The sequence below is a fragment of the Eumetopias jubatus genome, unplaced genomic scaffold (genome assembly GCF_037043125.1).
Source record: "Eumetopias jubatus isolate StellerSeaLion01/CBP00866 unplaced genomic scaffold, mEumJub1_p1.0 scaffold_15, whole genome shotgun sequence".
Lineage (NCBI taxonomy): Eukaryota > Metazoa > Chordata > Mammalia > Carnivora > Otariidae > Eumetopias > Eumetopias jubatus.
The window spans coordinates 10,673,674-10,923,650 of record NW_028274821.1 but is presented as its reverse complement, the minus strand read 5'-3'; the positions used below and the strand labels follow the sequence as shown (position 1 = coordinate 10,923,650).

The following is a 249,977-nucleotide window of genomic DNA, read 5'->3' as shown; positions in this document are numbered from 1 at the left end:
ATGTGGAGTCAGTACCCTGTTCCAACCTTCTGCCTCTGCCTCTCCCTTAAGATAGTAACCATTATCCTGAATTGATTTCGGGTGACTGATCATTCCCTCCTTTCTTTTTGGTGTTATCAAATATATATGTGCAGAGACAATATGTTGTTTAATTTTGTCTTTGACCTTCATAAAAAGAGTATCATACAGTATGTAATCTCCTGGGGTTATCTATATTTTCAACTCCTCTGTTTTATTATATTCTTTTTTAAATTTATTTTATTTTATTTTTAAATATTTTATTTATTTGAGAGAGAGAGAATGAGAGATAGAGAGCACGAGAGGGAAGAGGGTCAGAGGGAGAAGCAGACTCCCTGCTGAGCAGGGAGCCCGATGTGGGACTCAATCCCGGGACTCCAGGGTCATGACCTGAGCCGAAGTCAGTCACTTAACCAACTGAGCCACCTAGGCGCCCCTTTAATTTATTTTATTATGTTAGTTAATCACCATACATTACACCATTAGTTTTTGATGTAGCGTTCCATGATTCATTGTTTGCGTAAAACACCCAGTGCTCCATGCAGAACGTGCCCTCTTTAATACCCATCACCGGGCTAACCCATCCCCCTCCCCCCTCCCCTCTAGAACCCTCAGTTTCTCAGAGTCCATAGTCTTTCATGGTTCACCTCCCCCTCTGATTTCCCCCCTTCATTTTTCCCTTCCTACTATCTTCTTTTTTTTTTTTTAACATAAAATGTATTATTTGTTTCAGAGGCACAGGTAGTGTTTTATTATATTCTGTTATATGACTATACAGCAATTTCTTCATTCATTTTCTGTCAATCATCTCCAGGTTTTGCTCTACGGACAGCATTCAGTGACCTCTCAGCACTGTATTACTACCTGAACAGAAGTTGTTACACCCCTGACCACTTTCTCTTACACATTGCTCAGACACATTCTTGCAGATTCCCTTACGTGGCTCTGACAGAATGTTATACTAACATCTCTTACCTCACCAAGAGCAACCCGTGCCCAATAAGGCCAGCTCAGTCAAGATGACTGACAAATATTGCTGTAACAGTGTATAGCCTTGGTCAGAGCAAATAAGAGTTTTACACACGACAGTAGTCAAAAGATAAAGGCACTCCAAATGTTCATCACCTGATGGATGAATAAACAAAATGTGGTACATCCATACAATGAAAAATTATCTCACAACAAACAGGAATGAAGTACCTGCTATAAGATGGCTGAACCTCAAAAGCATTATGCTAAGTGAAGAAGGCATTCACAAAACACCACATATGGTATGATTCCATTTACATGAAATGTCCTAGAGTAGGCAAATCTATGGAAACGGAAAGCAGATTAGTTGTTACCAGGGACTCGGGGCTGAGAGGAGTGACTGCTCATGTGTACATTTTGGGGGTGTCATCAATGTTCTAAATCAATGTTCTAAAATTGATTGTGGTAACAGTAGCACAACTATGTGAAAATACAAAAAAACACTGAATTGGATGCTTTATTTTTTTAAAGATTTATTTATTTGAGAGAGAGAAAGAGCATGGTGAGGAGGGGCAGAGGGAGAGAATCTTCAAGCAGACTCCTTGCTGAGTGCGGAGCCCCACCCAGGGCTCCATCCCACCACCCATGAGATCACAACCTGAGCTGAAACCAAGAATCAGACGCTCAACCAACTGAGCCACCCGGGTGCCCCCGTATACTTTAAATAGGTGTATAATATGGTACATGAATTTTATTACAACAGAGCTGCTATTTTTTTTTAAGATTTATTTATTTATGTATTTGAGAGAGACAGAGAGGGAGAAGGAGAAGCAGACTCCCTGCTGAGCAGAGAGCCGGACATGGGGCTCAATCCCAGGACCCTCAGATCATGACCTGAGCTGAAGGCAGACACTTAACCAATTGAGCCACCCAGGCGCCCCAAGAGCCACTATTTTTTAAAAGTGTTAAAGTTTTCACTGTGCATTAGAATGTGGGGGGTGCCAGTGTGAATTTGCAGAGAAGCACTGCCTTCAAGGTCTTCCTACAGCCACTTCAAGCCCTGGCCTTCTGAGCAGTTAAGTCTGAACCTATTCATGGTGATTTCTCAGCTGAGCCACACATAGGCATGACTACAAAGATTGCAGCTTACTAAATTTCTTTTGTCTGTTTCTGCAAGACTCTTCAGCAATATATCTATCCAGGAATTCTGTGGAGTTCCGCCATTTTCTTTTCTGACTTTTATTAACTTTTTTCAAAATTTAGCATCCATGTGTCTGAAGAGGGGAGGGTTTAGATATATTCAGATATATGGCTTGCAATCTCAGCTTTCCCTACATGTGTGACTGTTTTCACTTCTATCTTAACATAGGACTCACCACTTTTATCCATTTTATTTGAGGGAGGTTTTGTTGTTGTTTAATCCCAAATGCCATTTAAAATACGTAAAAAAAAAATATCCTAATCATAATATTGTAGAGTCTACTGCATTTTCTAAGGTAACTTCAAAGTTTCCTCAGTTTTGCCATTTTGTTTAGTTTCAGTAGCTTTGTTGCAAAGCAATAACTACAACAATAATAGTAATGTGTGGATCCCTTACCATGTGATAGGCATTGTGTTATGCACATCAAATGCATTATCTCCTTTAACTTGGCAAGATAAATGTTATTCGTATGCCCATTTTATAGACAGGGAAACTAAGCCTTGAAAAGTTAAATATCTTGCTCAAGGTCATACAATTAGTAAATGGCAGTCCTGGGGCTCATTCCAGATTTACCTGACACTCGATCCCACGTTCTTCCAAACCACGGATCTTCAAACTTATTCTGTAAAGGGCCAGGTAGTAAATATTTTACGTTTTACAGGTCAACAGCCAAATTCAAGAATATTATGTAGGTACTTACATCATAAGAGAGAACAAATTTCTGCAAATTTTTGAAATTTGAATTTGATATAATTTTCATATGTCATGGAATACTATTTTTTTCATTCTACTTGCAGGCAGTAGAAAAAGAGGCGATAAGCCGTAGTCCACCAACTGCAGATCCAAGCTAACAGGCGCTGCCTTGTTAAGCTGTATTAAATGATACTTTGCAAAAATAGATCGTCTTTGCTATTTTTTTTTATTTTCTACTATTATTTAATAGCATCCTTGCTATTTTCAGCTTAGTTTGTAAATCCTTGCCCTCAAAGTGTTGGGCACCACAGTTACCACCATATGAATATTCAGAGGGAGGTCTGAAGCTGAGAAGCTTAAACTATTTCTCCAAGGAAACTGATACCTGGTCTCGGAGGGACCGGATTTAGGCGGCACCTGAGTCTTCCTAATGAGAGGAGCCTCTCGCGTTGGAGCAGAGCAGATAAGCCCTCCGGCCGTCTGGATTCCTGCCGCCCAGCTTCATGAGGATAACCTAGTCTTAAGATCTTTGGCACAATTGTCTGCTCCTCCCCTTTGCCTCATTTTACTCTTTTAAAAAAGTTAGGAGAGTTGCCAGGAGAAAAACTAAGGACTGTCACTATATCCAAATCAGAGGAAAGCTAAAAATAATGCTGGCTTGGTTTTGCTTTTTTTGTTTTGTTTTGTTTTTCTTCTCTCATTTTGCTACTTCCTACAAAGGAAAGAACACATCAGTGTCCTGCAATAGCTATTGGTTTAGAGGAAAGGAAACAGGGTTTCAGAATTAACCCGGTTCCTCTTACATAGCTGTGGTTGGTAAACAAACAACAAACAAATAAAGCATCTCGTAAACACTTAATATTTATCGATTTATTTGCTGTTTTTCACTAGATGCAGATGAACTTAATGGGAACATCTCTGAAAGGCCAGAAGCCAAAGGCCACCTCCATTAGGACAGAATATCAATATTCAAATATTGTATACCCTCTGTTAAGATGTAAAACCACTGTAAGGACATGAAATAATATTCTTTTCTTTTTTTTTTTTTAAGATTTTTATTTATTTATTTATTTGACAGAGAGAGACACAGCGAGAGAGGGAACACAAGCAGGGGGAGTGGGAGAGGGAAAAGCAGGCTTCCCGAAGAGCAGGGAGCCCTATGTGGGGCTCGATCCCAGGACCCTGGGATCATGACCTGAGCCGAAGGCAGACGCTTAATGACTGAGCCACCCAGGCACCCATGAAATAATATTCTTTCCTCCAGAATGCTGATGGTGGCTGGCAGGTGAAATAGATACATTTCAGTGTTTTTGGAGAGTGTGACTTTCATTTCAAAGGCTGTCAGTAATATTTTTCTGATTCTTTGTCTCGGACTATTAAAGCATACTGTTAGTAAGGCTTAACTTACAGCCCAGTCACTTGTACATCAGTTTCACCCTCCCCCCACACAAAAGAAAACATTATTCAAAGCCTACGAGCTGGCCTTTTGAGAGGTGCATTGTTTTTTCCAAAATATACTATCAGGCAAGGAGTGGACGTTGAGCAAAACTAAAAAAAAAAAAAAAATGTTGTGCAATGATTTTGTTGTAATAGTTTAGGAGACTGTCTAAATAACATCCTCTTGTCTTGACAATGGACATTTAAAAGTGACATTTGTGGCTTTAAGTTTTACTTTCTAACTTTTATAGTTTTAGAAAAGTGGCAAAATCTACAGGCACCTATGTGTGATTTCTGCAAGGTAAGTAAAAGACACAGAAACAAAAATAAAATACCTTCACCCTTCCTTCTTCTTCCTATTCATTCATATTCTTACAAAGAGTGTTTAGTTGCACTTAACACAAAAATATTGTGCGATCAGCAAAAGCCAGGTTTTCCCAGTTTCAAGCGAGTGTCTTCTGAGTCCTGTAGCTCTGTCTCTCCGTGAGCACCGTGGTTTCACTACGAAGGAAAGATTCATGAATCCTTTTCAGATCGATTTATTTTCCTCTTATGACTTTGCTGTTTCTGTTCTGGCCTGGAGTCCCAGTGTCGACTACTCCGAGTACACAGCAATACCTCTTCTCAAGCCACAAAGCCACTTCCATACCTACATCTCGACCACATAATCTTTTTTTTTTTTAAGATTTTATTTACTTATTTGACAGAGAGAGGCACAGCGAGAGAGGGAACACAAGCAGGGGGAGTGGGAGAGGGAGAAGCAGGCTTCCCGCCGAGCAGGGAGCCCGATGAGGGGCTCGATCCCAGGACCCTGGGATCATGGCCTGAGCCGAAGGCAGATGCTTAACGACTGAGCCACCTAGGCGCCCCTCGACCACATAATCTTTTTAGGGAACTTCCTTCATATCAACATCCTTCGGCACACTTACTCCTACAGACTACCTTGATTTTAGTGACCCCTCCAAACTTACATGTATAATAATCTGAACTTCCCTGAATTAGTACGTGTATTACCCAACACACTTTCCACCCCCTGCTTTAATAACAGCAGAATCCCGATTTAAAAAAAAAAAAAAGATTTTATTTATCTGACACACACACAGAGCACAAGCAGGGGGAGTGGCAGGCAGAAGGGAGAGGGAGAAGCAGGCTCCCAGCCGAGCAGGGAGCCTGATGTGGGGCTCGATCCCCATGACCTGAGCTGAAGGCAGACACTTAACCGACTGAACCACCCAGGCGCCCCTCAAATAAAATATTTTAAACCTAAAATTTTGATTCTGCTTTACTTAATATAAAAGACAGGTTATGGGTCACAATGATAGTTCATGCAAAACTTGGCAAGACAGAATCTTATCGACCCCAGAGTTTTTAGAAGTCAAAGCACTGCTCTGTTTATTATGTTGCTCAGTAAATAATAAAGTGAATGTTTACATTCTGGTGACCACAGAAGCACAACGCACAAAGAGCACTGGCCAGGTAGGGCAAAGATCTGAATATGCTCTGTCGCTGTTAGGATAGATTTATCATACATGTGCTCTGTTGTTGTTGTATTAATTTTTCTTGTCAATGTTTACTAAAAAAGAGCAAGTAGCTCTCCAGGTGAGTCAATTGTTAACTTCAAAGTTATTTAACCTCCCGGAATGTAACCTTTAACTTTAAAGCATGTCATGACCTTATCAACATGTTTGTTGAAGGAAATCTTAATTGTTTAATTATCTATGGGATATAGAGATTACAGGGAATTAAATGTTTTCAGTTAAGCTGTATATGAATTTACCACGCTTGTGATTAATAAAAAATCCACCATCTTTTAGTGTAGATTCTCTTATTAATCAGAATGCTCCAGTCACTCTTTTTTGTCCAACTTTTTCTTGGAGGCTATTCAAAATAAAGGTGTTTCTAGCAGTTTCATATGTAAATAAAATGCAAAGTCTTATCCGACCATAGTATTCCAACATATGAATGAGCCAAATTTATTGAGCTATACCCCTACAGGTGGATAGTTAGGGTGTTTCCAACATCTTACCTTTAGAACAATTCCTTTCAGTAGAATTTCTCGGTCAAAAGGCATATGCAATTAATATTTTGATAGATATTTTGTAATTTGTCTTTCATAAAAAGGTTGTTGATATAAATCTTATTTATTTTAAAAAAGTTTAACTTTCAGGGGCGCCTGGGTGGCTCAGTCAGTTAAGTATCTGACTTTAGGCTCAGGTCATGATTTCGGGTTTTAAAGATTTTAAAATAAAAAAAAATACTATCTTTGACTAATACAAGAGTCACTAAAAGGATGTGTTGTTAAATAGAAAAAGAAAAACAGAATACTGTGTATAGTACTGCTCTATAAGGAGGGGAGGAACAAGAAGGAGAAAATAGTTAATATAATAATATTTATTTTTAGTACTTCATTTAAAAACATCTCTACATTGACTTATTGCTTTCTTAACAGTTGAATTTGGTAGAATTTGGCTCATCACTTCACCATTCATTTCTTAACTATCCACTGCCATTTTCCAAGCTGAAAGGTAAAACTTCATTTTAACTTTTTAACATTTCATTTAAAAATATTTCTAAATAACTTACAGAAGTTACAGAAACAGGAATACCTCAGTGGCTCAGTTGGTTAAGCACCTGCCTTCAGCTCAGGTCATGACCTGGGGTCCTGGGATTGAGCCCTACATCGGGCTCCCTGCTCAGTGCAAGTCGGCTCCTCCCTCTTCCTCTGCCCCTCCCCCCTCCACTCATGCTCGCTCTCGCTCTCACTATCTCTCTCTCAAATAAATAAATAAATAAAATCTTTAAAAAAAAACTCAAATAAAATCTTAAAAAAATGCAGAGATTCTCACAAACTCTTCATTCTGCTTCCCCTAATTCTAATATCTCACACAATCATAGTGCAATTATCAAAAGCAGGAGAACACAATACTATTAACCAATCTGCAGACATTATGCAAATTTTGCTGGCTGTCCCACTAACATCCATTTTCTGGACCAGGATCCAATATAGGATCTTACATTACACTTAGTTATCACATCTCTTTAATCTACTTATTCTGGGGCATTGCTCAGTGTCTTTCATGACTTCCACACTTTGAAATAGTACTTGGTCAGTTATTTTGTAGAATGTCCCTCAACTCAGGTTTGTTTTATGCTTACTCAGGATTAAATTCAGGTTATTTTGTAGAATGTCCCTCAACTCAGGTTTGTTTTATGCTTACTCAGGATTAAATTCAGGTTATGCATTTTGGGCTGGAATATCACAAATTGATATTATATCCTCTGTGCATCACTTCAGAAAGTATATGATATCCATACATCCCTTTACTGGTGATACTATCTTTTTTTTTTTAAGATTTTGTTTATTTATTTGACAGAGAGAGACACAGCGAGAGAGAGAACACAAGCAGGGGGAGCGGGAGAGGGAGAAGCAGACTTCCCACCGAGCAGGGAGCCCGATGCGGGGCTTGATCCCAGGACCCTGGGATCGACGTGAGCTGAAGGCAGACGCTCAACGACTGAGCCACCCAGGGGCCCCTGGTGATATTATCTTTGATCACTTGGTTAAAATGGTGTCAGCCAGGTTTCTCCACCATAAAGTAACTATTTTCCCCATTATAGTTAATAAGTATCTAGGGAGGAGATACTTTGAGACCATGTAAATATCTTATTTCTCATCATATTTTAACCCACTAATTTTATCATCCATTATTCTTTTAAAGTTATGGCTGGGGCACCTGAGTGTCTCAGTCAGTTAAGCATCTGCCTTCGGCTCAGGTCATGACTCCGGGGTCCTGGGATAGAGTCCCACATTGGGCTCTCTGCTCAGTGGGGAGTCTGCTTCTCTCTCTCCCTCTGCTCCTCCCCCAGCTTGTGCTCTCTTTCTGAAATAAATAAATAAAATCTAAAAAAATAAAATAAAATAAAATTACAGCTTTATTAAAGTGTAATTGACCTAGCATAAAATTCACCCATTTTAAGTGTATAATTAAAGAGTTTTAATTCATTTATACAGTTGTGCAACAATGATTAAAATCTAGTTTTAGAACACTTCCATCATCCCCCAAAACGGTCTGTGGACAATCAATCTTCTCTCTATCTTGGGCCCCAGGCAACCATTGATCTACTTTCTGTCTTTATTTATACAATACTGTAATTTTTCTCATTTATTTGCTTGACCCTTTACCCTTGTTCATGTGCACATTAACAGATGTAGACACTGTATGTACGCCTGGGTGGCTCAGTCGGTTAAGCGTCTGCCTTCGGCTCAGGTCATGATCCCGGGGTCCTGGGATCGAGCCCCACAGCGGGCTCCCTGCTCCATGGGAAGCCTGCTTCTCCCTCTCCCACTCCCTCTGCTTGTGTTCCCTCTCTTGCTGTGTCTCTCTGTCAAATAAATAAATAAAATCTTAAAAAAAATAAAAATAAGTAAAAATAAAAAATAAAATTACTTTCATCCAGAGCCAACTTTACTAACCCAATGCAATATAATTTCAGAGATACTGGGTCTCTCCCACACCCTGCAGAGAGGATGGAAAAGCTTCATCACTATAACCAGCAGCGGATAGGCCAACTATATCTCTCAGCTATGTTTTTTCATAAAGCAGTGTTTTAAAAATCAGGACATTTTCATTTGTAAAAACTTACATATATGGCTTCTCTCAAAAAGTCCTTGAATTTTGTGATACATGTTTTTATAACTGGAGCTTAGGGTAGCCCACTCATGAGCAGAGCATGTCTTCTTTGGTTTCTTGTGCCCACAACAATACCCTATCGCATCTTACCAAGACTGCAGGACTGTTTCACCTACTTAAGTTCCTTGTCCAGCCCCACTTGGGCACTCGTGTTTGCGATCTTAGGTTGAAACCTGAGCAACAGTTGTTGGTGTGTATTTTTTTTTTAATTGCACCATAACCAACAGATAAAGATTACCAATCTTAAGTGTGCAGATTAATGATTTTTTTTTTGACATAACCACGGATTTGTGCATGGAAAAATGTAACTCTCTCATTTCTCACCTACACGTATAACCCAGTACCCACCACTATTTCTGTCTCCCTATACTTCCAACGTGTGTGTCTGTCTTGGTTAGATTAATATTTATTTTAACATTATTGGGACTGTGGAAATGATATTGACAGTTGAGCCTCAGGGTGTCCTGTATTTTTTTCCTACTCAACTTTTCATTTACCCTGAAATTAATATTTTTCTTTTTTTGTGTGTGTTTGTAGTTTTGCTTGCTTACTATCGTGTACTTATCACTAATTCATCTCAAACTCTTATACACTTGTCTAAAATGTCCTTTTCATATGTTCAAAGGGATCAGGTGATCCTTTAGTTTCATGTTCTCAAGAAAAAATTCTATTCTGGGGTCTAGAACACCTCGATCGTGAACTTCCAGCCTTTAAAACCCCCCAAGATGACAGATTTCTGTTATTTTAACCATGCACTGTGTTGTTTTGTATAGCAGCCCCAGCAAACAAATGCAGAGTGTTCGGAAATGGCGCAGTACCGTGTCTTGGAGTGGGTCTAATTTCATCTAGTATCTGGACACTTAGTAGCTCTTCCAATCTGCAAACTCACGTCCTCTCCTTGAATTTTCTGGAATTATTTTGTTAATGATTTCCTTCCTTTGGTTTTGTCTGTCTCTCTTTGTGGAACTCCTCTTATGCAGCTATTAAACTTCTTATTCTGGTCCTTTAATTTTCTTTTCTTTTTTTCAACTCATATTTTCCATCTTTCTTTTTGATTTACTTTCTGGGCGATTTGCTCAACTCAATTATATACACTGTCTCTGAATTTTTTATTCTATCATATATCTTTTTTAATTTCCCAAAGCCCCCTTTAATTCCTTGAATAGTCCTTTTAAATTTACAAAATATCCGTATTTCACGGGTACAATATCACCTCTTACCTTTATGTGTATATTAATAATAGTTTTCTGATCCCATTACAGTTTTGCTCTCTTCCAAGTTGCTTTTTATGTTCATTTGGTCTGGACTCTACCGTTTGATGAGAGGGGGAAAAAAAAAAAACACCTCTCTAAAGGTCTGTTCTATAAGGGAAAACATTTTAGACTTCTTTCTGAGTCAGTAGGACTATACATAAACGTTGTTTAAACCAAAAGCCCGGTTTACAGCCCGCCAAGCATACATTGCTGGTGTGCCTTACAAAGGAGCAGCCTAAAGGAAAATCATCTTGTCCTTAAGATATTGATCAATACTCCCTGTATTCCTTGACGGTAACATTTGTGATTCCTGCCTTTCTGTTAATCTATGATCTGTTGAGTGTAGAAACGTATCTTCCCTGCAAACCGTTCATTCTCCAGACCTCTTTCTTCCCCGTGAAGAGCATGTTTCCTGCACAGCTGTCCTAACTTGACCTCGAATAAAACTTTCTTTTTAGAGATTCTAAAAGATGTGTTCATTTTGTGTCAACACTTTTGTGTTGGTTCTTTTCCTTAAATGTCTGATAATTTTTGGTTATCTACTCGAGTTTAGGACTGAGGTACTAGAAAAGTGGGGGGCTTTGGGGGGGTGAGGGGAAGCCTCATTGACTGATAGCTTCAGTTTCTGCTACTCTCGCTGGACCATCTAACTGGCGCATTTAAAAAATTTTTGTATTTTATTTAAATTCAATTAATTAACAAATAGTGCATTATTAGTTTCAGAGGTAGAATTTAGTGAACCATCAGTTGCATACAACACCCAGTGCTCATTACATCACGTGCCCTCCTTAATGCCCATCACCCAGTTACCCCATCCCCCCACCCCCCACCCCTCCCCAGCAACCCTCAGTTTGTTTCCTATGGTTAAGAGTCCCTTATGGTTTGTCTCCCTCTCTGATTTCATCTTATTTTATTTTTCCCTCCCTTCCCCTAGAAGAAATAATTGGGGTACTCTTGATGTCAGTATCTTTATGTCTTCCCTCTCCACTTGGTCAGATATCCCAGACATTCCAATCTCCAGCGTTCTGGAATCAGAATAGAGGTAAAAGGTCTCTGCTTTTATTTGGTTACAAATGTTTCCATAATTGTTCACGGAAACCACCTCCCTCTGTTCACTGTATTGAATCCCATCCCCAAACGTGCCAAGCGTTCCCTAGAATGTGATTCTATTTATTTACCTTATCTAGCCTCTGCCAGGCTGAGAGAGGGTAGTAATCTGGCTCTGTATATTAGCAGGGCATCTAAAGAGCTCTAACTGCTCCTTAAACAGATTTATAAACCAATCCTCCTGGTTTTAGCCCTACTTGATCCCCATTTCCAGAGGTATTGATATTCTCACACCTTTTGGGAGGTCTGCAATGCAATCAGGCCTTCCCTAGCTTTCTCTGAGGAAAGTTTCAGGATCACCTTTCTCAGATCTAATAAATAAGATATCTCTTGTCTGTATGGCATCTAAATTCCTAGTTTGCTTTATCTTCCCTCCTAATCTCATTTGCACTGTGGGTTTCTGCCTTAAAATAACAATTCCTTTACTGTCATTTTACTAGGCTTCGGAAGAAAACCAAAGTAAATGCAAATATCCAAATGATCACCCTACTCAGAAGTCCATTTTGCATTTTCACAAGGGAACTACAAGCTAGCTTAGGAGTGTTTGAAAACAGACAGATCTGCTTTATAATTTTGCTGCTGGCCATCCCTACACTCAGTATGTCTGGTAAACAACTGGGTCCTGGAACATAAATTACAACTCTGGTGATTTTATCCAAGCAACCACAAGTTCATTCACTATTAGGGTTCACTTGTCAATTGATAAGGAAACTAATTGCTAGTAGCTTTAACTCTAGCCAAAGGGATCTGGTAAAACTGTTTTTATCTTCTGGGCTTTGGTCTTTGAATACTGATCTTCTCCCCAGCTCCTGATTTTCTTCCAAAATAGCAAAGCCTCTAATTTTTGAGCACTCAGTATGTACTAGGAACTGGGCTAGGGCTTTTACATGCATTATCCCACTGAATCCTCCCTACAACCCTATAATGTCCACATTGTTGTCCCTCTTTTACACAGAGGCTCTGACAGTTAAAGGATCTGTTCAATCTCACACATCTGTCAGGTGGTGAAGCTAGGGTTTGAATCGAAGTTGGCCTGACTCCTGACCCATTTTTACTCTACTAAGCTGTCTTTTTTTTTTTTTTAAGATTTTATTTATTTGAGAGAGAGAATGAGGGAGAGAGAGCACATGAGAGGGGGGAGGGTCAGAGGGAGAAGCAGACTCCCTGCTGAGCAGGGAGCCCGATGCGGGACTCGATCCCAGGACTCCAGGATCATGACCTGAGCTGAAGGCAGCCGCTTAACCCACTGAGCCACCCAGGCACCCCCTCTACTAAGCTGTCTTAAAGATTATTTCTTTCTGGGCTTTTTGAGTCTTTATTTTCAACTCATTTAATTATGTTCCCCTCTCCTTTTCCAATCCAATTTTTATACTATACGCCCTATGTCAGGTAATGGCATCCAGCTGCTTCAGCCTTTGTGAACGTCTACATCACCCTCCTCTCTAATCTGTATCTGGCTACCCACCTTAGGTATCACTTGCTGGGGGAGAGTTTCCATGACCAACCAAGGATGGATTCGGTGACTTTCATGTGCTCCTATAACATATACAGAATCCTATAGCACGTATAGAAGCAGTGATTAGCTTGTCTAGAAACTATCTGTTTACTTACTTATCTCTCAACTACACTGAACTAACTGAAGTTTCCTGAGGACAGTGGCAATATTGACCGTATTCATGTGACATGTCCATAGCCTAGTGCAATGCCTGCACTAGGTGCTCCTTAAATATTTTGTTGAGTGAATGAATAAATGAATTAAGTTATATATATATATATACCTCAGTCTGAATGAAAAGATTTTCTAATTTAAAATGATGTTCTAGGGGTGCCTAGGTGGCTCAGTCAGTTAAGTGTCTGCCTTCGGCTCAGTTCATGATCCCGGGGTCCTGGGACGGAGCCCCACATAGGGCTTCCTGCTCAGTGGGGAGCCTGCTTCTCCCTCTCCTTACTCCCCCTCTGTGCTCATGCTCTCTCTCTCCCAAATAAATAAAATCTTTAATAAAATGAAAGGAAATGAAATGAAATGAAATGATATCCTAATGATATTCTAATGTTTGTTAAACAGTTTCACGAAAACACAAGTCTTTAGCACCTTCCATTTACTATTCAGAGCATAGATCCTATTTTAACTTCAACATTTTAAACTAAGGTGTTATTAATCCACGAAGTAAACTCTGACAAGTTTTCAAAACACGTATTGAATTTCACTATGAAATTTTAAAATGTGAATTTTTATTGAAATAAACTAAAAAGTGATCTTACTCTTGATAAAAATCTATCATGCCCTGAAGCCTTTCATTTTAACTGAAAAAATTCTACTACATAATTATAAAGTACAACGCAAGAAATATTCAGAGAAGTATTTTTGGTCTTCACTTGTTATTGTGAATGGACTGTTGCAGTTTTTCTTGGGACTATGTGATAAAACTTCTTATCATAATTCCTGAGGAAATAGAAACTCATACAACTATTATCAGTATTTATGCAAAATGTTTCCCAGGAGATGTGTTTTTTTTCCGACTCAAACACTCTATGATTCTAAATCAGCCAAACTAAAAGAGCAAATTGATGGGATAAAATATAAAGAATAGGAAGAAATAATAGACTTTTTCCTGAAGGATTCTAACCTTGCACATAGTTTTTTGTTTTTGTTTTTTAACGATTTTATTTATTTATCTGAGAGAGAGAGAATAAGAGAGAGAACACGAGAGGGGGGAGGGTCAGAGGGAGAAGCAGACTCCCCGCTGAGCAGGGAGCCCGATGCGGGACTCGATCCCGGGACTCTAGGATCATGACCTGAGCCGAAAGCAGTCGCTTAACCAACTGAGCCACCCAGGCGCCCTGCACATAGTTTTTTAAAAATCGCAGGAGTTTACCTGCTTTATCCTGACACCCAAGGCAAGTCATTAAGTCTTTAGAGTGATGAGAGTTCTGTGGATTCAAGCTGGAATCAGAGAAGGTCTGGGGAGGCCACAGTCAAGTGTAAGCTACTCTTCAGCTACCCTGAAGAGATTTACTGATCAAATATTAACTGTCCAGGTATATTCATGCCATGGCCACACAGAAATGAGATGAATGATCTCATTCTAAGGGTAGCAATATGGATGAATCTCACAAACAACATGTTGACTAGACAGAAAGGAGTCTATTTATTATCAACTTCAAAAGCAGGGGTGGAAATGGAGCTATAGTGTTAATAGTCAGGTTATCAATTACCCTGGGGGAAGTCAACAGAGAAAAGGTATGATGGGGGCCTCTGGAAGTTGGTAATGTTCTCTGTCTTGATCTGAGTGCTTGTTACTGTGAAGTTCATCGAGCTGTACTTTCACTCATCTGATGAGATTATATAGTAATCTCCATGTATATTATACATGGAAGAATAATTTCTACTAAAGTAAAGCATTAACTGTATACCATTTTCCAATAATCTATTCCCGTCTCCAAGAACTCCTAACCTAGGAAAAAGAATGCCCTGAACTATGTCCTCCCTAAATGTGGCTTAATGGCAGGATATCTAACACTATAATAATGTAAAATTGAAATGTAAGTTTCGCTGGGATAATCAAACACAACAAATACGATATTTCAAAACTAGATTACCATACGCAGAATTTACCAAGGAAACTGAGAACTATTTCCATGACTCTTCAACCCCACAGGATTTGTGAAGAGATTTTTTTGGGGGGGAGGATTTTTCCCAAGGAGAGCTTCCATTTCTGGTTGGGGTGTGGGGGGCAGTAAATGAGAAGGGCTGCCACTTCCGTCCGTGGCTTGTAGGACACTGTTCAGAGAATTTGAAATGACAATTTTCCTGCAGCTGGGAGACGGAAAGATGTAGCCTGACTCTGGACCAAGGATGTTCAAGCAGCCTGGGGCACCAAGGTAGAGGTTGTGTTGGGATCAGCTGGGATTGTTTATGAGCAATTTTCAATGGATCAGATGTGGGCGGGAGGGGAGATATCCAGCAAAGGGTCATTTGGGGACCTGTCCAGTAGGATCCCTTAGAGAGCAGAGGACCCTAGCCACAGGAAACCAGAAGTAGCTGTAAATGAGTCACAAGTGAATACTATGAATACAGGTGCATGAGATAAGTGAAATGACCTACCGGAGAGAGATCTCCAGGAAAACAGTCTTCCAAAAGATCCGAGAAACCCTAAGTAAGGACTCAGCTTTGAATATCTGTCAGGCACAGAAAATTCGAAGCTAGCTCATAACGGTATCAGTTCTACAGTTCTTTTTTTTTTAAGATTTTATTTATTTATTTGGGAGAGAGAGAGAACACGAGAGGGAAGAGGGTCAGAGGGAGAAGCAGACTCCCTGCTGAGCAGGGAGCCCGATGCGGGACTCGATCCCGGGACTCCGGGATCATGACCTGAGCCGAAGGCAGCCGCTTAACCAGCTGAGCCACCCAGGCGCCCTACAGTTCTTTTTTTTAAATATTTTATTTATTTATTTGAGAGAGAGAATGAGATAGAGAGAGAGCATGAGAGGGAGGAGGGTCAGAGGGAGAAGCAGACTCTCCCCTCAGCAGGGAGCCCGATGCAGGACTCGATCCCGGGACTCCAGGATCATGACCTGAGCGGAAGGCAGTTGCTCAACCAGCTGAGCCACCCAGGCACCCTCAGTTCTACAGTTCTATAAGAGCTTTTTTTTCCCAAAATTTTTAGGCATAGTTGACATACAATGTTATATTAGTTTCAGGTGTATAAGCATATAGATTTGGCAATTCCACACATTACTCAATGCTCCCTGCCATCAGTGTAATCACCATCCATCACCATACAACGTTATTATTACACTATTATTGACTGTATTCCCTATGCTGTACTTTCCATCTCGGCGACTTAGTCATTTTTTAACTGGAAGTTTCTATTTCTTAATCCCCTTTATCTGTTTCTGCCATCCACCACCCACCTTCTCCCTGGCCGCCATTGTTTGCTGTGTTTAAGATTCTGTGTGTTTCTTTGTTCATTTGTTTTATTTTTTTACATTCCACATAGAAGTGAAATCATATTTGTCTTTCTGTCTGACTTACTTCACTTGGCATTATTCCCTCTAGGTCCATCCATGTTGTCACAAGTGGCAAGCTCTCGTTCTTTTTATGGTTGAGTAATATTCCATTGTACGTGTACATAAATCACATCTTCGTGATCCATTCATCTATAGATGGACACTTGGGTTGCTTCCATATTTTTGTAAATAATATTTGTAAATAATAGTTCAATAAACAAAGGGGTATGCATATCTTTTCAAATTAGTGTTCTCGTTTTCTTTGGGTAAATAACCAGTAGTGGAATTATTAGAGCTTTCTTATATCTTACCATTCATTCAACCCCAAGAGGTCAGAAACTGGCTAGCCAGCTGGAGTGGAAGAAGAAAAGAGAAGTGGCACAAAGTGAAGGGAAGAGCCAACCACGCATCCTTCCCTTTCTTTGCTGCTAGAGCCTGCTGGCTTGAAGCACATGCCAGCTGGGGGAAAATCTGTCATTAAAGATAAGGTGGTTTTTTCTGGTCTCAGACCTCAAATTATGTTTGCAGCTAACTTGTACCGTAGAGTAAGAGAAAAGTCGTGGGACCTGCCCCCATTTCCACATGGGATTGTCAAGGATTATCCCCACTGACTGCCATGGGAAACCATAAAAAAAGATGTGTTTTGATTCCATCCATCAATCATACATTCACTGTACGGGTTACATGGACTTTCCATTAGTATATTCAGTTTTTTAAGAAGCTGGTTGCTGAACCATGATTTAGTCCTAGACAGAGACCTAAATTCCGAGCGTGCCTGCCCATGCAGATTATCTATTTTATCTGCCGTTGCTTCCAGCTGTCCCCCTTAACTCTTCATCTAGGCTAAACCTCCCCCCAGATAAAAGTTCTTAATCTTAAACTTTTAGGAATATTTTCATTTTATTTGACGGCCCTCAAACAATGGTTCTCAAACTATGGTATGTAACAGAATCACCTGGAGAACTTGGCAGACGTATAGAGGTCCACGCTTCATCCACCCTACTTCGGTGAGTCTGGGACTTTTTTATCGTTAGCTCTCTAGGTAATTCCCACACTCCCAAAGTACGAGAACTTCTGTCTTAAAAGACACAGATTGCTCCTGAATTGGGTATAGGTTTGGGGACATAGCGTCATGTCACCTGGATCTGACAGCCATATTCTCTGTCTTAGTGCCATGTAGTGATGCTGTTCTAAGAATTGCAGAGATCACACAAAATGTGCCATGATACAATCTCCTGTGTATAGTGTGTAAGGGATCAGGAGACACTGAGCCAGGCAAGTCTGTCCAAAGAACCACCACTCAGCTTGCTTTTCCCTCTTCTGAAAATGTCCCAGTGCTTGTCATGGTACCTAAATTGTTATGGTGATACGGGCTTTGGGAGGGGGGCACAGGATGGAGTGAAATGAACTGGGAGGATATTGGAGAATACTGAAATGGGAAAAAAGCATTTCCAAAATTCATATAAACTTCGGTCGGACACTGACACTCAGCAGGGGCCAACAAAATTTCTAAAGATTCTTTGAACTTGTCTGGTTTCAGTCCTTCCCCAGATGGCTCAAGACATCTAGGGAGATCACAGTTACTTAAAGAGAAATACTCTACATTGTTAACATACTAGTTAAAGGGTGAATACAATCAATAAGAAAAATGCTAAGATTTTAATAGACAGGTGGGACAAGATGTAAACAGACGTACCCCCACAAAATACAACCATGTCCTAAGATAACAGGGAAAAATAGTCAGCTCATCTAAATAATAATCACATAACTAAAACATTTTAAAGTGTATTTTTAAGCTAGTAAACTTGCAGAAACTACAAATAAATGCTAGCGTAAATGACGGTAAAATGAAAGTCTTTTAAACATTACTTATAAATTAGCATGAGCTAACAAAAGCCAAAATTATGCTTGTTATTTTTATTTTTTATCTTTACCCTTTTCCTTTGAAAAGTTTTCGAATTTACAGAGCAGGGAACTTTATGTAATCTTCATCTAGATTGGCCAACTGCTTTATTTTTGTTCTTTATAATCTTATTTTAATGTTACTAACATCATCATTGTCATCATCATCATGGATGAGCATCTGAAAGTAAGTCGCAGACATCATACCATTCTGCTGCTTTACCCTAAAAATTTGAGTATGTATCCACTAAGAATAAGGATATTCTCTTATGCAACCACAGTGTAAGTATCAAAATTAGAAAATGTAACTTTGATACAATACTGTTATCAAATACATAGTCAAGATGCAGATTTTGCCAGTTGCCCCAGTGATAATCTTTATAGTATTTATTTTTCTTTTTTTTTTAAAGATTTTATTTATTTACTTGAGAGAGAGAGAGCATGAGAGGGGGGAGGGTCAGAGGGAGAAGCAGACTCCCCGCTGAGCAGGGAGTCCGATGTGGGACTCGATCCCGGGACTCCAGGATCATGACCTGAGCCGAAGGCAGTCGCTTAACCAACTGAGCCACCCAGGTGCCCATATAGTATTTATTTTTCTTGATCTGAGGTCCAGTCTAGCATCCCTCATTGCCTTTACTTGCTCTGTCTCTATAGACTCTCTCTCTTTGTTTTAAGATTTATTTATTTATTTCTGGGGTGAGGAGGCAGAGGGATAGGGAGAGAGAGAATCTCAAGCAGACTGCCCACTGAGCGTGGGGCCCAACATGTGGCTCGACGTGGGGCTCAATCTCACCACCCTGAGATCATGACCTGAGCCGAAATCAAGAGTCCGACGCTTAACTGACTAAGCCACCCAGGCGCCCCTGTGTACTCTCTTTTAATCTGAACCCATTCCTCAGCCTTTCTTTGTCTTTCATGACACTGACATTTTTTAGAGACTGCCTGGTTAGTAGAATGTCCCTTAATTTAAGTCTGTCTGCTATCTCCTCATGATTAGATTTATGCATTTTTTGGCAGGAGTCTATAACTTTTGACCTCATACATTCCAGTTCTGGGAATCTGTTAGGAGAAAATAATAGTAAATATGTAAAAGACAGCTTATATGGCTTTCAAGGGGCACACATGTTGGATAATAGTAAAAATTGCAGCCCACATGCCCCGAGGCGATAGTGGCTATCCAGCAGTATGCTCTGTCCTTCAGGGGCATTATCTTACCCAGCTTCTCAGTAACGTGAGTACAGCCAAGTCTCTTCACTGCCTACCCAACAACTACCCTCCCCTTTGTCCCTCTTTGGGAAGCTCGGAAGAATGAGTCAGAGCAGTTCTAAGCCAACTACGATCACCCACTCCTGTCTCCAGGTATGGTTTTTTTCTTTGGGGAGAAGAAAATAGACCGATGGGGAAGTGTGTTGATGGGGGTGACCTCAGGGAAGTCAGTGAGAGAGCTTAGGTCAGGAATGGGGCAGTGACCAGACCCCTGTGAGGCACTCCAGTGAGAGGCCGAAGGAACCAGACCAGAGCACCAGGCCTGACTTTCTGTCCGCCATAGATCTTCCCTCTCTCTATGTGATGTGACTTTGGGAAATCTGCCTAAATCCTTCTGTAAAGAACTGTGTAGCTCTTCATTCGTGTCCAGTGTGTGTGCTCTGGCTGAGGAAGATGGGGATGGCAGTGCCAGATCTAGGAGGCCTAATCCCCACCACGCTGCGCCCATCCTCTCCTGGACAGTCCTCATCATGCACCTCCAGGGAGCCAGAGAGATCATCCCCCAAGAGACTGATGACCTAGATAAAGAAACAGAAACCACCGTCTGGTAGGACAGAGTCTGAACTCTTTGACAGGACGGCCATGTTCAGACCCTGCCCACCTCCAAAGCTTCGTTTGTCACCACTTCACTCTGCACCCCACAGGTCCCCTCGTACTTTTAATTCCCAGGATGGACAATGGCGTTTCTGGGCTCCCTGCTTTGGCACACAGTGCTCCCTGTGCCTGTGAGGGCCTGAATGCACTTCTCTGCCTGGCGAATGCTTCCTTGTTGTTTAAGACCCAGTCCCCATGTCACTCTGTCAGTGAAGTTATTCTTCCTCAGCGTCAGTCTCTCTGCCAACACCCTCGCCACGAGAACAAATCACTTCCTCTCTGTGTTTCCGCCCTCACTGAGTTTTGGGAAACAAGTTCCTGCATTGTCACCGGGAACTCAAGTTTCTTCTTTACTTTGTAACGCATCTCGTTCCTAGACTATGAGTTCTGCGAAGTCCAGGAGCAAGTATTATTCATTGTTTTGCCCGTAGTTTCACTTAGTACAGAGCTTGACGTGTGGTCACCACTGGGTCAATGTTTGGGGAATGAATAAAAAGCATACAGATGATAATGAAGAATGAATTAATGAATTAATGAATTAATCCAAGGTCTTTCTAGTTATAAAATGCTATGGTTTGAATATTCCTACTGAAAATGAAATACCATTGCACGTTGGAATTTGGGCTAAATCCTAGATTAAAATACACGTATATGAAGTGCACATATAAAAATATATACACTACGCTTATATATATATGTTTGTCACCATGATCGTTAAGGGAAAATTTCTTATTCTTTATTGTTTTCATATTTACAGATTTCTTGTGACAGTATAAGGAATAAAGTGGAGAAAAATAGGAACTCCAATTCTAATGTCTGAGATATGGCTGGCTTTAAATGCCAGCACACAGATCTTTCTGTATCTGTCTTCAATTATAAGACAACAATACAAATATCCACTTGCTTGTAATAATCTATGTGCTGGTTTCATTTCTCCACCCAAAAGATAAAGACAAAACAGAGCTGGAAGACGTGCATACAAAAGCGGAGCTGAAATACTCAAGAAAATAAAAAAGATTCTTACTTTCTTCTGAAGGACACATGGAACTCAATTACTCCCATCTAAGACTATACTTTCAGGGATCATTTCTATAGTTTGTTACTAAGTTCACTTTAACAAATACTTACCGAGGGCGCCTGAGTGGCTCAGTTGGTTGAGCAGCTGCCTTCAGCTCAGGTCATGATCCTGGAGTCCCAGGACGGAGTCCCAGGATTGAGTCCCGCATCGGGCTCCCTGCTCAGCAGGGAGTCTGCTTCTCGCTCTGACCCTCCCCCCTCTCATGCTCTCTCTCTCTCATTCTCTCTCTCAAATAAATAAAATCTTAAAAAAAAAAAAGCAAATACTGAGTGTCTGCTCTGCATTCATTTATTCAAGTACTTGTCAAACACTTACTATGCATCAGGAATTGTTCTAGGCAACAGAGATAGAGCAGTGAATAAAACAAAAATCTCTGCACTTATGGAATCATATTCTAGAAGCATGAGGGATAACAAACATAAATAAATAAATTATAGAGTATGTCAGATAGTGATAAAGTCCTTTAGAGAAAAACAAAGTTGGAAATGGAGTTAGAAGTGTCAGAGTAGGGCGCCTGGGTGGCTCAGTCGGTTAAGCGACTGCCTTCGGCTCAGGTCATGATCCTGGAGCCCCGGGATCGAGTCCCACATCGGGCTCCCTGCTCAGCGGGGAGTCTGCTTCTCCCTCTGACCCTCCCCCGTCTCATGCTCTCTCTCTCTATCTCATTCTCTCTCTCAAATAAATAAATAAAATCTTAAAAAAAAAAAAGAAGTGTCAGAGTAGGGAAGGGGGCATTCCAGTGTTAAATAGATGCTCTCAGAAGGGGACAGATGAACAAAATTTTAAGTGGTTTGGGGAATAAAGAAGGAGATGTGCAAATGATCACACTTTTCTCTGTAGTCCTATGGACTTCAAATTCCACTAGGTTGTGTTCACTGGTAATGACCTACCCTTTCTAGCTAGTTCAAGGTGCTGTCACACTGAAAGACATACTCCTTCAGGTAGAGGTGGAAGCTGTAAACTCCATTCAAACTTTGAAGGATCAGGAGAGACTGGTTAGGATTTCAGGTGAGGATGGCAGGAAGAATGACACCAGCAAAGAAGGCCCCAGGCCAGGAGATCTTCCTTGCTTCGACAGAGAGGTAAGGTTTAGAATTAGTTACATGAAGTGGGACTATAAACCAGTTGGAGAGGTCACACTTGGTTGTAGGGTTATGGGAAGTCACCAAAGTTAACTGAGCAGGGAAAGATGATGAAACAAGCATCTTAGTAAAACTTGTACAACGTTAGAGTCCAATTCAATCAGAATAAAAAAGAAGTGACAAGCAGGGAGGCCATTAAAAACTTTTTTTTTTTTTTTTTTGGTGCTGTTATCCAGACATTGATTGCTGAGAACTGGGCCAAAAGGGAAGCAGCGAGGACAATGACACTAAACAGGAGTGAGGTTTATGAAGCATAAATAACAGAGCTTGGTGGACGATTAGATCCAAAGGGTAAAGAAGAGGAAGAAGTTAGAGCTGACACATTCACAGAATTCAGAGGGAGGCGAGCAGATGGCATCAGCCTGAGACGGAGGGCTCTGTCAGCCAAGCGTGGGGTGACTGGCTCCGGGTCACACAGTTTGTGAAAAGCTGGATCCAGAACACAGGTTTCCTGCTTTTCCCACCCTAGACGACTCCAAAGTTCTAAAATTGGCAAATGGGTAAAGAAGGCCACCAATAGAAATGAGTGATCACAGAGGGATAGCCAGGTTACAAATGGGTACAAGAGATGGAGAGCGCTAGTTTTATATTCACGGAGTCTGAGGATATTCAAGTGGACATATTTGGGAGATAGGCATCGATTTAGGATTGGAAATGACTCTGTCCCCTACAGTTTGTGATCTTGGGCAAATCACTTAACCTCTCTGAGCCTCAGTTTTCCTGGCTGCAAAGTAGGCATAATGTTATTACTTAATGTTTGTAATTAACTAATGAATTAACATTTGTAAAGGCTCTGAACAGGTCCTGAGACAAGGTAAGTGCTATTTGTTAAATGAAATATGAACGATGCAGTGTAAAGAAAGAGGCTGGTTTTCCGGATGGACATTACCTCTGGTATAGAAGTCCAGAGCCTGGGTGGCTCAGTTGGTTAAGCGTCCAACTCTTGATTTCAGCTCCGGTCATGATCGCGGGGCCATAAGATGGAGCCCTGAACTGGCTCTGCGCTGGGCGTGGAGTCTGCTTAAGATTCTCTCTCTCCTTCTCCCTCTGCCCCTCCCCCCACTTCCCCACCCTGAGCTGGCTCTCTTTCTCTCTCTAAAAAAAAAAAAAAAAAAAAAAAAAGCCAAGGGACGAATTTTATGAGGATGAAAACAAAATCAACGGAAGAGAGACGCAGAGAAAGAGGAAGGCCAAGAGAGGTCATAGGTGTGGAAAGGAGGCTTTCTTTCTAGAGTGCTTTTTTTTTTTTTAAGATTTTATTTATTTATTTGTCAGCGAGAGAGAAAGCGAGAGCACAAGCAGGGGGAGTGGCAGGCAGAGCAGGCAGAGGGAGAAACACGCTTCCCGCTGAGCAGGGAGCCCGATGCGGGGCTCGATCCCAGGACCCTGGGATCATGACCTGAGCCGAAGGCAGGCACTTAACTGACTGAGCCACCCAGGCGTCCCTAGAGTGCATTTTGGATGGGGGGGCGGCCAGGAGAGATACCCAACTACAGGGAACTAAAGAAGTAGTGAGAAGCCAGGGATTTATCTAGTGATCTGTGATCTGTGAATGTATCCCAGAGCCGATACATTTTAAAAATAGGCATCTGACTAAATTAGTGGATTACATATTCATGGTGAATTGTTAAAACGCTGTTGAGGAAATCTGGAGTCATTCCTAACCATCCAAGAATGGACAGCACGGAGCATAATGCTGGCCTAATCTTTATAATTAGGTATCAAATACTAAGTTGAATGCAGCATGACCTGGTGTAAGATGGGAGATTTTATGATTCCATTCCCTCTTACCCCCTTCCCCCCACAAAAAAGTTCTCCTTGATTGAAAATTCTGAAAATTTGAGATACTCTCATTACATTTTATTTGTCTTTGTGTGGAAACTAGAATATTTTTGCTCTGTAGGAACATGTGTGTCACAAACATTTAGAAACTCAAAGGAGCCCTATGAAAGGCTGACTTGGTACACAGCAGACTCAAGATTCTGGTGTAAAAAATTGTCTACAACTCACCCGTTTGCTCTCAGTTTGAGAAGTCGTCACAGTGTTGTTCTCTCAGCATCTCTTGATCTAAATGTTGGCTTATAGATCCCAGTGCAGTAAATAGACTTAGAATTTGGAAGTCAGAAACTCCACATTACAAAAAGCTTTCTTTTCTTTGGATCTTTTTTCATAGCCTATATAATAACGTTGGACTGAAGAACTTTGTCTTATATGCTTAAAGGCGTTGATATTTGCAGGGAAAAGTCACCTAACCAGCTCTGAGGAATTACTAAACTAACAGAGCCAGGCAAAACCAGAGAAAGGAAGGCCATCAAGAAGAGACTCAATTCAGTCCTTAGGAGTTTTACTTATATATTAGGTTGCAAACTACAAATCAGCAGTGCCTGATAGAAACATATGTGACCCTCATATGTGAACTACGTGTGTAATTTAAATTTTCTTTCATGAAAGCCACATTGTAAAGAGGGAAAAACAGGTGAAATTAATTTTAATATTTTATTTTCCTAATATCAAAACTATCATTTTAACATGTAACTAACATTAAAAAAATCACTAACAGGATATTTTTGCATTATTTTCTCTACACTGTCTTCAAAATCCGATGTGCATTTTACACACTCAGTACATCTCAATGCAGACTAACCATCTGTTCCAATGGTCAATAGTCACACTGGACAGCAGTGTAGCTCTGAACCAAAAATATCCTGCTTTAGTATTTTTTAAAGGGCAAGTTGCCAAACAGAGGTAGAATTTAGAGTGCTCTATTAGAGCAAAACTCTGAGCAACCAGTAACTTGAAATAAACATGTACTTTCCCACTCTGGTGAGCACTGGGACTTTTCTGATTTTTCTTGAGTTGGGTCTGGGCCTCTTAGCCGACTTCTCAGTCTGAAACTGAAATCAACAGGGCTGCAGCATGTTCTTGAATCACAGGAAAGAGGCGTGCAGTGTTTCCCAGAGAAAAGCATTTATCCTCCTGTTGGAAAAAAAAAAAAGAGAAAAGAAAGAAAGAAAGAAAGAAAAGAAAGAAAAAGAAAAAATTGAAGGGGGCATTGGGGGATAACTTAACAATGTTTATTCTTGGCTGGATTCATTGTATTTACAGCAAGTGCCCCAGGAAGGATGAGGGACACATCTTTTGCAAAAGTAGATTTGTACCCTGGTTGGTTGGTGGGTTGGCTGGTTGGTTGTGTTTTCAAATCTGCCTCCCCCCCGCATCCCCCTACCCCCAGGCTTGGTGCGGACCCTTCCGAAGGCCTAGAGCGGAGACGTGCGGGGCTGGTGTCCCGACCTCGCCGAGCGCGCGGGGCGGGCGGACAGCGCGTTCCCCCTCCTGCCCTCAGGCGCTGCTGGCAGCCTCGCCGCTCCGGGCAGATGGAGTTTCCGGCCTGGCTCCGCGATTGCGGAGCCCTCCGCCCGCGCTCGCTTCTGCCTGAGGTCAGGGCCCCCGCGGCCGGAGCGCGCCGTCGGCCGGAGCATCCGGAGGGCAGTTCCGCGGTGTGTCCACACCCTCTCGCCCGCCGCTCCCTGCGTGCCGGGCCGGGCGCCGGGTGGCTGGCTGGACTCGCCGCCGCAGCAGCCCCGAGGCTGGGCCCTCCCCCGGCGTGGCTGCGGCGCCGAAGGTGGAAATGCGGAAGTTTCCAGCCGCACTGACAGATGAGGCTCGCGCCCTGCTCGGCGTGCGCTGCAGCGGCTCCGCGGCGCCCCGGGCCCCCGCCGTCCGCGCCCCGCGCCCTTAGAGGCGGACGAGCCGCGCGCGGGCCATGGCCACGCTGCCGGGCGCGGAGCGGCGCGCGTTCGCGCTCAAGATCAACAGGTAAGACGCGCCCCGCGGCGCCGCGCAGCCGCCGCCGCCGCCGCACCGCCCCGGGCGGGCCGAGCGCCGCGCGGGGGCCGAGTCCCGGGCACGGCGCGGCGGGGTGCACCTGCGACCACCCTCCCCCCACCCCGGAGGCGGCCGCGCTGGGGCCGCTGAGCGCGCGACAGTATCCGCGCGCGCCGGCCTCCGCCCGCGCCTCCGCGATGGTCCCAGCCCTCCCGGGTGTCCCGGGCCACCGGCGTCCCTTCCCTGAGCGAGCCCTCCGCCTCGCCCGCGCCGCCCTCGGGGTCTGACAGGTGGTCGCGCCGGGGAGGGTGAAGGGCGCAGGGCGAACTGTGCTGGGCTCGCCGCGGACTTCCTGATAAACTGCGCCGGCCTTTGAGACCTGCGGTGAGATGGGGCAAGTCAAGAAGCAGTTGCAATGCGGTTTCCAGGCAGCTGCTGAGCACTTGGGCTGTTCTGAGTAGGGCTCTTTCCCCTCTCGTATTTTCCCCCCCGAAGAAGTTTGGCTCCTGTTGACATCGCTATTTTTATTCCCTGGTCCCAAGGAGCCGTGAAGTGGAAAAAGTGATTTTTAAAAAATTCTCCGTTTAAATAAACAAAAAGGAATGGCCTGTGGCTGGCATTTTTACATTTCTAGCGCTCCGGCGGAGAACTAAGGGCAAAGAATCCACCTCACCGTCCGGTTCCTAATCCAAATTGCACACACTCCGTGTAAGCACATTTACTGCTCAGAGTTCTCGCCAGAGGTGCTGCAGCTGCCCTTTTCCCTCCGCTGAAAACTGCTGACAAGTATTGGGGGACATTTTTGTCTTGCCCTGAGAAATCGAGACTGTCCGGTTCAAAGATAATACGAAACTGGTCCCGAAGGGTCAACTTACTATTCTCCTGTCCCCTCCCTGCTCTAGGACGTGTTATTCTTTTAGCTGAGCCCGTAAGAGGGTAGTTGCACGGTACATTTTGTGTGCGGAGAGCGTGTGGAGAGGTTGGAGCCACAAGGCATTAGAAGCCCCGAATAATCAGGTGGTAAGCCCCCCCCCCCCCAGGGCCCACTGGGCTTTATTGCTGTTTGATGTCCATCTGCTGGATAGCTGTGGGCAAACCATTCCTCATACCTTACTATTTCTCCATCTTTAAAATAAATTTAATTATTAATGGGCATTGTATATTAATGTTGGAGTACCAGAGGTACTAGTTAAAAGGCATGATGTCCATCAGGAATCTCCCTATGGGGATTTTATTTTATTTTATATTTTATTTTTATTTATTTATTTATTTTTTGCATTAGGGTTCATGGCTGTTGCAGGCCGGAAGGGGCAATTAATTCGTTTGGGGAGTATGGGAATCAAACTGAAGTTAGCAATGGGTGTACCACTTGCCAGAGCTACTGCTCTTCTGTCCCTGTGAATTTTAGCTCAGGGAGCATGGCTGGGACAGAAAGATGTTCAAGACTGTGGGGTTTGGTGGAGTTGATCTGGGGAGAGCAGCAGGACCCGCGCTAATCCTGTAAGCACTCTTGAAAGTAGCAGTGGGGCTGGTGTGGCCTGAGGGTTAAGAATAAAGGCCCTGGCTAGAATTAGGACCTGCCTCCAGATTGGCCCCCTGCTACACACTGTGGGACCCTGGGCCTGTTATTTAACCTTTGTAAACTTTGGTTTCTTTATATGTCAAATGGGATAAATCATAGGACCTACTTCTTACGACCCTTGGGACGATTGAGGGAAATAGGTGCCTATAGCGTGTGGCTCGGAATAAATGTTAAATGTTAGCAGTCCTCATCGACCTTGCCATCAGCTTCATCACTGTCCCTATCATCGTTTTTGAGAGCCTAAGGAAGAAGGGTAGGAGAGGAAGCTGCAGTTAGAGAGCACTTTGGGCTGTGTCTGCCAGCCGCAGGTTGGAGCTGCTGGGGCGGATGTTCTCCCTCATGTGACTTCCATTCCTCTGCTGAGATCACCAGACACACCCAGTGGAACAGCGTGTGTGATGCAATCTGAACAAGAAGAGCCCCATTCAAGTTAAGTATAGAGGTTCCCTAATCCTCAGGCAAGAAAAAGGATTGGATATTCCTATTTGGGGGGGTTCTGCTTTCCCTTTTGAAGCATTTGTGTCTTAGGTGAAAGAATTATACTAAGGAGCTTAGCAGAAAGTATTGTTCAAAGGAATGGTTTTTATAAGGACATACCTGGTTATTAGTATCATATTAAAACACACCATTTATTGATCACTTACTCTGTCCCAGACACTGTGATATGCTTCATGGATTATATCACTAAATCCTTACAAAAATCCTAGGAGACTCACATGAAATCTCATATAGAAGGACAATGAAGCTTGGAGATGTAGTTTGCAAAAGGCCATGCAATTTGTTAAAGGCCACTCAAGCAACAGTAGCAGAGATTACAAACTACTCCAAAGACTGTGCTCTTAATTGGGCATGTGCTATTTTGATGCAAGAGCCTTGATAATTTCCTTTGAAAGCAAGCAGGGAATGACTTAAAAAAAAAAAAATTCTCAGTAGCAGCACTGGCAAACTTTTCTGTGTTCTGATCGGTGTTTAAACCACCATTGTGACATTTTGCAGTTTTGCAGTTGGAAAAGAAAATGTTTTCCCTTGCATGCCTACCCAGTGTTGAAATAACGGCCCTCAAGTACATTTAGCATGGGTTCCCATTTTTTCCATTTTTTCACCTTTCTACTCAGAATGAGACGAACTATCCCTTGAAAATGTTTGTGGGGATAACATCAGCATGCTTCCTATTACAGAAATATTCAAATCAGATATATTAAAATTTTTCTTTGTAAAGAGCTCAGTTCTGCCCGCACCAACCTCAGGAAAGAGCGAGCTGACTAACTCACAGCGGGAAAAGAGTGTCCCCCACTGTTCCCAAATTCTGTGGCTTTCTGCAAGCAACATTGCTCAGTTTAGGGGCAGGGCCAAAGCAAAACAGGAACCTGGGAATGCCCACCAGTGCCCATCCCCCACGATTGCCCCGGCTCTCCCATGCTCTGAAGAAGCCTAAATTCCTATATGTTGGAAATCCACATGTTGGAAGAGTTCCATCCTCTAGGACTTTTTGTTTTGTTTTGGGTACAAAGTGTAATTGTGTGAAGTAATTGTGTGACTTGTTACAGTTAAACGTTTCTCTAGAACCCACCTCTCAGGGAGATAGAGGGGAAAAGATCCTCCACTGAAGTTTTCTGAGCTGGGGAAGTAAAATTTAATTTCATGTAAGTTTCACGTACTCATCTTTGTTTCAGTGTAATTGTTGCTGACTTCCTGTGCACAAAAGGACTAGATTGAGTTAAGAAATTCATGGTAATGTTTGCATTCGGGATTTCAGACACCACTGCTTTAAATGTCATAACACAGTCCTTGTACGAGCACCAAGTCTGATCAACTACCTTTCTTTCTTACTGGTATTTAGTGCTTTCATAGATTATAAAAATTATTACTAATATTCTGAAAATTCATTAAGGGAAATCTTGGTTTCTTTCACACACAAAATAGATATAGAATTTAGCACATATTAAAGTAAAATAAGGACTCTGGGTAAAGAGCAAAAGTCAGAAGGCGGAAAAAACATAAATGATCTTCTGGACACTCAGGATTGAAAGGAATAAATAATAATAGCTTATGCTTATAACATGGCTACTGTATGGCAGTCTAAATCTTTGCACGTTATAACTCATTTACCCCTATGAAGTATGAACAATTATTACCTCCATTTTACACATGGAGAAACTGAGCATGGAGAAGTCCTAAAAATTGTCTAAAGTCACAAAATAGCTAGAAAAGGGCAGAGCTGGGGTTCAGATGGAGGCAGCCTGGCTTCAAAATCCTCTCCTTTAATCTCTATACTATGCTGTCATCTCAGTTTTATATTAAGCTAACGGTAAAATAAGTAACGTTTATTGACTGCTCACCACGTGCCAAACATTGTGCTAAGACCTTTATACATCTACATTGCATTGTTGTAGAAAAGGGACAAATGTTAAGCAAAATAGTCATCATTACAGAGTGATTTTATGGAAGATAAAAACAAGGAGCTGAGAAAACAGATTGCATTCAAGAATCCCAGTAATTTTGGGCATTAGGACCAGAACGAGATGAAGGTGTAGAGATCTTCCTGAGAAGTATTTGCTATCTATGAAGATGATGCAGGCATAGAAATTTATGTATAAATGTGTGTCAGCAGTGAAACCAAACTAAATCTTTAGTAGTGATGACAGAGCGGGATGTTGGTGCTTTCTGGAATTGCTTCATTTGTTGAACATGTTCTAGACCAACGACCAATAGACGAGGCTTTAGGCAATCAAACTCAGGAATTTTGGTCTTTCACATTCCGAATCATTTTCTTCCAGATTCTTGGGACAGCTCTACTTGACTTTGGGCATCAAGTGCAAATGAAAGAACCTTCTGCCAGGGTGAAATTTTCTTCATTTGGAGTTCTCTGAGCTCTGACAGTTCACATGCATGTGTGGAGCTGATGTTCACCTCTACATGGAAGATAGATGTATAATTGCCTCATGTGGTTACCTGGGGAGAGAGAGAGAACTCAAGGGACGAGGTCTCCCATCTCAGCTCCCCAGACAGAGCTAGTGATGGAATGGGGTGATGTTACGAGCTCCCCATCTTTCCATTCTCTTGTTTAACAGGGACCTTGAGGAGGCAGGGATGTGATGCTCAGACTTCTTGCTGAGAAAGGGTAAGAAACAGGAGGCCTGGGGCGCCTGGGTGGCTCAGTTGGTTAAGCATCTGCCTTTGGCTCAGGTCGTGATCTCAGAGTCCTGGGATTGAGCCCCGCCTTAGGCTCCCTGCTCAGTGGGGAGCCTGCTTCTCCCTCTACCCCTCCCCCCTGCTTGTGACCTCTCTCTCTCTCTCTCTCTCTCTGATAAATAAAATGTTAAAAAAAAAAAAAAGAAACAGGAGGCCTTAATTTTTTTCAGTGGCAAACAATCAGGTGCTTATGCATGTTTTGGTCAATAGGAAAGCGTTAAAACAAAATGTACTCTCCCAGTTCCCACAAGGGTCTAGACTAATTTATTAGCAACCCGCAGCCACAAGGGTTCTCTAGGGTCCAGGGAAATGCATGTGTTTATATGGTTGTGGTAAGTGTGGTCCCTCTGCTTCTGGAGCTCACGCTGTAGTGGTGCAGTTGGCTGTTTGGACAACTTGGGGACACACAGAATAAAAACAGGCTGATCTCTCTGAAAGTGTGTATGAAGGCATCTGTATGCCGGGGTTCCGTGAGATCAAACAAACTGGTAAAGTTGGCATAGGATACTGTGTCCCACTGCATTCAGATCAAATGCAGGACTAAAAAAGCAGGATTAGGGGCGCCTGGGTGGCTCAGTTGGTTGAGCGACTGCCTTTGGCTCAGGTCATGATCCCGGAGTCCCGGGATCGAGTCCCGCATCGGGCTCCCTGCTCAGCAAGGAGCCTGCTTCTCCTTCTGACCGTCCCCCTCTCATGTGCTCTCTCTCTCAGTCTCGCGCTCTCAAATAAATAATAAAATAAATCTTTAAAAAAAAAAAGCAGGATTAGTGGTGGCAGAAAGAGTTTCCCCCTGCCCTCTGTTCTTTCCATCCGTGTTCAATGTGAGAAATAGGAAACAAGTAAGCAAAAATTTCGACCACCCGTAAATTACAGCTCTTAACATTTGCATGTATAGCCTTCCATTTTCACAAAAATAAGATCGTATTGGATATGCTGCTTTGGGGTTTGTTTTTTTAATTTTAAAATATTAAGAACAACTGTCCATGTCAATCAATGTAGATCTACATTGTAATTGAGGCAAGGCTCTGTAAAATTGCATTGATTGCATATACAATGATTTGTTGAATTCATTTTCTGTTATTGTGCCTCAAGAGTTTCCGGTTTTTCACAGTAAGTACGGAGGTTGATGGAATGCCTTATACATACATCTTGATGTGTTAGTGCAAATGCTACCTTAAAAATTTCTAGGAGTGGCAGTGGCATTGCCTGGTCAAAGGAAAGAAACATTTTTAAAGCTTTTGATACACATGGCCACATTGTCTTCCAGAAAAGTTACACTTATTTATGCTTCCACCAGCCGCCCTAGCCCTAAGAGTGATCATTTCCTCACATTCACACCACCGCTGGGTTTATCATTCTTTTAAATCTTTATTTGCAAGCTTGACCCCTGCTCTTAAATGTCTCTTACCTCTTCCTGTTTAGCTTCTCTGCCAGATCCCTGCCTGACCTCTGAAGACATACTTCAGAGATTAAAATGGTTATACATTTCTCCTTTTTCCTTTGCCTGATAGACAACTAAAGATGGTGGTAACCTCCATCTTCCTTGCTTTCTGCCTTTATTCATTGAATAGGTGGGTTACCGATGAAGGTGGATTGTTCTAGCAACTTAATTCCTTCTTGATTCTCTTTTAGACTCCATTTGTCACACTTGCACTCACTTTTTGCTTTCACGATCTAATCTAATCTACCTGTCCTTTGCAAAAACTCTTGCTCTTTGAAATGAAATGGCATGTCGGAATCAGAATCCCTCTCACAAACAAGATCCAGATGATGTAATTCACTGTGTTTTCCCTTGGATCTGCGTATACATAGGCTGGACTTCTTTCACACTTTTTTGGGTCCCTCTGGCTCTGGGATTGGCTTTATGTTTGTACAACATGTTAGTATCACTCTGCTCAGAAACCTTGAGAGGCTTCACAAGCACTCTTTATCATTCAAAGGATAAAATTTATTGTTCTTCCTATGCAAGAGGTCAAAGGTAAAAATAGGAACAGGTTACCTAATGGTATTCAGGCTAAACTGGAACTAGAGTAAGAAATGCAGAACTGTAAAGTAATCAACTTTTTTCTCCTGTCTGTTGACTTTCTGGTGTGTGGATGAGTTAGGAGGCTTGCAAATCCTAGGCTCATAAGTTTGAGAGTGAGAATACACTCCAGCTAACGAGGGTTACTCTGTTCTGAGCATTGCACCAGGTCCTGGAAATGCAAAGACAAAAAGTCATGGCCTTGTCTGCAAGGAGCAAGGACATTAACCCAAGATTATGGACTGGGAAAGGAGGGAGACTTCATTTGCCTCTTAACGCTGCCTTTTGGGCATTGCACCTTTAAAGTGGTCCTTTTGGCTTCATGCTGCTTATTCTAAAGATCCTATTAGTATCCAGAACATTCTTGGAGATCTTTTAGAATTGCTCTCAGAGTTTGGGGGACATTTATTTTAAAAAATAAGCTCAGTGGCATGAAATCTTTTTCCCCTGGGGGAGAATCTGCTTTTTTTCTTACTTGGAAAGTTTTAAAAATATAATAAATGCAGATAGACGGTAACATGGCAGGTACCTGAGAGCCTGCTGAGCAGAATGAACAAATGTGAACATTTGGTCACTTTTTTTTTTTTTAAATAGGCTCCACGCGGGGCTCCATCTCATGACCCCAAGATCATGACCTGAGCCAAGACCAAGAGTCAGACGCTTAACCAACTGAGCCACCCAGGCGCCCCAACATTTGGACACTTGTGTCTTAGATATTTCTAAATGAAAAAAGAGGACATTACAGATAAATTTCAAGTCCCCATATTCTGCTCCTTCAGAGGTCAGCACTACCACCAAGTTGTACTTTCAGTGTGTTGCATATGTGTGTGCACATATCCATAAATGATATACTGTATGGTTTCTGGAATGAGCCAAAGTCATTCACATTTAATCAAGTCTGTTAAATTAGGTAGTATCAGTTTGAGTTAATGAAAAGATATGACTTTAAAATCATGGAGCTGGTTTTTAGCGGCCTCTTCAAGTAGCTCTGAAAGCAGTTGCCAAGAAGAGCCCCCAAAGATGATTTCAGGAAGCCAAGCTCTATCAGCATAGACTGCATGGCCCTTCTTGTGTGAAATTATAAAACAAAACAAAACAAAACAAAACACCAGCAACAGGTATTTAGATGTGTACAATCTGGTCATGCTTTTCTCAATCACTGCTTACATTATAGTCATGTTCCCTATTTCCTGGAAAAGCCCGGAAACTGAAAAAAAAATTTTTTTTGTCTCCATCAGATGAATGTACCCACGATTTGCATTTGACCTGAGATAAGGAGTTGAGTTGATAACATGTTTATTTTTAAATAATGTTATTTTTTAAAGATATTACTTTTTAAATTTCTTTGAGAGACAGGGAGAACATGAGCGGAGTTAGGGGCAAAGGGAGAGGGAGAAGCAGACTCCCTGCTTAGCAGGGAGCCCTACATGGGGCTCAGTCCCAGGACTCCCAAGATCATGACCTGAGCTGAAGGCAGACGCTTAACCAACTGAGCCACCCAGGAGCCCCAATAATATGATTTTTAAAGCATAGAATAAAGATTCTGCCTCATTGCCTGGACATTTGATTAGAGAAAGTCTGTAGATTAGCACAAGAGGGTATGGTGTTTGCTAAGAAGGACGTGGCTCTCCTGGCATGGGTGTAACTGAACCGTCGGGCTGGATTCTCCCCTGTTTGAACAGGGGAGATGTAGTCCCCCGTTGCACCAGACCCCCCCTCCCCCCATGAGAAAAAGTGGGAAAAATGGCCACAGATAGCAGGGCTGTCCTCCAAATCCCTGCTCTGCCTTGCTGCAACACAGGGCAAGAGTCCACACACAGCAGACCCCTTCTGTGGTTTGAGTTGTCTGCATTCAGTTCTTGGCGCTATACTTGAGAACTCAAGAGAAGTTGAGCTCTCACCAAGAAGATAACCCCCCGGGGTCCCGGGTCATTGGGGAATCCAACCAGAGCTGCCTACGGGGTGCCAGTCAGCAGGCACTGATTTATACCAGCATGATGGTCCATTTTCCCTTATGCTTGCAGAAAAAGCCAGGCTCAAAGTCCACTAAAAATGTACCATCTCCTGCTTCAAGGCAGTGGTGGCCATCTGGTCTCTGCGGGAACAATATTGTCGCCTCCCCGTTGTCGTTCTCACTGGTTTGCTTCATCTGCTAGTATTGTCCTCTTTCATTCCAAATCACTGTCTGCTTTCACAATATCCCTTTAGAAAGGGTATCCACTTTACCTGTTGTATATATCCACTATACCTGTCGTATACCAATCACTTTATTCAACTCACAAGAATTTTTTTTGATTGCCTGTAACTTTCTCTAGGCAGTATGAGACGGGGAAAAAACAACAACCAGTATCTGCCCCCCAGAATTCAGCGGGAGGGAGCAGGTTGACTAACAGAACAGAGGAGATGGAGTTTGTGTGGCTGGGTGAGGGTTAGGGCAGGATTGTTGACAGAAGGCACAGGGAGGGGAGCAACAGATGCAACTGTTATAATGGGAAGAGTAACTAGCTGTGTGCAGAATGGGTGGGGTAGGGGGAGTTCTGCGAGATGGATCAGGAGGGGGCTGCAGTCATCCCCATTGTGCGGTGATGAGGTCTGGGATTAGGCTGGAGTCACAAGAAGAAAGGGGACTGTGGCCACAGATACTTCAAAGGGAATCAACTGGATTTGAGAAGCCCCTCAATAATTGTTCATTTGCTCTTCTCATGAACATTGGCTGTAGCCTGCTGTGTACCTGCAGAGTTCTAAGGGCCAAGGATAGAGCTGTGAGCAAGATAGTCAAGGTTCTTCTTCTAAAAGAAGTCATTTTCCAGGGTCGCCTGGGTGGCTCAGTTGGTTAAGCGACTGACTCTTGATTTCGACTTGGGTTGTGATCTCAGGGTCATGAGATCGAGTCTTGTATCAGCTCTGCGCTCAGCCCAGAGTCTGCTTGAGATTCTCTTTTCCTCTCCCCTCCCCCTCCCCCTACTCCTGTGCGTGCTCTCTCTCTCTCTCTCTCTCTCTCAGTAAAATAAATAAAACCTTTAACAAAAAATATAAGTCATTTTCCATAAAGTAAACCAGGAAAGAAACAAGGAAATATCAGATAAAATAAGAGCTATGCAGAGAATGTACAAGGGCTATGTGGAGAGTGTGGATACTTCAAAAGAATGGACGAGGAAGGCATCCCTGAGTGTGGGTCGGTGACTGGGGCCGGGACTGGGTGGCGGAATTAGCAAGTGCTGTGGCTGGAGTAAGTCTGGTGTGTTGGAAGAAAAGAAAGAGCCAGCGTGTCTGGAGTAGAGTGGATGAAGGGAGAGTGGTAGAGATGAGAAAAGTTGTCAGCAATCAAATCTTTATAAGCCATGCGAAAAGTTGAAATGTTACTCTAAGTGCAGTGGGAAGGTTTCTGGAACAGAGGCATGACTCGATTGACATCCCAAAAGAGATGACACCAAGATTTCCATTCTGGGGTTTAAAAGTGCACTCTGGCTTCCCCACAGAGAAGCAAAGAGTGGAAGCAAGGAAAATAGCTGGGAGGTAGTCAGGTTCCAGACGGGTGGTGGTGGCAGCTGGGACTGCAGGGGAGAGGGGCAGTCAGGTCTGAGATACACCTTGGAGATCGAGTGGATGGATTAGATGTGGGCTGGGGCCAGTGGGAGAAAAAGAGAAATCACCATGTCTCTGGGGTTGGAGTTCTGGGTGGAGATGGATGCTTTTCACAGAGATTGGAAAGACTGGACGAGGAGCAGGCTTTTAGGGTGAATCAAGAGTTTAGTTGGGGGCGTATTAAGTCTAAGATGCATATTAGAAGTGCAAATGGAATTTTCTACTATGTAGTTTTATTTATTTATTTATTTTTAAAGATTTTATTTATTTGACATAGAGAGAGAGAGACAAAGTGAGCACAAGCAGGGGGAGTGGCAGGCAGAGGCAGAGGGAGAAGCAGGTTCCCCACAGAGAAGGGGGAGCCCGATGTGGGACTTGATCCCAGGACTCCGGGATCATGACCTGAGCCGAAGGCAGTCGCTTAACCAACTGAGCCACCCAGGCGCCCCTTACTATGTAGTTTTAGTTAGGAATGTGAGACTTGGGAGAGAGGTCAGAGCTGGATATTTAAATTTGCAAGTCATTGCCATGCTATTTTTCAAAACAGAAGAAAAGAAAAGATTGAAATTATCTCGATAAGATTTTGACAGCCACAAAGCTGTACGTATGATATGAAATCATTCTTACTGAAAAACAAGTATGTATATATCTCCCTGTAGAGTTAATGGATCAATACATGTGGTAAGGAGGGGACCAGAAAGACATCTGTCAGCATGTTGTCACTGTTATACCTGGGTAGTTGTATTACTGATGATTTTTATTTCCTGGCATGTGAAGCATGTGAAGCATGTGTATGTATGTATGTATGTGTGCATATTTCCCACTTTTTCTTCAAAATTTTGTAATTAGGAAAGGTGAGATTTATAAAAGAGATAGCACCAAGATTTCCATTCTGAGGAAACTGGGTAAAGATGGTGCCAGTGAGTAATTATGAAAACTTGAAATCTGAGTAACTTTTGGGAGGGTGATTTATACTTCTCTTGCAGAGTTTTTGTTTAAGGGAATGGAGTAGGCTGCACAGTGATGGATAGTTAGCACTCCTTCCCTGTGAGCGGATTTTACTTTTCACCTTATTGAAGGTGATGTGTTCCTTCGAGGTGAAGCTTTAAGAGCCATGTCCACTTTTCCCTATTCTGTACAATCAGCAATGTTCCAGATGGGTCTGTAGCGTGCGCCCTGGAGTAAAGACAGTTAGGGGAGAGCCACACTTGCTCTCTGGTGGTCTTTGTTTTTATAAGCCACTAAGATTTTTGGATCATTTGTTATCACTGCATAACCAAGCCCACTCTGAATGATACAGAGAAGCATAAAATATAGAACATTTCTATGGGGTAGCTTGAGATATAGGTTTGGAACTTGAATGAGAGGTCAGGAAGGAATATATTAATTAGGAAGTCATCAACGAAGGTGGGAAAGTGTAGTGGGAAGAGGAAAATCATGGGACCAGGGCATGAGCCACTGTCAGTTGGTGTAAGAGGGAAAAGCTGCAAAAAGAGAGGAAGAAGAATTTGGCTCAGATGTGGCAGATAGGGTAGTGCTAGAAAAGCGAGCTAACAGGGCAATTCGAAAGGTCAGGGGACAAAGAAAGAGCCATTGGATTTGCCTTGCTGGTGGTCAGTGTAAACGTCTGAAACAGCAGTTTTAGTGGAGCTGTGGGGAAGGAAGTCAGAGTTCATAGGGTTATGGGGGGAGTCAGTGCAGAGGAAACAGAGGAAGCTGGTAGAGACCACTCCTTTAGAAAGTTTGGATGAGGCAGAAGACAAAGTGGGACATTGGTAACCAAAAAGTTCTAACAAAGCTTTGACCTTTACACAGATTTAACATGCCATGCTGGACAGAACGTGCTCTGATCTGAGAGGGAAAGTGCATGTATGTTTCATTCCCATAAAATAAGTCTTATACATGGATAAAGATATGACCTGATACTGTCTGATACATAACAAATTTTGCTTTGTGCCACCATTGGGACCCTTGACAATAAATAAAATATTCTTCTTATCTGTTTTCTTCTGGGGAGATTCTGAAACTCTAAACACTGTCATGTATTATTATCTTTCAGAACTGATAATCCTTTCTATTTTATTATCTTTATGTGCTTGAAGTACAAAAATTATAGGAAGGAGCACCAGTATCGGTTATATTTTGCTGCTTAACGAACCAGCTGTTGTGGGTCGAATCGTGTCTCTCCCCAAAGATTCCTAAGCCCTGATACCTGCGAATGTCATCTTGTTTTGGAAAGAGGGTCTTTGCAGATTAAGCTAAGATGAGGTCACACTGCATTAAAGTGGGTGCTAAATCTAATCAGTGGCTCCTTAGAAGAAGAGCCACAGAGCCATGGACACACATAGAAAAGAGGCCACGTGAAGACAGAGGCAGAGACCAGAGTTATGCTACCACGATCCAGGGAACGCAAAGTCGGCCAGCAACCACCAGAAAGTAGGGAATCATGGAAGGAGTCTTCCCTAGAGCGTCAGGGTTGGATCGTGGTCCTGCCAACACCTTGAATTTGGACTTCCATCCTCCAGTACAGTGAGGGAATAAATACCACCGGGTCTGTAGTAATGTGCTATGGCAGCCTGGGAAACTAATACATTACCCCAAAGCTTATTGACTTAAAGCAACAGCAGTTTATTATTTCTCATGATTCTGTGGGTTGGCAAGTCGGGTTGGGCTCAGTGGGGCAGCCCTGCTGGTCTTGCTCTGGTCATCCATGTGGCTGCAATTATCCGATGGCTCAGTTGAAATGGGATGTCTACGCTGGCCTCAATCACAAGTTCAGGGCCTTGGTGCTGTTCTCCCGCTTCACATGGTCCCATATCCTCCAGGACTCTAGCTCGGTATTCCTTCTGTGGTCGAGGGAACTTTCTACCAGGAGGAGCATGGAAGCCACAAGGCTCCTTGAGGCTTGCTTTAGAGCTTATACAACATTCCTTCCCCTACATTCATTGGTTCAAACAAGTTACAAGGCAACTGAGCTTTAATGGGCGGGGAAATAGACCCAATCTCTTGATGGGTGGAGGTGCAGAATATTTGGCCATTTTAATCTCAGTACAGCACCGAAGAAAGCAAGCCATCGTATTCCAGTTTCAACTTCATGGATTTAAGCAGAAGGTCTTGTCGTTCCCTGCTCCGATCACAATACCCATTTTACTGGCAGGGAAACTGAGAACGGATTAAGTGGACTCCTTCATTGTTACCAATGAGTCATGCTTTGTGAGACACTTTTTTGGCCCATAGAAGTCAGCTATATGTCTGGAAGAGCTAATTGCAGTCCCGCCTGGAGGCAGGTGAATGAACTTAAATAACTTCTTGGGTTTCTCTTAAATCCCATAATTACACTGATGGAGTCGAGATGGCAGAGCTGTCTGGTCCAGAGACAAAGCAGCGGTGTGAGGGTATTATGGAGACAAGGTGCTTGGAAATTCCTATGTGTCACTCCAAGGAGCAGGATTTGAGGCTAAATTAAATGACTGGAAAGAGGGTTAGCGAGCACTTTATTCTCAAGAGTTACCCTATGGGCTTAGAGATTCAGTAGTGCTGTGTGGTCCAGTGTAAGTCCTGGGCTGGGAAGAATTAAAGTGAGTAGAAGAAGAGAATACAGCAAGGAAGGCAGAAAGACCAGCCTGTCACGAAGATATGTGACATGGGCTGTGTCAGAAGGGTCACCCTTCAGTCAGCTAGGGTTGCTTTTAGCAGCTGCAGGGAAGAGAAAACCCCGCAAAACAGTGGCTTCAACAGATGGGGAGTTTATTTTTCTTACGTAACAGGAATTCCAGTAGTTGGCAACCCACGCTTTGTAGGAGAGCCCGAAATGCCAAGGGAGACCTCAGGGCTTTTTGTCCCATCATCCTTGGTGCGTGGCTCTCATGCTCATGGTCATAAGGTGGCTCCTGAAACTATGCACTGGAAAAACCTTGAGGACAGGAAGAAGACAGAGGCCAAAGAGGCATGTCGGCTAACGTTGCTCCCTTTTAAGGAACTTTTCCAAAAACTGGAAACTGGACATTTGCTATATATCACATCTGGTCAGATCCCTCTACCTAAAAGGGAGGTTGGTAAATACAGTTTTTATTGGGCCAGCACATTGCCACCTCCAGCAAAACCTGGGTTGAGCTAGAAGGAAGGGGATGATGTCTATTGATAGGCAACCAGAGGTCTCTGCCATAGCCCCCCCAAATTGCAGTGGGCATGAATCAGTGACAGAACTTCCATTGTAGCAGCATGCCACCTCCGACCCACTAATACTCATTTCAGATTCAGGCTCATCAAACTCCAGAATCCTAATGAGGAGGGAAGATCCAGGCCTAATGATCTAGGCCTCATGAGGAGGGATATCTGAGCTTATAGGTCCAGTATGGATCAGGGTAAAAGAACTGTCATAACAAATAATCCCAAAATCTCAGTGGAATAACCCAACAAACATTTATTTTATGTTCATGCCACAGACTGATACAGGTCAGGTGGCTCTCCTCTAAGCAGTGACTTTGGAACCCAGGCAGCTTTGACGTTAGGGCTCTGTCATCTTGTAATAGGTTACTTTGGCATCATTCAGCCAATGGCCAAGAAGAAGAGACAGTGAAAGACTTTGTAGCCAATCGTTAAATACCTCAACTCAAAAGTGGTACTCATCACTTCTGCTCACATTATGTGGTGAGAACTACTTACAGGTTCCACCGATAGACAAGGAGGGCTGATAAATATGGTTCTTGTCTGGCAGTCACTTTCCAGCAACAAATCCTCCCTGGGAATGGGGAGCATGAATCTTTGGGGGGTCGGCTAGCCATCTCTGCCATAGGGTCCCAGTCACAAAGGAGGGGCCGTTAACCAAATGTCAGTCAACATACAGATAGGCCTGGTTTGCTGTGCTGTTGGCAGATAGATGAAAACTGTGGTCTAAGTCATAGGGGATATGGGTGTGGAGACTACCAAGGAAGCAGTATCTAAATGTGTATAGCTGAAATACCTGAGATTCTAGATGGAGATGCTGTGAATACAAGGCATACCTATCCTTTAAGGCAGGGTGGCTGTTAGAAAAAAAACAACAACAACTTAAAATCTCATTGAGGGGCACCTGGGTGGCTCAGTCGTTAAACGTCTGCCTTTGGCTCAGGTCATGATCCCAGAGTCCTGGGATCGAGCCCCGCATCGGGCTCCCTGCTCCGCGGGGAGCCTGCTTCTCCCTCTCCCACTCCCCCTGCTTGTGTTCCCTCTCTCGCTGTGTCTCTCTCTGTCAAATAAATAAATGAAATCTTAAAAAAAAAATCTCAGTGAAATTGAGGACCCTAGAAGTGCCATGTGAAAGTTAATCTTTATTCTAGAGACCCCACAGATTGGTAAGGAGCCAAGTTGCTCAGCCATTTTTTTTTTTTTTCAGAGAACAAGCATTTAAAAAGCATTTGAGGAAAAACCAGAAGATTAAGATATTTTTAAACAGCTTTTGAGTGATTAAATTAGAATTTTTTATTTGACAGGAAATAAGATGTTACCTAAGAGAAAGAAGCATTCTAAAACATTTACTCCCACTTGAGGGGTAACCTTGTAATGGTCCCACCTCCTCTCTGTGACAGAATTTTGACGAGAAGCTGAGTCACTTTGCTTTTCGTGACTGGTTTACTTTCGGTCTGAGGAATCCTCTTGTTTTATTTGCCTTTTAATCATTTTAATAGTCTGTGAAATCAGTCTTCTCATTCACATTATCATTTGTAGTGATTAAACAACTCAGAAAGCCCTCACTACAGGGAGAAGAGAGCAGAGACCTTCCACTCAAAAACTTGAGGAGGCCAACAAGTCCGATTCCGGTTGCCCTCCACCTATTCTCAGTGGGAGCGTCTTGTGCAAGTTCTTTAGTTTCCCTCAGTCTTAAGTTTTTCCATCTGTAAGACAGAATAATGCCCATGTCACTGGGTCAAATGATATAATCTCTATGAAAATGCTACATAAGTCAAAGAGCACGACACACATAGTAATGAAACATTTGTGAAATGCGAATGAGTGCCACGTTTCTGTGATTAGTCAACGTGTCCTATGTAATAGACCTGGCACCAGGTCTCCCGCTAGGAAGGTGCTCGGAAAAGAAAACTAAGAATAAATACGGACAAAGTAAAAAAACATTGAACACGAGGGGTAGAGAAATGTTAAAAGCAGCGACCGCAACAACATAAAGTAAGGTTTCAACTCATTTACAAACCTGTCCCCCAGAACACATATACACACCACACGTGCATATACATACACACCACATACATCATAGTTCAAAAAGGAAAGAGATGTAAAGGCCAAGGGGAAATTTGGACCTTCAGTTTTCTGAAGGTCACCTTCCATGACCTCACATTTTCTGAAAACTGAAAGAGATGGTAGACATACACTGTTGCCTTTTCCAAAAAGAAACTTCTGTGGAAAACTGTGGCAGTTCTGAAAGTCTGCAGAGGGAACTTGGTAGAGCCACTTAGATAATGCACGTCATGTGATCACCAGGGATGCTTATATGAGAGATGGGGAAGAAATGTGGGAACGCAGAGCCATTCAGGAGAAGAAGGGGTTCATCCTGAAGACTAGCAGCTAGAGCTATGGGTTGGAGACCACAGACCTGTTTCCTAGACGTTCCTTAAGTGAAAAATGGCTTCTTATTACAAGGGCTATATGTGTGAATTATAGAAAAAGCAGGAATACACGTGAAGCAGATATTTTTAAAATAAAAATTATTTCTAGGGGCACCGGGGTGGCTTAGCTGGTTAAGTGTCTGACTCTTGATTTTGGCTCAGGTCTTGATCTCAGGGTCATGAGATTCAGCCCCCACGTTGGCCTCCGTGCTAAGAGCGGAGCCTGCTTAAGATTCTCTCTCACTCTGCCCCTTCCCTCTCCCTGCTTGCGTGCTCTCTCTCTAAAACAAATAAATAAGTAATTTCTAGTTCTTTGACCAAAAGTTTATCACTTTTAACAACTTGATATATAGTTTTTTTTCAGACTCACACACATACATGCATGTTTTCTACAAAATTGGAAGCAGACTTATAGACTGTTTTGTAACCTGCTTTTTAATTTAAAAATATAGTATGAACAACTTTTCGTGTCACTAAATATTCTTGCATGACATTTCTAAATGAATGCATAACATTTCATTGTGAGGACTGTAATGTTTTTTTCATCTTGAATGATTCTTCAGTATAAATGCTGGAAATTGAACCACAGACTCAAAGGTTATCCAGTGATTTATATAGCTGCCGAGTTGTTTTTCTGGAAGGTTTTGTGTGACATCTGTCTTTAGAATGAAATTTTAAAATACTTGAAAAACATGGCATCCCTGAACTTTGCCTTATTTCTTAAAGGGAAGTACCGAAAGATGGTTTATGTTCAAATAGGTACAAATAGGTAAGGTCAATCTTTTATAGACATCTTCAAGAAAGAAATCAACCTCAAAAGATTGAATTGCAGCCATTATTGTGATTGAGTCAATGAACCCAAAGATAAATTTGGTTTGGACAAATACTGTTAATTCATGAAGTTTCCTTGTGGCCACAGTTTTTAAATGAATGCTTTTCTGGATAATCTCAGTCCTGTTTGAGGGTATCCTGATGTTAATTACCAACATTTCCAGCTGTATCAAGAATCTATAAACTAGCCCTCTTAAGCCAGTTAAATGTATATTTTCTTGAAGAGAATAAAATTATATAGAAGTATGAGATCACCTAGAAAAAATAATTTATTATGTACAATTTCTTTTTTATTGTCAGAGTTATATGCTATTTACATTTAAATCTGACATTTAGGGGCGCCTGGGTGGCTCAGTTGGTTAAACATTTGCCTTTGGCTCAGGTCATGATCCTGGGGTCATGGGATTGAGCCCCATGTTGGGCTTCCTGCTCAGCAAGGAATCTACTTCTCCCTCTCTCTCTCTCTCTCCTTCCCAATCACTCATTCTCTCTCTCTCTCTTTCTCAAATAAATAAAATCTTTAAAGAAAAATCTGACATTTAATTCTCTGTTATATACCCTTATTAATTCATTAATTAACTCACTAACTCATTCGTTCATTCATCCATTCATTCATGTGACAAACATTTACTTGAGCATGTACTATGTGCCAGGCACTGTTTTACACTTGAGGGATATAGAAAGACCCTGCCCTTACAGAACTTAGGTTCTAATGATGGAAATAGATAACAAATACATAGATCAATATATAATACAGTGTTGAGTGGTGTTAAGTGCTGTGAAGAAAATCACACAGGGTGAGGGCTGTGGAGACACCAAGTCATTTTTGGAGTGAACATGAATATTTGAGTCACGACAGGGTTCCAGTGCCCATTTTACCACCTCCTGACCAGCTTTGAGCAAGTCACTTAGCTTCTCTGGGCCTCAGTTTCCTTATATGTTAATTAAAAGATAATCTTCTATTTCCTAGGGTTGTTATGGGGATTAAATGAGATTACGTGGAAATTACTTATCATGTAAGTGTTTGAGAAATATCATTCCTCTTTCTTCCTGTCTTTTGGGAGAGGGAAAATGATTTGGTATAAATAATCGAATTCTCACATGAGACGAAGAAACTAGCATATTCTTTATTCCATATTTAGGGAAGGGCTAGGTAAAAATTTTTTAGAAGGTGTTTTGTTTTCTCTGAGCAAAATCAAATACCAGTGCTTTTTGGGAGAGAAGGTCAGCATGAGCCTTCACATCATGAGATGATCTCTAAAATCCCTTTCAGGGCTAACAGCACTTTGTCCTTTTATAAATTCTTCCCCTACTCCATCCACTTAAAAGGATGAGTGCCAGGTGCCAGACTCTACTTGAGAAGAAATTTGGGTCCCATGCTTATCAAAAATGATAGTAATGTGACTGTGACTTTTGTCAAAATTCTGTTTTGCTGAGTAGTAGAAAGATCAATTGTATAATGTGTCTTCATTGACAGGGGAAGACTAATATAAACTGGAGAAACCGAGAAACCAGTGGTATGTTTCTTGCCCTGCCAGAAGGAGAGACACAGTGTGATCACTAATAATTATTTTAAAAATTAATTCTTGGGGCGCCTGGGTGGCTCAGTCAGTTAAGCGTCTGCCTTCGGCTCAGGTCATGATTCTGGGGTTCTGGGATCGAGCCCCACGTCGGGCTCCCTGCTCAGCTGAGAGTCTGCTTCTCCCTCTCCCTCTGCTGCTCCCCCGCCACCCAGCTCATGCTCTCTCTCTCTCTCTCTCTCTCAAATAAATAAATACATAAAATCTTTAGCCACACCTTCTTTGGGGTGATCCGTGGTGGATGTTTTGTGGGCAGCTGACCTGCAGCCTGCATGTCCCAGACTGCCTCCTGTGGAAGCCTGAGCCGGCTGTGTAGCTTTCTCCCTTTGTCTCAACCATGTCCACCAACAAGAATGCTAATTCACCAGCTGCCCACCTTAACAGATTGAAGAACAAGGGGAAAGACAGTACAGAAATGAGGCGGTGCTGAATAGAAGTTAATGTGGAGCTGAGGAACGCTAAGAAGGTTGACCAGATGCTGAAAAGGAGAAATGTAAGCTGATTTCCTGATGCCGCTACCTCTCCACTGCAGGAAAACCACAACAACCAGGGCACTGCACATTGGTCTGTTGATGACATTGTCAAAGGCATGCATAGCAACAATTTGGAAAGCCAGCTCCAGGCTACTCAAGCTGCTAGGAAATTGCTTTCTAGGGAAGAACAGCCCACCATAGACAACATAATCGGGACTGATTTGATTCCAAAATAGGTGTCTTCTTGGGCAGAACTGATTGTAGTCTCATTCAGTTTGAATCTGCCTGGGCTCTCACTAGCATTGCTTCTGGGACATCAGAACAGACCAAGGCTGTGGTAGTTGGAGGTGCTATCCCAGCATTCATTTCTCCTTTGGCATCTTCCCATGCCCATATCAGTGAACAAGCTGTAGGGGCTCTAGGAAACATTGCAGGTGATGGTTCAGTTTTTTGAGACTTGGTTATCAAGTATGGTGCAGTTGACCCGCTATGGGCTCTCCTTGCAGTTCCTGATATGTCATCTTTAGCATGTGGTTACTTATGTAACCTTACTTGGACACTTTCACACCTTTGTCACAACAAGAATCCTGCACCCCCATTAGATGCTGTTGAGCAGATTCTTCCTACCTTAGTTCATCTCCTGCATCATGGTGATCCAGAAATATTAGCAGATACCTGCTGGGCCATTTGCTACCTTCCCGATGGTCCAAATGAACAGATTGAAATGGTTGTGAAAACAGGAGTTGTGCCCCAGCTTGTGAAGCTTCTAGGAGCTACTGAATTGCCCATTGTGACCCCTGCACTAAGAGCCATAGGAAATATTGTCACTGGGACAGATGAACAGACTCAGGTTGTAAGAGATGCAGGAGCACTTGCTGTCTTTCCCAGCCTGCTAACAAACCGCAAAACTAATATTCAGAAGGAAACTACATGGACAACGTGAAACATCACAGCCAGTCTCCAGGACCAGATACAGCAAGTTGTGAATCATGGATTAGTCCCATTCCTCGTTGGTGTTCTCTCCAAGGCAGATTTTAAGACACAAAAGGAAGCTGTATGGGCTGCTGAGAAACTAGGTGGAACCGAGAAACTTAGTATAATGATGGAAGAATGTGGAGGTTTAGACACAGTGGAAGCTCTACAAAACCACGAAAATGAGTCTGTGTACAAAGCTTCATTAAATTTGATTGGGAAGGATTTCTCTGTAGAGGAAGATGAGAAGGTTGTGCCAGAAACTATAGGTTCCAAGTTCAGGATGGCACTCCTAGGACCTTTAACTTTTAGATTATACAGCTGAGGCAGAAAGTTGTTTGCTGAGGACTCTGTTTGGTAGAAGTTTGTCTTACTGTTTCTCTACTAAGAACTCTTTTTCAATGTGTTTTGTTACGGTAGCACTTTTCACAATGAAACTCTGCTTGACCCATTCCAAACTGTACAACCTGTATGAAGCTCCTCCTCTCAGTGGGTTTCTTATTTCTATGTGGAATCTCCTACCTTGATGTGTCCTGTAAATGAAGATTAAATTCCACCCTTTCTTTAAAAAAAAGTCTTTAGGGTGCCTGGGTGGCTCAGTTGGTTAAGCAACTGCCTTCGGCTCAGGTCATGATCCCGGAGTCCTGGGATCGAGTCCCACATCGGGCTCCCGGCTCAGCGGGGAGCCTGCTTCTCCCTCTGACCTTCTCCCCTCTCATGCTGTTTCTCTCTCTCTCTCAAATAAATAAATAAAATCTTTAAAAAAAATCTTTAAAAAAACCCAACATATTAATTAATTCTTGTACTTATTGACACCTGCTATGTCCTTCACATGCATGTAATTATATGTATTATTATATATTCATATGCATATAATTCACATGCATATAATTATGTCTTATATCATTGGATTGTTATAATTCTATAGTTCTTATAACAGCCTAACAGGTGAAGGGTGTTCTTCTTATCCCAAGGTGTGGATTTGGAAACTGAGGCTGGGTCAGGTTATGCAGTTGTGAGTGGTAAAGCAGTGGTGGGAACCCAGGTGTAGGAAACCCAGCTAAGGCAAGAGCCATGCTGCTAACCCCTTGCTGTTGGTCATTGCCAGCCCCAGCTTCCAGCAAGCCAGCTCGCCTGCCCACATCAGTTCTCACCACGGCCTTGCTGTGGAATCTGTTGAGATTGTTTTTTCCATATGCCGTAATACTTTTAGTTTCGCCTCAGATGGGCGAGCAGATTAACTTCCAAGAGAGATGGACCATCTCCACTCTAAACATAACTAGACGTGGCCTTCCAGTGCCTGAAAACCCTGTGGTGGAATCCCTTCATCTCAGGGCAAATACCCTTTTATGGAGTCGGTTCTTTAATCTTTCTAGTAGAGTGGGCCAACACTGACTCGATTTTTCTCTGGAATTAACTATGGACAGAGATGCATTTTCAAACTCAAAATTCTAACTTGCCACCCACCTCAGCACTAAAACTGAAAACAATCTGCGAGAAACACTGCCCAGCCTTCAGAGACTTAATCAATTCAGTGATAACAATGCGTGAAACTTGATTTTCAGATGGACAGGAGGAGAATGGTTGTGGATGTTGGGAGATGACCTCTCTGTGTTTTGGTGTAACAAGTACATTTCCATTCACATCGGGCCCCCTCAAGCCAATGCACATTCCCACCGGTGGGGTTACGGCTACGTTCATTCTCTGGGAAGACATCAGAGTGTGGAGACAGAGATGCTGCCCTGGGGATCAGTCTTCGGTTCTAGTCTCTGCAACCAGTGAAATTTGGATTTTAGATACAAAGAAGAAAGATCTGACTGGCCCCAAGATAGTGCAGTATTTACCAACTGACTTGTTTAATGTCAAGATTCCCAGGGAGCCCCACTTTGGACAACTGCTGTATCCAACTGCACAGCTATGTTCTTCCTTCTTCCCTACCATCCCCTTGATGCCTCAGGTGCCTCTAGATGAAATGGAGTGTGCGTGCATTCGTGGGGGCGGAGTTACTCTATGTATCTCATTGCCCAAATCCACTGACTCTGACACCCACTGTGTTCCCCACCCCACCCTCAATGAAAGGGATGCTTCGACTCACAATCCCCCTTTCATACAATGCCGCCATCCATCCTCCAAGACAATGTGTGGTGCCCACTACTCCAAAGTCTTGTCAACTTGGTCTTTAATGTTGGCTTTCAAAGTTTTTTCACCACAATCCATGAAAAGAAATAGACTTTACATTACAATCAGGTACTTTCCCAAATATCTCCTTTCCTCCCACAATTCTAGGTCATCGGCAGAATAGGGATGCCATCCAAGATCTGTTGGGTCAGTTGGATGACATCAAGACGGAGATGCTAAAACTTTAAACTCATTAGACCAAGTAATATGGGACTTTGAGATAATTGTTCAGACAATTTAGGGAAACAAACAACTGAAAAGGGCAGCCCCCAAATGATCCCTATTGATCTGTTTTTTTATCTGACAGAGGCGGGAGAGGCACAAGAAATAGTCTTTAGGTGTTCAACATGGGGCTGATTTCTTTGTGGTAGAAGGAAGGACAAATACATATATGAAACCTTTAAAATATACCTATAAAACGATCCCATTGTCTAAGTGGCCTTGCTGTTGAATCCAGAGATCGAGGGTATGTAATTCACAGGTAATTTACCAGTTTTTAAGTAAGACTTTCAGCAAGTCCAAGGAAGTTGGATAAAGGGTGGTGCCGCAGAAAAAATGAAATTTTTGAGATTTTTTTTTTCCTCTTTGAGTATTGCATTAAGGATTTCTTTTTCTTTCTGTTTTTGGAAGGGGGGAGGCAAACAGGGGCAGGGAGAGAGAGAGAATCCCAAGCAGGCTCCATGCCCAGAACGTAGTCTGACATAGGGCTCAGTCTCACGACCCTGAGATCATGACGTGAGCCGAAATCAAAAGCTCAACCAACTGAGCCACCAGGCGCCCCTGAATTTAGGATTTCTTAGTTGATATTGAAGATCACATGTGACTATTGGATATTTAAAAAGTTTTAAGTGACTTGAAGGTTTTCCTTTTGACACTTAGTAAAAATATTTCCACACAGCCAAAATAGAATATAATTCTGCATAAATTGTTATTCACACCTGAGGTATAGAAAGAAGTGTGTTTCCTCGTTTATGATACTAGTAATTTGAATTTGCTGTTTGTTTTTTAATGTCTCTTTAAAGTCAGCTGGAGAAAGAGATCATGAGCTGCTATTTTATATCTTTTCACTGCTCCCACATTTGGTAAATTAGTCAAATATGGCAAGTTAATGAGCCTGTAGAATTTACTTCAATTTGCTAATCCTTTAACCAAAAGGGCACTTTCGACCAAAAAAAAAAAAAACCCCAAAAAACAACAACAACGACAAAACAAAAACACCAAAAACCTTTTATGGTGTCCATTTGTCATTTTTTAAATATTCAACCTAGTTTTATGGCAGAGAAATCTTTGTTTCAAAAATGTGGCTATCTTTGGGGAAATAAATATTTCCAGTGTAAGTCCTCTTGACAGTATTATCATTTACAGGTAAACCAAAATATTTCTGATTCCCTTCCATTGTCTCTATATAAATTGTATTAAAACGTTCCTTTCTGATCTTCTCGAAATAAAAAAAAAATAAATGAAGTTGAGCAAAAAGCTGTACAGACTTTGTATTAAAACTTCAATGTCTTCAGAAAAGGAAGCTTGTGTTCGGAATAGTGCAGTTTCTAGTAATGGGGGTGGGGTGCCTCATTTGAGGTGTCTCTTCTGGGGAACGCCAACGCTGGGGTGTTCTGTACATCCACACTCAGGCTCTACCTTGGGCTTGTGCCCCTGGAGTCCCAGAGGGACTCATCAGTTGTTTGGTTATTTTTCCTTATACTCTCCTTGGTACATTTTTTTTTTTTAATTTTAATTTTTTTTTAAGATTTTATTTATTTATGAGAGAGAGAGAGAGAGAAGGGACAAGCAGACTTCACGCTGAGTACAGAGCCCAACGCTGGGCTCGATTCTCACGAACCTGAGATCACCACCTGAGCCGAAATCAAGAGTCAGATGCTTAACTGACTGAGCCACCCAGGTGCTCCGGTATGCACCTTTTAAAAGAACATTAACATCGCCCTGTTCTTTGGTCTCCAGCATTGAACTTTCATCATATGGCCTGGCTCATTACCAGATTTATTTGGCCAATTTCACATTTCTTCCTTTCAAAGAAACACCATTCACCTATGTAAAGAGCTCTCTCTTTCTCTCTCTCTTTTTTTCTTTTGTCTGATTCAGTTATCAGGGCCTGAAGAAACCTGGGGCAGAAGTGATGTTGCCTTTAGACCCCCTCCCCCTTCCTATTCCCTTTCCTCCTTGGCTCCACCCATTTCCAGAATGTTCTGGGATTCTCATCGAGACATGGTCTCCAAGGTTATAACTGTACCTTTCTTCTCCCCCAACCACCTTCAAAATTGGCCGCCGGCAGATCCATCCGTCAACATGAATTGGTTTGAGCTGGTAAGGACTCAGTGTGTTATCACTCAGAGTTCGCTGCATTTTTACTGAGATACTGTTACTAAATTGCAGGGTTGCTGTCCGAGGAAGCAGAACTAACACGGGAAAGTACGGACTTTCCACAAACATCATCACCTTAACAGATGGGCATGTGTGGCCTGATCTTGCTACCTCATTCTAGGTGCCAGAGTTAGGTGCGGGCAACACCGAATGCAGACTTGCGGGAGAAGGATTACAGAGAGCAGGGAGGAAGGAACTCAAGGCCCCATCTTCTCCTTTGTCTCTTGGTGCCTGGTTGTCTTTGTAACTGTGGTTTGTGCTGTAATCACTCCTACCTGAGAGCTCACAGGATGGGGTGAAGGCCCAGGCAAAGGACTGCTGGGAAGATGCCCAGGATCTTGGGCCAGTGCCAAGAACAGCAAGCTTTCAAGTCCAGAGATAGCCCTATGGCATGACTTTTGGGGACAGAATTTCCTTCACCAGAGTATTCACATCATCCCAAGTTTGCCTTGGTGAATTCTCCTCTCCAACTGGAGACTCTCTAAAGCAGCGCAAAGACAAGCCTCGACCCAACACTTAGCCTGCCTCTGACCACAGCCTGTTCCTTCCAAAGGTAAATGAAAGAGAAAAGTCGGTGATGTTTTACATGTTGTCAGCTCCAGTCTGACAGCCGCAGTAAATTTTCCTTAAAAATGTGTAATGTATAGGGACACCTCGGTGGCTCCGTTGTTAAGCGTCTGCCTTCGGCTCAGATCGTGGTCCCAGGGTCCTGGGATCGAGCCCCGCATCGGGCTCCCTGCTCGGCAGGAAGCCTGCTTCTCCCTCTCCCACTCCCCCTGCTCGTGTTCCCTCTCTCGCTGTGTCTCTGTCTGTCAAATAAATAAATAAATCTTTAAAAAAAAATAAAACTGTGTAATGTATAACACTAAACCTTTCTTTTCTGTTCCTGGTTGGTTAGATTGTATCGCGTCTGCCATGCTAATTTTGGCCTTTCAGAGAACATGCTGTTACTTTTAATTATAGCATCAAGACAGTTTGTAGCACCCTGAAAACTCTGTGAAGTTGCCGTTGGCCCAAAGTGCCTCTCCTTTATTTTAGATCCTGGGCTTTATAAGCAGGAACCACGTCTTGGGACCATCGGAACTTCTCAACAGGATTCCACACACTAAGGATCTTTTAAGTTGTCATATGTCCCGGACAGGCATTTACCACATCTTGAGGAGCATGTGGGGCTCAAGATGTGAGGGCAAGAGAGGGCTGAGCCGTTTATTATTAAACTGACAGGAAACGGCCCAGCTGCTTTTGGCTGGGCAAAAGAGGATAAATTAATTGCTTTATAGAAATTCCTTTCTGCATTCTTTAGGAAAAAATTTTCCATGTAAGCTAAGTGATCAAACTGAGCAGTTTGGGGCTCAACAACTTTGACATTGTCCCTTGAAGGAACGAAACAATTAAAGCAACTGATTTCCTCTGAGAAAAGGCCATTTATAATAATCTATGTACTCTGCAGAAAAGATTCACAGTAGACTCATCCCAAGACCCTAATACCAGAATATTATTGGATTTTTCCTTGCTGGGATTCCCCCCACCTTTTTTTTTTTCCTTTAATGCTTCCCCATGTTTTAGGCATACGATGTGCTCGCCTAGAGCAGCTCCTGATCCTTTCCCCCTCATTCCCAAAGTTATCCCAGTACCACCGTTTGGGAATACACAACATTTAAAGGGCCCAAAGGAGAACACCACCAATTAAGAGTAAAAAACTGAGGGCAGTTGGCTAGGAGAGTTGGCAGGATGTGTATAATTCCAGGGAGGGGTTTCGTGAAGATGGAGAAGGTCAGCAGTGTCTGATGCAAGGAAAGGGCAAGTTAGAACGGGACAGGAGAGAAGTTGCTGGCTACCCAACGGAAGGTCATCCGTGGCTGCATCAAGGACAGCTTCTGCAGAGGGGTGAGGGTGGACGCCTGAGGACACTGGATTAGGCAGTGCAGGGGAGCAGAGAGGAAGTGGAGATTTGGTGGTCAGGGGAAGGGGAGAGAGGAGCTTGACGATGAAGGTTTTCCTTTCAGATGGGACTGAATTGAGCAGGTTTCTAGGAAGAAGGCAGGAGTCAGGGAATGGACGGTGTTGGCCAAGACAGGATATGATGTGTTTCAGGTGGAAAGAGCTGGAAGAAAAACTTGGATGGAATCCCTGTTCTGGGTGCCTTTTTTGCCTCCCCCATGCCACAGCCCGGACAAATATTTGGTGCATGAACAGATTTTGGACTTCGAAGGGCTTCACTTTTATTGTGCTTGAGGTTTGTTCCTTGGTGAAACATAAAGAGACAAAGTTGTACGTACAAAAAGGAAATGATATTTGATGAAAATTCACCCTTCAGTAATTGCTCTAAAATCTTTTGCCCGTTGCTCATGTGGGTATTTGAATGACATTTGGAATACAGTCCAAGACTACTTACCCCTGGAAGGATTCATGGTATTGGAGCTGAGTTCAAAGTCTCAAAAACAAGCCCAGACCTGTTCCTTTCAGTAGTCAGAGTGAAGTTTAATATCCTTCTTCGGAAAGCTTTTGCACATTAAGCTTGCCACCGCTAAGCTGCTGGAAAGGGAAAATGCCAGAAGTTTAACTCCTATAGCAACTCTCTTATGCAAGTTACGTAACCTTTCTTAGTTTGTAAAGCAGAGGTAATAATACCTACCTCATGGGGTTGTTGTGAGGATTAAATGGGCCAATTAATATAGTCCCTGTCAGACCGTAAGCACGTATTAAGTGTGAGCTTATGTAGTTAGAGCAGTGGGCTTTTCCAGGTCATAAGGATTATAGACACTGTCAGGTTGCCTCTGTTAATAGTGGATTATTTTAAGGATGCCCCACAAGGTAAGGAGAACAGGAGCCTGCTTAGTTAGCACATTGGGTCTGTAGATCCAAGGGCAATTCTATTTTTTTTCCCTCTCTCCCTTGCCAACACTTACAAATGGCATATTTCACATGAAAATCCAAATTTCTGGTAGCACTGGGCATGTACTGTAGCATGGCAATGATACTCTGTCTAGAGTGCAACAGGCCCTCGGATCTGCACGCGGGTCTGGGGTCTCAGCTTTGCTGAGGTTAGCGCCGACCCCTGCTGTGAGTAGACGTGCGCCTGGGGCCTCCATGTAAGGCTGTGCAGGTTGCTCACTGTACAAGGCACCCAGCTATGGGGCCAAATCAGGGCTGAATTCCTATAATCTGCAAAGGGCAATTCTTATAGCCTGACAGATTTGGGTCTCAGGGTCTCCTTTTCTTCTTTTCTCTATTGCTCCCCCTTCCTCATCTACTAGCCCTGCTGACATCTTTCCATTTCAGGTTTCTTCTCACTTACAGCTTCTACTGCTTTACGACTTCTGTTTTACTGCCTCCATCTGTGTGTTTCCACACCTCTGCCCACTCCACCATGCTTGACAGGATCGACTGATTTGCCTAAGATCATACAATCAATAGGTGATGAAGACAGATTTGAACCAAGCTTACCCCTTGTTGGAAAATGATTACTGAGTAAGTTAGCATGAGGACATTGAAGATAATTTATTAGGTTTGCTTATTTAAAAAAATCCTGTATAGATTTCCTTGCTTAAATGAGGACAGGCTTTATTGTTAATTTTTACGGATAGCCCACATGCATTTAAACTAACTTGTTACTTCCTTGTCTGGGGAAAACTCAGAAAGGGGCCAAGTTGAGCCCAGGCTGTCCAAAGGCACAAAGTGCTGTATTCTGTCCTTGAGACAAGGGTTTGATTCAAAAGTGTATTTGTCTGAGACTAGCTGTGAAAACCTGATTTTACCTTCTTTACTGTCCATCTCTCCTGGAAAAGGACTTGACCCCCATTCCCTCCATTGCTTTTTGGGACTCATTATCTTCCCCAACCCCCTGGGCCCCCGTGGGACGGTCTGGGCTTCATTTCCTCAGTGTTCTTGTATGCAGTTGGCAGAAGCAGGGTAAACTGAATCGTGACCTATACCATGGCCGATTTCGTTTCTATGTTACTCTCTCAAGTGACTAATCATTCAACCCACTGAAACACTTCCTTTATGCTTTAGAGTGGTGGGAATTACAAGCATAGGTCAGAGATTCGTGCCACCTTTAAATTGTAACACACAGATTTCTGCTTCCTTGATCGCGCTTACCTGATACAACTTTCTGTAGGAACAGAGACAGCGGTGGACTTTCTTGGGCGTTAAGAGAACCGAGTTCTCATCTCATCTTTGCTTGTTAGTTTTAGGCAGTGGATCAACCTCACTGAGTGTCTTCTGACTTGTCTTGCTCACCTCCTAGGCAGTGAGGCTATGGGCAGGGAAGGTGGGCTTCGTAAGGTTCTAAAATTATGCAGAAACGAGATACTAGCAAAGCTGGAGACGTGTTCCCTGCCTTCTTGTGGGGAAGACCTTGTGCTTGACCCAACGGGATGGTGCAGGAAGAGCTGGTCGTGTGTCGGCTTTGCGCGCCCAACGTGCAATAGCTTCATTTCAGAGACTGGTTTGAGGTTTCTTGTTCCTAAAATCTCATTCGTGTTAATTACCGCGTATTAACTTCACCTTAGTGTGTTTAGCGCACAGTCCCCTGGTTCTGAGGCATTTGAACACCCTCAGGGATCATAATGCCACACTCTGGCATTGAGAAAAGAGGGTGAGGCCAACATTTTGAATTGCGTTCAAATGCAACTTTGTATAAAACAAGAAGTATTCAAGAACCGGAGGAAGTTAAAGCTCTATGTTATTCCCTTGTTAACGGTGAGAAGTAAAGCTATTTTCCTTGTGTGTTTAATATTTGGGAACTGCATAGGAGATTAGTTTAATAGGAACCACAATATCAACAGTAAGATACATTCTTTTTTTTTTTTTAAAGATTTCATTTGAGAGAGAGAGAGAGAGCACAAGACGGGGGGCAGAGGGAGAGGGAGAAGCAGACTCCCTGCTGAGCAGGGACCCCCCCCCCCGCAATGTGGGGCTCCATCCCAGGACCCTGGGATCATGACCTGAGCCAAAGGCAGACGCTTAACTATCCGAGCCACCTAGGCGCCCCCATTCACAATAAATTATTATTCTCATATCGCACATGAGGGAAAACACTGCATAAGAAACCTCTTCCCCCCCCCCCCAAAATTGGGTGAGCTGTTGTTTTAAGCCAGTATTCTCGACTTAAGACTTAATAGCATTTTGGTCCATAACTCATGCTTCACAATTTCACCAAAGCAAATGCCATAATATCCACCATCTTGAATAACTCTTTAGTGCACAGAGTGTATTCTAATTTATTAGGAAGGGATTTAAGGGGTTTTTACTTCTGCATATTTTCACAGTAACATGACAAACACTTTATTTTTATTTATTTTTTGAGAGAGAGAGCATAGGCAGGGGGTGAGGGCAGAGGGGGAGAGAGAGAATCTTAAGCAGACTCTATGCTCAGCATGGAGCCCCATGCGGGGCTCGATCCCAGGACGCTGAGAGCATGACCTGAGCCCAAATCAAGAGTCGGCAGCTTAGCCGACTGAGCCACCCAGGTGCCCCCACATGACAAACACTTTAGTAAGGGAGGAGCAAAGGAACTTATTTTTATAACTGGATAGAAATGTCATTAAGGATATACAGCATCAGGATTTTTATGGCATGTAGTGGATGGAAAACAAGAATGAGGCTCTTTCTGAGGCCAGCAGGGAAGACTATTTACAGAAAAGATAAAGGACACGGGGGCTTCCTGACAAATGTTGGCAGAAGACTGGGCATGGCTTCCCGACCAGGATGAGTGCTACAGCTGAGCGAGTGTGAATGTGCCCATCCAGCCCAGGGAGACACCTGGGAGAGGAGACGGGGGCTCCTCAGGTCAGACACTTTGCATCAGAACTGGCTCCAGTCACGCAGGTCTTCTCTGCTTCCATTCCCTTTTCTGGAAGATGGGGATATTACTTATCCTAGTGTGAGGACTAGTGTGGCTTTACAGAATGTGTATAATACTCGGACCTTATAAAGACATAACGTTTCAGAAGCCTCGGGGAGAGTTCCTTTGCTCTGTGAGTAGCTAAATATGTTAGTTGAGGTGGGGTCTGGTCACATTTTCTTTTTGAACAATTTTCCCTCATTTTGGCCATCTCCTCCCGCCTATGAAGACACCAAAAGATTGTCTCGCCTCAGATGCCTACAGTCATGAAACAGTAGGACCATGAGTGGAAAGATCACTGGATAGTGTAATGCTTGGTTTAGAATAAGGAAGCTTGTTACAAAATACAGACACTCAGGCCGCAGTGCACATTTGCATATAAGCTTCTCTTAAGGGCAGGGACCGTTGTCTGCTTTCCTCACTGTGGCACCTTGAAAAGTGGGTGCTCAATAATTGTTTGTTGAAAGAAGAAATCAAGGTCAGACTTCTGGGCTTAATGTCTCCTCTTTCCTTCCTGTTTTTCCTAAGAGATTCTCTTCATTCTACAACTTTCCTAATTTGCTCTCTCTCTCCAAAACATCACCCCTTGGAGACTCCAGTCCTCCCCCTTCCCCACTCAAGAGCTCTTTCCTAAAGTTAACAATAGTTAGCCATTAATAGCTTCATAACTTAGGAAGAATGCAGTTTCTCTGGTGTAAGGAGCATGGTTCCTATCCTCCAATCTAAAATAAATGTTGAGGGGCACCCGGGTGGCTCAGTCAGTTAAGCGTCTGACTCTTGGTTTCTCCCAAGTCACAATCTCAGGGTCATGGGATCAAGCCCCGCGTTGAGCAACGTGCTCAGTGCAGAGTCTGCTTGAGATTCTCTCTCTCTCTCTCTCTCTCTCTCTGCTCCTCCACCCCGTACGTGCTCTCTGTCTCTCTCCCTCTCTCAAATAAATAAATAAAATCTTTAAAAATATATAAAATTAAATAAATTTTGAGGAAAAAATAGAGATGGTTTGGGGTTGGAGATTTTGGTAATCTTGGGGTGCATTTGTTTGTATAAAGTGGCACATTTTGGCTAAATCTGAGGAGGAAATATAAATGTTGGTAAATGAATGTCTGTTAGGATCTTGGTTTTCAAATGAACTGGGTGGGCAGGGTTAGTTAGGCTAAGGGAGGTGGTCAGATGGCCAAGTCCAAAGTCTGAGGGTGGGTGAGTGGAAGGCAAGGGCAGCCTGGCAGGCGGACCTGGAGTTTGTCGGCTCACAACAGAACAAGGGGTTCTCAGGCTTGAGCGTGCATCAGAATCACTTGGAGGGCTTGTTAAAACACAGATGCTTGCCCCCCACCCCAGAGTTTAGGATTCAGTAAGTCTGGGGTGGGGCCCAAGCATTTGCTTTTCTAACAAATTACCAGGGGATGTTGATGTCGCTGGTCTGAGAAGAGCTGCAATATAGGAAGAGTATGAAGGTACAGCCAACCTTCCTGGCCTCCGCTTAGTATGTTTGTCGACCACAAGCTGAGGCTGGGTTCAAGAGCAAACAAAAACTTTCTCAGTCACCCCAGTAAATTCCACAATTTAAGGAAGGAAACCGACAAGAAAGGAGGGGTTAAAATCGTCCCATTTCACCTTATTGTAAAAGGCATTTTTGTACTTCACAGCTGCAAGCACTTTGGTTTTAGAGGCCACAAGCCTCTTGGGGTCTTACTGAAGGCACTTCACTAAGACGCAGACACACTGTTAATTCACTGCCTTGGCCAGCATATCTGAAAACAGCCCCGTTCTATGGTCTTGGAGGAAAAAAAGAAGCATGTGGTCTTTTAATGGCCAAGGAGCTGGCCAAGCCCAGGACAAATAATTTAGATAAATCGCAACTCAGAACGGAGAAATGAGGTGCTTTTAATGAATGGCGCCCAACAGTGTTTGTTGAGTTTAATGGAATCCAGGTGGATCGAGAGGTGGATACAAGGGCTCAAAGTATGTGAGAACACAGTTTTATGTAGAAATTCCAGGGGACGAAGAAACAAAATAATACAAGAGCCCTCAAGAGACTCTTAAGATGTTCAGGCTCGTTCCCATGTCTCAGCAGAAGAATTTATGTTATTTAGAAAGCTGACAACGTTGTAGGTTAACAATGTGTATGTGTGCGCGTATACAATTTCTGTCACAAAATTAGGGCAACCACTGCACAAGCCATATGGAAAAAGAAAAGAGAATTAAAAAAACTATTGTTGTCTCTCTAACATATCTGTGAATAGCATCTCCTGCTAGTGGTTTTGCTTCTATGTATTTTTAAATTGTGTATTTAGATTTAAATGCATTTTTTTAAAAAAAGCTTATACAATCATAGTGACTAAGAGCCTGGTCGCTAGAGTCAGAGAGCATTGGTTTCAAATCCTGACTCCAGACATTTCCTGTCCTGTGTTTTGTACTTGTTGAATGGCGGAAGACAAACTCCGTTCATAGTGTTGCTGTGGGAATTCAGTGGAATGGTCCACATCCAGTGCTCAGCACAGAACCAGGCCTAGCGCAAGCACTTGATACATATTGGTATTATTTTCCGTTTTCACTAAGAAGCTGTGTCAACCTTCCACAATCCTAATAATCGGGAACATTATCGACATCGAGAAACATGCCTATTTTTAATTCATGAGTCTGGTAAGATTTCATTCCGCAAATTCTTCCGTGGTTCAGACACTGCTTGGAAGAAGATCTTCTTTGACCAGCTTGTTGAGAGCCCTTATTACTTGGGTTTTCCTCAGAAATTAGACTCATCAAAGAGCAGTCTAAGTCGAAATATACCAATGACCACTGGGCTTGGAGAGTTTGGTTTATTTGCTCTTTAGTAAGGCTGGGTGGCTTTCCTCCAAGACCGCAGACTCTGACTGCACCATTGAGGGCATCGCTTACAGCCATGTAGACAATGGGTTGCTAGGGAGACAGGTGAGAAACTGTGGGTGGAGAGATGTAGATCTCTTACCCCTGTTGGAAAAACAGCCCTAAACTCAAGCTTAGCCAAATCTACATCTGCAACCTGGACTTCTCATTTCTGCCCCGGACCTGCTTATCCCATTGCCAACTTGACCTTCACTTGGAGTCCTCTTGGGACTGCAAACCCAAAATGTCTGAACCAAATCTTCAGGCTGACGGGAAGTCATCACACGGTGCTGAGTTTTACCGTTGCCCTCTAAAAGAAGGGATTAATTCTGCTAGATAGCAGCTTCCTGCCCACAAAGGGAAGAAAAGAGCTCCTCAATGAAGACCTTGGTTTTGTTTATCAGATAAACAGATCTTGACTCTACAGGATAGTTATAGGTACAATAAGCAGAATGGCCAGTTCGTTCATTAACTCCTTAAATTTGATGCAACCATGTTGTACATTCTCTTATATTTCTAAAGTGTTAACTGATAAAATACTATGAAGAACAAATACACAAATCCTTTGGCCCAGCAATTCCACTTCTAGGACTTTATTCCACAGATGTATTTGTAAATGTGTGAATTAGCCTATGTGCGATTTACTGAACATTATTTGTGCTGGCAAGAAGCTGGAAACAACATGGAATATAAATTGGTGCAGCCACTCTGGAAAACAGCGTGGAGATTCCTCAGAAAAACTTACAAAGGTTTGCCGTTTGCGATAGCATGGATGGACCTTGAGGGCATTATACTTAGTGAAGTAAGTCAGAGAAAGACAAATACTGTAGAATCTCACTTATATGTAGAATCTAAAACAGAACAAAAAACTGAGCTCATAGATGTGGAGAATAGATTGGTGGTTGCCAGAGGTACTAGGTGGGGATGGGCAAAATGGGTGAAGGGGGTCAATTGGTGTAAACTTCCAGTTATAAAATAAATAAGTCACAGGGATATAATGTATAACATGGTGAGTATAGTTAATAATACTGTGTTACATAATTGAAAGTTGCTGAGAGAGTAGATCTTAAAAGTTCTTGTCATACAAAAATCCATAACTATGTATGGTGGCGGGTATTAACTAGGCTTATTGTGTGATCATTTTGCAATATTTATAAATATCAAATCATTATGTTTTATACCTGAAACTAGTATAATTTTATATGTCAATTATACCTCAATAAAAAATTGGAAATAACAAAAATATGTAAAAGAGATTAGTTAAGAAAATGCCCGTCTGTATAGTAGAATATATATACAGCCATAAAAAAGACTGAGGGGATTCTTACATGCTTATCTATCAGGCAAAATGTAGCTCACCAGTGAATGGATAAACAGATTGTGGTGTATTCATACAATGTAATCGTCCTTCATTGAAAAAAAAGAACAACTATTGGTACACACTACTGTATCGATGAATCTCAAATATTATTTTCCCATTTGTGTACAGTACTGGGGAAAGAATATGTATATGTATTTGCATCTATATTGTATATGTACATTAATATACGTAAGAAACTATTATGTGGATTGTCTATGGGGAGGGAACTTGCATCACTGGAAGACAAAATAAGAGAGAGACATTTTGTAATGTTCTTTTTTTATACTTTTTATATTTAAAAGTACACAAATAGAGGGGCACCTGGGTGGCTCAGTTGTTAAGCATCTGCCTTCAGCTCAGGTCATGATCCCAGGGTCCTGGGATCAAGCCCCGCATCGGGCTCCCTGCTTGGCGGGAAGCCTGCTTCTCCCTCTCCCACTCCTCCTGCTTGTGTTTCCTCTCTCGTGTCTCTATCTGTCAAATAAATAAATAAAATCTTAAAAAAAGTACCTAAATATGGCATACTCAAAATAAAAATAGAATAGTTTATAACTATATCTAGATATTTTATATAATTTTTCCCTTTTTTCCTTTTTGGTTTATAACTAGTTTTTTAAAATTCATTTATTCAACCTATGTGTATAAAGAAGATGTTTAATATTATTCCATCTGCAAAAATAAGCAAATATTTAGAAAGCTAGTATGTTTTTGTTGATCCCGAGTTTAATTCTGTGGTGTGAGACTAACTATTCTATATGATTTCTGAACTTTGAAGTTTGTTGAGACTTGCTTCGTGATCCAGTATATGGTTACTTTTGGAAGCGGCGCAGGAAGAATGTTTACTCTGTCATTAAGTGTAGATTTTCTATATAAGTCAATTAGATCAAGTTTGTCTATCATCTTCAAATCTTATATATCTCTGATTTTTTAATTTACATGTTCTATCACTTCCGGAAAAAGTTTGCTAAAGTCTTTCACTATAATTATGAATTTGATATTTCTCCTCTTCTGCAGTTCTTGCTTTATATGTTTTGAGCCTTTATTACTTGGTGCATACACATTTAAGTTTGCTATATCTTTCTGGTGAACTGACTTTTGATCCTTTAGAAAATGTCCTCTTTACCTTTTGTCACGCTTGTTGCTTTAAAGTCCTTTTTGCCATATTACCATAGCTACACCAGCTTTCTTTTGGCTATTTTTGCCTAACTTTTTTCCACCACTTTGTAAGCAGTTTATCTAGGCATTTACCCAAGACAAATAAAAGAATATGTCCATAAAAAGGCTTGCACATGAATGTTAATAGCAGCTTTATTTGTAACAGCCCCAAACCGGAGAAAACTCAAATGTCCTTTAGCAGGTGAATGGGTAAACAAATGGTGGTATATCCATGCAATGGAATACTCCTCTATAATTAAAGGAAATGAATTATTGATGTATGCTACAACATAGATAGATCTCAAAATAATTATGCTTGTGAAAGAAGCCAGAAGAAAGAGATCCATTGTATGGCTCTATTTATGTAAAATTCTAGACAATGCAAACTAATCTATAATGATAGAAGATAAATTAGTGGTTACCAGGGAGCAAGGGTTGGGGGAAGGAGGGAGATTAAGAAGTGGCACGAGGAAGTTTTGTGATTGCAGTGGTGGTTTCATGGGTGTACACTTGTGTCAAACTTATAAATTATCCACTTTAAAAATGCGCAGAATATTGCATGTCAATTATACCTCTATAAATCTGTTTAAAAAGTAAAGTATCTAAGTATGTCTCTTGTAAGTAGCATATAGTTTTTTTATGTAATCTGATGATCTTTGTCTTGTATTTGGTGAATTTACTCTAACTATATTTAATATAATTACTGACATATTTGAGTTTGTTTTTTCCTTGCACTCCTTCGTTCCTAAGACTCAAATAACTTATCTCAAACATGATGATAACAAACCAGTAAAAGTAAAAGTAAGTCTCACTAAGTTATAAATCATTACAGTTTTCAGTTTCTTTCCTGGTTTTCAGAAATGAGCAAGATGAATCCTAGATAAAATTCTAAAGCAGATGCCCCTTTTCAACAGAAAGGTTTATGCTTAGGCAGATTGCCTGGCATTTTTTTTACCTTTTAAACCCCTTCACTCATTTCTCCCATGCCTTTTGGCAACCACTAATCTGTTGTCTGTATCTATGAGCTTGTTTCTGGTTTTGTTATAGATTCCATATATAAGAGATATCATATAGTATTTGTCTTTCCTTGTCAGATTTATTTCACTTATCATAATGCCCTCAAGGTCTGTACATGTTATTGCAAAAGGGAAAGTTTAATTTTTTTTCAAGATTTTATTTATTTATTTTAGAGAGGGGGGCGGGCAGAGGGAGAGGAAGAGAGAGGGTCCCAAGCAGACTCTGTGCTGAGCGCAGAGCCCCACTCAGGGCTCCATCCCATGACCCTGAGATCACAACCTGAGCCAAAATCAAGGGTCAGATTCCTGACTGACTGAGCCACCCAGGTGCCCCAAGATTTTACTTTTTTATATAGCCGAATAATACTCCACTGTGTATGTATATACAATTTATTTATCCATTCATCCATCGATGGATGCTTAGGTTATTTCCATGTCTTGGCTCTTGTAAATAATGCTGCAAAGAACATGAGGATGCATATATCTTTTTGAATTAGTGTTTTTGTGTTCTTTGGATAAATACCCAGAAGTGGAATTGCCGCATCATATGGTAGTTTTATTTTTAATTTTTTTGAGGAACCTCCATACTGTTTTCTAAGTGGCTGTACCAGTTTACATCCCCACCAACAGTGCATGAGGGTTCCCACTTCCCACATCCTCACCAACCCTTATTATTTCTTGCCTTTTGATGTTAGCCGTTCAGACAGATGTGAGGTGATAGCTCCTTGTGGTTTTGATTCATATTTCCCTGATGATTAATGATGTTGAGCATTTTTTCATGTACCTTCTTTGGAAAGGCCATCTTCTTTGGAAAAATGTATATTTTCTGTATATCTTCTTTGGAAAAATGTCATTTCAGGTCTTCTGCCCATTTTTTAAATCAGATTGGCTTTTTGCTGTTGAGTTGTATGAATTTTTGAATATATTTTCGATCTTAGCCCCTTATCAGATATATGATTTGCAAATATTTTCTTCCACTCAGTAGATTGCCTTTTCATTTTCTTGATGGTTTCCTTTGCTCTGCAGAAAGTTCTTACTTTAATGTAGTCCCACTTATTTGTTTTTGCTTTTGTTGCTTTGCTTTTGGTGTTAAGAATAAAAAAAATCATTGCCAAGACCTATTTCAAGGAGCTTACTGCCTATATTTTCTTCTAAAAGTTTTATGGTTTCAGGTCTTCCATTCATGTTTTTATTTGAGTTTAAGTGTATATTTCTACTGTGTTTCCCCCCCTTTTTTAAAAATTTTTATTTATTTGACAGAGAGAGAGACAGTGAGAGAGGGAACACAAGCAGGGGGAGGGGGAGAGGGAGAGGGAGAGGCAGGCTTCCCGTGGATCAGGGAGCCCGATGCGGGGCTCGATCCCAGGACCCTGGGATCCCGGGATCCGAAGGCAGATGCCTAACGACTGAGCCACCCAGGCGCCCCTTCCCCTCTTTTTCAACTTGTCTCTTGTTTCCAGAGATTACAACAATACATACTTATTAGAATTCTGCAACGAGTACTTTCACCATTTCGCAAACAATGCGGGAACTTTAGAAGATATGAACTCCATTTACCCTTCCCACCTTCTGTGTTATCACTGACATGGATTTTAATGCTATGTATATTTTAAATTTATTTAAGATTTTTAATTTTTTTAAAGTGATCTCTAGGGGCACCTGGGTGGCTCAGTTGGTTAAGCATGTGCCTTTGGCTCTGGTCATGATCCCAGAGTCCTGGGATTGAGGCTGGTGTTGGGCTCCCTGCTCACTGGGGAGCCTGCTTCTCTCTCTCCTGCTCTCCCTGCTTGTGCACTCATGCTCTCTCTCTCTCCCCCTCTCGCTGTCAAATAAATAAATAAAATCTTAAAAAAAAAATAAATAAATAAGTGATCTCTACACCCAACACGGGGCTCAAACTCACAACCCCAAGATCAAGAGTCACAAGCTCCACCAACTGAGCCAGCCAGGTGCCCCAATGCTATGTGTATTTTAAATCCACATTATTATCATTATTTTGTACTGTCGATGTACTTCATTGCTTTCAACACTTTTGTGCTTCCATCTGGAACACTTTTCTGCTCTCCTTCTGTCTGAAGAGCTCTCTTTACTATTTCTTTTAGTCCAGCTCTGCTAGTAATAAATTCTCTCAGTTGTTGTTTATCTGGTAAAGTCTTTATTTATCCTTTCTTAATGAAGGATATTTTCACCAGGTAGAACATTCTAGACTGGTAGTTGTTTTCTTCCAGTGCTATAAAGATATCATTGCATTGGTTTTGGGATTTCACTGTTTCCATTGAGAAGTCAATGATCAGTCTTACTATTATGCTTTGGAGGCAATGTGTCTTTTCCCCAGATTTTTTCAAGAACATTTAAAATTTCTCCTTGATTTTTGTGTTTTACTGTGATGTGGCTAGGTTTGATTTTCTCTGTATTAATTGTGATGGGAGGTTGTATCTGTGTGTTTTGAATCGTCTTGGGTTTGAGCCCTGCATTGGGCTCCCTGCTCAGTGGGGAGTCTGCTTCTTTCTCTCCCTCTGCCCCTCCCCCTTCTCATGCTCTCTCAGACAAATAAATAAAATCTTTAAAAAAATTACTCAGTACTTATAGGTGTTCTTTTAGGTGATTATGCTGCCTCATCAGTAGGAGGTAGGACTATGTCAGGAGAGAAACTGATGCCTTAGCGAGACCCTGAAGACATTGGCTAACTCTTCTCTAGGCTCCCTCTGGGAACACTCAAAACACTTCAGTCATCGAATAAATATTCTTCCTATTCAGAGGAATTTTCCAAGTGAAAGGAATTTGGGACTCCCCTGTGAGGAAGAAACATAAGTTCCACAGCTTGTTAATAAGCAGCAAACTTCTCTTTGTAATCATGTTTCCACTTGTTGAATCATCTTCATAAAAGTTGTACATTTACGGCATGTCTGTTTATGAGAAGAGATGGAAAATATGAGAAAATCTGAAACCTGAAATATCTATTATGGAGCCCCAGGCTAACGAACTTCTGAGGAATTTGTTCCAGACTCCATTAACGTGTATGTATATGTAAGGATGGAGTTATATTCATGTATTATATATGTAGATAATATATACTGTATGTATAGTATATATTATTATGTATATATTATATAATGTATAATAGTGTGTATATATTATATAATGTATAATATATATAATTTGCTACAGCTGTTAATTTTGTAGCCTTTTAAATTTAAAGGTACACTTTAGGGCCCCCTCAGTGGCTCAGTCAGCAGAGCATGCAACTCTTGATCTTGGGGTCGTGAGTTCCAGCCCCATGTTGGGCATCGAGATTACTTGGAGGCAGGGCTGGACCCCACGACCCCTGAGACCAGGACCTGAGCTGAAACCAAGAGTCAGATGCCAAACCAACTAACTGATCCACCCGGGTGCCCCACCTTCTGTCGTTTTGATGTGGTCAACTCCAGGAACTACTCACTCGTGAGCCCAGCTGTGTGTTTTCAGACTTTATCCATGCCATGCGCTGTGATCCAACCTGGCTTATTTACATCATTCAGAGCTACTTTTTCTACACACAATAATAGATTTAAAAATCTTCATTATCGTTGTTTTACTGTACTGCCCTAACCTTATAATTCAGGAAGCAATTTCATTGCTTACTTGGTGCAAATCATTGCTGGTCCCGAACAATGGTTATTTTGCAAGGTTAAATTACACCATGTGCCTGTGGCCACATACATGTATGTGCCACCCACAAATGTCTGTAATTAGTGTTTATTACTAGCTGCGTACTTTACGCTCGTATTTCTTGAGTGTTTTGTTAGTTACTAAGTCAGTTGTTAGTTACTAAGGGTAAATTATAGTTTTACTTTTCTTTATTCCACCCTGTTCACTCTTGTTTAAAACATGTCACATTCAGGAAAACCCTAAGCCCCTTGAAATACTTATTGACTTGTTTTCTTTCTTGAATCCATTTTAAAATTCTTCCAACCATTTTGGCTGCTGACCATCCAGCATATAGTGAAAGAATTTTCTTTTAGGGATGAAAGCCAGTGAGAAGACTTCCAGGGCTCTGTAGTTTTCCTAGCACAGCTGCTGATGTAGATCATGGTGCTAACTGTTCCACTTGGAGATTCTTGAGCATCTTTGCCAGTTTGAGCTGGAAAGGTGCCCAGGAAATCAGATAGCCCGGCCCCTTCATTTCATACGTAATGGAACTAAGACTCCGCTTGGTTAACTAATCTACTTGAACTCAAAGAGCTGGCAAATGGCTACATTTATGTAAAGAAACAGGACAGCCTGATAGTTAAAATACTTGAATACTCCTTCATACTCCTACTTCAAGTATTAGATGTCGTGAAATGGTAAAAACAAACAAACTGCTTTTTTCCATCAGGTCTGTTCCTACTTCTTTTTTTTTTTTTTTTCCAAAGTATGGCTCGAAAGTCCTCTTTTTTGGGGGCGGTGCAGATGGAGAGGGAGAAAGGGAGTCTTGGGGCTCTCAATCTCACATGGGGCTCGATCTCACAACCCTGAAATCATGACCTGAACCGAAATGAAGAGTTGGATGCTTAACCGACTGAGCCACCCAGGCACCTGGGTTCGATAGTCCTCTTATTCCGGAAGCCTTCTAAGCATTCCTAGGCTGAATTACTAACTCCCTCCTCTTTTGCTCACAAGGCATGGTCACATTTTTTATTATAATACTCATCATGTTCTGTTATAATTATTTATTCAGTTATCCATCTGTCCTCCTCCCTCCCACCCACTGGGCTGAGCCTCCAGGAACAGCAACAGTATCATCTTGGACTTTAATCCCTGGCACTTGGCAGAGAGCCTGGCACTTTTGTGCCCTCGATGTTTTTTGAATGAGTGAAGGAACTAATACTCTCTCATAGTCGTGCACTATTAGCAAATCTTTATTGACATAAAAGTCACCAGGAGTTGCTGGCTAAACATGCAGTTTTCCAGGCCATGCCATAAGAGATGCTGTTTCTGGACGGGGATAGGGCCTAGGAATCCACATTTTATTAAGCAGCTGATAATTGGAAGCATATGGTCCATAGTTCACACTTGGCAAGCTCTGCTCCATCATTGGTTCTAGTTGGCCTTTAGTCCCAACTGTGTGTATCACAATTATCTGTCCGTCCGAATAAAAACAGAGCTTTGCTACCCATCCCCCTCTACCATTCTGACTCCTGAGTGGGGGTACCAACATTTTAAACAAATCCCAAGGCTCCCTCCCAGTTTAATTTGTAGAAATAAAGAAAATAATATTTTAAAGCATTTTGAGTTATTAGAAAAGTGTCTTAGCTCATCAAGGAAATATCATGATATATATAAATCTGGCATCATTAAGATTATCTGACACATGTTGAATTTGGTCTGAGACTCAAATACAGAGGAAATAAAACCCACACGCCATCACTACCTGTGTGGACACCAAGTCTGGATGACCCCTTGCCGGGGCTGAATTCTCTTCTCTGTGTAGGCAGGCTTTCCCCTTCGCTAGGGTCAATGTACAGAGGAAGAGGGTTGATTCTGATGCTGGGATGCTAGGTGCTCTTCTGAGAATGAAGTTCCATATCACTAACATTATAGCTGAAATTTACAAAATTTAAAAAAGTCCCAAGAGTGCCTGAAAAACAAACTGAGGGTTCTAGAGGGGAGGGGGGTGGGGGGATGGGTTAGCCTGGTGATGGGTATTAGGGAGGGCACGTTCTGCGTGGAGCACTGGGTATTATGCACAAACAATGAATCATGGAACACTACATCAAAAACTAATGATGTAATGTATGGCGATTAACATAACAATAAGAAATTTAAAAAAGAAAAAAAATTCCCAAGAGTGCACCTGTGCCTGCATGCTATTTTATATGTACACACCTTTTTTCAAAATGATGAACTTAAGCAACTTTACATCAGAAAGAGCTGAATGAGGTAGTGATTAAACTAGCTTTAGATAATTACCAAAAGGATTTCTGATCCTTACACATATACTGTTAGTAATTCTATTCAGTTCCTCATTTTACTTTTCATTTGTAACTTGGTATGCACTTTTCCATGGGTGAACCTAATTCACATTTTTATTTTAAGTGGTAAAATCGTATTTCACCTATTTGCTATTATTTACTTGGTGCTCTCCCTTGTGTTGGGTGCTTTGGTTATTTTCAGTTATTTGCCACCATATACAGAGTTCTTATATTCATTACTGGTCAAATTATATGTTTGTATGAAATGGGGTATATTCTCCAAGGTGAAATGATCACATTGAAAAGTAATGACAGTTTTAGAGTTCTTGTTGTGTATTACAGTGTTGCTTTCCAGAGGCACTGAACCAAGATACAACCCTGTGGGGTTCCACTGGGGTGTGGGGCATGCTGATTTTCCCACAGTTTGACCAACGTGTGATTTTGTCCTTCTAGCTTATTTTTGCTGGTTTAATATGGGCTTAGGGCCTCTCCAGAGAGATTTAATTTGGACGTTCTTTAAATGATAGAAGTTCTTTTCCATGTGGGACGATTCAGTATGTTCATTTTAAGGACTAACAATTCATCTCCATATTTGACAGCTTTAAAGGGACAGATTTAATTGCATTCTATAGAATTGATCCCAGGCTCCACTGTCAGGGAAGAGGATCAGTTGTGTGGCTCCGAATTGGGAAACCGATGTGGAGAATTGCAACAGAAACACTCGCTGACCCTCTTTAAGAAGGATTGAAGAGCAGGAACATTCTTATTTCATGCTGAAAAAAATATTGGGGTTTTGGCATAGGATGACAGATTTTGCTTCAAAATGAAAGCAAGAGTCTGTCCCTGCTTCCTTTCTTTGACTCTCTTATAATGCCCTACCTTTCCTGATCCTTTTTAGATATTCCCATTTCAGATAGACCCCTCTGGTCTATGGCAGGAAGAGCTACAGAAGGACCATGAGACGAAATCATGTTATTTGAGAGGACCTGGGGGCAGAAGTCTCAGGAGCAGTAAGACATGTCTGTCAGAAGGCACCCAGGTTACAGCAAAGGGCCTTTGCTTGGTTGTCTTGTCCCTCTGTGTCTACGGTCATCTCCCTAAGTAAGCACATAAGCGATCGCCATGTTGGTTTGGGTTCCTTTGTGGTGCCAAATGCAAGATACAGTGTTGTTCATGCAAGATGGGCCTTTTGATATGGACAGTGGTCTAATCTGTTGGTTTTTAAAAATTGGTGATGGTTCAACTTGTAATGAAAATCAGCCTGTCGAGTACTTGGAAGCAAATTCTGCAGATTTTCCTCCATTCTTGGCTGTTTCATTAAATTTGGTAATTTCTGCCTTCACTCTTGTGTTTTTAGGACACTTGCACACATCCATATCTTTATTGAGAAATAATCCACCTAGTTCACCCATTTCACATGCGTAATTTGCTAATTCTTAATATATTCATGGAGTTGTGTTTCTGTCACTACACTCAATTTTAAAACATTTTCTTCACCCCGAAAAGAAACCCTGTTCCCATTAGCAGTCACTCCCCATTTGCTTCCAAGGCCCCAGCCCTAGGCAACCACTCGTCCACTTTCTGCCTCTATAGGCTCTCTTGTTCTGGAAATTTCATATAAGGACTAATAAATATGTGGTCTTTGGGTTTAGCTTCTTTCACTTGGCATGATGTTTGCAAGGTGCATCCATGTTGTTGTATATAATAGTACTTCTTTCCTTTTTTGTTGCTAAATAATATTCCATTGCACGATAGACTTTATTTTGTTTATCCATGCAGCAGGTGATAGACATTTGGGTTGTTTCCACTTTTCTATTATGAATAATGCTGCTGTGAACATTCATGTCTAAATTTTTGTATGAAAGTATGTTCTCATTTCTCTTGGGTGCTGGGATATATGTGGGAACATTGTGTTTAACTTTTTTGAGGAACTGCGAGACTGTTTTCCAAACCACTTGCACAATTTTATATTCCCACCAATAATGCATGATGCTCTGATTTCTCCGTATCCTCACCAACACCTGCTATCACCCATCTTTTTTTGAAATAGCCATCCTAGCGATTGTAAAGTGGCAGCCCATGTGGTTTTGATTTGCATTCCCCAGTGGATAATAGAATATTTCTTATCCTAGTATGTTCTTATATTTAAAAAAATTAAATAAAGACAGTATCTTAGGAAATTCAGGACTACAACGAGTATGGGCTGCTTTCACTTCCTGGGAGGTCTCACACTTCACTGCATCATCACATAGGGGTTCACCCCTGCCATGAAGGTGTTCCAGCCATTTCCCTCCATCCTTGTGTCCATCCATCATCCAGAATCCTGGGAAGGAGAGATCATTGTCCTGTGTTGGGTTATGTGCCCACCCCTTTGCTTTGTAGTTATGCCTAGGCAAAGTACAGCATGAGTGTGTGGATCCTGGAGGGACATTGAGGTGCTTTTGGATTGGGAGAATGGACATCACACATGGGACCAGAACAGGCTTTCTGCTTCTGAGAAGAACCATGTTGCCACATTTGAAAGCCAAGCAGACCATGTCAGAAACCTTATAGTGCAGGGTAATTAGTAATTATGCTTTAGCACACATTATAATGGCGAAAATACAAGCTTTATCGCATTCAAATTTATATTTTAAAATTATGATTTAAAAAGTTTATATAGCCCTTTGTTGGATACCCAGCATGTTTCAAATATACAATCTCACTTGATCCTCAATAAATGTCTCTTAGTGTCTAATTATACTATGTAATGGTCTCACTGTGGTTTATATACACGTTTGTGACCTAGCCTAAGAGTCCATCCACCAACAAATGAGATCGAATGAGAAATGTGACGTGAGAAAACATATTCTGAGCTCCACACAAATGACTAACAAATGAGCGCCTCAAAGTCAATCTGTTTGTAAGCCAGGGTTTCCCTGGTCAACAGCTCATGCCAGTAGGTGTGAGTAGACAATGGAGAACAACTTCCATGTTCCTGGTTTCCAGCTACCAAGGATGTTGGCTGAGGGGACAGCAGTGTTGTGATATGCATGACTCAGAAGATCACTCTACTGGGAGCAGTTTGGAAAACGTACAGTCCTTGGAATCCTAGGTAGCATCTAAGGTGCCTGCGTTCATATAATAGTTTTCTAGAATGTTCTGTCATAGCAGGCAGCCGACCAGAAGGGTTCAACTGCTTAAAATTAGAATGCCTGGATCAAAATGGCAGCATGGGGTTGAAAGGACTCTAATTAGAGACCAAATGTCCTCATGCAGAGACAATGCCTCTGAATGGCCTGGGAAGAAGGATCCAAGTGCCCTGGATCTTTCCTGGGGCCTCAGACTCTTCCCCTCCTTCATGCTCCTACCCTTCCAGTATTGGGCAACAGCCATGATTGGTTGTAGGTGTCCTGGCCTTTGTGAACTTTCCAAGGGTGTAGACTATCAGACGAAAGCTACAATGTCCATTCATAGGCCACTGAGGGCATGTTAGTTCTGCCTATTACCCAGCCAAGGCATGGGTTTTAGAACATGATGCCAAAGATTATATCTAGAATTGTGATGATTTGTTAAAATAACCACTTCATTTGGATGTTTGTATTTTACCCAAGGTATTCTTCAGCGGAAATAAGGAAACAGTTTACTCTCCCACCGAACCTTGGCCATTACCATCGACAGAGCATAAGTACCTCTGGCTTCCCCTCTCTTCAACTAGTAAGTATGAGATGGGTTTGCTTAGAGAATGGTCAGGTGCAGAAATGCACAGCATGTGCTTTTCCTTCTTGCTTTTCCTTAGTTCTTCTGCTGCCACCTTACACCTCCTACTACCAGTTCCTAACTCTATGCCTTCTTTTTGACATCACACAATTTCCCTCTCTCCTTCCTTCAGCATGAGCTGGGAGGGCAATGTGGACCTGCAGGGGCCATGGTTCTGAAGTCTCGGGCTTCAGTGGGCAAATGGGCTACTTGATTTCCCCCAAGTTATGATTCCTATTTTGGGGAGGGGGAAGTGGCCTGGAACCCAACTACCATTTGTAACAGGCTTTTATTAGGAAAATAAATCCCCTATCTGGAAAGTCAATTTAGGAACCTTAATTTTTAAAAATTGTTTTCTTTTCTTTTTCTTTTTTTTTTTTTAAAGATTGTTTCAGGCAAGATCACCTTCTCTTAGAGGAAGGCAGGAGGGTCTTTTTTTTTTTTAATTTTATTTATTTATTTATTTGACAGAGAGAGATACAGCGAGAGAGGGAACACAAGCAGGGGGAGTGGGAGAGGGAGAAGCAGGCTTCCTGCAGAGCAGAGAGCCCTACGTGGGGCTCGATCCCAGGACCCTGGGATCATGACCTGAGCCGAAGGCAGACGCCTAACAACTGAGCCACCCAGGCGCCCCTAAAAATTGTTTTCTTGGAAGTATAATTTACATATAAGAAATTCACTCATTTTAGGTGTACAGTTTGGTGAATTTGGCCAATTTCTAGTCACTTAATCTCTACTCAGTCAAGATATAGAACAGTCTCTTTACCCCAGGATACTCCTTGGACCCCTTTGCAGTGGGTCTCTTCTTCCAGGCCCCAGCCCAAGGCAATCACTGATCCACTTCTGTCACAATTTTGCCTTATCTGGAACTTCATATAATTGGAATCACAGAACAGACCTAATTTTTTTTCAAGATTTTTATTTATTTATTTATTTGTCAGGGACAGAGCAGAAGCAGGGGGAGAGGCAGGCAGAGGGAGAAGCAGACTCCCTGCTGAGCAAGAAGCCCGATGTGGGACTCGATCCCAGAACCCTGGGATCATGACCTGAGCCGAAGGCAGATGCTTAACCCACTGAGTCACCCAGGCGTCCCGACCTTCATTTTTGAATCACACTCCCCCTTTTAAGTTGAAGGTAGCTTGTATTTTTATATTAACACGTACTGTTGAGTGTGCATTATGTGTTATATTATTTGAGGACTAAATGCCAGGCAGGTGGGCTAAACCTCACTTAAATGAGATGATTTGTAAAACCAGAAGTTGAGTATTCACTTCCTTTGTGTGAGGCTACGGTCCTTGTTGTGCTCACTTCCTCACTCACAGTATAGCGGTACTTTCTTGCTTCTAGTGGTTTTCTTGAGGAGGTTAGGTTATTTGTTTTGTTTCTCACTTATTACTTCAAAACCACTTCTGCTCTTCAAAGTTTTTTAACCTTCCACTTGGTTTCCTGTAGCCGCCATCTTGCCGCCTGTAACAATTTGCACGCCGTGTAACTGTGTATCTTTTAAAGGTATGTTTGCTGGAGTGGTGTGTGGTTATTTCAATAGGATAATTTGTGTGTTGTGTCATTGATGAAATATGAGTAGTAAAAAGTGTATAGCATCTTTTACTGCAAGAGGTAATGACATTTCTTCAGAAAAATCTGACTTCAGTGGCTTGCTAACTGTCCTTTTTGTTTGTACTTTTCCTGTTTCACAATGCAGATATAATAAAAGCACATTCAATGCATGACGTCCATGACTTCAGATAGATTAGATAACCTTTAGAGTAAGAAATATTAACTATTTTTTTTAATTTGGTGCTAATATATATTTCATTGAAAACCAAAAAATTTTTTTTCTTGAATTTCTAATTCAAATTGTATTCCAAAGTATGCAGAATTCAGTTAAAAAGTGACCAGATACATGTTTATATTTCAAACAAGGTAAGGAGGGAGGGTTTGGTGCCTTGCTTGTTGGTAAATTAAGACTGCAGCTCTTTGCAGTGGCTGAATTGAGAAACAGTGTGGACATCGTAATTAAGAGGCTTTAAGGAAGTGTAGCTGGCAAGCTTTAACCCCTTCTCTCCACACCAGCTTTGGCGTTTATGCTGCAGCCTTGAGTTTTTCATTTAAAGTCACAACGAATAAGAACTTGCTTAATATCTACAGGTGTTCCTTTGGTAATTTTGCCTCCTCATCCGTAGGTTTTGACAAAAGTGAATGTTGATGAATTTCTTCATTAGCTAGGTAGTCAAATCACCATGTGGCTTAACTACCCATTTTCTAACAGAAGACATCAAAGAAATAGCAAAAATAAGCAACATTGTTTAACTATGCAAGGATCATGGGTTCCTGCCTGTTGTAATTTATTCCTGGTTCTATTTGCAAATGAATAGCCTTTAAAATATATGGTTCCTAGTATTCCAGGTTAGCTCCTGATTATCTCTTCCCAGATCACGACTCCAATTTCAGCACTTGGTGCTGCCCCTGTTCCTTCTTGTTAACTGCATGAGGAGCAGGAAGCATGAGGGAGCCAAGAGGCCTGATTTTAATTCCCCCTTTAAACAAAAAAAAAAGCACAGCCTGTCGAGGAAATCACCCTAACGTTTACCTGCCGCCATGCTGTCATATCACAATGAAGCGGCCATTCTTTCCCCTGAATCATCTTCCCAAATGAAGGTTTCTCCAACAGACATCATCAACTTAGTGGTGATTTCCCTTTACCTTAAAAAAAAAAAATCCATATCAAAGAAACATAATGGGACATTTCAGCAAGCTTCATTCCTGGCAAGGCAGAGAACTAGCTTATCATCTAAAAACTCTCAAGCTGAAGTAGCTTTTAAAAAAAACTTTTCTTAAAGGTGAAGCTATAGACTGTTCATTGGTTTCAGACAATTGGAAAATAAGACCAAGTGCATTTTGGCTTTTGTTTCCCTTACCTTTATTTATATAACTACCCATTTCAACAACCCCACATGCTAATACAAGTGGCTATTTAATTTTTAGAAGTATTTAATGGTGCCACGTTATTTAAAACCCAATCCATGGGGCGCCTGGGTGGCTCAGTCAGTTGAGCATCGGACTCTTAGTTTCGGCTCAGGTCATGATCTCAGGGTCGTGAGATTGAGCCCCACACTGGGCTCCAAGCTCAGTCGAGAGTCTGCTTGAAGATTCTCTGCCTCTGCCCACCCCCCCTCAAATAAATAAAAATCTTAAAAAAAAAAAGCAAACCCAATCAGGGATTAGTTTGTTGTCTTGCAAGAGGCCAAAACTTGGCCACAAGCCTAAGTGGACCCCGTTTTGCTTGAATATACCTGCCTTTCATGAATTTGTGGATATGAATAGAATTTTTGTGTTGCAAAAAGGTGCATTGTATCATAAAATTGTATCATAAAATTTTCTTTTATACATAAATCATTAAAAATAAGCACTTTTTTTTTCTACAAAAACTGGTGAGATGGGTCCCAGGTGAAGCATTACTGCCACTGATTTGGTATATAATCTGTGGCAAGTTAATCTCTGTGAAGGCTCCAGGTTTTTTTATTTGCGATGTTGGCCTAAGAGTGCTCCCCCTCCCATTAGGGTTAATAGAATGGTATCATAGACGTTGTGTAAATACTGGTGAATGGTTCTGCCCACATGTTTGGCACTGTCTGTTGTCTGTATGTTGGAGGCAGGGTGAGGGATTAAAAGGTGACCAGAGGTGGTTTCAGCTCTGAAAGGCCTTGTGGTCTACTTGGGAGGACAGAGGACCTATACCGTCTTTAAGTGTGCTAGGTGTTCAAAAGGAGGTAAAAGCTTGCTGAGAGAGGCAGAGAAGACTTAAAGGAAGGTTTTCAGCCCTGGCTGCACATTACAATCATCTGAGACCTTTAGAAACATCTGTGGCCAGGCCCACCAGAGAACAATGAAATCAGAATCTCTAAGGGCTGGAGCCTGGGTATCTTGATATGTTAAAGTTCCCTGGGATTTTAGCATGTGATCCAGATGGAGGATTGTTTAAAGAACCTACATAGGTAGAAGTATTCCAAATAGGAGGAAAAAAAACGTAAAGAAAGGTAGTTTCTTTTGTCGTCTGGGTTGCTCTGGGTTTCAGAAAATGTGGTGGGCAAGGACCATTGCTAACCCTATGGACATATCCTTATATAAATACAGTGGCTTCTGTTGTAAATCACATCAATCACATGAGAGAAAAGGTGTGTGGGTATGTGTGGTTTTATTGGATCTTTGTTTTTAAACTCTAATTGTAAATGTCAGCTGTGATGTATGTGTGTTTTCAAAGTAGATAAAGTATTTTAAACTCTTGCACTGTGCACTGTGAAGAGGGTCGACTGTTTCAAGTTGGCTTTTTAGACCTGGTGATATGATGATAGACCTGCCCTGGGGCTCTTTGACACTCTTCCCAGAGTCGTTTGTGACCAGTGCCAGAGAGCATGACCTTGTGTGTAGACTCACCTGTGTGTAGCATCGCACGTTGGCCTTGGCATCCTCCATTGCCACAGCCTTGTGGGCAGGTCGACCAGACATCCTCTCATGCCAACCATCTACACAGGCAAATGACTTTATAGTTGACATCTTCATTAAAATACTAAAACTATTTTCTGATCATTCAAAGTCGAAAGGAGAGTGAACTACAAGAAAAGGTTGGGATCTCTGTCCTAAAGTAGAAAGGAGGGTATGAGACACTATACTTGGTTAATAACCTTAACCTACATTTTCATAGAGGGAAAAATTCTATTTTTAAAAATGAGAATAGAAAAGATTTGAAGTGAAATGGAATGAATCAGCTGGAATGTAACAGTTCTTGCTGAAGAAAAGGATGTTTAAAAAAGCCACATCCTAAACACCAGGGATACATGAGATGTTTGTGTATAACATCTATGTAAAAAAAAAAAAAGTCTCATACCTTAGAAGGCATTCATTTTTGTAATGTGTTTATGTGTAATGTGTAATGTGTTTAAGCTGTGCAATAAAGCACCCTTTTGCTTTTACTACCAAGAATGACCAAAATGTTAGATCACTTGATAAATATGGTTCTTTTAAATTTTTCTGATGCTATTGTTCTTTTGTGCTTCATCTGTCAAGGAGTTGGGCTGTCCTTAGGTTTCATTGATTTCCCTTGAGAGGCCATGATGGAAATGAAGACCTCAATATAGTTTTCGTGGCAGATTCACAATGGAACATAAAATGACAGAGTGGCAGCCTGCATGCCAAGCAGGAGTTTTATTTCTGTCATTGAAAAGCAGGGACATCAAAGTATCTTGGTAAAAATAGGTTGATGCCCATGATGGCCTGTCAGCATCTTCTACTCAGTAGTACAGTGGAAGATTGACTTTGGGAGAAGCTGGGGAACATTGTTGAATCTAAGCCATGAAGTACTTTGAAATCACTGAAGGAGAAGAACCTTATGTTCTCAGCTCTGTTTACTTAAATATAATAGGGAGCGGAGAGGATTGTCTTAAATGTCCCTTCCTTCCTTCCTTCCTTCCTTCCTTCCTTCCTTCCTTCCTTCCTTCCTTCCAGAAATATGTATTGGGTCTCAACTCTGTGCTAGGTACTGCTCTAGGAGCTGGGGATATGCTAGTGAATACAACAAAGGGTCTAGCCTCATGGAACCTATGTTCTAGAATGAGAGACAGACAAATAAGTGAATGCAGACTATATCAAGGGGCTTAAGTGCCTTGAAGAATAAAAGAGGGAAAGAGGATAGAGAGTGATACAGAAGAGGAGCTATTTGGGTGTCTATTGGAAAGGAGACACTTGGGAAGAATTCTGCATGAACCTGAGAGGTAGCTGAAGGAAGAGTATTATAGTTAGAAGGAACAGCACGTGGGGCGCCTGGGTGACTCCGTTGGTTAAGCGACTGCCTTCGGCTCAGGTCATGGTCCTGGAGTCCTGGGATCGAGTCCCGCATCGGGCTCCCTGCTCGGCGGGGAGTCTGCTTCTCTCTCTGACCCTCTTCCCTCTCGTGCTCTCTATCTCTCATTCTCTCTCTCTCAAATAAATAAATAAATCTTAAAAAAAAAAAAAAGGAACAGCACGTGCAGAGTCCCCAAGGCAAGAGTATGTGGTCTGCTCCAGCGACAGCAAGGAAGTGGAGTATGAGCTGAGTAGAGTGGGCACGAGGAGATGAGATCAAAGGGAAAGCAGGGCTCAGAGACCTCAGAAGAACTTCAGCTCTTACTCTGATTAAGTTGGGAAGTCTCTGGAAGCATTGAGCCAGAGGCCAGGCATGATCTGACTTTTTATAAAGATGACTTATAGAGTTCCTTTTATAAGGATCACTGTGGTTGCTATGTGGAGAGCAGACTAGGGTGGGGAGGGTGTTAGGAAGTTGTCACAGTAACTCTGGAATAGGGTTATAGAGAGTGATGCCAGTAGAGAAGGTGAGAAGGTTGGATGCTGAATATATTTCAGAAGTAAAGTGGATGGGATTTTCTGATGGACAGTATGTAAGGTGTAAGAGAAAGAGAAAAACCCACAGTGACTCTGAAGGTTTTGCTCTGGGCAACCAGCAGAATGGATTTGCCACCCCCTGATATGCCAAGACTTGGGAGATATGGGAAGAAAAGATCAGCAGGCAAATTAAGAATTAGTTTTGAATTTGTTGTGTTTGAGAGTCCTATTAGACCACCAGATGGTGATGTTTGGATGTAGTTGGAAAAGTCAAGCTGGATTTCAGGGCAAAGATATAAATTTGTAATTTAAAAAAAAAAAAGGTATTTAAAGCCATGGGAGTAGATGAGCTCATCTGGGAGTGAATGCAGATTGAGAAGCAAAGACATTTTAGGACTGAATCCTGGAGTACTGCATCATAGGAAGAGAACCTAGAAACAGTAGAGTGACCAACCATCCCAATTTGTTTCCTGGTACATGAACTTTCAGAGACTGTGTCACCCTCCATCTGAATGAAGTATTGCAAGAAAGAGGGAGTGATTAACCGTGTCCCATCCTGTAGATAAACCAGGACTGAGCATTGACCACTGAATCTGGCAACAGGGGCGTCTTGGGTGACTTTGACAAGACATCTCTCATGAACAGCCAAGTAGATTTGAGGACCACCCTCCATAGGGGTACACACACATGAGGGTACTGGGCCAGTACCCCTGGAGACACCGCACCTCTACCCCCAGCCCTGCACAAAGCAGCATGAAGCAACCCCGCCCCCCCAAAGCTGTAACAAAGGACCCTTGTGATTACCTGTCATTTAACCTGTTTTTCAGCATCCTTATTTGTGAAGTGTCACCCATATTTGCTATTTTAATCCGCTATCAGTGTGCTGTCTGTATACTGCACTGTGCTAGGAGCTATACAGATTCATTTTAAACAGATACGGTTCTGGTGCTGTAGGAATTGTCAGTTTCAGAACACATTGAATCCAATTCATGTCCGGAGAAGTAGCCTTTGATGTGCATTAGGGGACAAGGAAAAGCTCAAACCCCCTTAATTAAAACATGGATGTCTGGCTGTGAATAATTGAAGCGTTTAGGGTATTTATAATCTTTTTGTGTGTTTCTGGTCTTCTGTCAATGAGGCCTCTGCAAAAAGTAACTAGAGAGAAAGAGTGCACAAGTCTTCACTAGAGAAGTGTTGAAAATTGCTTCCGGGGCAGTGACTGTGTCTCCTCACCTAGAGCTGGACCACGGTAGGACCCCAGGAAGTATTTGTTAAATGAATGGAAGTAGACAGATTAGTCCAGGTTTAGTCAGAGCAGTGGAACCAGGAGGAGATGCATATGCACGGATATTAAGGAGTTGATTGCAGAGAACTGGCTTACCCACTGGTGAGGGCTTGGCCTAGCGAGTCCACAGAGCAGTCAGGAAGGCAAGATCATAAGCAAGCTGGAACTCCATGGGCCAGAGCTCAAGCCTGGAGTCCCTGAACTAGGAGGCGGCTGTCAACTGATTAAGTCAGCATCCACCTGATTAAGTCAGGCCACCCAGGGGAGTCTCCCTTTACGTTGACTTAAAGTCAACCGATGAGGGACTTTAACTACATTAGTAATATCCCTTCAACAGCAGCACCTAAATTAGTGTTTGGTTGTATCAGTAGAAGGTGTATGTATACTCCAAATTAGCTGTAGCAAGAGAAAAATCCTGGAGTCCACTCTGACTAGAACCATACTAGGAAGTAAATTTGGGGAATATGGTTCAGCCTAGCAAAGTCAACAGTCATGATAGATAAAACCTGATTTAGGATTATTTGTCGTCTTAAGAGCTTTCTGTTATAAAAAATTAAAAAAAAAAAGGTTTTGTTTTTTTTAAGGGTTTTTTTGTTTTGTTTTTTTTTGGTTTCTATTTTGATTATTTGGGGTTTTTTTCTTCTATTATTTTAACAAGTGATGGTGGCAGTGTCGTAATTCATGGTATAAGGGGACTTTCTTGGAATTACTTTGGATTATACCATTTAATCTAGTCTTGGGTCTTCACTGACTAACAGGCCACATGTACTCAACAGCAGAGAAAACAAAATAGTTAATTTTCCTGTCTGGCTTTAAAGTTCCCAAGAGCCCCGGTCTTGCCTTAAGGACTGACCTTAGACCATCCCCCCAACCCTGTTCTCAAACTTCAGCCCCCAACGAAATAAAATACCACTGCAATTCTGTTCAATATTTGTTTCCTCCCTTTGCTTATCCCTAGATCAGCATAGTGTATGTGCTTGTGTGTATGTGTTGATTGCTTCAAAATAAAACCAACTCTTGAGATGCAGACTTCAGAGAGTTTAGAAAACAGAAATCTCTTTTGGTTCCTGTTTTGGTTTTTTTTTTAAGATTTTATTTATTTGACAGAGAGACACAGCAAGAGAGGTAACACAAGCAGGGGGAGTGGGAGAGGGAGAAGCAGGCTTCCCGCTGAGCAGGGAGCCTGATGCAGGGCTCGATCCCAGGACCCCTGGGATCATGACCTGAGCTGAAGGCAGACGCCCGATGACTGAGCCACCCAGGCGCCCCAGGTTCCTGGTTATTATGTGACTTTGCAAGCAGAACTTCCTCGGAGACCCTTTTCACAGTACTTGGGGTCTCCACCTACTTGCCAAAGGCAAGAGTAGTTTACATCGCATTACGAACGGACAGTTTCCTCCTTTGTCCATTTCAGTGTAGAAAGAGTAGGGGAGAGTAGTCAAATGTCACCTTGTCTGTTGCGCTGGAACCATACTCAGTAATTCTCTCATATGGTTGATGTTTACAGTCTGCTCAGTCCTGAAATATATGTGACCTCAAGAGTTTGACTTTACGATCAATCCCGTATATCGATTACACTTGGCACATGGCCCCACATTAGTGCTCAGTGAGGTTACTGTGTCCTTTATCATGGCTGCCCTCTTCAAACATAGCATGATTTATCTGTGAGAATGTGGCAAGCTGCACCATCTCATGGCTGACTAGAGATCTCTGGAAAAATGCTGGAGAGGAGCTACCTGACTCTTCTGTACCCACCCCACCCCCGCCCGGCTCAGTGACTGGCATTCAGCAGACACTCAGCAAATCCTTGCTGAAGGAGGGAGTCATCCGTCCTTGTCACCCAGGTTCCTAGACAGCCTGTCCTGTAGGTAACAGGTGCTGCTCTCATCCAGGTTTGTCATCATTTGTAGCTCTGGCTTTCAGGGTCATGATAAGTAGACTACGTTGGCTGGACCCGAATTTTCTTCTCTCCGATGATTTTGCACAAATGCCATTTCTCCGTGGAAGCTTCTACTTACTAGTGATTAATGCTAGCGTCAAATTGTGCTTCAGTATAATTTTTAAGTATATATTTAAAGTGTCTCGGCTTGAGGGATTGACATTCTTCATAATAAATTTACATTTGTTATTACTGTAATTAATTAATTAATTACCTTATGTCATTACTTTGAGCAGCTGGGCTCATGAGAAATACAAAGTGGAACTTGTGGGTAGGGTGGTAAATGTAGTTTTCACCCTCTTCCAAACACACTTACTATTGCCTTGTGTTTTAAGTGTTTCTGGAAGTAGAGATTCCCTAAAATGCCTTCAAGAGAAAACACAACCACTGTGGTTAAGAACATGAGTCCGCCTGGGTTTGAATTCCAGAGGGCCTCCTTCCCAGCTGTGGAGCCGTGGGCAAATTATTAAATCTCTAGCCTTCAGTGTCCTCATCTGTAGAATGGGGTTAATAAGAGTGTGTACCTTATAGGCTTTAGTGAGGATGACATGACATAATGTATATAATGACCTAGCCAATTTCTTGGCACATAGTAAGTGCTCCATAATTACTGCCTTCATGGGTATCAACTTTGCAATAATAAGATTGGGTATGCAAAAAATGCAGTTTTCTATTTCAGTTCCTGACTCGGAACGCTGTGTACTGGTTTGTGGTAAGGGGTGGGAAAATCCACTTTCTCCTTTGGGGTTGGTTGGTCTTAGGCAGGTCTGCATAGACAATGCCTGCCATTTTCTCTGGCAGAGGTCACTAGTGGCCCCTTGCAAACTCTGTCCCCACTTGGCTTCTGTACAGGCTGATCTCCAGCTCCCTGAGCCCCTGCTGGTCCCTGTCTCTTCATTTTGAGAGGCACCCTCTAAGGCCTATGGTCTTCTCCTTAGCTGACCTGCAGGTCCCCCCGAGAAATTTCCGTCTTTCTGTCACAGCATATGGGAGCCATGCGGAGCTAGAGATGTCTCTGCTCTCCTCCACCAAAGTATATCCTGTTGCTTCCCTTCTGCCCCCTTTGTCCCTGCGGCCCAGGACATTATGTAAGCCAGCCACCTTCCAGAATCTCAGAGAAGAAGGAGGGCACGCGTTGCCTCAGTTCTTTGTCCTCAGTCCCCAGCATGTCACTCAGGTCTCCACCACGACCAGGAACGGCAAGCGCGGGAGGAGGGAGGGCAGCAGCCTTCTCTGATTTTATGTCCTTTTGCCTCTTGAACAGCAAGCAGCGCACTGTCCCTCCTCTCCAACGTGGAAACCCTCACATCGAGTCTGGTGTATGGTATCAGGCTGGTGAAAAACCAGTTTTGTTAGCATTTCCTTTGGATCCGGCCTCATTTCACATGGAGGCAGTACGAGTTGAGAGTCTGGAGTGTTTGTTTTATTGGTCCATGGTCGGGGGTGGGGGAGTAGAGAACAGTACCTCCCTGGGCTGGTGATTCCAAGTAGCCTGCCGTAAATGATCCCCACGGAGCTGCTGGTATTCTCATCATTCCACAGCTCCACTCAGTCTGATTCGTTTACTTCCTTAAGGCAATGGTTCCTGTTTGGGGACTTCACAGACAAGAAAAAAAAAAAATAGTTGCTTAATTGCCAACTTTTTCTTTTATCGACCAGAGAAAATTTTATTTCGAATTACCATCCACTTCTGTCATTGCTTTTGTCCTTTCCCACTGCACGTGGATATAGTAGAAGAGCAAAACAAAACAATCCTTTAAAAGGGAGTACGTTAAAAAATAAATAAAAATAAAAGGGAGTACATTTAGGCCTGGGTAAAATCAGCCAGTTGCCTTTAGTTTATTCATTTAACCCCAGCCCCGGTGAAAGTATCTTCCTGCCCAGCAGGAGTCAGTCCAGAAGCCTCTGGAAATCACCACCACCAAGTCTGGCTCACCGTGGGCTGTGATTATGTATGAAGTGCTTTCAAGAAGCAACATATAGGAAAAGTCAGGCCAAAGGAAACACGGAGTCTCAATGCTCACACAGAAGGAGTGTTGCGTTTGCCCGAATTTCTGGAAAATTGCCTCCATGCACTACTTCACTGTATTGGGGTAAACATGGCCTCAGAGAGCTTTTGCAGGGGAAATTATAAAATTCAGCAAAGCCTCGTGATCTCATTTTGGATCTCCTCAGGATTCCTCATCAAGATGCAATTAAGCAGAGAAAAATTCTGCCTTGGGGTGTGATTTGGGTGCCGCACCGTGTTCTGACTTGACTTTCCGTGCAGTGTCTCTTTCCCTTTCCGTATCACTGCCTCTGTGTCTGACAGGCCCCTCGGAAGACTGCTCCACCGAGTTGTGCACTCGGAGCCAAGCCCTTGCTGAATGGAAGGGGCAGGCCTGGGGCTCGCCGACTGTCGCCTTGGTGCTTTTCCTGGAAACCTTGTGGGAACCTGCTTTTCCTTCTCCTTATCTCTGCAGCCTCAGTTTTATGACCCGGTGGAGCCGGTGGACTTTGAAGGACTTCTGATGACACAGCTGAACAGCCTGGATGCGGAGCTCGCCCAGGAGCTGGGAGACTTCACCGAAGATGACTTGGACGTGGTGTTCACGCCAAAGGAATGTCGCACTTTGCAGCCTTCTTTACCGGAGGAAGGGTAAATCCTGTTCCTAAACTGTAGATGTGTGTGATGTCATGACTGTTATTGGTGAGCAGGGGAGATGCCTTAAGTCTGGACTTCTTTGGAAACTAGTTACTCAGATCCATTAAGGTGTGCAGGATGACTACATATTACTAGCGCCCGTGATCGTTTTTAAATTGGTTTGACCAGAGGCTTTGAAAAGGCATGTGGGGACTAAGCCAGTTAAGGGGATGCTCAAGGAGAGGAGGAGAGGTGCAGGGGGAGGTCTGGGAGCCTGGACCTTGGGCGACTCCCGTGAGCTTCCAGAGCCTCCGTTTCTCCATTTGTAAAAATGTCAAGTTTTTCAGTAATCATCAGTGAAATGATTCAGAAGCATTTGAATTGTTTCCACCTAAGAGACGGGATCGAGTCACAGACAAGTTCAACCCACATTTACTGAGCATCTACTATGTGAGTAGGGCAAAGTTCCTTCCTGGGAAGAAAGTTTTGCCAAGTGGGGTGACAGTGGGGAAAGCTCTGTAGAGTGGATATGTGAAGAGCTGGTTAGAGCTTGAGTTTCTACAGTGGGTTAGTCTATGTGTTTCTAGGTGCGGGCATTAGCTCTCAGTAGCGAGCAATGGAATTATATCCCAATGAAACTCTTGTTACTTCCATGGTGGAAAAAGCAATACCTCTTTAGAGGTTTAAGATGAGCTTTTATTTGCATTTATTTTCAAAACAAAATTAAGATACACATCTCTCCTGGACATTTTCAACCTCATCACCTTCCCCAAAAGAAGTCCCCAGAAGGAGATCATGAAACACAGTCCCCGCCCCAGTACTGTGCAATATATTCTAGTTCTCGTTTGGATTTTCTTCCATCATAGTTTAAGGATGTGGGGTGACAGTGATACGGGGTTGTCATGAGTCTTTGCTCTCCTGTTTCGATAGTTCTTATTCACACAGGAGAGCTTGTCAAGTGCTCAGCTCAGACGTTTTAGAAATATTCACTCCCCAGAAAACAAACAGTGGGAAACATTTCTCCCATTGTCAGCCCATTTATTCAAGGGTAACTTTCATGTAGGTTAGGTCTGTTTTTTTCACCGTTGAGAGAATCATTTCATATCATTTCCTTGTCTGAAATTTATGGTTACTTATTTAATTATTTTCAAACGAGGTCAGAGTCTGGGAAAATCCTGTTTAAGATACTTAAAATAAATTTAGAGATAGGATTTTTGAATTTTGGTTAAAGAGGCAGGGTTTTTTTCCATAGCATCGGTAATTTAGTATAATATTGCCTTGCGATCAGAACTTCTAGCTCACACTGTCTGATGACTTTAAAACATCCTCTGCTATTTCAATCATTGCCCCAAAGTCTGCCATTATAATCAAAACCCAGGAAGGCATCATCGTCATCACCAGAGTAAACAACAGCTGATTCCCATTGATCCAGAACTTCATGGTGAGCTCTGACGGTGTGCTGGTTCGAAGCCTGCACTCCACAGGTGAAAGCGCTGGATTTAAGTCCCTGCTCTTCGCCTGCTGGGTGATTGTGAGCCAGGTCCTTCTCATGTCATTCTTCTGCAAAATGAGAATAATAGTGCATGCCCATGCCCTCGGGAGAATTAACTGAGTTTTTTCAAAAAGAGAGAAATAACCGAATTAACATGTGTACAGTGGTTACATCAGTACCTAGTACATGGTAAGTGGGTCGGAGGCATGAGCTATCCTCCATCGGTCCTACTATGTGCCAGACACACTTCTAAGCACTTCCCCATTGGCTTAGTTAATCATCACAGCTCTCTGAAGGAGGCACTCCTCTATGAATAGTACTCTAAGATGAGGACCCTGAGGCATAGAAGGATGGCCCGAGGCCGCGTAGCTAATAAGGGATGGGGCTAGGGTTTGGGCAGTCAGTATTTACTATGTAGTGTTTAGACCCATTCATCTCTAATACCAAAACACTTGGAAAAACAGCAAAAAGCTTTGCTACTCTGTGGAATTGGTTATTTCAAGACTATGACGCCCTTGGAGAGTATCTCCCATGGCACACTCTTAGGCAGGTATGACAAGAACTGCCCCAATTAAGACTCACCGACCAAAGCCAGTGTCAACTCCTCAAAGCACAAGACAGCTGTTCTTCATGGCTTTCCGAAAGGGAAATGTGCATGCCCTAACAAGGTTATACATGAGCAAAAAATATGCCCAAATTACCCCTGTGAGAACTTGGTATTTATGCTTATTTTTCTGGTTATGTATGTGATCACAGCTAGTTCTACCTGTCTGGTGTTGGAATGCCTTTAAGGGATAGTTATAGTTTAACATGATTCTCTATAATAAAGAAAACCCACAAAGCATCAAATGCCAGCGTGTTTGTCTCATCAAAGTAAAAATGCTATCGCCTGAGGAATGCTCCAGACACTTGATGAATGGGGAGGAATGCCCCTGGCGTTCTCGCTTGATACGGAGTTGAATCATGCTGCTCTCCTTGGTTATGATAAGGGATTGTTTTGTTGTCTTTATCTGGTACTAACATGATTTTATTTCATTTTCCACCTCATTAGGGTTGAACTGGACCCTCATGTCAGAGACTGTGTTCAGACTTATATTCGGGAATGGCTAATTGTGAACCAAAAGTAAGCTCCTTTTTCTTTTCTCTTTACATATATACATATGTTGTTAGCTTTTATAGTTGTTTTTTAATGAACATTTTCAGGTGCAGTTCTAGGTTTACAGGAAAACTGCATAGAAAGTACTGGGGGTTCTGGTTTACCACCTCCCAACAGTTCCCCTTATTGTTAACATCTTGGAGTTGGGGTTTTATTAGTTTGTTTGGTTTGGTTTGGTTTGGGTTTTAGTTTGTTTGTTGCACACGTGCCCGCACTGACTGTTCCAAAGGAATTTTAGCAAGGAGGTGACTTTGTAAATACAAAATACAAAATTCATGAGTAATGAATGCGGATTGACTATCTTGTGCCCTATTCAAAGACCTGCTAAGGCTCTGTACTACCTACTCTATCAGATATCAACTCTGCTGGTTTGTCTTTCAAGGGCTTTAATAATCTGGCCCCACTGTATGTATTGAAACTTATTTCCCTTACCTCCCAGATCCACTTCCTTTCTGCTGGGCCTGGTGCCTCTTCCTCACCATGCCTCCGCATAACCAGCTCAGTCCTACCTCCACACCTTGGCCATTGCCGTTCCCCTCTGCCTGTGCCCTCCGCTCTTTCCCCTGTCTGTCAGATCCCACCTATGGATTAAAGGCCAGGATAAATTTCTTTTTTTTTTTCCTTTATGCAGCCTTCTCTGACTGATTCATTCTTTCTTGGATGGACCTTACTTAAGATACATGATATATTTGTTATCACTGATGAGCCCATAGTGATACATTATTACTAACTAAAGTCCATAGGTTAATTCGGGCTCATCTTTTGTGCCCTAGGTCCTACAAGTTTGACAAATGTATAATGCCAGGTATCTACCATCGCAGTATCCCCTGCCCTAAAAAATCTTTTCTCACAATCATCTCTCCCTGGCAACCACTTACCTTTCTACTGACTGCATAGTTTTGCCTTGTTCCTTCACATCTCTTTGTAGCTGGAGAGCTCATTTCTTTTTTTCACTAATGAATATTTCACTGTGTGGATTTATCACAGTTTGGTTGGCCATTCACCTATGGAAGGAGAAAGTTACATTTTAAATATAAAGAATAGGGCCTTTTTGTTTTGTTCCCATTCTGATGAATTCTGAGGGGGAGGGGAAATAAATGAATTGAAACTTGGCCTCAGGTTCAAAGGTAACATTTAAATTTGTAACCGAGAAATAGATTACTTGCTAGGCTTCCCGTCAAAAGGGCCCTTCTCTCCTGGGTTAGTCAAATGTTCTACAACATTGTCTTGAGCTTTTTGTCTCTATGTCACTGACCTGGACAGTATTGTCCCATGAGAAACATGTAGGCACACGAAAATCCTCAGCCTGTGTGTATGTATGAGTTGGGGAGCAGGGCGGGGAGTGTCTGCAGACTGAGGACACATCCCATTAGAAAAAACATCAGAGAGCCTTTATCAAGACATAAATAGTTTGAAATTCTGCTCTCGGCACTTCTCCTGTACTCCAGTAAGAATTACTGTTCTGTGGGATAAACAGTGAAAGACTGTGGAGGTTGGGTTTTATCCAGCTCCTGGAAGTGTACCGTTGAATTTGTGCTGTTTTTTGGAGTAATGTCAGTAAGCATACTATTTTCAATAGCCGAGCAACAGAAAGCAACTGCTTATAAACAGCAATTAAGAGAAAGTTAGATGCTAATCCATCATGTGCTCTAATTTCCAACATGAATGGAAAACGAAGTTTGTCAGGTAGCCAAGTAAGATTATGCTTTGCTGGTAGTAAATAAAAAATTTCAGGACAAGTTGTTCTCAAGCTTTTAAATGTTATAATTAGAGATACTTTCTGGATATTAAGGTTCTAAAAAGTCTGAGAAGGAACAATAAATAGAAAGGTCCGTTTTACTACACTTGGTTTCTGTTTGCTTCTTGGGACGCTGTTTTGTTTTGTTTTTTTAAATTCCTCATAGCAATTCCCGTTGGAATATTCTTTTTTTGCCTTCTATGTTGCACAAATGTAAAAGAAAAAAGGACTCTTTCGGAATACTCATTTTAGAAATTTTAGAGATTGTAGGGAAACAAAAGGAGAAAAAAACACTTAATTTACTATAGACAGATAACTGCCATTAACATTTGATACATAGCCTTCACATCATATTTCTTTGTATATATATTTGTATAAAAACTAAATCAGATTATAATACTATTTTATAGCATGATTCTATTTTGGGTTTTTACAGTAACTGGTGATTATCTCTGTTTGCTATTACATACTCTTCCTCAACCCAATTTTTAGTGGTTGCGTGATGTATTTACATCAAAATTCACTTAACCAATTTTAATGTTTACGAGTCCCTGAATTTCAGGGTTATACCCCAATACAGTAACATCTTTGTGCACATCTATGATTTTTTTACCTTCAGAATAAATCCCTAGAAGAGGGATTTCTCTGTCTAGGGTTATGCACGAACTTAAGGATTTGGGAATAATATATCAGAAAAATTATCAACAATATGTGCATGAATCCTCAAAAATATTGGATGTTATCTTTTAATACATTTCCAATTTTACTTGTAAAGAGTCTATCTTTTATTTGCATTTTTGTATTCTGAAATTGGGCAAAGCTTTGTCCATATATTAGTTGGCCCATTTGTAATTTTTCCTTCATGTCCTGTTTATTCTTGAAATTTGTGCACCTCTATTAATTTGTCTGGGCCTGTTTATCTCTAGGACTACCTTTATTTGTTAGGGATATTAACTGTTTGTCCAGCATATATTACAAATTCCTATCCATTGTGTTCTTTGCCTTTCAAAATCGCTCATAATTTTTTAACATTCAGAATTATTTATGTAATCAAATCTGTATTCATAATTTTCCCTGTGATTTCCATTTTTGCTGTCCTGCTTAAAATGTAATTCACAAACCTGATATTATTTACTGGGAATTTTAGATTAAAATGTTAATCCAAACCATTAGCCACTTGATTGCTGTTCTGTTCCCTTATGTGTCTCTATTTGTTTTTAATCTCTTCTGTAGGAACAATGATTATCCATATATTTATTTTATTCAAATTTTTGTGTCTTTTTCTTCCCCCATAAAACAAAGTGATATCTGCTTTAACTTTATCTTCGGCAACATATTGGGGATGGGGATTGCCATTGGTCCTGTTCTCTGCACACTTGTATAATGGGCCAGTTCCTTTCCCAGAAATTCGCTAGAAGTATGCAACTCTGAAACTCATTGTCAGTTTCTGGAAGCTTTGACTGGTGTTTAAGAGAGGAAGCGCCTTTTTCTATCCCACTGTTTGATTCTTTGGTACTCTGAATCTGATACTCCAAACAAACATGAAAATACATTCCTAGCACACACTCCTCCCAGAGATCATTCTGCCCCCATATGCACCTATAATATTTTATTTGTGGGGAAAATCCAATACACTGTTGCCAGACGCCCTTCATCTCCCAACCCTGCACACATTTTCAGCTCCGTTGTTTTCTGTGAGTTGTTTCTTAAACATTGCTGAATGATGGTAGAAAGAGAAAGGCCAAGGGAGAAAGGAGTGCAGCCAGGTGGAGCCTGGCCATGACTCCATCCATAAGCCTCTACCACGAAGAAGGAGCATTCAGATTTCTGGCTCATGTAGACCTTGACTGCTCAGGGCCTGGCAGGAAGGACAGTACGAAGTGTCTGTCTTCCTGTGAGTTCCCCTTTGGGGAGACAAAGCATGGGACATCATTCGGCCAGCTCCATCTGATCCACAGAGATTCTGTCCAGATTCGGGTATTAAGTTGTGTGCTCATCTGGGTGAGTTTCCTTTTTTCTGCATCCATAAACAGTGTACTGGGAAGTTGGAGAAGGACACTATAAGCTTTTTGGCCAGTTGTTACTTAGTGATTAAGTAGCTCCCCTTTGAATTTGTTATTTTATGTGTCAAACGATGCATGCTCGTTTTGAAAGAAATCAGGTCATGTAGACATGGATTAAGTAAAAATGGTCTCTTGTCTCATTCCTCGCTCACTCCCTGCCCTTCTCTTCAGCCCACTCATAATGCACGAATACTGTTGCTCTGCTGGCTTCCAGAGCTTTTCATGCCCTCACAAATATATGGATGGATATTTGTATTTTACATAAATATTATGTAAGTACCCATAGGTATATATGTTACATATATGTACAAAATATCATTTTTTTCCCAATAATAGCTTTGACATTCCTTCCATGTCAGAGGTCTCTCCCTCCCTGCCTGGTATTCCAGGGGTGAAGGAATGTATCATTAGGTTATCGAATCTTTCTCTATTGATGGACATTGAAATTGTGTCCATTTTTCACAGTTGTAAGTAATATCACGATAGACATCTAGGCACACCTGCGTGGACACATGTATGTGAGGATTTCTGAGGGTAAAAGTGGAGTCCGTGCACATGATGCATCCTCATAAGGACTGCCAATTTTTTTCCAGGAAAGCTCTACTGATTGACTCAATTACCAACTGGGCATGAAGCTGCCCTGTCCCTCCATATCCTTGCCAATGCTGGATATGATTGATCAAAATAAAATATAAATTCCTGAACTTGTATTCTTGTTACTGTAACTGGAAGCTACTATACCTTCTGAGTATTGTTTCTATCACTGAATTTCCTTCCCTCATCTACCCTAGAATCCCAGTTACATATATACCTGTCATATACCACCTGACTTCCTACTCCTAGGTATTTACCCAAGTGAACTGAAAACCTCTGTTCACGTAAACATCTATATGCAAATATTTATAGCACTTTTATTTGTGATTGCCAAACATTAGAAGCAACCCAAATCATACGCAATGGGGTAATGGATGACCAGACTCTGGTACATCCATACAATGGAATGCTACTCAGCAGTAAAGTGGAACAAATTACTCATGCATGCGGCAATATAGATGACTATCAGCTGCATTATGCAATGTGAAAGAAGCCAGACAAAAAAGATAATGCATGATTCTATTTGTATGATATTCTGGAAAAGGCAGAGCTGTAGGGACAGAAAACAGATCAGTGGCTGCCGGGGTCTGGGGGTGGGGAAAGGAATTGACTGCAAAAGGTCATTAGAGACTTTTGAGAGTGATGGAACTGTTCTAAATCTTGATTGTGGTGGTGATTACACAACTGTATGCATTTGTCACAACTCACTGAAGTGTCATCTAAAAAGGATGAATTGTAATTGTGCCCTAAAATCAATAGATGGAAATCTAAGATAGTTCCTGACAGTAATTAATTACTCATTAAATGTAAGCTCTGTTACTTTGCTATGGTTTATTATATTATTTCATAGAATGGTGGTTTCTCTGGAGCAGGAGTAAATGGATTCAAGTCCTGGCTCCCCAACTTACTTGCTGTGTGCCCTTAGACAAACTATTTCTTTTGTGCTTCAATTTCCTAATCAGAAAAACAGGAATTAGAATAGTGTCTACCACATAAGTTATAGTATATGCAATAAACAAATTAACATATGTAAAGTACTAAGATTTCTTGGCCTATGGTAATAGATTAGCTACCACTTATTATACTTATTAAAGAGTATTACAGAATATGGCCCAGTTGTCCCTGCCCAGATGACAAATAATTTCAATTAGACCTGTTAGTAAGATATTATATAAAAAAGGGAAAAAAAAAAAAACAAGGGACAACTCAGTGTTATTGAAGTTTTCATTTAATGATCCAGGGTAGATTTCCCCTCATAAGCACTATAATTTCTCTATTCTTGAAATTAAGATAAAGTTTGGAAAATCAGAAGGCTTTAGGGTTTATCTAGTTCCAATTCAGCCTTCCCAAAATATTCCTTTCAAGTGAAATAAGATATGAAAACTTCAGAAAAAGCATTTATATTAGCATGTCAAAGGAATGAACCAAAAACTCTGTCCCATATATTTTAATGTACTGTGAGGGGCGGGGGAAACTACCTTCCTCTGGAAGACCATACTTAATGAAGCCATTTCACCTTCTGTGGACATGTCTCTGTCATCCATAACCATGCAGTCAAACACTGATTTAGTTAGCTCTTTTATTCCTCAATTATCTCCTTGCTGATAATACATTTCTCTGTAATATCTAAGGATAGTCTTTTATGTCCTTGCTATCTGTGATAATGGCTTTGAATCCCACTTAGGGGGCAGGGGAGTAGAGTAATGACCACTTGTGTTCCCTCCCACGCTCATAATTCTATAGAGCAATTGCCACTCAGGTTCTATAATTGAGGCTTTTAAATCAGACAAAGAGTGCTGCCTATGAAGGATGGAGGAAAGTTCTCGAATTTCTTTTTCACTTAATAAGAAAAATTAAACTACACAGAAACAAAATATGTGATCTCCTTTTGGGGGAAATATGTTTTCGTACTTGAAATGTTTGTGGTACTTAGAATGGAAGATGCCCTGAATGGGTTCCATTCTTTCATGCCTATACCATAAAATGTGGTGTCATAGCTCTAAAAATAATAGTGCTTTTCTCTCCATGACTTTTGGAAATGACCCTTGATCTAATGAAGAGAATGGTGCCATGGTTGCTTGTTCATCTCATCTCATTTCTAAATATTTGATCATTTTGTTTGGATTGATGTTTGCAGGCATCTTTTGGATCACATTAAATACTTAAGCATTATTTCCTCTGCCATTTTCTCTAAATGAACTAAAGAGTGATTCACTTACATTGTGTTTGGTGTCTTGGTGGAAAGTCGAACTCTTAAGTAATTAAACTTGTTCACATGCTATTTATTCTTGGTGTATTATACACAGCGACAGTGAAACATTTCATGAGTGTTATGAGCAACATCGTAAAAGCCCTTAGACTTTGCTTTTCATCCTGGGTGATTAAGGTAATTCTGAAGGAAGGAAGGTCGTGCTCAAGGAGAGCTGGGACATCAAGGAATGGGGTATCATCTGTTTTATTACTCCATATTTTACTCCCAGTGAACTGATAAACAATTAAAATTCAAACACATCAGTGCATATAATTCAGTTACTCCCAAAACACCATAAAAATGTCTCCCTGATCAATAATTGCTTATTATGACATGCATTTGTCGTGCTGGCTGTCAAGGTGTTTAGCTATTTGCTTTCTAAAAGTACAGAAAGCAAGCAAGCCTCATCAGCCTGTGCAGTTACAAAGAGCAATCCAGCTGTGGAAATCACTGAGCCACTCCTGAGCTGTTACACACACGCTCCCATCCCTGCAAATCCACACCCCCGGAAGCCCAAAGGCCAGGGCTTCCGTGAAGACTTCCCTGACCTGGCCGGAAGAAATGGCTCCCTTCTGTGAATTTTCAAAACATGCTGTTTGTATTTCTCTTAGAAGTTCTTGTCATATTCTACACTGTATTCTTTTTTTTTAAAGATTTTATTTATTTATTTGAAAGAGAGAGCACGCGTGAGCATGAGCAAGTAAGAGCAGGGGGAGGGGCAGAGGGAGAAGCAGACTCCCCGCTGAGCAGGGAGCCTGACATGGGGCTCCATCCCAGGACCCTGAGATCATGACCTGAGCCGAAGGCAAACGCTTAGCCGACTGAGCCACCCAGGCGCCCCTCTACATTGCATTCTGATTACTTGTCTCAGTGTTTCCCCTGCTAAATATGTGGTATTTCTCAATAGACTATGACTTCACTGAGGACAGGGACTCCTTTAAAGCTAGGATTCTTGTGTATTCCCCTTTACATCCTCTTTGGTGCCTTACTCTCAGGAGTTACTTTATAAACATGTGTTGAATGGGAGAACGAATGAAACTTGAACAAGCAAATATCCATATCGTGTTCCTCTAAGACAAGTGTTCTCAGATCTATCAGACCCAACAGCGTCTTTCTGTGTAATGATTATTTTATAACGCCACCTTTATCACCCACGAACTTTGTCATTTGTAGAAGTCAATAAAATGTCCCAGCTGTTACATAAAGGAGAAATAAAAGAAGCAGAGTACATAAAATAGCAGGCATGTAAATATGCTAATGCTTGAACACAACTCCACCAGAGAACTTAGTAAAATAGCTGTTTACAGCTGTGGGAACCATCACTATGAGTATCACGCCACCCTCAAAAGCAGACTGCAACACGTGTGTTGTATGGGTGACTCAAATACCACAAGCAGCATTGCTGTTAGTAATGTGATTTTCCAAAATGCGGGAAAGCTCTTGGTAGAGATCTGATCGACAGAGTTTAATTCCCCCTACATTTATATGGTAGTTATTTTGCTGGAGAATTCAGTGCAAAAATACTGGGGGCCTGGCTCACATATTTACAGGCTGGCTTTTCACCTCCATGAATGTCTGGCAGGGCATTTGATAGTTGTGTTGGATGCTGATAGATGTGTTGGGATGGTTCTTCATTGTGTGGGATGCCCCATGCATTTCAGGATGTGAAATGTAGTAGTACACCCCAGTCATTGAGACAATAAAAAATGGAAGCATTAATTGCCCTCATTTGCGATTAAGCCATCAGAAAATTGGAATCCCCAAATCCAAAGCAAACCACAGTTTTAGCAGCACACTGGAAAGCGAATCCACTAAGAATTCCTGAAAGGGATGGAATAGAATGGAACAAGTTTATTTTTTATTTTTTTTTTAAAGATTTTATTTATTTATTTGAGGGAGAGAATGAGATAGAGAGAGAGAGAGCACGAGAGGGAAGAGGGTCAGAGGGAGAAGCAGACTCCCTGCTGAGCAGGGAGCCCGATGCGGGACTCGATCCTGGGACTCCAGGATCATGACCTGAGCCGAAGGCAGTCGCTTAACCAACTGAGCCACCCAGGCACCCTAGAATGGAACAAGTTTAATGAGGACAGCAACCTCACTCGGGTGTTAATTGGTCTTTTCGGAGAATTCTACAAGTGAAATCCTAAAGTGAGTCCTCTTCCAAGTTCTACTTTTGCTTTTGGTAAGAAAGTAAATTTCCCATATAAAAATTATATAGGTCAGAAATAAAGATGTTTGGAGACTTTAAAGTCAGCATCTCCATAAAATATGCTCATCTAGATTATAACACTTGCATTGGTGTTATCTAATGGTATTGTCATTGCTACTACTAATAATGACTATTATTTATTGAGCTGGTATGTAATTATCTTAACTGAGATGGTCAGAAGCTGAGCTTGAGATAGGGATTCAGGTGCACATGATTTTTGAGAGTGTTCTCTTTAGGAAAAGCTGGTGAGGGAATGAGGGCAGTAAGACAAAGAAGCAGAAGGAGTCAACTCAGGGTAAGGGCACAGATATATTCTTGGCCGATATACAGGGTGCCCTGGAGGGACCACACTACAGAGTTTTCCCACCATCCAACTTTGAGGCAAGGTGTGGGAATATTGTACCCCTCTATCAGTCAGACATTGCTCACAACCACCGAGCCAAACTGGGAAGTTAGAGGGCTGGCGGGTAGAGTGAATCGCTCAGGTGTCTCTGGACATGAGAGCTCCTATACTCACAGCAGCTACAGAATGGATGCACAGCCTGATAAATAGGACCCACTAACAGACTTTATTTCAATGCCAGACACTCAATATACTCTTTTCCTTTTATTTTGAAAAATCTCAAATATCCAGAAAACTTTCAAGTATAACACAAAGATCTTTTTCCCCTCCCCCAAACCATTTGAGTGTAAGTTGCCAACCTAATTCTCCATTACCCCTGAATACTTTAATGTCTAATTTCTGCAAACAAGGACAGTTTCCATCATAATTAGCATACAACCATCACATTCAGGAAATTCACACTGATACATTATTACCATCTAATCCTCAGACCCTATTCAGCTTTCACCAAATGTCCCAAGAATGCCCTTTAGAGCAAAAGGATCTAGTTGAAAGGCATGCATAGCACTTATATGTCACATGGCTTTAGTATTATTTACTCTGGAACAGTTCCTGAGTGTTTCATTGACTTTCATGACCTTGAGATTACAGGGCAGTAATTTTTTTTAGACATAATAAATTCCATTTGGATTTGATGATTGTAAAATGCACAATTCCTCATCAAACTTTTGGCTTATTTGTATCAATATTAAATCGTAGTTTCCTATTTTATTCAGTAAGTTTGAATCCAGTTCTGTGGTTTATTTTGATGCTCAGATTGTCCTCACTTTGACCAGTGTCAATCCCTCCAACTGGCCCTTGTGTCTTTTTCACATGCCCCCAAAGAGCCATTGATCATATACTTGCTTTTTGCCACAAGATATTCCAAGCTGATCTTACACTGTCCTTTCCTCACCCCTGGAATCAGTCATTTCTCCAAGCAGCTCTGACTCCTTTTAGGTGGAAAGTGGTACTTAGAAGCCAAGCTGGAGGTGTTGAGTGTGCTCATTTCTGTTAAGGTGTCACTCCTCCCATGTCTTCTCAGTGAACAGAGGTAGAGTGTGTGTGTGCGCGCGCGCACACACGCATGAGCACTGAAAACCACGAGTTCATGTTGATACATGCAATTCCAACATGACATCAGAGTATTCGTTCTAATTTTCTTCCCTTCCATATTTTTATCCCTTCTCAGAGGGTGAAAAACCTGACTCTTAACTGTCCTTAGTATGTTTGCTGACGTGATTAATCCTCTGATATGTAACCATTGCCCACACTACCCCTAACCCCCACACAGTTGGCTTCCTCCTCGTATTCTGGCTCTGACACTGACACCCTGCGACAGGCTTGCCCCTGTCGGATGGGCGCCATCCTCCCTGGGTGGTTGCCTTTTTTGACCTGCACCGATACTGAGTGCCAGGCCACCCCTCCGTAGAGACACCCTTGGCAGACTGCTCCTCCAGGTGCATGCCCTCCTTGTCCTACCCAGAATGTCTACTCTGTTATCACCTGCCAGGCTTTTCCAGGCTTGGGGGCAGCCCCCTCACACCATGTGGGTTCTGATTCTCCATGCCCGGCAGACCTTTTCCATGCATGTTCTCCTCACCCTGTTTGGCCTTCCAACTTCCCATTCTGGGCTTCCTCACCTACTGCCCATACTGAGGCACGGAGGATTACCTTGTTCTGATGTTTTTAGTGCCAAATTGTACAGGAGGGAGAGGAAGGAAAGGGAAGCGGAGGAAGGACAAGAAGAAGACGTACGTGTGTTGTTTTCCAGTCAGCACACGGGCTTTCAAAACGAGCAGTGTTATTCCTCATTTCACACCTGAGGAAACTGTGGCTCAGACAGGTTAAGTCACTTGCCTGTGGTCTCATAGCCAGTATGTAAGGACGCAGCATCTGAACCCAGGCCCTGAACTCTAGAGCCAAATTCTGTCTGCTTCACACTGGCTCTAAAGACTTTGGTCTTTAAAATCTGTTTGGTCCTAGGGCGCCTGGGTGGCTCAGTTGGTTGAGCATCTGTCTCTTGATTTTGGCTCACGTCATAATCTCAGGGTCCTGGGATCGAGCCCCAAATCAGGCTTCCCATTTGGCAGAAGTCTGCTTGTCTCCCTCTCCCTTTGTCCCTCCCCCAGCTTGCTCTCTCTCTCTAAAATAAACAAACCTTTTTAAAAAAGAAATAAAACGTGTTTGGTCTTTGGATGGTTCCCAAATATACAATAATAGTGTTTGGAGAAAAGGAATGCAGTTCTCTTGAGAAGCAATAGGTTTGTTCATTTTAAGAATAGTTTTTCTACCACTTGGCCCACTTCTGTACCTTTCTTTTGTCTGCACAGAGGCTCAACAGGAGCATGGCTTTATTTGGCTCAGTTGCCCACGTCGGGTAGTGAGGCTGGGGTTTCTGGCGGCCAGGGGCACTCAACCAGCAGCCTTACTACCTACCCGGTGGTGGTTTCTGCCTTCTGTGGCCGGCACTTCTAAAATGAGTCATCTTTACATCCTTGCCACTCTTACCCTCTCCCCCAGCCAGCTGTACCCCTGCGGCCACAAGAGAGCTTTGTGATAAAATGGGGAAGTAGATGCTAAATCTGGAATGAGGAAGGGGAGAAACATTTGCTCTGGTTTCATACACACACCCATGGAAGACGTTAGTCTTAATGCTTTCCATCCCCCAAATGCTGAGGGCTGGTGCATATATGGAGTTAGAATATATATATATATGAAATGAACTTTTAACACTATTCAGTGACTCATTTTTTTAATGTCCATTTGTCAGTGTCTTTGGGGTTCATTTAAATAACTCCAGAAAACGTTCTAACACAATGGAAGACCAAAAAAGAAAGAACACGTCTATTTGCATAAAATAGCAAAAGAGCAATAGCCAAATAAATTTGACTTCTTCCAGATTTAAGCATCTTTGGAAGAAAATTGGTTTGAATGTTTCCAGCTACAGTGTATGAACTTTTTCTCATAAAACCTTAAACCTGGGCAAATATCCTAGAATTCACCTCATGTTTATGCAACACCAGTGAAGAAACAGAGGCACTGAGGGAAGTGATTGAGGATGATGGGGGCAGGTGCATGGCTGTAAGGCTGTGATTGTGTGTGTGTGTGTGTGTGTGTGTGTGTGTGTGTGTGTGTGCGCGTGCGCTGTTCACTTGTCAGTAAACACTCAGAAATAGGTATACTTTATGAGACAAGAAATAAAGCTAAGGCAGATATAGTTCTTGTTGCCACGGCACACAAGGCCTTAAGTTAGGCTGCTTCCTGATTTTTATTTCTGTGGCCTGAGCAGGTGGCCTTGTGAGGAGACATGTGACATTGAATCTTTGGCATCAATACCCTTTGGAGTGTACAAGTCCCAAGAAAGGCAAAGGGCAGATGCCCAAGTGTGAAATTTTTGTTTTAATTTGTTTGCATTTGATTTTAGAATTAATTAATTAATTAATTTTGGGGGGGAGGGGCAGAGGAATCAAGCAGGCTCCATGTCCACGCCTGGCGCAGAGCCTGATGTGGGGCTTGATCTCACAACCTCGAGATCATGATCTGAGTCGAAATCAAGAGTTGGATGCTTAACCGACCGAGCCACCCAGGCACCCCTAGAATTAATTTATATTAATTAATTCCTTTGGGAATTTTCCCCCTTAAAATTGGATTCTTCGGGAAAAACAATCACAGATTCGGTGCATTGTAATTAACAACAGTAATCTTGGGACACAACTCACTGTTTACCACTATTTCAAGTTGGGTCCTTTTTCCCCAGGACGTTATATCACATATAGCTTTTTCTTTGAACCCTCAGAGAGAGTCCAAAAGCTATTTTATGCACTAGAAAAGCAACCCATCCAGCACACACATGCATGTTGCTGGGGAAGTTTATATTGACGAGAATCACTTTTAAAAAGCTAACAGGTTAAAAAAAAAAAGAAGGCAACAGATTTATGAAATCCTATGTGAGGCTCTCTCCCTCTCAAAGGTCTCTGTTCATAGAAAATAAATATTATAATAGAAAATAAATTTTGCTCACACATGTATCTGCTCTTCTTAACACTGCCATTTGCACACTTAGAGCAACTGGAACCAACATAATTTTCTTAAATATTTTAAGTAGTTATTACTTCTGGGAAATTGTTTGAAGGGGTCCCTCCAAAATACTTCTTTGCTAATTGATGTTTATGAACAATATGATATTTTATTTTATTTTATTTTATTTTATTTTATTTTATTTAAGATTTTATTTATTTATTTCAGAGAGAGAGAGAATGAGAGACAGAAAGCACAAGGGGGAAGGGGGTCAGAGGGAGAAGCAGACTCCCCGCCGAGCAGGGAGCCCCATGTGGGACTCGATCCCGGGACTCCAGGATCATGACCTGAGCCGAAGGCAGTCGCTTAACCAACTGAGCCACCCAGGCGCCCGAACAATATGATATTTTAAATTTCATTTATTTTGTTGGTGTTTAGGAGTTCCAAGCCCGAGATTATTCTGCGTATTTCTCTTGAAATCTTTTCTAAATGTTTACTCTTATTTCCTTATTCAGAGTGTACCTTACTCATTTATTTTTTTCAGTTCCCCAATTTGGCCTGCTGTTCACCCAGCCCCAGGAATACAGGTTTGGGGTCAGGGCAGTACAAATGGCCAAGAGACACTGAAGATGACGATTTATAGCAGATGTTGACTTGAATTAGTCACCAAGCCCATCTTGTCCCTCTTTGGGGGCTATTTCTTGTCTCCTTTTCCTCAAATTGCTTGTCTTGAGAGCACGATAAAATCTAAGGACAGAGCTTTTTTCTCCCTGTAGACAACACTGGGACATCTCCTTTTTTTTCCCCCCTTTAATTAACTTAATCAACTATAATTTATTGAATACCGAGTCTGTGCATAACCCAACATTTCACTCTCCCCAAGAGTTATAAACGTGGATCATTGCTAGTAGCTCCCCCACATCTCCTGCTTTATCTGTCTGCCATTTGATCTGCCTGATAAATCCTCACTCATTTCATATCCTTTTACCCACTTGCTCAGGGGTTTTTCTAATAGTGTGAGAAATCAAACCAAAGGGGCGGGTGGTTGTGCGGTTGACTTTGCAGCCTGTCTTCCAAGAAGACTTTGAGTCATAAAAACGGGGAATAGGCACGTTGGTTTCTACAGTTAGTATCTGACAGCCTCTGTCTGTTGCCTTTTTCACGATGGTCTAATTTCTTTCTCCAGTGACAGGGCTGGCCATTATATTTTAAACCCTTTTCATAGCTACACAGTTTTGGAATCCAATTTTAGTGGCGTGCACGGAGTGGAGATTGAGACTGTTAGCAGAGATTTTTGGTCTGTCCATCATTTCTTTCTATTTTTTCTTAATCATGTCCTGCCTTTCTAATTCATTGTGAAGATCACTGATGGGGACATTCAATGTTTTCCTCTATTTTTATCTTCAAATGATCTTTATTTGCAGCTCTGCACATTGCTAGATTTATTCCAGCCTCTTAACACTAGGGTCATAGTTTTTAGGGTCATAGTTTTTAACGTCAGCTTGGAGCCAAATGCCCCGCAGCTGAAATGACCACACCTCCGAAGTGGCATTTTCCCAGACCGGTCCTGCCTTTAATAAGGAGCCAGCCAGAAGGCAAGTCTGTATCTCATTACAGCAGAGTCTTGTATTAGGCCTGGTGCATAATTAGATGTGAGGAATTACAATCGGTCCTCTCTTTGCAAAGATCTTTCAGCGCTATGTCTACTCTCAGCCATTACTTTTATTTTTAACCTAATGCGTTTGTACCTCTCTCTCTTTCTCTCTCACCAAATTACGTATAACACCAAAAAAAGAAACCAAGGAAGTTCGGAGATTTGCGGCTTTAAAAAGACTGGATCCCGAAGAGATTTTCACAAGACGCTTCAGAAACAGACATTTGAGTCAGAGTCCTTGGAGGGCCATGAACCAAGCACGCAGGTATTTTCTATCAACAAACATGGTTACCAGGTTACTGGGCTGTTCTGCCCAGGGCATTTTGTTGGTGTTTTAACTAGAGAAAGGGCTAGACTCAGAGAATGTCAGAGTAGGAGGAACGCTACCGTCTGACTCAGTAGGGTTTTTTTTTTTTTTCCCAAACCTGTTTGTACCTACAGAAATTGGTGTTCAAATGAGAACCCACAAGTTCAATAATGAAAATAGGTAGAATCGGAGGGGGGGCCCTCTCCCCATAACAATTCCTGAGGAGACCCAGTGGTGCCTCTAAGGCAGGCTGTGGAGTGAGTGAAAATCCACACTGAGGCCAGTCTGCCCAGATTCTCTTCGTGATTTTGCTACATACTAACTCTGTCGCCCCAGGCAGGATCATTAACCTCTCCAGGCTTCCTCCCCTAGAAAACCAAGGATGATAGATAATAAAGCCATCTCATTTTATTATAATTTTTACTTTTATTTCCTTGTTCTGTTAATTTTTTTTGAGTTCACTTAAAAAACATATGTATATAAGTAAGTTATATCATCTGTACATGACATTTCAGGATGGGAAAGGAGAAATTAGGAAATATTTACATTAAAAAGGAGTGTTGGGTATGGAGACCAGCTGGTGTAAAGGGAGTAGTGCCTCAGGAGATCTGCTTGCCCGCCATCTTGGTGAACTGCTGTGTGATCTTGGGGAAGTCATGTTACCACCTGAGTCCACTCAGTGGGAAATGATGGGCTGCGCTGATCTCTTCCAATTTTAAATCTCAGCTCTCTGACTTTGACATTAGTTTAGGTTTGAGAATATTTAAACCCTTTGGGAAAAAATGGAAGCCGCTGAGCTAACGAGACAAAGTAATGTTTTGAACCTGGTACAATATGTTGAATGTATTTGAGTGATTGCTCTAGAAAAGGACAAACATGGTTAACTGGAAAGTTTGAGAACTCAGGCAGAGTTTCTGCGGAGGAATAGTTGAGCGTATATACTTTGTGCATCTGTTAAAATTATAGCCATCGAAATCTTCGAAGAGAATGTTGAAAATATGGCAAATACTAATATGTTAAACCAAAATCAAGAATCAAACTCTTGAATTTGGTAGGAAAGATATGCCTACAGAAATACAGAAGGTGATACCTTTGGGTACTAGAACTCTTGTATCTTCTTAAAAAGTATTCTTTTCTCAATTTTACACAGTTTCTATAACAAGTACTTACTAATTTTTCAGGGGAAGCTTTTTAAAGCATTTTTTGACTTATTTATTTTATAGAGAGAGTGAGAGAGAGAGCACATTCATGTGAGGGAGGGAGAGGGAGAAGAGAATCTCAAGCAGACTCCCCACTGAATGCAGAGCCTGACTTGGGGTTTGATCTCAAGACCCTGAGATCATGACTAGAGCTGAAACCAAGAGTCGGATGCTTAACCGACTGAGCCACCCAGGCGCCCCAAGGGAAGTGCACTGTCTTAGTCAACTTGGGCTGAATAATAGAGTACAATAGACTGGGGTAGCTAAAACACCAGACATTTATTTCTCACAGTTCAGAAGTGGGGAGGTCCAAGGTCAAGGTGTCAGCTGATTTGGTCCTGGTTTGCAGACACCTTGTTGTATCACCACACAGTGGAGACTGAGAGAGAGAGAACAAACTTTCTCATGTCTCTTTTAAGGGCACTAATTCCATTCATGAAGGCCCCATCTTCATGACCCGATCACCTCCCGTAGGCCCTACCTCCCAAGAGCCCATCGGGCATTAGGATTTCAACACAAGAATTTTTCAGGGACACAAACATTCAAGTTCATAACACTAGTAACACTGACAACAAATAGTAACTAACACAGGGGGTTGTTTGAGTATTAAATGAGTTAATATGTGTAAAGCATTAGGTCGATGCCAGCTCACCCTTCGTGCCCATACATGCTAAGTAAAATAAACCAGTCACAAAAAAACAAAAATGGTATAATTCCACTTATGTGAGGTCCCTAGAGTAGTCAGATTCCTAGAGACTGAGCGTAGATTGGTGGTTGTCAGGAATTGTAGGGAGTGGGAGGAATGGACATTATCTTGTGATGGGTACAGACTTGCCACACTGATGGGTACTGATGAAAGGAGTTGGGGATTGGGGGATGCACAACAGTGTGAAGGTACTTCACGCTATTGAGCTGTACTCTAAGAAATGATGGAAGATGGGAAATTTTACGTTCTGTATATTTTACCCCAATTAAAAATTTTTTTCTAGAAAGCTAAGGCTCTATTCCAACTTGGTCCGTTTTATAGATGGGAAAAATAAAACAAGAGGGAAGAAATTTGTCCAAGTTCTATAGGGCATCTTCTGAACTTTGTAGGGCATCTATAGAGTTTTCAGCTTTCAGGCGCTCCCATCATAAGCATCTCACCATGCTGAATGGTGAATGACTGGAGAGTTTTAAAATAATACCGATTTTTCCAACAACATGGTCTCTACTGCCCAGCTGACTCCTTAATCTGAGCTCTACCGAAGAATCAGCCATCAGTTCCAGTGCTGAATATAGTGGGCTTCCTGAAGCATGGGATATCTGTACTCTGTAGGAGATTTTTACGGGATTTTTCATTGGTAATTTTGACTAAATTCAGCTTTTATTTTATATCATGACCCACTAAATTATTCCTTGTTTTGGTCAGACAGAAGCCACACCAGGTATCTCAACAAAAGAAATTTAACATAGAGATTGGTTAAACAATTTTGGAGGACCGAGAGAAACAAACAAGTTTCTCTTGGAAAATTTAAGTCCTACAGAAATTTTAAGAGTAGGAAACAGCATGCCATCCTGGGGCTGGGGCCCAGAGCGGTGGCTCTAAAACTGAAGCTTCATTGCAATCCCTGGAGGGCTTGTTTGAACTCACAGTGCTGGGCGCCACCCCAGAGTTTCTGATTCATTAGGTTGGGGTGGAGCTTGATAATTTGCATTTCTAATTAGCATTTCCCAGGAGATGCTGAGGCTACTGGTCCCAAGACCACACTCAGGAACCATGGGTCTGGTGGGAAGAGTTTGGAGTTATCAGAACCTAGAAGCTCTGAAGAGTGGCCTTAGAGCTGGGACTCAAATCTCTTGGGAGGGGGCCGGACCTGGCTGGAGGTGGTGTCTTGGGATCTCAGAGGAAAGATCCCACGGCGTCTGGGAGTCTGAACTTGGACCTCTCAGGAGGGGGGACTGTCTGGCTGGTGCTGGTACGTCCAAGGAGGTAGAAGGAGGATGGTTCTGGAAGTGCCCAAACTAGCTGGAGGCTAGAGCCATTGGCCACTACCAAGGTGTGAGGAACTGCAACGAAGAGGGAGGAGCCAGTCCCTTCTCCCTCTGGCCATCCAGTCTCCCTATAGTGCCATCTACTGGCAGAACCCAAAAGGACTGGTGGCAAAGCCGAAATATTGCTGAGTGCCAGGCCCAGCATCAGAGAGCAGAGTATAAAATTTGGAGCTGAGAGAGAATAGGTAAATGACCCTGAGCTCCATGAAGGGCACTCATTCAGCGTACTAACGGTACTCAATTAAGTCCTCAGCTGGGTTGTGGAGCCAAGTTATGCAAGTGTATGTTTTTAAGTGTTAGACTAACAGTCACTATGCAGAGATGCTCAGACAGTGAGACAACCAGCAACATCTTCCATGTCACTCCCATTCTTGCAAGGCACCTTCTGAGGGGGATGGGAAGGCCAAGTTCCTGAATTTATGTAAGTTCAATACATAGATGATGCAACTCCATGGTACACATATATTCCATAAAAATTAGATTATATTATACATAATACTCTATACCTTCCTTTTTCATATTAACAGTACACTGTGCTGTGATCATCTTTCTCTTCCAGTGAATACATGTTTACTTGGGTTTTCTTTAAATGGCTTTATAACATTCCATTAGATGAAAGTTCCCAAATCTTTTAATGCCACCTCTTTGGGGGGTATTTAGACATTTTCTGTTATTTTGTTACTACAGTGTTCCAGAGCTGCTCTTGTCGTCACAATCCTTGCTCACTTGTCCAGTTATACCCTTAGGATGAATTCTGGAGATTTTATATATATATATATATGGATATATCCATATATATATATATATAGAGAGAGAGAGAGAGAGAGACATTCTTTCAAAAAACTTGGTAAATTCATTTTCCCAAGGCTCTCATAAATTCTAAGCCAAAAAAAGTATCAGTAATTAAAGTACTAATATTGATTATTGCTAGCACATTTGGTTAGGTAAAATTTATGATCTAGCAGAGTAGCACTTTTATAAGGTAGATGGGTGTCACAGGGAGGATATATTACAGAGAATTTGTATAGTAGCATGTCCATTCAATAGAACTTTAGGATAACATTTTACCATTATTATAATAGTTCATCTATATTCTTATGAGGTATCATCGATTGTGGTTATATAGTCTTTGCCAAGTCTTTGGTTGGATTTACCATTCCCCATTACTGAAATGTTCCTAATGGAATAAAGCATCTGCTTTGTGAAAGCTTTCAGACTCTTTTTTCAAACACACTGCGACTAAAAGTGGACACTACTTGAATAGCAAATGGCTTTTCTGCTTTTTGTTCTGGCGCTTTTTCCTATAACTGTTACTAAAGAAGAGTATTCGCAGCCCCACATCTCTGTCTTCAGAAGCATAATATTCAGTTTGGGAATTTATATAAGGTTTAATTTGGAAGGCTCCTCTCAGGTCATCTTATTTTCCAGTTTCAAAAACCAGCTTCTGAAATTGAGATTACGACGAGATCCCTAAATACCCCCGTGCAGACTCCTCTCTGTTAAACCTCTTCCAGTTCTGTTCTGCTTGAGCATGAGACATGAGCGAGGTTCCCAAGAGACTTGGCTCCCAATCTCCGGAAAACAACATGCCCCAAACTAATAGAAACACAGTGCTCTTTTCAAGCCTTTCCTCAAGAACCGGTTTATCCACATCTGATGAGTAATTACCTGCTTCCAGGTGGGAAGGAGACATTTAATTTTAGGATATTCAGGCCAGGAAGCAAAGTGGTTTTTGTCAAACCCCCAGTTTGCTTAGAAGCAACTTGAGGCCCGATTCTGTAATCCCACGTGGGTGCAGGGGTGAGACATCGCGGGTGCTTTCGTTCTCATTTTAGACCCACGATCTCTGTCACAAGATGGGTCTCTTCTTGCAGGCTCGCCCCCGCCACTTAAACGTGCTGTGTGACGTGTCTGGGAAAGGGCCCCTCACTGCGTGTGGCTTCGACCTCCGCAGCCTGCAGCCTGATCAGCAGCTGGAGAACCTCCTGCAACAAGTGAGTGCCGAGGACTTCGAGAAGCAGAATGAAGAGGCCCGGAGGACCAATCGGCAGGCGGAGCTCTTTGCCCTGTACCCATCGGTGGACGAGGTGGGTGCGACCCTCTCCATGCTGGAGAATTTCAGGGAGGAAACAGAGTCTCCAGGAGAGTATTACCGTTTGTCATGACCGGCTAGCGCTGTCAGGATGCTTAATTGTATGATTTCTGGGCCGTTCTTTTCACTTATCCAACAGGATAGCAAAGTCGGTTATTGATCAGTCCTGCCAATGAGATTGTGGTAATAACCACCAGGATTTTCATTGCTCTCTACAAAACACTTTCACTGATTTTGTCTCATTTAATCCTCACAACATTTCAAGGGTCTGCATGCAGTGATCTCGCTCAGTGAGTCAAACCATTCAGTTATTTGGGGATATGTTTTGTGGATCATCCATCAAGGTGTGTGTTACTTGAACTTTGATATCCTCAAGTGTTAAGATCTTTTTAAAAATAATATCTATGAATAACCTGAAGAGAATTGCTTTGAAAACATTCCAGTCTAAAGTGATCATGGTTATGCTTTTAGTGCATCAACTTCAGGATCCTGATTGTCCACTTCTTTATATATTGGAGCTGACCGAGAACAGTTTGATCATTTAGGCTTTGCCTTGTGGTCACTCCCTGGGGTACTTTGGATGGATGGGATGAGAAATGACCATTATTCAAGCCTGTTTAGGCTCCTCATACTTAATAGGAGGCTCTCTGTCTTTCCTCTGTCAGAATGTCTTTGCTTCTGGTTCTTGCCAAAACTGGCTACAGCAATAGGCTCTGCTGTCCAAATTTTATTGAAATTTCAGTTGCAAGATATACGATTTAGGGAGCATTTTTGCTTCAAAGATAAACCATCCATCCATGCCTCTACATGTTTGAAATTTTTTAATGTTCAGATCAAGCAGGAAGACCATCAGGGAGCAGGCTTCTTAAACCTTGTGAATCCCCCAGCCCTGGGCATTGTATTTGCTGACTTACCCTGGGATGAGCTTACCACTGGGCAGCAAAAGCATAGTAAGGGAGGCAGCAGTCAAGAGTTGTGATATCATGTCCACTGTGCAAATATTATTGAGGACACAGACCTATTCCTCACCGAGCATCTGCCTCAATGAGGATCCAGAGGGGAATTATCTGTCAAGCCTTCGGACAGAGAAGAAGTTGCATCCACTGGGGAAATAGGAACACTTAGGAGACTATGAGCGTCTTGTAATCTGCTCTCCTAAAGTCTTTACTTAGGGTCAAATTTCTGTTCGCTGCTACTAAATCTTCCTTTTCTTTTCTTTTCTTTCTTTCTTCCTTCCTTTCTTTCTTTCTTCCTTTTTTTCTTTCTTCTCCTTATATTCCAGCCCCCTTGATTTTCTCACCTATTTATTTCATTTGCAGTGGCCTCAAATTCTTTTCTGAATGAGGCAGGTTAAAAATAAATATGAATAATGTGGGCAGTGTCATCACCTCCATTCTTCAGGTTGCAGAGTAAGAGTCAGGGAGGTTAAGGAACTTGTTCAAGATTCAACAGGAAAATTGAAGTACAGAATGGGGATCCCAGCCTCTTAACCTCAGACTTTATGTTTGCCTGTTTATGTATCTACACAGGACTGCCTGGTATATTAGCACACATAACTGAAATCCAAAGATGATATGAGCAACCACATTATATATCACAACTTTTCAGTTTCCATATAAAACTAAATTTTTTTTTTACCAGCTTTGTCAAGAAATGTTAATCTGACAGATTTGACTTCCACTTACATTCCTTTTCTTCCCAGTTCCATGGTGGAGGCGCCCGTAAGTAAGAAAGTGTCCCCAAGTGGATGGCGGGAGAGAGAAAACAAAGGGTGGGGAGGTCATGTCTGGTGAGACATCAGCTCACTGAAGTCCCCCTCAGGGGATTAAGTGGGAGGGTGTCCAGTCTTGCATTGATTGCAAGAAGAATCACAGACTCTGTGGAAGGAACTTTGTTTTATGGTCTCCGAAACAAGGCAGAAACTCGATTGGGACTGAAAGTTATAATCTAGCAAAGGTCCTAATAGGCCTGCTTTATTGAGTGGAGGGGAATGCTTTGTAATTATTGTACCAATTATTTGTAAATTGGTATGTCTAAAATGCTGGAGGGCCCCTGTACCAGCCTTTAAGATTCTGAAGTTCATCCACACAGAAATGGCATTTGTCCTTGTAATTTGCACTTTCTCCAAAGATAGTCCTGTGGAAGAACAGTAAATTTCTGGCTACCTTGAGGTGATCGCCCCTGCTGATTTTTTTGGGGAACACATTAATGAAACTATTTAATATTACCATGACTTTATTTCCTGGTGAGGAGAATGAGAAGAGAAGAGAGGTGAACTATTATATCCAAATTATGACTAAGCCTACAGAAGAGGTAAAAGTAGAACGTAACCACCAAGCGTCTGTGTGGTGAGTTCTTTCCCCAGTTCACTCTCGGTTCTGTGAAAGGCATCCTATGTGTTGGTCCCCAAAAAGATGCCACTACCCTTTAGATCACAGAAGAGTTTGCATTCAGACTCCCTAGGCTGCAAGTGACAGAACCCAACTAAAAATCAATTAAGAAAAAAAAGTGGTGGTGGGGGGTGAGATTTATCTGTTCACATAATGCCATCACGGGCAAGCAGATGTAGGGCTGGCCTCAGGCTCCCACTGGATCAACTGATAGAAGAACATCTTTCCTACTGTCTGTCTTTCTCTCTTACTATCTCTCTCCCTCCCTTTCTGTCTCTGTCTCTAAATATATATATATATACACTCAGGAAGATAGAACAGACATCCACTTAAAACTTCATATTCTTCTCTAGGAACTAGTTCCAATTTCAGATAATTATAAAGGCTCAAGAAATGCATATAGATGAGAAGAGACTTAGGAAATGCGTCAATATGTAAACCTTGTTTGGATCATGGTTTAACAAACTACCTGCCAAAAAAAAAAAATGGAGACAGTGGGGAAATTTGGAACTGATTAAATATTTAATGACAATAAGAAGTTACTATTAATCTTTAAGAATCATCATGATATTACAGCTGTGCACTTTTAAAAGTCTATCTTTTAGAGATTTACAGATGAAGTTATATGATGTCTGGGGCTTTGCTGTGCCAAGCAATCCACTATTGAGTGGAGAGAGGTAGTAAGTGGGAATATAGGTGAAACCAGATTGCCCACGAGTTGAACGCGTTGAAACCTACATGATAGGTAAAGGTGGTTCATTAGATTTTTCTCTCTACTTTTGTGTATGTTTACATTTTCCAAATGGAAAGCTTTTAACAAAGGATCCCCAAGGTTCGAATCCAGACCAGAGAGGTAGCGTTAGAAACGCATGAATGTACGTTGACTTTCTTCTCCAATGGCGGGGGGCTTCCGTTTTTGATGTGTCTACTCTGATCACCCTGCAAGTGATTTGAGCTTGGTGTGAGGGAGCTGAGTTCAGTGTGGGCATCAAGCAGTGCCTCCTCTGAAAAAAGCTCAGCCCTTCCACCGGACAGGATGGCCCTCTGATCAATACAGGATCGGGCCTTGGACAATAGAGGTTAGAGTAGAGGTGGGTTTACCACTTTGTTTCACCAATCTGGGTGCAGAGTTACTGGGAAGGTGGATTCTACTGTTACTTCTAAAAATGTTACCATTGCTGTGGGGTATTTGTGGGGGGAGCTCCCATCATTTACAGCCCAGGAAAATATAATTAGGCCCGACTCTATTCTTTGGACCCTTGTGAACTGCAGACCACCAGTGTTCAGATAGTCCACAAGAGCAGGAATTAAAGTTGTCAGGGCTTTGCATTGTTATTTTTGCATACGTGAATATAATTAAGATCCTGTGATAGTTCAGATTTGAATGTTAAAAGTTACCTTAGGGACTTGATGTTTCTCTTTAAGTCTTGAGTCCCAGTGGGGTAAAATAGAGTCCCAAATGTGGTTAAAAAAAAAAAAAAAGTTGTATTTGTCATTGCTAAGTCGTTACTAATGTTCTTAGTTTCCTGTACTTAGAACTTCAGCAAGCTCTAGCTGGATATGTCTGTGTAGAACCTATACATTCAACCTCAAACCTGTTTGAGAAAACGGTCAACTGAGAAAGACACTCTATTATAAGTATTGATGGTTTACATACAGCCTGCTGTGAGCTATTTTGATTCAGGCTTCAAGTCTGAAATTCACTATTTAATAGTAAAACCTTGGCAGGAGAAATATTCTGAATGTGTACTTAGAGCAGCCAAAAAAAAAAAAAAAAGAAAAAAGAAAAAAGAGAAGCCAACAATACCAACAATAGGTATAAGATTTTGCAATGCCATCTGGTGGATGTTACTCAGTCATATTCATATTCCCATTTCCTTCCTTCCTCCCTCTGTCTCTTTGTCTTAAATGCCTCGCTTTCCAAAAGTAGAATTTGTTTGTGGTCAAGGTGACTTTGAAGCTTGGGATTGAATAACAAACTCTCTTATAAAAATCAAAGTGTTATCCCTCTATTAGAACTAAGGCAAATGCAGGTTGAGCTCTGGGCGGCAGCCCTCCCTTCCCTGGACTCATTCCAGCCAAGAAGCCCTCATGGAAATTCACTCATGATTTCTTTACCATGTGATTAATAATAGGAGGATGCCGTGGAAATACGTCCGGTACCAGAATGTCCTAAGGAACATCTGGGCAACAGAATACTGGTCAAGGTGCTGACCCTGAAGTAAGTCTCAGTGAACATACTAACCACTGCACAGAGATTTATCTTGCCTTTTATATATAAACTGCATCTCTATAGACAGAGCTTGAATGGGGAGGGTCTTCCAGCGCCGCTATAACAGTGTGTGGTTGTGACGTGGCGAGAGGAGCAGAGTTTGGAGTCAGCTAGACCCAGATTCTATTTCTCCCAAGCCTTGGACAGTCCCTCCTCTGTCACAGGGAAGGCACACCGTGAAGTTAGTCACGTAAGGTAACTGAGTGAAACGGCATACTTACAAAAGGAACACGGAAAGCTCTGCAGGGAAAAAAACGGAAAAAGAGTGAATGGTGTACTCGAGTCTGCGCTGACTAATTCATGAGAGCTGATGGTGCCTTTCTCTTCCCAGCTCTGTGTCCAGTGATGTCACGTCCATCCATAGCTTGAAATTGGCCATGGTGGGATATTTACAACATAGAAATCAGAAAATGCTACACATTAGAGCTTTTGTGGTCCCCCCCCCCCCCCCAGAAACTGTTAACTATTGAAATACAACCTTAAATATGACTAAAACCCAGTCTCAGTGCCACGGGACCACAGAGGACCAGAGAGAAGTGTGACTCTAGCGAACTATTTTAAGGGGGTACCCACTGCTGGCGAGGGCCAGTTCTTGCCATCCAAGGGCACAAGCCCATTTTGGCCAACTGTCTGTTTTGTTTTTGTTTTTGCTTTTTCAAGAGAAGCTGGAAATTCAGATTTTTCTGCGTGATTTCCTGACTTCTTAAATACCTTCTCATTTCCTTTTTGAATATTCTACAACTGAATGTCTGCCAGCTGGATTGATCTGGTGGGCCAACTGTTTGCCAAATCTACTTTACAGCAATTATCTCCAAAATTTTTTTTTTGATTGTTTACTTTTAGAGTCGGAAGAAGTCCTATCGCCTCTGTATACATGTATTAATTTTATACATGCAGATCAAAATATTATCTACATTATCAAATATACATAAATGAGACATTGAAACGTATAAACTAAATAAATCGAAATAAATTACGGTAGCTTCTTCCAGCACATGAACAGATTGTATTGCATATCCAGTCGGGAATGTTTGCATGCCTCTCTTGCAGACTGCTACTTTCGAGAATTCTTCCAACTTCAAATCATAGACTCTTGAAAATATTCAGGTGTAAATGCTCTGTATAGGCAACAGTATATAAGCATCATATTTTTTCATACCCCCATTAGGAGGGTCATCCATCTCTTGAAGTCAATTCATGGACCCCTCAAGCAGCACCTAGTTTGCAATCAGGGCATCCGGACTCTGAATTCAAGGCTGTATTTCAACCCTGGGAGCTTCTCTGGGAGTTTGAGTTCTTACCGATAAATGACTGACATTGTTACACCAGATGGTCTCAAAGTTCCTACTTGCCCTAAACTTCTGTGATTCTAATGCATAGCTTCCCCAGACCTCTCCTGAGAACACAAGGAGGCAGAACCGCTCACCCAGTTGTGGGGGCTCTCTTGATATGGTAGCCCCTCCCCCTAGCCAGTTCTACCAACAGGGAGAGGGGAGTGAGGGCCTTTTGTCTTGTGCAGGGAGATGAGCAGCTCATAAATCAGCTCTGTGTCAAGTCTGGGCTACAAAAGGCAGCCTCTAACCCTTGCAAGCCAGCCTGAAAGTGGGAGCCTTTTGGCCCTTGAGCACTGGGACTGAGTGGAAGTGGCCTCTAGTCTCCTCCGCGTTGCTCAGGAAATCACCCTATTGTCTGAGGCACTCAGTCACTCCCACAGGGTGCACATCAGGCCCCTCGTAGGTGCGATAACTATGCTCTTCGGGATTGGAGGGATTCTCCCTTATGATGTCACTTTGCCACCAAGTCTTCTAGATCTTTCCAATAAATAAACAACAGCAGTTCTCACAGGTGGGAAAACATGGCCACTAAGAGAGAGACATGTATTATTTAAAAAAACAAATAGAGCCATTTGGATTTCTCTTAATGAAAATTGTCAGTTTTCTGGCAATGTTTTTCCCCGTTGCCAAAGCAGGAATCAGGTAGAATTGAGGTGTTTGCCCAGTGCACTTGGCCCACTCAGGTGTCTTAAATAGTATCCATCTCAACATACACCTGCAAGATGGACCAAAGAGATTGTCCCAGCTATAACTCCGCTAAATAAACCAGATCTTTAAAAAAAGCGAGTTCTTGTAGGTAAACCTACAATGTCAAAAATACGAATAGTAAAAATGTAATGGTGATGTTAAAGACCCCATTTCCCCATTGACATGGACATGCAGAATTTTTATTTCTACCTTACAGATTTTATCAGCTCGGGGATTTTTCAGAATCTGTTGCGGTCTCTAACTGTCACTGTTTTGCTTTTGAGAGACATGTAAAACCTCAAACATGTAGAAAGAATCAGGCTGGGATTGATTCTGCAAATGTCTGTAGCACCTGGGTAAAAAAGGATGGCAACAAAGTATTTTTCTCTTTTGCATTTAATGTGGGCAAATCTTTTAATGTGAGATTTAACCCGATCTTCTGTAAAGTAACCTCAGCTCAGCGGGGTCTCCTTGCTGGTGAAACTGGTGTGCATCATCACGTTTACTCAGAGAGATTGATCGATTGATTGATTGGTTGATTTCAAATTTATTTGAGAGAGAGAAAGTGAGTGGGGGGCGGGGCAGAGGGAGAGGGAGCGAGAGAGAGAGAGAGAGAGAGAGAGAGAGAGAAGCAGACTTCCCGCTGAGCAGGAAGCCCGACTCGGGGCTCTGTCCCAGGATCCGGAAATCATGACCTGAGCCAAAGGTAAATGCTTAACCCACTGAGCTGCCCAGGTGCCCCCTCAGGGAGGTGTTTTAAATGCAGATTTTGGGAGACCTTGCACCCTCATTTCCTCCAAGAGATTCTGGTTCACCAGATCTCAGGGGGGACAAAGAAACCTACATTTTGATAAACTCCTCATTTGCCTCAAAATGCTAGTTTCTGGGGTCTGCCCTTGGACATACACCTGTAGGGAAAAAACCTCAGGTTCTGTGATCAGAAAAGGCTGGGCTCTTTTTAGGGGCCCCTGGGTGGTGCAGTTGACTGAACGTCGACTCTTGGTTTTGGCTCAGGTCATGATCTCAAGAGTTGTGAGATCGAGCCCCGTATTGGGCTCTCGGCTGAGCTCAGCGTGGAGTCGGCTTGAGTTTCTCTCTCCCTCTGCCTCTCCCACTCATTTTCTCTCTCTCTCAAATAAATAAATCTTTACAAAAACAGATCCTCTTTTTAGACAAAGTTACCCAGGGATAAGGCCATTCTCTCACACATGGCTTGAAACAAAAATTGCCTAATTTACATGACTTCTGAGGTAATGGTGGTCCAGGGCCTGGTTACTGGCGCACTCAGCTAGCAGGATCCCAAATCATGGGTTGTTAGCCTGAGAAACTTGGAACGTGCACATCAATGCTTCATGTGCATCCTATACCATGTGGAAGGATTATGCCTTGGGTATGCAGTATCATCAAAGCCACCATTTCAAGGGGAATGGGCAATTAGGGCTGATATGTTTCTAGCTCTCACTGGGTCCCCACAGCTCAGTGTATATTGGCAGTGCTCCGCTCCTTCCCCAGCAACTCAGCAGCTCCCTTGGTAGTGGAATAGGAAAGGTCAGACATTCACCCACATAAATGGCCCCACTATAAATCTAAGCAAAAGCAACAGAACTTTTATTATTATTATGATTTTTACTCTCTGAAATGCCTTGTCCCTTAGAACTGAATAATAGAGATTCCCACCCTAGTAGTAAAGGGTAAACTGTGAACAAAACCTTTACCTAAGACAGAGGCTTTACCATTGGAAAACACAGCATCTACAGTGATAAGTAGGGCCATGTTGGATCACACCATGGGTACCATGCTGCCCTCTCTCCCTTGTGTTGCCACCAACAAGTGCTTTTTAGGAGAATGTGCCATCCACCACGATCTGCAATGACTAGGAATTTTCCACGAACCTCCCCTCTTTCTCCACTAATATCCCGTTATGATTCTCATCTGTGTGGAGTTATCCAAATATTTTGGGGAACGATGTACATTTTTAACCAGTTTATAGAGCTCGGCACTTTCAGGAAATTCAAAATTATCTAAGTTAAAACCCTATTTTTTCTTTCTCTCTCTGAAAGGTTTGAGATTGAAATTGAGCCTCTGTTTGCCAGCATTGCCCTCTATGATGTTAAAGAAAGGAAAAAGGTAAGGGGGCAAAGAACACCCCGTCCGTGGGGGCACACATTGCTCATGATTTTGGGGGTTCATGGTTTTCAAATCCACTTCTCTGCAGCAAAAACACATCAGATTTGAAAGCAAATGACCTTTGACACAGTCGGTTCTATTGCCTTTGCCGTGTTTGCAGGAATGACCTGGCGATGTTAGTCGTTTATGTCCTTTGAAGAATCTTAAAGGGAGAGCCTGTTTAGGATCGAGAGAGAAAAGAAGTAGCAACATGTGGGGTGACACGTCAAACAAGGCAATTTAAATACATTTTTAACAAGCTCAGATATATATGTAAGGTTACCTCTGTTGGGGAGGTTTTGCCCTGTGAGAGAGTCTCATGGTGGATGGAAGGCATCTTGTGCAGGAAAAGTATTAATTTGCCATCAGGCGAGGACCTCACCAACTGTGATGCGCAAAATTTTAATGAAAAAGATTTTGAGTACCTAAGCCTCTTCTCCAGGAGTGTTTTAATGTTTAGTCACTTTGTGAACCCCAGAGGAGGACAAAAACAGCACAGCCACAGAGGACACTGTTGCCCCTTTGACCCGTAACCACTCCGTATTTAACGAAGTGTGTATCTCTTGGAGAAATATTCCCAACCCCTGAGATTTACGTCAGCTAGGGTAGGTTTACTGCTAAAACTGCAAGCTCCTAAATTCCAAAGTGTAAGGCAGTAATTCAGGAAATCCAGATGGGTTAATAAAAATGTAAATGTTTCGGGGAACCATCTCTCAAACAGCTCCCAAATATCTAGAAATTTCGACAAAATGCATATCAGATTTTTCCACCACCACTAGTCATAAACCATGTCTATGATGACCCTTATTTCTCTGGCAACATTTCTTTGTGGGTTTTTGACTCTTTAAACATGGGTAGTCCAGGAGAACAGCAGGTGTGACTTCTTTTTTGCCTTGTTGTTTACAGATCTCAGAAAATTTTCACTGTGACCTGAACTCTGACCAGTTCAAAGGCTTTCTGCGCGCTCACACGCCCTCCGTGGCTCCATCAAGTCAGGCAAGATCCGCAGTCTTCTCAGTCACCTACCCATCCTCGGACATCTACCTAGTAGTCAAGGTAATTGAACACAATTTGGTTTGCACATTCTGCATTCGGATGCTCTCCTTGTTGCATTATTCCCAGAGCATGTTTGGAGTGAAAGAGGGGTCAGAACGTATCCACATTTTCTCTGTGAGATTCGCTTTGTTTCCTTTTCAACTGGCCCCTTTTCCTGTCCAAGCAAATCCTGTGTGGGACACTAGCACAACTCTGGGTTTGGGAGTCATACAGTCTTGGTTTTGAATCCTGGCTTTGAAACGTCAAAGCTATAGGACTTTGGGTGATTACCTAAACTTTCGGAGACTTAGTTTCCTTACGTGTAAAGGGGGGATTATAATACTGCCCTCAGTGGGCAGTTGTGATTGCAGAAGAAAGCCTGGCCCATTACTTTATTCCTGACCAAGCTGTTCTTCCTACCCTTAGCTGTCCAGCTCTGAGAGCTGCTGTGGAGGAAATCTTGGATAGAGTTCCCTAATACTATTCATGTTCTTCTAGACACCTGTAGAGAAATGTTCCCAAGTCCAGGCTCTGATAATTTAAGGTGTGGGCTGTAGTTTCCAAATTTCACTCCCCCTTTATATCACCATGTCACAGACTATGACTGTGTGTGGTGCAACTCAAAATCTAGGGGACAGTTCCAAGGAGAAGGACTTTGCATTCTCGGCTGTACTCTGCTGATATAAGAAACCCAGAGGCTTTCTCTGCACACCAGAGTGACTGGTTAGAGGTTAACAACAAATGTTGACTATTTCATTTAAGCCAAATATTTAGTCCTATTGACTGTTTACCCCAAAATTGTAAAAAAAAAAAAAAAAAAAAAATTCAGGTGTTTTGATTTCACATCTATGCAGAGTTCCAGGTTTGGAGCATTTTCTAGTTGACACAGTGTTTTACTTCCAGAATCCCGTTGATTCCCCCATGATCCCGAGAGAGCAGCCTATAGATTCCCAAGAATTTAAATGACTTAGAGGTCAGTTGACAAGTGGCAGATGTCTTTGCATTCTAGCTGCCTTTCCACCATTTTACAAAGATTCTGAAAAGTTACTGTTACTCAAGGAGAATCTATGTAACGTTGTAGGAGGGATTAAAGTTAAAATTGTGTTGCTAAAAAGACACATCTGTTGTTGTCAAACTGAACGTGTGTCCTTTTCACTGCAGTATCCCTTAGACATAGAGGAAAGTTAGAGTCAAGCCCACCCTACAGCTAGTTAGATTCAAAGTTCTCTCAGCCTGGGAACCCAAAGATGCCAACACTAGTCCCATCGAGCCAAGTTTCACGTAAACTCTACTTCTTCGGGGATGACTTTGTTTTAGTTAATCCACCATAGTCTGCTAGGTGTCGGCGGCTACCTACAGGTTACTGTTACTTACTAAATATATTACAAAATTCTCAAATGTACAGATGCATTCATTTGGCAGTATCAGTTGTATATATGGATATAGTGAAGACATTTAAAGCTCAATAAGACAGTCCCTGGTTTGCTTCTGACTTCTTTTCCTTTACTGTAATGGTGTCATTGTTGCTTCTTTCTCTCTACAGATACAATAAATGGTGTGTCATATTTAACACAGCCAGGCAGATGCCATTCAGTAAAGAGGAGTTCTTTCTAATTCTTCTTCCCAGGCTGAACACCGGGTTCTTAACTGTGTTTTGGGTAGAGTTTCCTAGTTTAGTATTGTACATACTATCGCTTCTCGGCCTTTTGGCTAAGATCAAGTGTGGTATTGTATCTACTATTGCTTTAAGGGATTATCTAGGCTTAAAGGTTTTGTTCCTCAGTTGAGGGATGGAGAATAAGGATGAAATTTAAAACGTCAAAAATAAACCTATGGAGGCACTGAACCAGCCCCTCCTGAACAGGACAGAGGGCAGCCTTTTATCTGACGAAAATCCCCTGGTAATCCCCACACACCCCTCTCCTCTGCCTGCCACGCTTATGAGGACCCCTGGGTTTCTTTCACACATGCACACGAAGGGACATACAGTGAGCCCTCAGAGCAGCCTGCAGCCCTTCTCAGGAAGTACCTGGAGTTACCCTTCTGCCCAACTGGGGAAGGGAATAGTCTCCGCTGGTCTGGTCAGATCGGAGTCTCCCCCTTTCAGATTCTGGAGACCTCTGTCCTGTGGGTTCCACGCTGCACAGTACTTGTGCTTGAAGCCATGGCATGGTCATTGCTGCTTCAGGGTCTCCATTAAAAGGTCCTTTATCTTTGCTCAAAGTTCATTTTAAAGACCATATCTTTATCTGTTGACTACATGGAAAAACTAACTTCTTCCAATTGGCTCTATGAGCGCCTGACTATGAGCTTCAGTAGAATAGGGATCAAGTGTGGCTTGCTCACCCCCTTACCTCCCCAGCAGCTACCACCTAGAAAAAAAATAAAAATAAACACTCTGTCCCTGTCCGGTAGTGCCTGTGGACCATGTGCACCTCATGGAATATGTTAAACCCAGATTTCATGTGGCAGGAACGTCGCATCCGACGTCTAATCTCAATAAAGGCTAATGGGACTACCTCCACTTGTTTTTCTCTTCAACATTTTCTTGGGGCAGAGGGTTGGTAAATTTCAGATCTCTACTTTTTTCCCCCATCAACAGGGTGGCCACATTTGTGGCCAGCCAGATCCTTTACCTGAAGCAAACTGGAGGAAGATACTCGACAGGAGTAGCATTAAATCATATTTCCAGCCAGTTAGCCAAGTGAAAAGCTGCCCCATTCCACACCTTTCGGTTTCTCTCCGTGTCTGTTAAATCCAGAGAAGCGGCCCTAATAGGAAATACAAGGGAGACAATTACAGATAATTTATTCTGTTCATTTATTCATTTTGTGGAAGGTTTTAGTCTCCAACCTGACTTTTACGGAGGCCATATTTCTTTTTTACATTGTAAGCAATAATAAAGAAAATGAGCTTTTCACTTCTTACATATGTCTCATGGGTTCTGTTTTGTAAAATAACTTTTATTGCATTTTTTATTGTGGGCATAATACATGTTTATGGTTTAAAAATAGAAAATACACATAGCAATAGGAAGAAAATAAAAATAGCACATAATCTCACTATACAAAAATAACTACTATTAACAGTTTGTGTATCTACTATCATCCTTTGAATCTGCCTTTGTGACTTTTTTTTCTACAAAACTGTGGTACTCTTCATGCTAATTTTTTTCACACTAATTTTTTTAATCAGAAAATATACGGCATGAGCATCTTCCCTTGTCCTCAAATACTGTGACAAAACCTCATTTTGATGGTTGCATTGATGCCCTTATGTGGATATAATTCATGAGTTTTGTTTTAATATTATTTTTGTTGGTAGATTGAAAAAGTCCTTCAGCAAGGAGAGATTGGAGACTGTGCAGAACCATACATGGTTATCAAAGAAGGTGATGGTGGAAAGGTATGATACTTTGGCTATTACTAAATGGTGACATCTTAGAATAAGCAGATATTTTTTGGAAGTTCCACAAAATAGTTAAGTAAATAATAGGTCCATAATATGTCCCCATATGAGACATTGATACATTGTGTCTTAAAAAAGAAGAAAGGGAAGCTGGCCATTGATGATAACTTTTTAAAGAAATAAATTCTTGAATTCAACAAATGACATATACACCACTGTCTAAAAAAACTTGGCGAGGACAAAAGCCACATCCTGTTGTCTTGGTTCCAAGGCCCTGACCCAGGTTGGGAAGGCCACAGAGACCTCACGAAACTCTGCTGGGCTTTCTCAACAGTACCAGCCAATTTCCAAATGTCTTTTCTGGTGTGGATATTGGGAAATAGGCAGAGGCTTCTGTACATCTTAAATTCACTGGGACAGCCTAGGTACTGAGCCTGTGAAAGGGACATCTTTTCTCAGCCCCCATTTGCAAAGGTTTCCAATGTGACTTTTAAAACATGGCCTTTCTGGATGAAGACTCGGCTAATCAGCATCCTCCTCCAGACTCATGAATTTCAAATAAGAGTTCTTGAACTCAGCACATTTATTTTTTAAAAACCTACCTTCTCTTCTGAACTTAGAAAGAACACCCTGGAAGTGTTGTCAACCTAATAAGGAAGCAGTTAACAACCTTTACAGATTTTTCTAGAGTTTCCCAAGGCAACTTTTGAAAAACAGGCTCTCTTGAAAACATGATAGATAATGTATAAAATGTTTCATTCTAAAATTTTGTCATGCAAATCCAAGTCTTGTTGATTAACTGGTATAACAAGTCTTGGACTTTTTTTTTTTTTTTTTAGCTAGAGATATATTTAATAATTGAATGTTGACTTTCTTTAAACTCTTCCATTTCTGATCTGTATTCTCTTGTCAGCTAGAATTCTAGCCTGAGTTGTATCATTTTCCTGCCCATTCGCTCTTTTTAATTAGTAGGGTAGGGATTTCGGAGATGACTGTCATATTCATGGCAGAGACCGTTGACTTGGTGCTGGCGCTGTATTGTTTGTTTCTGCTTGTGTCTTTCCACTTTCCTCTAGAGTAAAGAAAAGATTGAAAAACTAAAACTTCAAGCTGAATCCTTCTGCCAGCGTTTGGGAAAATACCGGATGCCTTTTGCCTGGGCTCCCATAAGCTTAACAAGTTTCTTCAATGTCTCCACCCTGGACAGGGAGGTAACCGATGTGGAGTCCATGGTTGGTAAGATTTTCAACTGCAGTGGGAAGGGGAGGGGTCCCCAGTGTCCTAACTCTGAGGTCAGCTGCTTGTTAATGGGGGCTCAGGGTGCAGTAATGTGTGGAGAGTGGGAACGAAGAAGATAAATAGGGTGAAACACTATTATGACTGACTTACAAATGCTTGATTGGCTGGTGATCCCCAAAACAAATATCTTGAACATTTGTGGAACTTAAATATATTCTTACAGTAAGATTTTTGGTTGGAATTTTCTGGACACTTCGACACTTTAAAAAGTTAATTTTCAGTAGCTGCCTCCTTTTCAAAGTAGAAATTTTAAAATAACAAAGTACAGTAACTATCTATAGTGGGTTAAACAATGCCACCATGATGGGCTTTTAAATATAAGAAAAGCTGTTCTCAGGAAGGCTTCAAAAAGCAAAATTCCGGCTTCTCAGCAAAATTTCCAGTCCCTTCAAAAAAAAAATTTTTTTTTTTTTTTTTGCCAAGTGCAATGAAAAAGTAGATTCCAAAAGAGTATTTAGTTTCTATTCCAATTTATTGAGCATATTTCTCCTTTTCATCACCTCACCCTGGATCTGAGTCATTAATTTCCTGAACAGTGTGGGTATGGAAGTGTTCAGGAGGGTTCAGAGTTCTCGAGCCGACCCACCCCACCCGTGGTAGAGTGTCTGTTGTCCTGAGTGTCTTTGTATCCAGCAAATATGTGAGACTGTTCACATTTCTGCTGCGTTCCCACGCCCTGCCTTTTCCCAAATGCTACCTTTAATGGGGGGACTGGAGGGAGAGGTATTTTGTCATTGCTGTTTCTCTTCTGTAATTATTGTTGTGTAATTACCAGTCAGAACTGCTGGGTTATTTTTGATTTACCAACAACAAACCTCACTTGAGTGCATCCTGACCTTCACACCACAATGGGTAGGGTTTATTTTTTTTTTCATGCCAACTTCTAGGTAGACCCAGATAGCCTTATTTGAAAAGAATTATGCACAGATTTTAGAGGGCATGATAAACTAGGTAATTCAGCCATAGGGTAATCTCCAGGTCAAGGATAAATTAACCTGACTATAGATGCTGCTTCTTAAGAAGCAAACAGAAAATGCAGTGTATAATACTGGGGCAGTACGGTAAGTTTAGGTGGACAGTGGTAGCAAGAAATTCCCATTCAGGGGCACCTGGGTGGCTCAGTCAGTTAAGTGTCTGCCTTTGGCTCTGGTCATGTTCCCAGGGTCCTGGGATCAAGTCCCGCATCGGGCTCCTTGCTCAGCAGGGAGTCTGTTTCTCCCTCTCCCTCTGCCCCTCCGCCTGCTCACTCTTTCTCTTTCTCAAATAAATAAATAAATAAAATCTTTTTTAAAAAAAAGTTCCCATTCGGCATCACAGCAAGAATTAAGGATAAGAGAATATTCAAAGAGTGGGCTTGGCAACATTAGAGTTCTAAGCAATTTGACCGTTCACAGTGGAACCCCTTAATTTTGCAGTAGAAAAGCAACAAGTTCTCCACCTCAGTCCCCAAAGGGGATAACAAATAACGAGGCTGAGTATCGGGGTCCCAGCCCAGGTGTGGGTGTGACTCAGGGTTCTAATCCCTATTGGACAGGTCAGCCAAAGAACCCCGTTCTGCTGCCTGGTGCTCACAGGGAGAGCAGAAGAACGCTCAGATTCAGAACATACACAGGCTAACCCTGGCATGTTTGGGTCACAGTCCCAAATGCCTTCATGGGCATTCGACTACTTGCCTCTCCCAGTGGAGTGCAAATGTAAAAATAAAACAAAAGCAAACAGTGTTGGCTAAATAAAGCTTATCTGCAGACCCAGTTCTGGCTGCAGTCCTGGACCCTGCTGGGTGGCTGTCCCTGATGTCCATGTGGGAGGGGACGGTGGCTGTTCATGGCTTCTCCACTCTGGTCATAGGAGGACTAGGGGCTCCAACAGGGGGACTGAGAAAGGTAAGGCCAGTGGAGGGAAATTTTCATCCGAAACAAGGATGGCCACATTCAGTGTTCTTGTATCATGACTTTAAACTTCTTTTTTAAAGAAACGAAGATAACATTGTGTGTCAACTGCGCTTCAATAATACATTTTTTAAAACCTGTCTTTTGGGGCGCTTGGGTGGCTCAGTTGTTAGGTTTCTGCCTTCAGCTCAGGTCATGATCCCAGGGTCCTGGGATCGAGCCGCACGTCGGGCTCCCTGCTCCGCGGGAAGCCTGCTTCTCCCTCTCCCACTCCCCCTGCTTGTGTTCCTGCTCTCGCTGTGTCTCTCTCTGTCAAATAAATAAATAAAATCTTAAAAAAAATAAAACCTGTCTTTTATATGATAAAGTTCATGACTGCTGTACATTCACACAGAAAGGCATGCTTTCGAATGACAACTGTTTTCCTTACAGGGAGAAGCTCTGTGGGTGAGCGGAGAACTCTGTCCCAATCTAGAAGGCTTTCTGAAAGAGCCCTCTCCTTGGAGGAGAATGGGGTCGGGTCCAACTACAAGACCACCACCATGACTGTTAACAGCTTTTTCAAGCAGGTATCTCTTCCCATTCCAGCGTGTCTGAATTTCTTCCCTGAATGGCATGGCTGTTGGAGCCCAAAGGGGAAGTACACGTCATGATTAAGGGAGCAAGTTAGTTAACTTCATCAATCCTCAATGTCATTATCTGCAAAACAGGAATGACGGTGCTTGCTCCATGGGGCAGTTGGGAGTGTTAGATGGCCTGAGGTGTGTAAAGCTCTTCTCACAGTGCCTGGGATATAGCAAGAGCTAAATGAGTGTTGGGTCATGTCACTGACAGAAGGATTTGTTCCCACTAATGCAAACTCTTCTCTTTGAATGATCATGGTCAGCTCATTTATTGGGCCATTAAAACCATCTGGCTGAAACGTCCCTTTCCCCGTGGTCTTGGGGTTTCCCCAAGACCAAGCTGTTGTCCTTCTCACCCCTGTTCCATCTGTAGGCTTGCCACATCTCTGCCATGTTTACTTGCTCATAGATGGTGACCATTGCAGGTCGTTCTCTTTATTAGTTCAATAGACATCGAGGTTATTTAAAAATCAGAGAACTTCTCAGAGTAGTCAACTTCGTAGAGACAGAAAGTAGACTGACAGGTACCAGAGGCTGGGGGAAGATGGGAATGGGGAGTTGTTGTTTAAGGAGTTTCAGTTTCAGAAGATGAAAGATTTCCGGAGATGGGTTGCACAACACTGTGAATGTACTTAACCCTAATAACTGTACAGTCAAAAATGGTTACGATGGTGCTGTTCATATCATGTATGTTTTGCTACAAACAAACTAATTTGATATGACTTGGTTTGACTCTGCTTTGGAAGATTTTCCATAGCTCAAGCAGTCTTCGTGAAGCATTTCAGGGGTCTCTTAATGATCCCAAATGCAAAAGGGATGCTGGGCGTGGGAGGTGTGACATGCCACATAAGAGAAGTATCATGGAATTAAAGAGTTTCTATTTGGGATATAGCCCTTTCTCTTGTATTCCTTTGTTGGGGGGGGGAGGCAAAGTACTTAACTGACTTTTCTTATCTGTACTTGGGAAATAAGACATACCTACCTCCCTAGCTACCTAGCTATCTAGCTACTTACCTACTTACCTTCCTAACTTCCCAGGCTATTGGATTAGAGCTCTTGCCCTTGAATCCCTGGCAGAGTACCTGTCCCCTGTAGGCACCTGGAGAGTATTATTTATGCTTAGCCTTCTTGATCAAGATAAATGTGAAGAAAATGAGGATAGGAAAAAGACAGAAAGATGCTTTCTCTTTCTTCAAATCTTTGAAGAAGGAAGTGACGTTATTCTGTATCGTTCCAGAGAGTAAAACAAGCATGAGTGGATTTAAGTTACAGGGGGAGAAACTTTTGGCCTAGATTTGCACTGGTCACACAAGCTTCCTTAGAATGTAGTAGAAGGATTGTTGAGAGGCTGGGGGACAGTAAGTTGGGAGTGGTAGAGAAGGAATGTTTTTTTCTTGGAAACGGCGTCTTTCATTCAGTAATCTGATCTAATTGCAGAGTTATGGTCAGTCTTTTGTTTCTTGTCCCTGCAATGTCCCTAGAAGCAAATTTTAATTGTCTGGCTTAGCCTGTGACAGACCAAATGGACAAATCAACCCACAGAATAGTAGCATTTATCAAGCACTTAGACCCAGAAGCACTCTTCTGAATGCCTTCAGTATTCAGTATTAAGTATACTCGTGTGTGTTCCTCTAAGTAATCCTTTGAGGTGGGGTCTATTATTATACTGTTTTACCAACAAAGAAACAAGCATAGAGAATGAAAGTCAGGATATAGAAGAACTACATAACATAATTGATGAGGCCTATCAAGTTGATGCACTGAAATCTCTCTCCTGGAAGGAATGAGTGCACCTTCTTTTCAACTATCCATGGAGCAGTCTTTATTTTATTTTACTTGCTTTCCTCACAATAAGTGTACTACGTAATCACCATCAACCATTTCCCCCATCCCCCCGCCCACCTCCCCTGGTAGCCATCCATTTGTTCTCTATAGCAAAGAGTCTATTTCTTGGTTTGCCTCTTTTCTTCCCCCTATATGTATTTGTCTTGTTTCTTAAATTCCACATATGAGTGAAATCATAGGGTATTTGTCCTTCTCTGACTGACTTACTTTGCTTAGCATGATACTGTCTAGCTCTGTCTGTGTCCTTGCAAATGGCAAGATTTCATTCTTTTTTATGGCTGAGTAATATTCTATTGTATATTTCCATATTCCAATATTCCATTGTATACACACACACACACACACACACACACACACACACACACACATAGAACATGTATTCTTTATCCGTTTATCTTTTGATAGACACTTGAACTGCTTCCCTAATTTGGGTATTGTAAATAATGCTGTTATAAACTTAGGAGTGCATGTAGCCCTTTAAATTACTGTTTTTATATCCTTTGGGTAAATACCCAGTAATTTGCTTACTGGATCATAAGGTAGTTCTATTTTTAACTTTTTTTTTTTAAGATTTTATTTATTTATTTGACAGAGACAGACAGCGAGAGCAGGAACACAAGCAGGGGGAGTGGGAGAGGGAGAAGCAGGCTCCCCGCTGAGCAGGGAGCCCGATGTGGGACTCGATCCCAGGACTCTGGGATCGTGACCTGAGCCGAAGGCAGCCGCTTAACGACTGAGCCACCCAGGCACCCTATTTTTAACTTTTTTGAGGAAACTCCCTACTGTTTTCCACAGTGGCTGCACCAGCTTGCATTCCTCCTAACAGTGCACGAGGGTTCCTTTTTTTCCACATCCTTGCCAAGACGTGTTGTTTCTTGTGTTTTTGATTTTAGCCATTCTGACCAGTGTGAGGTGATATCTCATGGTGGTTTTGATTTGTATTTCCCTGATGATGAGTGATGTCGAGCATCTTTTCATATGTCTGTTGGCGATCTCGATGTCTTCTTTGGAAAAATGTCTATTCATGTCTTCTGCCCATTTTTTAATTAGACTATTTGTTTTTTGGGTGTTGAGTTTTATAAATTCTTTATGTGTTCTGGGTATTAACCCTTTATCAGACATGTCATTTGCAAAGATCTCCCATTCAGTATACATTGTCTTTTAGTTTTGTTGATTGTTTCCCTCACTGTGTAGAAGCTTTTCATTTTGATGTAATCCCAATAGTTTGCTTTTGTTTCCCTTGCCTCAGGAGCATATCTAGAAAGATGTTGCTACGGTCTGTGTCAGTGCAATTACTGCCTGTGCTTTCTTCAAAGACTTTTATGGTTTCAAGTCTCACATTTAGGTCTTTAATCCGTTTTGAGTTTATTTTTGTGGGTGGTGTAAGGAAGTGGTCCAGTTTCATTCTTTTGCATATAGCTAGCTGTCCAGTTTTCCCAGCACCTTTGTTGAAGATTTATTGACCATGTAATTGTGGGTTTATTCCTGGGTTTTCTATTCTATTCCATTGATATATGTATCTGGGAAGGAATATTTGACAAGAGGTTGAACTGAATTATTTCAGCATTGGCTATAATCCTTATTCCCATGAGAAGCGTGTTAGAATAAAAGTTAAGGATCAAAGTCTTCCTGGAAATCATTGGCCCCCACCCCAGGAGCCATGGTGCATCAGCACTAACCCTGACTTCCCTTTTTGCAGGAGGGGGATCGCCTCAGTGATGAAGACTTATTCAAGTTTTTGGCTGACTACAAAAGATCTTCATCCTTACAGAGAAGAGTCAAGTCGATTCCAGGTGTGGATGGCTCATCTTTTCCTCTCTAGTTGTGCCAAAGCCGTTTATGAGTAGACACATTATTTGTCTAATGCTACAGTTTATAAAATAATGTTTGCTAAGTGAAATGCGGGATTTTGCCTCAGGAGGTAAGAGTCTGAATTGGTCTACTTCTTTGAAAAATCTGTTAATATTTCTGTTTCTATTAAAGGAGCATCATGCTTTAGATCTGGCTCCTCAGATAATCAGATAATTGTATGAACAGAGCAGCCTCTTTCATCAAATAAAATATTATATGGAACTCTTAGTATAAAAGGAAAAGTGAAAGTGAGATGCATTGGTAGAAGATGAGATCGTCTTCCTTATTATCAGCTTAAAAGGTCCTGAGGCACTTCTGCAGCACCCGGGGGTACCAGGGAACCCAGTTTGAAAACCACCAATAGTTACTAAACTATGTGCTATTACAGTGTGGTATTTTTGGAAGAAAGTTTAAAGATCCATTTTTACTCATTGTACAATTCCTTGCTCTTTGATTTCTAGAAACTAAATCTCAAAATATATCAAAACATGATTTTTTTCCAACTAGAGGAAACTAGCTAGGAATTCCAAAAATCTTGCACTCCCACAACTCATCCTCTCTTTCATAAAAGAAATATGATACAACAGTCTTTCTTGATTCCCGTGTCACATGACAGCATCTTTACTGAAATAGTCCTGTTTTCCCTCTTTAGGCTTGCTGAGACTAGAAATTTCTTCAGCTCCAGAGATCATCAGTTGCTCTCTGACTCCGGAAATGCTGCCAGTGAAACCTTTTCCTGAAAACCGGACACGTCCACACAAAGAGATTTTGGAATTTCCAATCCGGGAAGTCTATGTCCCTCATACCGTGTATAGGTAGGAAACTAAGGCTCATGGGAAACCATGGAACCCGCATTTAGAGTTTTGTTTGGAGAGTGCTCTCATTATTCTTCAACGATCTTCTTAACTTCCTAAGTTTTGGGGAAAATGAAATATGGTGTCTATGTAACTATGGAAAATTGCTAGATCAAGTTCTGAAAATGGTTTATCTAATTTTATTTAACCAGAATGTGTTACTTGAGTCATAGTTGGAATTTGAGATTACGTTGGACATACTCCTTCCAGAAATGAAATAATCTTCCTAGTCATTAGCTTGGTTTTTCTATATGTAGAAGGATGTATTAGGGAAAGAGCCACGTGACCAAAAATGTTCTCGTTGTCTGAAAGAAAGATTTTTAGCTCAAGACCAGCTCTGTCCAATAACATTTATAGCAGTGGTAGAAATCTTCATTATGTATGTTTCCCAGTACAATAGCCACTCACCACATGTGGCTGTTCGGCATTTGGATTGTGGCTAGAGTAATGGAGAAATGGAAATTTTGATTTTATTTAACCTTTCTTGATTTCACTTTAAATTCAAGTAGCTGCAAGTGGCTGGTGGCTACCATATTGGGCAGTGTGGAGCCAGACAGCAAAGGCCTAAGAGGTTAGGCTGCCTTGGTTTTTTGGAGGCCCTTCGCGGGGGGCTGGGAGGGAGCTGGTGCACATGTATCTGCCATAGGCATTGCCTTATATATTTTAGTTTTGATTTTGAGATTTTTTATTTTTATTTATTTTTTAAAAGATTTTATTTATTTATTTATTTGAGAGAGAGAGCACGAGCAGGGTAGAGGGGGAGAGGGAGAAGCAGACTCCCCGCTGAGCAGGAAGCCCGATGCGGGACTCTGTCCTAGGACCCCGAGATCATGAACTGAGCTGAAGACAGATGCTCAACTGACTGAGCCACCCAGGTGCCCCTTGAGAAGATTTTTTAAATTGCGGAAAAAGAATGTTATAACAAGTACCTTTTCTCCACCATCCAGAAATGACGTTTGTTGTTTCTTATGTTTTATGCACGTACACATGTACATTCTTACTGGTTATATTGAAATCTCCTTTATCCCCCATCTTCAGTCATAGACTTCCACCTGACCTCCCAAACACCACAGTTATTTTGAAGTTGGATGTTTCCTTTCTTCTATTTTCTCTGGTTTGAGACACACACACACACACACGCACACACACACACGCATACACGTACGTGAACCCTGAATGGTCTTATTTTTATATTCATTTAAAATGTACATAATAGCTTTACACTCTGTGTTACACTACACTTTTCATACCACGGTATAATTTCATACAACGGTATAATCTTCTTTGGTTATTATTGTGGATTCAGGAATTCTGTTATTTCAGTGGGTCATGCTCAGTTACAGTCATTATCCTGTGTAATTACTCACATTTTCACAAATTTAACCAAGTCCTTAACAGCTTGTGTTTTGGAAATATTAATGTAGATTCAGATAGCACTTTATCATTCTTTTTAACTGCTATATAGTATTCCTTTGTGTGAAGACACCATATTATATTTATCCATTTCTTATTTTTCTATTGACAGACATTTATCAACGTGCCTAAAAGTGACATTGCTGGGTCACCAGGGATACGCATTTTCAGTTTTATTCATACTGCCCCTTTTTTCCAAAACGGTACCTGCTTGCAATCCTTCCAGCAGTGTGAGCTCATTGCCCCACATCCTCACTCACACTTCCCAATATGATGTGTGTGTTTGTGGAACTGAAACGCAGAGAATGTCAGAACTCACCCATTGCCCACCCCCACATCTCCAGATGCACAAAATTGAGTCCCGGAGAGGGTAAGAGAGTGGTTTGTTGAGGTCGAAAATTACCGACAGAAATACAAACAAGCATCCACTCAGTTAGAAATGGACCTTTTTCCTTCAGTACTAAAGTCCCTTCCAGTTATTTCTGGAATAACTTTTCTGAAGCAGCTTTTCATTGTCTTTTCTCGTTCCTTAAATACAAACTCAGCCCCAGTCCCTCTCCCTCAATGAATTAAGTATTTCTGGGATAGTGGTTTCAGTTCCCCATTCCCAAGAGGGAGAGGAAGGCATGAAAATGTTTGCTTGTGGATGCTGTGTTTGTATCTTTTTAGAAACCCTATCCTATAATTGGAAAAAGAAATGCTCTGGCATTGGAATAAACTTGCATCAAATGAATTCTGGAGTTATTCAACTTCTCCTCGGCATTTAATCACCCCGGGGAGGCGTTTACAATGCTTTCTACTCCTTGCTGCAAACATTATTCCTTAATTACATCACAGCGGGACTCAGAATGCATTAGTACGCTGGATGATTCAGAGAGGTAGGAGTTCTAACGAGGACAAGTCCGAACAGACTGCTCTGAACCTGACTTGGCATCCTGAGAAATGGACCCACAGGTGCACAGTGAATGTTCTTTAGCTCTCTTGTACACTCCAGACACGCCAAGGCCAGCCCATTAGAAACCAGGCCTTTAAGTTTACCTTCTTGGCTCCTAGGCCACCGTATTTTATAGCTTCAGTAAGGAAGGAGAGTTACAGTGAACTTGGCTCAGAACCTCACTCTGGGAAAACGTCAAGGAATTTGGAGAGCTTCTTGTCTACCTCTTGTGCTCTTGTTAAATGTTTCATAATTCTGCAGCCGTCCCCACGTGCTTTATCATGGTTTTGATTAGTTTGGTCTTAAGAGCAACCCAGCGCTGGATGAATCTTCCCCTTTCCCCATACCTCCAGTCCCATTTCACAAAATAGAAATGGAAGACTTGGGTCAGATCTGAACCCTGGGTCAGATCGGTGAGCTGACTGTTGGCCTTTGCTGACCTAGTCTGCTCATCTCTGCCCCAATCCACCCCTGCTTTTGTACCTTCTCATCTCCTTATACCTCAAGAAACCTGTAACCTTGTGGCTTTTCTAGCCCCTTCCCCTCTGATCAAAGTCTCTTTTCAAGCAAAGGTGTCTAAACCTCTTTACACTGTGGTATCAATAGTGGGTATGCCCTGAAGTCCTCTGTCCCACAAGTCTTATCATTTCAGCAGGGGCAGCAGTTCCTTTTTCTTTTAGAAAAGTTTTCCTTTGACTTTGTTGAATTCTGGACACCATGCTAAGGGTTTGGCCTGCAGGTTCACTCTCCCTGTTGACATTGCTGTTTCCGTGTCTCTGATCCTGGTCGCAGCGGCATCTCTTTAACAAAATCCAGGGAATGAAAATTAAGATTTACAGAGCTGGTAAATTCAGGCATAATTCTTTGTTTTACAGAGGGTCCACCTCCTGAATTTGAAATTCGGCTTGACTTAGAGAAATTTGATTTGCCTGGAACTTGTGGGGAACGCATCCCGTGGGTCAAGCAAGGAATGCCTGCAGTGACAGACCCAGGATTTGAATTTCGAGTTTGTGTAATTTTCACCCGACCTGCAAAGCTCTCTCAGTGGGGGGGATCTCTCACGTGGATCCAATGGCAGATGTTTTCTGGCCTTGAATGTGAATAGTGCCCAGAGTCACATATTACAGGATACTAATATGGGTGAGGCTTCAATTTACCACAGTGTGAGTAGAATTCAGTGGAACTTATTTTTACGTCTCTCACAGAACCTCAGATAAAATGGGGTTAGGATGGGCTGACATTGACTTCCGGTCCTCAGCGCCCCTCATCCCTCTGACCTCTGTTGGTCACCGCCTTGTGGTATGTGAATACCGTTCGCACTGTCTTCTCTGGGGAATCCTCCTTGGTGCCTCTGCCTTCCTCAGAGTGCTTTAAGGAATCCTCTAGATCAGCTGTGGAAGCCCTGCAGCGGGCTCCAGAAATACCCGCGTGAGCCACCACGGGGCAGTCCATGCTCTGAGGGAAGAGGTGAATTTCTAGAGCAGCGTAGTGCTGTTCCCAGGAGTGGCTGGCATCTCCCAAATCAGGGGCTTTGGCCGTCCGCGTGCCCCGTGCCACCTGCGGGGGTAGCGGCATGGAGTCGGACGAGCGGTCCCTGGCACAGACCCAGCCCAGACCCCCGGCGAAATCGCAAGCAGGACAGTGATTCTGAAAGCAGAACAGAACAGAACAGCTGGGAAGATGAGGTTGATAAACAGGATTATCCACATCTGACGCTGGCCCCTTTCTCCACGGCCAGATGAAGAAAACACTAGTGGAGCCGAGCAACACGTTTGAGCCCACTCCTGGCCCATGGCCCAGGGGCCCAGCAGCTGGTGTCGGGGATACCAGCTGCTGCCTTCTGGTGTCGGGGATACCAGCTGCTGCCTTCTGGTGGGGGCAGGGCTGGGGGGGAGGGGTAGCAGGGCTGCCGCCAAGGCCCAGCCTGGCCTCTCGGGGCACCTGGTCCTGTGGCTGCCACGGGGGTGTGTGCGGAGATCACAGGCGCTGAGCTTGTAATGAGCTTGTTAACCTCCTTGCCGTCCCTTTAGCTGGCGATTATATCAGAGAAAGGCCCATAAAGTGCGTTTTCATCTCTTATCCCAGCCCCCAAAAGCTCCGAGGCCTTTTTTATCCAATTAGCAGACTTGCTGTGGAGGACCGAGCTTGCTGAGAACAAGTATATCAGTTAGAACATGATTTCTTTGATGGATAATGAGCTGTTTTCAGGCCTCCTCCTATTTAGCAGAACGCTCTCAGACCAGCAGTCTGCATTCCCAAAGCTCGCCTGATGCCTGGTTTAACAGGGAGGTGCCTCCCATATCACAGAGGGGAGCGGGCTGTTGAAAACTGTCAGACCTGCAGCCTACAGAGGTAAAAAGAATGGCGCAGGATAAGTGTGCGAGCTAATCCTGAATGGATGTCTGAAAGTTGAAATTTTGTGAATAGGCTCTATAAGGAAAGGAATGAACCAGAAATAATTCTGGAGGAGGTGGTTAGGGAGGAGCCGGGCCATGCAGAGTAGAAGATGACCTTGAGAGAGACTTCTCTTTGGTCCGCGGAAATGGACTCCCATTCTGAGCTCAGGTAGTTGTATGTCCAGACTGGATCTTTTCGGTGCTGTGTGTTGGGGCCAAGGGGGAATCTCAGAGGCCACTGTGGAGAATTATATATATGTATATATAAAAAGTACAACTGTCCAGCCCCACCTGGAGACCCCCTGGAGAGAGGGCCCTGCAACTCCATCCACGTGACTTGGGAAGCAATCCCAGCTTCTGCTGGAATGGCAAGTGAGGTGAAATTTGGAAAGACCAAGTGCTGGAGCAGGAAATCACTCCACATGAGGACAGTGGTGGTGGTGGTGTTTTTTAATAGCACCATATGCTCAGATGCTGTGAGTACTCCAACAGGACTGATAATTAACAATCGGTGGTTTCAGGGGCGCCTGGGTGGCTCAGTCGTTAAGCGTCTGCTTTCGGCTCAGGTCGTGATCCCAGGGTCCTGGGATCGAGCCCCGCATCGGGCTCCCTGCTCTGCGGGAAGCCTGCTGCTTTCTCTCCTACTCCTGCTGCTTGTGTTCCCTCCCTTGCTGTGTCTCTCTCTGTCAAATAAATAAAATCTTTAAAAAAAAAAAAACCATCGGTGGTTTCTGATGTGATTGGCCCGGTTGTAAATCACCATCAAACAATACCTTCCTTAAATAGCTATCAAGATAATAACTCCCCATTCTTATGTGTTTCTCGAGTTGTTTGAATTTTATTTATCTTGGAACACATAGGCTATTCTGGCGGTTCTAAATTATTAAAGTACAAAAATGCAGAGTGGGAATTCTCTCTCCCACTGCTGGCTTCTAGTCATCCAACCTCTTGGGCACAACCTTTTAAGTATATGTACGTATACATCTATTTGATTTTATTCACGTATTTATTCCAGAAATATTGAGTGCCTACAGTGTGCCAGGCCCTTTTCTAAACACTAGAGAAATACTAGTGAACAAAATAGATGAAAATCATGTAAATTCCACAGTTCTATTTTTGACCCTTGGAAACAACCATTTTTTATCAATGTGTATCCTTCCAGAGATAGATGATGTCTGTACAAGCCAGTATAGCTCTGGTATTTTTCCTTTCACAATGCAAGTATAGCAAAATCTCCACACTGTTCTGTTTCTTGATTTCTCATCGAATACTGGGTTTTGGAGAGGACTTCTGTATGAGTACATAAAATCGCCTCTTTTACACCGAATCTCATTTAGATGCATCATGATTTACTTAACCCATGATAACAAGCATCCAAGATGTTGCCAGTCTTTTGTAACAAATGATGTTACAATAAAAAAAAACTTATATAACTTTTCACACCTGTGTAAGCATGTTTATTGGATACATTTCTGCTTTTCACCCTTTAAAGGGATGTTGAAAGAACTCTGCCTTATAAGACGACCCTAAAACCCAAGTCGTTGGTTTTACTAGCCTTAGCAAGCAGTTGCTTGTGGAAGACCTTATTATAAACAAAAGTTTTATTTGGAATGACAGTGCAACACAGGCAAAAGTGAAGTGAATTCCTAGTGCCTGAATTGTCCAGATACTTAAATCCTCGTACTTGACTTCGCTGTAGCAAGTTGGGCTCAGTAATAAATCCGGAACATCATCCCATTTCCTGATGCCTTACTCCAAAATTCAGTTGTTCTCCTTCTTTTCAGAATCAAAGAGATCCGGAGGGAGCCTGTGATCTAACATGACTGACTTAGCAATTGCAGGCTTTGCCAAGCCAGCCTTCCAGTACAACGTTCAGCCACTTGAGGGCACAATTTGCTCACTTTCTAGGTGCCCACACAACTAGTTATTTTTCTATTACAAAGCAGATGGCGTCGTGATTTATTAAAGGAAAACATACACTTTATTTTTTTGCCCTTGAAGCTCAGGATGGAGAAAAACTGAAAAGTATTCCAGTGTCCCGAGAGATTACTAGTTTTTTTTTTTGCAAAGACATGTATTCCAACCTGTCACCTTCTGCCTTCTTTCATTAAGTAAGTCATGACCTTAGAAAGCGGACACTTTTCAAAGCTCTGTGTTGTACATCTGAAACTGATGTAACGTAGCATGGCAACTATACTGAAATTAAAAATTTGTTCAAGGAAGGATGTGAGGCAGTAGTGAAATGTCATGGAAGTTGATATACGGTAATGTCCTTGATTCCACAAGTCACAACCCCACAGTCATCTCTGTTTTAAGACTAATTCCCTTTGAGTGCACCATGCGTAAGTGTGACTGTCCTCATGAAAGACCCTGCACTGTCCACTGAACGGTGGTGTCATTTTTCCCTCGAACCTTTATCCAGCACTCAGCAGGCAGGTTCTTGCAGCATCCTGTTTGGACGTGGGGAGGGAGCATAAGGTTGATGAGGCAGAAGCACTGGGGAAACAGTGATGAAAATAAAGCAGACCTGGGCCTGTGTTTGATTATGATGATGAACAGCCTGCCTGGCTTAAGAGGAGCCTCCTAAAATTCAGAAAGCCTTCTTTGATTTTGAGACTTTTGTTTGTCTTTTTAATTATTATTTTAAAATCGGTTCTTTGAAGTGGCTTGTCTTCTGATGAGATATCCTTTGGGGGGGGGGGATTGTTCTCTCTTCCTTCCTGTGCCGTGCCAGGGGGAGGGGGAGTGGGGGAACAGCTTCTCTCCTTTTTAGCTTTTTCATGCTCAGATCTGACATTCTCTTGTGCTGTATAGATGATCCAGAGGTGAGCATTCACCCAGACTCTTCTCGTGACATGCTTGGCCACCTTTAAAGCAGAGGTATTTTAACAGCTCTCACTCATGATGGATGTCCTGTGGTTTCAAGGCCTCGGACGCAGTGCCCTTGACCCTTCTCAGTAGAAGTCACAATGCCCCGGGGCCAGATGTTAGAGGCTGCATCAGTGTCTTCCTAGGGGGACAAAGTGGGTAAGGGTTGGGGCAGGGCAGGTGGGCCCCACAGCCAAAGTAAAATAGACTTTACTATTTTAAATGTTGTTGCATTAAATTCAACTATTGATTGATAGTTAAGTAGTAGGGAAGGATTGAGTTTTGCGGGTACTAAGGTAATTTTTAAAAATGCTAATCAGTCAGACTTTGTGTATCTTTTATAATTAAAAAATGAATTTTATTTATCTGCAAGCCTAAATACCAAAAGGGTTATAAAACTAAAAATGTGCCTATTTCACCTCATTTGTTCTATGTTCTTTGATGACCTTCAAAAGGTAAACTGGGGTTTGGGGGGCGCCTGGTGGCTCTGTCAGTTAAGTGTCTGCCTTGAGTTCAGGTCATTATCCCAGGATCCTGGGATCGAATCCCTCATCAGGCTCTTTGCTCAGAGGAGAGCCTGCTTCTCCCTCTGCCTGTCACTCCCCCTGCTTGTGCGAAATGTAAAACGCTCTATAATAGACACATAAATTGTTGCTGTTTGTGTCATGTATATGCTGTGAATTTCTGACCTGATTGTAAACTCCTTCAGGGTAGCAGAGACTCATAAGTTTCTCCCTTCATGACCTAAAACTGTTTTGCACATGGTGGAGTGCATCAGTAAATGCTCACGGTATTGGCATGTTGAGGGGGGTTGGGGGGTGGGGGGTGGGGGAAGAGGCAGATTGACTTTTAACTGATTCGCTGGTTTTTTGCTCTGGCAGGGGTTTGGTGGGACGAGGGTGCCGGCTGCACCCCTTGTGTCTCTAGCATCCTGCTGTGCTGATGATCTCCTCTACAAGGCCCTGGTGGAGCCAGGGTGATGGCCCCAATTTGCCTTGTGTGGTCTATCTCCGACCGAGAGTAAACTCTAAGCAGGTAGCTGGGGAAGGCATTACTCTCATATGAAGATTTTGATCTGATCTTGTCATCAGGGATTGGATTGGATCTGCAGCAATCGGTCTTTCTGTAGTCTTGTTTCAGAAATGTAGCCCTGGTCTTGTGCAGGTCAGGAGGGCAGATAGTCATAGTCAGTGACTGCCTTCTGTATCATCACAGCTGGAACAGAGGCCCTATTTCTCTCATGCCCCTGTAGGGGGCACCTTTCTCACCATTCACCAAGAATAGAAGATGATTGTCTGCAGTTATGTTATTTTTTAAAAAAGATTTTATTTACTTATTTATTTGAGAGAGGATGCACAAGACAGCACGAGTGGGGTGAGGGGCAGAGGCAGAGGGAGAAGCAGGCTCCCCGCTGAGCAGGGAGCCCGATGTGGGGCTCCATCCCAGGACCCTGACATCATGACCTGAGCCGAAGGCAGACGCTTAACAGACGGAGCCACCCAGGCGCCTCTGCAGTTCTTTTAAATGCCACGAATCTGTCATCGAAACTGCCCATTGGTACATGTAAATTTTTGATAGTCACATTATTTTCTTCACCGTTCCCTTTCGCTTGTCCTAGAATTCAGGCCAGGCTCCGTTTGTTGAGTTAGATTCTGTGCAGATGAAGTGTAGACCCTGTTAGTTTATAGGCAGAGCCACATTCCCTGAATCGGTACGGACAAAGTAGAATAGATAGGGAGCTTGTGAAGGGTAGAAAGTTCTCCTCGTTACTTCCAGGGTCTGTTTACTCATGGGGACAGGATGGTGGCAATGGTTTCTGGTAGAGATATTCTGACCGCTGTTTCTGGCCAGCTCTCTGGCGAGAGCCAGTGTCAGACAAACCCTGCATTTTTTGCACTGTACCCATGTAGAACTTTCCCTCTGAGGCTCAGGATTTGTCCAGAAATTTAGCATGTGCTTAATACATGATTCGATATGCATGTCTGCACCTCCCAGCAGCTTCTGCCCTTGTTTGGTGGATACTGGGCATGTGATCGTTTGCACAAGGACACGGAGGAAGACACCTGCAGCGGGAGTGGTACTTGATGTTACTAAATGTGAACCCCAGTGCGGGCCCTGACCAGAGGCTGCTGGGTGACTCCAGACGCATAGCTCTGAAGGTGACACCTCCAAAGTTGCTGAGACCCTGGGCAATAGGCCCGAGAGCCTAAGTACTCCCCCGAGGTAGCTGATGTTTCCAGGAACTGTGGGACGTGATGTGAGCCCAGAATCGTTGTATTGCTGAGCAAGACCCCATCACGACAGCCTTATTGGGAGCAGGTCACAAGGGCTGCTTCCTTCAATGGGTCTCTAATGTCTTCTCCCAGAGTTGGTTTCAAACGAACCCAAACCCTGGCATAAAAATCCAGCCAACAACCTCCCAACTCCGTGTGTCTCTTGGGCAAGGAGAAGCAGAGCCCGTGACAATGACTGTGACTCAGCCCTCCGAGGGTCTGGGGATGAGCACAGCCTCCATGGACTTGTCATACTGGTGTGAGCTTGGGGAGTGAGAACTGGTCCCTGTCTTCCCTCCTCACCCTCTGTCATAGAACACCGTACCTGTCCTTTGAAAACCTTGCACACCTAGCAGTACTTGTCCCCTTTGAATAATGCTGATGCATTCACCTGTCCAGTAGTTTAGGGCCTCTACTGCATGCCAGGCATTATGCTTGGCATTGAAAGAGACCAGGAGTGACTCATCTCTTTGGAGGCACAGCTCAGTCTCTTAGGAGACGCCAGAACCACCTACAGGTGTGCTGATCTGCTGGAAGACGTGCATGAAGTTCTCTCCTACAGCCCCCTTGAGATCTTTGCAAGTTCTCCTGCCTCCAAAACTCAGACAAGCCTTCTCTGCCCAAGTCCCCAGAGCAGGCAGATGTTTATAGAGGGAGTTGGGGGCATCTAGACAATTTATGTCTCAGTAGACTTGCTGTTTCTCCCAATTCCAATACTTTTTCCCCAACCCAAATCGAGGCATCTGACCATATTAAAACCATCAGGAATGATGCAGCATATTAAAACCATCAGGAATGATGCAGCATTCTAATGAATAGTATTGACGTATTCATTGGCTGGTTTGGTTTTTTTTTTTTTTTTTGAATGGGTGGGGGACAAATACGGTCTCTGCCCCAAAGGGAAAAAAAAGTCAGTTTCAGCAACAGCAGAGATAGGAAATTTTCTGGTATGTGTATGTGTTTTTGTCACCTGGCAGATTTGTTTTAGGAAACTATTTGCAAAGCCTGGAAAAAATGTGCTCCCTCTGTTCCTTAAAAGGGCAAACAGGTTGGTTCATGTTCATCATCCATGTGATAATTCTGTCTGGTGGTCTTTTAAAAAAATGCAGCCTGGTCCCTTGAATTTTAAGTCTTTTACAAAGCCAAATATTACTAAAATGTTTGTTCTGTTTTTACTTGGGGGAAACTATTCTTTTTTTATTTTTTTATTATTTTTTATTGTTATGTTAATCACCATACATCATTAGTTTTTGATGTAGTGTTCCATGATTCATTGTTTGTGCATAACACCCAGTGCTCCACGCACAACGTGCCCTCTTTAATACCCATCACCAGGCTAACCCATCCCCCCACCCTCCTCCCCTCTGGAACCCTCAGTTTGTTTTTCAGAGTCCATCGTCTCTCATGGTTCGTCTCCCCCTCCGACTTACTCCCCTTCATTCTTCCTCTCCTGCTATCTTCTTCTTTTTTTTTCTTAACATATTTTTTTTCTTAACATATATTGCATTATTTGTTTCAGAAGTACTGATCTGTGATTCAACAGTCTTGCACAATTCATAGCACTCACCATAGCACATACTAGCATAGGTAGCTCCCCAATGTCTGTCACCCGGTCACCCCATCCCTCCCACCCCCACCACTCCAGCAACCCTCAGTTTGTTTCCTGAGGTTAAAAATTCCTCATATCAGTGAGGTCATATGATACATGTCTTTCTCTGATTGACTTATTTCACTCAGCATAACACCCTCCAGTTCCATCCACGTCGTTGCAAATGGCAAGATCTCCTTCCTTTTTATGGCTGCATAATATTCCATTGTGTATATATACCACCTCTTCTTTATCCATTCATCTGTCGATGGACATCGTGGCTCTTTCCACAGTTTGGCTATTGTGGACATTGCTGCTATAAACATTGGGGTGCACGTACCCCTTCGGATCCCTACATTTGTATCTTTGGGGTAAATACCCAGTAGTGCAATTGCTGGATTGTATGGTAGCTCTATTTTCAACTGTTTGAGGAACCTTCATACTGTTTTCCAGAGTATTTGCACCAGCTTGCATTCCCACCGACAGTGTAGGAGGGTTCCCCTTTCTCCACATCTGGGGGAAGCTATTCTTAAAATTTTGCTCGTTTAGGAGAGAAGGAAAGATGTTTGTGGCTGGTACTTCTTAGCATTTTTCTTACCTTTTATCTGACTTCTCTCCGCCTCCTCAAGAGACATTAATTAATTCAGTTAATGGAATCAGAGCTAGAACCAAAGAAAAATTACTTATGTTTTTAGTAATTCTCAAGTTTTTAAACTTAGTTGGAGATTGGACTGATGCCAAAGAGGTTCTTTTGATACTAAGAACATTATCGTATAGGTTGTCATTATATTATACTCCTTAGGCCAGGAGATTAACTCTGAGATCCAGTTAAGAGGCAGAAATTTTACCAGGTAAAGCATTTCCTAAAGGAATCACATGTTTAAATATCAGTGAATACCCGACCTATGCTTTTTAAAAACATATACACTTGTGTTAGTTATCTGTTGCTGTATAATGAAAACTTTACAGCATAAAACAACAAACAGTTGTTATCTCCCAGGCTCTGTGGTTTATCCAGGTGGTTTAGCTGGCTGCCACTGACTCAGGGCTCTCAAAGGCCACAGTTAAATGGCAGCCATGGCTGTGGTCACCGCTAGGGTCAACTAGGGGAGGATTCACGTCCAGGCTCACTCACATGGTTGTTGACAGGATTCGGTTCCCCTTGGATTATAAGGGCTTTCGTTTGTCCTTAGCTGTTGGCAAGAGCCCTCCGTAAATTTTTTTTTTAATTTTTTTATTGTTATGTTAACCACCATACATTGCATCATTAGTTTTTGATGTAGTGTTCCGTGATTCATTGTTTGCCTATAACACCCAGTGCTCCACGCAGAACGTGCCCTCTTTAATACCCATCACCAGGCTAACCCGTCCCCCCACCCCCCTCCCCTCTAGAACCCTCCGTTTGCTTCTCAGAGTCCATCGTCTCTCATGGTTCGTCTCCCCCTCCGATTTACCCCCCTTCATTCTTCCCCTCCTGCTATCTTCTTCTTTTTTTTTTCTTAACATATGTTGCATTATTTGTTTCAGAAGTACAGATCTGTGATTCAACAGTCTTGCACAATTCACAGCGCTCACCATAGCACATACCCTCCCCAATGTCTATCACCCAGCCGCCCCATCCCTCCCACCCCCCATCACTCCAGCAACCCTCAGTTTGTTTCCTGAGATTAAGAATTCCTCATATCAGTGAGGTCATAGGATACATGTCCTTTTCTGATTGACTTATTTCGCTCAGCATAACACTCGCCAGTTCCATCCACGTCATTGCAAATGGCAAGATTTCATTCCTTTTGATGGCTGCATAATATTCCATTGTAGAAATATACCACTTCTTCTTTATCCATTCATCTGTCAATGGACATCTTGAAGAGCCCTCCGTAAATTTTTGCTATATTTGTCTCTCCTTAGGGTAGCTCCCAACATGGCAACTGGCTTCTTCAGAATGAGCAAGAGGGTGTGTGTAAGCAAGATAGAAGCCAGAGTCTCTATGTAAACCTTCAGAGTGACATTCTGTCCCTTCTGCTGTATTCTGTTGGTTAGAAACAAGTCACAGGGTCCAGCCCACACGCCAGGGCAGGGGATTTCACAGAGCAAGAATACCAGGAGGCAGGGTTACTGGGAGCCATGTTGAAAGCTGCTACCACAGTTCTAACCAAACTATAAAAGTTGGGGTGGAAGATGTAGCTGAGAGGGTGAGTTTTGCAGGATGTGTGAAATGTATACTGCTAAACTGGTCTGTTCCAATCCTGCCCATGTAGATAAAATGTATTCTTATTAAATGTTTTCTAGTCGCCACGATAGAAAGAAAGAAGGAAAGAGAAAGAAAAAAGAAAGAAAGAAAGAAAAACCAACTCGTGACAACAGGGTTCTAATACACCAACTGGGAGCTTGACCTATTCAACAAATTTCTGAGCCCTCCCTATGTGGGAATCACAAAGACCATCCAAACAACAGACCTTAAAACCACACCATAGGTTCCCTGGGGGTAGCTGGGAGTTAGAAGAGATGTGGTTAGCCAGTGAATGTTTTGACTGTTTTGTCAGTGTCAAGTTTAAGAAAGATTTAGGGAAAAAATTGTGGAATATGTATGGTCTAAAAAAAAAGTTGCAAGCAAGGTTGGAGAGAGATTTACTCTTGTTCTAAAGCAGTCCATTTTCCTCAGCAGGTCTCAGATGCTTATGTATTTGTGATTCTTTTCAATGGGAATCTGACCCAGATAAGACTTAAGATTATAAACATCTCAGCTTTCCCTTTGGGTCTTGTGCTGTTGAAAACTAGTAGACTTTTCTTAAACAGGTCAGCGGGTTTTAAGGAGAGCTCACATTGGGGCACCTGGGTGGCTCAGTCAGTTAAGCAGCTGCCTTTGGCTCATTTCAGGTCATGATCCAGGAGTCCCAGATCGACTCCCTGCTCAGTGCTTCTTCTCTCTCAAACAAATAAGTAAATAAATAATCTTTTTAAAGAAAGGAGCGCTCACGTGCATTGATGTGTTTCTAAAAGGTGGTATTATCTTTGCCCCAGCTTCAAGTCCTGCTTTATTTAACAGGAGTGCTGGTTTTCCAGACTCTCACTTAAGAGGAACTTTTCTCTCTCATAAAAGGAAGGGATAGGATTGATGTAATAGAAAAGGTGCTTTGCAAATGTAGGAGCTGTATTTAGTTCATGTTCAAAGACAGTGTTCTATGTAAAGAGACTGTATGTGGTGTTCACACTGTCATTCATCAGTTGAGAAAGCAAGGACATCCAACTCCCCCCACCCCCGGTCTTTAAAAGTGGTATAATAAGAGTTATGAGAGTTTACTGTTGTTTTGCTTTTTCTCTCTCTCTTATTTGATTTCTGGTTTTGAGTGCATTTTTTTTTTTTAGACCTAACAGGACTGTAGAGAGAGACTATTGGGTCATTTATTGCAGTTTCTAAACAGTTTGGTAACATTTTGTCTCCGCTTCCTAACTGCATTTGCTGTTGGTGGGGGTGGCGGGGAGAGGTCCCCAAAGTTCACAGTACAGTAGCAGCATTTATCCAAAACATTGCAGCCTGGCCAGCAGAGCACAGAGATTACCGAGGGGCCAATTGCTGCTTGTGAAAGCATCCTCAGGGCCTCCTTCTAATCTTGTGCTTTTTCCCAGGGCGGGCAGCCTCGGGGGGGCGCTCTGCGTGGTGCCCTGGGACAGTCACAGTCCTTTTCTCTTGCTCAGATTTCTGAAGCTGGAACGTGCTCTTCACCCTACACGGGAGGGTTTCTCCTTCCACTGTTCACAGATTCCTTTGTGAATTTGTGCTTTGATCTAACCGAAGTATTAGAAACGGGAACAACCACAAATAATGGCATGAGACCCATAGAATGACAAGACGGGACATGGAAAATGCCTTATTTATATGCATTTATTTATAAATCTCATTCTACAAATTATCTGAGGCAGCTTATGGAGACTGTATAACAAGTATAAAATTTCTGGGTGAGAGGAAATAAGGGTAGGAAAGTCAATCTAAATCTGGGTAAGGTTAATAATAGAATATATCTTAATGTCCTTGACAGTTCCTTAAAAAGTTAGCTGCACGTGTGACCTTGAGCTTCCTAGCGCCAAGCAAAAAAAAAAGAAAGAAAGAAAGAAAGAAAAAAGAAACACAGTGAACTCTGGGATTCATATACCTGCCAAATTAAAAACAGACCAGTTCTCATGGATCAGTCCTGCTCAAACTTGAATGTGCATTTGAATTACAATTAGTTGTTAAAATGCAGGTTCTGATTCAGCAGGTCTGTGATTCATCCTAACTGGCTCCCAGGTGGTGCTGATGCTGACCCTGCTCCTCCCCAGACATTCTTTAAGTTGCAAAGCCTTAGCTCACTCTTAAGCATGTCTTTACAAAGCATGCTCCCACTTAAAATAATTAGGTTTGCAGGTTTCCTGGGTAATTCTAGAATATATCAAATATTGAGCTCTAAGTTTTCTAACTTCAATTTGCTCTTGATGTATTTAAAACGTCAAACCCTCTAATACTTAGGGACACTCTCATCTTTGAAGTTAATTATGTTATTTCAAACCTTTTAAAAAAGTTATACAGGGGTACCTGGGTGGTTCAGTTGGTTAAGCAGCTACCTTTGGCTCAAGTCATGATCCCAGGATCCTGGGATCGAGTCCCGTGTTGGGCTCCCTGCTCAGCAGGGAGCCTGCTTCTCCTTCTGCCCCTTACCCCGCTTGTGCTCTCTCTCAAATAAATAAAATCTTAAAAAAAAAAAGCACCGTACAATTTGGGCAAACATCCTTTTGCCCTTGTAAATAATATAATGAAAGATCACATTATAATAAAGTTCTGGAGAGTCTGTGGACCAAAGAGACAGTTGTTGTTAGAATTAGCAATGGTTATGTCCGCTGGGTCTAACACCAGGGCACCTGGATCTGAATTCCACTGTGCCATTTGCTAGCTGTGTTACCTTGCGCAAGTTGTGCATCTTCTCTGTGCTTCTGTTTTATCATCTGCCAAGTGAAGCTAATCATACTACCTGTCATGGGTGGCTGGAATAGTGCCTGCACACAGTAAGAATTCAATAATGTTAGCCATTTTTAAAAAAGATTTATTTATTTTAAAGACAGAGAGAGAGAGAGAGAGAGCATGGGGGAGAGGGGCAGAGGGAGAGGGAGAGAAAATTCCAAGCAGATTCCCCGCTGAGCACAGAGCCCAACGCAGGACTCAATCCCACGATCCTGAGATCATGACCTGAGCAGAAATCAAGATTCAGAGCCTCAATCGACGGAGCCACCCAAGCGCCCCAATAATGTTAGCTATTTTTATTATTACATTTAAAATATATTTTCCTGGCACTGAAATGTGAATAATAAATAAAACCACCTCCTTAGCGGCTCATCTTGCATAAGTAACCTTAAAAGAATGTATCTAGATTTGCAATTTTCTTTGGAATGCCTGAGTAAAAGACACAGACAACTTCAGATCACAGGTATTAACAGGCTTTTGAATTTCGTTCTGTTTGAATCAAAGTCAGTTGCTAACAAAGTACTAAAAGCTGTTTGAGCCCCCAACCTCTTCCCATAGTTTTTGAATGAGGGCATCTCATTCATGCACATGGTTTTGCTGCATTTCAGCACTTCAGCACACAGTTCATCAATTCTCTGGCTCTGTCTTTGCAGAAAGGGCTAGAAAGGAGGAGTTAATTTAAACACAAGAAAAAAAAAAAGAAACACTTTTGAAATTACCAAAGTAGGTTGAGCAGGTTTAGAAAAGTGGAGAGCTTTTTATATAGACAGCTGTTTCAGTACGTTGTATCAGGAGAGCTAGGTACTAATTTACTAGCCCATCTACTTCAGTTCAGTGTGTATTGCTAGTGGTCTGCTGTTAAACCAACACTTGTGTCTCAAGCTTTAGGAACATTAATAAAATAGCAAAACTCCTCTTAGCCCATATCCATAGCCAAGATCCTTTTAAGGTCTCCCTAAACCTGAAGCACCTGACCACATGTCATTTAAAACATATTGAGATGCACCTACTTCCCCATTTGCTACATATTCTTTATGTATAATTATATATAACAGTCTGCAAAGTGGGGGAAATTTTTTTTCACCTGTAGGTTAAAGTCAGTAGAGTTGCCATTGACGAATTGACAAAATGTCCTATGTGGTAAGCATTTAATTTAAAATCACAGGGCGCCTGGGTGGCTCAGTCAGAAGAGCATGTGACTCGACCTCAGGGTCCTGAGGTCAAACCCCATCTTGGGTGTAGAGATTACCTAAATAAACTTAAAAAAAAAATAAAATCATTAATGGTGATATTGAAGTTTTATTTTCATATTTTGGAGCTAATAATGTTGGAGGCCTCAGACATTTTTGCGACATCCTAAGATGTTCCTAGACCTGAGGCTCTGCGCCTGTCATCCTGAGGGCACAGTGGCCCTGCCCACAAGCCAGCCCCGGGTCTTGGCGGGAAATCCTGATCCCTGCACACGTGGAAGGAAATGGGTGCCTGCAGGAACTGGAAGAGCGTTCCCTCATCAAGGGCATTTGGTCATTAGCTGAGAGGCTGGGGGGAAAGGTGTCCCAGAGAGAGAGACACAGAGAAAGAAAGAAAGTGAGGGGGAGCTTAAAACAAAAAAAAAAAGGCAGACACACACAGATTGAAGACAGACGGAGACAGAGAGACATTGAAAGACGGAGAGGGAAACCCCTAGAGAGATGGACCGGTCCCCTGCGGAGCGTGGACTCCGGGACTGAGGCCTCACAGCCCCGCCCCCTGTTGGCGCCTGCGCGCCGAAGCCACTCCGCGGCCTGGCGCAGGCCTGATGGGCCACTCGTTCTCGGTGACGTCAGCCTTTGCGGCTGACGGAGCGCTTCTCAGGGATCACTGCGTGGGAGACGGTCTCCAATCTTTTTCTTACAGGTGACGTCCACCTTACCCTGGCAGAGCATTTTGTAGTTTTATAAAGGACATTTCTACCCCTTGTCTCATTTGGTAGGGACCGATGATTGCGGGTCTCCATGCAAGCCCATCTTCAGTTTCGGGCGTTATTGATCTTTAAGAGACGGTGGAGACAGCTCCAATCACAAAATCTGCAATTAAAATTTTTTCTCCTTTTTAAAAATTTTTGAAGATTTTATTTACTTATTAGAGAGGGCACGAGCAGGGGGGAAGGGCAGAGGGAGAGAGAGAAGCAGACTCCCCCGTTGAACAGGGAGCCTGATGCAGGGATTGATCCCAGGACCCCAGGAGCACAACCGAGCAGAAAGCTACACTTAGCCGACTGAGCCACGCAGGCGCCTCTCCCCTTTTTAAAGTAGGTACTACTTTGTTACAGGTTCTGTACAGAAATAATAGAAAGTCAAAACTGACACCAGTTCCATTTCCAAATTGTTTTTTTATTTGCCCGTATCATCTGTTAGACTGTACCTCTGCGCATATTCAGTGTTTGAATATTTGCAGCCCTGTCAGAGATAAAATTTTATGTTCTGAATTCTCACTCAGCATTATGCAAGAAGGATAAGCCCCTTACCAGACTTCAGGCTCACTTTCAAGGAGATACAGGAGATACCAAGGATTGTTTGATCTGAAACAACTGTAGTTAATCCTTTGGTGGTCTTTAGCATTTCCGACACCCTGTAGATAGAATATTCTGAGTATAGAAGGCTAGGTTTCTAGCTTCATGACATGACTAAGTGGTCCTCCATCCATTACTTTGGGAGCAAGGGACACAATTTTTTTTTTTTTTTAATTCCAAACATAGTTTAGGTTGCCATTGCCAGCAATGGAAGACACGGAAACATTAGTATCACAGAGGGTTAATCTGCACTGCCACTGTTCTTATCCGGGTTTTTTCACAGGAGAAATAACTCCCAACTTGATGATTCTTACCATTGTGGCTTATTTTCCAATCTGTCAAAATCACAGTGAACTGAGGTTCTCGATAATGATCCACTCACCATGATGACATCCACCCCCTTTGTCAGAGATAAGCCCACCTACCTTGAAGACTACAGTATCCCCCAGCTCCAGTAACTTGAGCTGTTTGTTAGATTTCTCCCTCTGCTTCACACCAGAAACAAGCTGCTGCTGGATCTCAGCAACCAGCTGACGCAGGCCTTCGTTCCTCTTGCCAAGTTCTCCTCTCAAGGCTCTGCCTTCTCTCCTGCTGGCTCACTTGTGTTAGCTCGGCTAGAGAGCAAAGTGTCCAGTTGTTTAAACAAGTGTCCAGTGTTCTCTTTGCTGTAGCTCACCTGCTCCTTGAGCTGCACTCCAAGCTGGAGAAACTCCTAGAAGAGAACACAGATGTCATCTTTGAGATAAGTGATAGGGGCAGGTTCTTCTCTTTGTTTTCTCGTATGGGATAGACGTTGGGCTAAACTGAGCAGGAACCAAACTTGTATTTTTTGCATTATGGCTTTGCAAGATTTCTAGGTCCCGTGTCAACCCGTTTTCAGCAAAGGAAGTAGAAGACAGTCCCAAGCAGAGAGTGTGGTCACCAGTTCCATCTAAGAATAACGTTTCCACAAGTTAGCTTCTGACTTCCTGTAGCTGCTCACTTAGAGCAGTTCAAAAATCAGTGGAGGGGCTGTTGAGGAATCAGTAGAAAAAATTCGAAGTTTCCAAAACAGTTTGTAATCAAGAGAAGCCATCTGAAATGGCTCTGGAAAGAAAGCTGTTGATGAATGCCACATGTTCTGTTAAATGTCATGATGCATAGGACCAAGGAGAGCCATTCTTGTCTGTGTTTGGGGAAAATGAGATTGTACTCAATGCCATGTGTATACACCGGGCCTGCCCGGACTAAAGCAGCTTTCAAAATCACTCAGCCAGAACCAGTGAGTTTCATCTTGCTTATGGGTTACCTTCTCAAAAATCGTTAGATGACATAATTCTTGGGATTTTTCTCTAGGTAACACGAGGCATGTAATTTATCACATATAAAACATATGAGCCCATTTATCAGTTTCTTGATAATCTTACCTGGTTTAGGCTCTCCAAATTACTGAGCATGCAGGTAGATCTTCCCTCCCAAGAGACAACATTCCTATTTTCATATATTCATTTTCTTTCAAAGAATGCATATTTAACAAAACACATCACGTAGCATTGTTGCGATAAGAAATATAATGATCCTTGGGAGATTCACCTTCCTAAAAAAATGCTTAGGTAAAGCCATTTAACCTCCCTGGAGGCAGGTTCCAGGCTTGCAAAAAGGGATGTTGAGCTAAATTCTCTGGAAGTTTCCTTCCAGCTGTGTGTCCCGTAGAAAGTGCGTTCAGTATGGGGCAGGGCATTGAGTGCCCATGGTGATGATGTTTGAGCACGAGGGTTTGCCATTCCTATGGAAGCAGTGTGCAAAATTGTGGACCAGTGTTGGGGGGATGGGTGGGCGAGGTAGGCGGTGCCCCTGTACTGGGACATGGGAGAAGAGTGGGGGGACAGCTCACCTGCTTATCCGCTGTGATTTACACAGACCCTTTCCTCCAGCTACTTCAAAGCATTTTTACAAACTCTGCTTCATTATTTCTTCAAGCTCAGAATAATGAAAGGTGGATTGGTGTTTTTTTCAATTAATTCAAAGGTGAAGAAATTGAACTTTACAGAACCTAAAGAGATTTTTCCAAAACTGCATTATATTGCAGAGGGACAAGATAGATAAAGTGTTCATCACAGCTTAATAACTGAGAAAAAGGAAATAACTCGAATGCTTCTTTTTGGAAACTGGTATAAATGATGGCATATTCATCACATGGAATTATCATGTAGGCATTAAAATCATGTTCATTGGGAAAACAGTCATAACTGAACATTAAATGATACAAAATCAAGATAAAGCTTCATATATATAGTAGGATAAAACTGTTTAACGTACAGAGGAAATAAAGACAGAAGGAAATAGGCTAATCTGAACAGTGATTTTTCTCAATGTAGTAGGATATTAGGTAGTTGATATTTTATTCTTTATACTTTTCTGTACTTTTCAGCTATTCAAGATTGAAAAATGAATACATATTGTCAAAATCATATTGCTTTCATAATCATGGCTATAAAAGAGAGAGTTTGTGTGTGAGAAAGAGTTTGGAGTGGACCAACTCTAGAGGATGATAGGAAAGATCTCTTTGATGATATAGGACATGTGAGCTGAAACCTAAGAGATAAGAAGGGACCAGTCCTTTAGAGAACTGGGAACAGCAGGTACAAAAGCCCTGTCAGTTGAGAATCAGTTTAGAATGTTCTAGGCCTTGAAAAAAGGCTAGTGAAGGGGTTCCTGGGTGGCTCAGTTGCTTAAGCATCTGCCTTCGGCTTGGGTCGTGATCCCGGGGTCCTGGGATGGAGCCCCGCATCGGGCTCCCTGCTCAGCAGTGAGTCTGCTTCTCCCTCTCCCACTCCCCCTGCTTGTGTTCCCTCTCTCGCTGTGTCTCTCTCTGTCAAATAAATAACTAAAATCTTAAAAAAAAAAAAAAAAAAGGCTAGTGCGGGAAAGTAATGATCAATGGGGTCAGAGGAATTGCCAGGGGCCAGATCATGTAGGGCTCATAATGAGAAGTTTGGGAATCCCTTGTAGGGGCCTGCCATAATCTGTTTTACAGTTTTGAAAAGGTCCTCCTGACTGATACATAAGGAGTAAATTATAAGGGGCAAGTGTAAAAGTCAAGAGATGACTTGAAGGCATTGCAGTGGTCCAGGTGAGACAAGAGGGTGGTTTGGAGTGGAGCCTGTAGGTTGTGGTGTGTATCTGACCCTGCTGTGTGCAGGAAATCATCATCATCATAACTGTCCTTAATAATTAAGGATAGTTACTCATTAATGCACACCACAGCCCTGCGAGGTGGGGACGACTGTTAGCCTGACTGGGGCTTTGGAAAGGCTGAGTAACTTGCCCACGGTCAGCTCTCTGGCTCCAGAGCCAACACCCTTACCCACTCTTGACATGACCACTCGGTAAACATTCACTCTGCAGAGGGGAGCGGTGGCCACAAAGATAAGCAAGCGTGAGCAGAGAGGGGTCGCTACCCCCAGCCACGTGCCCACACCCAACTTTGGACTGCCTTCTGTCCTCCTTACTACATCCATGTCCATTCCTAACAGCCTCCCAGTTGCGCTCCCTCCGTCTGACAGAGCAAGATCTGGAAGGTGCCACTGGCACAGCCACGGGCTCGGTCACAGCACTACTCCGTGGCTAACTCCTAGAGGACAAACTGTCCCTTTCCCTTCCAGGGCCTCTGTGCCCTTTCATTTATGTTCTTTTTTCACTTCAGTGTAGGAAGCAGTTAATGCAGTTGGCCATTTACGGCCAGCGGTGATCCTGAGATCACAGGAGATCCATAAGAGGACGGGACGGTAGCTAGAAAGAGTTGGAAACAGAGGCAAGGGAAGGCCAGAGGCAAGGGAAGTGTGCGTACCATGCCAGACCATCCGTGCCCGAGGCAGAGTGGCCTGGAGACGTCACAAGATAGAGCGATTCAGATCTGTCCCCAGCACTGTGTCACCCCCATTCTGCCTCCAGCGAGTCACCCAATACAGAGAGTCTGGGGTAAAGTAAGACATAGGAATGCTATTTATTTGCATCCTTGGCCTTTGAACTTGCACAAGCAAAGTAACAGCTGCTGTGTGTTCTTGGTAATTCCAAGTTGCATTTTCTCTCCTTGAATACCCGAGAGCCTTCACTCATTATCCTGCAAAACTGTTTCAGCAGAGAGTCTGTGTGCATTTTTCCTCCCTTGGTGTGGGATGTTCCTCTGTCCCCAGATAAGTTTATATCAGTGTTTTCCCAAGTGATTTCTCAGAACATTACACATGTTAAATATACCATGAAAGAATAGATTAACGAAATGAGTTCTGAGGTCAAAACATTTAGGGAAAGGAGCTGCCTCTTTCCCTCTCGAAGCAATTCAGGGTGCACATGAACCTGCATATCTTTATCTCCCCAGTCTCTCCCTGCAGCGTTTGGTTGCCCACCTCCTCTACTTCCCCACATATTTGTTAATGTTTTGCCATGTGCCGGGGTTCTGCAGAATAGCCCAGGCAGCAGCTGGGTTTGTGCTTGGCTTTCAGTGACCAGCAGGCTAATGGAATGCACCTTGCTTGAAGCCTGGCGTAAGACTAAAGGTTGTACGACACTCAGGGAAATAAGTATCTTTGCTTTTAACAATGATAATTTGCATGAACTATATTACAGAACAGAATTTCAAACTCTGAAATTTTATTATGAAAATGGGATTCTGAGCATCAGTACATCCGTTCCTGGTTGTTCAGGAAGCTCTCCCTTGAACGTTAACTCTTGTCACATGGCTTGCTCTTAATTTATATGTCTGGTACCAAATCACTGGGGGCTGTCAAGCCTGGTCCATCAGGAGTGGGTTCGCTCAGCCCATTCACTTGGTCTTGTCTGGGGTTGTGGTTTTTAGGGTTGTCCCTGCTGATACTGTCATAGCAAGGAAGAGCCATGGAGCAAATCTGGACGTTTATGCAGACACGGGTCTGAAATGACCATTTCCACCCACACGTGATGGCAGGATCAAACTGCTTATTACAACAAAGGTGTTAGAGTTGCAGGAACAGAGTCATTGCCAGCTTAGTCCTTCTCTTTTGATTTCCCTGTCAACAGACCTCATAAATTACACAGATAAGGATTTTTCATCTTCTGCCTTATACTTGAGCATTGACTTCACCCTCTTCCAGTGCAGCGTACTTTACATTTGAATATGGACCCAATGAATGGTATTGACTGTGTCTATCAAAGATGGGAAATCGGCCGGGGATCAATGTACGGATCTTTAGTGCGCAAATTCCCATGCGTCAATAAGTGGTTCTCAAACGGGGGTGATTTCGGCTCCTTGAGGGACATTTGGCAATTTCTGGAGACATTTTTGATTGTCGGGACTGAGAAGGAGGGCAATACTTCTAATGTCTAGTGGGTAGAGAGAGGCCAGCAATGGGGCTGAATGTCCTACAATGCATGGAACAGCCCCACAACAAGGAATTGTCAGTCCCAAATGTCACTACCGGTGAGGTTGAGAAACCCTTGTATGGATTAATAGGCAAGTCTTTGTAAACTCTTACAGGAACCTACATCCACTAAAGGAAAATCTGGTCACCTGGTCCCTCACAGTCACTCCTCTCCTGGTGTCTAATTCACACAAAGTTGTTTTGTCATCTTGGAAGCCTTTGGAACAAGAATGTATCTGTCCCGGGGTGAATGTGCTACCTAGGAGTTAGAATAGTGGGCCAAGTGTGAGGAACACAAGACATTTGCCCAAAGAAGGGGACACTTGAGTCAGTCCTTGTATCCTGTCGACACTTATATGTTAGTAGGACCCAGAAAGTTAGGCAGACTTGTCACTGAGAGATGTCATGAGTAACACGGTATGGCAAGGTCATTCTTGTCATTTCAGTGGGGGTCTGATGAGAGGGAACGCATGAGAGAGAGCCAGACTTCCTGACTTTACTTCCCGACTGACATTGCCTACCTATGTAATTTGGGGCAAGTTATGTAACCTCTCTGTATCTCACTTTTTTCTTTATTTGCGACATGACAATGACACAACCTACTTATAGGATAATTATGAGAATTTAACAGTTTAATAAATAAGAAGTGTTTGGGGGCTGCCTGGGTGGCTTAGATGGTTAAGGGTCTTCTTTCGGCTCAGGTCATGATCTCAGGGTCCAGGGATCGAGCCCCGTGTCGGGCTCCCTGCTCAGTGGGGAGCCTGCTTCTCCCTCTCCCTCTGCCTCTCCCCCCGACTCATACTCTTTCTCTCTCTCTCTAATGAATAAATAAAATCTTTAAGAAAAAAAAAAGTATTTGGAACGTTGCCTGGCTCAGGATAAGTGCTCTGTGAATGTTAACATCATTATTTCTTTGAGTCAGGAATATGATTCATCAAAAAAATACACACTTGTTTTTCTAGTCAACAAATACTTAGTTAGCACCTACTATGTCCCAGGCACTATTCCAACTGCTGGTGATTCATCAGTGGATCAAACATATAAAAATCTCTGCCTTCCCAGAGCTTACCTTTTAGTGGAATATACTAGTAAAAATGCAAATAGAAAAAAACATACAAAATTATAGTTAGCCTAGTACCTGTCCCATAGCTGTCAGATAAATGGATATATTTTTCATGTTTTTGTGTTATTGTCATATAGCTTATTGGGCTGGAGGTTTGAACTGTCGTCTTAGGTAGGAAAAGAAAGCTAAGCCCATCTAGAATGCCATGGTAAGAAGAAATTGAAGCTGCTTTGTACAGATTAGAAAGGGAAAAAGAGAAAGAAAGGAAACGAAGTTAGGCCCATGGCCTTTGGTCATTGTGTTTAAAATGAGCTGAGGAGTGCCCGGCTGGCTCAGACAGTGGAGCGCGACTCTTGAGCTCAGGGTTGTGAGTTCAAGCCCCTTGTTGGGCGTAGAGATTACTTAAAAAGAAAATCTTTCAAATAAATAATTAAAAAACAAAATGAGCTGAACCTTTTGTTGCTTTGTTTTTTTTTTTAAATATTTTATTTATTTATTTGACAGATAGAGATACAGTGAGAGAGGGAACACAAGCAGGGGGAGTAGGAGAGGGAGAAGCAGGCTTCCCGCGGAGCAGGGAGCCCAGTGCGGGGCTCGATCTCAGGACCCAGGGATCATGACCTGAGCCGAAGGCAGATGCTTAACGGCTGAGCCACCCAGGCGCCCCTTGTTGCTTTCTTTGTATCAGACATACTACCTCTAGGCAGATTTCCATATTCGAAGGCGGCAAGAGACCCCGTCTCGCTGTGTAGCAGAGCAGAGAACAGTGTTGGTTATTATCAGTTGGCTGCAGCTGAAGAAGAATCCGTCAGAACTCACTCCTCGAAAAATAATTCACTTCTGAAAGGAGAAACTCCTTTGGAATAATTACCTCATGCGTGCAAGCTTTCGCGTTCAGGGAAGAACTTGGCCACAATAACCTCCAGACCGTATTCACTGGTTCTTTATTTTTTCTTTTCCAGAAATCTCCTCTACGTCTACCCACAGAGGCTGAACTTTGCTAACAAACTGGCATCGGCCCGGAATATTACAATAAAGATTCAGTTTATGTGTGGAGAGGATGCCAGCGATGCTATGCCGGTAAAGACAGAGATAAGTGTGTGCCTCCCACCGGGGTCCACGCAGACAGAATCCAGGGCTTGTCAGCGTACAGAGTCTGTCCGGTCAAGCCCACATATCAGCACCTGCAAAGGCCCTGATGGCTAGTCCGATATTGGTCCCAGTGTGCTGAAGGGGAAACAGGGTCAGTCTAAATTGAAAGTCTCTTCCCTGACTTATTCCGTAGTGATCTGTGGAGTTTGGGGATGCAGAGCATTTTAGAGCACTGAAAGATGTTATGAAAACTTTCCATACCACCCGAATGGTGTAAGAGCTGGAGAGACGGCCCCGGCTGTGTCGGCCATGTTTGCACTCTGCCCAAGCCCAGATGGCGTCTGGAGATAAATGCAAAGTATTGCCCAGGGATGATAAACACACACACACTAGGGGCGCCTGGGTGGCTCAGTCATTCAGCATCTGCCTTCAGCTCAGGTCATGATCTCAGGGTCCTGGGATTGAGCCCCGCATCGAGCTCCCTGCTCAGCGGGAAGCCTGCTTCTCCCTCTCCCACTCCCCCTGCTTGTGTTCCCTCTCTCGCTGTGTCTCTCTCTGTCAAATAAATAAAATCTTAAAAATAAATAAATAAACACACACCATCTCAACACCCTTCAGGAATGGATCTTCAGCCTGAGGCAAAACATAAATCAAATACTAAATATATAGTACAGAATTCTCTAAGGAACCCAAAAGACCAGAATTTGAATTATTTTACCTATCTGCCACTAAGTGAGATGGGCAGTTAGCTATTACTATTTTCCCTAAGTCCTAGAATTCAGTTCCTATACCTTTCTACTGAAGGAATTTTTTTCCAGTGCTTCTATTCTTCAGATACCTACTTTTTTTTTTTTCTGTAAACGATCCTTCTGTTGACCCACTCACCTTCCCAAAGCAAGGTATCCTCTTGTGACAGTGATGGGAAAGAAGCTCTCAAGGAGGGCTCCCCTTGTTCTCTCTGCTCTGGCCCCTAGCAGAGCTCCCAGGGCTGCCAGGTACAGCTGTGCAGCAGCTTCTTGGAGGGGACAAGTGAGGGCCAATCCCAGCCTGTTCTCCACTCCCTAAGCCCTGGGACCTTGTCATGAGTATTGCTGCATTTAGGAGAAGGCTCGTTTTCTTTGCCCAAAGGTGAGTCAAATCCTATGCCTTCAGGGCTGAGTCAGGCCAGAGGAGGTTCCTTTTTTTTTTTTTTTAAGATTTTATTTATTTATTTGACACAGAGAGAGCACAAGTAGGCAGGGCGGCAGGCAGAGGGAGAGGGAGAAGTAAGCTCTCCGCTGAGCAGGGAGCCCGACGTGGGGCTCCTTCCCAGGACCCCGGGATATGACCTGAGCCGAAGGCAGCTGCTTAACCAGCTGAGCCATCCAGGCGCCCCTAGTGTCTTTTTCTAAATAGCAGAGACCTGTCAACAAGCCAGTGAAGGTCCTGATCACCGAAGTGAACAGGTCCATGTCTTTGGAGGGAAAAGAACCTGGACCAGAGTAACTGAGGGAAAAACTATGTGGCTTTGCCTGGAGTACGGGCCTCTAGACAGTGAGGCAGAGTGGAGAGGGCTTTATTTTTCCAGTCTCACAAACCTGTGACTCTTGGTCACTAATACAGCTCCCTGGGACCTCAGTTTACCTTTCACGGTTGGTTCTTGTATGCAGTTGGGTCAGTTGTAAACCCAGCACCCTTAATTTATAAAATGTAGCTTTGTGAGACCAGAACAGCCATGGGGCTGATGATAGTTGATTTGATACACCCAAATATCACTGCTAATTTGGTCCTTTCTATATTGGTGCACAGGTCATCTTTGGAAAATCCAGTGGCCCTGAATTTCTGCAGGAAATATACACAGCTATTACATACCATAATAAGTAAGTACATTTCAGAGTTCCAAATATATGCCACGGTTGTGTCATTATCTCCTGGCTTTTCTGGATCCCCTTTTGGTGATTCCTCCCAAAAGTTTTTATATCTCAGGGTCTAAAGGACAAAGGAAATATATGTCAGTTCTATGATTCTCTGTTGGAGGTGCATACTTCCTGCCATTAACGAAGACCGGGAGAAGAACATGTCTTTAAGAACGAATATTGTTTTGACTTTCTGGAGCCTTCTGATGTAGTATGATACAGAGAAGTTTTATGGTATTAAATAAATAAATTTCCTAACTTGCCTGGAGATACTGCAGGGAGCCAGAAGCAAAATCCAGCTCTTCTTTCCCTGTCTCCTTGTCTCCATCTGCCTTATTATCTACTCTAAGAACATTTAAGTTGTCCAAAAGAGAAATGGAACCCTCATTATTCTGTGGGTAAATTGAGTCACAGAATAATGTCTCAAACCGTTATTGACATTTTACAGGTAAGGGAGGGAGGGTCAGATGGACTCAGGTTTAAACCTGGTTTGATAACCTTGATCCATTGGAAGTATTTCTCTGAACCCTCTTTCCTGCCTTGGGATGAGGCTGAAGTGAGTAATGCACCTGACGCCCTTAGGTCTCTGGGACTTTGTTAATTCAGTAAATCAGGTTCCTTTCCTTTCCCACCAGCATTCATTTGCTAATCCAAATTCCTTTGATGAATCCCAGCCATGTGCCAGTCCCTGTTCTTGGGGGTGGAGATAGAAAAGGAGGTCACAGCAAGACTCGGGGCCTCATGTTCTTTTCACATTAAGTTGAACTTTTCCATTATTTGTGGAGTTTTTTTTTTTTTTTTCCTGACAAAGCCTTTAGTTTGTGAGCAATCTTATGTAAGCAAAGCATATCTGGTGGTATAAAAGTTGGTCTCAAGGATCTTCAGTGTGGGAGCAGAATGATACAAAATGAAAAGCAAAACACCAAGCAGGCAAATTCTGAGGAGCAAAGGGCCTGTGGCATTACAACTGATAGAGAAGTCACTGTTCTTGCTAAAAGTTATTCATGTATAATGTGCTTTTGAAACAGGTCTCCTGACTTCTATGAAGAAGTGAAAATCAAGCTCCCCGCTAAACTCACAGTAAATCATCACCTCCTGTTCACCTTCTATCATATCAGCTGTCAGCAGAAGCAGGGAGCCTCCGTGGAAAGTCTTCTGGGATATTCGGTGAGTCTTTGCCAACTTGCCTATTCACACTGCAGTGGTTGGACTCCGAGGTCCCTGCAGGGATAAACAACTCGGTTCTATTCACTTGCTTTTTTCCTGTCAGAAGTAGCAAAATGTGCCAGACCAGATTCCAGCAAAGAGCAGAAATGACTTGACTTAGCAGATGACAAATTTCTGGAATGGCAAGCTTGTGGGTAATAGATATTGGAAGAATACTCCTTTATAAAAAAGCATTGCAATGTCCATTATTTCCAGATTTCATATATATGCTCCACGTATAAGACCAGCTCTTTTTCCTCCCAGCAGAAGAAAGTTATTTCTTTAAAAAATATAAAAGGTAAAATAAACATTGATGTTGTCCAGACACTCACAAACATTGGCTGTAAAGAAAAATGCTACTGCTTCGGCTCTGAAAGCAGTAAATCATTGATATTACTATCTCAGGAGCTCTCAGGGAATTTAAAATGCAAAGAACTTGACAGAAATTACTGCCCAAAAGAGGCCTGGTCAATATCTAATCATCATTTAGTTGCATTTGATTATTGTGAGCTAGATAAATGGCCAGAATTATATGCTGTAATAAATACCGCTTTATTCTTTACATCATCTGTTTCAGTGGCTGCCAATTCTCCTAAATGAACGTCTTCAAACTGGATCCTATTGTCTCCCAGTTGCCTTGGAAAAGCTGCCACCCAATTACTCCATGCATTCTGCAGAGGTAACCAGCACGTTAGCCATTGGCGTTTCCTGTCCAGCCGTGGTCTCGGACCACCTTCCCAGATCCACTTCTTGTTCCCTTAACCATGACTGAGAATGTGCTGCATGTTTTGGGTAGCAATCACCTGTCAGCACATTACATCTTCTTTTTGTTTTGTTTTGTTTTTTTAAGGGTTTATTTATTTATTTGAGACAGAGAGCGTGTGAGGCAGGGGGAGCAGAGGGTGAGGGAGAGAGAAACTGAAGCAGATTCCGCACTCAGCGCAGAGTCCAGCATGGGGCTCGACCTCACGACCCTGAGATCATGACCTGAGCCGAAGCCAAGAGTCCAATGGTCAACCAACTGCACCACCCAGGCACCCCATCACGTTGCATCTTCTGAGAGCACATTGCTCTGATAGGAGGGGAGAAGTAACTGGTCATGAAACCCCATTCATCACCGACTCGGAATGTTTGGTAAATGCACCTCACACTCGAGGAAGCATTACCTTGCATTATTCACAAGAAAGGGATTCACAGAATAATACATTGTAAACGGGGAGGCAAACAGAGCCCATTTGTGTTAACAGCTGCTCTCAGCACTGATCCTTTTAAAAGGTTCCCACACTAACTGCCACCAGTTTCTCCTCTGGGTCAGTTGTGGCCCTCTGCAGTTGGATACCTTTATTCCTCTAAAGATGCCAATGTCAGGAGTCTGTCCTTCCCCCCGTTCCCTGCGCTGCCTCTTGCACACCCAAACTCTGCTGCAATCCACCCGTTTAAGAGGGCCCACAGGACTCTCCGCTGCTTGCCCCCACAGCGCCAGCTCTGCATCAACTCTCATGCTTCTCGCTTGGCTTGCTGCAGGTTTGCATCAAAAAGTATGATTTTGAAGCACATCCCAGATATCGTTATCATTTCATTTATAACTATTTTTAAATTATCTTAAAAGATAAGGGCTCTTTTTTTAACCATCACAATGCCATTGTCATACCTTAAAAATTAATAATTCCCTTATCTTCAAATATCCATTCAGTGATCAAATTTCCAGTTATCTCATCAATGTCATTTTTTTTAAAGATTTCATTTATTCATTTGAGAGAGAGAGAGAAAGCATAAAGGGAGAAGCAGACTCCCCTGAGCTGAGCAGGGAGCCCGAGGTAGGAGACCCTGAGTTCATGACCTGAGCTGAAGACAGACGCTCAACTGACTGAGCCACTCAGGTACCCCCCCATGTCATTTTTTTTTTATAGTTGTTTGTTTGAATCAGGATCCAAATAAGATTCACACATTGCTGTTGGTTGACATGTCTTGTAAGACTCTTTATCTATAGGGCTCCCCCTCCCAACTTTATCTTTTGTTTTCCTTGCAGTTTTCAAGTTGAAGGATTTCCCAGGAATTTGGAGTTTGTTTCAACTTTTAGAGTCAACTTTCTTCTCCACTCTGACTACCCATCTGTCATCCCCAAGCTATTCAGTTATTGTCATATTTGCTTTTTTCCCCTGGAGAGGGAAGCTTCCCTTGCTCTGGGCTACAGGCACATGCCTGGCTTCCCACCAAAACCACTTGCCTCAAAACCACCTGAGATCAACCTGAGTATGTTCACAGACGTTCCCTGATGACTCGTTATGATTTGGACACGTGGCCCCTTGCCAAAGCCCTGAAAACCACCTTTTTATCATCAAGCTGCACATTCTGATTTCCTAGAATGCCCAGTTATTTTCTTAATGCTGCAAGACAAACCTGGGGTTTTGGGGACCGACACATCTGGATCCAAAATCCAGATGCTACCACTCCCTAGCTATGAGAACATAGGGGAGCTGCTTACCCTCTGAGTCTCAGTAATGAACTGAACCATACCTGCCTATAAAGTTGCTGTGGACACTAATTGAGATAATGCATGGCAAGCCACAAACTCAATGCTTAAACTAATTTCCTTATATTCGTTCCTTTTTACTGCTTGCCCTATGCTACCCTCATAGACATACCCTTAGCTTCACCCGCACTGTCCACTAGCCACATGTGGTTCCTGAAAGTGGCTAGTTCAAACTGATATGTGCTGTAAGTATAAGATACAACTCTGCTATCAAAGACTTAGTGGGGAAAAAGTAATGTAAAATATCTCATGTATAGTTTTTTATATTGATTATATATTGTATCGATAATCTTTAGGCTATATTGGGCTAAATGAAACTTAGTATTAAAAGTATTATTGCATGTTCCTTTTTAATTTTTGAGAAAAGTGACTACCAGTAGATTTCAAGTGACATATATGGCTCACCTAATATTTGTAGCAGACAGCGCTACTTTAGATTATAGGTGGTAAACTCTGGTGACCCCAGGGGTCAGATGAGCAACATCATGAGTGCTGAGTCCTGGTGGAATGTGTTCACGCTGGAGATTGTCTGTCTGTTGAGGGTCACATCCCACCACGCTGGCATGCAGGCCTGTCTTCGTATCTTCCAGTTCTCAAAGGAAGTTAGAAAAGCAAGCTTTGGGGGCACCTGGGTGGCTCAGTTGGTTGAGCGTGCAGCTCTTGATTTCGGCTCAGGTCATGATCTCAGGGTCATGAGATCCAGCCCTACATCAGACTCCATACTCGGTATGGAGCCTGCTTGAGATTCTCTCTCTCCCTCTGCCCCTCTCCCCACTTGCTCTCTCTCTGTCTCCCTCAAAAAAATAAAAAAATCTTACAACAAAACAAAAACATAAAGCAAGCTTTCATGTGAAGTTCCTTGACTTTCAAATGTTGGCAACTAATCCAAAATGTTTCCAACACTGGGCCACACTGAACTTGTCTGTAGGCTGGATCCAGCTTTGGGGCCCAGTTTGTGACTCTGTCTTGGAAGGTTCCAGAAGTCCGCACCCCATGCATACATCATACTCTTGCGAGTGCGGCATGTTTCCTTCCACTAGAAGGCAAGAGGTGCCCACACTCCCGTGACTGGGTCAGGCTAGGCCGTTCTCTCTCAGTGCTGTATGTTGAGGTCTCTAGAGAATGCTGATTCTGGTGGGAATTGAAGGCAAGAAATGGTCCCTAAGGACTGCAGGACTGTCGAAATATAAATGGTATAGAAGAGTCATTTTGAGTAATTAATTCAGGAACCTAGTGGGCCTGCTCTTTGGAAACATTTTCTTAAAAGGCAAAGTAACTGTAGGCCCTTGAAAGCATTAAAATTTCATGTCTCATAAGATAGTCTACACTTTGTCTTGACATTCCTGATTAACAGGGAAATCACTGCAATTTTATTACTTTATTCCAGTCCCTAGAATCCAGGGTCATCTGTCCTGGATGGGAGCTTAAGATGGCTCACTCACTTCAGACCCCTTCTTTCGGGATAAGAAAATGAGAGTTAATGCGACTTGTCAGAGTGACAATAACTAGTTCAGTGAAGAGCTTAACCTGAGTGTGGGACCCGTAACTCCAAGGCTAGTTCTGGCAGGCTTCCAGGGAGGGAGATACATGTATAACCCTGACATTTACACTCGAGCTGCCTCGCTCTGCTTGTCGGCAGCCAGAAAGGGGAATTGAATTGCTAATCATTTTTTGTTTTTTCTCTTTAACACAGAAAGTCCCTTTACAGAATCCTCCCATTAAGTGGGCTGAAGGACATAAGGGAGTATTTAATATTGAAGTGCAAGCTGTTTCTTCTGTTCACACCCAGGTAAGGAACATCAGCGTCCTCTTCAAATCAGAGTCAGAGGGCTCCTAAGGAAGAAGGGGGTGCAGCAGAGAAACCTCTATGGATGGTCCGATAAAAGATCAGTGAGAGTTTTCATGCATGGATAAAACAAAAAATCACCTTTATTCTTTTTGGAGGCATACAGACCTGTTCAGGTTTTACTGGTTGTTTAAAGGGAGAGACCTCCTAAAAATGTCGAGCGCCTAGATGAGGGAACACAGTGTCTTCACTGTGGGCTGAGAAACCTTGTGAGGGGCTCCATGTGCAACCTTTTCCTGCTGGTGTCTCACTTCCCCCTGTCATTCTGCCATTTCTCCAAGCTTCCCCCCCACCCAGTTCTCTGTTCCTTCCTTTTCTTACCACCGTCTGCACTTTACATCTGCTCAGACCCTTTTTTGGCTGTGTGTTTAACCAGGTGTCCTTGCCTCTGCCCACAAACCGAATCAGAGGCCAAATTCTGTTTTCTTCAGTCACTAGTCATCAGGAGGTCCTGTTTTGTGCCTACTGCTCTGTAGAGCCGTTTATAGCCTTGGTCTGAAACCCCCGGGCCCTAGTCCCCAGACCTGAGGCTCCACCGTGAAGAACTGTCTGCGCTCACGCATCCACTGGTGAGCGTGGATGGGGTCAGCCCCAGGAGGCCTGCCGTCTGTCTTCCCAGGACAACCACCTGGAGAAGTTCTTCACCCTCTGCCACTCCCTGGAGAGCCAGGTGACCTTCCCCATCCGCGTGCTGGACCAGAAGATCAGCGAGACCTCTTTGGAGCATGAGCTAAAGCTCAGCCTCATCTGCCTGAACTCCTCCCGCTTGGAGCCCCTGGTTCTCTTCCTGCATCTGGTGCTGGACAAGCTCTTCCAGCTCTCCGTGCAGCCCATGGTCATCGCCGGCCAAACAGGTGGGAGGCCCGTGGGGCTGGGGGGAGGCAGGAGGGGCAGGCAGTGCCTTGTAGCACACATGATTTTCCAGAAATCCTGAGAACAGGGACGATGGGATCTTCCTTCCTTTTTTTTTTTCTTTAATTTTTTTTTTGGGGGGAGGATCTTCCTTTCTATTGATGATGTGAGTCCAAGGGAAGGCAGGACCAGTGATAATTTTTTCTTTTTTAGATTTCCTGGATGTTAAAATGAAAACCATATCAATATAGGATGCTTAAAATTATGGTTTTTAGAAATAGATGTATTGAATGATTAGAGGCGATCGTTCAAATTCCATTCCTGGTAATTGATGGATTTATTTGACGTCTGAGATATTTTTGTCTTCTTGACCAACAAGGAGATACAATGTTTTAAGGAAGTAAGACAACTCGTATTAAATGGAAGCAAAGGAACTCTCTAAACTGAAATTCAGTGGGATCACTTTTTTTATTGAGACATAATATGCATACCTTAAAATTCACTAAAGCATACGATTCATTGGCTTTTAGCACATTCACGCGGTTGTGCAACTACCCTGGTATCCAATTCCAGAAGATTTTCGTTAGCCCAAAATGAAACCCATGCGCCTTGGCAGCCACTCCCCATTCACCCTTCCCCTCAGCCCCTGGCAGCCGCTCATATAGACTTTGTGAGAATATATTTTAAAGGCTCACTTGGAACAAATGAACACCAAATACAATGTGTAAGACTTCTGGAGTGTCCGATTCAGAACAGAAGGGGTTCCTGGGAGTGTCAGAAAAGAAGTGAATCACACAGTGGGGTTGTGGCACGTGAGTGAGTGGGTGGGGAGGGAGTGATGAACCCAGAGCCTGGCACACACTGGGCAGCTTTCAGAGCCAGGGAAGAAGAGGACCTCCGAATCCCCCATTCACGCTGTGTCCTGGGACGTATCTCTCGTGGCGCCACAGATACGGTTATCCTGTACTGCAGGCCAGCATCTCCCACGTGAAGCCCTTGCCACTCCAGCTAGATTCCTGCAGAGTGGCAAGCTCCAGCCTCCCCACATTCCTTCCCGTGCGCCCACATATGTGCACCCTGCTTTGTATGTTCCAGCGATTGCCCGCAGACCTTTGCAGTAGACAAAGTGTACATTCCTAGGTTTTGAGCTGCTGCTTTGTAGCAAGTTGCCACCTGTCTTGGGGAGACAGCAGGCCAAGTAGGTAGAGGTACTTAGCATATAGGCATTTATTTGGAACCTATCTGTCAGGCACTATGGTCGTCACAGGAGGGAGATAAGAAGGTGGGAGAAATGCACTTCAGCCCGGAAGGCTGGAAGCCTGCTCAGAGAGACAGAGGTTACCACCGGGAACAGCCAAAGAACTCTGAGTCTTGGCGTCCCTGAAGCCCTGTACTGAGTAGTGTCCCAGGCTTCGCGGAGGAGGCGGGATGGTGCCCAGTGGTGAAGGGTTGGTGGGATTTTGCTGGGGGGAGCACAGAGGGCTTTCCAGCTGAGGACAGCAGCGTGAGAAAAATTGCAGAGCTAAGACAGAGCAGACATGTGATGGGGACAGAACAACTGCCTCATTTTAAAGCAAGTTGAATTTGAGCAGGAATGGGTACAAGGTTGGGTAACGAGGGTGAAGCCAGACCGTGGAGGGCTGGGAGCTCCTGAACAAGACTGTACACGGTGAATCGATAGTTTCGTGCGGACCCACTTTGGAGAATGGCATGATAGGCCTACATTTTTATTTGTTTATTTTTTATAAGTTCTTTTTTATTTTGAAAGAGAGAGAGGGAGAGCATGAGCAGTGGGGAGGGACAGAGGGAGAAGCAGACTCCCTGCTGAGCAGGAAGCCGGATGCGGGGCTCGAGCCCAGGACCCTAAGATCATGACCTGAGCTGAGGGCAGCCACTTAACTGACTGAGCCACCCGGGTGCCCTATACCTACTTTTTTAGATTAACCTGCACGCCAAGAGTCCACATGGTGCAATGGCACATCTCAAACGGGAGTGCGCGTCAGAATCACCGGGGCATCTTGTGAAATGCGGATTCTGACTTCAGTAGGTCTGGGGGGTCTGAGAGTCTGCATTTCTAACAGGCTCCCAGGTGATGGTACTCACATCAGGGCAGGTCCCACTGAGTAGCACCCAGGTCACGGGCATGGTGGAGAGGGGGGAGGATGCCTAGACGGTCTCCTGTCTTTGTGGTGAAGACCCACAGTGCTGGCCAGAGGAGAGGTGAAGTCGTTTGCAGTAAGGAGTAAGTCACTACAGCCGCTCACCCTGCCCTGGCCATGGTTGTGCCCAGCCTGGTGAAGCGGGTCAGCTGTGAGGACTCCTGGATGCTGCCCCAGAGAACATTCTAGCTCAGGTTCATTCGGGACCAATTGTGAGGCCGCCTATTTTTCTCTTGGTTCCTCAGCCAACTTCTCCCAGTTTGCGTTTGAGTCCGTGGTGTCCATAGCCAACAGTCTGCACAACAGCAAGGACCTGGCCAAGGACCAGCACGGGAGGAACTGCCTGTTGGCCTCCTACGTGCACTACGTCTTCCGCCTGCCAGAGCCGCCGAGGGACCCACCCAAGACAGGTAGCGTCGCCCCCGCTGCGGGCGCCTGGCAGACAGGCCCCGCCCCCAACCCGCTGCCCCGTCATTCAAAATGTAATAAAAAGCCCAAAGTTCAATTTTACATTTGAATTTTATTTTTTCAGTTAAAATTGATTTTATTAATTTTTAATTTATTTTTGTATCAATGATACAAAACTTACGTGAATGCTGAAATTAAAATTTTATTTCTCGTTTTTTTTTCCGACTTGCTTCCTGCCTCCCTCCCTCTTTTTTTTTTTTTTTTAAGATGTATTTATTTTAGAGAGACAGAGCTCATGAGCATGGGGAGGGGCAGACAGAAAGGGAAAGAATCTCAGGCAGACTCCCTGCTAAGCATGGAGCCCAACACCCAGAGCTCCAATCCCAGGATCCTGTGATCATGACCTGAGCCGAAATCAAGAGTTGGACACTTAACTGAGCCACCCAGGCACCCCCCCCTCCCTCTTTTTATACCCAAAGCACTTCTTTTTTTCTGCCTCCGTGATAACCCCTCACTGGTCTTTACCCAGTGGATAATTTGATTCAGGTAAGGATCTTTTATTTTCAAAAATGGGGAAGTGACAACAGGTGTCTAGGATGCTAGGATAATAATGACAAAGAAAAACAATAAATATCCTATAGTAGTGGTGATCACCGGTTCCTAAAGTTTTCATTGTGAAAAGATAAATCCCTTTCCTCATTTCCCCAAACTAAATTTTTGAAATAATAATAATGTGTTTCTCCACTCTTCCCAGTTATGTACAGGGTCATGATCAACCGGTACTTCTGGTCAGCAGGATATAAAAGTAGCATCAACAAGTTTACAAAATTCCAGGTCCTAATGAAGAAACTTGCCATTTTTATTAGTCCATGCAGCCTCATTACAAGTAAACCTGTAATTTTTTTAAAGATTTATTTATTTGAGAGAAAGAATGAGAGAGCACATGAGAGCAGGGAGGGTCAGAGGGAGAAGCAGACTCCCTGCTGAGCAGGGAGCCCGATGCGGGACTCGATCCCGGGACTCCGGGATCATGACCTGAGCCGAAGGCAGTCGCTCAACCAACTGAGCCACCCAGGTGCCCAACCTGTAATTTTTTTAAAAAAGATTTTATTTATTAGAGAGAGAGCAAGAGAGAGTGAGAGAGAGCGAGCAGGAGTGGGGGTGCAGAGGGAGAGGGAGAAGCAGACTCCCCGCTGAGCAGGGTTCCGAGGTTCCGAGCTCAAACCCAAGACCCTGGGATCGTGACCCGAGCTGAAGGCAGATGCTTAACGGACTGAGCCACCCAGGTGCCCCAGTAAACCTATAATTTCGATTGAGTTTTTAAAGATACTGGTAATATCTCATAGACTCGCATAATCGCTTTGGAAGACATATAGTTAAAAGTGAACAACGATATGTAATATATATTTATCCTCATGAGGTGCATATGCTTCCTTGGATTCTCCTATCTCAGAAAATCTTGCATGACTTATAAAGTTGTCTTAATTCAAATATTAATAAATTTAAAAGTTCCCATTTCCAGCTTGTCTGGAGCAAGCAAGAGCTCTCCTGACCCCGGGGGCTGTTTCCCCGTCGCAATAATAGGCTGAAGCTCAGTAGCATCCCCTGCCTTTGGATGAGGCATGTGTTTCCAGTTTACCACAGTCCTCACCACTCCCTGCTGCCTCATGCCCGAACTACTTACCCCCAAAGCAATGCCCCTCTGACCTCCCCTAGGCATTTGATAATAAGACCCTAATTCCAAGATCTAATCAAGTGGGTTTTCATTCCACTCTCCACCCTGTCCCTCTTCAGTTCCCTTCCAAGCACAGTAAGTGACTCGGATCCCCTTTCTGTTGGCATGTCTGTACCTGGTGGGGTGCAGGTGGTGCCACTGCCGCCCTCCCTGACCCGCGCTACCACACATACGGACGCACGTCTGCTGCTGCCGTGAGTTCGAAGCTGCTGCAGGCCCGGGTGATGAGCAGCAGTAATCCAGACCTCGTGGGGACACACTCCGCGGCAGACGAGGAAGTGAAGAGCATCATGTCTTCAAAGGTAAGGAGGATGCCAACAACGGGAAAGGGACGCGAGCTTTTTTAGTTTTAACGAAAACTTGGAGAAACAACACAAAATGGACCACTACCAGTACCATAGCTCTGCTGGTCACATGTTGTCATGCTTCAGCTTTTGAAATGATCGAGACCATTCTGGAAAGAAGCAGAGGCGAGACTGGCTTTGAAGATCTGCTCGGTTAGTTAGTCGACGCTGGTGGAAAGTTTTTAGAGCTGATTGAGCCACATGGAGTCTATTTTCAAGGGAAACGATGTAGCTTTAACTTTTTTTTTTCTTGATGCCTAGAACATCAAACATTATTTTTATTTATTTTTTAAATATCTGCCCTTTACATTCATTAACATCCACAGATTAATTATCCCATATAATAATTCCTAAGAGCAAAGCCAGGTTTTATAAACAAAAACAGATCCTGAGATGGTTGATGACTTGGGCTATACTGTTTTCCTTCCATGAATTCTTTGCTTTCTCTTGATAATTTCTTTTTATTTTATAACAGTTGCTGATTTATGGAATTACTGTGACTAGAGTACAGAAAGTTTCTGTATATGTCATACCTAGTCTCTGTTATTAACATTTTACATTAGAATGGTATGTTTGTCACAATTCATGAACTAATACTGGTCTGTGATCATTCATAACTAAAGTTCATATTTTATTCAGATTTCTTCAGTTTTTCCCTAATGTCCTTTTTCTGTTCCAGGATCCCAGCCAGGATACCACGTTATATTTTGTACTGCTGTCTCCTTAGTTTCCTCTTGGTTGTGACAATTTCGTAGACTCCCCTCGTTTTTGATGACCTTGACACCTTTGAGGATTTAGATATTTTGTAAAGTGTGTCTCATTTGAAAAATTTTTTCGAGCCTGTGATATAACCACACACCATAAAATTCACCCTTCTAAGTGTATAATTCAGTGGCTTTTGTTTGTTTGTTTTTCCACAAAGCTACCATGAATTCTTCATGTGAATTTTCTTTCCAGTTATCCATGACCTCCGTGGCTAAGTTTTTCAACTAGTATCATTTCCCCTGATTATGATAAATCAAACTCTCCAGGTTTCAACATAGTTTCTCTTACAAAATCCACACACTTGAGACAGTATGTTGTGAGAAAAAGGAATTTGGAGACCAGGGTTGGGTCTAGACTCCAGACCACCACCCAGCCGTGTGGTCATGGGCGAGTCCGCTCCTGCCCTGGGCCTCCTGTTCCTCATTTCTGTAGAGTTCCTGAACCCTGGGTGAACTTAAGGATCATCTATGGATCCACTAGAGATTCTGACAGTCTTGAGTGTGCACCATATGAAATTGTTCCTATGCCACCCTTTCCGACTTACAGAATCAACCCAGGGCTGGGCTGGAGCGGGCTCCTACCAGTTTCTGAGAGCCGATTGTTCAAATTTTCTGGCATTTACTGAGCCAGTTGTTAGATACTACTAAAAAATGACATTATATAAAATAAATAAGTTATACTAAATAAAAAATAATCTAAATGCAACATGGTATCTTGGATTATATCTTGAAGCTGAAAGTGGACATCAGTGGAAAACCTGGTGAAATCCGTGTCTGTGGTTTAGTTGCTAGTAAGGAGCCAATGTTAACTTCTTAGATTTGACAAAGGTACCAGAGTGATGTAAGACACTAACATCAAGAGGAACTGGGTGAAGAAGGGCATGCAAGAACTCTGGACCACCTTTGCAGTTTGTCCATAAATCCAAAATTATTCTACTTTAAAAAGATAGTACTCAAACACCAGCCCTTCCTCGATATTTTATTACACATTACTCTTTTCTGTGTTCTTGAGGTTATTTGTGTCTCTAGTTATCTGTATGGTGGAAATACTCCATGATGATTTGCTGGTGCACATCTCTTCCCAACACCGTGTTCAGTGGTGTCATGTGAACTTGCAATCTGCCATGACAAAAGCATTTAAGGTACAGAAATAGGCAAATGCTGCAAATCAGCTCCTCCCCCCAAGAGCTGGTTGTTAAACAACTGCCAGCACAGCACAGTCCGACCTCATGTGTAAGGAGCATTAGCATTTTCTGATTGCCCAGGGGACAGTTGGCCTGCCTCTATCATTGACAGCCTTGATCGTTATGATTTCATTTAATAGAAGTGAAAATATTAAATTTCTATGTGGATTGGGTTAAGAATTTTCTAATTGTTGTGTAGCAAGGAGGAGAACATTTGTCCACGGTGGTTTTTGACAATTTTTTAAATATAGCATTTAGGAGCCCGTGACAGTACCATCCTAGCCCACAGAGAGGCGCTGTTCCCACACTTTTTTTTTTTTTTTTTTTGGTGCTACCCCAATAAAGTCAGAATATCCAAGGGACTTCAGCACCCCCTCTTCCTAAGTAGGTTTGCTCTACACACTAAACTACTAACAGTGATTGTCTCAGGAGCAAGTAGAATGAGGTGTGACTTCACATTCTTTGCTTTGTTTTGTATTTATTTGTGGCAGTTGTTTTACCTTTGTAACCAGAAAAAAAGTAAGAAATATATGAAAAATGAATTCTGAGGTTGTGAATTCCAGACCGCTGGCTCACCTTTTAAGTGAACTGCTGTCAGTGGGCTGATGAGTCATGGTTTGTGTATTTCAGGGTGTTGATCGTACCTGCAATCGGATGTCTTACTATTGCTCGGGCAATAACGATGTTCCCAGTTCGACCGCAGCCCCAAGGCCAGCCAGCAAAAAGGTACTGAGTGGGACAGTGTGAGGATAATTTGCTTGTGTCTTCTTGCTGTGATCGATAACAGACACCATCAAAGTGCTCTCCTACCTCGCTCCCCGCTCCACACGCGCACACACACACACACACACTTACTTTTGTAGCTCTGTCCCTTGTCGTTCGTTTTTTGACCAATTGATTCCTATTCAAGGGTTCTCCAGCTTACCATACATCCGAAGTCCCTGGAGGGCTTATTAAAACTGATGGCTGGACCCTACCCCCAGAGCTTCTGATTCAATAGCTCTGAAGTGGGGCCCGAGAATTTGCATTTCGGACAAGTTCCCAGGGGATGCTATCCAGGGATGACGGTTTGAGAACGCCTGCCTTAGTTTCTTTTTCAGTAGAAGGTGAGCTGGGGACAGTTCATCCTCAACTAAAGTGCATGGCAAAAATTAGGTATCATTTATTTCAGTAGTCTTATCAGGCGACATGAAAAGCTTTCCTCAAAATTCATTCTAGTCAGCTTTACTTAGGAGTTGAGAGACTGCGAGCTGCCCACCAGAACATCTGGTAATAACAAAATTCTTCAGGCATACTCACGGCCCGTGTGGTTTGAGGGGCGGGGGTGTCTCGCTTAAGTTTTTTCTCTGCCAGACACTCAAGGATTGCTCCATTAGAGTAGTGACTGAAGTTAAGGTCTTGAGTGTCTTTCAAGACCCTTATTAAAATGTAAATATGCTGATTGGAAGGATAACACAGGAAGCCATTTGCAACAGCTGACACAACAGGGAATGTTCATTAAACATGCCAGGAGGGAATGAGCCTCAGCTCAGCTTGCTTGGCTCCAAGGGAGGGAAAGATCAAGCGTGGGGGGGCCCTGCCAGGGCCTGAAGGTGCAGACTTCTCAGTAATCCGGGCACCGTATGTCTGGGGAGAGGTACAGGGAATTAATTTTAAAAGAAGTGAAAGAAGATAGGGCGAGGTGCTGAAAATAATTTTTCACTTACCCTAAAACTCAGCTTTGGGCTTTGCAGGGACTGGTTACATGTACCATTTGACCTTTTTAAAGCATGGTTTGCCTTCAGGCTCGCCTCCTTCAGGCAAGCAGTCATGTTTGGCTTTGCCATTGCCTTGTTTTGACTTTGTTCCTGGCCATCTCAATGACTAAAAGAGAATCATTTCATTTCAGAGGGAAGTTTAGACAGTGTGTTTCTTCAATAGCTCAGCAAAAAGGATTTAGCTGCTTGGCTCTCTTCGATAACCTCCAGAGCAAGGTGTTCTTGTAATAATGTTGCCTGGTAAGCAACATAAATTACTTTAAGAAGCAGCTTATCCTCCTCTAATCTCTAAGACTCTGGCAGTCAAACTGACCTATTTTCCAGAGGTTACCTTTGAAGCTAGTGGAGCGAATCTTTCCTACGCCGGCAAGATCCAGGTGTAGCTGACTTACATCATCTGCACACTTAGACCGCCTGCTAGATTAACATTCCGCGCCTCATGCCGCTCCCAGGTGGGTGAGCTGAGCAGCAAATGCTTTTCCATGTACTAAGATTATAAAGGTTTGACTCACCTGGCAGAAGGAAGGCGAACCTCCTGACATGCTGAAACACCTAAGCATTTTGCATTCATCACCATTAACCAGCTGAGGCTATAAATAGAAAGAGACCTGCACATAGATTTTCCATTTGTGTCCTTTTAGTATAGCTTAGTAACTCTCGAATTTTAATGTACATAAGACGGTAAATTGAGTTGCATGCATGCTGTACAGGGTGGGTACCTTGAAGATGTATCGAGGACAATCTTTGCTATAATCAATTTTTGTTTTAGGGGTTGAGTTTGAAACTTAACTGCCATATATGGCAATACCTTAGGTTGTGGTATTAGGATGTTCAAATAGTTTCAGCTCTCTTACCCACAGAACAATAAACAATTGGTTCATCTGTATTTATTCTAGGTTTTCTGGTCATCAGATTAATGAAATCCAGAGAAAATACCCAGACATCATTTTTGCCGTTAGTTAAGGTGGCCACCCATCTCTGTTTGCCCAGGACCAAGGGCTCCCTGGGATGCAGGACTTTTCTGTTTTCAGACCGAGGCAGTCTCAGGCAAACTGAGATGAATTGGTTGCCCTACCTTTAGTCTTGAGCCTCTTCCCCAGCAAAGCTCTTGTCAAGAGTATTAAGTAGCCACATAAACCCAGGAATGGGAAATGTACAAAAGATGCAAAAGTCACCATCTGCTACATTTGTTCTCAAGCAGTTGGATAACTTGAAGGGAAGTGTAGACATAAAGCAGAACTGAGGAACCTTCCAGCATCTGACCCTGGCACAGAGGGCGTTGAGAAGCTGTGAGTTCGGGCTGCTACCACTATCGAATGCAGAGGATCTGCTCATTAAGCCCAACCCATCATATTTCCCACAGTGCCATAGTGGTGTTATAAAAACAAAAATCATCGTATCTGGAAGGCAGTTTCGATATCACCAAGACATCAGTTCTCTAATTGCGGTCCCTGGACCAGCAGCTTGTCAACACCTGGGAACTTGTGTGAAATGTGAATTCTCAGGCCCTGCCCCGGATCTACCACATCCAAATCTGAATCTCTGGGGCGGACCCAGCAGTCTGTGTGTCTTCATAATCCCCCAGGGGATTCTGATGCACGTTCCATTTTGACCACCATTGCTACCAACCAGCAGATTTTACAGATGAGAAAATGGAGAGTACAGAGAGGAATGGCTTGCCCGAGGTCACACAGAGGGTTTGCAGCAGGGTCTGAGGGGAAAACAACGGTCCCAGTTGTGACTGCTACCCCAGAATGCAGAGTCACCCCCAGACGGAGGCCATTCCTTCAGACCTAGCTCTCTTACCTGATACCACCACCAACCTTCTCCGACCCACCTGGAAGGTCCTCCATCTCAAGTAGCCTTGGCATTGACTTTGCCATCCACCTGTGGTCTGGGATACCTGGGGTGCCCGTGTCAGGAACTAACAGTTGGTTCAAAAGAGAAGGGGTGTGGGTGTAGAAAGCACCCTCCGTCTCAGACTGGTTTTTGTCCTTGTCACCCAGCATTTCCACGAGGAGCTCGCCCTGCAGATGGTGGTCAGCACCGGGATGGTGAGAGAAACCGTCTTCAAGTACGCCTGGTTCTTCTTTGAGCTTCTGGTGAGATTCTTGCCTGTTTGTGTCTGCGCTCAGCAAGGCATGAGGCACGTTGCAGAAAGGCAGTGAGGTTGTCCCCCTCTTAGGAGCTGACGTTTTATCCCCCGAGTTGCTCCCACTGAAAACCTGGGACGGGCCCTTAAAATCCAACTCTGCCTCGCTCCTCGGCCCCGCTTCCACTCGTTCTTGTTCACGCTGCCTTGAAAACATACCTCCAGCCTCCGGCTTCTCCTCATCTTCCCTGCTCCCCACCTGGCGCTTCTTGTAATCACTTCCTCTTTCGCCCGCCTGCATTTCTTTTCGTTCTGGTCTGTCCATTCTGCACAGGGCTGCCGACCCTTTTAAAACAGATCATGTCAGTCTCCCCTGGAAAACTCTTCCGTGATTTCCGGTGTACCAGAAATAAAGCACAAATTTTATCACGGCCTGCAAAGCCCTTGTCTGATTATGTTTCCCTCTGTCTCTCACCTGAGCTCATACCATCCTGCCCCCTCCTGCGGCCGCGTTGGTCCCATTTTGGTTCTTGGAAGGTGCTGTGGACTTTCCAGCCTCAAATCCTTTCTCAAATTCTCTCTCCCCTCCCTACCTTCCATCCCCCCGTGCACACACATTTTGGGTTCTTCTCTTTGGGTTTTAGCTTAAATGTTACCACCCCTGAGAAGTCTTTCTGACCAGCTCACACTGTAATATATCTTCCTCTCTATTATTCTCCTCTTAAATACCCTGTTTACTTCGATTCCAGCAATTATTGCACTTTATACTTGCTTTTCTGTATTGCTTATTTCATTTCTAGGATTTGGGTCTATCTTCTTTATGATCATATCAGTAGCCCCAGCACACTATTGGGTACCAGACAAGCGCCCAACTGATATCTACTGGGAAGAAAAAATGAAATTTGTAAATTTGTTTACCCTACAACTTCTGTCTGATCTCTACCAGAAAAACAGAAGGCACAGCCATGTTCCTTCGTTTGAGAATGAAGACAGTAATACTAATACCCCTTTTGTAACTGATTATTGAAGTGAAAAGATTTTACTATAAAGCAACTAAGAATATCCATGTCATCAGGGCTGATAAATGGAGATGAATTTTGATGTGATGTTAAATGAAAAAGGTATACAAGTGTAGACACCGACTATAGTTAACCCATGAACAATGTGGGGATGAGGAGCGCCAGCCCAACCCCCGCACGTCTGACAATTCTCATGTAACTTTTGACTTCCCAGAAACGTAACTACTAATAGCCTATTATTGCCCAGAAGTCTTGCTGATAACATAAGCAGTCGATTAACACATATTTTGTATGTTATGTGTATTATATATTATATTCCTATGCTAAAGTGAGCGAAAAGAAAAGAAAATGTTAAGAAACCATGAAGAAAAGAAAATACATTTGTAAGGCTATACTATACTTATCCGAAAAAATCCGCACATAAGTGGACCTGTGCGGTTCAAACCCATGTTGTTCAAGAGTCAACTGTACATAAAAATGTACATACGAACAGTCCTGGGGATTAGGATTAGGAGTGCATTAGGATTTAGTGATCGAGTGAGCTTTATATTCACTAGGTTCTTTCCCCTGTGACGTTAAGTGAATAATTTTTTTTAAGAGAGAGATGGTAGGATTTCCACCATGAACTCTATTTATTTAAGTTCAAGCCTAAGGAAAAGGGAATACTACTGAACAATGGGGTACAGACAACAGGGGGTCAAAGGAAACAGAAATGAAAGTCACACTGCGGAGGAGATGGGAAGCGATGTGCAGTAGGGTTAAAAAGGAGTCAGGCCCACACCGCAAAAACATCCAGGATTCCAGTCTTTTAGTGTTTCACCGAGTTCCAACCACTAGCTTGAGAAAGTTCTTTTCAAAGCACAGTCTCAAATTCTTGCAACAGAATCACCAGGGGGAAGAAGGGGGCGCTTAGTAAAAATAAAGCAGATTTTATTTTAAAGCCCTCCCTAGCACTAGTGATTGCAGGGAGGAAGAGTGGAAGCCGGTGGTGTACATTATTAACCTGTCTTCCTGGGGGACTTCTAAGCTCACTGAAGATCCACTAGCCCACACCATCCCTGCCCTGTGAGGCCTCAGCAGAGCTAAGGGTCTATATATACACGGCCAGCGCCAGGATTTTCCATTCTAAAAGCCAACCTCATCCAGGTGGGTGCCTGCAGCCTATGAGTCTTGGAGCAATAACATTAGCAGTGAGACATGAGCTCTGTGCTCTGGCAGCGAGTGGACTGGCCTTAAAACTCTCCCTTGAGGTGTGAGAAGTATCAATACCAACACTCCATGCCCTGTACGTCTTTCTACTTCCTTAACCCACTCACTGTCAAGTTTCTCCGTAAAGAGGATTCACTTGGGTCATAATCCATCTGTAGACAATTCATACGAATAACCTTCATGATGCAATTGCATATGGCAGTCAAGTCCATTTGTCATATTGCAAATGAAAAGTCAAGAAGCAAAAAGTAAAATTGATATTGTAGAATCTCAATGAACAAAGTCCCAGAGGAGGGCACCTGGGTGGCTCAGTCGTTAAGCGTCCGCCTTCGGCTCAGGTCATGATCCCGGGGTCCTGGGATCGAGCCCCACATCGGGCCCCCTGCTCAGCAGGAAGCCTGCTTCTCCCTCTGCCCCCGCTTGTGTTCCCTCTCTCGCTGTGTCTTTCTCTGTCAAATAAATAAATAAATCTTTAAAAAAAAAAAAAGTCCCAGAGGAGAGCAGTATCCCAATTCAAAAATGTTTCTGTCATTTATTCACACACACGCACACATATGTATGTACACACTTCACCTGATCGTTCTTAGGTATTATTGAGTAGTTATATGAGAACAATTGTTTGACCACAGAACCAAACTTCTAGAATGATGGTTCTCAAGCTCAGCCCTGTGAGAGTTCCAGTAGCAGCTCTAAGGGCTCTTTCTTACGTCCTTGGAACCTCAGTAGAGAACTGTGTGATAAGTACCCTGAGGAGTTCTCCCCACTGCACACATAGGAGACCAAGGCTAAGGAGGGTTTGTCCAGCCCTCTCAGTCACCAAGGACAAGATGCTCAGGGCTCTAGTCCAGCTTCTGTTCTTCTGCCATTTGGCCTGTCCTTGGAAGCTCAAAGTTGCAAAACATTTCCTTAGCCTAAGCTATTAACAACATGCAAAACCTTTATATTCGGAAGTCAACTTTAATGCACCATTACTATGCTTATGCCATTCCCAGCCAGAATGAACTCAGCCTTTCGAGGCCTGAGTGGCTCCGCCTGGCATCCTGGAGCTCTGTCTTGAAGGAAAGTTTGCATTCTCTGCGAGTGCCCCAGTGACTCTGCCCTTCATATAATCCCAGTAACCACTGGCATCCCTGAGGAAGGAAAAATAATCACATCCAAAATGTATTGTGCATCGTACTATGTATGTACTGGGCACTGTTTTAAGCTTTATCTCATTTAATCCTCAAGCATCCTTGAGGCCAGAGTTTTCTATCATTCCCACACATGGATGGGGCTAGAGGAAATGTGGTGGCTCTAAGGAGGAATCTCCAGGTCTGCCAGAGGCTTTGGCTGCTTTACTGCCCTTAACCACAGGGAGCTAAGAACCATGGAAAAGGTGAAAATTACTTTTGATCTTGCCCCTTTATCTACTAGGACCCTGGGAGAGGAAGCAAATGCTAAAGCTGGTAGCTCTCCTTCTCTCTAGGAGTCCTTGATGATAAACAGATGAGGTAATTGAAAAGAAAACTCCTGCTGATCTGAGCATATGGAAGGGATTGGCCAATGGGCAGATCTCCCAAGACACTGGTGACCCAGGGCTCTGCATGTGGTAACCTAAGTGTGTCGGGGTCCTGGCAGGACACCGTTGGCATCACTCAGAAGGCTTGGCGGAAGAGCATTCATCAAAGGGGCGGTGCCAGGGTGAGCACAGGGGGCTGGTGGGGCACCCGGGGAGGAGTCTTTATCTACCCATTCCAGGTCTAGAGGAGCGAAGGTGGGGAACAGTGTAACTGGGATTTAGAGAAAGCTGAGGCAGAGCAGAGGATCCCCATGATAGGAGCTGGAGTCCTACAGAAACGTCCCCGCTGCCAGAAGCTTGCTGTGGCCCAGATGAGGGCAGCGGAGTGGACACATAACTCTGTGTCCTCTCCCCACACTGATCCCCTGCTGGTCCCTCCCCTTGGCCAACTCCAAGCAGAAGCCCAAGGACAAGGTGGCCTAAGAGATGGAGTCCGTAGAGATCAGCTTCCCAAGGTTCAGAGATTGACACAGAACACCAAGAAATGGATCTCGGCGCTAGGGTGGGGGCAGATGGAAAGTATTGGGGCCAGCCAGAACTTTGCACAGGAAACGGATCCCAGATCCAGATAGCGTGCACAGTGCTCTATGCATTGTTTGTGCATTTGCCTTACTGATGCTCAGGAAGTTGTTTAAAAACCAAAACAGTTTTTTGCCCCACGAAGCCTAAAGCGAGAGGACAACCTCCCTGGACTTAGCCGACAACCGGTGCCATTTGACACCCTTCAATTGTGTTAATGCCCAAGCGCTAATAAACAACTACTTTGGTATCAGAGCTGTTGAACTCAGGCCTTGGGCCAATTTCACACTTGCTAATGAATAAATCCCTGTGCTTCTAGAAACTGCTGAGCCAGACTTTGGGGACCCACAAGTAAATAGGTGACCTAGTTTACTCAGAATGTGAAGTTTTGCACCAACAGGTTCTTTAGAGGTACCCCTGCTGTGATGGGTCATGAGGGCCAATAGGGAGGAAAGAATTTTCCTGCCTCACCCCACCTACAAATAATATAGACCAAGCATCCACTAGTATTTATTTCTACTGGATGTTCTTCCCTGAAGAGCCAAAGGACACAGTAGCTGGTAAGTGACTTACAGTCTGGAAGGAGGCCATTGATTGGAAGTATGGTATTGTGAGAATTATTTGTTTGGTTGTAGGATGGCCAAGCTCAGCAGGCAGGAGCCGGATATAACAGTGAGTTCTAAAAGTCTGGTGCCAGGGTGAGTTCGCTGGAAGAAAAATCAGGATGGGGGCAGCTCAAAACAAAGAGGCCTTGTCTTCCCTAGGCCCTTTGTTAGGAACGTGGTGAGAGAGACCCTTTTGTCAGACAAAAATGGAGCCCAGGCCCCATCTCTCATCCTGACCCTCCCTCCCACCAAGTATGTGAGACTCCGTGAGGTACAGACTCATCTGAGTGTCCGGAACCAGGCCGGACTCTCCAGGGAAGAGAGTCCATGGTCCTTACACCGGGCTTCGGATGCTATGTTCTTAGGTCTTCTCTGAGCTGGCCATGGCGTTATCTGAAAACAGAAAACACATAAAGCCTGTCTGTTATTCTCTTCTTATTTTGCCTTCTCTTTGTGTTTTATCTCTGCTTGTCTCAATGCTAATGAAAATTACTGGCCCTGCATTCTTAGAACCAGGAATCTGCTGGTAGTGCATGAAAGTTCTCCCGTATGGTGACTTCAGTTCACATGATAGGAGCGGAGAGCATTTTTCCCATATAACTGGCTTTGTCCCCTCTTCTTCCAGCCCTGACCTAGGGAGTCATCTTCAGGCAAAAGTGGGCAGTTAACTCCTAGGTCCATTTCTTTTTGCAATGACTCTCTGACTAGGCTGGGCACATTCAATGAAAATGACCTCAGAGGGTGGGCACCCAACGTAAGAACTCCCAGTCTTGCCCATCAGAGTGTTCCTGATAGCTCTAAGGAACTTCTAACAAGGAGGAGACATGACCCCAGATGGTGTCAAGGGGCCTTGTATTACCCACGAATCTCCTGGTCTCAAGAAGAAGTCCAAAAACCAAAATGTGATCTTGATTTTAAATGGCGGTAAGCGTTGAGCTGGTGTCGTGTATTGTGTATTCTTAATACATGTCTTTTAAATATATAAATATATATTTTCAGTAGATATACAAAGCAAGATAGTCTTATTTGACTTCAAAACATAACTTCTCCTAGAGGCAATGTTCCAAATAGTGGTTAAGTTGCCAGCTAGCATAATATAGAATTGTTTCTGGAAACCTGTGCTCCCTGTTTCAACTTGAAACTCAAGAGGAGCGTTTGTCCCCTCCTTACTGTCATTTTGGGGACAGAAGTGACTTCAGTTCACATCAAAAACAGTATCCTGAACAGTTCCTTCTGTGGCACGTGTTGGCACCGTCGTCAAGCAGTGCCTGAATGGTGACAGGAGTCCAGTCCACGTCTGCCTTGCCGTGGGCGGTTGAGGAAAGGGGAGTCTTCTAACACTAAAGCTAAAGAACAAAGCTCCCTGGCTTTGTGAGCAGCAAGAAGGAAGCCCCCTGACTCGGGGTCAAGAAGAGGACATCCTTCCCACCTCCTGCCACCATGGTAACCCTCTGTGTGGCAAGAGCATTTTTTGTCCAGAGTCTTCTTGGGCAACCACCAGTGCAGATGAAGTGTTAGGAAGTCCACAGTTAATGAGCTTTTCTTCACGTCTTTCCCCCTTCTCCCCAGTGTACAAGCAGCTCACCAATTTCTGTGCTGACATTGCCCCCACCCCCTCCGTAGGTGAAAAGCATGGCGCAGTATGTACATAACATGGACAAACGGGACAATTTTCGGAGGACTCGTTTTTCTGACCGTTTCAAAGATGACATAACTACTATTGTTAATGTGGTCACCTCGGAGACTGCAGCCCTTTTAGTGAAACCTCAGAAGGTAACTGGGCCGTTATTCTTTATTTTCTAAATCTCTGACCTTGTGTGCCTGTTATTTCCGTAAGCAGAGAAAAAGAAGCATCCTCTTAAGCCAGTAATTTAAATGTAACTAAATAAACATGACACCTAAGTGCAGTTATTACACTGGATGGGACTCTGGGGTGGGGCTGGGGGATTGTCAATGTAGATGCAAGAGGGAGTATTCTTGTTCTTAGAAAATACATCTTGACGTATTACGTATGGGGTAATGGGCGTGATTTTTGCAACCTACTCTCACCGTCAATGCCTCTGAAAAAAAATTGTTCTATACAGAGAGAGCATGATAGAGCTAATGTAGCCAAATGTGAAGTGTTGATAAATCTGGTCAAAGGGCATGTAGGAGTTCTGTGTACTATTCTGGCACCTTTTCTGTATTTGAAATTACATCAAAATAGAAAGTTGCAAAATGAAAAAAATGAACCAGAATAATTTTAGAAGGCAACTATAAAATGTGAGGCAGCAGTGGTCATTATTAATACCTTTACCATTGTTAAGAATGTGTAGAGTACCCAGTGCTCGTGAGGTTCCGTTTGGTTATTTCTCGTGGCAAACTGTCTCAATGAAGCAGTTGTCTGCATTTTGGCAGGCATGGAAAAGGACATGCAGTGAGGTTGATAGATTTTCCAAAAGCCTTGTGGCTAGCAGCAAAGCCAGGACTGAAGATTCCAAGCCCAGAATGTTCAGACAGTTATGTAAGCTGCCCAGGAGTGGTCCCTCTGCAGGATCCTGGGGCAGGCGGACTTGCCACTCAGAGATACTGTGGAAGCTTCTCTGTTAGGTCTCTCTCCATCCCAGGGGCTGTTCAGCTTGGCCTGAATTTGCAAACGGCACATCAGAACAAAAGGAAAATATTCTTAAATCGTATTTTCAATAGAGGCAGAGAAAAGTGATTTTCAGTAGAGGCAGAGAAAAGTGATTTATCATTCTGAGAATGAAGGACATAAATATGAAAAAGTGAATCTCCAGGTGCTCTGAAGTCCTGTAAAATGTCCCATAAATACGAGCACCGAGAGGTGACCAAAACCAAAGCTCTTGCCTCAGTTCATGCAAGAGTTCCCTCTACCATGTGTAACTCTGACCTCTCTTAGGCTGGGAATGCTGCCTAACTGGAGGGAAAAGAATTTCTTACGTAACAACCAATTCTTGTATCCTGATGAGATTTTCTCAACAGTCCTTATAAATTAAGAATCTGCCTCACTGAAGATAGTGGGTACATTTCATGTTAGTTTTGCCAAAACAGTAGTTACCAGAATCAAATAAGTTATGGTAGAAACATATGAAAAAAATATGAGATAGCCATTAAAAACAAGTTTTGAAGAAATGCTTAAAATGTGGGAAGATGTTCATAGTATAATGTTGAATGAAAAAATTCGAGGCCCAACATCGTGTATAGAGAACGAGCTCAATTATATATGTATACATGTGCACATAGGGGAAAAAAAGACTGAAGGAAATGTACCTAAATATTAACCATAAATGAAGGATTGCTTGATTCAACCCAACACTCATGACACCTGCTAAGGGCTCACTTGTATTTGCTGCAGTTTGCAGGGTCACCAGCTTTGCTCCCTGTCTCCCCCAGGGACACTGGCTGAAATAATAGGGATCTGTCTGTCTGGGCTTTCCCACCAGGGACCTGGTTGTTCCTGATCAGGGTTTACCACAAAATGATTCGGGTGTTGGTTTGTTTTTAAGGAAAATGAACAGGCAGAGAAGATGAACATCAGCCTGGCTTTTTTCTTGTATGACCTTCTCTCACTCATGGATCGTGGCTTCGTATTTAACCTCATCAAACATTATTGTAACCAGGTGAGCATCCCGCAGACATGCCTGTGTTGTTCCTGGATCCTTCTCCTCCAGTGTCATGCTCATTGCCATGGTATGCTGTCATGCTCATTGCCAAGTTAGCTTAACTCCTGTACATTCTGGGTTTTGTGATCATTTGTTTTATGTCATTTGTCTTCTGCTGTGGACATCACTAGACACCCTGGTTCGCATGGATTCCTGGAGCATTTGCCAACCCAGCGCAGAAAGGTCCAACAAGTTAAATGTGGGAGAACTGAGAGGTGTCAGTGCTCTGGTCGTCTTCACTGGAACAGTTAACAGAAATCACGTGACGGTCACATTCGGTCTCAGACCAGGTCTAGAATTCAACGTATGAGGTCTCTTTTCACATACTAGGGCAATTAATTAAAATGTGCTTGTGGAATTCGGACGTTCAAGAACCCTGATAGAATCGGCCAAAGAGGCCGCCTCACCGAGCACAAAGCAAATATTTAGAATCCAAGAGCGTCTTAGCAGTTCCGCCACCTCAGATTGTTAAGTAGGGTCCTTCCCTCTTCCTGCTCCAGGTGTCACTGCCATGTCACCGCTACCCACCGGCACCGTTACCACCTCCGACTCTCACTGCCACCCCCCAACCCCCTGCACTGTCGCCGGCACTGTCACCACGGCTGGCTCCTTCCTGCGAACCAGGCACTGGGCTGAACGTTTTCTAGAAGTAGTATCTTTAATCCTTGCAAGGTGTCTTCTACCTTTTGCAAATGATGAGGTTGAGGTTTAGAAGAGTCACGTAACTTGTCCAGGTTGGAAAGAGCCACATCTCCCTAACCCTGGGGTGCGGTGGATTAATCACTTTCTTCTATTAGGCCTGGCTCTCCGTGGTTAATCTCTTAGTGACCCTAAGTAATTCATTTACCTTTTCTGGGTCTCATTTCCTCATTTGTAATAGAAAAGGAACTCCCCCCTTCCCCCCCTGCCAAAAAAGACCACGACTCTTCTAAAGGGACTCCTAATAAAGAAACCGACCTGTAAAAAGAGAAACCTAAGGAAACCTCAGAATTCCCAGAACACCAACATCTTGAGTGCCCTGACCTCCTGACCCTGCGTGGATCTTGATTCCACCAGAATGCAGGGGTGGAGGACTATGCCTTTCCTCTTGGCCTTTCCTCTGTGCAGTCCCTCTTACGTGTTGAGGATTATAGGTCATCAGATGAATTGCAAATAAAAGTTAATATTTTTTTTCAAAACAGGTCATTGGATGAGTTGCAAATATTAGTTGGTCCGTTTTTCAAGAGTTAAAATAGGATATATAGAAAGGAGACCCTGAGCACCATGGGAGGCCCGTGGGTTAGCTGCTTTTAAAGAAAAAAATGAATCGTGACAGTAAGGCAGACTTTTATTCGGGACCATCGAGATAAGTGTGGGGGCTGTTGCAGTGGGATTTTACAATACGGGAGATTGGGCTCAACTATACATACGAGGAAAAGTGGGAACTTACAGCCAGGGAGCGGGGTGGGGGGATTAGTGGAGGAAAAATTCGTAAGTAGAAGCCTCAGAAGAGAGGAGGATTCTGGCTGAACCAACCTAACAGGATTCTTACTGAAGACAGGCCAGGGGTGACCAGAAACCCCCCAGGGGGCTGGTGAGGGATGAGGAATTGGGCAGATATCAAGGTGACGGTCAGACAGCAAGGCTGGGTGGGCGTGGGGGGACCCTGGCTAAACGGATGGAGCGGGATCCTTGCTAAAAATCGAGCTCTTGAGGACATGCTCAAGGGTGGGCCTATTTGAAAAGCAGCTCAGAGGAGCCTGGCTCGCATTCGGTGAGGGAGAGACTCTTCATCACACATGGGTACCTTTCATTACCACAAAACCAACAAGGCAGTCCAAAGGAGATGTCTACCTGCCCTGCGGAGGCCCTTTATAATTTCCTCTTTCGTTTTCCTTTCTTCTCTCTTTCTCTCTCTCTGTTTTCAAAATCTTTTCCTTTTCTTTTCGTTAGGGTTGCCTCTCATTTACCCTCTCTTTCGTCCTCTTTTGTGTCTCGGCTTCCAGAGAGCCTCGGACTTGGAATCTGGAGACCTGTGTTCTAGTCCCAGTGATGCCATTCAACTCCTCTGTGATTTGGGCAGCTTTATATTGCCATCAGCAGCTCCCTCGTCTGCCAGAAGCCAGAGTTGGATTAGATTTATTCAGGCTTTGACGTTTTGATTCTGTGCTCTGTTGGCCAGTGACGTCTGTGGGTATTGCTCAGCACAGTTAGTGTAGTACTCAGACCTACGGTGATCACGTCCCGTAATCAAGGGTGATTCAATCCATTGATCCCAGCTATATAGATAGAGTATGGGCATCAAAGCTGAGGCAAGTTATATTCTTCCAAAGTCCTCTGATTTTATCATTTTTGCATACCCTCATTCAAGCACCCCATCGTATTTTCCACCATTTATAGACCTTGTGACGATGGGTATGATCTCAGCCTTTTTTTAAATAGTCACTAACAATAGACACATCTAGCCTTTCAGTTGCTTGATGTCGCTTTCATCGTGCCACTAAGGTAACACCCATCCCTTGGGGAGTGGCCCCTGAGGCCACCACCAAAGGGTCCTGACCTTTGGGGAGGATGTTTCCAGAACTGCACCTTATTCTCTTCTAAACATCACCAAAATTATTTTGGGGAAATTTCCGTCTTTAATGAAGTCTCAAGGGACCTATTGAAGATACCTTCTTTCAAGAACAAAATCTTATGCTTTCACATTCTGACTGGTTTGACCCAGCAGCTCCTGGTGAGTGACCATTAAGTGAGGGGCATATGATCGGGTTCTAATCAGTTCAGTTTGCTGGTGCCTCCGTCGGTCCAAAGTCAGCCAGCAAGACACACTGACAAAGAGCATCGGTTCTGGTAACTGTTCTTACCCAAAAGTCATGTTTTATTTTTTACATAGTATGTAACTACAACTGGTGGATCCTGTAGGCAGAATGACCCACAGCACAAGGGCTTCTCCTAAGATGGCTGAAAATGTGTTGCTCATTTAAGTTATGTCCTTTATAAAACTGCTCTCAGAGTCCAGAAGAGGAGGCAGGTCCGTTCACAAGGATGAGATGCTGGGGCGTGAGGGTGTTGATGATGATGTATTGAGAGTCTCAAGGTCCCTCATGGCCCCCTTTCCTTACTTTGCCTTAAAAGAAGGTGCCTCTGAGTCGGAGCCCATAGAGTCTGGGTCTTCAGCTGTCACCTCACCTGAGGGAAGCAAATGATCTCTTCCATTTTGTCACTGTTTTCAGCATTTCATTGCTTATCCTGTGGTTTTTGTTTTAATTTTTTTAATTGAAGTCAAATTAACATACGGTATTATATTAGTTTCAGGTATACAACGTATTGGTTCAACAATTCTATACATTACGCAGTGCTCACACAAATGTAATCTTCACAGTCACCATCCGGGGTTACTACCATATTGTTGACCGTCCTCCCTGTGCTGCAGTTTTCATGGTTAGGTTGTTTAAGGAGAGACTTTTCCTCATAACTCTTCCAGCTTTCTCTTGCTTTCTCCTCCACTTCCTACTCTCTTACTTTGGGGCAAGCTGCAGCTTTTTTGCAGGGACTACATACTTCCCTCAGTAATGCGATGCCTTTATCTAAGGGAACTGGTCTGAGAACTCCCCATCGGGGCCTTTAATTAGAAACTACAAAAGAACAGTTGTGGTGTTAGAGTCACCCAGTCATATTCCATTAGTTTTGTGTGGCCCCGTATGGGGTCAGCTCCTTTCATTTAGCTTCTCAGACACAGTGGGGTTTTTGTGAAATTTATGATATTATGTTACACTGAAGACATACCTCCAGATTATTTGCAACGCCGGTTTGCCACAGTGTTGTAGATGTGACAAGGGTGGGGGTTGGTTCAAGAATCCACATTGTGGACACCTGTTAGGCTAGAGTTATTAAGGGGAACGGTAATGTGTGACAACTCATTGGGCCTCCCTTTAATACTCCCTTTCCATCCGTTGCTGTGCCCCTTAATTTTTATTAAATTGATTGTCTTAATCGAGAGAAAGGAGGTTTTTGTATCTGCCAGCTTCAACTCCATTTACCTTATAATAAACACATCTTTCCTGTTTTCATTTTTCTTCCCAGCTGTCGGCCAAGCTCACCAACCTTCTGACGCTCATTTCCATGAGGCTGGAGTTTCTGAGAATCCTGTGCAGCCACGAGCATTACCTCAATCTGAACCTCTTCTTTATGAATGCTGATACTGCTCCAGCGTCCCCTTGTCCTTCCATCTCTTCCCAGGTGACCAGCTACTGAAAGACTTCCTCAAGCTCTTTGACTTAATTAGTTGAGTCGTTTATTACTATAAAGGTTGGTCTTATTAGTTAAAAGACAAATCAAACTATTCACACTGGATCAGTTGATCCAGATACACGCAAGTATGGTCCCCGAGGTTGCGCCATCTAACTGATCATTTACGAGGTACGCGATTGGTTTCTTCCTAGGCTCAAGGGTCCCTGCTGAGGCCAGGAAGAGCGAGGAATCCATACGCATTATCAGAATTTAGAAAATCATAAATAAGTCACATAACTTCCTCTGTCTGGCATTAATCATCTTGCCATATTAGGTGGACCATCTTCTTTGCTCACTTTCCTTTTCCTGAACCCCAGAACCATTTGCATATGAAACTACATATTCCTTTATATTAAATCCAAAATGATCTACTAGTGGTTTTCAACACTGGTATTACATCTTTGAGCTATCCTAGAACTTTCTATTAATACTGTTATAAAATGGAGTTGGGTGCAAGATGAGTCCATCTTGAATTATGCTCCAGATAATTTAGTTCTTGAAGCACTAAAAAGACCTTGTCATAAACGAATGCAACAGTCTCTTTTATAGAGACTGTATTTCTAATGAGTCTTGTTCTTTATCTGCCACACACACACACACACACACACACACACACACACAACACTTGTATACTTAGAGGCAAGACTTGGACTGACGTGGCTAATCTTTTTTTGTAACAAGGTTCAGCGGGCCCCAGATTCTAGAGGTATTATGCAAATACAGAATTCCAGAGTCAAACAAGTTTTGGAAGCCCTGTGTTAACCGGTTTGTTTGCATTAGGCCACCCAAGAATCCCTAACTTGTTAGTATAAATTGTAAATACCCAAGGGGTGGAGGAGAAAAGTATTTAATAACCACTGATTCCCAGTGATTTCACTATTGGAAACCTTTTTATTTTCCTGCACAGATTTCTCAAGGGACTCCTGCCCTCTAGAAAAACTTTAAGGAAATGCTGTTTTACAATCCCATTCCATTTATAGGTGACAAAGCAGTAGCTCAGGGCAGCAAGCAAGATTTCTCAATATTAGGTTCTATTTTTGTTGCATGTTCCTTAATACTATACAAAGGTGAAGGTTTGTCTTACTAATTAAAAGAAAAAAAAACTTAGCCACTTATGCCAAGTGGCAGGAGCCAGCTGTCAGCCACATGACCATCTCCTTGTGCACTGGGGAGGATCGGACTTACAGCATCAATTCCAAACGGGCTAACTTTGTCCTGAGTCTTCTGCCCTATTTCCCTTCTGACTACCCCAGGGAGTTAGCAACCCCGGGGCCGAGGCCTAGCCTCGGATTTCCAGAGACGCTTTCGATTCCTTTAGTGCAATGTAAAGTGTGCCCCCGAGATAACACAGCAATTATCTAGGACTGGCAAGTCTCACAATCCCCGCCCTGACTCCCCTGCTAGTTCCAGCCAGCAGAATCCGGGCAGTATGCAGAAGCTGTACGCAGAAGTGTAGCTGAGGAGACAGGGGCCTCAAATCAAGGAGGCACTTTGTAGGAGAGGCGTTCCCTGCTCAAAGCCCCAGCATGGGACACAGTGCCCATTTCCCTAGGTTTCCCGATCCACATGATATCCTTGGACTTTCATCTTTGCTTCTGATCTGGGGTGGGGACTGAGTCCTTTTGTGAAAGACTCTGAGGGCTCTGTTTTTATCTTTCCCAGCTGACAGTTCTCTGTCTGCGGGAATGGGAAAGCAAAGTGACCACCGGAAGTACAGCTCCCACCTGGGGACTCTCCCTGGGAAGTGCTTGCAAAGCCTCCCTCCAGGCAGCCCAGGCTCCTTAAACACTGGCCGTTGTGATTTGAATTCCCGGTTCTTGTTCCTTATGGAACTGCTCCTTGCATTTCTTTCTTTCTTTCTTTCTTTCTTTTAACAACATCTCAGTTTATTTTTTTATTTTAATTTTTTTTTAACTTACATCCTTGCATTTCTGTAGAACTCGAGCTCCTGCTCCAGTTTCCAGGACCAGAAGGTTGCCAGCATGTTCGATCTGACCCCGGAATACCGTCAGCAGCACTTCCTCACTGGACTTCTCTTTACTGAACTGGCTGCTGCCCTGGATGCCGAAGGAGAAGGGTAGGTGTCTGACATGTAAACTGGAATGCAAAGCAGAAACAACAACAACAACAACAAAAGCCAAAAAAAAAAAAAAAAAACCCCACAAAACCCAAAAGCTCCTTACTAAAGTTTGCGATCCAGCCTCTCCTACTTGGCAAAAAAATCTCTACCATTCACCAGCTCTGAAGAGTGGAAGTATCCATGTGTTGAGAAAAAGGTGCTCATGGGAATGTGGAAAGGCATGAGGGACAGAGAGAAACCCTCATAAAATGGCTTTTTTTCCAGCCACTTATTCATTGAGAAGGATTTCCCATTTCTACTACAACAGGCTTCCCAGGGATGCTCTGATTAGTGAACTTGGTAACAAAGCCATTTATAAGATATGCCCCAGGTGTGATCTGTGTACACACAGGGGAAGCAGCGAGATGCTGCTTGGCTTCATGTTGACCAAGGAAGTGGCCACTGATGGGAAGGCAGTCACCCAGTGTGCAGATTAGGTTTCTTGCAGGGAGACCTTCCCAGATTGAAAGAGATGCCCGGGGTCCAGGGCTTATAAATCCTTTCACCTTTTATAAGCCTGATCACCCAGGGGCTTGTGGCAGGATCTAGTCTTGAAGTCAGTGGACAGGGATGGAGATGGACCCACCCCTTCTTTCCTTCTCTCCCTGTGCTCCCTGAGCCATAGGATTAGAAAACCACCATCTGCCCAATTGGATGGAAGGAGACGATGCCTTCCAAAATATTATACATTCCATTCAACACTTACCGAATGCCTACCATGGGGCAGACACAGACACAGTTGGGAGTATATCAGAGATACATCAGTGCACAAAACAGACAAAAGTCCCTGCCCCCATAGAACTCACCACTCAGGGACCCAGATCCAGAGATCGTTAGGATTGGAAGATAATTCAAGCTTAGCCTTTTTGGTGTTTGGGTTAGGCACGAAGAATGGAAGGAACTTGCCCAAAGTTACATAGCAGAACACATCCAGAGCCATGGTCTCCAGAGTCCTTTCCTGGGGTAAACCCTCCAGTACCACACCATCGCCCTCCCTGGAAAACCTCTACCTACGACTCCTCTGTTTTTCCTTGCTCTGCTAAAAAAGTTTCTGGACTAAAGTATGCTGATTAGTGGTAGCATTGCTATATGTTTACAGATTTTTGTCTAATTGGAAGTTTTCAAATTTTCTCTAAGTGCTTATAATTTAGTGAAGGAAACAATGATAGAAGCACCTTCAGCTTATGTTAACTGCAGTCACAAAAGTATCCTAAGCGCTTTGACCATACTGATGTTGGCCATGTGAATGTCTGTCTCTGCCTCCCAGGAAGTCAGTGTGGGAAACGGAATGTTCTTCCAGAAATTCAGGTCCTGAATGCATCCTTAGAGAGCTTCAATCTCCTCTTCTCTCAATCCTAACTATACTCCTCTCAAGTTTCTCAGTAGAACTTTCTACGCTATAACTAACATAAATTTCCACAGCAACACAAAGTGCCGTGATCCATAGGTACTGAGAATGAGGTTTGAGCACAACAAAATCGCCTTCATGTGCAAACACACACACACACGTTTTTCCTTAATTTTCCTTTGCTAGCAGTGATCCACGTGACATCTGAAAGTACTCTTTAGTATTTACATTAGCAGAAGTTTCTAATTTCCATTTCCCTTCTGCTGAGATGTCAAGGGCAACAGCCCTGACATCTGTTTTGATTCCTCATAAAATTGTTGCTGTTATTTTACTAGCAACAGAGTAGAGTATGTTCAGAGGTCATCATGTAATTTTCAGTCAGGTGGGTACGTTCTTCAAACACACACACGCACACACGCACGTTCTTCAAACACACACACACACACACGCACACACGGTACCTTTTCTACCCCCCAGAGGGTAACTAATTAAGAGTGTCTCTCCTTTGGCAACACAATAATCCCTGATTTCTGGGTTGTCAGTTACCCCTCTGGAAAGTCATCAGAAGTATTGTCACATACTTATTAGTAACTTTACCATGTGGGCTAAAACCTCAGAAAAATCTCCTTTAACAATACTTCCTCATCATCAGTACTTCCTTTTGCTGCCAATACAATTAATAGACTCACCAACACCTGCCCATCTGAAGGACAAGGGCCAGTGGGCATGTCTCAGTAGCTGGACTTCTGAAAGGAGCCACAGCTCCAGTTTCTAAGGGTCTCCCTAGAACCCCCTTACCTGGGGATGTCCATAAATGCCCACACATCATTAAATCCCTAGTGTTTTTCAAGCACGTGGAAATTATCTAGCATCTCTTTGTTATGCTACCAAATGGTTAAAGACTTAATTCCAATCCTTCACATGCTCTTCCAGAAAATAGATGGGAGAGGACCCTTTCCAACTCATTCCATGAGGCCAGCATTACCCAGATACTAAAAGCAGATAAAAGACATCACAAGAAAACCGCACACTAATGTGACTGCAGATATAAATATCCTCAACAAAATACTGGAAAACTGAATTAACAACATATAAAAGGGATTATATGCTCGCTGTAGCTACATAGATTTATCCTAGGAATGCAAGATTGGTTTAACATCTGAAAATCGATTGATATGATACACCCTATGCATAGAATAAAGAATGAAACACATTCAGTCATCTCAATAGATGAAGAAAAAGCTTTTGCCAAAATCTAATACCCTTTCTTGAAAAAACACTCAATAAATCCTATAGAAATAGAAGAGCAGCTCCTCAACCTGAGAAAGGGCATCTGTGAAAAACCCACAGCTAACATTGTACTTATCAGTCAAAGACTGATTGCTTTCCTTCCAAGACCAGGAACAAGATAAGATCATCCACTCGTGCTACTGCTATTTTATTCGTCATTGTACTGGAAGCCCTACCCAGAGCAAGTAGGCAAGAAAATGAAGTAAAGGCACCCATATTGGGAAGGAAGAAGTATAACTATCTCTGTTCACAGATGACATGATTTGTTTTTAGAGAGTCCTATGGAACCCACTAAAAACCTATTAAAGATAATAAATGTGTTCAGCAAGGTTGCAAGGTACAAGATCAATATGCAAAAATCAATTATATTTCCATATCCACATGAACAATGTGGAATGAAATTAAGAAAACAACTCCATTTAAAATAGCATCAAAAAGTAATAAAAATCATAGGACTAAATTTTTTAGCAAAGGAAGTATAAGACTTGCACACCAAAAACTATAAAATACTTTAGAAATAAAAAGATCTAAACAAGTGGAGATTCATGACATATTCATGGATCTTAATACTACTAAGATGGCAATACTCCCCAAGTTGATCTACAAAGTCAGTGCAACTCCTCTCAAAATTCCAGCTGGATTCTTTGCCGATATTGACAAGCTGACCCTAAGATTCATATGAAAATTCAAGGGACCCAATATAGCCAAAACAGTCTTAAAAAAGAACACAATTGGAGGGCTCACATTTCCTGATTTCAAAATCTACTACAAAGCAATAGTAGTGGTTCTGCCATAAAGATAGACATATCGATCAATGCAGTTGAATTAAGAGTCCAGAAATAAATCTTCACATTTATAGTCAATTGACTTTTGACAAGGGCACCAACACAATTCAAGGGGGAAAGAGTAATGTGTTCAACACATGGCGCTGGGGCAACAACTGGCTATCACATGGACAAGAATCAAGTTGGGTCCCTATCTCATACCATGTGCAGAAGTTAACTCAAAATGATCAAAGACCTCGATGTAAGTGCTGAAACTGTGAAACTCTTAGATGAAATCATAGAGATAATCTTCATGAAATAGGATCAAGCAATGGCTTCTTAGATCTGATGCCAGAAGTAGGCACAAGGAAAGAAAAAAAAAAGTAGCTAAGTTAGACTTCTTGAAAGTGAGAACTTCTGTGGTATGTAGGATATCATCAAGAAAATGAAAAGACAAGGCACAGAATGGGAGAAAATATCTGCAAATCATAGATCTAATAAGGGATTTGTGCCCATTATATAATTTTGTAAAGATTTATTTTTTTTTATTTTAGAGAGAGAGAGCGCGCGTGCACATGTGGGGAAGGGGCAGAGGGAGAGAGAGAGAATCCCAAGCAGACTCCCCACTGAGTGCGGGAGCCTGACACGGGGCTTGATCTCATGACCTATGAGATCATGACCTGAGCTGAAATTATGAGTCAGAGGCTTAACTGACTGAACCTCCCAGGCTACCCCCTCTATTTATAATATTTAAATCTTACAACAATAACAAAAAGACAAGTAACTCAATTTTTTAATAGACAAGGGTCAGAATAGACATTTCTCCAAGGAGAGATGACCAATAAGCACATGAAAAAAGTACTCAACCACATTAACCATCAGGGAAATGCGTATCAAAACCAGGTAAATACCCCTTCTCGCTTAGTTCTTCAGGCAACTGTAACAAAAACACCATAGCCTAGGTGGCTTATAAACAACAGAAATTTATTTCTCATAGTTCTGGATGCTAGGAAGTCCAGGATCAAGGTGCTGGCAGATCCAGTGTCTGATGAGGACCCACTTCCTAGTTCATAGATGGTCATCTTCTTGCTGTGTTCCCTCATGGCTGAAGGCAGGAGAGCTCTCTGGGGTCTCTCATAAGGGCATTCGTCCCATGCATGAGGGCTCCACCCTCATGACCTGATTCCCTCCCAAAGGCTTCTGCTCCTAATACCACCACACTAGGAATTAGGTTTAAACATATGAATTTTGAGAGGACACAAACATTCAGTCCATAGCACCTTCATACCCACTAGGATGGCCATAATAAAAAGATAAATACTAACTAGTGTTGGCAGAGAGAAAATGGAAACTTTTCCCCCGGGGTCGGGGGGATGTAAAATGGTGTATCCATTGTTGAAAACAGTTTGGTGGTGGGGCGCCTGGGTGGCTCAGTTGGTTAAGCACTGGACTTCAGCTCAGGTCATGATCTCAGGGTCCTGGGATTGAGCCTCTGGGCAGGCTCCACACTCAGTGAGGAATCTGCTTGTCCTTACCACTCTCTCTCTGCCCCTCCTCCTGCTCATGCTTTCTCTCTCTCTCTTGCAAATAAATAAAATCTTAAAAGGAAAACATTCTGATGGTTCCTCTAAAGGTTAAATACGGAGTTACCACAAAATCCAGTAATTCTACTCTGAGGTATGAAGTAGATTTCATATCCAAGAGAAGTAAACTTATATCCATACAAAAGCTTATACACAAATATCCAAAGCAACATTAATAATTCATAATAGCCAAAAAGTGGAAATAATCCAGATATCCATCAACTGATGAATGGGTTATTAAAATGTGATCTGGGGCTCCTGGGTGGTTCAGTTGGTTAGGCATCTGACTCTTGATTTTGGCTCAGGTCATGATCTCGAGCCCTATGTCAGGCTCCATGCTGAGCGTGGAGTCTACTTAAGATTCTCTCCTCCTTCCTCTCCCTTTGCCCCTCTCCCTTTGCCCCTCTCCCCTACCTCAAACCCCCCTACCTCAAAATAAAATCTATCTGCACAATGGAATATTACTCAACAATAAAAAGGAATGAAGTACCAAATACTACAATATGTTGGACTTTGAAACATCAAACCCAGGACCAGAACACAGGCAGTCTGTTTCTGGATTCTAGACACTTCTACCCTCTTTTATTTGGTTTTCACATGTCACCCCAATGATCAGGAGCATTCTGATTCCTCCTTATTGTTTAAGAGCATTTTGGCTGATCTCCCTTGACCATAACCTCTAGCTTTCTGTGTTGTGCCAATAGGATCAGCAAAGTGCAAAGGAAAGCGGTCAGTGCCATCCACAGCCTTCTGAGCTCTCACGACCTGGACCCGCGCTGTGTCAAACCGGAAGTGAAGGTCAAAATCGCTGCCCTCTACCTGCCTTTGGTTGGCATCATTTTGGATGCTTTGCCACAACTCTATGACTTTACAGGTAATGATGCCTCCATGTCCTTCCTTGGATTGTTGGGGGCCCCTGCCAAGGGAATGAAGTTTCTGCTCTTAGCTCTAGTGCTGATATGTTTGTGTGAGCAGGTTTCCACACCGGTGCTCTCCAGACGTGTTTCATATAAGTCCCAATAAGTTTGGGGGGTTTCGGGGGTTTGGTTGTTTTTCTTTTTTTGGTCCCAATAAGGTTTTGGTTTGTTTGTTTTGTAAAGGACCGTAGTCATGTGTGTGTGTTTTAAAATATTTTTTATTTTAATTCAATTAATTAACGTATAATGTATTATTGGTTTCAGAGCGACAGGTCTGTGATTCATCACTCTTATATAACACCCAGTGCTCATTCCATCACCTGCCATCCTTAATGTCCATCACCCGGTTGACCCATCCCTCCAACCCACCTCCCCTCCAGCAACCCTCAGTTTGTTTCCTAAGAGTCTCTTATGGTTTTTCATTCAGAAATCACTTGTTCATTCATTCACTCATCTGCTGGTATATGATGAACTTTATAGACCATACATCACAAAGGATGAAATACTAACAGAATTACTCCCATAGGAGATCACCACTCTAAGGCATTGAAATAAAGGTGTTTCTTCTCTTTTCTCTTATGAATGGCTTAGGAAAGAAGCAGACTCAGATGACCCTAAACAATTGTTCCATATCATGGTGTCGGGGTGCCTGGGTGGCTCAATTGGTTAAGCATCTAACTCTTGATTTTGGCTCAGGTCATGATCTCAGGATCATGAGAGTGAGCCCTGCACCGGGCTCTGCGCTGAGTGTGGAGCCTGCTTGGGATTCTCTCTCTCCTCCTTCTGCCCCTCCCAACTCTAACTCTTTCCCTCTGTCTCTGTCTCTTTCAAAAAAATCACGGTAATCATGGTGTCTTCAATATTAGGAAATTCTTCCATGGCAATGGAATTTTGCCTTTGGCCCTAAGAGGCTGATTCTGGGGTTGGAAGTCCGTATCTCTCATTTTTCAGCAAGAGGACAAGATAAATTGTCTTACAGGAGTTTGTGGACCTCCTGAGTTTATTTACATATTACGGTGTGGATTAGGGAATGTAGATGAACAGAAAATGGGCAAGGGATGTACAGAAGCAAGCTTGGCCCAGAGGGTAAGCGTTCTCTGGTAGTGCCTGACTGGAGTCCAGATTGAGAATACAGCTGTCTTCAAGATTTAATGATATAATCCAGAGCACAGCAGATGACCTGTAGACCATTGCCAGAATTTTGCCGAAAGTTTCTAGAAAGTTCCATGTAAAGACCTATGACTCATTTGTTCCCAAAGCAGGGAACTGCTTTAGCACACATTCTCCTAAGCTTCCTTGTTGATGAGAATTTTCCCAGTCAGTCACTTTAGATCAAAGCTTTTCAGCGCTTGACCTCCAAGGCTCTTAAATCTCAATGGTTCCTTAATGTATGGCACTGACCTTTATAGTTGTGATGTAGCTGACAAAAGGGAAAACAGTGAAGGTATTCTATTATTAGAGGTAATATAGCGCATCTATTACATATGGAATCCTTACTACTAAGAAGAATATAGTTTTTTAAACAGATATACCTGAATTCAAATTCCAGCCTCTTTATTGCTACATGTGACCTTTGAAGAATTCCTCAACCTTTCAATGGCTTCCTTCCCCTTTCCTCAACTGTAAAAATGTGGTAACAATGTCTACATCTTAGCATGGTGATAAGGATGAACTGAGAGACCCTCTATAAAAGCATTTTATGTGGCAAATGTTTATAGCCTTCTGTCTTTTATAACCATGACCCTGTGCATATTTAGGGGAAGTAAGAATGCATCCTCAAATCGGATAATGTTATCAGATCTTACATAATTGCCACATGCTACTCATTTTACCATTTGTTTAAAAACTCGGCTGCCTTTAAACACAAATAGTGAACTCTTATTTTGAAAAAACTGAGTTCTAAAAATATTTGAGTTCTGTTTTCAGAATTTTAGCAGAAGGAAATACTGTTTGCAATCTAATTTTCCTGAAAAATTGAAGATACAAGTACTTACAACGTTGACAAGCATAACAAAATAAGAGTTTTTAATGAATCAATGAGTTGCAAGTGATTTAATACACTTTTCTGAGAACTGCTTAAGCAAAAACTTTGTGTGTGATTGGTAGTGAAAAACCAACATTTTAAGTGGTGGGTCCTTTTTTTTGTCCCCACACATCTAGATCTACATGTAAACATAAGTATGTCTATATTATGTAGAGATAATAAATTAACGTTCATATCAGATATTTGAAATTTAATACCTTATTGCCGAATTTGTGATATTAGCTTGTTAATTTATAAAGAACTGAATAGTTCTGTAATTACAGGTTCCTTTCTATTTGGTCATTTTTAATATATGAATAGAGTAAAAAATATATTACACACCTGAAACTAATATTATACTAACTAATTGGAATTTAAATAAAAATTTAGAAAAAATTTTAAAATACTATATTACAGGAAAGTCTTATGAATGCTTTGAAATTTTTTATTTTTACAATTTGAAAAATTAATTTCTAGCTGAATCTTTTGCTGAGCATTTTGTCTCTTTTATTAGCCTGCCTGCTTTTTCCTAGAGAGGGTGGCAGTTTAGCAGTAATGCTAGACATCAGGGTTTTGGTTTTCTTTTTAAGATTTATTCACTTATTTGAGAGAGAGAGTGTGTTGGGGGTAGGGGCAGAGGGAGAGGGAGAGGGAGAGAATCTCAAGCACACTTCCCACTGAGCAAGGAGCCTGATACGGGGCTCAATCTCACAACCCTGAGACCATGATCTGAGCTGAAATCAAGAGTCAGATGCTTAACCGACTGAGCCACCCAGACACCCCACAAGACATCAGGTTTTAAATTACTGTGCTGACTTTAGTGGCTAATAATTATCAGTTCCTCTGTGGGTAGGAGACATAGGGAAATACTGTTTTGTGCTTCACATCAGCAAAGATTTTTTTTTTTTAACTTTTAAAGAGCAAAAATTGAACAGAAAGTATAGAGACTTCCCATATACCCCCTGCCCCCATGTATATACAGCTTCTCCTGTTGTCAGCATCCCCCACTAGAGGGGTACATTGGTTACCACTGATGAACCTACAGCAATACATCATAATTACCAAAGTCCATGGTTTACATTAGGGTTCACTCTTGGGGTTGTAAATTCTGTGGGTTTGGACAAATATATAATGCTGTGTATCCATGATTATGGCATCAACCAGAGTTGTTTCTCTACCCTAAAATTCCTCTGTGCTCTGCCTGGTCATCCCTCTCTCCCCCCAACCCCTGGCAGCCACTGAACTTTTTAGCATCTCTATAGTTTTGCCTTTCCCAGATGTCATAGAGTTGGAATCATAATATGTAGCCTTTTCAGATTGACTTCTTTCACGTAGCATGCATTGAAGATTCCTCCGTGCCTTTTCATGGCTTGATAGCGCATTTCTTTTTACTGCTGAATAATATTCCATTGTCTGGATGTACTACAGTTTATTTATCCATTCATCTCCTGGAGGACATCATGCTTGTTTCCACGTTTTGGCCATTAGAAACATGCAGATTTTTGGGTGGGCATAAATTTTCAACTCCTTGCCTAAATACCAAGAAGCACCATTGTTGGATTGTATGGTAAGGCCAGTGATGTTTTCATTACACAGCTGCAGATGCCCGTAGTGGAAAAAATCGTGCCAATGGCTCGGATGAAGACCAAGAAGGGACCAGTGCAATTAACCAGAATGTGGCGCTGGCCATAGCTGGAAACAATTTTAATTTGAAGACAAGTGGAACAATGCTTTCTTCCTTGGTATGTTGGTGCACCTTTCTCTGGTTTATTTTTTGTTCTGTGACTTGTCCCATCTTCTCATGGGCTTGTTCTTGTATTTACCTACCGGAACCCAGAGCAGAGCAGGCTGTGAGATTCCTGCCTCTTTGCTCAGTTCCAAAAGGCATCGGCGTGGAGCTAGCAGCTGAGAAGGGCAATGGCACACGTGAGGCAGCATAGTCACAGATCGTCCTGGCTGCAGCAGTAGATCCATAAACCAAATCCAGGCAGTCTCAACGGTGCCTGAGTTCAAGGTTCAGAACACCAGAAAGAGGTGAACTTGGGATATCTGAGATCAGCTCAAAGAAGATCAAACCAAGGCTCCCTTGGTTGGGAGGCTTGAGTGGCGTTTATTCTATGTTTATCATTCACACTATGTTTGCCTCCAAAAAAGTGGTTGAAATGGTTGAAGGGGCCAGTTGCTTGGGGTGAGTACTTCTTAGGCAAAAGACTTCAGCTTTTCTGGGTCCCCAGGGAGCCCAAACAGAGTAGGATAGCTCTGTCCTTTTGCACAGACTCTGGGCTTAAAGAGCAGCGCCTCCAGGAACACGGGGTCTGATTTCTTTGAGGTGGGAACTCCTTTCCCTGAGGAGCTCGACTCTTCCTTTGGCAGACAGTGACAGCACTGCATCGTCCAGCTTCATTTAACTTTGCATTTCAGCGTAAGGTATACATCTGCAGAGAACTCCGCTTGGTTCTCTCCTGGGAGAGGCAGCATCTAGACCTAAGGAGCTTCTCTGCTGGATGGCTTTCCTCTCTTCCTTCCAGCACTTAGCAAGCCCCCACCCCGAGGACAGCCCCGGGAGGGCTGGAGGGCAGGGATGTAAGAAAGAGAAAAAACCCTTGAGAGTTGACATCGCTCATCATCCTGCAGTTGGAGACATACTGTGTTTCATGATCTCCTTCACCTTAATAATGTGCATCTTACCAAAGTTAGCTGCCCAAGGCAGCGTAGATGCCTTTTACATTGTTAATTGGCTCAAAGGGCATATGCTCAGATGCCCAGAGTTCACCGTTAGAGGATCTTCCCTAGGCAGTTATCACTAAGGTTTTCATATCTTCTTGTCACCATACTCAGGAAGACTAAACTAATTTCATAAGCCCTATCATTCCCAAACCAACATTTCCCGCACATACTCACAAGTAGGCAGTTTCACATTCCACTGGGTATTAGCTACACCGTGTGAACCAAAGGTGCAGCCACATAATCTTTGTCTTGATTGGATGAGTAAAAGAAAGTGTGCTCAGCACTCAAAATCGAACACTTGGGACCCAGGTCTTAAAGCAAATAGCCTGAGCCCCCACCCCCAACCCCCAGGAAAACATAAATTTTAAGTGAAGTCCCAGCACAGAGGACTCCACTAAATTAGGGATTTGATTCATTTGCCAAGCACTTCATGACCCTTATATTATACTTTGGACTCTGACACAGAAGTTCACTCTTGAACAGTTAGGATGTTTCTGGAGCCTGGCTAGTCTTGTTCTCTGCTCTAATTTCAACCCTCTGGTGTCCTGCTGGAAGGAGAAATACTTGGAATCTTAGCAGCTTGGAAGCTCCCTTTGTATCATTGAGACTGGGGGTGGGGGGGCTGGTCAAGGCAGGACAGACCATCAGACCACACTGCTCTGGAGCCGGAGGGTGCCGCCGAAAGCCTGGCTCAGATACCGCCCCACGTGAGCCCCTTTGCTGAGCACCTCAGTTCAGGGAACGCAGCTTCGTAGCCCTGGAAAGGTCGGGTTCCTGGAAACAGTTTCCCAGCCAGGGACAAGTGCAGTGCCTGTGTTCTAAGAGCTTAGCATCCCCTAAGCTTTTGGGGTTCCCATGGCTCTACTTCTTCCCCCACGTCCATCTTGCCCTCTGCCTCCCTACAGCCCTATAAGCAATACAACATGCTGAATGCTGACACGACCCGGAACCTCATGATCTGCTTCCTCTGGATCATGAAAAACGCCGACCAGAGCCTCATCAGGAAGTGGATCGCCGACTTGCCATCCATGCAGCTAAACAGGATCTTAGATCTCCTTTTTATCTGTGTCTCGTGTTTCGAGTACAAGGTGAGTGTGAGGTGGCTCAGCCTTGCACCAACTCTTAGCTCCCAGGTTCAGGTCGATGTTGTTACTACGGTTCCCCTTGGCTTGGGGGTGGAGGGGAGGCACCATCTGTTGGTCTCACTTCTGTATTAAAACCCATAACCTCTTTGCATTCTAGATACGGCCATTTCTCAGAGGAAGGATCTCTGCCTTCTTCAGAGAGAACCCCATCCCATTGTCATTCGCAGGATTTCAGCCATAGGACGCCCCCGAACAGTATCTCCATGGGGGCACATGTCCAAAATGGCTGTTCTTCGCTGCAGAGTGCTGTGTTTTGGGGGTTCTCCCCACGCACAGACATCTCACTACACTGAACAGCCTTCTGCCTCTTTCCTGTCCAGGGAAAACAGAGTTCTGACAAAGTCAGTACCCAAGTCCTGCAGAAGTCAAGAGATGTCAAGGCCAGGCTGGAAGAGGCTTTGCTCCGCGGGGAAGGGGCCCGAGGGGAGATGATGCGGCGCTGTCGGGCTCCAGGTGCGTTGGCCTTGCCCTTCCCTGCTTCCTGTCAGTGAGTTTTACACCCTCGGTGAGAAGTGTCCTCACAACGCGAGTAGACCTACCACTGCTTTCTTAAGATGTTAGGATAATAAAGACAAGCAGGTTCCCGGATTCCGTGCATGATGTATGAAATGTTAGCTGTGTACTTTCGAGGGAAGGCTGCTGTCCTGAGGTCACAGGAACCCTGGAAATGTCCCCAGATGTGTCTTCTGTTTAAGACTTGTCAGTGGTACAGGTCACATGCAAGGACATGAGTCACAGGATAGGTGGAATGTGGTCACCCTCAAGGTCAAAGCCTCTCCCTGGGGCATTTGACTACTCGTCTTTGTGGAGCACAGTCAAGACGCTGGATAATTCTGATTCCACAGTCATCTCCCCCATCATTCAGGGCATTACTAGAACACAAACGATTCCCCGCCCCCAACCAGGGGTGTCCGAGTGTTCCAGGCCTGCCAGGAATGATCTCAGAAAGGCTGAACTCACTGCTGTAGAGTTGAGTGAGGTTCTCAGGCATGCTCCGTCTTAGTCACCATGCTCAAAGTTACAGAGTGACAGCTCATTCTGTGCAGTGGGACACAGTGGCTGGGAGCTTGGGGGGAGCTCAGCTCTTGCAGTGGTGGGGGGAGGGCACCCCCATTTAACACCCACACACTCTTCTTCAGTAATAAACTGAGAACCCCAGTTTCACTGGAACCCTCTGTTCAGGACATACATGCTCACCCACACTCCAGAAAGGCAAGGGTTCTACAGCTGTAGGCTGTCAATCAAAGTGCAGGTGGCCAGGTCCTGGGCAAAACCATGTCTCCTCCTGGCGTCCCTCATGGGCTCTAATTCGCCGGAGGCGCGGTGCTGAGTCCTCTCCGCTGAGCTTGTTACGGAACTTGTGGTTATCTTAGAGGGTTTCATGCTAATCACATTCCTCTCGTGCATTTCTTAACTCCTAGGGAATGACCGATTTCCAGGCCTCAGTGAAAACTTGAGATGGAGGAAGGAGCAGACACATTGGCGGCAAGCTAATGAGAAGCAAGATAAGTGAGTCACTCAGCAACTTTGTGCTACTTTTACCTAAAGTCTAAAACCCTTTTTCCCAGGCTACTTGTATTACTGAAACAGCTACATCCTTCCAAGGGTAAGAAAGTGAAACATCATTATCTGGGTAAATTCGCTTCGTCCAGGGACCCAGGATAACCAAAGGTATAAGGAGTAATGATTTACAGCTCTGAAAACTTGACCACACTGATAAGCATTTAAAGAAAACTAGTATTTAGCAATCTCAGATAGTCTGACCAAAGCTGCTGGAGGTGACAGAACAGGGCACCCAAGACCACATAGTTCAAATTCATATTTCCATTCCGGAAGCATGTACAAAAGGTGTAGTCAGAGATATTTATGTCAGTATCACTCAGTATTTTTTAAAATGGAAACATTGTAAATGCTCAAGAATAGGGAACTATGTAAGGAAATGTTAGGTTGCTATTAAAATTTCATGACATGGGACATGCTTATGATATAATGTTAAGTGAACCAAAGCAGGATAGACACTTGATTTTAGAGTAGAATCTTAAATCTCTAACTACATAGGGTAAATACATTTCAAGACTGGCAGGAAATTTACCAAAATATTAACAGCGATTTTCTCTTTGGGTGAGAACAGGTGGTTCTCTTTGGGTGTTGAGGTAATCGATGTTTCTTTCTTTATACTTTGCTGTATCTCCTACAATGGGTATGTGTATTATTCTCTATATATACATGCACATATGCACACATATACACATATACATAAGATAATACATGCTATTATCAGCAAAAAATATAAAAAATGAAAGAAGAAAAATCCTGCTGCTTGGATTGCAACGTATGAGATATATATGTGTAAGACTTTGAATACATAAGGACATACAACTAGATATGTTGAACAGGTAGCTCATGTCTGCCATTCCTCTTTGTAGCAGATAGCCTAATGAATCTCAGGGTCCACTGAGCAAAACATTACATGGTTGAGGACCCTGCCCCACACACTCGACAAGGTATTAGGTAGCCCATCTCCACAGGGTATGAAGCCCCCATCATGGGGGTGTGGGGGTAGGGCAGACTTGAATAACAGTGTTGTTTCCTCAGTAAATACAGTTACTGTCTTTGTTGTCATCACAAGAATGAATCATTCTAGTCCGCTTATGGGACTTCTGAGAGTCAAATTTATTTTAAAACATGAAGGAGATAAACACATTTTTATTACGGATGTTACTGAGAAAGCCCAGTTGTTGCTCTTATTAGTAATATCCATTTGCTGTGGGTATTTTATTCTCGCTTTAAGTTCCCTGAACTAATTTTTGAGATGTTTGGTTTTGAGAACCTATAAATTCTAGCTCAGGCCATGCGCACCCTGTCTTCCCCAAAAAACAAAAAGAAAGAAAGGCGCGTGGAGTTCTGTGCTACAGAACTGCTTAGGGGGTTGAGCCATTTACTCTCTGAGATTAGGAGAAGAGCCTAACAAGATATGTTTGGCCCGGGCTGCATAAATTGAGGTTTTGGGAAACCTGCCCCTTTTGCTTGCAGAAATAACACCACACTGAGCATGCAGGGCCTCTCAGTACTCCCTGGTCAGGGGCAGTGTGGGTTATTTTGTTTTGTTTTGTTTTGTTTTTCAAGAGAAACCATAGTGAGATTTAGCTATTTGGAAAACTTTTTGTCATTATAATAGGGGTGTCTTTCACCTTTTTCTTTCAGATCATTTTTTAATTATTTTGGATCTGTTTCCTTTAGAGCAGTAATTTTCAACTGGGCTATACACTGGAATCACCAGGAAAGCTTTTAAAGCTCCCAGTGCCCAGATGTACCCCCAGAACAATGAATTCAGAACCTCCCGCAGTAGGACCCAGAAATCAGTATTTGGTAAAACTCTAGGCAATGCCGTTGTCCAGTCCGATTTTAGAACCAACGTTTTAAAGGACAGGCTGGTAAGCTTTCTAAGACCTGGATCAGAGGCAGTGATAGCTGAATGAAAATACAAGTGTACTTAATAGGACTGAACTGTACACTTAACAATGGTTAAGATGGAAAACTTTATGTTATGTGTATTTTACCACAATTGAAAAACTTTGACAACAAAAATGAAAACCAGATCTAGGTCTGCATTGTCCATAGGGTAGCCACATTAGCTATACAAGTGAAACATAGGCCAGATTTTGACGATTTAGCACCAGTGAAGGAATGGAAAAGGTCTCATAAGTAATTTTTATAGTGATTACACATTGACAGTTCTTTTTTCTGTAATGGGTCAAAAAAAATATGTTCAGTTACTTCCACCTGTTTCTTTTTGCTCTCTTTAGTGTGGCTACTACAAAATGGAGAATGTTATTTGTGTTCCTCATTATGTGTCTGTTGCATGGCATTGCTCCAAATCAAAATCTACCAATATATTTTTTTAAAAATAGCTTTTATATTTCACTTTCCTTACACAAATATTATCGCTTGCAGAATGAAAAACAATGTCGGAGCCCCTTGGGACCAGAGAGCCTATCCTAAGCTTGAAAATTTTAAAAATTTTATTTATTTGTCAGAGAGAGCGAGAGAGAGCACAAGCAGGGGGAGTGGCAGGCAGAGGGAGAAGCAGGTTCCCCACTGAGCAAGGAGCCCCATGCGGGACTTGATCCCAGGACCCGGGGATCATGACCTGAGCCGAAGGCAGACTCTTAACTGACTGAGCCACCCAGGCGCCCCAGTTTGGAAACATTTAAAACACAAGGAAGTATTTATTCTGAGCCCTCAGCAGCATATAAGCAGTGGCAGAGATCCCATTGTTGGGTGAAGGGGACTCAAGAACAGCCAGGTGGTGACCCTTATCCAAGATTTGTGGGCTCACATCATGATGCCCCAACCCCTAGGGTGACATTTTGGCCTCGGGAGCGTCTTGGGGAAATGAATTCTTCACACTTCCCTTTTCTGGCCACTAAATTTAGATGATACAAAATATCCCTTTCCACCTTCACTTAGATTTTATGAGAATCAATGAACTAGCGCCTGAAATATTCTGGTTCCTCAAAATGGAAACCTCACAGAGAAGCAACACCAGGCGATTTCCCGTTCCCTACCATTCCCTAGTGGGTAGTAACCAGTAAACACCCAGCGGGATGTTAGATGACCTGCCGTCCTGCAGGAATGCCACCTTGCTGCCCACTGGGGAAAAAAACAAAAGGTCCCCACTTGACTGAGCAACCCCCCAAGGTAGTCTTTGGGAAGTCAAGAGACTGACTCTTCCCTGCCCCAGTTCAGAAGTAGCAGCTTTCCTAATCCAGCAGCAGTGTTGTCTGCCAGGTTCAGATCCCATCCAGCCCCACTCCCCCTGGCCTGTGGCACAGGCTTCCCTTGATTCAGATCTAGAGATGGTTCTCATGCAGGAAATCCAGGAACGGCCCGAGGCTTCACACAGCAATTGGATTGGCTAGCCTGACTGCTAGTAGTGACCAGTAATTGCTTTTCTCCCCATTTTTGTTATTTCTGTAACTGTCATCATTATTAGGCACTAATCTCAGAAAGGGTCCTGCACTCTCTGGTTCCCTGTGGCCAGCTCCTCTGTTTTCATTTCAGGATGGACTATTCAGAACATTTCTTTATGCTTTGGTGCATAGATTTGCCATCACTGGAATACGGCCAGGGTTGATATGCTCTTTAATTTGACCTTTTTTTTTTTTCTTAGAACAAAGGCAGAGTTAGATCAAGAAGCCCTGATCAGTGGCAATCTGGCTACAGAAGCAAATTTAATCATCCTGGATATGCAGGAGAACATTATCCAGGTGAGGACAACACACACACCTGATCTGTTCGACATGTTTACTGGAATTTAATAAGGAATTCTTGATAGATAACTGTGAAAGAAATGTGATCCCAAAATGCCCCCCCCTTTATTTTTTTTTACCATTTGTAATAGTGTTCACCTTACAAATTCCGGAGATACTCAACATTCTCCTGGCTTCTTTGACTCACTGCTCACTTAGGTGCTTGACAAGGTGATCCTCATAGTTAAATCTGCCAAGTCTATAGCATAGATGGTGGCTTGTGGCTGATGATCTAGAATAGGGATGGTAGCTGGGGTTTTTGTTTTGTTTTTTTGGTTTTTTTTTTTCTGATGGGCCAACTCCAGTTGAATTAAAGTTGACATCTAGTATGGGAGCTAAGGTTATGACTGGACTAGGTGGAAAAGGTGCTAGGTCTGAACAATGAGGTCTACTTTGGACACTGATTGGTGAAGGAAAGTTACTTGTACCATGAATTTGCCATCCCCGCTGCAGAAAAGCATAGTGCCGCCGTGAACATTGCAGTAAGACAATTTACCATGCTAATTTTATCTCCTAAGTGAGTGTTTCCAAAAATTCCCTAGAAGTCTAGGTCATAATGGGGTTTTGGTTAACCTGAGAAATGAGTCCCTCTGTGTTTCCAGTGAGAAATCATTTATTTGGGTAGATCTAGTGTTGCTTTTTGGACCTAGGAAGAGAAATATTGTTGAAACCTAGGAAAACCTTAGTTATCCATACTTTTAGGTGGTCTAAAATCAAAGTAACTGTTATACAAACATAAAGACAAAAAGTATGTGGTGTCTCTGTTATCTTAAACACTTGGCATCATATTGATTTTATCTCTATCCATCACCGCTTTGACTGCTATGTACTTACCAGTTCTCAAAATGTTTTTTTTTTCCCCAAAGAAATGGCACTTATCTGTCATTCTCTTCGGTGGTATTAGTCTTGCTGTTCTATTTAGAAACACTGCTGTCATCAAGCAGCCCCTTTTATACTGGGAGGCTGACAATTGTGTTTTGGAGCCCACAAGGAAAGCTGTGCCTTCCATATAAAGAAAGAGCATTCCAAGAGCTGTTGTCTGGGCTGGGAGGATGGTGTGCCTTATATCTTAGTTTAGCAGCCTGGAATTGGGCATAAATCCCAAATCATTTGGGAGTTTTGGAATAAAGTCATTTGGAAATAGGTCTTCAGCTGTCATGGTAATGGAGGATGTGTGTGGTGGCCAAATCCTGAAGATCTTAGACTAAGAGAGATGGAATGTCAGCATCGCTGTGCTGATTGTCAAGAGCGCCGACTTGTGTCCTTCACCCCTCTGCTCCCTGGCACAGGGATTCAGTGACGCTGTTCTTCCGTTCCCCTCAGGCAAGCTCGGCTCTGGACTGTAAAGACAGCCTTCTGGGAGGTGTTCTAAGGGTCCTGGTGAATTCTCTGAGCTGCGATCAGAGCACCACCTACCTGACTCACTGCTTTGCGACGCTCCGGGCTCTCATCGCCAAGGTAAACACGGGATGCTTGTTTTCTTACTCCTAATTAAGAGCTGAGAATCTCATCCGGCCTCCCTCTTCTCCCATCAGGTGCCCCAAACCCACACAGCACGGTATTCAGTGCCATCAAGGTAGAGGTCTTAAGTCTCCCTAAGAATAAAGCAGATGCCCTGATTTTTTTGAGAAGTCACCATTAGGAACAACAGTGGCTCTCACACTTGAAATGTGGATAGAACTATAGACATTTGACATGGCCACTCACTGGAGACATGAGGGCAAAACCAGCTGAGCACCTTTACCTTTCACCCTTTCCAATACCGCATCTGGGTGAGCTTAATGTCCTAAACATGACGCCCATCAGTAAGTCTTGCAAAATGTCTTGTCATAAAATGAGAGAAGATTTAGAAGTAAATTTCTCATCGCCTGAAGAATATAGATTTTCCTTACGTCAAGTGGTCTAATGCAGTTTACTTTCTCCCCCTGGATTGGAAAGCTCTCAGTCGGTACCTTCTTAACGGGATCTTTTACATTTTTTTAAGTTTATTTATTTATTTAAGTAATCTCTACACTCAACATGGGGCTCAAACTCACAACCCAGAAATCAAGAGTTGCATGCTTTTCCAACTGAGCCAGCCAGTAGCCCCGGGATCACTTACATTTACAAAGTAGAATTCTCCTGCTCTCCACTCTCAGGATTATTTTCTCTTTCTTAGTCACCAGTAATTTCCAGGGGGCTCAGTAAATGCAGGATCCTTCCTGCAGAGAGGTGACTTTGCCAGTGAACGCAGCCTGGCTAATGATGCGGTGAATCACACAGCCCTGATCTTAGTTGTGCTCTTCATAATTAGCTCTTAAGTCGACTCCGTTGCTTCCATTCATCTTCTGACTCAAGGAGCTCATTATCTTTATGGAGCAGTGCATGAACTCTTCTGGGCTCTCTACTTGTCCCAGCAGACATTGCCCATTTCAATAGGCATCCAGTCCAGAAAAAAATACGAAAGTGCCCCTGGATGCCTCATGGGCTCTGTGTCTCTCCTAGTTCGGGGATTTGCTGTTTGAGGAAGAGGTGGAACAGTGTGCGGACCTGTGTCAGCGAGTCTTACACCATTGCAGCAGCAGCGTGGACAGCACCCGGAGCCAAGCCTGTGCCACCCTCTACCTCCTCATGAGGTTCAGCTTTGGAGCCACCAGTGTAAGAGCTCGCACCGGCGGGGTGACCCAGAATCAGTAGAGAAAGTCAGTGCAAAGCATTGGTTGAGGAAAAGTTTGCAGGACTGCCATTTCCTTCCGTCCTGTGTGAAGGAGACAATTGATGCTGTAGATGGATGGCAGCTTTTGAGTTTGCAACCAGACGTGAAGATGGAGACTGATGAATGCCATGGTTTCCATCTGTGTGTTTCAAGGACAAGTGAATGAATATAGGTAGATTAAAAGTTGTCCTCTGTGGGGAAAAATACAGCAGGCGGGTTAAGAATTCAGAAGCGTTTGTCTTGTTTCCAAATTCTGATTGAATGGTCCCAGACTGACCTGTGGAGGAGAATTTGAATGATCAGTATCATCTGAGTTTTAATCAAAGCTTTGCAGCCTTTGGATTTATGCTTTATTGCAGAAGAGTTAACCTTTGCTTTAGTTTATCTAGATTTTAGTTTATTTAGATTTATCTAGATTTTAGTTTATCTAGATTGTTTACATTTGTGGTCATGTTAACGAGCATGCCCAAGAGATCTTAAAAGATAAATTGGCCCATGGGAAAAAGACAGGGTCCTCACCATATGTTAGGCATAACTATTGAAAATATTTAGGACATTTTCTCGGGGGCCCCCAGGATAACGATATTTTTCCACAGGGCGAGAAGGGAAGGAGAAACAGAGAGTCACTGTGTGTCCAGGGTCCCGAATCTCAGAAAGCATGGCCATGGGGATACTGTTCCCTTTTCCAGTTGAAGTCAAGTCCCAAGAAGAGGAATCTTGGTACAAAAGGATCCGTCTTTGAGACCCAACTTTGTAGGAACCTCCCAGCCTTACAGCATGGAGGCCATCCAGTCCTCAATGAAAATTTAAAGGGAACTGACAGATTTATGTCACAGCAATATCCATTTAAACCATTTAAACAACGATATGAATCTTGTGCAAAGTAGAGCTCACATTTCATTGAGAGGAAAGGAAATGGTTGAGACAGGGTGAAAGAAAACTTTGGGGAGCTCCTGGTGTCTGGCTCCACTGCCTTCCATTAGCTGCTCGCTGAGTGTTTCTTACTTGGTCCATCTTTTCCTCTTCCTGACACAGAACTTTGCAAGAGTGAAGATGCAAGTAACCATGTCTCTGGCATCTTTGGTGGGCAAAGCACCAGACTTTAACGAGGAGTACCTGAGAAGATCCTTGAGGACGATCTTGGCCTATGCAGAAGAGGACACAGCCATGCAGGCCACTCCTTTCCCCACCCAGGTAAGCTGAAGAGCGTGCCTTACCTCATGCACAGGTTCGGGATCAGCCAGGTATAAACTTGTGTATATATACGTGTGTGTGTATACTGTGTATCCATGTAATACATATAACATAGAATTATATAACAGTTCTATGTTATACATAAAATATATAAATATTAATAACATACATAAAATACATAAACATTAATAAATGTTAATATAAAATATAAGTAATAGAACATATTTATATTAAAAATAAAATAACATACACAAAATATATATAAATATTAAAAATATTAATATAAAATATCTTTTATAAATAAAGATAAATATATAAATATTATGTATACATGTATTTAATATATAGCACACTCTATAGCACACGTGTATAATATATAGCACACATCATATATATATATATAATATATATATAACATAAGCTGAAGTCCTAAGCTGCCTCCTATTTGGTATAAAAAGCCTGGTTGTTCCAGAGTACTGTTGAGGCCTCTTCCAGGTTGCAAATAACTGAAACTAAGTTCAAGTTAAACAAAAAGAGGGAAGGTAGTATAAGGATTCGGGGCTAATTCATGGAGCCCAAGGGCCAACCCACATCTGAGCCTCTGAAGCACATGGACCTGCAAAGATGAAGGCCACGGAGGGTCCATCCAGGCTCCCCTCCACCTGCGAGTTCTGCTCCCAGAGAGAAGCCCACCCATGGCTGTCCCGTGCCCTTCCAATGCAGCCCTAGCTGGTTACCGTGGATGACAAAGCCAGGATTTTTTAGAGGTGTACACTTTTTTGCAGGTGGAGGAACTTCTCTGCAATCTGAACAGCATCTTATATGACACGGTGAAGATGAGGGAATTTCAGGAAGATCCCGAGATGCTTATGGATCTCATGTACAGGTAGGCTTTTCTGATAAAATCAAAGGGTGTCAGTTGAGGGTCTAGGGTTTGTCACTGTGGAGGTCTTGTTGGTGTCATTATTCTAGGCCATGTAAGTATACTGTTTTGGATGACATCCAAAAGCATATATAGGAATTGGTAGAAATTAATCATTCAGAGTGAGTTGATTCATGTACACCTTTTTAGAAATATCCCCCTAATTTAAACTGAGGTATCTCTCACAACAGTATCTTCTACTTACCAGAGAATGAGAGAAAAGAACTATTATCATATGAATTATTTCCTATATTTTTTCCAGTTATATTCAGATATACATGTACCATTTTATTTAGAAATCATATTTTACTTAATGGTTTGAAACTTTGTTTTATGGTCCTTGTTCGGGAGAAACCACTTAGAGAAATAAATTGGTTCTGATGTGATGTCTTAGACGGGTCGTACTTTTGTCTTATTATTCTGAGAGAAAGGAAAGAAAAGGGAGAAAATTGCTAGAGATCCATTACAATAGACCTCATTTGATTGGGCCTTTTTCTCCCCCATAAAACTTTAAGTAAATGCTATTTGTTGAGGTCCAGCACACGCTACCTGTGATAGGAAAACAACCGGACTGATAAATATTTGCTTTTTCCTCTCATTTTCTGAACAGGTGGGGAAAAACCTCTAAGGGCAGGTGGGAGTTATTCTTGGGCGGTGGGGAAAGTGGCCATACACAGTAGAACAGTGTCATTTACCAGCTGTCCTTGAAACTTTCTTATTCTGCCTTCAGAATTGCCAAGAGTTACCAGACCTCTCCTGATCTGCGGCTGACCTGGCTCCAGAACATGGCTGAGAAACACACCAAGAAGAAATGCTACACGGAGGCCGCCATGTGCCTGGTGCACGCAGCGGCCTTAGTGGCCGAGTACCTGAGCATGCTGGAGGACCACAGCTACCTACCCGTGGGCAGTGTCAGCTTTCAGGTGGGGAGCTAATGCAGTTTTCCCTGGAGAGCGGTGGTTCTCAATGGGGGGGGGGGGCGGTCTTGCCTGCCAGCCCAGAAGGCATTTGACGATCTCTGGAGACATTTCTGGTTGTTACAACCAGGGATCGGCTCCCACCGCAAAGAATTATCTGGCCTCAAATGTCAATAGTGCCAAGGTTGAAAGAAATCTCCTTTTGTGTATTATATTTGCCTCCTCTAATTGCTTTACTATCTTGTTTTTTTTAATTATTTACAATAAATGTAGAGTTGATAGGCACTCTAGGCATTCCCAAACACGCAGGTCCATGATTTCATTTGACCCTCCCCATCCACCAGTGAAGCAGGCAGATAGGCAATGTACTATGACCCCTACTTTACAGATAACGAAACTGAGAGAGCAATTTTTCTAAGGTCATTTAAACTCTTTCTCAAAGACTCGGAGTTGGCACAGGACATGACAACCGAGAAAGTATTTTCCAGACACTAGAGAAATGATTTCCCACATGATCCATTCCTTTGATCGCATGCCCCAACTCTGTAGCGTCGCACACCTCAGTCCCAAAGCAAGGAGGAACCACATGGACCTGGGAAAGGCGAAAGGGGCCTGAAGCAGTACTTTCTTAGGATAAGCTAAATATTGCCTACAGTTAGCAAAGTGTCTAGCAGGTCTGAAAATTGACTCAGGCTAGGATGCTCAGTGGCCACTTGGATAGCTTTTGCTGAATAGTTTAATGCAGTCTTTAGAGAAAATAAAAGCTTTATGAGTCCTTTTGTAAGAGAGACATCATCTGCAGCAATGACTCTTCTTGAAACCACAAACAGTCCAGTAATAGAGCCCTTTTCAAGCCAGATTCACAGTCATTTGTAAGTGCTTGTATTATCCTTGTTTCAATCTATATGACTGATTTTATAAAAGGCTTTTTTTTTCAGTCTTGTTCTTCAGCACAATTTTGTGATGGCTATGTGAACCAGAGGGAGAGGACAATTCAGAGTAGCTTCCCCAGGCTTTGGGAAGAAGTCACTGGAACCATTGCTAGGGGGGTGGTCAGGAGCTTCTGATTCCCTAGAACTCTGTGCACCTGTGCACCTGTCTCTTTCTTATTATGAAGCCCTCCTTCTTTACGGCTCTCAGTAACAATAATATTTATTCAAACATTTCATCCTCAGCAAATCACTTCTCTTCTCAATTCAGAAATGTGTGTTATAAAGGCCAAAAATGAAATTCTTATCCAAAAAGCCTAAAAATACCACATCTGATTTTCATTTGCATAAAAGTGAAGGAAGTTACAAAAGTCATTTTAGATGTATCTGCTGCTTTCATCACATTTATTTTGGCCGTTTGATATTATCAAGGATAAATATTTTAAGTGCTACTCTTTCAATTCCCAGAAAATCTTTGGGTTTTTTACTTAATGTTGAATCATATTATCCTCTTTCCATGCTTCATTAACTGAACTATTTCTTATCATTCTTCTATGCCTTTTTCACAGTTACTATATTCTATTTGATATTTATCACTTAAGTATTAATGGCATTTCATTATCGACTCTCATGTGTGGTAAGCTTGAGAATTCTAATTTCGCCTAGAATTCATTTGATTTGCTTATAAAAAGCCATGCCAAGGCGAGATAGAATAGTTATTCTAGAACCAACAGAAAGACTCCACATTGTCCCTACAGGGGAGCATTGAGCTCTATTTTTCATATACCTATATCCATTCATTTATTCTTCTAGGTGATATTCATTGAGCACTTATTGTGTCCTCGTGAACTTCACCTTCTAGCCAGGGAGAGCGACATCATCTAACTATTCTATTCCTTATTCAATTACAATCATGATAAATGCTGTAAGAAAGAGGTACAAGATGCCGTGTTTATAATCTGACCTAACCTTCCAACCTGGGGGTCATGGGAAGCTCAGAAGGACCAGGACAGTGAAGGGGGAGGCAGAAGGAATTGTGGAGCATCAGGTCTTCATGATACACAAAACACGGTGAGGTAGGTGTTCTTGGCTACGGAAGAGAAGCCAAATTATGTTGTTGCTTTTGAGCCAATTCTTTTTCCTCAAAGGAGACATACCAAATCTTTTTGGGAAATGCATACTTGACCTAGGGTAGAAATGGAATTTATCAGCTTCCGTGAGGGAGATGAGCCAGGAGCTGCACCTGCCGAACTGGAAGGAGGGGCCCAAACCGTGTCATCAGACCTCAGTGTTGTCACCACTTCCTGTCTCTGCTTTCCCTTGCATTGACTTCATCCTGCATGGGCTTCCCATGCTCACCAAGAAGTATTTAGGTTTATACCTTCCCGGGTTCAAGTTCAGGAGACCAGAGCCATGGCTCATTTCTAGCAGTTGCAGAGAAAGTCTCAGTGCATCTTACTGGGTGTGACAGGGTCATGTGCTCGGCCCTGAGCCAATCATAGTGGCCAGAGAAATGGGAATGCTCTGATTGGCTGGGCCAGACTGGAGGTCCACACCTGGACTTGTGGATGGCTTCCCGGAGGTCTTACTCTACAAAAGGATGAGGGACTTCTGGACAGCCTTAACAACAGATGTCCAGAGTTGATTTCTCAAATGCTGTGTGCTTTAGCTTTCAACCTTGTTCTGCTCCAATAAAATTGAATTTTTGGAAAAGACTTATAAACTGGAGATAAATATATCTGTGCAAGGAAAAGAACTTTGAGGCCACTGAATTCCAAGGCACTGAGATCGTTGAAATGCTATGCCCCAGACTGCAGTGTTTCTTGCACAAATGTAGATATGGATACATTCTCAGATACTGCTGTGACTTTTACCTCCCTGATTCTGAAGCCAGGAAAGTCAGCCAGAGTCCTTTTCCTCTGGTTACAGCTAATAAAGCTTCATTACTTTGGAGCTGTTCCTCTACCCGTAGAAAATTACATACAATTCTCAGAGTACTCATTTCTTGAGTTATTAGATCCTTTCAACTGAATCCCTTGGACCTTCTGTTATTTCCAGTTTGGAAACATCACAATAGAAAGGCCAGGTTTGGAAAAAAGACTGGCCACAAGAGAGTCTGAGCGCCTCCTATATTCCTCAAAACACATTACAGTCTTGGATGTGAAGATAAGAGGACTGTGACAGCTCTTTTCCTTGATTGCTAAGGTTGATGCGCTTGATCTTGCTAGCCAAGCCAGGAGGCAGATGTTTTTACTTCCCAAGCCAACTCTAGTCAGTTGGTAGTGGCTGACTGGAGTGCTACGCTAAGAAGAATTTTGAGAATACAGTTGACCCTTAAACAACATGGAGATACAACCCTCCACCCAGTCAAAAACCCACAGATAACTTTAACTTCCCCCAAAACTTAACTACTAATAGCCTACTGTTGAGCAGACACCTCAGTGGTAACATAAACAGTTGATTCACATGTGTTTCATATGTTAGGTATATAATATATTGTATTCTTACAATAATACCTAACTTTTCCTTAATATCTTTGGTATTTCTAAACTACACGATTTGTGAGTTTTTCAAATTGTTGCAAATCTCAAAAAATTCTTCCAATATATTTTTTAATTTGATTTTATTTAAATTCAATTAATTAGCATATAGTATATTCTTAGTTTCAGAGTCCAGTATATTTTTGAAAATGCATACAAGTGGACCTGTGCAATTCCAGCCCGTGTTGTTCAAGGATCGACTGTATATTCAAACTTCAAGGGAAACGGTGCTCTAATTGATTAGTTACGCCTGTTACAAGTGTAGGAATGGGAAAGAGTGGCATGCGTGCTACCTGTTTGCAATCTCTAAGCTGGGAAGATGTCCCATTGCTTTTATGCTCTATATGCATTTCTTCCACAACTCTGAGACAGGTTGAAAAAAAAAAAAGACTCTTAACGTGTCAAACGTATGAGAGTCACTGCAAGGGCCAGAGCTGGGGTGAGGCCAGAGGCACCTAAGGGGCAGAATGTAAGGAAGCGCTCACCTAGGGTCAAGCAAATTCAGAGTCATCACTTACTGAGATTGGATGGACCCTGAGATTGAATACCTCTCTAAAGGTTTTGCCCTCGGTTTCTCACTTGGTTCACTCTAGCCCGGGCCCTGGTTACTGTACTCTCTGCTGGAGACTTTTTTTTTTTAAAGATTTTATTTATTTATTTGACAGAGAGAGACACAGTGAGAGAGGGAACACAAGCAGGGGGAGTGGGAGAGGGAGAAGCAGGCTTCCCGCTGAGCAGGGAGCCCGATGCAGGGCTCAATCCCAGGACCCTGGGATCATGACCTGAGCTGAAGGCAGACGCTTAACGACTGAGGCATCCAGGTGCCCCTCTGCTGGAGACTTTAAACTCTATGGTTTGTGTAAAGGAAAAGCTTGGAAAAAAGAACAAAATGGGAGACAACAACAGTACTGGTTGCATTGCCATCAACATGGCCACCAAGAGGACATTCTCATTGGCTATTATTGTATAATATGGCTGTTCACCTGAAGATCAAGTCAGTAGCAGCACACCTCCAAGGTTCACTGGGCTGCTGAAACAAGGGAGTCTGGTTAACTGTTAATCGGTCTTTGCCTTTTAAAAACCATGACCCCTGCTGGATGTCCCATAGGGTCATTTCACGACAGTAACTCAATTGTTCTTACACTGAGGTAAGTGTCCCTTTATGTATGTCCTCAAGGTCAAAAAGAAAAGAAAATTGTAAGTTTTGAAGACCAGTTGCTCAGTGTATCCTTTCAAAATAAATGGCAGCCAGGGCGTCTTGTGGGTGGAATTTGAGACATTCTATAATCACAGGCTCTGTGAGGATCTTTGAACGTGGGCTGCCTCAGTGCCCCATCTTTGGGTTCCTCTGGTACCTTTCGTTAGTCCGGTTCCCCTGTTCTCTGGGCTAATCCTGGGATCTCTTTCAGAACATTTCTTCCAACGTGCTGGAGGAGTCTGCAGTCTCTGATGACACTTTGTCACCCGATGAGGATGGTGTGTGCTCAGGCCGATACTTCACCGAGAGTGGCCTGGTGGGCCTCCTGGAGCACGCAGCTGAACTCTTCAGCACGGTCAGTGCTCACAGGGGTCCCGGGGCCTCTGCGGTGGGCCGAACCCCCAGCACTGTGAATGCCAGTCTTACCCCGAGCCAGGCACACTTCCTGCTGGGCAGTGCGGGGTGGGGGGAGGGGGCAGAGGGTGGCCCCATATGACTTTGATGTATGCAAATTGCGTCAGGTCTGGAGGGAGCTGAGAAAGCCTTTCATCACTGCAGTATTCGGGTCTTCATGGCAGGCTTTTTGACTGGGCAGCAGTTATACTGTATCATTTCCATTTACTAGGGGGTAAATTAGGCCACAGAGAGGTGAAATGGCTTGCCCAGGGTTATACCACAAATGATGAGGCATGTTCTCACTCCCTCATTTTCCCTCTCATGGAGAAAATAATTGGGGTGGAGCCGCTGGGAAGGGAGGGAGGGAAGAGATGGACCAGCTGCCTTTCTGACAACTGGGTAGTGCTCAGGATTGGCGCAAACCAGGCCCAGCTGAGAGAACTATGTGAGGGCAAACCACTGAGACTCCCCTCATTTGCCTTATCTGGGTCTACACACTTCTGATAAGATAAACAAAAATAGGTAGATTAAGTCAGTGAGATTCAGGGCAGTAGAGAATGTCTGTTGCCCATTTTCATGTTAATAATTGTACTCCCCCCAGTTTTAAGCCAGGTAAATCTCTAATACTTCGCTATATTTAGCTGATCCAATTTTATGTTCATCCTTATGGTTTCCTTTCTTTTCTACCTTTCATTTCCAAGTTTCCTACCCTACGACCTCTATGTATTTTTTGTTTTAACTATCTTTTCTTTTTTCTGCTTTCCATTTCAGGATTCAGAGAAAGTGCAGTATACTTCCATTTTTCCTAAAATTCAAGAAAGTGAACTAGTTAGAATCCTGCCAGTTCCTTTTAGGCAAGCATTGAACATCTAGCTAAGCATGACCCCAGATGACATTTAATGATGCTGAAGCTGCCTTCCTAAATAGTTACTAGTCCCTGCTGCCAATCTGCTGCTTTTATTCCTTGGAAACCCTTTTGCCCACTTAACATCATCATAAAGGACCATTTAGCGTGTATCTAGTTCCGTTTGCGTGCTCCGGCCATTCCAGAGAAGCCGAGACATCACTCCTGCTCTGTAAAATATTGTGGTGCCCATAACTAATCCATTCTCCAGCACATAATGAACTCTGGATGCTCTTCTTAACTTTCCACTGGATTAAATTCTTGTTGATTATCTTCTCTTTCTAAGGGAGGATTGTATGAGACGGTTAATGAGGTCTACAAGCTGGTCATTCCCATCCTGGAAGCACACAGAGACTTCCGGAAGCTGACCTCCACCCACGACAAGCTACAGAAGGCTTTTGACAGCATCATCAGCAAGGTATCTGGGGAGTCTGGCCAGCAAGTCCTGTTACCTGGCAGCATGTAACCCTGTCCCAGAGATGCTTAGCCCTGCTTCCTCTCTAGCGAGTGATTTGTCTTGAGCACTTCATTGCTGTAGCTCTTGCCTACCCAATGGAGAGAGGCTGGGAATAAGGCAGAGGGCCAGAGGTCGGACAGTTCCGACTGAAAGAAAGCACCTTGAATGACTTTACAACCAGGAAATGTGAGGACTTTTAAAGTTCACTTCAAAGAAATCCTAGAAATCTTTCGTGGCATTTCTTTTTTTTAAATTATTTCCAAAGTTTCTTCCATAAACGTTACATTTTTTTAAAGGCTTGATTTCGGTTTATATTAGCCATAGGAATAAAGTGCTGTGTAACACAACAAAAGAATCCTTCCCTTTACAAGCCTATAGATCCTCAGAAATGACCTAACTAAAGAGAGGTTTTCTTATTTTGCTCACTAGGGTCACAAGAGAATGTTTGGGACCTACTTCCGAGTTGGGTTCTATGGATCCAAATTTGGGGATTTAGATGAGCAGGAATTTGTTTACAAAGAGCCTGCTATTACCAAGCTTCCTGAGATCTCTCACAGACTAGAGGTAAGAAAAGCGCTGGACTCCATATACTTCACAAAAGCAAGTTAGAGTGGGTCATTGCCAGAAAAAGAGTTATGGATTCATCATTGATCTGTATAAAAATTTGTCCACATTGCATTTATAATATGAAGGTATTAGGTGAGATCAGAAGGCAAAGCAGGATTTGGAGAGTTTTCTCCTAAGATTTGTATTTGCTTGTCTAAGTTTGTAAATTTATAGGGTGAGTATTTATTTTCAAGGCTACCCAAAAGTCAGTCATTGTCATGTGCTTTCCTATCACTCTTGTAATTTTAGTAATAGTTTTTCAGCCTTAAGATTATCACCTTGACTTTGAATCCTGCCAAATTACTGAGTTATCCCTACAAAGTGTTGCGGCCATCCTTTTGGTATCACTAGACAATACATCCCACTTCTGACACAGAGATGCTCACAGTAGCCATGCCTTGAGCTGGGGCATGGTGAGCTCTTCCTGCTGAGCTGGTCCAAGGAGTCATCCTCTGCGGATTATCAGAGTCAGTGTCCCGTCTCGTAGGCTAGAAGCCCCAACTCCAACCTGCTGTCTACACTTGATCCATAGTGTCACAGAAAAGAGCAGCATGTTCCTAGAGGAAAGGATGGGGAAATAGGAAAACAGCCTGGAGAAAAGTGAGAAAAGCAGACATGGAAAGGGCCAAGCACTAAGACCTCAGGATGAAAGTCAAGGGATGTCCTCCAGACAAAACCCTCGCAGGCTGAGTACCTGGGGACCCCAAAGTGCTGACACTTAATTCAAGATTCATTCCTTATGCCTGCTTGCCGTTGCTTCGAATTTATGCTTCTTCATAGCTGTAAAACTTAAAACACTTTAGTTGCCAAATTGCTCCTTATGCTATCCATCCCTGGAAAAAAAGAGACTTCAATTCCTACCGGACTCAGAGAAGCCATGGCACAGAGTGGTTCAGTAACTTGTCCAAAGTCATTCAGCTCACGAGAAGGAAAACCAGCAATTGACCCCAGGACACTTGGTTCCCTATTATGTTTCTCCAACGTGGGACTAGAAGTGTGTGTTTTGTCTTCTTGTGAAATGTGATTCGTCACATTCTGGGAAGCCTAGTGACCTCCAAGCTCCTAGGGTACAAAAGGCAAGAAGTAAATTGTGCTATTCCCCTGGAGCTGCTTCCGGAAAGATGAAGACATTGGTTGAGTTAGAGGTCAAGCACACTTATTTTAGGGAAGCACCCATCAGTTTGCAATGCTGCACTTCCTTACATTTTTATTTTTGTCTCCAGAAATGCCAACTTGCCTCATTAGCTGAGAAAGACCTCCGATAATGAGCAAATTCTTCCTTAAGCTTGTTGCAAACTTACTCTCCTTTTAAGACACAAAGAGTTGCATTAATATATTAAAATAATCTTTGTAATCTGTTGGTTCTTCTCGCCTAGGGATTTTATGGCCAGTGTTTCGGTGAGGAATTTGTAGAAGTGATAAAAGACTCTGCTCCTGTGGACAAAACCAAGTTGGATCCTAACAAGGTATGGGGAAGTTTGCAAAAAGTCACCCTCAGGCTCCGATTCCCTTTGTTCTACCCCCCAAAACACAAAATGTCCTCTGTCTGGGCTCTCAAAGTCACTTTGGTGTAGCCAAACTTTTTTGTCAAGGGTTCAACTATTATATGGTTAGATCTTAAAGAAACCATATTCCAAGGCAGGAACCATAAGAGCTACCACTTATTAAACACCAGCTGTGTGCCTGGCACTGCATCAGGCCCTTTGTGTACATCATCTCCTTTCATCCTCCAAGAGCCCTTTGAAGTAGGTGTGGTTATTCCTATTTCACAGATGAGAAAACTGAGGTACAAAATTGTCAAGCAGCTTTCCAGGATCACGCAGGTGTCCAAGCCAGGACCCAAGCTCAGCGTCTGTCCTCCTCAAACCCATCCTCCTGATCACCATTCTTTATTGCCTTTCTGTGCAAAGTTTTACACTCAACTTCAAACATATTGAAAAGATGCAAACTTCTCACTGCCAGTGCTTAGTGGCTCCCTGCTTTAAGCTGCAGGAATTTCTTCCAGCCAGGAGCAGGGCCCCCCGTGACGTTGGGGGAATGATGGGAAGGGCTTGGACCTCAGTGACCTCCCTTGTCACAGGAGGGTGTATTCTGTCCCATCCCTGGCTGGGTGTGCCGCATCCAGTGTGGACACTCTCCACCCCGAGCCAGTGGCAGGGGCTCAGGCCTCCACAGCCCTGCCCTCTCTTCCGACACCAGCCTCAGGCCACCCCCATGTCTGACCAAATGGTTACTAATTTGGGGGTTCCCGCGGCGGCCCTCAGGTTAAGGAATTCACTAGAGTGACTCACAGACCTCAGGGAAGTACCTTATGACAATGACAGTTTTATGATAAAGGGTACACAGAAGGCAAGGTCTGGGAAGGACCCTAGCGCTTCCATGCCCTCTCCTTGTGGAATCAGGGCATATCCCCCAGCCTCCCTCCTGCCCAGCAGGTCTGTGTAGTCACCTGTCAGGAAGCTCCACAGAGTCTTGGTGTCCAGAGTTTAATGTCCAGGCACGCCTGATTAACTTGTGGGCCACATTACTGAACTCAAGTCTCCAGCCCCTGCCTCCCCGCCCTGGTTGAGGCCAAAGTCAGCCCCGACTCCCAACCCTCTAATTCATGCATGGTCTTTTGGGTGACCAGCCCCCATCCTGGGACCCACCAAGCTTGGGTCACCTCATTAAAATAACAGAGACACTCCTGTCCCTCAGGACATTCCATGGGTTTTGGAAGCTGCCTGCTAGCAAATGCGAAGACTAGATATATTCCTTAGCGTATCACGGACCGGCGGGGCGGGGGCGGGGGGCGGGTGCTGTCCTCCTGCTCAGCCCACCTCATAGATGTGTACATGAGCCTGTCTAAGCTGCTGGGAATAATGCAAGTTCACGGTATTTATGAAACGCTAGGGCCCAGAGGAGCGTTTGCCATCTGGCAGGCCCGGAAAGTGAAGAGTCCAAACTCTCCCCTCAGTTCTGTCCTCCGGGATGTTAAGGAGATGATGCAAGTAGGGAGGAATTGACCAAATGCAAGAGTTTGTTTTTCTCCAGATTTCGAAAGACTTGCTCACTTCACACACCTTCCCTAGCCCAAGCCTAAGGGTAGTAAGTGTGGTAGGAGCTGAGCAAGGCTTCGACAGAGGTGGCGGAGGTCCTTGGATGATAGGCGTGCACAGCACGTGCCGCGGAGAGTCACCAGTGTCCCCAGGGACATCCCTGACACGTGGTGCACTTGTGCCCTCTTCTAAAATGCCCAAGGCGGGTGCTGAGAGTTTTAAATGAGAAGCCAAACCCAGAATGACAGCCGGATTTCATCACACTAAATAGTGATTTATAGGCTGAGGTCAGTGTCGTCCCCCACTCTTTTCACTGGGTGGGTATTACAGAGCCTTTGGCCACTGTCATTTTTTTTTTTTTTTTTAAAGAGGCCTTCTTTCTTAATAAGTGCTCTTGTTCAGCGTGTGTGTGTGTGTGTGTGTGTGGGTGTGTGTGCGTGCCCACGCATGCACGCATTTCTAAAGGAGGTACGTGCGGTGAAATTCACCTTTCTGATGTTGAGTTCTCTGAGTTTTGACAAACAAGTGTCACCACCACCAGGAAGAGTTCCATCACCCCCAAATATCTCCCCATGCCTCTTCCTTCTGCTCTGAGCCCCTGACCATCATTGATCTGCCGTCTGTCCCTGTAGTTTTGCCTTTTCCAGAAGGTCACATAAATGGAACCCTAGACTAGTAAGTGCAAGCTCACAGTCCTTTGAGTCTGGCTCTGTCACTGCAGACAATGCATCTGAAATTCCTCCATGAGGCAGTCCTTCTCTTCCTTTGTCCTGCAGAGTCGTATTCTGTCAACTGGCTGTACCACCATCTGTTTACCTGTTCCCCGCCGGAGGGACGTTTGTGTTGTTTCTAGTTTTTGTCTATTATGAATTCTGCTGTAGACATTGCGTGCAGGTTTTTGTGTGAACATAAGTTTGCATTTCTCATGAATGCCCATGTCAGAGCGGGATTGCGGGGTCATATGGCCAATGTCCTCTATCTGTGTAAGAAACGGCTAGCCTTATGTTAGAAGGGGCTGTCCCACTTTCCACTCCCATCATCGGTATGTGAAAGTTCCGGCACCTCTCCGTCCCTGGCCGTGCTCAGGATTGTCACATGCCTTCAGTCTGGCCATTCTAAGTGGGTAGCAGTCATGGTGGCTCCAGAAAGGAAAGCTTGTCTGTTCTGAATAGCAGTTTGTGAACTTTCGTACCAAGTTTCCGTTGGACCAGTGAGGTCAGCTTGGAGGGGCAGCCGGGAGACCTGACTTCACACGGGCACACTGCCCTGTCCTTCTCGCCCACAGCCCTTCGTCTCCCTGGGGGTGCAGAGCAGGGATGGCTGACGTCTGGCCTGATGTGCTCAGCTTCTGTGGCTTTGGGGTGCACACAGGGTGGGTGCAGGGCGCTGTGTCCCAACATGCCTCCCCAGTGCATCCTGGGTGGTAGCTTGCAGACGAGCTCATCTCCTCCTTCCCCCCACCTTTTCCCCCTCAGGCCTACATACAGATCACGTTTGTGGAGCCCTACTTTGATGAGTATGAGATGAAAGACAGGGTAACCTACTTTGAGAAGAATTTCAATCTGCGGAGGTTCATGTACACCACCCCCTTCACCCTGGAGGGGCGGCCCCGGGGAGAACTGCATGAGCAGTACCGGCGGAACACCGTCCTGACCACCATGCATGCCTTCCCCTACGTCAAGACCAGGATCAGCGTCATCCAGAAGGAAGAGGTAATGGCCCCTGGAGCCAGCGCGCTCGGGACCAAGGTCACCACTGAATGCCCGCGTCTCCCTCCCAGGATGACACTCACACCTCCCCCGAGCTCCTTCATGGCAGACTGGAGAGAAAATCAAAAAAAGGGACACACTGGAAATATTATCATGGTGGTTATTCTCTGACTGTCATGGCGCCAGGGAATCCCATTTAGGCAGCCATGCATTTCGTAGCATTACTTTATATTTAAATATTTTATATTTTGAAGTTATATCTTCGACATAAATAGAATGACAGAATTACAATATTTAACGTGTTTATTGTCATGTTATGTTTACTTGAAATGTATATTGAAAATTTAAATATTTTTTATTGAATTTTTATATATTTGGAAGCTTACAGGTGATTCAGACAGAGCAAGCAAGTAGCCCCATGAGTTGGTGGTGAGCTGGAAGAAGGGCCCCCTGCAAGATAGGCAAGGAGACCAATGGACTTCCAGTCCCAGATTCCTCCTGTAATGTTGCTCAAGACACTTATTTTCATTCAGCTTTTCTCATCTATACACTGACAGTGAGGACCCCTTTCTCTTCTCTGGTTCTCTGTACAGTAGGAGACTTTGAACCCATTGTAAGAGGACTGATCAAGAAAGTGTCTCCAGACTTGACATAGTACAAACATTTTATTTTACTTTAAAATACATATGTGGACATTTATTTGTCATTCAGTTTATATAAGGCCCCAGCCTTCCCTGTGATCCGGGGTTGGCGGATCACAATTCAGCATTGTCTTTCTAGTATAAGCCCCCCCCTTAATACACTGTCCGTAATTTTCAGTTTTTATTCCTATAAAGCAGAAGAGGAGCTTAAAGGTACTTGATAAACAATATGAGGACAGAGTCCCTCTGGATTTTTATGACTTGCTTGCCCCTAGCCTTTTACAGTTGTCTTGCACACACCTAATAAGGCAGGAATCTTTATGGCGACTCACTTTTGTGGTATCTTGCCCCAGCATTCAGCTTGGTGTTCACAGAAACCGTTCTGTTTCTTTCCACACCCACAGTTCATCAGTTTGTGCATTATTTAATTAGATGAGGTCATTAAAATAACAGGCGTAACAGGCATCATCAAGTCAGTGAACGCGCAGAGCTAAGCCGTGGTGAACGGATGCCTCGTGGGGCAGGAGCAGAAGTGACTGAGCTCACTGCCCATCAGCTAGGGTGTCAGCAACCACATCAGAGAGCGGGCTTCACAGACATGAGAGAAATCCAGGACGAGTGACTCAGTTACGAGGAGGTTGGTTTAGAAGGCCTCTGTTGTATTTCTTATTGTTTTGGACTTTTGGACACTAGGATAGGTAGGCATAGCAGAGGAATAAACTCAGGGACCCAGTAAGCACCCCCACAGCGTTTCTTGGCCATATCTCCCTTTCCCGAGAACCTCAGCGTGTTAGACCCCCTAGGACTGCTGTAGCGGAGGACCACAGGCTACATGGCCAACATGGCAGAAGCGTCTTGTCTCATAGTTCCAGCGGCCAGTGACCAAATTAAGATGTTGGCGAGGTTGGTTCCTTCTGAAGGCTGTGGGGGCTGGATGTGGTCTGGGCCTCCCTCCTTGGCTTGTATATGATGATCTCCCTGTGTCTTCACATTCTCTCCCTCAACATGTGTCTCTGGGTCCACATTTCATCTTCTTAGAGGGACATTCATCATATAGGGCCCATCCTAATGACCTCTCTTTAACTTGATTACCTCTGTAAAGACCCTATCTCAAGTAAGGTCACATCCTGAGGTACTGGGAATTAGGACTTCGGTATATGAAGTTGGGGGCAGGGATAACTCCACCTATAACATTTAAGAAGGACCCTACCCCAAACCTGCAGAACCTGGCAACCAGGAGATTGACCCTTAAGAGAATTCTGTTAATCAGGAATTCATCTTCAGGGGGAGTTGGAGAAGGTACACATGATGCCAAAATCATGCGTTATGGTGGAGACAAAACTCTTGAGTGCTGTGCTTCTCATACCTTCTCTAATTATAAGTCAAGTAACTTGTTTAATAATTGGAAAGGAAACTTAACAGGGTAGAAAGAACATGCATTTTGAATGTAGACATCATTGTGATCAAATTCTGAGCTCCCTCCTTACTACCCTGTGTCATTTGGTGGCACTTTCTGAACCTTATAAATCCCTCTTTGGATGTAGAATGGAGAGAATACATAGGTTGTTTAAAGGAATCCATGAGAAATGTCCGCAAAGTTCCCCGAGGACAGTAAGTGTTCAAGAAATGTTAGGCCTTTCCTTCCTCTTAACCTACCCAGAGTATTTTAAATATTCTGAAGGTATCCTTACCTGCTTCTTCAAATCCGGTTCGTCATAGCCCCAGGTTTGTCCATGGCTTCCAAGACCAGACAATGACTTCCCCGAACTTCTGTCTTATGTTCAGTTTGTTTTGACACCAATTGAAGTTGCCATTGAGGATATGAAGAAGAAGACCCTGCAGTTAGCGGTTGCCATTAACCAGGAGCCCCCTGATGCCAAGATGCTTCAGATGGTGTTGCAGGGCTCCGTCGGAGCTACTGTAAATCAGGTGAGCAAGACTGGCTGCCGGCAACTCCTCTGGTCCTTGTTACTTGGGTTTCCATTATATGTCTACACCTCCTTCCTTGAGGTTGATGAAGAGTCTGATCCACACATAAATGGTATCCCTGAACTTAGACCCAACACTTGTGAGGTTTAGAAGACTTAGAGGAGGGCTCTTCACATAACAAGCGTGGTAGAAAAGAAGTCCCAGGGGCACCTGGGTGGCTCAGTCGGTTAGGCACCTGCCTCGGGCTCAGGTCCTGATCTCGGGGTCCTGGGATCGAGCCCTGCACTGGGCTCCCTGCTCAGCGGGGAATCTGCTTTTCCCTCTCCCTCTGTCCCTACTCCACTTGTGCTCTTTCTCTCTCGAATAAATAAATAAAATCTTAAAAAAAAAAAAAAAAGAAAAGAAAAGAAGTCCCAGACATGAGTAGACCAAGTGGAAGGGGCACCATTTTCACAGAGAGGGCTTCACTTTGAGGCCAGACCTGGCAGCGTGCTCCAGATCTGGGTCCTCTTGCAGAGGGCTTAGTCATGCCCAATGCAGGCAAGGTTGTTGCAGAGCTTGAGGCCAATCTAAGAATGTCTGTAGGAGAGAGGGGAAAGGGTCTAGAACATGCAGCCCCTGGGTCAGTCACCAGACAAATCCAGCATGCCGGGGGCCTTGCCAGCCAGGAGTGACCAGGGACCAGGCTTCTTGGGGCACTTCAGACCAAGCTGGATATTCTCAAACCCCTTAGAATCCTTACTCCCAAACCCAGCATGTGACTAAACCAGTCTCAGATACAGGGAGGTGCTAGCCTCATACTTTCTGTCCAGTGGGCATCCTTAATTTCAGATCCAGATCTGCTCTTGTCTACACCTCCACTCAAAAACCTAGTGAGTATCATGACTTTTTCCTCACTCACCCCACCTGGACTTCCCTGCAAAAATTGTGTCCAGATAATATCAAGGGAATAGAAATAGTACAGAGGAGAAATGACTATTATATTTCCAAGATCAGGAAATATTAGGAAGTTTTGCTTTAAGTCTCAATCCTTTAATGAAAATGGAAGACTTTATGAGCCCATAACCATGTACTGTGCGTATCTCTGACGCAAGCCAGCATTTACACAAAATGGCGCCACGACTAGGGCAACTAAATAAGTGAATATGAAAGGATGAATCAAGACAATCCTCAATTTTAGAAAAGCAACTCAGATCACATACCCTGTGATGCAGTAGTATTACCTTTACATACAAAGGACAGCCTATTATTAATATAGCATTTGATTAAGAAAATACATTTGGGGGCGCCTGGGTGGCTCAGTCGTTAAGCGTCTGCCTTCGGCTCTGGTCATGATCCCAGGGTCCCGGGATCAAGCCCCACATCGGGCTCCCTGCTCCGCGGGGAGTCTGTCTGTCTCCCTCACCTTCTGCCCCCCCCACTCCCACTCCTGCGCTCTCTCTCTCTCTCTCTCTCAAATAAATAAATCAAATCTTTTATAAAAAAAGAAAATACATTTATACTTCTGAGTATTCTCCTAAATGTCCACACTCCTAAGAAATCAGTTTCCTGAGAAGTTCAGTACCTTCCTTGATTTTTTTGTTTTGGTCACACTACCTACAGAATTAAATGTCCAAACTCAGAAGTCAATCCAAGATTTTCTCCCAAGTAATATAATTTTCTTTCCAATGTCATATTGTTCTGTTCCTTTTCCCATCAGGGACCACTGGAAGTAGCCCAAGTGTTCTTGGCCGAAATTCCAGCTGACCCAAAGCTCTATCGACATCACAACAAGTTGAGATTATGCTTTAAGGAGTTCATAATGCGGTAAGATGGGGTATGGCTGGGAAGGCAGCAGAGCAGTGGTTCTCAGAGAGGGGTCCCCAGACAGCAGCTAGGGCATCACCTGAGAACTTGCTAGAAAGGCCAGTTCTCGGGCACCAGCCAGGCCTACGGAATCAGAATTTCCAGAGGTGGAGCCCGGCAGTCTGGGTTTTAACAAGCCCTCTGGGGATTCTGATGCACCCTCCCGCCTGGGAACCCCTGCAGCAGACCAGCCTTATGTGTACTATTAAGTAACCGACATTCAAACTGTAAAGTGCTTTCATGTTTATGTCTTGTGTGTGCCGCGCACATCAAACCGGTATTACCACCAGCCTCATTTTGCCCAAAGGGGAAACGGAGGTTTGGAGATGGGAAATGATTTTGCCTGAGGTCACACAGCTAGTTAGTGGGAGAGCTGAGTTCAAATCCAGAGCTTCTGAGCCACATAGCCCACATCTCCATTCGTGTGTTGACCGTCCACGATGCTTTCAAGTCCAAGAGGCATTGGTTTTAGAAGTTTTAATATCACGTGATAACTTATTTGTAGAATCTTAAGAATAGACCCTGCCTCAAATTTGGTGAAGACAGTTCTAATGCTGGGCTTTTTCAAAAGCATCCTCTCTCTGGCAGTTCCCATCGTCAGACAGGCTTCTGTGGGCTGGCATCAGGAGCGGCCCATTCAGGCTGCATAGGAGCGGGTCTTTGAGCAAGGTCTTGCAAACTGTTGCAGTACAGACGGGTACCGTGGGGTCTCCTGTGGCCCTAAAATGAATGATTATGAAGGATGTGATGACCTTTTACCCATGATGTCAGGAAAATGTGTACCAGTATTTCTTTTCAACCTTGGAGCAGCATATCAAGTGTAGGAATAACCTCACTTGGCAGATGGGGAATAAAGGAGGCTAAAAGTGAAAGTTTGCTAAATTCACTGAAAACTCATCAGTGTGCCAGTGTTGGGTAAGGTGAGGGATCCCTCCTCTTCCACAGGCCCTGGTGAGAGGTCTGCAAACGTGCTGTATATGGAGACACACTCGGTCTGTGTGCAAGTGCCCATACACACATGGGGCACATACACAGAGATTATATTTATTAATATTTTGGCATTTGAATTGCTTCCTGTATTTGAAAGCAATTCTGACATTACACAAAAGCTGCATTTTGTTGAGTAGAGAGAGCATTTTTACAGAACAAAAAAACTAGAAAAATGCTGTGGGAATTTTTAAAGATCTATTTCCTTTCCACTTATCTTCATTTAAAATTATTTTGGGGGACAGCTGGGTGGCTCAGTCAGTTAAGCGCCTGGCTCTTGGTTTCTGCTCAGGTCATGATCTCGGGGTTCTGGGATTGAGACCCATGTAGGGCTCCATCCTCAGTGGGGAGTCTGCTTCAGATTCTCTCCCCCTCTTCCTCTGCTCCTTCCCCTGGCTTGCGCGCACTCTCTCTCTAAAATAAATAAATCTTTAAAAAATAAATAAAATGAAATAAAATAAGGTATGGTTGAAGGCCCCCGAAGTTGGCAGTGGCCCAGGCCTCCTTGGACCTCTGAAATGTTGAAAGAGGCAGTATGACCCGGGTACGGTATCAGTTGTGGGAAGACAGGAGCTCCCGACAGCACCCCTAGGTCCATAACTAAATACCAGCACAGTGCAGCGTGCACTACCCACTGCCAAGAGCACAGGAAATACAGGGCTCCAGAGTTCAGAAAGGAACGGTCCATTAGAGGCTGGAAGGCTGGGGAGGCCTTCACTTACACTTCACCTTGAATATTTAGGTAGAACAAAGGGGGCGGTCAGAAGGGGAGCCAGGCCTGGTAAGGCATAGACCCCAAAACCTCCGGGACGCCTCTGGGCTCCTCTGAGTCAGCAAGAGCAGTGTGTTCCCCGGGAGTCTGGTAGGACAAGAGAGACGAGCGACAGCCAGATTGGCAGATGGGGCTCTGGACAGAACCAAAGTGTAAAAGCAGGCTGGTGAAGAGCAGACGTGATTTGGTTCCCTGGTCTCTAAATCATACCCTCAAGACAGCGGGAGGCGAGGAGACCTTCCTTTCCCCCGATTGCTTAATTGCTTCTCAAGTCCCCTCAGCAAGTTGCAGGCTTTTAATGGCCAGAGTCAATATTTTGTCACATTATTTGCTGCCGGATATTTCCTCCCGGCTCTCTGCTTCCGACAGCCAAGGTGACGCAAGAAGGGAAGATGCTGGGGGGTGGACAGCTCTTGGGTTTCCCTGTGAGTGAGCTCCCACTGCTTGGCAGACTGGGCTGGCGGGTTGATAAACCCGGATTTCCAAGGTGAACATAAGTGAGCCTCTTTGCTGAGCGCAGAAACGTAGGCTTGCCAGGTGCCCGCCGTCAGGTCCTGCCCCTGGGCGGTGGCCTTGGACTTGGCTGTCGCGGCACCGGACCGGCTATAGGGGACCTGGCAGGTGGGCCTGCGGCGGCTGATGCTCATCCAGCCAGTTGCCAGGTCGAGACCTTGATCCCCTCCTGCCTTTTCCCACGGTAAGAAAAAAACAAAACAAAACAAAACAAAAACCACCTCAGGGTTTCTGAAGCCAAGATGGTGAGATACCCCATTCTCTTCTCTTCCTCTGCTCCCCAAAGTACTCAAGCTGTTTTAGACAGTGCCAGAGCTTCCAATCTGGGTTTTTAAATTTTCTTACCTTTCTGCCTTAGCTCGGGCTGGTGTCACCAAATACTGTGGACCGAGTGGCTGGACCAGCGGACGTTTGGCTGGACCAGCTGGGAAGGCTCAGATGAGGGTGCTGGCGGGCCAGGCTCCCCGGGAGGGCTCTCTTGCTGGCCTGGCCTCCTCACAGGGTAGAGAGAGGAAGAGGAAGAAAACTCTCTGCCAAGGGCACTAATCCTACCCGATGGGTCCCATCTTCACGGTAATTTACACCAAAACACCTCTGAAAGGCCTTACCTCCAAAATACCGTCACGTGGGGTGTTAGGGCTTCAACATAGGAATGGGGGGGGGGGGGCAGAGGACACCAACATTCAGTCCTAACATCATCTGAACGCTCTCAGCCTTACAAAGACAACGTGATTCTTACATTTATTTATTTATTTTTTGACTATTATAAAAGTTTATTTAACAAAAAAGTTCAATATGAAAATGCACACGACCTGATTTTTCTCTTGTAGTTAAACAGGTACTATGGAGGGGACGTGTGGACGCAGTTGATTCCTTCTGATGAACACACCCATTGTTTATACTCGTTCCAAGGCTTCTAACGTGATGATACTATTTCCTCATGTTACCACCATTCCAATATTGTTCTGTTGCCCACAGTTGCCATCTCCACACATCCATCTATCACAAGATTCATAAACAGATCGAACCCCCACAATATTGCTTGGACATGTCTGCCACCATTTAATTTCAATGATAATTTCTTGTCCATAAATTTTTTCAACTCGGGAGGGTGAGCTTTGCTCATGGTGTCTACTCGGTGAGCTCAAAGACGCCTCCCTTTACATTTATTTTTATATTGAAATAAAAGACCACATCCTCCACAGCACCAGTCACAAGTTGTCTCTAGGGGAAATAGTTTCAGATACACCCAGACAGGCTGCTACCCCACGTACGGTCACAGAATCAGGACACAGAGCGTGGAGCGGTGGTGTTTGCAGACTGCAGAGAGGGTCTTGGAACAGGAGGGAGGGAGAATCTGCCCAAGGGGCCGAAGGAACACCAAATGGTATCGTGTAGGTAGAAACAGAAGCAGGAGCTAGGAAGAGATTTGAATATGTGATAGGAAAACCAAGCCTTAAATATCGTGAGGGGTTGCTCTGAAGCAGGTCAGTGGAGGGGGGGCAGAGGAATGACTTCTGTCACTTTTCTAGGGTCACAGAGACCTTATCAGTGGGCCAAGGCTGCTAGAAAACTGAGAGCCAGGTGGAACAGGTTACACATCAGGCACATACCACCCCCCCACAAGACATACACACAGGGCTTCCTTCTCCTCCCTAGTGCCTCCTGCAATGATTCTGAACAAAAAAATATCCATTTTTGTTACAGTGTGATCTTTTCCTTCTCTCTCAGCCCACCCCATCCCCCAGGTCTCCTGAGCAAGCGCCTGGCTCTCAGGGCTGGTCCATGGTCAGGGACGGGGCACCATGCCCGAGGGTGGCTGGGGCTGATACCGAGTTAGAGAATATTATAGAAATATGTGAACCCCAGGACTCTGTGACTCTTCAAGAGAAGCCCAGGGCCTGAGAGGGGTTAAGGTCAGTGTAATGTGATGCAGGCGTGAGTCTGATCTGGTGAACCACCCTCCTCTACCTGGATTCTAGGAATCTGCTTCCGGGTGTCAGATGTGAGGCTGGACACCTTCCCAAGCCTGTGGCCCCCGTCTAGCCCCGCCTTCCCGCATCTGGCATTAGGAGGAGGAGGAGGGGCCGCTGGACCGTCTGTGAGGGAGGCGGCCACACAAATCCAACCAGGAGCGGTAGAGGTGACTCTAAGGGCACAGCAGGACGATGCTGCCCCTGGTCTGCCCTGGGGCGCGCTCCTTGCCCCCACAGTGCTGCGTCCTACAGCAGTGGGGAGCACATAGGATGATGCCTTTCATTAGGCCATAACCCCTACTTCGCTCCCAAAAAGCAGGTAGTGTTGACTATGAAGCCCTCCCCGGTGGTCACCGCTCAGCTAGATCCTCACACACCTGACACTGTTCCATGCCCATAAACCCACTTTACAGATGAAGGCTATGAAGTTGAAGAAGGTTATAATGAGCCCAAGGTCACACAGCAAGGAGGTGGCAGAACCACGATCGAAAGTCCTCACTTGGGACAGGATGCCCTTGGGTGTGGGGTCCGGCCGAGGCCGGCCAGGGAGGGAGGAAATGAAGGGGCTGAGTTGGGGAAAACCTCCGGGGAGCGGTGCCTGGCGGAGCCACGGCTCTCCCACACCCCCTGCAGGCGGCCACCTGTGCCCCTGGTGCCCTGCCCCCAAATGACCCTCCTTGCCAGTCCTTGGCTTCTCTCGTATTGCTGTCAGACTCCGCACTCCAGCAGTCCCGTTTCCTTCCTTCGCCCAGAGTGGAGGTTTGCTACAGAGGTACCAGCAAGAAGCTGAGAAAGGCAGGGTGCTCCAAACTGGGGCTCCAGGGAGAATATCTTCAACTTGAGACCAAGGCCGTATGCCTGGATTCTAGCTGGAAAGGCTGTGTCTTCCCAGGGGGAGTAGTAGCGGTGTTGCAGTTAGCAGTGTGGGCTCCTGAGCCAGGCCGCTGGGCTTCACGGACCCACCGTGCCTTACCTAGCTGTGTGACCTTGGGCAAGTTACCTGGCCTCACTTCCTCCAACTTTAAAATGGGAATTGTAATTGTAACTGTCTCTTAGATCTGGTGTCATGATACAATGAGTCAGTACACAGAGCTTAGAACAGGGCTTGGCACTTACTAAGTGATCGGTCGATGTAACATCATTTGCTGGTGCAGAGACCAGATCAATTTGAGGAGGAAACGGAAGCTTAACCATCTGATTTAAATATAGACATTGTCCACCCATGACTTGGGTGCCTCTATAAAGTTTGTACCATAAGACACAGTGGGCTGAGGACACGAGCCGAGGAGCGGCAGGTCTCTGGATTTGCACCTGACTCTGCTGTTCCCGCAGATGTGGGACTCGGGACAGGGCATTCCATCTCTGCATCTTTTTTCTTCTTTTTAAAAAAGGTTTTGTTTATTTATTTGACAGAGAGACACAGCGAGAGAGGGAACACAAGCAGGGGGAGCGGGAGAGGGAGAAGCAGGCTTCCCGCGGAGCAGGGAGCCCGATGCGGGGCTCGACCCCAGGACCCCGGGATCATGACCCGAGCCGAAGGCAGACGCTTAACAACTGAGCCACCCAGGCGCCCCTCTGCATCTTTCATTAACCATGAAAAACCAGGGACAAGAATATAAACTCTCTCGTACTTCATCATTCTCCTATCGAACAAATCATTTCTGTACTCAGACTGGGTCCATCGGGAATCATAACCGTAACAACAATAAGTGTTCTTACTAAAAAATTCTAAGCACTTTATGTTTTCACTCATTTAATCCTTACAGGCACAATAAGGTCAGCTATTATTATCACCTCCATATCACAGGTAAAGAAACTAAGGCATGAAAAGTTTAAGTGCCTTGCCTAATGTTACAAAGCTGATATGCCGCAAAGCAGGATTCAGAGTTGAGCGCTCAGGCTCCAGAGTCTATACTCCTAACTACTATGCTGTGCTGTTCTCTTTAGGAACTGTGTTCAGTTGCTCATAATAGAGAACAGAAGTAAGATGGCTTAAATAACATAGAAACTTATTTTTTTTTCCTCCTAAAATAAAGTCAGAGATAGTCATCCCAGAACTATTATCATCAGTGACCCTGGCTCTTTCCATTCTTTTCTATGCCATCCTGATTATAGTGCATCCATCCTCATAGTCACAAGATGGCTGCCAGGGCTCTAGCCATCGTGACCACATCCCTGGAAAGTATCAGGAGTAGAAATGAGGAAAGAGCAAAAGCCTTGTGCCCCTTTAAAGAGCTTTCCTGGTGACTTCATTTTGTATCTGATCGGCCATCCCTATCTGTTAAGGGGGGCTAGGAAATGTCACTTCCCAGGGAGGCTCGCCAGATGGAGTTCTGTTGCTAAAAAAGAGGGAGACTGGATTGAGGAAGGAACTAGCAATTGTTGGCTATCCCAAGAGACTGACGTGGGGGCTGTGCTAAAGGAGACTCACAGAGGAGGGAGGCCAACAGATACAGAGATGGAGGGCTCCCTGACGACCCTCTCTGTAGGAAAGACACCTACCTCCTTACAGAGAGGCCCCTACAGTGACTGTCTACCAAAGCCAGGAACCATGTTCTGGAGTTAAAATTTCCTTCCTCTCAGTCTGGTTTCTGTGGGATTCTGAGTGCTGGAAACCCCCAGGCACATCTGCTATAAGAAAATGCTTGTGTTCAGTGACCTTATCAACAGAGGGGGCAGCAAAAGGCGGCGGGGGAGCAGGGCTCTGGAACGCTGGTGTTATTGAGCGAGAGCAGCACAGTCTGTATTTTTGGACCTAATGACAATGTGACAGATAAGGCCACTTAAACAATTATTTGCATTGTAGGTCTCTGATGTGTAGATTTCCCAAGAAAAATAGCTGTTCTGGAGGAGGTCGGTTTCGTGCATGGCCCTCTTTAGTTTATGGATTTAAATTAACATAATGGTGGAGCGCCTGCTGACTCGGTCCACTAAGCGTCCAACTCTTGATTTCAGCTCAGGTCATGAACTCAGGGTCATGGGATCGAGCCCGGTGTCAGGCTCCGTGCTGAGCGTGGAGCCTGCTGAAGATTCTGTCTCCCTCTCTCTGTCCTCCCCTCCCCGCATGCTCACATATGCTCTCTCTAAAAAAAATAAATAAAAATAAGCCCCGAACCATAATGGAAACTATTTTAATTTTAATAAAATCTAGATTATATAGGGGCACCTGGGTGGCGCAGTCAGTTCAGCATCCGACTCTTGATTTCAGCTCAGGTCATGATCTCAGGGTTGTGGACTTGAGCCCCATATTGGACTCTGTGCTCAGCTCGGAGTCTGCCTGTCTCCTCCCTCTGCTCCTCCCCACCCCTCACACACACTCTCTCTCAAATAAATAAATTAAAAAAAATAAAATCTTAAAAAAAAAAATCTAGAGCATAGAATCCAAATGGGGGAAAGGAAGAAATACAGAAAATGTATATGAAATAATTCGTAAGTTGTAAAATTTGTTAAAATATAACCATATTACTACTACAACATCTGAAAAATTCTCACTCCACTTACTAATATATTTGTCTTTGTAAAACACTGTGTTCATCTATTGCTCTGCAGTAGGCTACCTCAAGACTTAGTGGCTTAAAACGACATTTAATTATTATGTGTATGGTTCTAGGGGCTGGTGGGCTCAGCTAGGTGGTTTTCACCCAGTCTCTCGTTGGCACCCAGGCAGTGGCTGGGGCCTGAATTGCCTGAAGTGTTCCTCACTCACAAGTCTGGTGTCTGGGCTGAAAAATACTTAAAGAGCAGGTGGTTCCGGGCTCCAGAAGGCACGTGTCCCAAAAGACAGAGCCAGGGAGAAGCCACACTGCTTCTTTCACCTAGTCACAGAGCATGTAAAGCATTTAACCATGTCCAGGACACATGTACACCATCAGTGTATGTCAGCTGGCTCTTATTACTTCTGAGCACAAAGACTAGGGAGAGTTTAGTTAATTCCCCCCAAGTTTTCAGAGACACTCCCAAGGATGCAGTCAGCCTCTGTGGGCCTCCTGCAATCTGCTGATGTTACAAACCCAGGCCTTAAAGTCATCCTGAAACTGATTTTATTTTACACATGGTGGTAGCTGGTAACTGTTAGTTAAGAAGCAATAGAAATGGAAGGGATGATGGTGATTTCTCAGGATTCAAAGGTTATAAACCTCCCCTTCCCACCCCATCTTGAAAACTTTGATATGCAACCTCAGAGATCATACAGTTTGCTTCAATTAACGTCCAACTTAAAAGACTGGTGAAGATCCGGTTAGGGGAGTTCTTTTGGCTTCTGGCGGAGTTAAATCAAGTCTTTTTCTGCCGGGGGCTAATTGTGTAGGAAAGCTGTGGTCATGGGTTTATTTCTGCCTGGTCCAGGTAGCTTTCCCCTGTTCTGTAGCCACATTCCACCCTCTTTGCCTTCGGCTGTCATCATGAAAATGTGTTCAGTGGTAATACCAAGGGTTTGGGTCACAAGGTCTGGGTATGCCCATGACTTACCCCAGATCCAACCCTGCTATCAGGAAAACAGTTTAAACCACATTGGTCACCAGGATCCCATTCACCTGCAGGGTAATAAAGAATTATTACTAATTTTTGCAGGTCAGCTAGGTTTCTACCATTATGGTGTCCCTTCAGGGTTTGTTGATTTGTTAAGTTCCCTTAGGTAGCACAGTGGAAAATAAAAGGCAGGACTTTATCATGTTTAAATAATATGATTTTCTTCTTTGGTATGTAGCATACTCTCTGGGAGACCATGAAAACACTAGGCTTAACTGTCTACAAGTTAGGTCGCCACAATGAGCTTTAATGATTTTCTCTCTGACGCTTTGCAGTTTCACCATGGTGGAGCGGATCCGTATGGATCCGTTTCTGTCGATGAGGGGATTTGTGTCTGTTTGCAATTCTGGAAAATTATCAGCTGTTATCTCTTTATATATTGCCTCTTATTTTTCATTCCCTTAGGTAGCCATTGAGATGTGGGTTGGGCATCTCCCATTATATCTCCAGGTTCTTTTTTTTTCCTTTTTTAAGATTTTATTTATTTATCTGAGAGAGAGAGAAAGCACTAATGGGGGGAGGGGCAGAGGGAGAGGGAGAAGCAGACTCCCCACTGAGCAGGGAGCCCAATGGAGGGCTCGATCCCAGGACCCTGAGATCATGACCTGAGCCAAAGGCAGACACTTAACTGACTGAACCACCCGGTGCCCCTCTATCTCCAGGTCCTTAACCATTTGTTTTATATTTTTAATTTTTAAAAAAATTTCTTTGGTGATTTCCTTAGATCTGTCATATAATCCGTGTGTTCTCCATTTGTGTCTGGTTTATTTTCTAACCTGTCCATTGGGATCTTTTTCTTTATCTTAGTGACTCTATTTTTTTTCCTAGAAGTTCCTTCCATTTGGTTCTTTTCTGAAGTTTCCCTGATCTCTTTTTTCATACTCTCCAATTGCTTTCATCACGAATTTTATACCTTTTCTTTTTTATTACACCTCTGTATTACCTTTGGTCTTATATATTGTTCTGTCGTCTGGAATTCTTAGTGGGCTGTCTCTCCTGCTTGTTGCATCTGTTGGTCCCCTCCCATGATGCTTGTATCGTGAGCTCATCTTTGGGAAGGGTCACTCTTTCTGTGGGCGGCCCATGAGCCCTGATGGAGAAAGTGATGGAGAAGGTGAGTTCAGGGCAGAGGAGGCCTCTTCCTGGGGGATGAAGGACGGGCCTTGGGGCCCAGCGGGTCGGGGCACGCTCTGCCACACTTGGGAGCCGCACAAGCTCCGAGGACCGGGAGCGCACCCGGGGTCAGAGAAGCTGCCAGAACCCGATCTGGCCTGCCTCATCTGTCCTGTATAAATTTGGGACTCATACCCGTGTGTGGTGCAAACCTAGAATTTTAGTTCTTAAGGTGACTTTCTTTCCCAGTGATGGCCCCAGACTGTTAGCAAGCTTTTATTCCGCCTCTCTGGACAGTTGGCAGTATTTTTCTGGGCCCCCTTTCATCAGTGGGGTAGCAGCTTTTCAAGGCCTCGAACTATATGGAAGTGGAATATTCAGAGCCGCACTTGGCCCTTGGCCGAGGCCACCTCTGCTGTCTCATGTGGGCTCCCAGCACGCCACACCTCCCCCAGCCTCCAGGACCCCTGTGCAGTCTTGAAATTCTAATGGGCACATCTTGGGACAACTGCCATGACATCAGCTCCTGCTATCACTTTGATTGGGATTCTTCTCCTCCTCTCTGGCACCAGGGGGCTTCCCTTTCTCCTACAGCAGATGTTGGCTGCGCTTTCCAGCTTGTCTCTATGTGCATGCGGCAGGCGGGAGGCTGAGTGGCGTCTGCTCGGTCTACCAGCTTGCCATAAGTCACCGTGAGCGTCTTGTGAGCAGAACAATGATCCTGAGTTTGGATCCCTGGCTCACCGCGTCCCCATAGTGTTATCTTGGGCAAGTGACCTGACATTTCTGAGCTCCAAGGACAAAATGGAGATAAATACAGACCTGCCGGGTTTGTTGGGAGAATTAACCAGATAATGCATGGAAAACTCCTCGTATAGTGCCTGGCACATAACAACTCAGAGCATCAAGATCTCTGGGCCACTTTTCAAAAATAGAGATTCCTAGGTGTTACTCCTGAGGGATTGTGATTCCTTAAATCTGAGGTACAGTCCAGATGTGTGAACTTTGAAAGGCTTCACAGGCAATCCCGATAGGCCACCGGGTTTTAGACACTCTTGGAGGTACTCAACAAATGTTAGATAGCATCTAAGCAACTCAAACTCCTGAGAAATACCACCTCACTTCCCCCCTGCCCCCCGACCCTGATGTTCGCGTCTCAGGTGCGGTGAGGCCGTGGAGAAGAACAAGCGTCTCATCACGGCCGACCAGAGGGAATATCAGCAGGAACTCAAAAAGAACTACTACAAGCTGAGAGAGAACCTCAGGCCAATGATTGAGCGGAAAATTCCAGAACTCTACAAGCCGATATTCAGAGTTGAGAGTCAAAAGAGGTGAGTTCAGGGCAGAGGAGGCCTCTTCCTGGGGGAGGAAGGACGGGCCTTGGGGCCCAGCGGGTCGGGGCACGCTCTGCCACACTTGGGAGCCGCACAAGCTCCGAGGACCGGGAGCGCACCCGGGGTCAGAGAAGCTGCCAGAACCCGATCTGGCCTGCCTCCATCCTGAGTGCCTTCCACTCCCTCTACCTTCTCCTTGACCTCCCTGGGACCCCTTCATGTTGGCCTTCTGCCCGTGGTCTTCCCAGAACCCGTTTCCTCCTGTGTTTTTTCTGGCGCTGGTGTGAAGGGATCTCAGGACCTTTGCACATTCACTTTGCACATAACTTACTGCATTGCCCACAGTCCTTGTCCTTTTCTGGTGGCTGACCTCCCCCCTTTAAAAGGTTAATTGATCTTTCTTACCTCTGATTTCTCTCTCTCTCTCTCCCCTTTGTAATTTCAGAGACTCCTTCCACAGATCTAGTTTCAGGAAATGTGAAACCCAGTTGTCCCAGGGCAGCTAGGAAAAGCTGTCCTCATGCATGGAGACTGAGGCCCTGTGACCCTGGAGAAGTACTCGTTGGTACTTAAAACACAGGACATTTGCCGAGCAGGATGGACTGCATACTCCCTGACCGGACAGCACTCTGGAAGCCTTAGAATCCCAGGGACCATGGGAATTACACCCAAATGGGGTCTGATCAGGTTTTGGCCCTCCGTACTGGGGTTAGTGGAGGGTGGTTTATTAGGGGAGCCTGTGTATTTATCAAATCATGGCTTTTCACAACATTGTACAAAATAAGGCTTAAACAGCGTCTCCTGCTGAGTGGTCGGTCACGCTCTACGGGAGAGATGACTTCCTCTGGCCGTATTTGGATTTACAGGATAAACCCAAATCGCCCGTGGGAAAATGGAAACGTTGTCCGCCGTCCCATGCAGAGTGGACGTCACACATTCCCTGTTCATGTGTGAGGAGGATGGGCTGGCAGGACTGCAAAACGTGGTCAATAAATCCGTGAGGAGAGGCCTCACTAGAAATCTAAAAATCATGATGATGGTTGGAGACTTGGAGCTAGAGGAATTATTTGTGAACTCGTTACCTTCTTGGGAACGGTGGACTAATTGTTGTATTTTGCCTAAGTGTTACTGTGTGTTAAGTTAATTTAACAAGCGCTTATAGACGAGGACCCTGGACTCACTGAGTTAGGAGACGCGCGGTACTCGGCTGCATTCACTTCAATTCAGACACTTCTCCTGCAGTGCTTTGCATTTTTTTCTTCTGCTCCTTCTCGCTCACTCTTTTTCTCCTCCTGCCTGGGACCAAGTTTAGTTTTGTAAAAGGATAATAGCTTCTGCTTTCGTGTCAGAACGTCGTGCCGTCCGTCGGCCTATGTATATTGGCTAGAGTAGATTGAGCTTGGACTTCTTCTGACAATGTACTGTAGGAGACAGATGAACAGAATTGTGGCTTGAGAATTAAATTATATATTTTTAATATGCCCTTGACTGGTACTAAAAATGTAATAAGAATGGCAAGCAAAATGTTTCCCTTTGCAACTTGTGTTTTCTATTTTGACCACTCTTTAACTCTCGCAAAGCACTTCGGAGAAAAGGAAAGATGCATAGGCATGGTCCTCCAGACCAGACAGTGCTGTCCCGGGGCGCGCCTCTTATGCGGTATTTAATTTGGTGTTTATAAGAGAGAATTTCATTTGGATAATCCAGAACTTTTTATGCATGAATTTATATTCTGAAAGAGATCTTTTTTTTAAAGCACAAAAGCTTACTAGTTTACATGGCAAACTTTTTGCTGTCTAGGCATTTGGGGAAGGATTCTTTCTAAAGTATACGATACACTTCATTGCTTTCCTACATGAGTACATGTGATATACTTTAATTCCATATGCTGTTTGGCATCTTCTGTGGGGAGGTACTGGCTGAGACTGAGGTCCAATAACACTGTCACCGTCCTCCAAAGCCTGCCAGCTTAGCGAGGAGGAGCATCTCTGTGCATGTAGCCAAAATACAGAGCAGACTAGAACAGGCAACAGGCCCTACAGAACATAACCTTTCATGAGTGACTCAAGGTTGGGCATCAATCACTCGCAACAGCTATTATATTCTGCCCTCAAACAATAAGTGTTAAGTGTTTGCCCTCAAACAATAAGTGTTAAGTGTTAAGCACTAAGCAAATTAGGGGCGCCTGGGTGGCTCAGTCATTTGAGCGTCTGCCTTCAGTTCAGGTGGTGATCCCGGGGTCCTGGGATCAGCCTGGTGTTGGGCTCCCTGCTCAGCGGAAAGCCTGCTTCTCCCTCTCCCTTGGCCTCTCTTCCCGTCTTGTTCTCACTCTCTCAAACAAATAAAATCTTGGGAAAAAAAAAAGAGTAAAGCAAATTAGGCCTTTTGGTTTTCTAAAAACTAGAGAAACCTGATATACCACAATAGCATCTTGATTTTGCGTTGGAAAACCCTTCTGTGCAAGGGTTTTAGAGGAATCCTCTGATCAGCTTCATGCTGCCTCTCCTTCGGCAAGGTCAAGGGTGCAACTGTCCCTTAAGGATCTCCAGGAAGGGGCACCTGGCTGGCGCAGTCGGTGGAGCATGGGACTGTCTGGATCTCAGGGTTGTAGGGTGCAAGCCCCACCCCCATGTTGGGTATTGAGATTGCTTAATAATCTTAAAAATAAAAAAGAGAGAGGGAGAATCTGCAGGAAAATGAGACATATGCTGCACAGGCCTGACGGGGCTGTCACGCTTTGCACTGTCTTCAAGTCTCTAATTCTATTCCCTAAGGAGTCCTTTCCATGGCAGTGGGTTTGTTTTAAAAAGAAAAACTTTTAGAGCTGTCATTGATAATTGTGGTTGCAAGTATGTTTCCAAAGACAGGGAGCCTTTGTTTTGCCTTGAATGTATTTTTAAATGCTTGTTATCTCAAACGTTGTAAAGCTGCTATTAAGTATGATTTTGCAAACAAAACACCCTAAAAGTTCTAATACATCCCAGAATGCTGGATATGTCTATAGTGTCCAGTGTATCCTCTTTTTGGACTGAAAGCAGTGCTTCCTAATCTTTTTCACACCAGGGGCTTAAATGTTCTCTATTGAGGCATAACAAATAGCCCGCAAACTCGTTAGCTTAAAGCAGCAATAAACAGTATCTCACCCAGTTCCTGCGGATTTGAAATTCAGGAGTAGTTTGCCCAGGCGGTCCGATTTGAGGCATCACAGGAGGTTGAAGTCAAGATACTGGCCAGAGCTGCCATCATCTGAAGGCTTGACTGGAGCTGATGGGTTCTGTTCCAAGGTGGCTCATTCCTAATGTTGGGAAGTTGGTGCTGGTCTTTGATGGGAGGCTTTAGTTCTCCCTGTGGACCTCTCCCCAGGTGCATGAGTGCCCTCCTGACATGGCCGCTGACTCCCCCTAGGGGGCACGATACAAGAGAAGTAAGGCCAAAGTGGCCATGTCCTTCATGACCTAGCCTCTGAAGTCAGACTCCCTCGTGTCTGCCATATTCTGCGTTTTCGAAGCAAGCCACCAGGGTCAGTCCCTGTTCAGGGGGGAGATTTATCAGGCTCTACATTTTGAATGGAGGAGTGTTAAAGAATTTTTGCACATATTTTAAAATCAGGCTGCCCTGAGTCCCTCCCAGGGGGCTGGGCCAGTCAACCTCAAGTAATATCTATAACCCAGTTCCTGGGTGCACCATGGAACACCACTTGGGAAGCCCTAGCCTACAAGTACTCAGTTGGCCATCTTTTGCAAGGGACAGGAAACAAAACTCAACCCAGTGTTTTCAAAGGAGGTGGTGGAGTTTATAGGCTCACATAACAGGACAACCCAGAGGTATTATTGGTTCAGATGCATCTTGATTCAGGACCCACATAGCATGGCCTGGGTCCATTTTTCATCGCTGCTTCCTCTTGGTTGGCTCCGTTCTCGGGCTTTCAGCAGTGGCCCCTGGAAATTTCGGCTCATCCCTCAGGATGGCAGTCCATCAGGCCGTCCTGAGCCTCACAGCCTCATACGTTCCAGAATTCTTAGGGGACTCTCTTGGGTTCGTTCTAATTGGAGTGGCTTATGCTAACCAAGGTTCTCCCCTCACACTAGAAGCAGGGTCAAACCACGTGGCTAGTGAGAAAGGGACTAGAACCTCCTCAGGGACCTGGGAAGAAAGGGGGAAGGAAGCAAAGCAAACCATGGGAGGCTCACTACCAAACATTTTGCTTTTAGGCATTCAGAAAAAGGAACTTGTGTGGAGATCAGGATGAAAGTTTCTTTCATATCCTGTTCACAACCACTGACCCGGCAGGACCATCCCAAGGAGGGGTGATGAAGGGGATAGGAAGTCTGAGAAGGAGGACCTAGGGCTTAGCATATCCTGAAGCAAAGTGGGGGCCAGATAGAGAGGAGTGGGAGGTATCACTGCACCAGTCATTCAGCCTCCGGAGTGTCTTGCCAACAATGGTGCACATGATCAGGAATCAGAACTGTAGAGCTGAGGGGTGGGGCACTGGTAGGAGAGTGGGGGACAGGGAAATGGAGTAACAGTACATTTGACTGGAGAAAGTCAAGCATCAGAATTGTGCCTTTCGCTCATCACTGTATCCCCAGAGCCTGGCCCGTAATGGACACTCAGTGGATGTTTATAAACAACCAAAACAATGAGAGAAGGTGGCCACCTGTGATGATTTCTCCCAGACTGCTCCTTTTCTGTAGCTCCGAGCTTGAAAAGCAGTACCTAAAGGAGGACAGTCGATCAGAGTCCATTGGCCCCAGAGGAATGCCTTTCCATTCACTCCAGACTCTCTAGTGTCAATGCATGGGCAAGAATTAAGAGGATTTCCTCCCCGTCCTGGTGCTATCCCTTGACTCATCTTAAACTTTATCCGTAATAATCTTAAACCAAACCTAACAGAGCCTGATTAAAAGCCCAAATCTGCAATGGTCGCTAAGTTTGCAGCCATAGAATTCCTGGAGGAAATGCAGCATAGCCTTGGTTGAAAATGATGTGGAGAGGGGAGAGCTGTCCGTGTTCCTGACCCCACGGCCTTGATGCTGCAGCACCGGGGGGTCACGGGGGGGTGGGGGTGGGGGGCACTGCTCTGGAATGATGCTGCTGAATCCAGCCCAGCTCCTAGTCTGCCAGTGTTCTCTGCCTGGCGGCTAAATGGCTTTCACCTTTGCTATTTTCTTCGCACACTGGAAGATGGCAATCACCAGCAGCACGGATAAGGGAATGATTTTCCAGGTGATATACCTCCGAAGGGTACAGTTGAAAAATCAGCTCTTGTCCCTTATCAGTTCCTTTATGCAGTGAGAGAGCATGACACAGATGAATACATTCTGTACTGATAACAAGTTCAGTTATCCAACAGGACTGTCAGGGTTATCAGTGAGATGATATAATAATAATAATAATAATAAATAAAATAATTATTATTATAGAAGACCACGTGACTGCCAAAGTCTCTGGACCAAGGATCAGAAGTCCTGGTTTCTCACTCCTTCACTTTCTAATCCTGCACCTCTGTGCAAGTCACTGTACCTCTCAGCTTCAGGGGTTTTTTTTTTTACTGTGAAATAGGGATAAGTGTAGCTCTGTCTTCTTCCTACCTGCTGAGGAAATCCGGGGAGGTAATGAATGCGAGGGACTTGTTTTGGAAACTCTGGAGGGCTTGCCCCCAATATAAGGAGGCGCTGTTTACACCCGACACCTTCAGAAAGTTTGGGCCAGCACCCCCACAGGTTGCACCTCCGGCTCGCGGCATTCATCCGTCCAAAGACGGACGCAGGACAGGGGCCTGATTTCCCGGTAAATAAACTCCGGGTCTGCGGAGCTTGAAGTGCCCGTGGATGCCGGCTGGCAAAGGCCAACAGAGAGGGCCTTCGGGGGAGAGGAAAGGAGATCCCATCCGACCTGGCTTCCCTCCCTGCTCAAGTGCAGCATGTTTCCAGTGCATTCCTCTGCAAGGTGAATACCCGGGTTCCAACAGCCCACCTGTGTGTCCCCTGCCTGCACATGCTCCCCCAGGGTATCCAAACACACCGACTCCCGCTGGGGACAAAGCTACTGAGCAGCGAGCAGTGAGTCTGCCCCGTTGTCCCAAGGAACAGCGAGAAGACAAGTGCAGTAACTAAGCTGATGTGGCTCATTCGGAAGCCTGGGCTTCGTCTGCAGCCTCGCGCGCTCCGCTCCGTCCGCTCCAACTTGGCAGCCAGGCCTCCGAAGTCTCTAGATGCATAGGAAGCCAAAGCCTTCTTAAAAGGATTGTGTGGGGCCCGGCAATTGATTAAGAAACTCAATGGCCCGATCCACCGAGGACTGAGCACAGGGCGCCCTAGCAAGCACAGCCGTTTAAATGGGACTGGGAGAAATCCAGCAAGCCCTGGGGTTTAAGTGCACATGCGCATGGGGTAATTGGGGGGCGTTTTTGTGTGTGGGTTTTTTTGTTTTGTTTTCTGGGGTTTTTTATTTGTTTTGTTTTTTTGTTTGTTTGTTTGTTGGGTGTTTGTCGGTCGGTCGGTCGGTTGGTTGGTTTTGCTTTAGGAGCAGAAAACTGTTCCAGCCTGTCTCACTGTGAGTAGTGGACTTGAGAAAGAAAGAGGCTGCGCAGCATCAACTCAGGGATTCTGGCAGCCTCCGGGGTCTTTTTTGCTCAGGAGCTGTGAAGCTGCAGGAAAAGCAGTCCAAGTGGGAACCAAGTAAGGTAATATCATGAAGCATGGGCACAGTCCTAAAATTTTCCCGGCCCCCTCCAACTAGAGGAGCCCGGAAGGTGCACCCCAACGTGCATTCAGGATGAAAGGGTAAAAGAAAGTGGGGGGGCAGGGGGGCGGGGCGTCCTCCAGTGAAGTCTCCCAGCAGAACCCCCACCCGTCCCAAGCTTGGTGTTCACCTACCTGAGCTCTGATTCTCATGGCAAACCCACAGTGTTGAGAGGCCAAGGAGGACAGCATTTCCTGCAGATGAGGAAGTCAAACCTAGTCTCTGCCCTTGGAGAACACCCCACCCCAGGGGTGCGCATGTGTGCACACAGCTGGAGTGGAGGTTTCAAAGTGTCCCCATCCTCCATTACCCCTGAGCTCCAGTGGAAATCTAGCTACAGGCTCACCTCCCACTGTGCACTTGCTTCTTGAAACTTTCTTCCCTTTCCCACCCATCCCTCCCTGACTTCTCCCCCCTCTAGTTTTACCTGTGTATAAGACTGCCCACCCCCCCCCCCACTTGATTGGAAGTTCTGTGCGGCTGGGAGCTCTCCCGCTTTTTGACAGTGAAGAGACTGAAGGTCAGGAAGCTCTTATCCAAGTGGACACTAGCCCTCCTGGGTTGTGAAGACAACCCTGGTCACAGTCCACATGGGGATTCTTGCCGTATAAGCCAGATACTGGAGAAATTAAATTCTCCTTCAACTATACAATGCCAAGTTGATCATTTTGCAAAGAGCTGGTCCGAATCATGTTAATAGAGGACATAGCATTTCTTCAAATAACAGGAGACATTTGTGGTAGGGTGATCTTAAAGCTCACTTGGTTGAAGTTGCTTGTTCTTTACATAACAAAGGAAAAACATCTACCACAGTGCTCCCTGGAAGGAACCTGCCCAGGGATCTGATCACCCACCAGGGTCTCCTCTACCTACTGTGCTAACCATGTTTTCTGACAGAGCTGGGCACAGGAAAGCCCACGGCACCAGCAGAGGCCGTAAATGTTGGAGTTTGCAAGAAGGTACCAAGAAAGAATCAAGGAGGGGCACTCTATACTGGGGCAAAGAGATGGGGTTTCCCAAGAGGGGGTAAGGACCCCAGACTGAGGGTGGGAAGAAGGAACTGTAAGGGGTAAGATGGAGAGAGGTGTGGGGGGCACACTGAGGAGAGAGGTCACGAGATGGGGCTATCCCGGTGGGTATGCCTCCTTGGGAGAGCCTAAGTCGGCCATCTTCCCTGGAGTGGGACAGACTCAAGATAAAGTCACACTTTCTGGTCCTTCTTCACTAGCTGTTCTATGAGGTTAATGGCATTTTAGTAGAAGAATGCATTCGAACAAATAAATAAAATCTTTAAAAAAAAAAAAATAAAAGAATGCATTCTCCCGAATCTCCATTGTTAGGTGGGTGTTACCACATGAGGACATGTGCACCAGCCAGCGAGGAACAAGACCCACTCCCTGTGCACAAGGAACAATAAAAAGAAATCTGATCCCCACACCCTCCTCCCCTTCTGCTTCAATCAGAGGCAGCAAGAAGTGCCCTTATGTGACTAAAAAGAAGGGGCTCTTCTTCTCTAGGGCCAACTTATATCCCCCAGAGACCCAGGCATGGTGTTGTACCTAACTATTGGCACCTCATAAATAGCTGGTACATAAAGACAAGCATTTCTGCCATGGCCCACCTTATCCACAGCCCCTTGTTGAGAGACTGCCCTGCCCACAGTCTCTGGAAGGGGCTGTTGGCTCTTCTGAAGGAAAGGGACCTGCTGCTTCTCGCACACCATGGCTGATTGACCAAGGAAACCAGTGTGATCCTGAGAGCCAAACATTGCCACAGGCCCTGAGTTTCTCTCCTTTCTACTTTCCCGAGGTGTAGTTACCTTCATCTCTGTGAGACTTCTGACTCTTGACCATAGTTCCCTCTTTTTTCCGAGGTGGCTTGAGCGGGTTTCTGCTTCTGAGCACCAAACTCTATCAGGACCTGATTGCTTATGGGAATGCTAAATGCAGGCAAGATTTTCCTCTTTCTCCCCTTGAATCAGGATAGCCTTTGGTCCTCAGAATACAGGGAGGTGATGTGGTTTGAGTTCTGGCCTCAATCTTTTTTTTTTTTAATTTTTTATTGTTATGTTAATCACCCTACATTACATCTTAGTTTTTGATGTAGTGTTCCATGATTCATTGTTTGTGCATAACACCCA

At 43.4% G+C, this 249,977-nt stretch overlaps 1 protein-coding gene and 2 pseudogenes across 2 annotated transcripts; 2 read left to right on the top strand and 1 right to left on the bottom strand.

Annotated features, from left to right (window-relative positions):
• The first annotated feature begins 21,205 nt into the window (after positions 1–21,205).
• Positions 21,206–21,319, top strand: LOC114219828 (small nucleolar RNA U3; annotated as a pseudogene).
• Positions 21,320–26,044: 4,725 nt separating this feature from the next.
• On the top strand, positions 26,045–244,236 carry DOCK8 (dedicator of cytokinesis 8). Of its 2 annotated transcripts, XM_028117339.2 has the most exons (48): positions 26,045–26,177; positions 73,348–73,450; positions 85,554–85,729; positions 88,258–88,329; positions 103,415–103,538; positions 108,688–108,900; positions 113,431–113,516; positions 117,649–117,715; positions 118,661–118,810; positions 122,114–122,194; positions 123,274–123,433; positions 125,818–125,954; positions 129,553–129,646; positions 130,357–130,519; positions 156,975–157,092; positions 158,893–158,963; positions 160,028–160,166; positions 160,783–160,884; positions 164,432–164,527; positions 165,204–165,438; positions 167,841–168,005; positions 169,868–170,040; positions 172,661–172,756; positions 175,794–175,889; positions 182,413–182,562; positions 184,296–184,409; positions 188,514–188,669; positions 190,658–190,797; positions 196,529–196,698; positions 200,361–200,506; positions 202,397–202,579; positions 202,957–203,089; positions 204,058–204,145; positions 207,810–207,906; positions 209,272–209,406; positions 210,433–210,585; positions 211,679–211,837; positions 212,623–212,723; positions 213,490–213,682; positions 218,555–218,698; positions 219,930–220,061; positions 220,530–220,664; positions 222,083–222,172; positions 225,220–225,456; positions 227,880–228,023; positions 229,723–229,829; positions 240,917–241,087; positions 241,536–244,236. In XM_028117339.2, exons 1-48 carry the CDS (start codon positions 26,125–26,127, stop codon positions 241,594–241,596), a joined length of 6,309 nt encoding a protein of 2,102 aa, XP_027973140.2. In that variant the 5' UTR covers positions 26,045–26,124; the 3' UTR covers positions 241,597–244,236. The 2 variants fall into 2 exon arrangements, with proteins under 2 accessions (XP_027973140.2, XP_027973141.2); XM_028117340.2 differs by lacking the exons at positions 26,045–26,177; positions 73,348–73,450 and adding an exon at positions 74,876–75,001.
• Positions 233,037–233,266, bottom strand: LOC114219751 (small nuclear ribonucleoprotein G pseudogene; annotated as a pseudogene).
• Positions 244,237–249,977: the final 5,741 nt, after the last annotated feature.

Bases quoted from the DNA above. Each gene is read 5' to 3' on its own strand.
- DOCK8 (XM_028117339.2), top strand. From the start codon at position 26,125: ATGGCCACGCTGCCGGGCGCGGAGCGGCGCGCGTTCGCGCTCAAGATC. The intron at 160,885-164,431 runs GTAACCAGCACG...TCTTTAACACAG, and splicing joins ACTCCATGCATTCTGCAGAG to AAAGTCCCTTTACAGAATCC. The intron at 188,670-190,657 runs GTGACCAGCTAC...GCATTTCTGTAG, and splicing joins GTCCTTCCATCTCTTCCCAG to AACTCGAGCTCCTGCTCCAG.